Source organism: Chrysoperla carnea, chromosome 1, assembly GCF_905475395.1.
Source record: "Chrysoperla carnea chromosome 1, inChrCarn1.1, whole genome shotgun sequence".
NCBI classification, from domain to species: Eukaryota; Metazoa; Arthropoda; class Insecta; order Neuroptera; family Chrysopidae; genus Chrysoperla; species Chrysoperla carnea.
In genome coordinates this window covers 130,042,028-130,330,385 of record NC_058337.1, presented here as the reverse complement: position 1 = coordinate 130,330,385, position 288,358 = coordinate 130,042,028, and the positions used below count along the sequence as shown (strand labels likewise).

The 288,358-nt window shown below is 29.4% G+C and overlaps 8 protein-coding genes across 10 annotated transcripts; 3 read left to right on the top strand and 5 right to left on the bottom strand.

Moving 5' to 3' along the window:
• Positions 1-34,702: 34,702 nt before the first annotated feature.
• LOC123297403 (PSME3-interacting protein) lies at positions 34,703-38,375 on the bottom strand. The gene is made up of 3 exons (XM_044879053.1): positions 38,018-38,375; positions 37,851-37,949; positions 34,703-36,555 (listed from the first exon to the last, which is right to left on the bottom strand). Exons 1-3 carry the CDS (start codon positions 38,112-38,114, stop codon positions 35,900-35,902), a joined length of 852 nt encoding a protein of 283 aa, XP_044734988.1. The 5' UTR covers positions 38,115-38,375; the 3' UTR covers positions 34,703-35,899.
• A 7,376-nt stretch (positions 38,376-45,751) lies between these two features.
• On the top strand, positions 45,752-49,828 carry LOC123297364 (monocarboxylate transporter 12-B-like). Its single transcript, XM_044878998.1, has 7 exons — positions 45,752-45,921; positions 46,130-46,400; positions 46,514-46,740; positions 47,362-47,599; positions 47,712-48,026; positions 48,117-48,308; positions 49,185-49,828. The coding sequence occupies exons 1-7, from the start codon at positions 45,838-45,840 to the stop codon at positions 49,301-49,303; spliced, it is 1,446 nt and encodes a 481-aa protein (XP_044734933.1). The 5' UTR covers positions 45,752-45,837; the 3' UTR covers positions 49,304-49,828.
• A 534-nt stretch (positions 49,829-50,362) lies between these two features.
• Positions 50,363-66,218, bottom strand: LOC123297373 (alkylglycerol monooxygenase-like). Its single transcript, XM_044879010.1, has 9 exons — positions 66,054-66,218; positions 61,901-62,028; positions 54,715-54,866; positions 54,530-54,633; positions 54,298-54,460; positions 53,962-54,113; positions 53,603-53,737; positions 52,685-52,798; positions 50,363-50,640 (listed from the first exon to the last, which is right to left on the bottom strand). The coding sequence occupies exons 1-9, from the start codon at positions 66,195-66,197 to the stop codon at positions 50,368-50,370; spliced, it is 1,365 nt and encodes a 454-aa protein (XP_044734945.1). The 5' UTR covers positions 66,198-66,218; the 3' UTR covers positions 50,363-50,367.
• Positions 66,219-75,435: 9,217 nt separating this feature from the next.
• Positions 75,436-83,484, bottom strand: LOC123297353 (meiosis-specific nuclear structural protein 1-like). Its single transcript, XM_044878987.1, has 10 exons — positions 83,426-83,484; positions 82,812-82,994; positions 81,325-81,434; positions 81,009-81,132; positions 80,703-80,932; positions 79,781-79,945; positions 79,222-79,300; positions 76,364-76,567; positions 76,092-76,276; positions 75,436-75,609 (listed from the first exon to the last, which is right to left on the bottom strand). The coding sequence occupies exons 1-10, from the start codon at positions 83,447-83,449 to the stop codon at positions 75,444-75,446; spliced, it is 1,470 nt and encodes a 489-aa protein (XP_044734922.1). The 5' UTR covers positions 83,450-83,484; the 3' UTR covers positions 75,436-75,443.
• Positions 83,485-87,921: 4,437 nt separating this feature from the next.
• LOC123297502 (reelin domain-containing protein 1) lies at positions 87,922-89,466 on the top strand. Its single transcript, XM_044879181.1, has 3 exons — positions 87,922-88,292; positions 88,357-88,567; positions 89,393-89,466. The coding sequence occupies exons 1-3, from the start codon at positions 88,091-88,093 to the stop codon at positions 89,457-89,459; spliced, it is 480 nt and encodes a 159-aa protein (XP_044735116.1). The 5' UTR covers positions 87,922-88,090; the 3' UTR covers positions 89,460-89,466.
• A 3,902-nt stretch (positions 89,467-93,368) lies between these two features.
• LOC123297389 lies at positions 93,369-234,352 on the top strand. Of its 2 annotated transcripts, XM_044879043.1 has the most exons (7): positions 93,373-93,961; positions 118,961-119,113; positions 164,628-164,768; positions 223,874-223,988; positions 232,390-232,571; positions 232,686-232,988; positions 234,127-234,350. In XM_044879043.1, the coding sequence occupies exons 1-6, from the start codon at positions 93,760-93,762 to the stop codon at positions 232,868-232,870; spliced, it is 978 nt and encodes a 325-aa protein (XP_044734978.1). In that variant the 5' UTR covers positions 93,373-93,759; the 3' UTR covers positions 232,871-232,988; positions 234,127-234,350. The 2 variants fall into 2 exon arrangements, with proteins under 2 accessions (XP_044734969.1, XP_044734978.1); XM_044879034.1 differs by having other exon boundaries at positions 93,369-93,961; positions 232,390-232,988; positions 234,127-234,352.
• On the bottom strand, positions 183,919-187,259 carry LOC123297380 (ornithine decarboxylase-like). Its single transcript, XM_044879023.1, has 4 exons — positions 187,016-187,259; positions 186,629-186,958; positions 184,976-185,424; positions 183,919-184,276 (listed from the first exon to the last, which is right to left on the bottom strand). Exons 1-4 carry the CDS (start codon positions 187,173-187,175, stop codon positions 183,974-183,976), a joined length of 1,242 nt encoding a protein of 413 aa, XP_044734958.1. The 5' UTR covers positions 187,176-187,259; the 3' UTR covers positions 183,919-183,973.
• Positions 234,353-240,486: 6,134 nt separating the features above from the next.
• Positions 240,487-286,782, bottom strand: LOC123297333 (filamin-A). 2 transcript variants are annotated; one of them, XM_044878952.1, is made up of 21 exons: positions 286,626-286,782; positions 281,229-281,449; positions 279,045-279,511; positions 277,800-278,105; positions 268,278-268,563; positions 266,183-266,583; positions 262,521-263,601; positions 262,008-262,175; positions 249,058-249,435; positions 247,204-248,052; positions 245,632-245,856; positions 245,243-245,571; positions 245,105-245,182; positions 244,774-245,045; positions 244,568-244,713; positions 244,295-244,507; positions 243,167-244,240; positions 242,783-243,096; positions 242,371-242,702; positions 241,442-242,303; positions 240,487-240,720 (listed from the first exon to the last, which is right to left on the bottom strand). In XM_044878952.1, exons 1-21 carry the CDS (start codon positions 286,745-286,747, stop codon positions 240,589-240,591), a joined length of 8,256 nt encoding a protein of 2,751 aa, XP_044734887.1. In that variant the 5' UTR covers positions 286,748-286,782; the 3' UTR covers positions 240,487-240,588. The 2 variants fall into 2 exon arrangements, with proteins under 2 accessions (XP_044734887.1, XP_044734895.1); XM_044878960.1 differs by lacking the exons at positions 240,487-240,720; positions 241,442-242,303; positions 242,371-242,702; ... (6 more) ...; positions 245,243-245,571; positions 245,632-245,856 and adding an exon at positions 245,916-246,325.
• Between the last annotated feature and the right edge of the window lie 1,576 nt (positions 286,783-288,358).

Here is a 288,358-nt window from a genome sequence, read left to right as displayed (position 1 = left end):
TATTATGCTTATTTCTAATAAACTTCCTTCCCACACCGTTCACATAAGTCACATAACTTTAAGGTTTACTTATTCACATTTCAAATGAATTTTTTAAGTAATAAACTATATTCTAGGGCGTTATATTTTTTAGTCATAATAATAATAATAATAATGAATGCAATTCTTTCTACAAAACAATTCTAACTGTTCATAATATTTATGAATATGTTGTGTTGTCTAAGACCATAGTCAATAAAAAATATACAGGGTCAACTATTGTGCCTTGGAGATAATACACTTTGTATCATTCTTCCATTACTTGAAAGGTAATAGGGTAAGGTGTAATATTTAGAGAAAAGGAAAATTGAATGTTTCTATAGTTTCTCCATAGATATTGATATTTACTCGTTATCAGAAAACGGGTAGGCTGACGATTGATTGTCAATGTGGTTTTGTTTTTAAATAAACTAAAAATAAAAATTTTTTGCCAAAAGAATAAAAAATTCTCATTGGTCTATTTACAAGCGGACCATTGCATATTGTTTTATAAACCATACTCAACGGTAATTTTCCGGTTTTAGTGAGCTAAGTGAGTCACGGATCTTTTACGAACATATTTTGTCCAACGCTTTCGTTTCTCTTTTGAAAAGTTCTTTTAAAACTGCCTGTAACTTTACAATTATCATGAAAAGATAAAAACAATTTTGTTAAAAACTTATATAGGATCTTTCCATTTTTGGCAAAAAAAGAGACAAAATTTTTTTTTTCAAATTCTCAATTTCATTCTTGTTTTTTATGGATTTTCAGGTATAGGCAAGCGCAACAAAATCTTATTCACCCCGAACCATTTTTTTTTTAAACTATTTGAATCTGTTGCTGGATGCTCGAAGAATCGAGTGCTTTTAAGAGAAGCAAGTAAGTAAAGTTTTCTATGTTCCAAGTACAAACCTTATATGGTGCTATTCCGCAGAGTGAACTGTAAAGATTACATGGTGAAGCGCCGCCTTTGGGTACAATCGGAGGAAGGTTAAGTAAGATGTGGTACATGAAACATTATGATCTTTTTTTATGAAATTTTTTGTGGATATCACTATGTTAGTATCGGTATGAACGCCATGTTGAATTGACCATTGAGGGAGTGATATTAGCAATAGTAAAGGACGACGAGTCAATACAGTACGGTGTCAGGCTCATATTGGTTCGGGATACCCACAACACTTCTGTTGGATAGCTCTATTCAATACTGTAATATTACTTATGTTAACATGGATGCTATAGTGTCTGTCTCTATACCATACCAGCATTGTAGTAAACGCCATATATTTCTTACCATAAACTGTTATATTTTTTAAAAGGTGGCCTAAAACCATATATTCTGGTACGAGGTAACACACTCTCTTCCAACATGTGTCTAAGACCATAGTCAATAAAAATATATACCGTATGTATACCCATATAAAATTTATACAAAAGGTATTGTTGCGGGTTCGCATATGTTTGGTGGGTGTTAATAATTTGTCATTATTTGTACAAATTAACTAATAAAAATGAAAACTTAATAATTTATTACGAAAACCCTGAACAATAGGTGATGGGTATGAAGATATTTTTATCTGTGGGTCAGATCAAATTTCTGCTTATTTTTGGATAGGTTCAATATAAGTAGGTAATAAATCAATTTATCAAGAACATAATTATTATATAAAATTTATTCATAAATAAATCAAGAAATATATTCACAGTTTATTATTTAAATAGTTAATTATTTAAATCAAACTTATTTGTGAAATGCCGATTTTTGGTGTCGAATGTGTCAACAGAATGAGTAGGTGGGAGTCTAGGGTCACCGATTTAGGATCAATTTTGTTAAATTGTATTTGAAAGAATTTAAGCGGCTCAAATATTGAAAAATTAAATGTTGCTTCCTTTTGAATTTTTCTTTCTTTCAAGAGCAGTTTTTGGGTCAGAGGCATTAACTGACTTAAGGACGGTCCAAAATGAATGAGTGTATGAAAATATTACAGATTTACTTTTCAAAGTTTGCGGGTGAATTCTGTTAGACCTAATCAAAATTAGACGAAAATTAAGAGTAAAGATTTAGAGAAAATTACTGATAGAAGAAATAACACACAAATCTCATTCATTTGATCACTTTAAATATATTTTATTTAAAAACGAGTTCCGTTTTATTATAAGAAAAATTTTCATGCTTTTAACTAATGAATATTAGTTTCCCTAATCTGAAGAAAATTGTTTCATAACAAAGCATACATTTAAAAAAACACTTCACTATAGGATTTATATGTTAAAAACGCAAACTTCAAAAGCTCAGTGCGTAAGTATAGGCACCCAAATTCATTCAGTTTCTCAATTTTACATTTTTTATGGACCACTCAAAAAAAGACTGCACGTAAGTGGACAAAAAAAGTGCAAATAATGGGAAATATCAACAAGATGACAAGACAGACAAATATTGACAACTTTTTTTGGCATTTCCTAAGAAAATATGAAAACACCGTAAAAGAGATGATACAAAATGAAATTAAAATTGAAATCCCCCAAGAAATATGGACGATAATAGCATTTTAAATTACTAATTAGACAGATAAAGAGATTGGTTATAGTATTTGACGTCATATACTATGTTTGCTATAAGAACTCCATGCTAAATATTGTTTTGCTAGAAAGAGATACAAATAAATATTTGATGGCTTTGATCTTGGTTGTTTTATTATCATCGATGTTACCTTTTGCCTTGAGCGCAAAAACGAATGGATTTTCTGTAACATTTCAAACAATAAAGTAATAAAATCATTCCATAAAATTGCCCCTTTATTCGTTATAATTGACACAATATGGTTCACAATGAATTGGCCATAATTTGAATTGAATATATGGTGCCGATGTCATCAACCGCAAGACAACAATAAAACACAGGTTTTTCTCTTTTCTGATAATTCAATTTTTATAATTGAATAACACTTTTGCTTTTAAAATTCAAAACATGTAATTGACATATTGGCATTTTGTAAATGACCATAAAATACGAAATATTATACATTGACTAATATTCAATAAAGGGACTTCATAACTCATTGGACAGAAAGGGTGCAATAAGGTTAATACATACTTAAAACTTTATGATTGGCTTTCTTTTGGCGAGTCTACCAAACTTCTCTCTACGACCTATTTTTGAAAGTGCTGCGTTTTCAAATGAGCATGATATAACGTCATTAATAAGCTATCGGACTGAAAAAACGCAGGAGGGAATTTGTCGGACACTATGACCACTTTATAACATGAATAATTATTAATTTTCTGCAAATTTTCAACTGCTTATCTTCAATTGGTTTGGGGAAAATGGACAGCAAAGTTTTGTCCTTATTTGCGCCCTCACAGATAAATAGTGATGTTTACAAAAAAATGTTTCAAACAAAAGTTGTTTATGTGTTTTTATGAGAAACTTTTTAGACGGGTCCTACGGTTTACAAGATGGATCCTCGAACCCAAGATCCAATTTACATCTTGAGCACGCTATAAGTTTGGTGTCTATTTTCGTTTTTGAATTATCGTGTTCACGGAGGGCCAGGCAAGTAAACAATCAAAATTTAACTAATTAGATGATTTTACGAAACTTAATTCTGTTCGCATCATTTATATTTCTCAGTGTTACAAACTTGGAACTGAAATCTTTATACCTTGATATATATTTCATATATACAGGGTATAAAAACAGCAATACGAATAGCTATATTTAAGAATTAATTATCCAGAATAAACGAGTTATTAAATTAAAATTTTCAACTGCATACCTTTCATTGTGGAAATTGTACATCAAAGAAAAAATATTTCAAACAAAAGTTGCTTATCTTTTTTATAAGAAACATTTTACAAGACGTGTCCTACGGTTTAAAAGACGTGTTCTATGGACAATCTCTGAGTTATTAAATTAAATATGATAAAAATCACCAAACTCCTTAATAATTTCGACTAATTAAAATTCATAATATGATTTGTGTTATTATATACCTATATGTTTTTTTGTTATGTTTTATTAATATGCAAAATAATGTGGTATGTTTTTTTTTTTAATTTTAAAAACTTACAAAACATTATCGATCATATTTGTGGTTATTATTTGATTATTATAATAATAAGCGACACGCAAACATTATAATTAATAATATTAAGCTTTGAAGGTCATTCAATGGTAGCCACTATAAAAAAAAACATAAATAATACGTAGTTAAAAGTTTGAGTTAACAAGTTTCAAAAATATTATGCAAATCATTATAATACTTTGGCATTTTGAATAATAATTTAGGTGTAGGTATTTCAAAATAAGCTTTTAGACCGCGAACTCTTGGAAATATGACGGGCGTAAACCATGGAAGGTTATCGCACCTACAGAAAAATAGTTTTTTTATAATAGTAAGTCTTTATCTATCGTATAGTGAAGTTTCGATCATACCTTAACAAATTCAAAAATGTTAGCATTCGTTAACAGTCTTACAAAAAAGTAACACCCTTCCAACTTTCCTTGAATTATCATACTTCCAATTATCGATTAGATGGAGTGAAAAAAAACTGAAAATAATTATTTCGAAATATCCAGTTTTCTGTTTTTGCATATATATGTTACCATGATTTTTATTGAGAAATAAACTGAAAAAAAAGGACTAGTAGAAAAATTTATTCTTGAAGCAGCAAATAAATACTTTGATTTAAGACAATATTTTCTTGCTATACTCAAAAGATCAAGTTCTTATTGTATTGAATTAAGGCTAAGTCAAATTCTTATTTTATTGAATTAAGGAGGTGCTTTCGCTTTCGCCACCAATTTGTATAGTTTTTTACAATTGTACCTACAAGAAAATCATCACTCTGGAGCCATATAATCTTAGCAGACTTTCTTAGATGTAAACAAGGGACAAGATATGACTTTTTATCCAATTATAACTAATCTGACTACGGTAATTCCAATATTGCGAACTTTTGATACAAAAATGGCATTAAAATCTAAATTATCTAGGCACATTTCCGGCTCAAAGGCAAAAAATATTTTGTAGCTAATTTTAATAAAAATTAATTTTTATTTTACTAAACTTTTTTAAGTTATTTATAGTTAATTTTTGTATTTTTAAGTTAAAATACAAAACCACATGCCCAGTATGTAATTTTTATATCAAATGTGTAATAAAATTGCCTATAAATAGCTAGTATTGATATTTATGACAACTTTATTATTTCTATAGCCTGTTTTTAGCCACGGGTAGCACACTGTGAAGTTCAACACGTGCTAGTTTAGAAATATTTTAATCGAATAATCGACGCAACTGTATTTGAACTTTGATAAAATTATTTAACAAACACTGATACTTAAAGACACGCGGTTTTTCAATCTCTTAAGGTGTTTTAATCAGGTAATAATAACTATATTTAAATAAAATTTTTTTTTCTTCCTTAAAAGGTTTAATGGTTAAATAGTGTTAAATACAGAACCATATAACTAGCTACTATACCAAACCAAATTTTTCGTATAATAAAAAGTGAATAACCCACAATTTATTTTTTTTACAATACATAATTATTATCAAAAAAACAAAATAAATAAATATATGTATAAAATTATAATCATTTAAATTAATTTAAATAATTATTTTGAATAAATCTAATCATCTTCACCTTGATAATAAAAATTCACACATTTTTATAATTGAATATTTTTTTTTTTGTAGATTTTTTTTTTTTTCGGTTGGTGTTTGATTTGGATGTTTGTTTAATAGAAAGCGAAATTAAAAAAATCAACATTATAATTTTATATAATGTGGTTAAAGTAATAGATAAATAAAAAAAAATTTTATTTTTTTAAATTTTAATAAAAATAATGTGGCTACTTTTATTATCTCACTTCGTGACCACCATTTATTAATTAGATTTTTTTTTAATGAATTTTTTAGTTAGATAAGATTTAAGATTTGTTGTATAATTGTGAGAATATTAATAGAAATACGAAATAGTTCTAGCGCCATTCATTAAGCTTTATTTTTTTTGATGGGCCATGTCTTTTTTTGTCATCTTCATATATTTATTATTTTTGTTTGTTTACTAAATTTTGTATACAAATTTAAACCTCAAAGTCTTTCGATTATCATTGACTTTTTTATAATGCAATGGCGTAAACTAGAAGCAAATAGCTTGTCGAGTCAATCTTAAGGAGATATTATAATAAGGTCAAAATAAAACTTTATAAATAAATTTTTTAATTAACAAAGTTTTCAAAAATCACAAAAAATTCCTAGGTCATCGGGCTTTTTATTATTATTTTATCGTTCAAAGTTGGCTGAAAAAATAATGAATCATATAGGTTATCCTTTTCAATTGGATATTTCTATAGGTATCAAAAAATCTAGAGAGTGTGATAATAAACTATCTAAAATATTTAGACAATCTTGTAGTTTATAATCGAGACAATTAATTATGAGTTCATCGAAGATCCATCATTTGATGAACAGAGACGATTATAGTTAGAGTATTGATGATTGAAGAGAGTTATTTATATTATCAGCACTTGCATACTATATATTATATATTTTTATAGTTGCGTGATATTCTAAAGCTAAAAATAACTCATTACTGGACCACAAAGCATATATTTGGTATATATGTATGTACCGTGCAATAAACCAAAACTTTTTTTACAATACTGTAGGTTTACAATAACCGTAATTAAAGATTTTTTTTCATTCTTTTCAATTAAACAAGAAATTATCGTGCAAAACAAAATTGGTGTAAATATTTTTCTAAATTTATTAAAAAATTCATAAATTAAATTATTTTAAAAACACAAATATTTTTACTTTCAATTACATCATAATAAAACGATTATTTTAACTATATTATTTAATTAAAAATATCTACATACATAGAAAAAAAAGAATTTTATAATTATTATATTTTTTGGGTTAATTAAATTAAAATTGGTAATTTTTTAATTATAATATTTAAACAAAACCGATCCTTAGTATTTATTAGACATTTTATAAACATTTATTATAATGATGTCATTTTTTAATTTATAAAGAAAATATTTACCGGATAGATGGTATTTATTTTTAAGTTCATTAAATAAAGCAATGCGGATATGAACTAATTTTTTATTTGCGAAGTTTTGTTAAAATGGTGTATTTTTGAGAATTTTAAGGGGATATCCCGTTTGCGTGTATAGGTAACCTATCATGTTTTTTGGAGTGATGAAGACGACTTGTTTAAGTGTCTTGTTGCTTTTTTGGTAAATTTAAACTAAGTATAAATAGGACTGATATTTTTAAAACTATGGGACTGATATTTTTAAAACTATATATTTGAGCGTCTTTTAATCGTTTCGCCATCGTTTTCGCCGGGTCAAAATTAGCTTATATTCAAGTTTTTATGAAAATTAGAGAAAAAAAAGATTTTTCGAATTTTTCAATTTTTTTAATGGATACCCCTTTGGAAAAAGTCGAAAAAACCAAAACTATTTTTAGTTTTCGATAGTCATAAAAATCATTTCTTAAGGTCATTTTGACCCAAATATTACAAAAATCACATTCATTAGAATGCCCGACTTATATATTTCGAAATATAACGTTAGCAAGTTTTTCTGAATTCGAGTTTCACCACTATTTAGCTGACATTTTCAAAACTATAAATTTGAGCGCACTTTACGCGATTGCATCGTTTGCGCCAGGGCAATTTTAGAAAAATAGCTTGATTTTTTTATATGAAGTTGGACTAAGTCTAAATACCATAAAAAATTCAGATTTAGAGAAATCGGATAAAGCACAACTACCTTGCCGAGTGTCGTCCTTCGAGGACATTCCTCTATTTCGAAGTGCAATAAAAAATTTTCCATCCCCTCTAGAAATTCGCTGACTAAGATAATTTTCGTAGGAGAACAAGTTGTCAGAATATTACATACCTTGCAGATATAATAATCCTGAAGGATATAAGATTTGACAGTCAACAAGATCTTGTTTATTGTATTATTAAAGAATATAAATTGATTGAAATCGACATACAAATGAAGCATCCAATATTGCACTCTAAAAGTTGTGCAACTTGATATTTTGCAAAACTTTTTTTGGTAGTAGCTAATTAGTTATCACACTAAATTGTCTACACATCAGAAGGTAAACAACATATTTGTTTACAGCAATTCTCTAGCTTAAGGTTAAATTTGGGATTTTTTAAACAATAAAAATGTCAGATTTGATTTATAATTTTTAGTATTTTAATGCATTTCTATTAATATTTTTGAGTATGTGGAAATACTATTCATGAGAATGAGTCAGTTGTTTTGGCTACAATTTGGAAATTTGAATTTACAAGCTGAATATAAGTGGTTAACATATTCGAAATTTATTACGGTCACCTTAAAATTTACACTTTGATTTCGCAATGGATGACCATTTGAAGCCAGTTTAAAAATAACCTTTCAAAAATAATCAGAGACTCATTATAGTATAAGAGCTAGCAACGTCCCGAAAAAGTTGGTTTTGATTTTTTTTTTTTGTGGAAATAAAGTACCATCTCCGGATTGCTTACGGCTACTATAGTAAGCCTTCCCGAAAAAAGCTGCGAGAACTTCTGATTTTAAAGCCATTTTATGCCAGATTTTATACACTGTTTATATGAAATATATATCAAGGTATACTAAGTTTAGTCTCAAGTTTGTATCGCTGATAAATATTGATGCTATGAACAAAATTTTGGTATAGATCTTCTTAGAATCACCTAATTAGTCCATCTACTGTTGTCTGTCCGTCTACCTGTAATTACTATAACTCTAAAACGAAAAGAGATATCAAGCTAAAATTTTTATAACTTGTTCAGCATGTAAAAAGTGATTTTGAGTTCGTAACTGAGCTTAATATAGGTCAAATGAGTCATCTTGTAAACAGTAAGAGTTAAAAATGTTTTTTATAAAAAAAATTAACAACTTTTGTTTGAAACATTTTTTTATAAAGATCATTGTTTGCGCGTGAGGGCGCAAATTAAGACGAAACTTTGATATCGATTTTCTCCAAAACTATAAAAGATAGAGAGTTGAAAATTAGCACGTTGCTTCCAAAGGTAATCTTGTGAAAGATTATCGAAAAACGAAAAAAAATTCGAGAAAAAACTTTCAATACTTTCGGCAACCAAAATAAAGGCTATCGAAAGGCCGCCATAATGGTCTTGGTTTTTTAAGTTCTTCTTATTTAATAAAATATTTATTATTAATTTCTATACAGGGTATTTCAACAATTAACTCAGTCAATTGTTTACAATTGCTTTAAAACATTTTTCATGTTCTTTTAGTAAATGATAATTACCAGATTAATAATTTTAATTTGTCCGTCAGAAATTTGGTAGCTTTACTGGCTCCTATCCAGCGTTAATTAACACAACCACTCTCAAAACACGCCAAAAGTACTTCATTCCAACCAACAAGTTCAATAATTTCCTTCAAATTAACTCTCAAAAACATCTCAAATGACACGAACATTTGTTAAACATCAGTTCTTTATTTGGATGTCTTTTATTTGACTCTCCATGATATGTCACTAATTTTTTCCAGGGTCAAAATCCGATCAAAATCAACCCAATTTGTTTAATCATTTATTTATCTGTTATATATTTTAAGCACTTATCGTTTTTCGGATCGTATTGTATTATTGTTTATTAAACAGTTTGTCTAAAAACTTGTTTCATTTTTTTTTTAAACAATATTCGCACAGCAAGAAATGTTTTTGTTAGTGAAAGGATTTGTTTGTATTTGTGTGTATTTATCTTTAAATCTTCAATCTTGATCGATTTCAATTTAATATACGTATGTAGATCACTTTCGATTTTATTTGAGTGATAAATCACTTTATAAAAATTTTATAACTTTACCGTCTAAATAAATTAAATTTTATTGTTTTGACAAATTATTTTCCGTATAGTGAAAGTTTCGTACGAATCAATCGAATTATACCTTGATAATAAGATATATGCAAGAAATTTGTTTTCCCAAATCTGAACAGAATATAAAATTCCGTAAATAAGGATCGACAAAAAATGAAATTAAAATTAAAATCGGCCTAGAAATACGGCCACTATAAGCATTTTAAACTACATACTAATTAGACAGAGAGATCAAACAAAGTATTTGACATCATATACTATGTTCGCCATAAGAACTCCATGCTAAATTCTGTTTTGCTAGAAAGAGATGCAAAAAAATCTTTGATGGCTTTTATGGTGGTTGTATTCGAAAAAAAAATCATTTCTCTGTTGTCTGTTACATGCATGAGTTTTTATTAAAGCAACAACAAAAATTCATCGATATTCCCTATTCTATGTTTTTCAAAAAATATTTGGAAATAGTTCACAGTATTCGACTGTAACCCGAAGACAGGTCCAAGTCTCATTTACTCCCTTTGTCCCGAAAATGACTGAAAATTATATCAGCTTTAGTTAGAATGGTGGGAAATTTGCGAGGTATCTACTCTGCGTGGCTTATATATCGAAAAATTGGTTTTTCAACTGCTAGAGTAAGCAAACCAGAGCCATTTTACGTTTTCAAAAAGCCAGTTGAATAAAATAAGGTCTTGAATTTGTAAAGAAATGAAATAAAAGGAAAATATACTAATATGAAGTCTGTGGGCAACCAAGTAAGGGCAAAAAGGGTTTTTCATTACCTTACTTGCAAACTTCCCATTCATATTAGCCAATACAGAAAAATTTCTCAGAATCACTCAGAGAAGAAACAAGAAGATTTTAAAATAATGTTTTATTGCTTATTTGGTCTATAAATTTGGATTAATACGGGCCAGGAAAAGAGAGTAATCAAAAAAATTAAATAAAAGCACCCTAAAAACGATGAATTCTTCTACTTCGAACTACTTTTGTGTATATATAGACACCGTTTTTGCACAAAGTTGAGTTTTTTTGGAAATTTCTTCACACTTGGTAAAAATAGTCGTGATAACTAAAAAAAGTCGCTCTTTTTTAAGCTGGTACACTATCTCTGAATTCCGCACATGTTAGCTCATCAATATATATGAGCTAAGAAGGCGCTCAATTTACAAAGAATGTTCATATGAAAAAATTGCGGACACAGCGATGTACTTTAGAACTACGATCAATAACTTTTTGATGAAATAAATGATATATATGTACGTTTCTACTTTCAATGTTTTACAAACTTTTTGTACTACTCAAACTTCACGTAAAATAAATTAATAAAACAAAGTAATAAATATACATAATAAAGAAAATATCTTATAATAAAAAATTATAATAAATAAATGAATAAATAATTGAAAATTTGATCTGTTTATTTTGATATTGATGATTGAATATGACGTAATCAGAACCATTAAACTAAAAAAAAATCATATTGTGAAAATAAAACGAATACTACGTAACAAATATTAAAACATAAACTAACCTTGACATTGAAAAATTAATACTAAACAATAATAAATACTATTATTATTATATTTAATTAATCATTGCAACAATATTTTTTTATATTATATTATTATATTTGAACAGCATGACATTTAAACAAACGTAAAATATAACAAAATAATATAAAAAAAATATATAATAAAATAAATAATATAAATATATTACGTAGTTTCATGGATTTATAGTTAATTTTTATTGTGTTTTAAATTTTTAGAGCTGTTCGAGCATTAAAAACAAAAAGAAAAATCTAAACTTTACTTAAGACTGTTGTCTTGCTACGATAGTGTCAAAAAGTTTTGGAATAACAGCGTATTGTTTGGAGAATGTTCGAAAAGTGAAAAGTGTCTTATATACTTTTGTTCAAAACTTAATACTTAGAGAGCTATGGACACTATTATGTCCCCAAAAATAATAGTCAAGAGGAGTAAACTTAATAGAAAATTAATCTGGTAGGTCATGTAACTGTTTTGCCGTTTTGTTATTTTGGTGATATTTGATTTATTTTGTTTGTGTATTTTTATTTTTTAAGTTGTCATTTTAAGATATTAATAACTATGTTTACAAATTAAGAATGGAAATGAAAAGAGTGTTAGGGCGGGAATATCATCAGCGTTTTGATGATTAAAGAATTTCTAATAAACAAGTGTTTTTGTATGTGTATCGTCGTTTGACAGAAAAAGGTAATTTTCCTAAAGCTAATGCAAAACGTTCCCGTTGGAATGCAAGATCTTTCCGACGAAGAAGCTATTCTTAACATGGTCAAAATACACTCTCTTATAGTGTACGAAAAAAATTGTTAATAAATAAAGCATTCGACTGAAAATTGCTCAAAGAAAACGCTCTTAATCTATATCTATTGAATCACCGGGACACCCTGTATACAGTTTCCATTAATTGATCTTGGCAAACTATACTACAAGGTACAAGATTAAGTTCATCAAGACGAACGAAAAGCTTTTTTACCAAATTTAGATCCAATACTTAATTTTCGATATATTGTTAATTGAAAAATCAATAAATCCATCCAATCATAGAACACCTACAATCAATAGTAGCACTCGATAGGGCAGTCACACTATACTCTGACATGCTCTTTTTATTTCCTTTCCCAGCGAGTTTACGCCTCACTCTGTTACCAAATCCCCGCCACCTGACTCAAAATTTTCTGTGATTGTACATATCAGATTTAAATTTGGTAAAGAGCTTTTTCGTTCGTCTTAGAGAGCTTAATCTTGTAGTATAGTTTTCCAGGATCAATTTAAGAACACCCTGTACAAGTTTGTAGTGAAATAAGGTATAATTTTTGTCTAATACTGTACCATACAGCTGTTTCTCATACAATAAATTTTGTATGATCAGTTGTTTAAAATACTGCATTAATAATTATTTCTATTGCAATCACAATCAAATTTGAAACTGAAAAATACATTTTTTCAGAAAAATGTAGATCTTAGATCACCTTGGTTCTACCGTCCCGAATTGGAGTTTTTATGTAAAAACTACCAATGCATATTCTCAAAAAAAACATTCATAAACAGACGTGATGCGCTTCAAGAACATCAAAATTTTTATGACAATCAAAAGTAATGATAAATATTAATGAAACAAGTTAATTTACAAAAAAAAAAAAAAGAAAAATAAATATCATAAAAAATTATAAAGAATATTAAATGATTTTATTATACTTAAACTTTTTTGATGAAGAGGTCAAGGTGACCTTCATTCATAAGGTATAATATTTGTTTGTTAATACATACTTCAAGAAATAAAAATATTTTTACACAATGTAAACACATAATGTTCACTTTGATTTTTAATCTCATATTGCACCATTTTTACATCATGTCAACAAACAAATTGTCGCAATAAATATAATGATTTTTTATGTTTTACCTTCAAAAGACCATATATTATGATTTATTGAGTTCAAATTAATAGAGAAAGAAGTGAAAGGTGAGAAAAGAAAACAAATAATTAAGTCTCTGAGGTAAATAAAGCCCGCATTTGAAAATTCGCGGTAAAACAATATCATCACACGCCACCATCTTGTCAGTGATATCTGTGTAGTTTTATAATTTGAAATATTTTATTATACCATGCATATATGTAATATGCAAGGTATACTAAGTTTAGTCCCAAGTTTGTAACGCTTAAAAATATTGATGCCAGGCACAAAATTTTGCTATAGATGTTCATAGAATCACCTAATTAGTCCATTTCCGGTTGTCCGTCCGTCCGTCTGTGGACACGATAACTCAAAAACGAAAAAAGATATCGAGTTGAAATTTTTACAGCGTTCTCAGGACGTAAAAAGTAAGGTCGAATTCGTAAATGAGCATCATAGGTCAATTGAGTCTTGGGTCCATAGGACCCATCTTGTAAACCGTTAGAGATAGAACAAAAGTTTAAATGTAGAAAATGTTCCTTATCAAAACATAAACAACTTTTGTATGAAACATTTTTTCGTAAACATCACTGTTTACCCGTGAGGGCGCCAATTAGGCGGAAATTTTATAGTATGTACTATACTTGAATATCAGTTATGTATGTGTCACATGTATGTATGTGTTATGTGATAAAGAAATTAACACTGACTATGCATGGTATTCAGCAATTAACTCAGTCAATTGTTTCTTTTCACTTGTTTTGCTTAAATTCAGTTAAATTTACATAAAAACCATAAAATAATGAAAATTAACTTCATAAGGATATATTGTCTAGTTTTGAGTCTTACGAATTGAATTGCGTAGGACTTTAAAAAAACATCAAGAGGTATCGTGGGGCATCCGGTAGGAACTATATTCTTTCGTACCTTGGTACATTATAAATGTCCGGCTCACTTTATTATTTACAAAATATTTTCTGAAAATTTAAGGTATTAATTTTAAAAGTCAAATATTTTTATGATTCTTTAAGAAATTTAATTTTAAAGCTACTTTTAGCTCTTACTGCATGAAATAATTGAAGTATTAGACATACTTTTGATTTAGTAGTCAACCCAATATGTGAATACATTACGTTTAGTTTGATGAGAATATTTAATGAAATAACATAAAAATTGCATTGTACTAACTTTAAATTATCTCTGTTTTCTTTAACTTCTGACAACTTTCATAACTCAACTTTTTTAAATATTAAAACATACAATTTTGACAAAAATACAAATTGACAGTTATAACAATATTTTTGGATTTTCTCAAAATAAATTGGCAGTTTTAAAAATATTTTTGTATTTTCTCAGAATTCATGGCCACTTGAATCGATTGAAAAAGTTTTAGTTTCCTAGATAACCTAGATGTCGGTTTTTGTTGCAGTTTTTTGGTTTAGCTCCCATTCATCAAACAAATCTCGTGGGCTAAGGAACTTAGTTCCAAAAATTTTTACAGAAGATCAGCATAGTGTGTTTTTTTCGTTGGAACTTTGGATTTCGAGACACATTAACGTGTATCAATTTCGTGACACACTTAGCATTAACGTGTATCAATGAATATCCAATTAAAAAGCTAAAAATTTTATTTCAAAAGAACATATTCACCTCAGTTAGTACATCAAATTAACAAATACTTTATTTTAAATTTTTTTAAAAGTATTTTTTATCTCTTGGCGAAAATATAAAAAAGTTATGAACCGAATAAAAAATTTAATTTTTATACGTTATTTTCAAAATTGCCAACATATATAAATATAGCTGGTTTTTTTTATGATTAAAAATTTTGATAAAATTATGTTTCAAGTATAAGTTAAGTATTTACGTACATTTTTGTAGCCATCTTTTAAGTTTCATGTCACGAAGATAATTCATTTAATGTTTTGTCGTAACTCTAACAAGTTAGGTACTTATAAAATAATATAAAAAAGAACCTGAGAGTTAATGCGCTTCTATTTTTACAAAAAAATAAACAAAAACAAAAACTGATTTTACGTGATTTTATGTGAGATTATTAAAATTATTATTTTTTTCATTTCATTTAAGGCTGTACGAGCACTGCCTTCTTAATCATTCAACACGGCCGTCATAATAATTCATGATTTAAGACAATTATATTTTCTTGCATGGTTATCACATCGAAAAATCTATTACCAAATTTTTGGGACCCAAATCGTCTTTGACCATTGGCTGGCCTATGTCAATGATTTTTGTGGAACTCGAGATATTCCATTTCATACTTTTTGATATAACAGTTCTAAAAGATGGAAAAATGCTTATTCGCGCTAACAAATTGTTTGTGGATATCACTGTGTCAGTATCAATTGCTATGGGGGACGAGTCAATGCAGTATGCGCGATAGGCCCGTACATAGATACTATAGCATCTGACATACCAGCATTGTAGCAAACGACATATATTTCTTGCCCTGTTCCTTAGAAAGACATGTTTATTTTTAGCCACGCATTGGCTACGAGGGAGTCTCAAAAATTTTACGCCTTCGAGTTAAGACTAATAGTAATAACTGAAAACTTTACCCCAGTCAAAGGTGAATCTTGTGAAGGTGAACCCCTCCTGGTAATTTTAGGGTCTACAATAAAAATCCCTTCATCTGTATCAATGGAGGACGTCTAGTGCTCGTTTAACCTTAATACCCGCATACAAGGTTGTAGGTCAGTGTCCAGAATTTATGAAAAATTTTTTTATATTTATAAAATTTGTCAAGATTTTAATTTCATTTTTTATGGATTTATTTAAAACCGTCCTTTTAAGAATGTTTTTACGGCGTTATGAAATTGCCAAAATTTATATTCTTGTAAAAAAAATTCCGCTGAAAATAATAGCTACCTTGGTAAGTTTTTTTGAGTTGAATCCAAAGCCTCAATTATAAAACGAAAGTGATACTGAACCTCAAATCACTCAAGGCTTTATGGGTCAAAAAGAAAGGGACAAATTTTCAAAACCGGAAATACTAATTTTTGAAGAATTTCAGAAGTTATAACCTTAAGCTTAGGCATAAATGTAAATCATTTTCGCAATCCTAAATTATAAATTTGCGTCAAATATAACTCATATTTTGTAATATATATCATTACAAAAAAACAATACAAAATCTTAATAAAAAAATCAATTTTTTTCAATGTTGTTCAGCAATCAGTAGGCGTGTTTGGTTTGGTTTCACAGTTTTAGTCTCTCTCTGATTGCACTTTTGTTAAAATATCATTTCAAAAAGCATTCATTTATTTTATTTTTTTTTATACCTATAGACTAAATATAACTAGTATAAAATATTACTCCACGCAACTAAGACATTTGATTGCTTAAATTCTGAAATACAAAGCCTCTCAACGTTAAGTTGCAGGCTTTCAATTTTTTTAAAGGATTTTGGAGACCCCCTGTAAGAGCACCAAACAATATATCTTATATATTATTTCTTAAGCCTTTTTTTTCTTACAAACGCGATGCTCTTATTCTTTTATTAAACTACATTTGATAAATTTCATTTTCCTCTCATTTTCAAGCTTATCACGGTCTATCTCAAAATCTACAACTTAGGAAAAACTAGGCCCGAAAAATAATATTAAGACCTAATTTTTTTCGTTTTGTAATTTGTATATCATATATGTAATAAAATTGCCTATAAATAAAAAGTAAGTAAATTTTTGTATCACTTATATATTTTTTCTCTATCGTGTTTTTCGAGACGGGTACCACACTGCCAAATTCCTCACAGGTCCTTTCTTATTATTACTTATTATGATCAATATTTCTAACAATAAGAGTTACAAATTTGGGACTAAAATTAGAATATTTTGATATATCATCGAATATAAAAACCAATAAATTTTACTTAGAGAAACTGCCCGTTTCAGAATGTAAAGAAAATACACTAATAATTATTACCAATACGTATGCTTGGACTATATACTTGATATAGGTATACATACATTGAAATAGGTTTGTTGTTTATACATATGTTGAAATCACTGCTAAATATAGTTTTTACAGTAAATAAAAATAAGAATTCAATTTATATGTAATATCAGTTATATATGTATGTATAGATACTTTTTAAAGAATATATAAATAAAATATATAATCTACCTACATTAAACTTTACAGAAAGTTCAAAATATAAAAACTACCCGATTTAATGCTGTTTTTATCGAGAAAACAAAAAGTGGTTTATGCCTAATGGATTTCCTTATCGAATACACATTTAAATTTAGAATGGGAAAAATATTTTTATATATTGATTTTTACTTTTTTAACTATCTTAAAAAATTTCGTTACTTTAAAGTAAAAGCTACCTATTAATGCATTTTTATCGAAAGAAGGTGGTTTATGAGTTTTATCCAAATGGATTCCCTTATCTAATGGAAAAAACTATTTTTAATTTTGATTTTATTTACAGTACAACCACCATGCCGTAAAAACGTTTTTGAAGTAATAGTTTTATATCTTTTCTTCTGAATAAAACCTGGAATTTTAAGCAATTTTTCTTACGAAGCCCCAATGAGTGTAGATATACATCGATATGCATACTTTTTTAAAGTTTTTTCAAGTTAAAAAGTAAAGTTTATAACGATTTTCATGAAACTTATCTCAAGAAATTCATTACTGTAACTGAGTATATGAAATATTTCCAGCAGAAAAAAGAAATCCTGGCAACCTGGCTGAATATTCCGAAAAATTAGGATACATTTCTGGAACTAGCAGGACATGAAAATCCTTAAATTTGGTATAAGATAATCACTTTGGCATTACTTATGCCGTTTATCCAACAGGATATAGCTTCGTCAGAGGTGTAATTCTAATTGACTCATTTCACTTACGTTACTGCGGAGACCATATGTTTTTGAATTAACAGCAGGAGTTTTTCTGGTTTTATAATACATACATAATCATCCTACACGAATTTTTAGGACGGTCAAGTTCAAGGAAATCAGGAATGAGTTCTTCGACAACTGAAGTTAGCCTACAATATAAAAACTGGCGATTTGAGGAAAATGCCTTCGCTCACAAAAAAAGTATAATTATCTTCATTGTTATAATTCTGAATCCTACTTCGATGTTGTGCTTCTGTTTGAGTGTCTCCCAGATGAAAAATCATAAAAATTAGGTCTCTTATAGTGATGAAATGTATTCATTGCACGAGTTTCAGTACCCTCATAATATCTAAGTCTTTAAATTGTAACGAACAGAGCTAGAATAATTTTATTTTAATTTTTAAATATATTTTTAAATTTCGATATCCTATAAACATTTATGAAACACTCTGTATCTAAATATTTACAATACAAAAATTATGATTATTTTCTTCATATTTGAAAAATTTTTGTGTAAAGAAAAAAAAAATAGAAAGTGTTTTATTTGTGATCGCATAGTTCTAAAATATCTTTAAAAGCGAAAAGAAAAAAAAAACAATTATTTTTTTAACCATATAATGGGTTTTTAATTTTTGTATAAAAATATTTGAAAAAAATTTTTTGGAGAACAAAAAAATTTTTATTTAATAATTTTTATAAATCATTTTATATATTATGAAACTTATCCATCATTGGTTTTTAGGTATTCTGCGGGTCTGCGTAATATATTAATAGATTTTGTACAGTTAAACCTCTTTCAGAACTGTATAGCAGAGATTACTATTTAACTGGAAACTTATTAGTGGAAATCTATTGCCTCTAGAATTGGAATTATTCTCTGGATGGGTTTTAATGTTATCTGAGATTTCCTAATAAAGTGCGGCTATAACATTATCAATTCACCGAAAAAAAATCGAAAAGTCGTTACTAGCAGAATATGGAACTATAGTTATTACTATAACTTGGCTTAGGTTAGGTTAGGTTAGACTGGCTTTCCTGGGGTAGAACACACTTAAACCATAGGGTCCGTTGTGATACCGAAAAAGGGTTGGCCCATCCCCGACTACTACTCCATGAATCATTTGGAGCTGTTTAAGAACAGCAGGAGAGCCTTGAAGTCAACGGACTTTAGGTCGTAGAGGTCGTCAAAGAAAGGCTGGCTAAAGTAAGTCCATCTCCTCATGACAAGAGCTGGGCAGTGACAGAGAAGACGAGGCATTGTCTGCTCCTCCTCACCACTGTGGCAGCTCCTGCAGTAGTCCTGATATCACGTAACTTTGCTTAAGGAGTTATCGAATTTTATATTTTTCGCTTATATCTATTTAAAATAACACCCAATAAAAATTAATAATTTAAGATATTTTCATATGTAATTCTTTTTTTTGGTCAGAAATAGCAAAACGTTATAGAACCGTAATTAACGGCCCACAATCACAAGACAAAAAAAATAATATTTATTGGCAATCGAACGTGGGTTTATTGTATGGGTAATGGGTGATATTGTATGTATTTTGCTTTATGTATGTATGTATGTACATAAAAATTTCTAAACCTGTTCCAAATATTATCTGTTATAATTTATGGCTTTATTGATTTAAATTTCGCGCTTTATATATAAGATTCATATTATATTTATTCATAAAATTTAATTGAAGCAATTTAATTTCTCTATTAACATGAAAAATTGTGTTTCTAGATATTTCGGTGATCAGACAACTTGTAAATAATCAAGGCGTCATCTCGTATCTTTGACAATAATACCTAACACTCGGCACTAAATCAGATTTGATCGATTCGTTTGTGGCATCACAGCTCCTAAACGGATAAACTGATTTCGATTGTTTTTTTATTTTAAAGGCAAATTGATTTAGAGTGTAGCTCTGTTTCAAGAAGATCATCCACCATCTCTTTTCTAGCTATTATTGGGTAGGAAACCGTTAACTCGAACTTGAGCAATATGGATCATAAAAAGTTATCACCGCAATAAAACCAAAAAAAAAAAATTAAATATTCTGGCATTAATCAATTTTACCAATTTTTAAAGAACTAAAAACCTTAAAGGTACAATATCGCTTTAGTTTTCTTGGAAGATCGACTCGATAATCTTTTATAAAAGACAGGTTCTCAAAATCGAGATGCAAATTTAAGCTGAGCTTATCGAAACAAAAAGTTTAAGCCTTTTTGGATTACTTTCAGCAAACCGGGTGTACAATATTATAAACAAAGTGTTATAGTTTAACCTTTCAGAATATTTTGTGAAATTCTCTATTCTGAGGGATCTATTCTATTGCTCCCGTTTCGTGCAATCAATACAACTCTTAAGTTGTTTATGGTTTGTAGTAAAAACGAGAAGAAAAATCTTGCGAGGGGAGCCGCAGTCCCTAGGCTTCGAAAAAAAACGAAGAATTTGTTTTTAGAGCCATCGATACGGTTAACATATGTTTAGAAAACAGTTTTCAAAATATTGGTAGTATAAGGTAGTATAAGGATATTTGGAACCTGCCGATTTCGCGATCCCAAAACCTACTACGTTTCAAGGTTTAGGAACACGTAGGTGGAAAAAACAGAAAATTCTCGACCAGAATACAATTGTACTGTTAAAACTTATAAATTTGTACCTTGGGCAATTAGAAAGGATATGACCGTGATCCCACCAGTTTTTGTCCCTCACCCTATGACTCCATTCCTGTGTCTGCTGGTTGGTCATGCCTCTAATGGGTTTGAGTTCGCCCAGGTCTGCTAATTAGTTTGCTTTACGTTCACTCTAAGGGGGTCGAGTTAGCACTGATCTAGTAATCTTTTGATCTTAACGATCAACTTCCGGTGGCGTCCTTGAATTTTCTAAGGTTCTATTTACTCAAAGTTATATTTTGTGTCATTTTACAAGTTCAAATAACCAAAGTTCAATTTCATGGGTTCTTTTAGTATGGAACTGATAAGACTAAAGGTGAGCCAGTGGTGCAGCCACATCAAAGAAGAAAGATACGTTTCTATGATCATCGACACGATTTACGTTTATAAAAATTCTAGTCTAAAGTCTTAATATTTATTTTTTACGTTAAGCTACTATAATAAATGGTAATAAACTCATTCGAACTAATTGATACAAAAAAAAAAACTAGTTTTAAAAAAACATAAGAATTCTAAACGCTTAATAAAAATAACGAAAAACAGGCTTTTTAATCATAAATTTATGGAATACATTTTATATAGAAGGCAAAAAAAAAAATAGATTTAAAAAAAAATTATTAATTCTTTTTCATTTAAATGTTAATAGTTAAACCTGATTTCATAAAATTTTATATAATTGTGTAAAAATAACAAATTTTTTTTTTTCATTCTTTTTAAATTCAAAACGCAAAAAAATTTTGTACTCGGAAAAATATAATTGCACGATAATTAAAAGCGAAGAAAAAAATCGTATTTTCATTTAAGAAAACCTTGAGAAAATGCACTTCAAAAAGTGACTTGACAACTTACAATATTGTTGAGTTAGTTCAAAGAGCAAAAATTTATAATTACAAAATCTTAAACGGGTAGAAAATTTTTCGTAATTTTTAACATTTGGAGGCATGCTGGAGGTATTATTGCAAAACTTATTTTACAACCAAAGAAAAACTTGGATGTGGAAATTTTTACGGTTTGTTTGATATTATTAGAAATAACTTTTTCTCGGAAATTTAATTTGCATTTTAAAACAATATTTCCTATGAAATGAATTAGCAATGTTTATTTTCATAAGAAACTTTTAAGGTTATACGATCACTACCATCATATTAATGAAACATGTACAAACTAAAACGATTCGCAATTATGAAGAATTTTTAAGATTTCTTTAAAGTCAACTATTATACATAGAATACAAGATCCTTTTAAGGTTGTACGGCCACTATTATGGTATTGAACAGTATGTAAAAGACAAAAGGATATACCTACTGTATAGTATGCCTCCCATCACTTTTGATCCTTGACTTTTATGAAAACACAAAAAATTGGTCCCCGATATCTCAGTGCCTTCTTAATAATTATATTTAGCCAGCATCACTAAATATCCTATATTCACCATCCTAATAGCTTCTAGTGCAGACCCATTATGCCTCCCACCTCTTTTAGTCCTTGACTTTTTTGAGAGCACAAAAAATTGGTCCCCGATGTCTCAGTGGCTTCTAAATAATTTTATTTTGCCAAAATCACTGAACATCTTACCCACTATTCGGGTAGTAAGTCGAAATAAGGTCTAAATGTTTCCATTTCTAAAGTAAAATGACCAAAAACCTAGAACGATGGCGAATATAAGGGGATGGTCTATACTAGAAAACCTAGGATCTATGATGAATAACTTTGTTTATAATTCAATGATAGTAAATTTTCTATTGGCTGCATGTTAGATATTACGTATAAATTACACGCCAAATCTCTCTCAAAGAATTTACGAAAGGTTAAAAATTCGGCGTAGTCTTCGAATAACCTTAAACAAAAACATAAACAAAAACCAAAGACAAGAGATAAAGAAATCTATTCGAGAAAAATTCCAGCAAAATCTTCGGAAAGGTTTGATTTATAGTTCTCAAAGTTGGGTTATACTCTCACAGGAAGGTAGTGTTCGAATAACCTTAAGTTTAACGTAAAACGATAGATAAAAAGATCTGTTTATCATGAAAATTGGTAATATCACCAACTGTTTTCTTCCCGAGGTCGTAGAATTACACAATGCTCCACTAATACATCACACGAAAAATTTTCTACCCAATTTTCACATTATTTTTCCATTTACTAGAAACACTACCTTATAAAACATTTTATAATTTACCTTTTTTTAAATATTTTAAGAGTAAAGTTTAATTTTTTTTTATTAAATTAAAAAAGCACTAAATCTGTAAAAAAGCACACTTTCAAATCAACGATCAGCAGATATCAATATTCACTTCCGCGTATTTTCCGCAAAAACCACTTCACCAAAAATAAATTAAGGCTGTATTATTTTTTTAAAGAACGTTAATTTATGTTGTTTTTTTTATTTTTAAAACAATAAATGTTTATGAAATTATTAAAAATTATTGTTACAAAATGAGAAGAATAATATAATTTTTGTTGTTATTATTATGAATTATAAAATATATTATATGTATTATTGAACATATCTCGATTATAGGTTCAGCATCACTGAATCTGAAAACACAGTCTCTCCAAATCACCTTCAGACATTCAATAGTGAATGCAAAAAAATAAAAAATTATCATTAGCTTACTCCCACTTTTATATATAAAAACACATATATCTGTTTTTATACCATATGTATATGTAATATATATCATGGTATACTAACTTTAGTCCTAAGTTTGTAACGCTTAAAACTATTGATGCTATGAACAAAATTTTGGTATAGATGGTCATAAAATCACCTATTAGTCCATTTCCGGTTGTCTGTCGGTCTGTCGTCTGTCTGTCGTCTGTCTGTCGTCTGTCTGTCGTCTGTCTGTCGTCTGTCTGTCGTCTGTCTGTCGTCTGTCTGTCGTCTGTCCGTCTGTCATCACCATAACTTAAAAACGATAAAAGATATCAAGCTGAAATTTTTACAGCGCACTCAGGACGTAAAAAGAGAGGTCAAGTTCGTATATGAGCAACATAGGTCAATTGGGTGTTGGGTCCGTTGGACCCATCTTGTAAACCGTTAGAGATAGAACAAAAGTTTAAATTGTAAAAAATGTTCTTTATAAAAAAAATAAACAACTTTTCTTCTTTTTGTTTTAATCTTAAACAACTTTTGTTTGAAACATTTTTTTGTAAACATCACTGTTTACCCGTGAGGGTGCAAATTAGGCGTAGATTGTGTAGTATGTATTATACGGGAATTACAGTTATGTATGTGTGGCATGTATGTATGTGAATGTGATAGAGTAATCAACACTGTCTATACATGGTATTTCAACAATTAACTCAGTCAATTGTTTATTTTCACTTGTTATAATATGTATTATACATGTGTATATATACCTTTTAAATAGATTTAATGTATACCTGTACATAGATAGCTAGCGATTCAATGTGTAATGAGTGTATTTTGATTTGAGAATTTATACAACTAAATATAGGCATTAGATTTATTTACTTCGCGAGATGTAATTTGTGTTCATCTGAATTATCCTGTTTTGTGTCGTGAAAAGCTTGTAATTAAGTCTGCGGTAATTTCCTATGTTAGCAACTCTGTAAATTAATTAATAATCTCGCTCAAATTTTTCACATGTTCTACAGAAATAACAATTCTGTAAGAAATGTGCTTAGACTTTTGCGGGATTATTATCGTCAATTTAATCGTTCGAGTGAGCGAAAAATTCGCATCATTGTACAAAAGTTCTAGGAAGCTGTAAGCATTGGAGATTGGATAAGGAGTGTGTTTCACCGTAGCGTGGCGTTAAAAAAAGAATACGTACTTTGATTTATTTTTGTAGGATTTTATTAAGAGTCGCGTCTTCATCAACAAACCTGCAAGGTTGGAGCACATTAAAGCTAATATTCGCCAAATTGCAGCCAATATAACCAAGAGAAACTTGCGAAAAGTCATAGAAAAAATTACCTCGAACGAATAAAATTGTGACAGAAGCTCCTATCTGGATCACTCTTTATTAGTTTTTTTCTTATACTAATAAGAATATAATCGCTTTCTGGCAATGTTAAATTTAGATACTCAACGAAGCAGGGTAACTGTAGTCAGACACTTCAGAAAATCGTAAAAAAATTTGAAATTTCGATCACTCGAATTACAGACGCGCCACTTGGTTAAGTTTTTTAAAAATTTGACAATGTCAGTGATACTATATTCTTATTAAATTTTCAATTTTCACAATAAATAACCTTTTTGACTATCCCTAAACCCATCTGAACCAGTAATAAACGTAAAAGAAAATCATATATAAGACTAACGTCAGATTATTCACATCCGAATAAAAGAAGGGTGTTATAAGTTTAACGTGGCTGTGTATCTGTGTTTCTGTCTGTGGCATCGCAGCTCCTAATCTGACGAACCTATTTTGCTTTTTTTTGTTTTGAAGTTTTTTGATCGAAAGTATTCTTAGCTATGTTTTAAGCACAAGCTAAGGGATCCATAGCTATGAACACTGTCGATCAAATAACTTTTCAATAAACAAACAAAAATAAAAAATCATCCGTTTAAAAGTTACGACGCCACAAACGAATCGATCAGACCTGATTTTGTGGCATCGTATTCCTAACCGGATCAACAGATTTTAATTTTTTTTTTTTTTTTTTATGTTTTATAGGTAATTTGATCGATAGTGTTCTTAGCTATGATTCAAGTGCGAGTTTAGAATTCCGTATCCGAAATACCTAGAAAACAGACGATGATCTTCTAACGCTTAAGTAGATTTTCTTGTAACATAGCTAAGAATACTCTCGAACAAATTACTTTTCAAAAAAAAAATCAAAATCGTTTCATCCGTTAGGGAACTACAAGGCCACAAACAAATCGATCATACCTGATTTTATGTCGGGGATTTCTTTAAAATTGTAATTTAATATTATTTTAGATTATACCAACAACTGTTTCAATATTAACCTATTTATAAAAATTACATAATATTTATCTTTGACAATCTTTTTAACCATTCCCAACCAAATATTTATCAAATAATGATGTTGCTATCTCAAATAAAACACCTAATTTGAGTAGATACCTAATAACAATTACTCAACAAGATTATTAATAAATAATAAAAAAATAAACTGTTACAATCTGGTAGGAGTTATTTTAACTTTAAAAAAGATGAGTTCACTAAATTATTGACACTATAACGCTGACGTGTAGGAAATTAAGTTGTAGGAGCAAATTCCGTTGCCTATTATAATTATATTTGTTTTCTGTTTTTTTTTAATATTAAAATAATTAAATTTCAATATAACAAATTTATTTATTTATTTAATTTTATAAATAAACATTGTTTAATTCCAAAAAGGTGTATTTTAATATTTATTATAAATCCTAATTAAAATATAATTATTACATAACTGAATGTTATGTAGGTATAGAGTGATCGAATTGGGTCTATACGTTTTAATGACTTTGGATCATGTCATTGGTAAACAGATATTCCGTATAAATGAACGCTTATTAAAGGTAACAACAGGCTATTTTCTTTGGCAAAAAATATAAATCCATTAACTCTTTCATACCAAAAAATCACTCCAAACTATTAATTTTTGTCGATGTGTAAGAACAGTATTCTTAGCTAAGAATAGCTAGCTGCAAAGTGGTCATTTTGATCATTCACTAAGCCATTTATCCAAAAAATTTTTCGTGAACTAAATCGATCTACCTTTGAGATCTGTAATATTTGCAGGAAAAGTTCCAAATTTTGAATACATGTTCGCGATTGATTTGGTATAGGAATTGAGTCCTCTTTTTATCTGTGTTTTTAACCATCCTGAAGGAACGATAATGGATGAATGAAAACAATTTACCATTACGTAATCCGATTAACGTATTTATACTATTTGCCTGTATACTATATTAAATTTATATAAAGGTAAACTAATTTTAGTCCCAAGTTTGTAACGCTTAGAAATATTGAGGATGTGTTCATAAAATCACTTCATTAGTCCATTTCCGGTTGTCCATCTGTCTGTCTGTAAACACGATAACTAAAAAGGAAAAGAAATATCAACCTGAAATTTTGATAGCGTAATAAGAAAATAAAAAAATTGAGTTTGGACTCATCTTGTAAGCCTTCAGAGATAGGACAAAAGTGTAAATATAACAAGTGAAAACAAACAATTGACTGAGTTAATTGTTGAAATACCATGCATAGTCAGTGTTGATTTCTTTATCACATTACACATACAAACATGTGACACATACATAACTGATATTCAAGTATAGTACATATTATAAAATTTCAGACTAATTGGCGCCCTCACGGGTAAACAGTGATGTTTACGAAAAACTGTTTCAAACAAAAGTATTTTATTTTTTGATAAGGAACATTTTTTACATTTAAACTTTTGTTCTATCTCCAACGGTTTACAAGATGGGTCTTACGGACCCAAGACCCAATTGACCTATGATGCTCATTTACGAACTTGACCTCACTTTTTACGTCCTGAGTACGCTGTAAAAATTTCAGCTCGATATTTTTTTCGTTTTTGAGTTATCGTGTCCACAGACGTACGGACGGACGGATGGACAACCGGAAATGGACTAATTAGGTGATTTTATGAACACCTATGACAAAATTTTTTTGCCTAGCATCATTATTTTTAAGCGTTACAAACTTGGGACTAAACTTAATATACTATGTATATTTCATATATATACATGGTATAAAAATCTTCCCTATAAAAAAATAAACTTTTATTTGAAACATTTTTTCGTAAACATCATTGTTTCAAAATGGGCAGGAGGACTTTGAATTCGTTTATTTTCTGGTCTAGTACTTGGTTCCTTCTGGAAAAAGTTCAATAAGTATTAGCGACTACGTGGCTCCTGTATCGTGGTTACTTATATCCAAGCAATAATGTTTAGACTGTACGACTATACTTATTTAATATTTTAATAATATCGGTAGCACCCAGCATTTTTTTACTGTCTCGTGAGTATCAATTTTTTTTTTTTAATTCATTGAATTAGCAGCAATACTTCGATCGAATTGATTATTCAATATTCATTTGGAAATAGCTTCAATGTTACATATCTTGTCTTATGTGGTTACTTATCTTAATTCATGTTCCATTTATGGAAATAAAGGTTAAATATTACAAGGTAAAAATAATTGACAACAGTATTTTAATTGAAATTTTAAACAATCTTTTCAAATTCCAAACTTACAAATTTTACTAAATTGTCTTTATCTGTTCTGGAAAATATGTAGGCATCTACCTATCTAAATCAAATTATCATTTACCTTGGACTAGTAAAAATCGTATTGAATATTGATTAGGAGTTTGTTGTTGCACGGGAAAGCAAACGCAAAGAAACGCCTTATTATCATATTCGTTATAAAAATACAGGGCTGTACGGAAGAGGAGTGGTGAGGTCTTGAAGGTTTGCTTCAATTTTCACTTGGTATTTCGAATGATTGTGTTTGTATGGTGATTAAGTTTTTTAGTTTTATATTACTAGGCATAAAAGTTCAGGCTTCTATTCCAAATTGTGACTTAGTTTTGTATTTAGTCCGCCAACACTCGCGTTAGAGCATTTTGCTCATTCGCTCGATTTAAAACAAAAATAACTTTTATTTTTCAAATGGTATATGAAGTTTAAACTTTTTCTATCTTCATATACTCTTATCCTTTTTCGAATTATGAGTTTTTCAGATTTTTTCAACATCTACATTTTTTTAACTTCCCGCTAAGAAAATAGGGAAGTTATTGTTTTCACCCCGTTTTGCCAAAATCGAGTTTTCATCAGATCTCGACGTTTTAAGGTGTCAGGAAGCTTCCCTGACTACTTCCGCGAGGGTGTCTGTATGGCTGTATGTATGTATGAGTGTGTGTGTGTGTGTGTGTGTGTGTGGATGTATGTAAACCTCTCATAACTTTTGAACGGCTTGTCCGATTTGATCGCGGTTGGTGCCATTCGAAAGGGCTTGACCAAACTTAGATTTTGAGGCCTATTTGGACCGATAGATTTCGAGAAATCTCAAAAAACTGCAAAAAAAAATTTTTTTTAAGTGGTTTTTTTTTAATACCTTTTAAACGGCTGTATCGATCAATTCCAAAAACTAATCAGCTCTCAACATCAAAAAACCACGTCGATCACCACCAGTCCGGTCAAAATCGGTTGATTCGTTCGTTAGTTATCGTTGACGAAAGAAAACCCAAAAAAGCGTTTTTTCGGAATAACCTCAAAATTTTTTGTTCTATCAATTGAAACTTAAAGATTCTTCATGAAGCTTGAAAAACTGCGTTGAATGTCACCAACCGCGTGAAAATCGGTTTATTCATTCTAAAGTTATCGCGATTTGAAAATTTAAAAAATTTACGAAGATCACATCTAATTACAATAAAATGCGAGTGGATATAAGATCAGAATAGATACAATTTTTTACACGTTATGAGTCAATACTTAGCGGGAAGTTACAGGGATGACCTGCAGGGTCAACCGTTTTCCAAATTTTTTAAATACTTTTTTTCCAAGTCTTTCAGAAATTGTGATAATTTCCGTCGTCACGAGAGTAAAGGTGTAAATATTAATATAAGTCGTACTCAATAAATTAAAAAAACTTGTAATAGAAATATGTTGAAATTCGTTAAAATGAATTTAAGTATTTAGATTATTTCTCTGCTCTAATATTTTCACTCTCAAACATTATTCAATAATAAAGTAATCAAACTATTTTTAATGATCCAGTGCATTCAAAAATAAACTTATATAACATTATGTATAGGCTATAACTTACAAAGTTAAAAATATTTAATACGCGAAATGTTTTATGAATTTGCAGAACGCGTAAGCAAATCTCTGATCAGGCGACTAAAGATTACCGAACGCCGGTTGACGCGAGTACTGACGGGTTATATTTTGTCCATGTTATAATATTTATGCTATATATGAAAAAGCATACTTATAAATGTCAAAAAAAAACTTTTATTTTAGGTCTGTATAGAAAGATATTATATTATTGAAGATGCAAAGTATAATTTTTTTTGTTAATATATATATTTTTTTATATAAGTACATTTCACAATGGCATGTTCTTACCCAAATAGGGACAATGAAGGTTCCATTCAGTCGATCTGATGGTGTCTCAAATAAAATGTTGTTGAATACAATTATTAATCATGTTATTGCACAATAAATGGGATCAAGGTGAAATTAATGTACTTTATATAAAATAATAATTAAAAGCATGTATTTACGTGTAATATACTCCGAAAATTATTTAAGATCTGGGATAAAATAGATTCGAGTTCAAAGAAAATTTTTGAAAATTATCAGTACAAAATTTTTTGGGCCTCGAAGCCTATAAAAGCCGGTCTCGGATCAATGGGGGAGTGGCGGTTATCCGGTGCACTTACCCCAGAAATCATAATATAATATTTTTTTTTAAAGATTTTAAAACGTCCAGTTTGTAGTTTAACACATAATAATACTAAATTTCTTGAATTAAGTATTGAGATCGTTGACTCAAGGAATATTTACTTGTTATATAGGAACAACAAAAGCTTAGTAAGCGCGTTAACTACAATCCAGTAATTTTTTTACAGTGTAGAAGAAAGTGTTACAAAATGATCCCTCAGAGTAAAATGATCCCTCGTTGTTTTAAGTGATCCATTAAATCCATCTACTATATTTATCGATAGATGGATTCGGCGAGTAACAATTAACCATCGAAAAAGACCTATGGTGATGTAAAAGCTATTTAGTGTTTCGTAGCAAAAATATTAATTTTCCTACTTTTAAAATACTAGTAAGGCAAACTGCAACGAAAAATTTCTTTTTTTCGTGTTAGTTTTCGTCGACTAGTTGTTGATTTGACTTCTGTTAACTTTTAAAAATACTAGAATACATTTTGATAGGTGTATAATGAATTTTAAGGTCAGTTTTATGACAAATATATCGTTACGGATAAAATGATCCCCTTTATATTGATTAAAATGATCCCTATTTTGCGTGTAAAATAGGTGAAATGATCACGAATCATGTGGCGGGTCTTGAATGTGTTGATTTAGATGTTTTTACCAGTGTTTTTGAAACTTAAAAGAATAATTAATATTATATGTGAACTGTTTGGTAAAAAATGCAATGGGATCATTTTACCCACCTATTCTTACAAGGACGGTAAAACGATAAGAGATATTGAATAGTTCTAAAAATTTGAACAGATCAGAAGAAATTGGCATACTTATATTGCAACACTTGAATAAAGAAATCAAAAATATTTCGACGTTATACAGATCTCGAATAGTTCGGCAATAAATTACATTTTTTCTTAGTGAGATCATTATAGGATTGCTGAATGTTTTCATCACAGTTTTTCAAATCCGACTTAAATTTTCAATCTTTTATAGAAAACTTGCCTGAATCGGTACTGGCTTTAAGGACTGCGAATTAAATAGAAATATTCTTTATCCAGCAACTTAAGACTATTACCTACTTTATAAATAAAAGTTGTTTACCTAAAAGTTTAAATAATACTCTAATTCTAATTTAAATTAAACTATTCAAAAGAAACCTACAATATCTATTTCAAAAGTGGGCTTTTTTTGAAGTTCATAAGGTGAATCGAATATCTATAAAATATGTTTATTCTATTTATTTTATGCGTGTGTAGCAGGTTGTTATTATTTTTTTTTTTTTTAATAGAATTAGAATCTAAAAGTTTAGGTGAAAAAAATAAGTTTAAGTAAACGGTTCATAATGCCTACTGCAAAATTAGGTACATTTTATTATTACACCTAGTAATATAAAAAGACAATTATTTTACAAGATGACCCAAAACAATTTAACTACATTGATTCTTTAACATTATCAGCGTTAACTCATCATATTATAATGGACAGCATATTGCCTTTAATTTAGGAAAACTTGCTACACTTTTAATGATGCTGAATCGAAAAAAACACAAAAAGTATAAGAGATAATTTTGACGCAAAAAAACATCAAGAACACAAAAAAATTATATGAGATTTGAAAATATCTCAGAAGTTAATAAATAATCCAGTGTGAAATGAATCCACTTTTTGTCATATTTGAGTCAAAATTATTCTATTTAAAGAAAACGACAAATTTTACTCGATTCTTTCAACTTTCTTTACTCGAAAAAAGCCAAAAAAATCACAAACATGTTTTCGTTGGGGAATCGTATAAAACATGGTGTATATGGTAAATTTTAACCAAAAAACACAAAAATCAGGTTCATTTGACCTTATGGGGAATAATTTCTGAAATAATGACAGAAATCAACCCGAAAAATGGATATCATCATATGAGATTTTTTAAATTTCAGAAACTAATCATCCAGTGTAAAATGAATTCGCTTTTTGTAATTTTTGATTCAAAATAACTCCATTTACTGAATTTTATCAAAATTGAAAACAACAAATTTTACTAGATTTTTTTCAATTTTCTTTACTTCGAAAATGTCCAAAAAAAATCACAAACGTCTTTTCGTATAAAACTTGGTGTATATGGTAAATTTGATCCAAAAAATACAAAAATCAGATTCATTTGATGATTTGGGAAATAATTTCTGAAATAGAGACTGAAATCTTTCCGAAAATCACCCGCGTCATAGAGAATTTGAAATATCTCGGAAATTACTTATCCAGTCATCCAATGAATCTGCTTTTTTGTAATTTTTGGGTCAAAATTACTTAGTTTATTAAATTTTATCGCAACTTTCTTAAAATTTTACAAAACTCTTCGTCAAACTATTTTTGTATTTAATTTTAGCATAATATCCAATATTTTAATTAATAAAAGTAGGAGTTTTTTACTTTATAATCTATAGAAGGTGAAGCAACATTATCGAAAATGTTTGAGTTCATTCAACATCTGCTATTCACAACATTTTAAAATTCCAATTTGAAAATCGTTCATCAGATTTTTTTGCAAAAAATTATTTTTTACCTTTAAGCTAGCAATTAATAACTTATCAACATTCAGATACAATGCGTTAATATCCGAACAACTCTAAAAATTACTTTTAACTCATTTTGTAGGAACATGATAAACTAAATTATAAAATTTTAAAGGTGGGTTAGTTTAGTTATACTTAAATTAGTTATGAGTGCATTTATTATATTATTTTTGTTTATTTTAAATAAAAATGCATTTTATTATGCAAAGGCGTCGTTCAAGTGTTTGTTGATGATTTTTTTTGTTTTCTTGCACAAGTAAGGAGGATGAGACAACACCATATTATTAAAATTTATTTAATTTCATTTACATAAAACATGTTTTTCATTTCATAATGAAATTATTAATTGCTCATCAATTTAATATCGTTCCTAATAATCATTTAATCGACACCCACGAACACCTAAGTACACGCCGCGGCGCTATTATAATTTTTTTTTCCTTTTGTAGGATAATCTACAGTGCCCACGTATGCGCTGTGGCGCTATGCTTTTTTTCCTCATTACACATGAAATTAAAGAAGAATAACAAATTGCGTTTACCTTGAAATAATTTACTTAATATTGTAATTAAAACATTGTTCTATAATCCAACATTCATATTCTAGCCCAAGCAAATAGAAAGCATCTTTGAAATTTTCCACAATTTTTTTCTAGGTTATAAAAACTTCGTTTCAAAAAATCGGCCACTCAAGGCTTACTCAATTCAATTTGTTGGAGGGAAGAATTGGGGTTTTTAATCAAGTTTTTTGAAAATCACAAAAAAAGCTAGGCATTAAATAAATAAATAAAATTTCTAGCTGATTTAATTGCGCACATTTTTTATTTGTTTCGACTTTCTAGCTTCAAAATTGACCGAGATATGCAAATTTTAAAATGGTGTATTTTTTGCTCATTCAATTAAATGAAAAAGTATTCATCTTGTAAACCGTTAGAGATAGAACAAAAGTTTAAATGTAAAAGTTGGCCTTTAAAAAAAATACACAGCTTTTGTTTGAAATATTTTTTCGTAAACATCACTGTTTACCCATGAGGGCGCAAATTAGGACAAAACTTTGTTGTCCATTTTCTCCAATACTATAAAAGGTATTATTAGAAATTTTTATACTATATTCAGTATATTTGTGTAAAAAAATTGCCTGTACTTAGATACTTTTTTGGTAAAAAAGTCTTCGATATGTATATACAAAATTTATAGGATTTGTTGAGGGTTTTAGTCTATTTTCTGATTAGAATAGTACTTGAACTACATATGTATAATATTTTCTTTCAATCTTTCGTAATTTCATTTTTGTTTTTTCGATATTTAAGATAGGTATAAACATCAAAATCCTAAAAAACGGCGAGAATCGATACACATATGTAATATTTGGTAAGTATACACTACCAAACTATTAAAGAAAATTTTTTTGATATAAAATTTAAAACAGCTGTATGATTGACAAAAACTCACATCCAAATACTCTCTGATTACTAAAAATCAGAGAGAATAATGTAAATCGTCAGACAGATACAAAATGACATATAAGAGATTAGTACCTGGATGACCGAGTTTTACTCGGAATTTTTTTAGTTAAAAAGGCACAAATAATTTTATCACTAATATAAGAACCATTTAAAATGTCTACACAAATATTGATTGGAATGTCTCGGTAATGTAGCTTATTTTGTCGCCAATAGACGTCGGAAAAAGTCGTATTTTGCAGTCAATATTATATTCAAAATAAACTATCTCAAATGTTAATTTAATAAATAAAAAACACAATGAATTAAATAAAAACCCTTTAATTATAATTAATAAAGTACAATTAATATTAATTAACAGGCAAAGCATGCCTGGTTTAATTTGTAAATACCTAAAAGATAAAAATAAATTTATCAGAAAATAAATCTTAAATATTGTCCGAGAGTCTAACGTAGTACACCTTCCTTGATAAATCTTATTTTGAATACAACTCTACATCATAATGCCTAAGTGAGACCCAGAGCTCTTAATATTCCCAATCCTAGACAAATTCACCGCTAAATTATAGACAGTTCACAAAAAATTTCCTGTTTTATTAATTGACAAATATTTTTTGAATCAAAAATTTAAAATCATTAAAGAAACTTTAGGAACTTTATTCCAGAACACAGGATGATTTTATAACTGTCATAATTCAAACACCTTACGGTAAATCAACCCCAACTAGCAAGTTTTAAAAAAATAATTTTTTTGTACTTGTTGACCACGAGATCGTTGACCATGGACATTCGTTGCTTTTTGAGTAAAATGCATTGAAAGTATTGAAAACAAAAATGGGAATAAAAGGATTCTGTTAAAAATAATAGAATAAGAATATCAATCAGAGCCAGAATATCAACAAAATGTAAAATTTTGATCAAGTTTTTGAACCATACTTTTCAATTTGCCACGATGATTCCCGTGACATTTGAGTCGACAAAGTTCAATTTTAACAAAAACGAATTGACAGGCAGGATGTCAAAAATCTACTCGAAGCACTCGATATTTGCAATGAGGATGTGTTTCCAAATGCCTTCCAAATATTTCACGTTCTAGCAGTTTTACCTCTGACAAACAGCGACGAGTGAACGCTGTTTTTCAACTTTGCGTCGTCTCAAAGTATACCTTAGATCGACAATATCTAAATGAAGATCGGCTAAACGGTTTATCCTCGTTCAATATACAATGCGTCGTGAAATCGATGCGCACACATTTTCTGCCTTATATGACCTAATATAAGGCAGAAAAGTTTGAATCCCTTCCCCCTTCGATGTTTCCTGCGTACGGGCCTGCGATGGTTTATATACAATTTTGTACTTTAAAAAATAGAAATTAAGCCTAAAATTCAAAATCATTTCATTCAAATCAGATAAAAATCATCTGTGATTACCAAAAAAACAAGTTTTCAAGAATATGTCTTGGCAGGAAATGGCCTAAAAGTCTTCAAGTACAATAAAATCAATTAAATTGACCTAGAAATAAGTATAATCAGGGACGGTTTACTATGGTTGACTCTCCTCCTTTAATATCATAAAACTTTGGATTCTAAGAATCATCATCTTTATGTTTTTCTTCTATTTTTCGTCCCGTTATATCATATTGTACTTTCTCATATACAACTTCTTCGATATCTGAACTTTCTGCATCCGAATCCGACGATGAATTACCAGTATAATACCCCAAACCGGGTAAAATTCCTATACATTTTAATACAGGTTCAGAAGTCGTCACAATATTCGTCTCCTTTTTCGATGTAGTTTCATTAGTCCCATTAACTTTATTACCATTTGTTTTATCCGTTGTATCGCTGGTAGTTTTCGATGTTTCATCATTCGTTGAATCATTTCGTAATTTTTTTTCTTTATCTGTTTGATCTTCTTGTGGTTCACTTTCGGATAGTTTTCGTTTACGTATTTGACTATCATTCTTTTTCATAACTAAACCACCTTTAAGTAATTGATTTTGGGACAGTCGACAATTTCGTTGAATTGTATTGACTGAGTTCTTTTTTACAACACCTTTTATTTCAGCTTGTAATCGTTGTTCCATCGATTGTTCTTGTAAGTTAGATACTCGATTACGATAATCACGTAATTCACGTTCTTCGTCAATTGATTTATTTCGTTCAGCTTCAAGTTTTTTTTGATCAACTAAATCTAAGAAATCGATTTCATCATCGTCAAGGCCTTTTATCATGTTTTCTACGAAGAAAAAAAAAGAGTTTATAAATAATTGGAAAATATTGTGATAAGAAGAAAATTCAATGAAATTATGGTTTCTAGTCCGCGGGACAGCACTCTTTTTCTTAAATGATTAATACCTGAAACTTCAGTGGTTTCCTTTTGGCGGGCCTACCAAAATTTCTCTCTTCGACTTTTTCGAAAGTGCTTCGTTTTCAAATGAACATAATAACGTAATATTTAAGTTTTCGGTCGGAAAAAACCAGCAGGAAATTTGTTGGGCACAATAACCACTTAAAAACGACAAATTCCCTGCGTTTTTTCAATTTCTCAGCAATTTGGAAAAAGTCGTGGAGAGAAAGTTTGGTTAAATCGCCAAAAGGACTCCACTCACGAAGTGTCATGTATTATTCATTTAACCAAAAGGGAACCGTCTCTCGGACTATTCTGTCTTACGACTCGACAGAATTAAACTCATCAAGGTTTTCGTTAAATCCAATTTTGATGGTGGGAAAAGTGTAACGCCATGAATTGATTGATGAATTTTAAGAGTGATGTGAAAATTATGTCGTGAAAAATGATTCTTGCAGAACAATATTTTAAACAACTTTTGTTTGAAGCTTTTTTCAATTATTTAATATTTAAAAAGTTTCAAAATACTAATACTTCAAAGGAAGAAATTAACTTTGTAGTTTTCCGACGAGTCCAACCATCGAAAGTTAAAATTAGCCATCACAAAGAACTCCAGGAAAAGAAACCTTAAAACCCGGCTTTGTGTTTGTGCCAACCGAAAATTTAGTTAAAGTACACGTATCAAGTTTTTTTCGTCATTTCTTAGGGAATTCTATAATAATTCATCATACAAATTGTCACAGGAAATCGAAACGTCCCATAAGTAATTGATTCCGTATTTTTTGAAAAGACTCAGCCACCGATCAAAAATAGTTTTTGTAATAAACAGACTGCTTTACTTCGGAATTTATAGATAAAAAAAGTTTTCATTCGATATACAAATTTAAAAAACAACAAATTCTTCAAATTAGAAAATTTGTTTGGTTTTGGTATCTAAAGTAACTACGAAAATGCAAAAGAGCAATAATATGTTTTATCGCTTCTCATTTTATAATGGCAAACGAAATTCGAAAAAAAAACCCTAACAGAATTAATAATCACATCCAACATTCTCAAACTGCTTTTAGAAGCGAATATTTCAGAAAATAAATTTGAAGACTCAAAAACTCAAATGTATAAAAAAACAATCAAATCAAGGGAAGGTAATCTTTTTATGAATTGCAGTTAAAAATTTAAATAATTACTCAGTTTCCGCGATTCTTCAAACTCCAAATCACGTTTTTTCCGTTGTTCTTCCAAACGTTCAAATAAACTTCTGGGATCATAATCCGTCTCAGGTGCTTCTGTTTATGGATAAAATTAAAAAAAATTAGTTACGAAACCAAAATAACATGCGAATATAATTTATTACCTAAAGGTTGATCTGCGGTACGAACTTTTTCCCATTCTTCTTGTCGTTTCAGTCTAGCTTCAGCTAATTCCTTTTCACTCACAAATCCTGAACTCATTTTCAATATTCAAGTACATAAACTTACTCACGAATAAGGACAAAATTAAATTTTTATAGAATGTTTTTTGACATTTGATAGCAGCGATGGGAAATACTGATTTTTCAATGTAAATCTTATAAAAATGCAATTTGAGGCAACACCTTTTCAAGCACCTTAGATAATTATTTGAATTCCTAGCATATTTTTACAATTTTTTGTCCAATCAAGTAATGAAAATATAGTTTTTCAATATACTTTAACTATTAATTTACTACCTAACCACACTTTTTAACTTTTTTTTTTTTACAAAGTGTTATGTTTATGTCAACTAAAACGTTTAGTATTAGATTTCACCAGAAGGTAGAGCTATATAAATCAATGGTTTTAAACTATACTAATCTTAGAAAAATTAATTTCCACAAATTTTCCACCCAAAAATAATCATTTTTTCTAAAAATTCTGGAAAAAATAAAAGAAAGAAAAAAAAATTTTGAAAAGTAAGAAATTTAGTTTGAGGAATTTGCCAAGTCAAATAAAAGTTCGATTTTTTGGGAAGAAATTATGAATTATCGTACAATTTTGTTCTATTTTTCAAGTTTTAAAGGAAAAACTGCCTCTCTCTGCCGTGTAGTCGGAAACTTTTAAAGCTGAGCTGAGTGCCTTTACATTAATTAAACTGTTGGTCTATGTTTTAAAAAAATTGATTTTTCGTGATTTTATAGTAGTCAAAATATGACATTATTATATATTTATCTTATATACTCTTTGTTACATAAAGGGACCCAAAACAATTGCCAAAATAATCGGGAGATTGCTAAAAAGATTGATTGGCTGACTGATATGTTTATTAAATTAAATAATTGTTATTCTCATTTTTGATAAGATTTTATGAATCACATGATTAAGCAATTTTTTTTGGTAATGAATTTTTCAATAAACATTCATTTTATTATCCCATGTATATATGAAATATACATAGTATATTAAGTTTAGTCCCAAGTTTGTAACGCTTAAAAATATTGATGCTACGAAAAAAATTTTGGTTAAGATGTTCATAGAATCATCTAATTAGTCCATTTCCGTGTCTGTCTGTCGGTCGTCTGTCTTCTGCCCCTCTGTCATCACGATAACTCAAAAACGAAGAAAGATATCAAGCTGAAATTTTTAAAGCTTGTTTAAAACGTAAAAAGAGAGGCTGAGTTCGTAAATGAGCAACATAGGCCAATTGGATCTTGGATCCGTAGGACCCATCTTGTTAACCGTTAGAGATAGGACAAAAGTTTAAATGTAAAAAATGTTCCTATATAAAAAAATAAACAACCTATGTTTGAAACATTTTTTCGTAAATATCACTGTTTACCCGTGAGAGCGCAAATTATGTGCAAATTGTATAGTATGTGTTATATGAGAATACCAGTTATATATGTGTGGCAGGTATGTATGTGTAATGTGAGTAATCTACACTGTCTATACATGGTATTTCAACAATTAACTCAATCAATTGTTTGTTTTCACTTGTTTAATTTTAATAATAATACCAAACAAATAAGTATATTAATATAATTGTAATTAAATATATTTCGAATGAAAATAAGATTCTAAAATTACCTACATCTTATTAAGATTAATATTATTATACGGATAAAGTTATTAAATTATAGTTTATGACTAATAAAATTCATAAAATATTTATTTATAATTTGAAGGCTAAATTGAAATAAATACATTTAAAATACGCTTAAAAATTAGGGCATCTAATCTGTTTAGTCTAGATCTAGGTGTAACTAGACTTTTCTAAAGTCTTAATTTAATTTCATAGATTTTATAATTTATTGTAGAGAGCTTTAATTTGTGGGAAATCCATTATTATTGTATTGGTGAAAATAAAACAACACTTTCATTTCATAATATATATATTGTGACATGTTTCGGACTCCTTTTTCAGTTTGAAAACGAAACATGTCACATCATATTACAAATATATAATAAGTGGAAAAAGCAAATAAAAATAATTCTTGAAATTAAAGTCAAATTTTATTTTCATTAAAACAATACATAGTTTGTTATGTAATCGATTTTAGTGTGGCATCTAAATCTGTTGGATTTTGATAATCATTTCGGAAAATTCTAGGAGAAAGCTAATTTTTGTTAATGGATTTCTTTCGTTGTAAAAAACGTTGAATTTTCCGGTTCCGGGACGTTCCACACGACTTTCTGCACGCGATTTTGGGACAAATTTGAATTTATCTCTACATTGTTTTCTTTGGTGACGTTTTCTTGTATAGCTCTGCTTCTATTGATAAGATTGAAAAATTAGTTTTTCTTAAATAACATGTTGATTTGAATATGACGATGAATAGTAATAAAAATATGATGCTGAAGTAATTGGAAAATTACGTTCAAGGATTATTGTTTAAAACTTTTTTTATGTTGTTTTTTTGTAAATACGTTGTTGATGCTATATTGATCATAACACTTTTGTTATGATCAGAGATTTACTCTCAAAATTTATCGCTTCTCGGACATTTTTCAAGGTGGAACCCTCGAATGAATTCATTATATTACATGAGTAAGTATTAAAATATTAATGTAATGAGCATGTATTAAATGTTTGAAAATTGGCTCAAGCTAGCCAATAGGCCAACTGCCAAAATAATACCTGATAATAAAATAATGATATCCCTGATAAAAAAATCCGATTCATGAATCGGAAATTTCCAATTCAACCAATCGGAATGAATAGGATTCAATTGTAAAAAAAGTTTCGATTCATTCTTCTTTATTCCAATTGAAACCAATTAGAATTTTTAATCGAAATTTAATTGAAATGAATTGGGTTTAATTGGAAAAAAATTTCCAATTCATTCCGATTTAATTCCGATTCAATCCAATAGAACTAATCGGAAATTTCTAATTGGCTGCAATTCATGAATGGGATCGAATTGAAAATTTCACATTGGGATCTATTGGATTGAATTAGAAATCAATCGGAATGAATTGGCAATTTGAATCGAAATTCAATCGGACTTTTTTATCAGGGATTGCGCTTGCTCCGTTGGTGTAGTTTGTTTGCGCCATTAAATCAGGACGGATAAATGGTTTAATTTTTAAAGTTAATAAAATAGATTGATAGGCTTATTGATAATGTAATATCTTCAAATACGTGACGAATTAGAAATTATCCTGGGCCAGACTGTTCAAAATTAACGCGGGCAAAATCGCACAAAATGATTGAATATACAGTGTGGCCCAAGCTATAACCGTAAGACAGCATTGAATGGTACATAACATTACAATAATGACAATTTCTCAATATATTTATAGCCGGGAAAGCGTCCTTTTCTAGATACGGGGTATTGATTTTTTGGAAAAAAGATATTGTTAATATTTTCATAACGCCTGTTGAGAAGAATTTTAGATTTAGCACGCGATGGCTTAATTAAGCATATGGCATTGCATAACGTTATTGAATTCGCAATAAAAGTCAGTGGCCCTTGAGATTTTTTTCTCAAAACTAAATGATTGCACAATCATAAGACCGCTGGTTTTCATAATTTTGACTGTCTAACAACTGACATAGAGGCGTGGCTTAATAAATATGGCTGACTTTAGATTGCAAATTTAAAAACAATACATGTGTTTTATGCGAAGGATAGACTTTTATAATGATTTCTTGATTCATTATAGAATGAATCTTATATCAATAGACAGCATCCCATGCAACTTTATAATAGTTAGAATGTAACCGCCAGATGTCATGACCAAATTATTCAGTTGTCAATAAGTGTAGTAAGTTATAACCTGCTGTTATAACTTGGCTCACCCTGTATTAAATCAATTTAGTTGATTGTTAAATGTTAATTAAGATTATAATTTATTATCTAATCATGTTTAACACTTATTTAATAATTAAATCATCTATCTAAGTATTAGATGATGTTATTGTAGCACGTTAACGCAACGAATAACTTTTGTAAATAAAAAATCTATCATATGATTAAGAAGTATATGTTTATTTAAATATTAGGTACCTATTAAATGAATCATGTTAAATACACGTGTATTCAATCCATTTGAAGTATATACATGGTGTTTTAAAATTAACTTAACATTTCCCCTTTTTACTCGCAACAAATTCGTTCTGTGTCTTCAACTATTATCACGTATTAGGTTTATTGTATGGAGATATGCCGGGATATCTCAATAGTATTGAGATATGTATAGTTTCAATTTGAATTAACTAACAATTTTATTGAGTGAAAATCAACTTCTTAGATTTATTTACAAGTCTAGTTACTTTCATACATATCTAGTACTCGAGTCCTAGGGTGCTCGAGTCCTAAGGTGCTAGAGATACCTAAGATAAACATACAGATGAAAAAATTAAATTTAGAACAATTTATAGTTTTGTAGGCTAGTTTTATGGTGGAAGCGCAGAGTACACACAATTTAATGGCAAAAATATATATTTTTTATTACACTGACTTGCGATTACACACTTACTCGATAGGCTCGATATCGCCAAAAAAAACACATCTCGATAAGGCTCGATATCGTCGAAGCACACAAAAGCTTGAAAAACTTTTGATAGTGAAAATGTTTCACGAACTTATGGACTTTTTAACGAGTTATGATTTCGTAAACAGAAAATTTGATTACAATTAAGTCATCCAAAAGTACTTAAATCAGTTTAACAGGTGTATAATGATTTTTTTTTGTGTTTCCAAAAAAAATAAAATAAATAAAATGCAATTTTGTGTATATTCATTTTATTTTATCTGACCATAATCTGTGTGGAACCTTTAAATCAAGCCAAAATCAGAATACCTTAGTGGTTCTGTACAATAACGAACAGCAATTGCAACAAACTTTTTCCTCCCTTAATACATCATCAATTTAAATTAATGTATTGTCATTTTGAAAATAATTTTCACCTTTTATGACCCAAAATAATATAATAGTCGTGAATTAATGTTTTCGGAACCAATATTTTAAAAATGAAATGAGATTGATGATTCTATAATTTTACTATGCTACTTTTAACATATTTGTGTAAGATAATTGCCTATATTGTGAATAATGTAATTTTAAGAATGTCTTGCCTAATACCAAGACTGTCGAAAATTATATCGTGGCATCGTTTAGAGTTCCATAACCGAAACAATTAGAAAAGAGACGATGATTTTCAAACAGTTGAGCAGATTTTCTTGACACATAACTAAGAACACTCACGATCAAATTACCATTAAACAAATCAAAATCGGTTCATCAGTTTAAGAGCAACGATGCCACAAATGAATCGATCATACCTGATCTTGTGTTGGGGATTTTATAAAATTTTAAGTTTATTATATATTAAATTGATCTGTTACAACATAAATCTGTAACAGACCTTGTAAAGTTAAGTGATACGATTATGGCTCCACCCTCTTCTAATGTGAGTATAGGTGAGTAAAATCTATAATTAGGGATTTAGGGATTTAGGGATGCAATATTTCCTAGTACGGATCCCAAACAGATTTTTAGATATTAACACTATATAAGTAAATAATTGAACAAAAGCTTTAATAACTGTTGTGAAAGAAATTTTATATAAAATTAATAATCAGTAAATAATTTTCTTATCATTTTAAAAGTGGGTATTTATTTTATTGATACCACAATAAATGATATCAGAAAAACAACTTCAAAATAATTTGTTTTCTATAATAAAATAGAAAAAAGTTAGTTAATTAGTCATATTTTATTTTTATTTGATATAATTGTGAATAAATTATAGATACAAGAGTAACAAAAGACTGGATAATTAAAATATTGAGGTAAGTAATTATTTTTTAATTATTTTAAATTCAGTGTGTTTATTTTGTGACAATAACTAGAGAAAGAAAACAATTAACTGAATTAATTGTTGAAATACCCTGAATAGGGAGTGTTGATTATCAGTGTTAGCTTTATTAGCGAATTGTCGAAGGATATGGAGCTGTTGCTTTTATACTAATAATAGAATTTGGAAAAAATTTCTTCAAATGTTCATCGATCCTATCTCATAGATGTCAAAATTTTGAATTTTATCAATAAATATTTTTGTATTTTTTGATCAGTTTAAAGCAAAAAGTACTCTTATGATTTTCAGTTCTCAAAACATTTAGTTTTCGAAATAAAAATTCTTGAAAAATTAAAATAGCAATATTCTTTTCTAAGGAAAATGTGTTTTTTCAATCTCTGAGAGAAGCTAACGCAGCTCCTACACTAAGAATTTTTTTTGTATAAATTCGATTTTCAATATTCTATCTTATATTATAGTTTTGGAGAAAATAAAAAATTTTCTAGTATTATTTGCACCCTCGTGGGTAAACAATGCTGTTTAAGAAAAAATGCTTCAAATAAAAGTTTATTTTTTTATTAGGACAATTTTCTGTATTCGATTTTTTGTTGTACCTTTTACGGCTTACAAAATGGGTCCTATATGCCCAAGACCCAACTGGCCTATAGCATTTTACGAACTGAATACGCTCAAAAATTTCAACTAGATAACTCTTTTCGTTTTTGAATTGTCTTATGACGAATGACGGACAGACAGTAGGACGGACAGACAGAAATAGTCTAATTAAATGATTTTATGAACACCAAAACCAAAATTTTGTTTGTATGATCAATATTAAAATGATCAATACTAAGCTCTAAAAACTGGGACTGAATTTCGTATACCTTGATATATATTTCATATATACAGGGTATAAAGAATGTAATAATTAGAAATATTGTTTATGGAAAAAAATGATTGACACAGGTGTTACTCATTATTCATGCTGTTACTTTTATTTATTTATTTATTTAGTTTAAAAATATACGGGCTGAAAAGCCCATTTACAAAATAAAATAAAAATAACATTCAAGCAATATTTAACAAACATAATATATAAAGTGAGAACTCAAATTTGGGAAAAACTTAAGTTTCCATTTTTAAAAACTATAAAAGATATAAAGTGAGTCTATTGATTCTAATTTTAAAAATTTTAAATCCATCCGATAATATATTGGGTCAATTTTCAATGAAAAAAATTCTTGTTTAAAAATTCGTTTCAAAGCATGTATATTCCAAAAATAAAAATTATTTGCAAAATTTTCGGGCAAAAAATGGCTACCATTATCTAATTTATAAAAATAATACCAGTACTGACATTCAACACTTTCTATGTAGGGTATTTCAACAATTAACTCAGTCGATTGGTCATTTTTACTTGTTTGAAAAATTTTTTGAGAAACGCATATACCTTTATACAGTCAAAAACATTTCTATTTGGATCGTCGTACCTTTGAGTCTTTTGATCAGCAATTCCCATTAGAAGAGCGGGGGGTTCTTGAAAAAATAAAATAAATAAATAAATGAATTTCATGAAATGTACAATTTCAGCAAGTGAATAGGTACTCGATATCTAAATTTTGATAAAATTGAGAGTATATTAATTAATAATTTATTGATTAAAGCAAAATGCCAATTAATATTTAGTTAAATGCTTGTTTTTTTCCAAAAATGTATAAACTAGATACTAATAAAAAGTTTAAATATTTACAGGAATGATAAAGTGTGATTGATGTTGTATAATGAAAAATGAATGTTAGACTTACAAATTATTTAAATAATTTATGTAAAATATTAAAATATTTGGTGATTATCTGACAATAAATTATATTTAATTTTTTTAATTGAGAAAAAATAATTGAAAATTAATAAGAAAATATGATACAAAGAACAAAAATGAAATTAGAAGTGCCTGATGGTGGATGGGGTTGGATGGTTGTACTTGGTGTAGCTGCCACGAATGTAAGTATTTCCAAATAACGTTTTACTCCCGCAGAATTACAGAGCTGTAACAAGGGACTCAGATGCAACAGAATATGAGACGCAAAAGAAAAAGTATTTTTATTGCCGTAAAATAAAAAGTCAAGAATGAAGACAAATTGATGCAAAACTACTTAGTAATTATTATCTACCTGGGCTAATTTTAATTGATATAATTCCTTACTTTTAGATGTTTAACCAATCATTAATATCTTTATTTGGATTAATTTTTGGTGAAGAATTAGAAAACATGGGCCATGGTACTAGTGGGGCAGCATTTGTAATGAATTCGATGAGTGTTGTTACAAATTTTTCCGGGTTCATTACCGGACCAGTAATAAAAAAATATTCTTATCGAAAAGTTGCCATAACTGGAAGTTTATTAACATCAATTGGTTTAATATTATCAAGTCAAGCGACATCACTTTGGCAAATTTTCTTGTCGTATAGTATTATTTCAGGTAATAAGTTCACTGTCTAAAGATAACTATATAATCTGCGATACTCCTCCAAACCATCTCATTTCGCGGCAAATTTAACCTTTTGCAAAAATTAATGAAATACATGATTTTAGGTTTAGGCTTAGGATTAATTGCACCATCGTCATTTGTGGCTGTGAACACATACTTTTCGAAACGACGAGGTCGAGCTGTTGGTATGGCAATGGCCGGTACTGGATTAGGACAAATGTTAATGCCGCATGTTGTACGAATTTTATTGGATGAATACGGATACCGTGGTACAACATTAATTATTGGTGGTTTGGCATTAAATGGTGTTGTGGGATCATCATTATTTCAGGTAATAAGCCGCTAAACCTACAGGTGCAACTAAAGCTAGTCCTGATATTCAAAAAAGGAATACTTCAGTTCTGGACTGAATATTATTAAAAGCAGTCGCAGAAAAAACCTTATTTTTAAAAAGTATGCTTTTGACTACCTCAATCGGATTCCGAATTACTTTTTTATCGTTTTGGGATATAAAACAAAGGCTCCGTGGCTTATAGCTGGAATCATTTAGTCTCATTCAAGAAAAAATCGAGGCAAAAGTTCTAATTTTGGGTGTCGATTAAAATCAAGAAGAATCGAGGATAGACAATAATTTCGTTTCGTTTCATCTGGCTCTAACAATATACGGGCACAAGCAAGGCTCGAAATTCATTAGGGAAGGCAAAAACAGGAAGGATATGACATATTTTTAGGAAAAGGTACCACAAGGGGGCATGGAGGGCACTTGAGTAACGAAGACCAAAAAATAAAACGTCTATATTTATAGATTTTGTCAACTAGGCCCTTTTCGTAAAACTTACAAACACATTTTCTTTATTTTCTCATAAATATAAAAATGTTACAGTTTGTTAGCCAATTTTCCAAATTTTTTTGTTATGTGGTAAGATTAATATTTTGCTCTTTTAATTTTTAGCCAATTAACTGGCATATGAAAACGATCGATGAACATGTATTACTCTTAAAAGATAATGAAAAAATAGTGAATTTTTCAACTAGTAATAAGTCCGAGAAATATCAAAATAATAATGCATCGAAAAATGTTGTTATCGCTTTACAACATTCAAGTACAAATGATACAAAAGTGGAGGTTGAAAGGAGTATTTCAATTGATAGTCCTTCTAAAGCGTTAATTAGTAGACAAACATCGGAAGGTAATGATAAAAATAAATTTTCCATATCATGTTTTTTATTTTTGTTATTCAAATGAATCGGAATGTATTTTAAAATTGTACCTTTCTAATCAACTCTTTGTCTTTTTTTTAGCAAAACCCTCTTTATGGCAACGTTTTGTTACAATATTGGATCTAAATTTATTAAAAGATCCGATATTTTTAAGTATCACATTCGGTTTATCGATTGTATACTCAGCTGGTATATATTTTAGCATGTTATTTCCGTTTTTCTTACAAGAAGGTCCCCCAAGATTATCACGTGGTGAAACGGCCACATGTATGAGTGTTTTAGCTGGTGCTGATATTGTATCACGACTGACTTTACCAATGCTTACATATAAATTGGGTATTGGTGCGCGGACGACATTCTTTTTTGGAACATTTGCATTGGCTTTTGCACGGAGTTGTAAGTTCTAATTGGTTCAGTTACATTTTCACTCTTTTTAAAACTACCATGACTTAATCCCAAAGTTTAATATTTTTATTTTATTTTTAGCAATTGCATTTCAAGATGAATATGTAATGATTATAATTTGTTCGTTAATAACTGGTTATATTCGAGCTGGAACAGTTGTTAATCAAAATTTAACCATATCGGAATATTGTTCTCAAGACCAATTACCATACGCACTTGGATTAAATATGGTTAATAAAGGATTAGTTGTTATAACATTAGGTCAATTTTTAGGTAATATCTTAGAAAATTTTTTCTTCTGCAGTCTAGTGATTAAAAGTTTTATCTTTGAAAAAAATTTCAACATTATTATTGAATATCATTTTTAAATCAGTTTAGGCAATATAAACTACTTGATTGACATGACAGTTGCATAGAAACACAAAACATTACCAACAATAAAGAATTAACATATAGTGTGTCCCCGGATAGAGGTAACTATACTTGTAAATTTCCTTATTTTGCACTTTAAGAAAAAAAGTCATTCTTTATAAGAAGTTTTGCTTATTCTGAAAAGTATGTTGGTATATTTAAAACTTCTTAATAATGTACAGGGTAGCCAAAAATTTGGAATCACTATTTTTATTTTTGGTAAACTACCCTTCTTTTTTATAAGTTGGCGAAATGTTACTAAGAAAAGTTACTCGCAATTAACAATTAGGACTCTATACAAAATATCAAGAAGATCAGTGTACTTTAATTATAGCATCATTTTTTATTTGAACAAAAGCTCTAATTATAAAAAAACGTAATAAACTTGATATTTTGTATAGAGTCATAATTGTTAATTTCGAGTAACTTTTTTTAGTAACATTTTGCCAACTTATAAAAAAGAAGGGTAGTTTACCAAAAATAAAAATAGTGATTCCAAATTTTTGGCTACCCTGTACATTAGTAAGAAGTTTTAAATATACCTACATAATTTTCAGAATAAGCAAAACTTCTTATAAAGAATGACTTTTTTTCTTAAAATGCAAAATAAGAAAATTTACAAGTATAGTTACCTCTATCAAGGGACAAACTGTATATAGGAATTTTTACAAAGATAAAATCGAAAATTACAACTCGAAATTATTTCCATTTTTACCAATTTATTTTTGTTGGTTTTAGGTTGGCTACGAGATTATAGTGGCAGTTTTCAAATTAGTATTTATGTATCGAATTTATTTTTAATTTTTGTATTTATAATGTGGTTACCTGAAATGTGTTGGAAAGCGATTAAAAAATAATAACTCGAAATAAATATATTTATTTCGTACCATATATATCCCCGAAAAATAAAAATTCCATAACTATCAACAATAACCTGCACTTAAGTTGAATCGATCTAATTCACAAAAGCTCTTACGAGAATCGTTACTACTCAAAAGTTATCGCCAAGAGAATGCAGCTGCTTCTAATACTACTTGACATTCTGGAACATCTTAGAAACGAACAATTTCATTAAATGAATTGGATTTTTTGGACACAGATAATCAGTGAAAATAATCAAAAATTGCGACCGAAAAAAGGAATGGATATAACACCTGAAAAAACTTTAATCGACAATTTTATCGTAAACTTAACAATCCAAAAAATACGAATATCGTGGAAAGTTTAACGATAAACAAATTTTGATATATGTATCAGCTGACATCTTACCAGAGACATAATATCATGAATACAAGTGATGTTCCAATTGACAAACGAACTTAACTTGGCAGTTCAAGGATTTTCATTTTCATTGAGTTTTTCCAATAGAGAATTTGCATTAATTTTTTGTACCTCAAATTCATATGTAAATGAAAGAATAATTCATCTAAAGTATTTATAAGAAATTTCCTATTTATTATTAATAAAAACAGTTATATTTTTGAATAAAAAAGACTTGTGATTGGTTGGGACGAATTTATACCCGTTTTGGTTGTGAGCCAATCGGAATCACGCTAAATTCACATTTTTCGGCGTGTTTCTATAGAAAATTACATTATAGTTTAGTGAACACAAGTTGAGACACAAACCATTTATCATTCTTCATGTATTTTATAATTTCCCAGTATGGTGGCGTTACTAAAGCGGTATGCTGACGTCACTTTCGTTTGAATATTAATAGTTTAGAAAAACCATTTTCAACTATAAAATTAGATGTAATTTTTTATTAACATGAAAAAAAAAAATTTTTAAAAAAAGCAAGGATCAGGAGTGTAATAAAAAATTAAAAATAACATTTACTTAGTAAATTTATTAAATCGAATTATATAAAAAAAGAATTTGAAAAAATACAAATATTTCTTTTTTATTTTCAATCTTATTTCTAAAGTGCCTTACATTTATTATGGATTTGTATAATTTTAAATGTATGTAATGCCCAAAATAAACTGGACAATATAAAGAAGGATTGTATCACTGGAATAAAGTCACCTATCAACGACAATTCGGGTTTACGTTGCATTATTATCACAATTGTTATACATCGTATAAATTCTAATATGCCAGCATATGGATGATTATCGAATAACATACCGATAATTGTTAACGATAAAATTATATATAAAACGAATCCCAATACCACGATGGAATTTAAACTCTGAAAAATATAAATAATCATTATTTTAAACCAAAATCATCACTGGAAAAGGCAAATTAAACTTGTGGTGTGGAAATGAAAGATAGTTGCTAGATTTAATAGCCTAGAAATAAGCTCGAGGAGTCTGTCAAACTACAAGTGGGATTCCTCACCAAATTTTATTTTAAAGACTAAACCCAAACTGGGAAAATGAGTAGGAATTCTGAATGCCACTAACATCTATCGAGAAAGTACCTCCCTTTTTCTATTAATCTTTTTTGATATTTCTCACCATCTCTGAACCTAGGCAAAAAATTAAGAATCGACCCAATTTGTCAATTCGTAGTAGGCTGAGTTTAAAGTTCCAATTTCGGTTAAGTATATTTAAAAAAATATGACCTATCACCCTGTATGCAAAAATTTCAAATCGATATTCCTATAAATAAAGAAAATATGAGGGTGTCTTCATCTTAAATGCGATACACTGTATAAGATCACTCTTCGATGGTCTAACAAACGTTAAAATGATTGGATGCAAGATATCTAACTGTATTATTCACATCTACACTCATTATTTGCTTCAAAAGTACATTATATGCTAATGTAAATCATTCTTATACTGCACTTGACTACAAATAGGCTTTAATTATTAACTGAAATATCATCTACTGGGAAAAATAAGTACCTTGTTGCACAATTTATTCAGACAGTTGTAAAAAAAAACTTGTTTGATTACTTGAATCAGAATAAGTAATTGCATGTTATTGAAATTAACTTCCATTTTATAACTGTAAAATTCTTATAGGATTGAATTTACCATCATCCAATCTCAACACGACTCATGGTCTTTAGGAATAGGATGAGAACTTTGTTAAGCCAAAGGGCGTGGTATTCTTTCAATATCGATTTATCTAAGTTAGAGAGGAAGGTAGGTTTGGCGTTTACTTTAAAAATCTGGAGGAAATCTTTACGTGGTATGGAAATGTGTAAGGCTGAACACTCTCATGCACAGCCTCCAACAGACAAGCAGCGCTAAAATCTTTAAGCACGGTCCATTAGGAATTCCGGGATACCTTAACAAAGGCCAACCTTAGATAGAGGAGGGAACACACTTCTGGTATTACAAGACAGATATGGTTTGAATACAATTGTGGGCGACCCAGGCGGGAGACATACTGAAAAATTGGGCCTACCAGTGCATCACGATTATTGCAGAGTATTGCAAAGCTGTTGTCGCATTAGGGAGGATGTTTTATCTTCTTTGTCACGGTCCAGCTCTTGCCATGAGGACATGGACTGACTTGGACCAGCCTTTCTTTTGGCGATGTCTCCGACTTGAAGTCCGTTGACATCAAAGCACTTTTGCTGTTCTTAAACAGCTACAAATGGTCCATGGAGTAGTGGCGGCCAACACTTTTTGGGCATCACAATGGGCCATATGATCTTAGTGTGTCTCACCCCAGCCACTCTAACCTAACCTAACCTAATACCATTTAGTATCGTATGAGTTTCTGAATTGAAGAATTAGAAATACAGTAAGTAACTGACAAATCCCCTTCATTCCTACCAAAGAACAATACTTCATAGAAACCTAAAATTCCAAAATGTCACACTTCCTATTAATATAACATACCCCCGGTCCCTAAACAAGATACATATTTTTAAATACATAGCCCATTTCCTTAATTTTTCGAACACTTCTGTCTAAATCCTCCGATGAGGGTATTAACAAAATAATATGATTCGTAACTTTCGAAGAATTTGCTAGAATACCAATAAGAAACTATTTACAATTCTGAATCAGATAAATTATACTATTTTAGAAAGACCAAAAAGAGATAAAAATTAGGTATTACTTTTTTCCCCCCTAAAAACCATAAACTTATTCTGAGCGCTTAGTACTTTATCAAGTTTGGACAAGTATGGAGCCGAACCTGACTATATTAAACTTCCTACCACACAGTCCATTGGGTATAAAACAAAGCATGATTGAAGGAAAATTTTTGAAAAATTTTAAATCAAGGCTGTAAAATGTTAATATGAGATGTTGGTGTTAATTACATACCGTATGTCTTGATGCAAGTTCTTGAAATTCCAATACAATTATCACAAAATGGCATACCAAATAAACGTTACACCATTGCGGAATTTTCACATCATATTTAGTACGGGAAGTTACCTAAAAAAATTTGTTAGATTCAATTAAAAAAGAATATTTATCGGTTACGAATCACTTAATTCGTATTAGGCATAACAAGAGATTGCGAAAATAATGGGTTTAAGATCGCAGGACTACGAAAGACCTCCTTGAAGTGAACGATTCCAATTTCAACTGTCTCCTCAGTACCACGCGTAGCTATCCAAAACCTTGTAGCACCTCAAAATAGAGACTATATAAGTGAAATACCACTCACTGGCTGATTCATCACGAGATCTCTGAAACTGTACACCCGATTGACTTGAAATTGATCAAAATTTCGCGATTTAGACGCTCACTAAGAATAAATTTTTGGAAATTTAACTACTAAGGTGGTGAAAAGGGGGATGAAAATTTGTATGAATATCCATCATTTTTTAATCCATTACTTAACCGATTTTAAAAATTCTTTCACGTATAGAATGCTACCTAAAAAATTAAAACCCATGAAATTGTGAACAAAAAGGTATATAAGTGAGGACAAGGGTATTGATGGCTATAACGCGGTATAGTTTTTGTTTTTAAAGTTGAAATTGCTCAGCAACCCGGGAGGATAACTGCAATTAATTATTTATGTTTAATGAGTAAAAATTTCTTCTTTAATTTTGGTTTATGATTTTGACTTACCACTTCAAAGTTTTGGGAGGTTATACCATCCTGCATATATGCGATCTTTGAAGATGCCAAAATTATGAAGAAACATGTTATACTCGCGAGATGGGGTTAACGCCGTTTCGTTACATCCTGGTCAAATATTTAAAGTTTGAAGTATAACAAATATCTTACATCTATTTTATCTGCATCACAGCCAAGGCGAGGTTTTCCTGGTTCCCAACTTGGTCCCCAAAAGATAGCTGCTAATTTATGTTTCCAATTTTCCATGGATTGTGCCTTTTCAAACACATATTGTGTGTAAAAATACTGAAATAAAAATAAAAAAATTAGCAAGTTATACTCAGCATTATTATTTGTACGAGAAGGATGCCTCGTTAATTTACGAAAACCAAAAAGAAAATAGAGAGGAAAGGCAATTTTTATGAAAAGGGCACCACCACAAGGAGAAGGGATGCCTTGGGCCTAGGACGCTATCATTATTAAATCCGCCACTGAAATTAGGTAATAACATATCAAAAATTGTCACTTACTTGTAAAAATAATGGATTAAATGATGGCTGTTGTACGACTAATCCATATACAATTTGAACACCGTCTTGTTCTTCAGCAAAAGTTCCAAAAATTCGATCCCATATAATCAAAACACCACCATAATTTTTATCCAAGCAATAAACGTTGCTTCCTACAAAAATTTAAACAGGAGTTCAGGATATTTTTATGATTAGGGTACAAATTGTCTCTTCATTAAAAAATTTTAATTTAAACTATTCAGAAACTAATCTGTTACAAAATGAGTGTCACATTGTTTAACAAGATAAGACAGAATATTTTGATGAATTCAAAAAATAAAAAGTAAAAATATTTACCGTGATGAACACGATGATGTTTTGGACAGTTGAAAATATATTCCAAAGGTCCAATTGATTTAATCACTTCAGTATGTACCCAAAATTGAAATAATAAATTAAATTGATGATGCGTTAAATATAAAGCTGGTGAAATGAAGAAAGCCATTGGTAAATAGAAAAACTGCGGGAAAAACAATATTTTATAGAGAAATTAAAAATATTCAGCATAACTTTATTTGAAATTACTTACCGAACCAAGTGCATTTTGTAAAAAGGATTGACGTAATCCAACGGTTAAATTGAAATCTTCAGAGCTGTGATGTACTTGATGCTGAGCCCATAATATATGGACTTCTATAAAATTAACACAAATAAATGAATTTATATTTTGAAAATTTGTACTCTACGTTCAACAAATGCATTTTAAATACATACCATGACAGCATCTATGGACCCAATAATAGCAGAAATCGACTGCTAATGCAGCAACATACCAAGTTAATGTTGATTCCCATGGTAAATCAACTAAACGATATTTATCATAAATATAAATATATAAAGCGCTTTCGCTTCCACGCAATAATAATCTAAAAAAACAGAGAGAAATTCATTGTGAATGATTAATTAATCTTAATAAAATAATATAATTCACGTTAATTTAATGGCGTAAAAACCGTTCTACTTTATATTTTTACAAAGAGTATCAAAAAATATTAGAAAAGAAGAAGATGAATTGTTTTACATTTACTATTTTAAATTTTTACAGATATCTTTGATTAATGGTTCAAAATGATGATCATAGATGGAGCAGTTAAATGTCAGATTAAATTTAATTTTTTGTTTAAATATATCTTTATAAATTATAGCCATGTGTTATTCTGATGTTTGAGCTATCATGTTGTACAGTTTCATTCAAATGCATTCGACAGTTTTTGCGTGAAAGCGTAACAAACAAACAAACAAACAAACATCCTTACTTTCACATTTATAATATATAGCGATGGATAGCGATTTTATTGTATCATGCCATATACAATTGTGCTATAAATTACATAATAACATCTGTTAAGCTTAGTAAGCTTTTTTATTTAATTAGCCTTGGGTCGTGACTGAACTACACTAATACATTTAATATATTATGGAAATACATAAGTGAAAGGAAATAATCTGAGCCTTGCTAGACAGTGCGAATTGACATTGCTATTAGTACAATAAACGAACCTTTTTCTCAATTGTTTGGTGGGTGTATTGACTTGCAGTTTTTTGCAATGGCTTCAGAAAATTACCCTAAAAAAAGTCTATATGGTTTAAAACGGAACTTTTAAGTTTTTACTCCGCGCAGCCATTGAAGGAGGTTTAAAAGTAAATCAGATAGAATATAAAAACTTTTCAGGGAATTTAAAAAGTTCGAAATGCTAGAGTAACTAAAAATTTAAGATATTTTTTTAAATGAAGTCCTTTATGCACCCTTCCTCTGGCTTTCGGAGTTGAGAAAGACTCTCAAAATGAAAAAGACCATTTTTTTTGCAAATTAAGAGTTTTAATGACGTATAAGGGAGTTTTTGAAATCGCTGATCTTGCATTTTCAGTCAATATGTTTAATTTGTTACTCCCCCCCTCTTTTTGCCCACACAAGTAGATATCCTAAATAAATAATACCATTTTTGAAAATTTAAACCTCTTTAAGGCATGTACGGTGGTTTTTAAAGTTGCTGATCTATCTTGAATTTATAATCAAATTGATTGTCAATTATGGAGTTTTCTTTATTATAGCTTGTTACGTACAAAATTTATTAATTATTTTTAAAATTTTAATTACTTTAAAAATTTTCTTTCGAATTTATATTGCTATCCAAGATAAACAAAGTATTAAAACTATTGTCTGCAAACACCGATTAAAAGTTATTTATAAAATTTTAATCAATCTATGGTCAAAAGGGCACGACATTTTAATTCACCTCAAAATTATCATAAATTATATATTGGAAAATAATTTTAAATGATCATTAAAAATCAATACCAAATTCAACTTTTTATGCTTTTGATTAAATAAATTCACATTATTTGAAAGAGTCAGATTTTGGCTTTAAAATTTGGAAGTAATATGCTTCACAAAGTTATGTAAGATTGCAGGACTAACGTTCGATAATGGATTCTTAGGATGAAATATACGATCAAACATTGTTGTCATGCGCATACATCCTTAATCCATTTTATGCATATTCATATGCTTTTTCTTCTTTGCATGTTTCCATTCAGTTGGACAGTCGCATGGGAAGTTGTAAATATGTAAATGTTTTCAACAGAAGATCACTATTGTCTGCATGAATTGGACGATCAATTTCGTAACGATTACTCACCACTAAACTGTCTTAAAATAGAACAGCAAAAAAGAAATGTGTGTCAATGATCTTTTCAGTTAATAATAAACAGAATATTAGATTACCCACTTCATGTAATAAATAATTTCAAATTGTAATACAATATATTTGAATAAAAATTACAAATTGAATATGATACATTTTAAATTACGCGTAAAAAATATAAATATGGTGTATCGGGGATCTAGTCACTGGCTAGCGTGACTAAAAATAACTTGCTTCTCTCACGGCATTTTTGACATATATCAAAATATAAGTCAAAAAAAAGAACAACCCAACATAGTCTAACTTAACAAAGCTTGATTCAATTCGGATTAGTTTTATCATTGTTATTGACTCGAGCTATGTTAAGTGGGGCTTTTTTGGCATCAACTTTAATATATGTATAAGCTTACTCTAGGAAAACTATTTCCTTGGAATCTTTGTCAAAAATTTATTGTTTCCCCAGAAAGTTCCCCGCCCCCCCGCACCGCAATAATATTTAAAAACAAATTGCGATGATTGTACTATGCCTGTTTCTAATGAAGTTCATGAAAGGATCCCGTAAAATTAGATAGGAAAATAGCTTTCTGTGAAACTTTTTCTAACCCACCCTAAAATCTTCTTTGGATCATTCTGGTCAAAAGCTCTCATAGCCACAACAATTTGTAACTAGTAGTTTCGATATATGGGCGATCAAAGTTACGAATATATTATAGTTTTAGTATATGACCAGAAAAATTACTTTCTTTGAAATTTTTTCAAACCGCTCTCAAAATAGTTTCTACGGGTAGTTTTCAAAACTTTTTAACGGGTAGTTTTCGAGCTAGGAGAGATAAAAACTACACATACATTATAGTTATATAACCCGTAGCTCGAAAACTACTCGTTACAAAATTTTGTGGCCTTGAGAGCATTTGATCAGAACGATTTGAAAAACATTCGCGCGGTTTCAAAAGGTTCGCGGAAAGCCCTTTTCCTAGTCATATACTAAAACCATAATATATTCGCAGCCTTGATCATCCATAGATCGAAAACTACCCGTTAAAATTTTTTGTGGCTGTGAGAGCTTTTGATCAGAATGAACAAGGAACATTTCACTGAGGGTTAGAAAAAGTTTCACAGAAAGCCATTTTCCTTTCTAATATTGTGGTGTCCTTTAAGAAATTTCCAATGTTAGCGAGTGAATAGCCGCACAAGATCACAATCGCATTGCATATCGTTTTGTTTAACATATGTTTTACAATTTAATAAAATGCAAATACGTAAAATTTAATGCAAATTAATCATATTTATTTGAACTTTTAATTTAGAAGAGCAATTACATTTGACTTTAATCAATGATTTATGTTGCATACATTTTATCTAATCATTATAAAATTCTCATTAAATAACACACTTTTCAAAATAATATTTTTATTTTAACGATATCTAAACATTTGCAACGTAGGAACGAACTGAAAAAATTTATCGAGACCATCTTAGGTTGGATAGCTTGATTTTTTTTTTTAAATTGGAGACGGTAAACAGTATAAGGACTCATTGTAAGGATACTCATTGTAAAGACATAAAGGCCATCTATTTTTTAGTAGGTAATATGTACAGTGTGTCCAATTAAGTCGGCACGATATGGAAAACTTTTTGATTATTTGTTTTAAGAAAAAAAGTCATTCTAGATAAAAAGTTTTGCATCAATTTTTAACATTCGTATACGAGGTTTTTTGAAAAATGTAAATTTGTCCCAAGAGTAAAGTACCTGTATTTTTTACAATATTTTTTATAGTAATCGACAATAATTACTGAGAAAACTTGATCCTAATTGAAAACTACTATTGAGGGTGTCTTTTTTAAGTTTGACATATTTTTCATGAAGTAAGAAAATATTTACTTACTATAGTAAATCAAACTGCTATTCGCACCGTGTGTGAGTTTTATTGGAGGCGTTTCCATGGTTACGATACACTACTTTATTTAGAATTGTATGGATGCATATATAATTGTATGGATTGCATTTATGACTTACATTGAAAATTTAATATTATTGTCTCACAAATTTAAATAAATAATTAAGATAATTTACATTTGAAAAATAATATTTGTATAATTTGATTTCTCATTTTCATAATTTTTAATGCATTAAGTTTAATTAATTAGTGTTTTTCAATAATTTTAATTGGACATTTTCTATAACATTAACATGTAAAGAATTGCAAATAAGTCATAACAGCCTCCTTTATCGCCAAAATTTTTCACTGGATCGATTTTATTGTCCCTACCATGACTACGCACACAACGAATAGCGTTTACTTCAATCAAGTAATTTTTTTCACTGTGTATGCATTAATAATTAATTAATATTGAATGATGCAATTTTAAAAAAATCATTCAATGGTCCTCACTTTTATTATTTTGTGCAGTTTTGCCTTGTGTCATTATTTATGATTTTAGACATCGTTTTGTCAGAAGGACAAACAGATTCCCAGACATGTCAAAATCGATAATAAATTATTTAAATAAATAACACTTGTAGTACTCATAAATTCGAGACAAATAATAATTATATATTAATTAAACAATTAAATTAATTATTAATTTATTGCACCAATTTTTTTAAATTAGAATAAAATTTTTTATGTTAAAAAACTATTTTGAAATCATAAATACTGAATCATGCAATTTGAGTCACAAAATGTTTAAAAATTAGAAACTCTTATATTGGTACGAGAGCTGGTATCGTTTTCGAGAGTGCATTTTAAGGTCGGCAGAATTCTGGAAATTTTTTTTCTTATGGCTAATAGCTTGTTTTGTAGTTAACCAGTCAAAAAATAACTTTTACAAAAGTTGCAGACTTTGGTAGAAGGAGGTACAGGCGAATCAATTTTTCTAAGTCTGGCGCATTTTCTTGCGATTAAATGCAATAATGATATATTTTTAAGTCGTATTCCTTCGAAACGTAACGATTTTCGAAAAAATGTTTTAGATATAAAATGTTCATATAGCACAGCAGTGCGTAAGCGTAGATTAGTAAAATGGAAAATTGAAAGTGTAATGTGTGATGATGTATGTAATGTATGATGATGTATATGAAATGTGAATGTTTTGCTGCGACTATATATACAGGACGTAAATAGCCCTTTTTCACACCCTTATATCTCAGAAACTACTTGACAGTTTTTTTATGAGGATCAACTTTCTAATTTAAAGTGTTATTCTATCTCTTACCTTTTAGGATCTAAAATAAAGCCACCTGGGAAACTAGGTTCAATATGATGTCATAGAACAAGAAGAACCCATCAAACTCCGTAACTTTTGCTTAAGTAATTTTTTTATTGGTTAACGACAAAACGAAATCAATATATCGAACGAAGTCAGTAAATCGGCTATCTTTCCGGAGAATATTGGTTGCCAAATCAAAATGGTTGTGATTGAAATTTACCAAAAAGCAAGATAAATTTAAAATAATTTGCTCTGCAGTTCAAGCGGAAAATTTTCGAGAGAACATTATTATCAAATTTCAAATTTGAATAAAAAAACTAAAAATTTTTGCATGTTTAACGGAAAAATACGTCGGATGTTACATAATACGGAATATTTTGAAGATGAGTTAATAAAATCAATCGGATACCATTCATTAATAGTACAGGATTGAATTTTATCATGCAAAATACAGCTGATAGTTTTTTACATATCAGATATTAATGAATTAAAAACCGGAAATTCGTGTTTTGTTATAATTTTGCAAATTAGACATTATGAACTTCATAGCTAAAATTAATTTTATTGCACAATTATGGATATCTATCAAATGATTAGTATTTTTGACCACCTCAAGGCATAACTGTGTTATGTGCCAGATGTAGCAACCTGTGAGCTAAAACTACCACAATGTATCTATATAGAAGAATCCTTTTAGCCTTAACCCGACAGTACTTGCGTTATGAACATTTAGCTCACGCTACATTTTAAACATAAATAACTTTCAGTTCATCACATGACTAAAGATTACCGAATGGTTGACCGAATGGCTGACGGGTTTATGAATTCAAATTTATTCATTTATGAATAGTTGTGAATTTATTACAGATTTGTTACGAAATTATTACAAAAAGACGTTAAACTATAGGGATACTTTCAAATACATCAACATTCAAGAACAGAATGTTGGCAAAACAACTATTCTCGCCGACAGAACTAATTCCGAAACATCTCTTTCTGATTCAGAACTACATTTAATTAATAAAAATTAATATTTTTTTTTGTTTAATTAATCTATAATGGCACTAAAATTTTTATGACCTGTACATATGAAATATATCAAGGTATACTAAGTTTAGTCCCAAGTTTGTAACGCTTAAAAATATTGATGGTACGTAAAATTTTGATATAGGTGTTCATAAAATCACCTAATTAGTTCATTTCTGGTTTTGCGTCCACACGATAAATCAAACCCGAAAAGAGATATGAAGCTGAAACATAGGTCCAATTATTGGATACGTAGGACCCATCTCGTAAACCGTTAGAGATAGAACAAAAGTTTAAATGTAAAAAATTTTTCTTATAAAAAAGTAAACAACTTTTCTTCGAATCATTTTTTCATAAACATCACTTTTTACCCATGAGGGCACGAATTGTTGTACCTACACACACATTAACACTGTTATACAAGAGTGCGTCGACACGGCGCGGCGCGTATGTTTCATTATTCAATGTAAAGGAGACGCCGCGATTCGGTTTAAAATTTTCGAAAACTAAAACAAATTTCAACCGAAAGGCCGCCATAATTGTGTTAGTTTTTTTTTTAACTTTTCTAATGTATTAACAATAATGCAAGCATTGAAATTCAATACAATCTATACAGGGTATTTCAATAACTAACTCAGTCAATTGTTTGTTTGCACTTGTTTTGAACAATATAGATGCCACCGGCACTTAGAAAATTGCAATTTTCAAGATGTTGTTCAACGGTCTCCCCTGTTTTATTCAATGATCTTCCCGTTAAAATGAAAACAAATTCGATATTCATGAAATTCAATTTCGAGGGCGCAACCAAAAATTTTCAAGGCTCCGTGGAAGAGAACAGCACGCTACCTAAAATTTTCTTACAAAATTAATTACCCAACAGGTAATATACGAAGTTTTACGCTGAGAAAACATGATAAGAATTTCTCAGCATTAACGGTAAGGTGATCACAAAGACTTGTAGGCGTGCGACTGGGTCTAGTAGCCAAGAGGGGGAACAATCTTTCAAAAAAAACCCTTACCTAAAACATTCTTGAAATAATCCATGTGAGAATGATGTAATTGTATCGTTAACACGTACAGTTGAACGTTTTTCAAAATATCTGATTATATTCTCCACTAATACAAGTGTTAAAAAATATGGCCATGCCTGTAAATAAAATAAATAAATAAATAATGATTTAATAGATTTGTTGTCATTTTTTTTTTTTAATATTATTTATTAATTTTTATTATATTCAAGTTACATAATAAACATCTTGAAAATCATTATAAATTCAATGTCATTTCATATATAATGTAATATCATTGATTTAAAATATTTCTTGATTTATATTTATATACAAAAAATATTATTTATATAAAAATGTGTATGAAAATATTTTCTGAAGTATTATACTCTGATGGAAATCAAAAATGAGACAACATAATTAATGAGATAATAAACAAGAAAAGAGCACCATATCAAATCAAAGGTGTGGCAATGAAAAAACAATAAATATAATACCATTTTGTTAATTAATATAATTGATTTTGTTTTAAATTCTACTGTGTTAAATAACTTCTGATTCTGATCTTTGGTAACTTCTGATAACTATTCATAGATGGCTTTTGGAATAATACTTGTAAAATATGATTAAGTTTATGATTTGTTTATATAATAATAATTAACTACTATTTTCATAACTTGATAAACTAAAATTTGGGAAAAAATTTATAAAATACAATTTCAATACCATATGGGAATACATAATTTATAATGAAAGGAACATAATTCCTACCGCGTGCTCGCGAGTCGCGACACCTCTTGTAGTTGTGGAATTTAGAAAAGGAGAAGACGTTTTTGTAGCTTTAAAGATAACATTATTTTGTTATACAGTGGAACCAGATTAATCGAACCTCGTTGAGTCCTAATCCTCAGTAAATCGAAAAAAAAATGCCATTCCTTTCCACTGAGCCTCAAAATATACGGTATCTCGAATTATTTAGACTTTGTAACTCGAACAAAATTTCATTTCTCTGCAAAGTATTGATATAGTACATACTTATACTCTGTATTTCTCCGCCTTTCTAAGTCGAAATTTTAGCAATTAAATTCTCTGTATCTCGAACTGCTTTATAAGTCAAAAACTGATTATCTCGAAATTTATTGCGTTTCCCTTGAGTTTCGAATTAGCGAGCTTCCACTGTAATAAGTCTTTTAAACAAATACAATTTTTAACTATTAAATTGTTGGGAAAATCTCAATCGATGTTCGACGGTTTTTGATAATAAAAATAATTTCTCTTTAACTAACATACAAATTATTAACAACATAAGTATCAAAATGTTTGGTTGACACTCGGAATTTTTAAATCAATGTTTAACTAGCTAATTGATAATTTAAAACACGTTCGATTGAGCGTATTTCAAAATATATTATTAGGGTCAGTTCCTTTGGGATCCATTTTGATTTTTTCTGAACAAACTGTATCAAATATCATTTAATTAATTGCTTTCATTATTAACTATTAACAAATCTTTATTTTTAACCGACTAAAAAAGTAAGAAGTGTACTTAGTTCGATTCTATTATTTTATGAATATTTGGGCATAGTTTTGACAAATTTATACATAGTTTTGACAAATTTATACATAGTTATAAATTTTAAGGACTTTTTATGTTAGAAAGGCAATATTTACGTAATAGTTCCAAATAAATAGTCATAATAGCTGGTAACTAAAAATGAAGTGTTGACGAAATAGATAATCAGTAAGAATTCCCTCAATTTTTTTTCTACAAATTATAACATTTATAATATTGAAAAATAATAAGCTTGGGCACGAAAAGAAGATATATTTTTTTTAGTTTTTCTCTATTTTGAAGTAACTGAAACAACTCGTGAAAAGCGACTTAAGAAAAATAATGTACATTGCATAAAAATATAAATATTCTACAAAATAAAGGCTTAAAAGAGGGCCAACACTTCTAGCGAAATTCTTCAATGAAATCCAAACTGCCTACAGTAGAAAATTAAAAGCTAAAACCAATGAAAGTTGATTTTTCATGTTAAAAATGTTGTCCCACTTTCTTTTCCGGTAAATATATTTTTATTTACCAATAATGTCTAGTCATATCAATAAACTAATAAAACATTTAGTGTGCCCAACGGCAACAAATCAATTTTGAGATGTATTAAAAACAAATTTAATAATAATTTGAATAAATAATTCTTAAAGAATAATAATAACATATTTATACTGCACGTGCATTGAGACGTGCATGTTTTATCAGCGGCAAACATTGTCATTGAACCTCTAAAACTAGGTTCCCAACTTCTAATTAGTTCATGCAAAGTGCAAACTAACTGCTCTTAAATGTTGATCGAACATTAAGGCAATGTATAACTAAAAATCTGATAATTTTTTAATGTTATTAAATGCTAAAGTGCTATTAAAAATTTAATTTATATTTAAACAATTTAGAGTGTACTGTAAAATTCCAGCGGTGCACAAAAACGGACGTTAGAGGTCCGGGGTTCAATTCGGATTTGTGTGTCCTATTCTTTATGAATTTAGTGTAGCTTAAGAATTCGGGTACTAAGCCCAGCAAATACTTATTAAAATAATATCGCAAATTTTAAAATGGTCAGAGAGGGGAATACATTTTCGTGCTTAAGAAGTGTAAATTAGTGACGAATTATGTAAAGAAAAACTGTAAAAAGAAAAACTGTGTGAGCAGTTTGGCATAGGAAGAAGAAAAACAAAGATGGCGAAATAAATGCAATATGAATTCGAGAAATGTTGATTAAATAATCGAAAACTACAAATCACGAGGCACCAAAAGAACCAAAAAAACAAGAATGTTTTTTTGTTAAGTGCCAAATTGCTTCAATTTTGCGAGAAAACGTGCCCAGTTCATCCGGATTTTGTTGTAGGCAAAACTATCCGCGTATGGCTGGTTTATCATATAATAATCATAAAATGATTTATTAGTTCTCCAGTCTGTCTGCTGGTAAAAAATGATTTAACTCAAATCTGAAAAGGTGACTAACCTATGGATTAATAGTAACCTTTGTTGAAACCATCCATAAAATATCTTACAGTTCCAAGAAAGATTAATAAAATTATTAGAATTTTTCCATTCATCATCAACAAGGTCTCATAAAAAATAGTAAATTTGCTCCAATTTTTGATAAAAGTCTTTTTTTTATATAAAGTTGGACGAAGTCTAAGTCAATTCTGAAAATTTTAGGGGAGTTTGCTTGATTATTTAAATAAATAAATGACTTCAAAAGTAGGCATATTTAACATTGGTATTACCTATAGGAAAGCGGTAGATGGATGATATGTTTTCAAAGATTTCTCCAAAATTAGTTGGCGGAAATTAAAAAAACTAATTAAATTAAATTTAAAACCTGAATAAATTATTGAATTCAAAAAAAAAACCCAATGTGTCCGACTAATTTAGGATGTATAAGCACGGTAGTGTGGACACAAATTTAAAAAAAATATATTTTCAATTTTGATGGTGAATTATGTTAGAAGTTGCCATCATAAGACGAAAAGTAAGAATAAATTTTTCGATATCTGGAGTTATTTTCAAAATATCGAGAATTGAAAATTTTGTTTAATTATTTAGCTTTCAATATTTCGAAAACCAAGGCAGATATCGAAAAATTGTATTCCTATTTTTCGTCAACATTCATGAAATTTTAATTAAATTAATCATCAAAGTTGAAAATAAGGTACAAATAATTTCAACCACAAGTCTAAACTAGCCTTGGCGCTGGTATAACCTTAAACAGGCAATCGAGGACAAAAATAAGAGCGGAAATTCTATATTTTCGAAGAATCGAAAATAATTATTAAAATGTGAATTCAACTGAATCAGAATTTGCCACATTTTACTTATTTTGATAATATTTTATATTGATTTTACTTGCTATAAAATACATTCAAGATAATGACCAAAAATAAAAAATCAAAATGGCACATCATACAAATGACGCACAAACAAAAAAGTCATAGTGCAAATTCAGATAAAAATAAACAATGAAACACTTTAAAACTAATAAACATAAATTCGAGAAAAAAGCATTCCGGATCGTGATCTATAAATATCCTAAACAAAAAAATGCAAAATAACACCAAAAAAAAAATACAATAAAAAATATTTAAAAAAATGTATTAATACCTGTTGAAAAATTTCTGGTACATGATACGTTGATTTAAAATGATATTTATTTGGATCAACAAAATAAATAAACTGTCCAAAACCTTTTAAGTTTGTTTCAACAATTGTTGAATAATTATCATGAACTGAATTTAACAAAGCCATTTTTAGATAAAAAAAACTGAATAATAATTTTATCTAAAAATAACAAAGAATACCGTATTTTGATTTAAAAATAACACATTTGAGAACACACATACAAAAATGTTTTGTTAGAATTTATTGTCACTTTTAAAAATGTTTTTAGAACACAAATAAATCAAAAAGTTGAGCTCTGCAATTAACACAAAATGATTTGTGTTTAATTAAAAAATTTGAAAAATAAAAATTTCAGTGCTGTAGTTAAAAAATTTTTTTTTGGTTTAATAAACTTTCGTTATATAACAAACTTGAATTTTTTTTTGTAACTAAATTTATAAAACTAGTTCATAGATGAAAACATTACGAATGGCGAATTGTTTTTTGTGTATGTTTGTTTTTCTGTTTGATAAAGACAAATTTTTTAATCGCGAAAAAATTATTAATCTTATCATAATAATTTCTCTTCTCTAAAACAGTAGTCGTTCAATTGCAATGCAATGGATATAACAATTTGAGATATATATTTATAAATATTATTTTTATCTTAAGAATTAATCTTATAATACAGGTTGGGATTTTTAAAAAAGTTTCGAATAAAATCATAAGGAAATTCTGAAATTCGAGTTGTAGAACTCATTTCTGGACTGCACAATTTGTTGACAGTCCTGTGATGTAAAATTGGCTTAAACTCAAGCTTAAACAAGTGAAAACAAACAATGGACTGAGTAAATTGTTGAAATACCATGCACAGACAGTGTTGATAACGCAATCGTCTGTTTTTTTACGTCATGTAAGTAAAAAAAGATAGTTACTCTTAAATAACCACAGCTGTGTGTGGATTACCCGACTGTGGTGTCACACTCACGTAACTGATATTCCCATATAATACATACTATATAATGTTCGAATCTAATTTGTGCCCTCGCGGATAAACAGTGATGTTTACGAAAAAAATTTTCAACCAAAAGTTGTTTATTTTATTATAAGGAACATTTTCTAGAGTTAAACTGTTGTTCTATCTCTAACGGTTTACAAGATGGGTCCAACGGACCCAGAACTCAATGAACCTATGTTGGTTATTTACGAACTCAACTTCACTTCTTACGTCCTCATCACGCCATAAAAATTTCAGCTTGATATCTCTTTTCGTTTTTGAGTTATCGTGTTTACAGACAGACGAGCAGGACGGACAACCGGAAATGGACTAATTAGGTGATTTTATGAACACCTATACCTAAAGTTTGTTCGTAGCATCAATATTTCTAAGCGTTACAAAGTTGGGACAAAACTTAGTATATCTTGATATATTTCATACATGCATAGTATATGAAGCGAGTATATTAATGCATAATTTTTACATAAATGTATTACATATTGCCTAAACTGTTCAAAAAATTACATATACAGTAATGCTTTTTTTCTCTTTTTTGGATTTGAGAGGACTTTTTAAGGCTATATATTCAGTGAATATGGCTTGAAAAAGTCTCTTAATAGGATAATAAATCAACATCTTGATATCACCATCAGTAGTTACGCTGATGATTTCAGGATTTCTATCATTTTATCAAAGATAGTGGAATATCTGAAATTATTTCTGACTCGTGAGAAAAAAGTAATCAGGTATTGTGTGAGATGGCCATTATAGGTCACATTAATCTACGAAAATGTTTCGAACGAACAATTTTCCGATCTTTCCCATTCCGGAGAGAAAAATTCTTGGATGAAAAATTAGTTTGACCTCCAAATGACTTTGGAATAACAGTTTAAACTTCAATACAAAATTATAATCCGATGATTCCTGCAAAGATTTTTGTTCTGGTAAAATCGTCTTCATAGTCAATTAAATCGCTTATTCCAGTTAAAACGATACGAACTTATTTTTAAGATTCTATTGATTGAATTTTCCCGTCGTATGTATTTATCCCGAAAAATTGCATATATAGATTAAATTCTGAGACACTCTATATTTATTCGCTATGTTTGTTTTGATCTCAATTTCAAACATAAACAAACAACACATCATAGACATTGAGTGATGTATTAAAAACTTTTCATGGTAATTTATCAATTTTCATGATAAATTCCGATTGTTATGTAATTATCTCGGGACATAGGATAGACTTTGAAAAATTTATGAGACAAAGACGTTTTTTTTTTATAATTATTTTATTTATAGATGTAATAGTGTTACTTTTACTGAATGCATTTTCAAGGACATATTAATGCAGAAATACGTATAAATTTTTCTTCTTTTCTTTTTGTTTTTTTTTTTGTTATGAAAATTAATAATGTTCAACAATTTTCTTACATTTTATCATGAATAATTAATTAATTCCCCCCACTTATTTTATTCCGGTTATTAACTTATATAACTTATTACTTAGTTGAATTATTATGGCGAGTCTTTGATATGATTGCATTAAGCTGAGAATCTACATGTTAATAAATAATACATTAGCTTGTAAAAAAAATTGATGGTTTTTGAAAATTAATAATGTCCAATAATTTTCTCAACTTTCTAGCAGGGTATAATTAATTTTTCCTTAAATTCATTTCGATTTTTCCCTCATATTGAATAATTAAATTATTACGGTATGGTAAATCATTGATATGATTACATTAGGCTGAGAATATACATGCTATTTTCTCAATAAATACATCAAATTGACATAAATATGTAGTCAAGTATTATTTTAAACATTTTTCGTTATTTTTGTACAATATTTAATATATTTGTGTAAAAAATTGCCTATATTTAAAACTATTTGGAAGAAAAACTCCTTTGAATTTAAAAAATTTATAGACCCTAATGAAAGTATCTTCTGGCACTTTGTGGTTAAAATATTCGATACATATATGTATAAATATATATAATTAGCCAAGTGCTGAGAGTATACGGGTCCCGAAAATCATTTTTATACTAAGAAACCTACAATTTTAGTCCCCAAATGTCTAATATGCTTGGAGTATATATAATTTTTCTTCACATTACTCGTAAACAGGCATGTGTATAGTGGACCTTAAACTTGTTGCTTTAGTTTAATGAATAGAAAATATTGAGTAGGAAGAAGAATGAATTAAGCCTCAAGTTTAAATAATCAAGAAACAAGTGATCTTTAATTTGTAACAAATAAACAAAGACCCACTTTATAGAAAATTTTTATTACAACCGTAGAGGGCCCAATTAGATCGCCCCTAAGATAGGGCATGGTCGTGTTCACATGACCGCCTTAGTAAAACGTCATATATGTAATACTCCTCTATGGCCAGTTGAAATGGCACAGAATTTCCTAACATTACGGTGCCGATAATATATTATTCTCTCTATTCTTCGACAGATATTGATCCCGATACGTGTGCTTGGGAACTTGACAATACTTTAAAATGATAGTAGCAGATACGCAGAGCAGGCTTAATCGCTTGTAAGAAAGGAATGACGTCACTAAATCTGCAAGTTTAGTTGTTTTTGCTCGAAATTGCGTAGAAAACGTAATTACGCCACCCCTGATATAGAAGTATTACATATAATACAAATGCTCATCTATCATCTGTACTATTTCTCTTGAATTATTATTTTGCTACTAGTGGACATAGCCTACACGGCATATTTCAACTGCTGTCTAGACTACAGATCAGTGGCTCCTAAACTGTTTAGTGTCTTTGAGCATTTGCCAATCTTTCATGATTTCTATAGACCCCTTGCTAAGCAGTTAGCTATACTTTTATACCCGCGGTACCTTCAAATCTTCAAATCCTGTGGTTCGAATCTTCAAATTCCTTTGTGAATGTTTTACTCTTCCAGAATTAGTTACTTCTCGTTAATTTCCTATTATTATTTTCACTATTGTAGACCCCCTTTTCGCCTTAGAACCGACCACAAACACGGTAAGAAATTTTTTCCCGATATCACAATATAAGTATAAGCATGAACGCAACACTGTATAGTTCCAATAATTTTGATTGGCCATAAAATTTGAAACATAGATTATTTGACCATTGGAACATGAACAGTTAGGGCGCATGAGCCAATGTCAGTGTGGGTGTCAAATCCATACTGACTAGTGATATCGACAATACTTCTGGCGAATAGTACTATTTAACACTGTAACGTCCTTGATGCTACTAAGAATAATAGAATGACGAGCAGTGTGATAGCAAACATAGCGTTTAAACCTATACTGAATAGGATCGTTATTCAATAAAGCGTATTGACAAAACGCGCCAAGAATCATTCAAGACCGTATATTCAAGAATTGAAGACCGTACTATCGAGTTGAACTTACTGTTTACTAATGTAAGTGGCACCGAAGTTTATATACCATTGAGTATCTGTTTGTACAGGTACCATACCAGCATTGTAATAAACGCCATGCATTTCTTACCGCAAAAATTTGATATGGGTTTGTTTGAGAATGACTGCTCTAGATTACCAACCAAACATGTTAATCTCAAAACTAGTCTATGTGACATCCATCAACTAAAGTCCAGAGTGTCGGTAATATGTACATACTTATCGCTGTCGGGCTTATACGTTTAAATAAAGCCAATTAAAAGAAATTGTTGTAAGGTAACTTTCAAGGATGGAAATAAACTTCTACTTTATTGCGCGTAGTTTATTGTACAGCGCGTGTATAATACGTCACCAATTAACCCGTCGGCACTCGCGTTAAGCGTTCGGTAATCTTAACTCGCGTGATGAGAAATTTGCTCACGCGTTCTGCATATGCGACAAATATTTCTTGCGTTAATTATTCTTTAACTTTGTAAATCATAACCTCTACATAATTTTATATAAATTTCTTTTTAATGCACCAACTAATTAAAAATACTTAGATTACGTGATTATTAATTGATGTTTGAGAGTGAAAATATTAGACAGAGAAAAAATCTAAATAATTTGATTCATTTTAATTGATTTCGCCATATTTCTATCACAAGTTTTTTTAATTTACTGAGTACGACTTATTAAGTTAATATTTTGAGTAAAATGCTCATAACACGAGTGCTGACGGGTTAACGAGCATTTCAATTGCAAGAACAAATTCTGCATTCAAAGAAGTTACACGTGCTTGATGTTTTTGCACTATGAACACGTGAAAAAGTTTTAAAAAAAGTTGTTGATCTATCAAAATTCTTTTAATTAAGTGATACAAAAAATTGTGGGCAGATCCATTCTATTCAAATACCCTGAAACTAATATATTTAAAATAACAGTTGTTAGCCTTTACAGAAGGAACTTTTTTTGATGTTATATAATCTTTAAAAAACTTTTTTTGATGTATGATGATGTCAGACAGGTAATCTGTTTCTTTCATTTTTGACAGGTTAATCCTATTCAAATATTGCATATACATCACAAACGAATACTTCTTAAAACAGGATGGGCATAAGAGCAGGCAAGATCACAAAAAGCTGATTTTTAAGGCTAGATTTTGGATATTTCTTTTCTTATTGAAATCAGATAGCAATGAATTACGTCTAGCATTTGAGAGCGGTTAAGTTTACCGCGTTTACTGGTACGCATTTTTTATCACTTTAGAAACATCGAGCAAATCGCAAAAAAATTTGTTGAAGAATTTTGTTAAAACTTTGTAAGTGGGGTAATTTTGACCCAAAAACTTCAAAAATCGGGTTTATGAAACGATTGAGTAGGCAGTTTTTGAAATACCACCTGAAATGCAGTATGCAAAAAATAATAATCCAATCCTCAAATGAGGTGAATTTTCAAATTTTTTGGGTTTAATTATCTTAAATCATCTAAAGACACGAAAAATTGATTTTGTTCATTGCACAGCAGATTTAAATAATTATAAAAATAATTATGAAACATCAACTTTTTTTCTAATTTTCTTAAACTAATCGAGTAAATCGTAAAAACATTTTACGATATTCCATTGTAGCTACGACCACGATTGTATCATGTATTATTGCAAGTTATTAACTAATTACTTAAAACAATCGTTTCAATATTAATTATTTCAATTTTGCATCGAACAATCAACGATCAACATTCATACAATATTAATTTAAAGTATAGGCAATTTGCATTTCATTTCAAGAAGAAAGTTGCATATAGGCATCTACAATAATGTGTTACTTGTATTAACAATAACTAGTCAGTCATATTTGAAGTACCATACCGAAGCAGATAACAAAATAACACAATTAAATTTCGCCATTTAATAAAATATATTGTTTCATTTATAAACATTTATTGACTTCAATCAATTTTTATTATTCAAATTTTGTAACAAAATAATTTACATACTCAAGTTGACAATTAATTAATAAGTATAGTCTTGAACTCAATTGAACTTGAACTTTGAATAATATTTAAAAAAAAATTAATTAAATAAAAACTATGTTTACATGAAAATAAATTTCATTAAATATCAAACTGTCACTATTATACGAGTACAGCTAAAAAAAAATTTCGGTCACAAAACACAGATTAAAACGCACTAACTGTTATTTTTGCGAATAATTAATTGTTTAAACTTTCACACTGGGAATTGAAAAACAAAGACATACCTGCTATTTTCAAATTGGAATATTCCAAAAAAATGTTATTATCTATTTAAATATTGTCTACTCTAAATATTACATAAAAGTTTTATTTGAATTATTTTCAGGTTATTATACACGATGAAAATGGTTTAAAAAAAAATAATAATAGTAATAATCTTGCCTGAGCTAGGAATCGAACCCACGACTTATGGTATATCAGACCAATACTCTAACCTTTGAGCCACCTCATTAAACGAATTTATTCAATATTTGATCTTCTTGTTTTGACGACTTTCATCTCTAATCCATTCACGAGATTAAGTTTAACTAACGGAGATAACTAGCGTGTACTTGGACGTTGAAGTAGTATATCTTAGCATCCACGACTCCTATAGCCCCCCACCCCATAGAAAAAATATAGATATCAAATATTTAAACACATAGATACAGTTTATATTAAAAAAGTAATTTATTTAAAACTATCGAAATTATAAAAGGCTAGGGGAGCAAATATGGAACAGCACATTAAAATGTATAATGAAGTGCTTAGATATCTTTTGTCTTTTCATTCAATGAAAAAATAAGCTGAGCCTAACAGGTATGGTTTACATTTTAGTACTCATGGTGCTGACATCTTAACGTTAAAATCGCATATTTAACAATACCAAACATAATGAAATAAAAGGGAATGGCGGTTTCATTTATAAATATATTTGCTCAGAAAAATTATTATCGTGTATTATGTCCTTTATATTTTAAATAATAATAAGTAAGTTAAAAGATTAAAAGCACAACATATTTAATTTTATCAGTATTTATTATGACTTATGGATGGCATTGAAACAAAAAAAACATTATAATTTGTTTGATAAATATAACGAGTATTGTCTAAATTCATAGCATAATTTATTTTGCTAGTCATGCATTTAATTGTTAATAAACTTTAAGCAAACATTTGACAGTCTTTATACAGCAAATAAAAAGGCTAAACCAAACTGCTTGTTTCAAAATTTAAAGAAAATTCACTAATAACCGCCATGCCAATTCGCTTGGACTAATATTTAAAAGATAAATGAAAATTAGAGTGAAAATAAAACTAAATCCAATCTTCAATATTTTACAAACTCTCTTTAATAATGCACTGATTTTTTAAAGGTAGGAGCAAAGACAAACAGTCTAATGTTCAAATATAGGGTGATAACATCGTTATTTATTTATTCACTTTGATTTTTATAAACACACAAACAATACGCATAAAACTAATTAAATTAAAATTTACGCACTGCGCACTATGTTAAATAATTTTTATTAAACACTGTAAATTCATACATTTTTTATAACGAGCAGAAAAATTGTGCACCTGTAATAAATTCCACAGTTCTTTCAAAAGAGCGTGTTTATTAACAAAGGATGAAATTCTAAACTAGTGCTATCTATAGCTTGAAGTATTCACTTGTATTCTAAAACTAGTCCTTCCAAACAAGATATAGATTATAGCTTCAACTACACACAATTATTCAATTACTACTTTGTTAGTTGACATAAAAGTACAGTTTGTTCCTAAATAGTCCTGTTCAATTCTTTAAACTAAAAAGGAATGAAAATGAGAGTTCAAAAATTTATCGCCCTTACTGTCTTAATGCTAAGTTTTGTCTTTGATTATTACTTATCTTTTAAAATTTTTAATCTCGATAAGTCCAAAGTCTTTATTCTGAAATAGTCTTAGGCAAGTAGTGCTTTCCACCGCCATGGACGATGGTTCCCGATTATTTACGTTATTATTGCAAACATGCCGGTCCGTGACAAACGTCCTGCATAAATCAAATTTTATTATCAATTTTCTAAGTTAATTACATTTACCGTGGCAACAATCTTTTAGAAAAATTTATGTCCAAAAACTCTTGTAGGTAGAAATATTTCAAACAAAAGTCTTACTAATAAAAAAGAAGAGTTTTTCAGAATTAGTAAAACTTTTTAAGTATTTCGTTTGAAATATTTTCACAAGCGAAACTGATCAATTCTTTAAACTAAATCAAGGGATGAAAATGAAAGTTCAAAAATTTATCGTTCTTACGATACGATTATTTCTTATTTTTCAAAATTTTTATTCTCGTAAAGTCCAAATTCTTTATTCTGGAATAGTCTTGGGAAACTAGTACTTTCCACTGCCATGGACGGTGGTTCCCGCATATTTACGTTATCATTGTCCTGCATAAATCAAAATTTATTATCAATTTTCTAAATTACATTTAAACCGTGGCAACAATCTTTTAGAAAAATTTATGTCCAAAACCCCTTGTAGAAATATTTCAGACAAAAGTCTTACTAATACAAAAGAAGAGTTTTTCAGAATTACTAAAACTTTTAAAGTATTTCACAAGCGAAATCAACGATGCACTTTCCAAACGGGTCAGCTTCCTGTTTTAATTAGTACGAATTATTATCGTCAGTTGGCGGAACTGCAACTCCCAGTTATCAATTTCGATTATATAAGCTTATCTATTGTGTTCATAGATGACACTTAATCTGCTATCTATCTATTCTTGTCTATTGAGTGACAACATGTAGTTTTTGAATCGACCTGTACGCGTACATCATAAAAATTCATTATCATCATTTTTTCTAAACCCGACTAAAAAGTTTTAGCTTCAAAAATTGTTTCTAAATTTAAAAACTCTGAAATAAATAATAAGAGCTATTTAAAAAAATTAAAAATTTTATTTATGAAAATACAAAACTAGTACATTTACAGCAAATTTTATTTTAGCATGGCTCTTTTAAAGACAGTGTTTCTTTGAGTTGTTTGGCAACATCTTCATCTAAATATTTTAAATCTTCTTCCTTCAATAATCCACTTGGCAAAAAACCAACTAAATTTTTTGCATGTTCTTTGAGTAATTGAATTCTTTCAAAATCGATTTTCTCTTTCCTAAAAAAACAAAAATAAAAATAAAAGTTATTTATGGTTAAAATTTTTATATAGCAACATATAATCTTTCGCGATTTGCCCATATTATGCCGTTTGTTTGGACGTTCTGTGTTTTAGATTTTATTATCCCCCTACGAAAGCTAATTGTTCGGATTAGAAGTTCTGATACCTGCAAATAACTATATAAAAGTAACGCACTTTTGACACACAAAGGTGATAAAAGTCACTTAGTCCAGATGAAAAAATATAATAGGTTCATATCATACACAGGATCGGAGCAACAGCAGTTACTGAAAAAAGCGTGAGAAAAAACACAAGGTCTATCTCATTAATTCTAAGCAGCTAACGACCATGCCACACACTATCTTATACTGCCATGAATCGCATGATGGAATCCCACATGCGCGACTACAGTCCCCACAGACGGTCAACAGTTCCCAAACATTGGAGTAAAGTTAAGAAACCTAAATCCGCCTATATACCTTTTATTTTCATTCTCTTTTTCAAGTTCCTTTAATCGCCATAATTGTTGAATTTCCGCAGCACGTTTCTCTTGTCTTTCTAACATCATTTTTTCCACAGTATGACGCACTTCGATCATTTTTCTTCTACGCTTTTGTTCAGTCATTTGATGGATTCGCTCTTCTTCTATTAATCGTTCCATTAACTAAAGGAAAAAAGATAAGTTGGGAATAATATTGGTACATTTGCCGAACAACAGAGGGAATTTGATCCGAATGTGAGCTTTACTTACTTCTTGCCTGTATTTATAATCATTCTCACATTCTTGCTTAAGTCTATCTTCCTTTTCCTTTATTTGTAGATCTAATGCGTAACTTAGTTGTAGACGAGTTAGATATTTTTTCTCCATTTCCGCCTGAGCACGCTTTATGTCAGCTTCTTTAGCTTCTTCTTCCATTAATTCTAGTAATAACATATTTCTTTCTTCGCGTTCCTCCTAAAAAACAAAAATTGTTTAAAAAAAGTTAAATTGAAACGTTTACAATAAAGAGAATAATATTTAAAGGGCTTGCGCGTGAAATCGAAATCAATTCCGTCCGGAAAGAAACAAAAATCGGATTTATTCGAAGTCAAAAATTTTTTTAAGTCATGACGTCAGTTCATTTATTTTGAGCTTGATTATACATTTTCTGATCATTCGAAGTAGTCATAGAAATAATATATTGATCAAACCAAATGACTTGTACCTTTAATTAAATATGATTGGAAAGCCGTCATGGAAACGAATTGTAAATACTGGAGTAAAATATGTAATTTTTCTAAAGAGTATGAAAAAAAATCTACAAAAATGAGTACAAGTTTACCATTAGATTCGTCCTTGGACGAAATGGAAGAAACACGATTTCGTAAAAAATATGCACCATTATTAAAGAAAATCTTACCGACAACACATTTTACATATCAGGAATTAGAAATTATCATGATTATTTATTATAAGATAAGCAAACAAAATGGTGAAAATTCAAATGGTATGACATGGCCACAGTTTCGTGAAATATTGCATAGTGCATTCGATATGACCGATGATTCAATGATGGAACGTATATTTGCGGCATTGGATAAAGGACCAAAAGTAATTATTATTTCATGAATATTTCTTTTTCAGCGTGTCCAGCACTGCGTAGAATATATAATTATACGCTCAAATAACAAGATTTAGATACAGAGAAAATTTAACAAGCCTATATTTCATTTGTTTTGTATCTAAACGACTAACCTATATTTCAATTGTTTTGTAAAGTTACGTTATACCAACGGAGGAAACATTTTTAGCATTAGTATCTTTTATGAAGAAATATACACAACTAAGATAATCGATCACACGTAATTTTATGTTTCGAAGAAGTTACTTTTTTTCTACAATATGCCCAAGTGCTATCATCCAAAAACAAAAATAATCCGGTAAAAGATGTTGAAATAAACCGCTTCACTTGTTGCTAAAACCTGGTGGAATGTGTTTCTTAGGTTTCAAATATCATTCGTAAATCATGCGTTAGTTACGCAAGTGTTTCTATTTGTTAATAAACAATAAATTGTTAATTAAATGAAACGGTCCATATAAATAAAGATGACAAAAAATTGATGAATAGGCAACTTGTATAACGTTTATGTTATACATGTATAAGAGTTTTTCGAATATTTGACAAACACTCATCTATGAAAAATTCTTACTCAGTCTTTAAAAGCCATCTCTTCTTAGTACAAATCTTTTTTGTTCCGTTTTCCCTTAAACCTTCTTATCATTTCGTAGGTGGTATTTTTATAAACATGGGAAATAGTATTCCGATTTAGTAAAAGATTTCTGTATTTTTTAAAATATCTTAGATTTTCCGGTTGCTGGACACCCATATAATAAATATTCCCTTCCCAATTGTAATAAATATTTTGTCTTTTCATGATTCTTCCCTGTATCAACGCAGATAAGCGGTTCTGTGCCGGTTGTATCTATGCAATCTTGGGCGTATACAATGTCATTATTTTTACGTGGAACTTTAGAAGAAAAAATTGAATATTGCTATGCTGTAAGTATTCTATTTAATACTACTTGTTCTCAATTTTAACTGCTAAGGAAAGTGATTGTAACCCATTACAAACATGGATTCCAAGAAATGCGAATAAAGTAAAACTAGTAGCTACTTAAAAATACGTAGCTTATAACCACTTGGATAAATAATGGCGAAAAGCTTCACTCTATCCATGGAGTGTAGAGCTAAGGAGGACCATCTTATATGGGAAAAAAATTGGTCAGAGGTAAGGAGCAAATTATAACAAAACTATAACTCTAACAACTTGTTTAGATCTTTATCTTACTCTGATTACTTTGTGTTTGATGCGAACTTCTCTATTCTTCATTAACAACTTGTCCTTATCTTACTCTTATTACTTTAAGCACTTCTTTTAAACTTACTCTTTTGCTTTATCATTTGCTAACGTGGTGCCACCAATTTGACGTATTTGACGACAAATTTTTAATAAATGTAATTGGTTCCGCTTAGCTCTACACTCTATAACTCTATCTAATCATACTCTGTAAGCTTTATGTTTCTTCTCTGAGATTCTTAGTTACCGAAGCAATACTTCTTTTAAAAATAACTTTCTTTCATGATTAGATATAATGGAAACATTTTTTTCAAGGTTTATAATCCAATGGGGGAGGGAGCTATTGTTCGAGATAAATTATTCCGATTACTTAAAGCCACTGCAATAAGCATGGGCGAAGATGAAAGTGATGAAGCCGTAAAAGTACGTATATTTAAAAAAAAGAAGCATATTTCCAAAACTCTCATTGCCTTAGACTCCTTTGGAATCCCCCAAACAAATCGATTGTTTTGCGTCATTTATAAATTAATTTTATTTCTAGGATATCGCAGAAATTGTTGCTAAAAAATTCGACATAGATCGTGATGGTAAAATATCATATGAAGATTATAAACAAACAGTATTAAAATGTCCAATGTTGTTGGAAACATTAGGACCATGTTTACCGAGTCGAAGTGCAGTTCATGCATTTTTAACAACATTTACAGCTTTAACTGGCAAAGTTTAGATTATAATGTAAGAAAAAATATTTTAAAAAATAAAGAAACTTACATCTCTCGAATGAATTTGCTTTCCAATTTCTTGAATTAACCGTTCTCTTGCTGCTTCCTTTAACTTCTTTTCATCGTCACTAAAATTTATATTATAAAATAGAAGTTTAAATCGGGTTAAATACAATTATCGCAGGAATTTAATTGTATGGAATTCATGGAACAATTAATCTGAACTTTAACATTAATCCGGAGTATTGTGTCAACTTTTCTCACTATTAACAAAACCGTTTGATTTTGAAATACTCCGGATGATTGACGGTTAGAATTTGGGGCTAGGTATTCTCGCCGAATTCCAATGATCTAGAATTCCGGATATAAAACACCATTCCGAATAGGAAACTGTCTATATTTGCCTGCAATGTACGATTTCTAGAAAGTGAATCCTTGAAAAAAAGAAATCTTTAGATATACATAACAAGTAGAAAAAAAATGTTGTAGAAAAATAGAAAAGCAAATTGTTTAAGTTTCCTGGCTATTCCAAAAGATTATCTGGCTGTACGCGGTTTCAAAGCTAAGACATTTGAAAATAAAACAAAAATAATTTCTTTATTATTAACCTCTTCTTTTTGGATTCCATTTGTTCGTTTAAATATCTTTCAATTCTATCATTTTCAGCTTTAATTCGTTCAATTTCTTTTTGTCTCCATGCTTCTCGTGCGGCTTCATGTTGTTTCATTTCTTCTTGTACTTTCTTCATATCTTGTAATCTTTTATTTGCAGCACTAAAAACAGTCACATAGAAAATCAATTTTGATAGTTATTAGGAATAGCAGAGACCATAAATTTGTATTTTACAATGTAACAGCAGATATTGTGAGAAATAGGGAATATGAATGTACTTTTTTTTTATTTTTAATTCATTGTTTACAACGTTATAATAAAGTTTAAAATATAAATACTGCTTAAAAATGCTGTATTTAAGTGTAAAAAAATATTTCAAATGCATTATAATTTTGAGATATTTAAACGCAGTTTTTTGGCGCTCTCTGTTGATGACGTATAAGTACGCGATCTGTCAATTGGTGACAGTTCAATGTATAATTTACACTTTAAAAAAATGAATTTACAACACAGAATTTACACTCGTTATTATTAAGTCTTCTAATAAAAAGCCGTAGAATAGTATAATTTAATGAAATACCATATAAAATGTAAGTAATTAATATCATACAGTATGTCAACAAATTTGACAAGCCCGTACTTTGATGTCACGTCCGTATAAAAATTTGAATTTCCGTTTTAAATTTTTTAAATGGCTTCACTGAATTTGTACTTTTATTAATTAAATTTAAATAATTAAAAAGATATTAATTACTTAAATAATGGGTTAGTTGAAATGTCCAGTCATTAAAGTTACGGAAGAAAAATATTTGAACCAAATTTAAATTTCATGAATATTCTCTATTCATAAATTGAATAAGATCAAGTTTCAAAATTCAAATTAAATACTCAGAAATAGTTTTAAAAAAGAAGTTTTACCTTTCATCTTCATCTCGAATGCGTTGAACAACATCGTCAATAATTTTTTTCTCAGTTAAATAATTTTCATAATCAATTTGTTTTTGTCGTTCCCTAACAAGCATTTGATTCTGCAATGAATGACGGTAGTCGGCTTTTTTCATTTCATTCTCGATACATTGTTGTTTATCGAATTCGGAATCGTTTGCTCGTAGTTTGTTAAATGCTTCGTTTGCTTGTTGCTCACGAACCTAAAAACATTGGTGGGTGTGATAAAATAGCTCTTGATCTTAAATTTACAAACAGTAAATGAATAAAATGAAAAACCTTTTGTTCTAATTCTTCTGCTTTCTTTTGGGCAATTTGACATGCTAGTTCTTTTGCGGCATATGCTAATCTTAATTTGCGTTCTAGTTCACGTAATTCTGGATCATTTTCTCGCAACTGTTGCCTAAAATGTTTAAGTTTGTATAAGTAAAATCTAAGCAAAAGTTAAAATTATTCTTTCTCGAAAAGTGTACAGCAAAGACTAACGATGTATTGCTAGGAAATTGTGAAAAGAGTGATTCTAATCTTTTTCGCAATTCAGCATTAACTTTTCTAAATTTTGTTGCTTATTATAACGAACTTGTAGCTGAATTACCTTCTTTTAAGTTCAACTATTTCTTCCCGTTTAACTAAATCCATTTGTTGTGCTAATTTTTCATCAGTGAAATGAGATCTATCGCTTCCAATTTTTTCTTTTTCTCTATCCTTTAAAATCGTTTAATGATTTCAAAACAAACATAAAATTATAAAAATTTTAATTACGTTTTAATTTAATATTTCGATGTAGGTAGGAAACTTCTTATTTGAATTTTGCTACATGTCAAAACACATCAGCGGTGTAAACAAATCTACAGCGCATGTGCAACATGTAACTATGTAAGATACAAAGTGGTTGCAAATAAGGTTCTTATTTTACCATTAACATAAGATTATTTTTATACCATGTATATGAAATATACATATTATATTAAGTTTAGTCCCAAGTTTGTAACGCTTAAAAATATTGAATTTTGGTTTAGGTGTTCATAGAATCACCTAATTAGTCCATTTCCGTATGTCTGCCTGTCTGTCCGTCTGTCATCACGATTAGTCAAAAACGAAAAGAGATATCAAGCTGAAATTTTTATAATGTGCTTAAGACGTAAAAAGTGAGGCCAGTTCGTAAATGATCAACATAGGTCAATTGGGTCTTGGGTCTGTATCATCACTGTTTACCCACGAGGGCGCCAATTATGTGAAAATTTTGTAGTACATATATGTATTAATATGGGAATATCAGTTATATGTGTGTGGCTATTTAAGAGTGGAAATCTTTCTTTATTTACGTGACGTCAAAAAACAAACGATTGCGTCATCAAAACTGTCTATACATGGTATTTCAACAGTTAACTCAGTCAATTGTTTGTTTTCACTTGTTATTCAAAGTTTTGCTTATTAGAAATCCTGAAATCCGTGATACTGTAGTGGTGGTTTAAATATTGGAAGACGAAATTTGGAAAGATATTTTTCTAATAAAATAACATCCCTAACATACCGCATGCCTTGTGGATAATAATTACGTGCTCAATTATTTTGCAATTTTTAATAACTCTATCAACCAGTATTCATCGAAATGTTTGATTTGTGACGTAGTTCAGGCTAGCTTTTGAACAAATTTCCTCCCTTCTGGAACTGGCCACGTGGTTTACTGTCTCAATTATGGAAATTTTTGTATTTTTATAGGTGATCAATTTTCTTACCTTTTGCATTTGTTTTAGTAGATGAAATTCGTGATACTGTAGTGGCGATTTAGAGGGTCGCAAGTATGATCATCACCCAAGGCCTCACAAAACTCGAATGGAAAAATAGTTTTTAAAACACTGTATGCGTTTCAATTTTGGAGGGCGAAATTTCGAAAGTTATTTATCTAATAAAATGCACCCCTAACATCTCGCATGCTCTGTGGATAATAATTACGTGCTCAAATATTTTGCAAGTTTTGATAACTATCAAATAGTATTCATCGAAATACTTCTGGCCACAAGGTTTTACTATCTCAATAACGGAAATTTTTGTATTTTTATTATAGATCAATTGTCATACCTTTTGCATTTGTTTTAGTAGATCCATTTCTTTTTGTTCGATAAAAATATGTTGTATAACTTTTCGACTGTTCGACCGTTTTGTTAAATCAGCTCGTTCATTCTCAATCATTTGCAAACGACTTGTATTTATTAAATTTTGATTTAGTTGTTCTTCTCGTAATTGGGCAGCCAATTTCCGCTCCTAAATCATTTTTGAATTTGAATATTTTGATTGGCCTTTAAAAATTATAAGAACAAGTATTTCCCTACGGTAGACTAAGTTGGAACTATTGAAATCAGACCAACTTCTTGTTTTAATTAGTATGAATAATTTTCGCGAGTTGGCGGGTGGCAACTCCTAGTTATCAATATAATCACTAGAGTTGTAGAAAATAAAATTCACTAAAATACATTTAGCATTTTTTCGCCCAGATTTTAAAAATAAAAAATTTGAATTTTCGTGGATATAATTTTGTATTTTAAAACATTGAACGTTAAATATCTCCCTAAATATGAAATTTATAAAGAAAAATTTTCCGAGGATAACTTTTAGTTAATTTTATTTTTTAATGAACACCCCATATTCAAAATGTCATTAAAATGAAATAGATTTTTTCTTAAAAAGTATCTTACCATTCCGCCTTGTACTTTACTCATTTTCAGAATGGATAATTTAATTTTAGATAATATTAAAGAAATAATAGAGATTAATTTATGTAAATTATAACCATTTAATAAATGATTATGTTAATACTGTATTCAAACCTCTCAAACATATTTAAACAGATTATTATTATTATTGTTATTAATTATTTGTATCTTAATGGTATCCAAGTGATTTTACTACTTTGAATGGTACGAGAGCTGGAAATGTTTTTGAGAGTTTATTTTAAGGCGGTTGAATTTTGAATATTTGTTTCATTATTGAAATCAGGTAAGGATGAACACCTGAGAGCGGTTGTTTTAACTAACGCTGTACACGTGCTAGTAAAAGCAACAGAATTTCTGCCTGGCAAATTAATATTGTATTTTTATACCATGTATATATGAAATATACATAGTATATTAAGTTTAGTCCCAAGTTTGTAACGCTTAAAAATATTGATGTTAAGCAAAAAATTTTGGTATAGGTGATAAAATCATCTAATTAGTCCATTTCCGGTTGTCTGTCTGTCTATCGTCTGTCCGTCTGTCATCACGATTACTCAAAAACGAAAAGAGATATCAAGCTGAAATTTTTATAGCGTATTGAGGACGTAAAAAGTGAGGTCGAGTTCGTAAATGACCAACATATGTCAGTTGGGTCTTGGGCCCGTAGGATCCATCTTGCAAACCGTTAGAGATAGAACAAAAGTTTAAATATAAAAAATGTTCCTTATCAAAAAATAATCAACTTTTGTTTGAATTTTTTCGTAAATATCACTGTTTACCCGCGAGGGCGCAAATTAGGCGAAAATTGTTTAGTATGTAATTATGGGAATATCAGTTATGTATCTGTGACATGTATGTGAGTGATGTGACAGTGTAATCAACACTATCTATACATGATATTTCAACAATTAACTCAGTCAATTGTTTGTTTTCACTTGTTTTTTTTAATTTTTAGAATAATTCACTTGTTTTTTTTTTTAATTTTTGTTATGGTAAGTATCAAGTCTACTTTTACTTTTTTACGGATAAAGTGCCAAATTCGATATCAGTCATCTACCTAATTATAATCTGTGTTGATATAAGGACATGAACAATGATTTAGAAAAAATTGCTTTAAAATGATTTTAAAATTAACAATTTTTGTAGTTTTTTTCGAGAATACGTACAAGAAAACGTAATACCTCTTAGGTATAAAACGTACATACTTACCCCTACCTAATCTCAATAGGAAAAAAATATCAAACTTTTTTGTGACGTTACTGATCAGCTCTTATACCATAAAATATTATTATGCAATTTGCTTTATATATTATTTAGTTGGTAATATACATGCTATACAGACCGGTATTTAACTCGAAAAATGTTTAGTGATTCCGGTGCTGTTGCAACTCAGATCCTTTGAAGTGATTCGTAGATTTTTTTTGCCCTTGTTTAGGTTAAGTTAGAATGGTTGTAATGAGGTGGGATGTATTGTGATACCAAAGAAAATGCTGGCCAATCTCCAGCCACTACTCCATAAACTATTGGGAGCTGTTTAGGTATAGCAGGAGAGCTTTGGAGTCAACGGACTTTAGGTCGGAGAGTTCGCCAAAGGAAGGTTACAGATACATCGTCATCTCCTCTTCAGCACTGTGGCAGCTCCTGTAATAGTCATGATACACTGTCAGGCGTTAAGCATGCTTGCCACCTCACCAGTGTTCTTTCTTTTGCCCTAAATTATATAAAATTCTGGATGCTACTTATCGATCGACGTTGATCAAATAACCGAATCAAACAAAAATCGTTAATTCGTTACTTTTCTAATCAAAATTATGGAAGTAGTCTAAAATATTATTGTTTGAAGAAATTTCATTTGTGAGTTTTCATTGATGTGAGTTACCTCACAGGACCAGAGTCCCGATCTATTTTGTTTGGTAATATGAAGATTAAATATGAAAATTTTCGCAAAAATAAGGATAAATCAATCTATAATTTTTAAATATAAAGAACTATTTTTGCCATGTTCGCACGCTACCTCTTAAACCGGGATTATTAAATCTGATGTTACGATTCCCGTAATCGATCTTTATGGTGATTATGTATATATGCATTTTGAAATACATATACTATACATCTTGTTATAATAGTATGTATGGTATCAGAGAGCAATGCCTTAAAATGGCATGTGTATTCACAGCTTTATATGTATTACATGAAAGTATATTATTCATATAGGTAAAATGACATAATGAAATACAATTAATAACGATACAACAGGCTTACATCTCGCTAAATTTTATATTGTCTAAATATAACATAATTCACCATCAAAATTGAAAATGTATATTTTTTTAAATTTGTGCCCCCCTACCTTACTCATACATCCATAAAATCGGGCACAGCGGGTTTATTTTTTGTTTTCAATAATTTATTAAGGTTTTAACTTTAAATTTAATAGTTTTTTTTTTTAATTTCCACCGACTAGCTTTGGAGAAATCTATGAAAACATATCATCCATCTACCGTTTTACCATAAGACCAATGATAAATATGCCTACTTTTGAAGTGATTTATTTATTTAAATAATCGGGCAATCCCCCCTAAAATTTTCAAAATTGATAGAATTATTCCAACTTCATATAAAAAAAAACCAAGCCTTGTATCCAAAATTGCCTTGGCGCTCGTACAGTCTTAAAACATGGTCTGCAATGAAATGATAGAAGTCTCTAGAAAAGTGATTTAAAACTTTTTTTGACGCGGCACACTTTATTAGCTTTATAATGTTTACTAGATACATTTCTAAAACTTGGTAGCATTTTTTTGTCACGGCATGGCACAATGGTTGAGAAGCACTGCTTTAGAAAGACATTAATTTCGGCAGTAAGTGCATTACTTTTTAGGATTCAAATATAATATATAGAAAATAATTTTTTACAAACGAGGTGATATTTTTTTCATCAATAATAAATAGATTATTAATATTATCTCATACAAAATATAAAAATGATTGATTATTATTTATTAAATTTAATAATACATATTTCCTTTCAAAAGGTTATTTGAATACTGAATGTACAATATAAAATAGTATTGCGTATGAATGGGTTCAAAATTTGTTTGTATATTTAATTAATATGAAAAATGAGTGCCACCATAAGAGAAAGGTTGCAGAGTGGAAACAGGGCATACTTTGTAAATCTAAGGCTCCTGACGAACAAACTAATTTTACGTAAGACCAAACTGACCATTTACAATACCCTGATTCGGCCCATCATAACATATGGCAGTCAAAATTGGACCTTGACATAAGAAGACCAGGAGAAAATAAGAAGATTTGAACGAAAGATCATACGAAGAATAAAAGGTGCAATCCGAGTGAGCGTGGAAGAATAGCGCATCCGAACCAACAGAGAAATCCAAGAGATCATGAAGTTAGAAGATATTGTGAAGTTCATCAAATCACAGAGGCTCAGATGGTTGGTATATGTGCAAAGAATGAAGGAAGGAAGGATGTCCAAGAAAATACTGCATACCAAAGTGTACGCTCCTCGAAGAAGAGGCAGGCCTCGACGTAGGTGGTTGGACCAAGTTATCGACGAGCTGAAGGTGATACGAGTCACTGGATGGGGATCAGCTGTTAAGGACCGAGCAATCTGGAGGAGAGGCGTCGAAGAGGCCAAGGCCACTCCGGGCTGTAGCGCCTATCTGATTGGATTTAATTAATATTAACTCGTCAGCACTCGGGCCAACCATTCGTTAATTTTTAGTCTTGTATAATGAAAAATTTGCTTACGCGTTCTGCACATGCGTTAAATATTCCTTAACTTTGTAAATCATAATCCCTACATAATTTTATATAAATTTATTTTTTAATTCACTAGCTAAATAAAAATAGTTTGATTTCGTGAATATTGAATGCTGTTTGAGAGTGAAAATATTAAGAGCAGAGAATTAATCTAAATAATTACATTCATTGTAACTAATTTCACCATATCTCTATCACAAGTTTTTTTTTTTTATTTACTGAGTACAACTTATATTAAAGTAATAGAAGCACACGTGCAGGCCCGGAAATTGCCGAAGTTCAAATTTTATTTTCGAAAAATAAAACTACCCACAACAGGAAGAGTATGAATACCTATAACATATCCAAATTTCAAATCGAGCGAGCCAAGGGTATAATCGCAGTGCAAAGAATGATTTCACGCCAATCATAAATGAGTATTGAACAGTCTTATATAAATATATCAGTAGTCAAATTATTTTCCAATGGTTATATGAACGTCATTTTTAATATTTTCAGCTGGTGAACATCCATCTAAAGTAGTGCCGTGTAATTTTTAAACATTCCATTGAATAAGTATCAATTGTTTCTTTACATAACACAATTTTATGTAGATACACTTTGTACCAAGCATCCTATAAACATGTTTTTTTATATAGAGAAAGCAATTGAAAAAAAAATATTGTTAAACTGTTACAAAACGATTGAAAGTGAAAGTGGAGCGTTTGCCATCGGCAAAAAACAAAAATCATTTAAAACATAATAATAATTGCATTTACCTTTTTATATTATCTAAAAAAGTTGTCTCGTAAACACATCTTTGCCAAATTCACACAGTTCGAATAACAATTAAATCGTATACGTAAAAATTTTTTGCAAACAATCATGAACAATTCTTTTTTGGTAATTTTTTCACTACTAATTGTTTACTGTTATGGATTTCCCGATGGTGCTCCCGTAGATGTTTGTGTTAAACCAAAACCCAATCAACCATATCATGGACAAGCACAACCTCAACCGCCAGGTACAAGTCCTTATGCTGTTGTAGCTTCGTCAAGTGATTATGGTCCTGGAGCAGAAATTACTGGTAAGTTATCCAAAAAGAAACAATTATTTCGATAAAATTAAATAATAATTTTTTTGTATTTTAGTTACAATTCATGGTGCGGTCTTCAAAGGTTTCTTTATCCAAGCTCGTGATGTTGCCACAAATCAATGGATTGGCGAATTTGCACAAACGCCAAACACTAAAGCCCATCCAGAATGTAGTTCAATTACCCATGCCGATCCAAAGGATAAACAACAAGCCACGTTAGTATGGAAAGCGCCAGCTAATTCACAGGGTGGCAAAGTTTATTTCACGTAAGTGTTATTTTATTGTAATTTATTAGTAAGCAATTTTTATTATACCATGTATATATGAAATATATCACGCTATAGTTTAGTCCCAAGTTTGTAACGCTTAAAAATATTGATACTATGAACAAAATTTTGGTACAGGTGTTCATAAAATCACCTAATTAGTCTATTTCTGGTTGTCTGTCTGTCGTCTGTCTGTCCGTCTGTCATGACGATTACTCAAAAACGAAAAAAGATATCAAGCTGAAATTTTTATAGCGTGTTTAAGCCGTAAAAAGTGAGATCGATTTCGTAAATGAGCAACATAGGTCAATTGGGTCCTCTTAAGAAAATTACGAAAAATAGAAAATATTTTTTTGTCTCCGATATCGATACAACTCAGTTTATAAGGTAATTTTGACCCAAAAAATTCAAAAATCGTATTTATTCGATGATTGTATGCCCAAATTCCACACAAAAAGGGATTTTCTCAGAAATGATGCATCCAATGAGCAAATGAATATGATTTTTGGATATTTTGGCTTAAAATTACCTTATAAATTAAGTTTAACCGAAATCGGACACATAAAATTTTTTTCGATTTTTTCGATTTTTTTAAACGGGCCCGATTTTTGAAAATTTTTGTTAAAATTACATTAGAAAGTGAGTTTAACCGAAATCGGACACAAAATTTTTCTCGGCCCTTTAAGAAAATTACGAAAAAACCGAAAAATTTAGTCAATTTTTTTAAAATTAATGTTAAAATTTAGTAAATTGTTGAAAAATTTAACCAATTAATTCAGTCAATTGTTTATTTTCACTTGTTAATTTTTTACTTTATAATTACAGTGGAACCGTTTTACGGGATTATGGTACATTCTGGTCTGGACTGATTGCAGATGTAGGTCGAAAATGAAAAAAAAAATAAATGTATGAAAAATTCGTTATTTAATTTATAATTTAAGATAAATATTTAATTAATGTACTATGTCTTTAATTTTAACTGTCTAGATCTTAATATTTCAATTTTTTAACTGATTACAGTTTGAACTGATAATTAAAAAAACAATTTTTTTGTAAATAAAATTAATATTGCTGTGTTTTATTTTCATCCTTTTCATCTTTTATGTTCGACAAAAAGCATTCTTTATTTCATTTGTTAATGTAATAAAAATAATTGTACTCACAAAAGAGAAACATTTCCGAATCTTTTTAGTATTTCGTAAGATGATCAGTATCTCAATTTGTCCTCGAGTTGACAAAACATTCTATTTGATGTGTTATATTGTGAAAAATCAATTTTCTCCTTAAAATGTAACACTTTCTTTAACGGAAAATTCATTGAGTATTTTCCATTGACAATATTAATAAAAAGTATAGAGTGGACCATCAAATGTTGTTTATTTCCTGTTGAATTATTATTAAAATTGCAATTTGTATTATTTCTAAATAATTTGAAGTTTTAGTCCGAAGAGTACTCGTTTTGGTCCGAAGTAATACGCGCCTGTGTACCTGTGTATCTGTGTATTCGTTTTTCGTTTAAAATGTTGATCGAGAGAGTTCTCTACGTTTTTAGATGTCAGTTTAGGATTTAGTACCAAAAAAAACTAGAAAAGTGGAGGTGATCTTCAAAAAATTTTCATGAAACATAGCAGAGAACACTCTCGATCAAAATATACTTTTCAAATAAATAAATAAAAAAAAAATGTCCATCCGTTTAGGAGCTAGAATACCACAAACGAATCGATCAGACTTGATTTTGTGCCGGGAATTTCTCCAAATTTTACTTTAATACCAAGAGAAAATCCACTTTTAAATCGGCCCCTAGAGAAAATCTTTTTGTTTCAAATATTGATAAAATTCATCACAAAAAGTAATTTTTTCCCAAAAAATATTGCCTGCTAAAAAATGCTGCTAGAAATGCTAAATTAAGCCCTATATTTTGCATAATTTTCGCCGATACTTCAAAAGCAACTCATCTAGCCGTCAAATTAAATTGAAATTTTTGTGTTTCAAAATTTTGAATGAGATGTTGGCGAAAGAAAGAATGTTGATGAGAAATTAATTTTTGTCTCCAACGTACTTACAAATTTAAGAGGAAATCCACTTTTAAATCGACCCCTAGAAAAAAACGAAAAAGTTACAACTTGTTTCGAAATTGGATAAAACTCATCATAAATAGTAATGTTAACAAAAATATCGCCCGAAATGCTAAATTAAGCCCTATATTCTGCAAAAATTTTCGACGATATCTCAAAAGCTACTCATCTAGCCGTCCAATTAAATTGAAAATTTTGTGTTTTAAAATTTTGAATAAGATGTTGGCGAAACTGAAAGACAGAATGCAGATGAAAAATTAATTTTAATTAAGTCAAACGTCTGCAAAACATTAAAAAAACTCTGGTGATGTTTTGATGTTCCACCCATTATTAAAATCTGTACAAATAAATAAAGGCCATGTATTCACATAGGTAAATATAGGTATATATACACAATTTTATAGTATACACCTGGCTGATTTCTTTAGTATTGATCTTCATACATGTATCGCGCAAGTTCCAACCACAAAATTGTATTACATACTCTAACTACATGTAATGTTATTCATGAATAAAGAGCTAAAAATGTATCCAAGTCAAACATTCTTTGTTTCTAGAAAAATGTTTTCGATAAATTTCAACTGAAAAAATTTTAGAAAAACAAAGGATTATTATATTTTTATTGAATAGAAGAGAAAATTTTTCTATGTTCATGAAACAGAAACAATAAAAGAAGTAAAAAAATGTTTGGGAAAAAAATTCCATTGTATTATAAACTGAAAAATTTTTCTTCTAATTTTATTATTGTTGTTCTTTTAATACTTGCAACTTTTTTTTTCGGAGCATGCGCTTTGGAATCCACTCGAAAATGACTGTATTTTCGTTGCTATTGAAATTACAGTGTGTCCATGAAAAATGTATTTGCAGGGCATATAAATGAAAAAAATGTAAACGTTAAGAAACGACACTCAAACAAGAATAAAATTCCTTGCTTCAAAAGTGGAACAAGACCCGACGAGGTCTTCCGAAATAGAATAAAGTTGCCAGACATAAGCATTATTTAGTTTGCGGGAATATCTATATTGCAAACTGCCAGGCACTACTAAATGAAATAATCATTTGAAAGGTTAACATCAATGATATACAATGACCTTCCATGAGTAATTGCGGGAGTGGGTCTTTCAATGCATCATGACTGTTGCTGGAGTTGCAATAATGAAGAGAAAGCAATGATTTACTATCTCTGTTACTGTTCAGATGCTGAACGCCTGAGTCTGGCAGTATATCACCACTATTGCAGGAACTGTCACAGTAAGGAGGAGGAAGAAACGATGTCTCACCTTCTTTGTCACTGCCCAGCTCTGGCCATGAGGAGATGGACTCACTGGAGCCAGCCTTTCTTTCATGATATCTCCGACCTAAAGTCCGTTGACGTCAAAGCACTGCTGTTTTTAAACATCTCCAAATGGTTCATGGAGTCGTGGCCGGGGATGGGCCAACCCTTTTTTGATATCACAACGTACCCTATGGTCTTAGTTATGTCCCACTCCAGAACAGCCACTCTAACCTAACCTATAATCCAGATCTCAAAAATTGACTCATTTGGGTCAGAAATTTTGGTCGATCGCTCCAATTTGTAGTTTGTTATTGTTTGCTGTTGTTAAACAATTCTAAATGGTTTATTGAGTGGTAGTTGGGGGGGGGGGGTGAACGCACCTCTTTCCTAGGTATCATAGTGGACCTTTACGGCCTACGGATGTCTCACTTTAGGGCAGCCGTTATAATTTATTTTAGCAAAGTCTTACTTATCAATTTTAATTATTTCATTAACATAAAAATATGAAAAAATAAGGCAGATAAGAAAAAATATAAGTGTTTTGTGCTTACCCTTTGACAGCAGATGGAACTTATCAGTACGCATTCTGTAAGATTTGTATTTCACTCTATAATAAAGTATTTCAACATATGTATATGAATTTGCGATAGTACTCGAAATTGGTTACTCCTCGAACTAACAGTTCAGAACTCATAATTACTAATATTATTTTCTGGGAGTCGTGGTAGGCTTGTAATGGATAACATATTTCAAATCCTGCGTGATACAGAATTCCCTTCTTCTTTATCTTGTACTTAGGTTTAATGGTGATTTATCGGATTTTCTATCAGTTATTGTCGAATTTTTTTGTACCACGACTCATCGGGTCAATTTAAAAAAAAAATGTTTAGAAAGGTGCATAGATCAAATTATACATCTCACTTGGTGCCGCTACAAAGTTAGGGCCATATGAGGTGATATTTAAAAAATTTTAACTTTGAAAATATTTAACAAAATGGGCTAGAAAAGTATACTTGGAGGTTTTCGGAGACGTTGATCACGATTTCGAAGTCAGAATTCCGATATACTACTCTCTTCCGGGGTAAATCTCCCTCAGATGATCCAAATCAACAATGATGCCAGCACAGGACATTTAAAAAAAATTGGCCCAATGAGATACAAAAAAAATTCTCATTTTACACTGTTTTCGTCTAAAATGATTCGTCTTGTTACATTGTTTTAGAAAGAGCTTTGTAAAGTTCACAGGTGTATTCTACTTTTGAGTATTTTTTCGAGTATTTACCAAAATCGCTCTCTAAAGCTAACACATCTACATATCTATATATACGTACATAACATTTTGTAGTTTGGCGTATGACTGTATATATACTTGTGGCGTCGAACATATTAGGCGTCGTTTTCCGATGCTAGTACATCGATGGTTTTTCTGATACATATTCTCTATATAATAAGACAGTAGAAGCGTAGAGTACATTGCCTATATAAACAAAACAAAAAGGAGAAACGGCTTATAGTATATTTTTCGTAAAATATATATTTTATTTTGTTCGCATTCTAGCATCGAACTTCGTATCTACGTGTCTAACCTACACGTATTTAATATACAGATAGAATTCTATGCTGTATCGGTTACGTTTTCATTTCAGTTCAGTCAGTCGTCAGTAGACCATGTGTTCGTTGATACATTCGGACGGTGGCCCATTGAGATGTGTATTAAAATGGCCCCAATTATTTAGTATTTATTTTGTAAGTGTGGCCCTATATTAGTGGTGGCAGTGAGTGTGTGTGTGTGGCAAGGCCTGTGTAATTCAATAGGCACACAGCTTGCCCACCCGCATATCATGCATTATCTCTGGCCGCAGTGGCAGCTAGGGCCAGTTGCTCGTGTTTATAACCGTGTTTTATCAACATTTATCTATGTATTTTTATTGTACGGACTTGGCAATGTTTTGTTTGACTATGGTAAAGTGTCTGCAATACCAACTTCCGCAAGCGATTTTAATAACAACACCAATAATAATGCGTCATCTACGGAATTTCCTGGTATGTGTGTTTTTTAATGCATGTTATTTTTTATCGAAAATCAATTCTTCATGCTTTTCGAAATACTTACTGCTGTTTTCTTTTACTTTCTAAGTGAAACTATTGCTTGTGTGGTGAATATTCTATTCGAAATATAGAAAATTTACGAACAATATCAACTGAAATCTGGAAACGGCTTTCGAAATACTGCTGTTTTCTTTTACTTTCTAAGTGAGACTATTGCTTGTATGGTGAATATTCTATTCGAAAAATGAGAATGTCAACTGACTGCAGTTGTTCGCTTGTACAGAATGCGTATAAAATCTGGAAACGGTCGAATAAGTATTTGGAACAAATAACAAAAATAATAATGTTTTAAATACAGGGTGTTCCAATTTTAACGCAAGAAATAATTTTGATAGAAAAAATTTTTGTTTATTAATTCATAAAGTTTGCTGTATATAGGGTCATAGCCACCTACAATTGATATTCGGTTAAAATTATAGCATATCAGGTAAAATTATAAGATCTTAATGGCTTATAGAAAATTTTTTGTTGAAATTTTCCTTGACCATTTTGCATAAATGTAGCTAAATAGTGGTGATACAGATCTGAATTTTTCCCTCAAGGCGTGAGTGGTAACAGACTTGCTGTCAGAAGCTCAATAATGAAAACGTGTCCATTTTTCGTAAAGTCCTCCATTTAAAAAACCTTAAACTACCAACTGGCACGCTGTCTTTGCCTTTTTTTGTCAACACTTTACCACTCAAATGCGGGCAAACACTCAAATCTTGTGTCAATTTTAGGATACCCTGTATTTGAAATGCTGTTCAAATTAAACCATGCAATGCAGAGGTGATTTTCATCAAAATTTAAATTATGAACAAAGGAAAATCTCTTTATCCTAGAAGTTTTCCTATGTTATTTAGAAAATATTTAAAAAAAAAACAACACATGTGTTAAACAAGTTTTTCTACTGAGCTTAATTGATTTTTTAATGAAACAAAAGAAATATTTGCAAAATTTTTCGTTTTCCCTCGAAGAAGGCGTGATTTTTGAAATATATTTTTGATTTTTAACACTTTTTAGATTTTTTTTTTTTTATTTATCTTCAAATAAACTCTTCTGTCCGAAAATTAAGCCTTATGTTTTAAATGGAAATAAAAAATTTTTTAAATAGAAATTGTAATTATAAAGGATGATTAAAAATTTCTTGGCAATATTTATGGTGGCTAATAATTTTAAATAAACATATGCCTGAAAATAAGCTCGTGAACTGGCAAAATTGAAAATATCAGTTCAGGATGAATAAATACGATGAATAATAATATTAAGTAAAAATTTATAAGAAAACTCTGACCTATAATCAGGTCTGAACGATTTATTAGTGGCATTGTAGCTCCTACTAGTGGTATTGTGTTCTCAACTATATTTCAAAAAGTCTGTTTATTTATTAGAAAATTTTCGTCTCTTTTTTAACCGAAGCCTAATCTCGCCCTTGAAACGTAGCCAAGGATATTATCGATCAAATTACCTTTCAGAAAATATCATCATTTCTTCAGACGTTTAGGAGCTACGATGTCACAAGCAGACACACAGATACACAGATACACGGGACAGAATGGATATAAGTAGCCCGACATTCTGGAAATTGAAATATGTTAATAATTAAATTGAAGAATTTTAAACTGCTAGTGCCACTAAAATTTATCAAACCTAGAACTTAAAAAGTGTGGCTCTCTCAATAACGCCTTTTGCTCAGTGTTGTGAGTTTACTTAAGGACTACGCCCAGGCTAATTCTTGACCTGTTAACAAATTCTTGACCTGTTGCAAATATCTAACTTACAAAAATAAACGCTATAGTATTATACCTAATTGCAATATACGAAATTCATGGCGTTTACTACAATGCTGGAATTATTATTACAGTATTGAATAGGGCTATTCGCCAGAAGTATTGTCCGTATCGCCTACCAGTATTGACCTGACGCCCATACTGTATTAACTCGTCTTTTAAAAAGAAAACCCCTTTAAATAAATTTCATTGAAGAAAATTGGAAAAACATTATATGTATTATGTACATTTCGTGACATTATATTTGTATGTTGTTAAATTTTTATATAGAAAATGGTTTTTCATCAAGTGATATAAAACCTTTAAAATTTTTCTATTAAAGTTTTCATGTCGAATACATAAAAACCACTTTTGTATATTATACATCACGATTCCTTTTTCTATGTTGGGGAAATTGCATGTATTACTTTGTACATGTGCAAGTTCTTTTGCACGCCTTTATATGTATACTCGATCGATTCACGTGTTTCTGAATCGATTCTTTAATTTATGGTTAGTAGGAAATTGTTTTTTGTTAATAACAGACTAAAAGCTAAAAATAATTATAGAGCTAATGACAAAAAAGTGAGATATTTTGTGTTAAAAGAAGGCCTTAAATCAATTGATTGAGAACTTAATCAAAGCGTTTTTCTTTTTTTTTTTTCATCATACAATATTTATCAAACATTTTTTCAGATAATAAAAAAAAAAAAAAAAAAAACTAAAAAAACACGCTTTTATTGCACTAGGAACTAGAAAATAATTTTAATTCAATGTAAAGATCAAAGCGTGAGGTTCTCTCTACATTCACTTTTTAAATTTGCTAATTTGACAGATATCGAGCATCCCACGCTTTGAATTTTACAATATAATCAAAAGTATTATCCTTGAGAGTGTTTTTTTAGTTTTTTTTAAAACTATAATTTAGTTTCTTATTTTTTAGTCTCGCTAATTTTAAGATTGTGTACAAATTTAAGTTTAACATAAAAAAATTTGGGTGGAATAAAAAAAAAGAAGTATTAACGTGGATGGGTTTCGAACTGACGACCTTCTGAATAAGGAGCCAACATTGTATCCGATAGACCATCTATCTCAATTTTTATTAAGTAATAAAGATAAGTTTATCAATTGTTTATGTTGGTGATATTGGTACAAACACATTGCTTAACGATCATCTGCATCGTCAACTTAATTCTCAAAAATTAATTGTTCACGTGTCTTTAGAAAAAACTTGTTTTTTTTTTTTTTGGTTTTTCATCAGTCAGAAATAATTTTCTTAAGACTTTCAGTGATTTTACTTGAATATGAATGTTATATTTTTTTCACCTGGCAAAATATAGTGTAGATACGTGATGTAGTTTTGAAAAGTTACAAATCACCACGAAAATTGTAAGTGGTAGAAAATCGATTTTGTTTGTAAACATACATAGATACAAGTTAAGAATGATAACACGTAATAAAAACGTGTTTTGAATGATAACTTCTATACGTGAACATATTACAGTTTTTCCAAAATATTTCAATATTTAATTAGAAAAGAACATAGAAAAATCATGTACTGAACATTATTGTGCTCTGGAGGTTTTACATGGTGTTGCCTTCAATTTTGTTGTTCTGGGCGCTGATCGTTTAATATTTGTTAAGGAAATATACAAGGATTGAATAATACCAGGGATTTAATAAAACTTTATAAATACATTTTTTTGATTAACAAAGTTTCCAAAAATCACAAAAAATTCCTAGATTACCGGGCTTTTTATTATTATTTTATCGTTCAAAGTTGGCTGAAAAATGATGAATCATATAGGTGATCCTTTTCAATTGGATATTTCTATATCAAAAAGTATAGAGAGTGTGATAAAAATCTATGTAAAATATTTAGACAATCTTGTAGTTTATAATAATACCACAAAAATATAATGTTGTCGATGATATAAAAACAAAATTTTCAATTATGAGTTCATCGAAGATCCATCATTTGATGAACAGTGACGCCAATAGAGTATTGATGATTGAAAAGCGATATCTATATTATCAAATTTATAAGCATCACTTACATATAATATATTATATATTTTTGTAGTTGCGTGGTATTGTAAAGCCAAAAAAAAGTTATTACTTTACTACAAAATCAGTAGCGAATTTCGAATAATCTTTTCAACTGGGTTTTTTTCAATATTATAAATAAATTGTTTACGATTTTATGAAAATTATTTTATCAACAAAAATATTTATGTTTGCGAACTGAAAACCACAAATTTTAATTAAAATTAAAACTAATAAAAGCAAATATAAAAAAAAACATTATCTAAATTAATTTGTTTTTGAAAATTAAATAAATTATTGTACAGAAGTATTCGGAAAGATTGATAGTTACAAACGCATTTTTATCTACAAATGATTTCATGTAAATGAACGCTGCTTCGAGATAACAAGGCTACTTTCAATTTTAAATGTACGATCGAATTACACCATAAGGAAATTATTCAGCTTTCGAAATTTGGTAAACCAAGGTAGATATCGAAAAATTGTATTCTTATTTTTCGTCTACATTCATAAAGATATACTAAAAATCGTCATCAATGTTGAAAATTAAATTTAACCCTTAATCTACCCTGCTCGTAACATCTCTTACATGGATGGGGACACTTGGTTTTTTTCTTTTCTATGTTATTGCTTATATGTTTACTTTCTATAAAAAAGTTTTCTTTTTTTTTTTTAATTTGTTTTCATTCGTTCCAAGTGAAAATTATAAAAACTTTCAAAATTATTCATTTTTTGAGATTTTTTTATAAGAGCAACGTACTTTATATCGATTTTCAATGATATTTTCTTTAAATCAAGCATTGTCCAGAAAACTTCTCTCATAATTTATTTTCTAATAAACATTTAAGGGAAAAACCATATGAAATTGAAAAATTTCTGAAACAATACATCGAATCTTGTGTTTATTTTAACAGTAGAAAAATTTTCTATAAAAAAAATAAACTTTCACATTTTTGTAAGGTTTTGTGTTGTTTGGAAAGTTATTTTTCAGTATATTGTGGTTTTTCCTTAAATACTTGTGTAATATTCAACAAATTATAAACTAAATTTAAAAATAACTTAATAAAATTTAAACAGGCGTATGTATACCTACCAAAAAATTAAAGTGTGATGTCGAAATTTTCGAAATACTTTTTCATGCTTGTATGTTTTTTTTTTTTTTTTTTTTTTTAAATTTATTTTTTTGCTAAAACCGAATAGTAAATTAAATTCCTACGTTTCGATGTTAGCTGAACTTAAAGAATTTGGTATTTCGAATTATATAATTGATAATTTTATTGATAAAATGAAAAGTATAAGAGAAAGTAGGTAAGTGTCTGTAAAGCGTCTGCTAATGACGAAAATATTTTCTTTGAGAATAAATCCCTTATATAGAAAATAGCTTCATTTTGTTTTTATAAAAAATATCGTTTCATTTTTTCTTCAATCGGAACGTATTTGAATCGAAAAATAAAATGACGATAACTTTTAAACGACAGGTTTATTTAAAAAAGATAAATAAAATTACGATAATTTTAAAACGATTAGTTAATTTAAAAAGAAAAATAAAATTTTGAATCATTTCAACACGACTGGTTTATTTAAAACCATTAATATTTATCTACTTATAAAATAAAGATTCTTATAAGACCGATTCTGCAAAGGATAAATAATATAAATACCTTGTTTTATGACTGTCAGACATTTAAAATTACTCGTTACATATAATCATAAATTTCAAGAGAATGTGGGAAAACTTGTGCTTATTTATTCCATTTATTATGATATTAAATATTTTAATATGTGTGAATATGAATGCAAAAAAAAAATAAAATTCGTAGAAGATTTATTGGTATTAAAATGATTAATGAGATCATGGCCTTGTAAAAGATGATCCAATTTCGGTTTCCTATGCTTGTAACTCTGTAAATTAGAATGCTGTGAATACTTTCGCTTGGGTCAAATGTCAAATGTTAGTTTAAAACTTTCCATTTACGTTTTGAATCGTTTAATTAACGCTCAATAACGCTCGACTCGCAAATTGTTCACTTATTCTACAGAAATAACAATAAGAGATCGGACTAAATTTTTTTTATCACTTCAGATGAAGAATTCTCACTTCACGAATAGAAGTTGGTTTTTAAAAATCTTATTCTCTAGTATGGAAGGTATGCACGTTTAAAATTCCTGATTAAACAAAGAGGAAGATACCCGAAAGAAGATACCACGTCATACGTGGATATCATCATAGAGATTACATATAAAACTTTGTTTTGTTAAAAGGAGATGGGCAACCTTTGAATGCAATCTTTGATTGGTTATTACTTCTTCGTTTTTTAATTTGACCTTCAAATTTTGTCATGGTATCAAGTCTATAGTTTTACATTTTTATGGGTAGTATGGTCAATTCGACATCAGGGTTATCCCCTATTCTGTAAGAACTATGTATAGAATTTTACGGCCAATTTTATTGTCCTAGTGAACAATTCGCATCATGGTGTAAAAGTTCGTGACGTGCGTCAAGCCAAGAATAAGCCACTGGAGATCTTTTTGTGGGGTTTTGACAAAGTCATTATCTCGAACGAATAAACTAGTTTACAGAAAGGTTTACACAGAAGATTTACAGAAATAAGAAAATACAGATAGCAAAGAGTGGATTTACAAAATACGCTATATTTTGATTCATCCAGCGATATTTTTGATCTTACCTGGTAGAGACAGACTTAGAACACATTAAAACTCGTAAATACAAAAATTTAGTCTCTTTCAGTAAGTAAGCTCTAAAATTCTCTCTTCCTTCGAAAGTTGATACATCGTTCTATTTGAAATAAACGGTCCGAAACATCGGACATTATATTATAAAATTGATATATTATTGTAAGAATTATTTAAAAACAAGGAAAAGCTTTAGTTTCTTAACTTCACTAATTTGGCTTAATTAAGTTTTTTTTCTCCAGCTCCTCGGCTGCAGGGAAAGGGGTCTCAGAGGGTAGTTATATCAAACCTAGGACCTTGTTGATATAAACCCTGATACGAAGTTTCACTCCCTAGAAAATCCCATTTTCCTGTATTTTGAAATGTTTTCCCAAGGGTGTGGGCCTTCTCGAATATTCCTGGATATGTAGCCTATACCAATCCTAGGAACACCTTAAGGTCTAGCCTTGTGCCTAGTTTAATCGAAATCATTAGAGCCATTTTTGAGAAAGCCCCAAAAAAAAGTTTTTCCCAAGGATGTGGGCCTTCTCGAATTTTCCCGGATATGTGGCTTATACCAATCCTAGGAACACCTTAAGGTCTAGCCTTGTGCCCAGTTTAATCGAAATCGTTAGAGCCGTTTTTGAGAAAAGCCGTAGATGGAAGTTGGCGTAGATGGAAGTACCCTTAAAAAAAGGCCCAGTGGAAAAAATAAAAACTTGTCTGGATTTATGACCAAACTGAACCTATATACCGAGTTAGAGAAAAATTGGTTGAAAATTGAAGGCTCCAGCTTGGTATTAGACATACCGACATACTGAGATACCGACGGACGCAACATTTTTAAAAAACCACTTTTTTGGAATCAGGGATTTATTTATAAATATAATAAAGTAAAAAGTTGAATTTTTAAAAATTGTTTTCCTAGGAAAAGTCCGTGCCGTACGATCTCTCTGCTTAAATCCATTACTGTGCATGATTATGAAAAGTAGATATTTCGTCTAGACATATTTCATCTTGATATAATTTTGACAATTTTGATATAATTTTAAAAGCTTTTGTTTATATAAGTGATTGATAGTTAATCCATTCAAAGTATATTTGTTAAACGAGATTCGTTTTAAATGTTCGTTATCGGTACTATATTTTAAAAGTATTTCACTGTATTTATATCGAACGAATAAAAAGGTATATCGAACTAGGTAAATTATATTTGTATAAATAAATTATCAGTCTCAATAGGCATATTTAACAGTTCTTGTCGACTGGGGAAAAACGAATAAATTGATTTATTAGCAAAAACAAACATTCATCCTATATTATATATACTTCTACTCTTTAATGTACAATTGTAATCAATATAATTGAATCAAATCGAATTTAATTTCGATTATAGTGTATTAAGAATTTTAGTGCAAAGTTTGAATCTTTAAAAAAATCCGGGTGGTCTTTAGTTTCGGTAGTCTTATATAGATATGCTTTTCAAGTTTTGTTTATGTATGTCTACAGGGTTAAAATTTTACGATACCTTATTAAGAAATTTTTAATTGGAAATTTGGAAATATATAATATTAAATTAATAATTTTTAGAAATCTCAGAAATAAAATCATTTCTTTTCGATTCGTTTGTGGCATCGTAGCTCCTAAACGGATCTACACCTTTTTATTTTGTCTGAAAGGTAATTTAATCGAGAGTGTTCTAACCTAAGTTTTAAGAAAATCTATTCAGCCGTTTGAAGATCATGGCGTTTTTTATAGTTTTTGTCGGCAATGGAATCCTAAACTCGCACTTGAAACATAGCTAAGAACACTCTCGATCAAATTACTTCTCACAAAAAATCAACGTTGGTTCATTCGTTTAGGAGCTACGATGCCACAGACAGACACGCAGATACACAGACACGTGAAGCTTATAGCATCACTCTTTTTAGCCGGAGGTTAATAATTGTGTTTTTTTAATGAATTGATTGTTGCGTTCGAGTCTAATTTGCCGAGAATTTTTAACAATAAGCGAAAATTAGCAAAGAAAGTACGTTCAGTTTTCTCCCGTATAAAAGACATGATTGTCTTATGTAAGCTGTTCATAAGAAAACTTCATTTATTGGAAAACTGCGTTAAAGAAATAATAATACTTGTTGAGTGCTTTTCTATATTAACTATGATATATACTATTTCAGTTTAATATCAAAACTAAACAGGTGACTCTTGGGATTAAACCTATTTTTATCTGGATCGTAGCTACTTAGAAATGAAATAGCATTGTGGGAGCACTTCTCCCTTTATAAACTACTATATCAATTACAGTAAATTTTGTAAATACGAAGGTAAGGTTAGGTTAGGTTATATTGGCTACACCCGAAGGACACACTTAGGCTATAGAGCCCATTGTGATACCATATATGTGTTTTATCACCTTTCCGCTGATAATTTCATTTATCAGCTCCTCAATTTCAGAGGCTGAGTGCATCTCCTTTATGCATATACCATGCACTACACCAGCCCATCACAACTATTAATTAAATTAATTTTGATGCGACGGCGGGAATCAAACCCGCTACCCTAAGCATACCGCGGACGGAATTGGTTACGCCTTAACCAACTGAGTTAATAGGGCGACGTAGAAAGTGTAGAAAGGGTAAAAAGTTTTGCAAAAATATTGTAAATATTGTCAATATTTTTCGCTTTTCTGATGTTTCTAATTATAAAGCGAATTTGGTTTTATTGAATTTTAAAAATAAGATAAATTTTAATAATCAAGGGGATGGCTTGGGAGAAAGTGACCCATAAACTCAAAACTATTATTGGTTAACGCTATTCGTATTGGTTAGTAACTTCATTAAAGATAATATTTGATTTGATACATATTCCAACAAAGTAGCTCGGATTTTTATAAGCTATAGTGTACGGTGGGTTAAATCCATGTTTAAACAATATTATGATGCAGTTGTGTGTTATCATAATTTTGCATACAAATTATTATTTATCAATAGGTAATGAAATTTATGCATTATTGACAGTTTCGTAAATAAATCAAATTGGTTTAGGTATTTATCATCTACATTGGATGTATATCAACTGTTATTAAATTTATTATAGCTATGAATATTGAAGGGAAATCTCATGGAAATTCAATAAAATAGGTGTATTGTATTCATTTAAGCTCTGTTATTCTAAACTATTAAGCTCAGAATTCTACCAAGACAAATTCATATATTATTTGTTATGGGATTTTATTGCTAAGAATGACTCTATCCAGGGTTCGATATAAATTAGCCGATTCGGGCAAAAGTAATATTTGCTACCCTTTCACTCATGTCATATACAGGGTGTTTAAACGAAAAATATTAGTTTTAAAGGGACACATCTTACACCTGCATCGGTTTAAATTAGAAAGTTGTTGTTTATAAACGCAAATATTTTTTGTTTGAAACATTTTTTTTATAAACTGACCTCCACGGGATCAGGCTTTGACTCTATCTGGCGATATCAAAAGAACTAATACTGTTTTAGACTGGATTATAACTAGAACTAATTTTTTAGTTTTCATCAATTTCCAAAGTATATTCACAGAAAAATTTGCTATGACAATTTTATAATTCTAGAGGAGCAAATATGCACAGTTAAAACGTAAAATGAAATATAGATATCTTTTGTCTTTTCATTCAATGAAAGAAAAATTCATGAGTACAAAATTATGAATATTTCAAAATGAATTTTTTGTTTTTTTTTTCAGTTTTAAGCAAAAAAGTACTGTTGTGATTTTTTTCTTTAGACGCTTAGTTTTCGAAATAAAAATTCTTGAAAAATTAAAAATGCAATAGATATTCGATTTTAAGAAAAATGTGTTATCTTTTCAATCTCGGTCAGCTAATGCAGATCCTACGCCACAATTTAAAAAAAAATAGCTTTTGTCATATTAACAAATTGAGTTGTTGAATTTTTTTTTATTGGATAGAACACATATAGGTTTTAAAACAAAATTGTTTATATTTTTTCATAATAATTTGAAAGTTACATACCTACATTTTTAACCGACTTCAAACAAAACAGGAGGAGGTTATCAATTCGACTGTATTTCTTTTTTTTTATGTTTGTTACCTCAGAGCTTTTGACTGGGTGAACCGATTTTGATGATTCTTTATCTATTTGAAAGCTAGTGCTTCCCGTGTGGTTCCATTTCATTTTGATCGAGTTCTGACAACGGCATCCATGAGAAAACCATAAAAGTCTTAAATTTGCATTAAGTATGCACGACAGGAGGACGAAAAAATCAATATCACGCCAACGGATTTCGATGATTCTTTTTTTAGTGATAAATTAGTTAGTGTACTTCAGATTCACTAAAAATTAGAAAATAAAAAAAAAACTTTTAACAAAAAGAAAACCGACTTCAAAAGAAAAACTATTCCAAAACAAATTAATATGCACTAAAAAGTAAAAAAATAACAATAATATAATGTAGGTAAAATTATTGTTATTTTTGGAGTCGGTGTCAGCCAAGCTATTGTAGCAAACTGTTCTGTCAGAGGTGTTTCCTTGGCTGACACCGACTCCAAAAGTAACAATAATTTTAACTACATTATATTTTCGTTATTTTTTTACTTTGTAGTGCATATTAATTTGTTTTGGAAAAGTTTTTCTTTTTGTTAAAAGTTTTTTGTTTATTAAAAACACCCAGAAAACAAATTTATATTTTAACATTATTATGTCACAAACATAGCACACTTTGCTTAAATAACGTTTGTAATCTGTGAATTCTTTTGTATATATTTTATACATTTTCATTCATCTTTCTTTAATTATACATAACTTTTTTAAAGCTCTCCTTGACGAAGTTGAATATTACATATGATTTAAAAATTGAAATAAAATGCAAAAATTTTGGCTTATTTTTAGATATTTTGATGGCATGTGGTGGACTATATAAAAATATAAAAAAAATTGCACCGGAATTTCTGTATATACTACTTTAAATCGTTTTAATCAAAATAAAATATAAGAACTGGTAGTTTTTCCTGTTACCAACTCATAAATTAAATATCGCATATCTACTGAAATGGTTCTATTTTTTTTATTTATAAAGTTTTTTTTTATTCATATATGTAGTTTATTTTTTGTTACATTTTGCATTTTCTGCTGCAATCATTTTATTTTTTTATATTTTTTATGTTTCGATTGTTCATTGTCGTTGTCGCTGCTGTTGTTGGGTGTAACAGTAACTATTGTTTTATTATAATTTCACAAAAGCGTCACAATTATGAATCCCTGTAGTGTTTTACCATTGTCAAGTATATATTATATACCAAACATATAAATATTTTTATATAGGGTGTTTAGAAATACTTCGATCGATTTCTGTTAGATTAAGTACTTGCAAAATAACTGTACGATTACTTCGAATTATAAAGAGGGTATTGGGAACTGACATGGAGGCGTGGCTTAAAAAACATGTCGGAAAGTAACTTACACTTTTAAATGTTTAACCCATGTGATCAGTCAAAAAACGTTAAAAAAACCTTTTTCGTTTTCTATTCGTCGCTTGTTGATAAAAATTTATTTATAATTAATATAGACTTTAATGAAAATTATGTAAAAATTATGCTCAAAGCTTTAAAGTTGGCTTTTTTTGAACGATTATTACATGAGGCGTGTTTACTCAAAAACAAAAATCCATCAATTTCAGAATAATTATAATATCCACATAATACCTGGCAGTTACATTGAATGTTATGTAAGCGGCAGACAGAATTCGTTGCGAAATAAAATATAAACTAAAGTGTTTGCAGTCTGGAAACTGGAAAAACAAAAATTTTTATAGATCTTACTAATGCCCAAAGTATTACAATCTCGATAAAATATTTAATTAATTTATTATTATTATTATTATTATACAAATTTAACTTCAAAATAATTATTATAATATTTGTAGTAATAAAAAATTGTTATTGAAAAAATTTTCTAATAACACTGTACGATCGCTTGCTTTTGGAAATTAATGGGAAAACTACGTTTAAATTTTTATTTGCTTTACTCTTACTGCACAACTTACTCTATTTTTTGTTTTAACACGTTCTGTAAAAATTCCAACTTCCATTTAAATTTTATTTATCGAGAATTTATTATAAACAATTTATTGCTAATATAAACAGTATGTATTTACTCTACAATTGTAATCCATTAATAGTTTATTTTTCTACCACCAGACTGCGTGCCTCGATTTGAAAGTTATCAATATTTTTAAGTTGACATGCTTGAAACTCGAAAAATAACTTTTATCGATAAAAGTCTACAAGCGGAAAATGTTGGGTGTGTAGGCGCACATCTTTCGCTTACATTCAACTTGACCTAGGTTTTCAAGCACAATGAAAAGCTCTTTCTACTCCATAACTGGATATCGAGGATGAATACTTTAAATTAGAATATTGCTATTGATTAAAAACGTAACTTTTTTGTTCAAAACATTTTTTCGGAAACTGTACAGTTTAGGCAAAAACAGATTGAAAAGTTTTACCAAAAATTGTTGATTGTATAAAAATTGTTATTTCGTAGAATTGTTTCTGCGAAATCTAGGCATTCTTCGGAAAAATCCAGAACTGAAGATCCATAGGTCGCCATTTTGTTGGCATCATTTTTCATATCAAATGAAACGTAATCTAGCTATTTGTAAGATAATAGTAAAAAATTGGTGAATTTTATGCATAATCGCAATAAAAATGAAACAAGAAGTGGTGAAAAAATCAAATGACCTGGGGAAAAGCTTTGATTTTTTAAATGTCCTTTATATTTGCGTCAATATACTCACTCCGAAAAATTTTCATTTATCCAATATATAATATAATGCTCATTATAATAAAACGATCGTCTCTTGGGAAATATTCCATGAAAATTAAAAAAGTTGAACTTGTTTCATCATTTTCATTTGATAATGAATAAATTTAGGGTCACATATATGGAGTGTTAGAAAAATATTGGAACGGTAGAATAATATTTGTAAGATACATTCTGTTTTTTACCCGACTGTCAATGTATGCATGCATGTATATGTATGTTTGTTTGTAAATTTCTTTATTACCTCGTATCTTTCAAATGGCTCGTTGAATTTTGACAGTAAAAGTATCGTTATATTCATCTTAAAAATCCAAGTGTCCTTAGATATGGGTTTGAAAATAAATAAAAAGGTAGATTTGCGGCGCCTTATAGGTTAATAGAGATATCGCACTTCAATCGTCAAAACTGTAACTATATTCGTCTCTGTTCATCAAATGATGGATCGTCGATGAACTCATAATTAAATGAAAATTTTGTTTTTATATCATCGACAACTTTATATTTTTATGGTATTTATTATAAACTTTAAGATTGTCTAAATATTTTAGATAGTATTTAATCACACTTTCTAGATTTTTTGATATAGAAATATCCAATTGAAAAGGATAACCTATATGATTCATCAATTTTTTCAGCCAACTTTGAACGATAAAATAATAATAAAAAACCCGATGACCCAGGAATTTTTTGTGATTTTTGGAAACTTTATTAATAAAAAAATTTGGAAAACGGTTGACCCTGCAGGTCATCCCTGTAACTTCCCGCTAAGTATTGACTCATAACGTGTAAAAAATTTTATCTATTCTGATGTTATATCCACTCGCATTTTATTGTAATTAGATGTGATCTTAGACTAAAATCTGATTAAATTTTTAATCAGATTTTAGTACTCAAATACTAAATACTAAATAATTTAAACATTAAAACACCGTTAAGTGTATTACCGTTTTTATAATTTAAACGGTATAGATTTTAGTGTTTTTGGCAAGCTCAAAAATTTCATAGACGTTTGATAAAACACTATGTTTTAAATTTTCAAATCGCGATAACTTTAGAATGAATAAACCGATTTTCACGCGGTTGGTGACATTCGACGCAGTTTTTGAAGCTTCATGAAGAATCTTTAAGTTTCAATTGATAGAACAAAAAAATTTTGAGGTTATTCCGAAAAAACGCTTTTTTGGGTTTTCTTTCGTCAACGATAACTCACGAACGAATCAACCGGTTTTGACCGGACTGGTGGTGATCGACGTGGTTTTTTGATGTTGATAGCTGATTAGTTTTTGGAATTGATTGATACAGCCGTTTAAAAGTTATTCAAAAAAAACCACTTAAAAAAATTGCAGTTTTTTTGAGATTTCTCAAAATCTATCGGTTCGAATCGGTCCAAATAGGCCTCAAAATTTAAGTTTGATCAAGCCCTTTCGAATGGCACTAACCGCGATCAAATCGGCGATCCGTTCAAAAGTTATGAGAGGTTTACATACACACACACACTCATACATACATACAGCCATACAGACACCCTCGCGGAAGTAGTCAGGGAAGCTTCCTGACACCTTAAAACGTCGAGATCTGATGAAAACTCGATTTTGGCAAAACGGGGTGAAAACAATAACTTCCCTATTTTCTTAGCGGGAAGTTAAAAAAGTATTTATAAAGTTTTTTTGAAATAGCTATAGTATTATTCAATCCTTGCATACCTCCTTAATAGGCAACTCCTTTACTTGCACAACTGTAACGCATTTTTTTTTCTAAATACATTATTTTCTAGTTTGACTGTTGTGCTAAAACTTTTCTAACACCTTGTATATTATATTTTTTTGTGTATACAGAGAATGTACAGGACATTTATAACTAATTGATAACTATCTCTTTATCACACGAATGTAGGTAGTACAATACAATATAATCTTTTTTGACACTTTTTATAATTATCTAAGTATTCCATATAGAAAATTCTAATTTATTATAGTTTAACAAATGAATATACTAATTAGATTTGTATATACAGAAAAATATTCTATTTAAACAAACACTATCCGGAATACCCAAATGAATTAAGGTAGTACGATCGCCAAGGATAAAGTCTAGACTTGTGGTTGGAATTATTTGTAATTTATTTTCAACTTTGATGATTAATTTTGTTATAATTTCATGAATGTGGACGAAAAATAAGAATAAGTCTTGAAATATCGAAAGCTGATTAATTAAACAAAATTTTCAATTTTCGATATTTTGAAAATTACTCCAGATATCGAAAAATTGTATTCATACTTTTCGTCCTATAAGTATTGTTAAGTTAAAACATAATTCAAAATCAAAATTGAAAAAATATATATTTATTAATTTGTGTCCCCACTACCGTGCTCATACATCCTTAATTAGACAAACACAATGGGTTCTTTTTGTTTTCAATAATTTATTAGGGTTTTAACTTTAAATTAAATAGTTTTTTTTAATTTCCACCAACTAGTTTTGAAGAAATCTATGAAAAGTATCATCCATCTACCGTTTTCCCAAAATGTTAGAACCAATGTTAAATATGCCTACAATTGAAGTCATTTATTTATTTAAATAATCGGACCACTTTTTTTAAAATTTTCATAATTGATTAAGATTTAGTCCAACTTAATGTAAAAAAAAAAAGAAAAAATCATTTATCCAAAATTACCCTGGATTGCTCGTACATCCTTAAATGGCTCTCAAAACTTTGAATGCGAGAAACGTATATGAACATCAATTTGAAGAAATTTTTCATTCAAAACTCTGCTGTAGGATTTTCAAATTTGAAAATGAGGAAAAATAGCACATGGTCACATAGTCACAGTACATAGTAAATGGTGACAGTAAATTGAACAACTTCGCTTTTACCATTCCTTTCTGAATTAGACTAAATAATCCTTAAAAAGTTACTTTTGTTTATTGATTTTTCGTAAACTAAATCGTCAATTACATCCTATTTAGGCTCAAAGCGCAAACAAAAAATGTCCAAAAATGCTTTCTGAATAAAATGAACTCCTATTTTTATGTGTTTTTTTAACCGACTTCAAACAAAAACGGAGGAGGTTATCAATTCGACTGTATTTTTTTTTTTTTATTTTTTTTTAATCTTTGTTACCTCAGAACTTTTGACTGGGTGAACCGATTTTGATGATTCTTTATCTGTTTGAAAGCTGATGCTTCCCGTGTGGTCTCATTTTATTTTGGGTAAGTTTTGACAACGGCATCTATGATAAAACCATAAAAGTCTTAAATTTGCAGCAAGTTTGCAAGACAAGAGTACGAATAACTCAATAACAAGCCAACCGATTTCGACGATTCTTTTTTTAGTGACGAATTGGTGAGTGTACTTCAGATTCACTAAAAATCTCAAAATAAAAAGAAAACTTTTAACAAAAATAAAACCGACTTCAAGAGAAAACTTTTCCAAAATACATTAATATGCACTAAAAAGTAAAAAAAATAACGATAATATAATGTAGTTAAAATTATTGTTATTTTTTGGAGTCGGTGTCAGCCAAGCTAATGTAGCAAACTGTTCTATCAGAGTTGTTTCCTTGGCAGACACCGACTCCAAAAATAACATTAATTTTAACTACATTATATTATCGTTATTTTTTTACTTTTTAGTGCATATAAATGTATTTTGGAAAAGTTTTTCTCTTGAAGTCGGTTTTATTTTTGTTAAAAGTTTTTTTTTTTTTATTGTATTTTGTTTTTTATGTGTTAATATTGACAACAAAATTTATAGTAAGCTAAAACTGAGATAGCATATAACATCTTTCTAAGCGAGCGTTTTCTAAAGATTTCTGCTTACTTTTTTTTGTATATTTTCTCGTGATTAAATTATTTTAAGTATCAAATAATTGCTCACTTAACGTTTAAGTGGATAATCGTTCTTATATTTCTTAAACTTTTATCAAGGACAAAAAAATTACAATGTAAAACTTAATATGACTAAGAAAACAACAAAAAATTATGGAAAAAAAGTACAAAATCATTTTTTTAAATTCAATGAAAATAAAGCTTAACTGTTGCCTTTTTCGATTTACTGAAAACTAAGATATTCGATGTCTGTCGATGTATAAATAACATTTTAATTTAATTAAATTTAAACATTATTTTGTATATATTAGCCCATATTTTACTAGGTTTAGATACTAATTGCGTGATTGATAACTATTCTAGAAAAATTTAGTAAAGGTTTTTTGATATTTAAGTTTATATTCAAAGGAGATATTTGAGTGGGTTACAATCTAGTTAAATTATATTAAAATGATGTGTCCTTGTCGAATTTCGAACTTTATATGAAATGTGACCTTTGACACTTATACCGTCTGTATCATCTCTCACACATATAATTTATGCATTGACACACTTGACTACGATCGGTTTTAGCCCCGGTTATTATTTTATTACAAATGTTAAACAGTACATTTTTTGTTTACTTTACCACACTATACATAAACTAGGGCACTTTGAAACAACAGCGCTTTTTAAATAATTGTACAGTTAACATTTTGCTAAAACCTAATGGAATAACTTTCTTAGGTGTCAAATATCATTAGTAAGGCATGAGTTAGTGGTGCAAATGTTTCTATTTGTTAATATACAATAAATTTTTAGTTCAATAGAACGGTTAATGTTAAAGTTGATTTACAAATTAATAAATAGGCAACTTGAATTACGTATACGTTATACATTTATAATAATTTTCGATTATTTGGCAAACACATAATATTTACGTCAAACAAGTTGCCTATTCAATAATTTTTAAGTGAACTTTAACATTGATCGTTTCTTTGAATTAAAAATTTATTGTTTATTAACAAATAGAAACATTTGCATCACTAACTCATTCGTTACTAATGATATTTGACACCTAAGAGACACATTCCATGCGGTTCTAGCAAAATGCGAGCGGTTTTTTTCATTTTCCTTTATTAGCCGTTTTTGTAACATCTTTTACTGTACTATAAGTAAATATACCTATTTTTTTGAGGTTGTTTTCAGATTTGCCAAAAACATTATTTTGTATGGAACGTCTTATTTTATAGTTAATATTTTATGCACCCGGGATTTTTATTTTATGAATTTATAATTTTTTTAAAATAATTGATACCCTTTTTTTGTGACCATTAATCCACAAAGATATAAAATTTATAACTCGAAAAATAATCAACTTAAAATAGATATTTTTTAAACCACTAGAAAATCTGGATTTAGAATTTTACCGAAAAACATATAAAATACAAACCACAATATATAAATTTTCATGTGGTTGCTATATCTCTCTAGTATTACAGTTAGGTATTTTGAAATCATATTTTGTTGAGCTAAAAAAAAATCTATACAAGTGAAAACAAACAATTGACTGAGTTAATTGTTGAAATACCATGTATAGATAGTGTTGATTACTCTATCACATTACATATACATACATGTCACACATACGTAACTGATATTCCCATATAATACAATTTACGCATAATTTGCGCCCTTACGGGTAAACAGTGATGTTTACGAAAGACTGTTTGAAACAAAAGTTGGTTATTTTTTTATAAGGAATATTTTTACATTTAAACATTTGTTCTATCTCTAACAGTTTACAAGGTGGGTCGGACCCAAGACTCAATTGAACTACGTTGCTCATTTACGAACTGGACCTCACTTCCAGCTTGATATATTTTTTCGTTGTTGAGTTATCGTGTTTACAGACGGACGGACGGACAACCGAAAATGGACTAATTAGATGATTCTATGAACACCTATACCAAAATTTTGTTCGTAGTAGCAATATTTTTAAGTGTTACAAACTTGAGACTAAACTTAGTATACCTTGGTATATTTCATATACATGGTATAAACATCTATGCCAATCTTAACATACATACGTTCGTCATACCTTGATGTACTTATCTGTGTGGAAATATTACCTATCGTACAAAGAAGTCGAAATTTATTCACTTCAAAGATCATAGTGGAAAAAAATGACACAAAACCACTAACCATAACGAATATTTATCAAAGCAAGATTATTTTTTAAAAGAAGGTTATGGTTCATTCAAAAATATCAACAAATCGTTGTGCATAGTTTATCCTTTATGGTTTTTCATAGTAAATTCGTAATATGAGATATTGCGTGTGTTTCCATCACACTAAGATTGGTTTTTTGTTGGCATATGTGATAAAGAGATTATAGACTAGAGAAAATCTACACAGAGGTAGAATATGTGGGTAAAATGTCTCTTGGGTAAAGGGAAGTGAGGTATAGAGAGAAAGTATGTACGCATCTAAGGCCCATTTTTTGCACTATTATTTTATTTTTATTATTTTTGCACTATATTAACACTAAAATAAATAAAAATTAGAAATAATTTAAGAAAACAAGCTTCATCACAATATATTTCTCATTTATTTGTAAATAAAATCAACAGATTCATTTAAACTTATTTAAGGTAGTACGAGCGCCCAGGCAAGTTTAAACTTGTGGTTGAAATTATTTGAAGTCATTTATTTTTTTAAATAATCAGGCAACTTCTTCCCCTCCCCCTAAAGTTCTTAGAATTGATTTAGACTTAGTCCAACTATATATAAAATAAAAATCAAGCCTTTTATCCAAAATTGCCCTGGCACTCGTTCATCCATAAACTACGAAAAAATAATTTGTTTCAAAACATTTGTACTGGTTTTAAATTTGCAACCTAAAGTCAGCCATGTTTATTAAGCCACGCCTCTATGTCAGTTGTCACGTATGTCATACTTTATTAATAGAGTTTAAATGGTGTATGATTTGCCTGAGTTAATATTTGTTGGTGCTGAAACGATTGTAGAATCGTAACCTAAACGCTATTCCTCGATATTGAGCTATTTTCAGGCAACTATATATAGGTAGACTTATTCTACAATTCTATACATAAGTGTTTCTTTATTAAAATCAAGTTTTTAGTTTTAAAATTTGCTATACTACGAAAGAACAGTGCAATAAGAATTCCTAAATCTTTCTCTCCAAATTAAAACCTACAATTTTTTTCCATTTACAAATAATTTCATCTTTTAAGAATAAGTCCTTTGAGATGATAAATCAACGAAAACATATAATTTGAATGACTTACATACCCAGCTTCTATGTAATTTTTTCGAGTGTTAAGATTTGAAAAATCAATATGTTAAAAGAGACAAAAAAAGACCAATTTTCTCTTCCCGTAAACGGATATTGAATGTTCGATTTTATTTTATTCGTTAAATTGAAGATGATTGATTCTTTTGTTATTGATACAAATTGTTGAAGTGAAAACAGAAATGGAAATTGATTTTTTGTTATTCAAAAGACTTCTTTTGTAAATTTGAAACAACTATAGCATAAGTAATTTTTATCAAACTCTTTTTTCAAAAACTATTTTCAATTACAAAACCTTCTAAATCCAAGTACGGATAGTGAGTTTTCTATTTTTTTTCATTAAATTTGTGTGTGTGTGTGTGTGTTTTGTTAAATACAAATACGGAAAAATATAATAAACATTTTTCTGTAAATAATTCTTTGTTATCACTATTATTAGTCCTACATATAAACTTTAATCATGCGACAATGTTATATAAAAATGTTCGTTCTTTTTGCCTCAGTGTAGTACTTTCGATGTGAGTAGTTAAAGATAAACTAATTAAAGTGTAATAATTCTATCTTTTTCTACTTATACTAAGCTTGTAAATAACGAACACGTTTTGGTACGAAAAGAACATACAAATATAATATAAAATAACATGACTCCAACAAATGGTCGTACGTTTTCCACATGAGGCAAGCCATGCGTCCGTCCACTGACCGATATGGTTTATATTTTCCCGTCACATAAATGGCGCCACATGCAGAGTAGTTAATAATATAGTTTTATCTTATAAAGTAATAATAACATTTCATAATAATGCATAATAGAATTGTTGTTTGTTCGAAATTAATAATATATGTGGTTACAGTGAAACATGATTAAATTCTGGAATTGGGTAAATGAGAAATTTTCATTGATGTGTACAATATGGCAAATGGATGACCTGCTCTTTTTAAGCTTAGAGGCTGATACATTTTTTTGTTTCACCTCCAGATTAAAATTGAAGTAGATATCTGTTTATTTCATTCTAATAAGAAGACACTTAATTGTCTCTCAGTCACTGTCAGTTGTGGTTTGGCCCTCGACTAAGCGAGAAAGTACTTAACTATGTTTCAATTGCGATTTAGGACTTCGTACCCACTATTAACAACTAGAAAAGTGATGATGATGTTCAAACGACTGAGAGGATTTTCTTAAAGCGCAGCTAAGAACACTCTCAATCGATATAAAATAGGTTCATTCGATTAGGAGCTACGATGCCACAGACAAATCGATCAGGCCTGCTTTTATCTCGGGGGTATATAGATATTTATCTGAACAGAAAAGGTCCAAAGTTTAAATGTTAATCTTTCTCTTCAGATTTTTTAAAACGCAAATTTTTTCTATTAAATTTTATTCACCAAATAGCATATGTTTTTACAAAGTTTTTTCTTGTTCGCATTTTTTCGGACGGTTGTGAAATAATCTGTTTTAAATAACTGTATTATAGAATTTTTGATCTAATTAGTATGATAGATATTATAAGTTTTATATTATTAAGCAGAAAAAAAAAATTAATATCCAAAGAGCGTGAACGAGAAAGTAAGACACCACCAACTTTTCTTGAATTACACTACCAATTATCGATTCGATGGCGTGAAAAAAACTGAAAATCAGTTTTTTGAAATATTCAGATTTGTGTTTTTACATAACATAAAAATTTCCTTTTACTTACGTTAAATTATCCCTGTTATCTTTAACTTCTGATAACTTTCACAACTTTTTAAATCGATAAATCATAAAATTTTAACAAAAAATGCAAATTGACAGTTATAAAAATATTTTTATTTGTTCTCAAAATTCATGCCAACTTGAATCGATGGAAAAATTTTTAGTTTCCTAGGTACCCTAATGTCGGCTTTTGGCGTCTGTTGTAGTTTTTAACCGACTTCAAACAGAAACGGAGGAGGTTATCAATTCGACTGTATTTTTTTTGTTTTAATGTTTGTTACCTCAGAACTTTTGACTGGGTGAACCGATTTTGATGATTTTTTATCTGTGTGAAAGCTGAAGCTTCCCGTGTGGCCCCATTTCATTTTGGTTTTCTTCTGAAAACGGTATCCATGAGAAAACCATAAAAGTCTTAAATTTGCATTAAGTATGCATGACAAGAGGACGAATAACTCAATATCAAGCCAACCGATTTCGATGAATCTTTTTTTAGTAACAAATTAGTTAGTGTATTCACTAAAAATCACAAAATAAAAAAAACTTTTAACAAAAAGAAAACCGACTTCAAAAGAAAAACTTTTCCAAAACAAATTAATATGCACTAAAAAGTTAAAAAATAACGATAATATAATGTAGTTAAAATTATTGTTACTTTTGGAGTCGGTGTCAGCCAAGGAAACAACTCTGACAGAACAGTTTGCTACATTTGCTTGGCTGACACCGACTCCAAAAATAACAATAATTTTAACTACATTATATTATCGTTATTTTTTTACTTTTTAGTGCATATTAATTTGTTTTGGAAAAGTTTTTCTTTTGAAGTCAGTTTTGTTTTTGTTAAAAGTTTTTTTTATTTGGGTTTTAACTCCCAACTGGCAAAAAAATATCGTGCGATAAGGGACATACTACCAAAAATCCAAAGTTGCGCTATCATGTGACTAGACATTTCATAAAGTATATTTGGTTTGTAAATTAAAGGATGTATTGTGACTTCATTCTTTACTTAAAATATTAATTATACCGTCATATTATAACAAGACTGTGACCGTCATAGTACATTAGCTAATATCCTTGATGATCAAGAAACACAAATTAATATTGTAAAATGTTGTCTATGGGATTAAGTTACTTTTTTTCCATTAAATATAATTTTCTTGATAAAAAAAAATTTGAAAGAAAAATTTAATTAAAATATATTCATTAATCATAAATTAAATAATCATTTGATTGATGATATATTGTAAGGAAGATAATGAGAATTTTTTTTTTTTATTTTTAACCGACTTCAAACAAAAAAGGAGGAAGTTATCAATTCGACTGTTTTTTTTTTTTTTATGTTTGTTACCTCAGAACTTTCGACTGGGTGAACCGATTTTGATAATTCTTTATCTATTTGAAAGCTAGTGCTTCCCGTGTGGTCTTATTTCATTTTGGTTGAGTTCTGATAACGGTATCCATGAGAAAATCATAAAAATATTAAATTTGCATTAAGTATGCACGACAAGGGGACGAATAACTCAATATCACGCCAACCGATTTCGATGATTCTTTTTTTAGTGATAAATTAGTTAGAGCACTTCAGGTTCACTAAAAATCCCAAAATAAAAAGAACTTTTAACAAAAAGAAAACCGACTTCAAAAGATAAACTTTTCCAAATTAATATGCACTAAAAAGTAAAAAAATAACAATAATATAATGTAGCTTAAATTATTGTTATTTTTGGAGTCGGTGTCAGTCAAATAACAATAATTTAAGCTACATTATATTATCGTTATTTTTTTACTTTTTAGTGCATATTAATTTGTTTTGGAAAAGTTTTTCTTTTGAAGTCGGTTTTCTTTTTGTTAAAAGTTTTTTTTTAAAACATGATGGATCGGGAGATGTACAGGAAAAATCCTTGATTGGTCGTCTTGAATCAGCACTCGATTTGGAACCTCAATTAGAAGATAGATAATTATATAAACCATCTTCAATATGGGCTAAATTTCGAGTGGGCTTTCTCAACAAAGTTGAATCGTAAAATGGCCAGAAAGGATAGTGACGGATCTAATGAATTTCATGATTTTTGAAACGTTCAGGGGGTAATATAGCCCTTCCGCTTGAAGAAACGTGGACGTTAGGCCCATTCGTAAAATCCTTGTTGGAATTATTAAATTTTTGAGAGGTTTAAAACTCCGATCTGATTGGAATAAAATTTCTATGGCCGACATCTTGCACAAATTTTTTGCGTCTGTCTCCCGGATCACGACTTTTTTTTTAATAAAATGAATTTTTCTTATTGCCTTCTAGCTTCGATATAATATTTATTCGAATTTTTATATTACTTGTAAACTCGTTACGACAAATACACAGATTTTTCTGAAAAGTTGTTACAACGCTCTTACACGTATAGTATTAAAATTTTTAGATTTTAATGACGTCACTAGGTTCAAAGTTCGATTTTTTTGATAACACAGGTAAATTTTATCCGATCCTAATGGAATTTTTTTTGATACCCACTAATTTTGGCTCATGCTTTTCATCAAAGATGCTAGTTTTTCGCTACCACTCATTTTAGTGCTAAATATCGGTACCAATATAACAGAATCTCAAAAACTATTACAGCCAGGTTAAATTTGACCACAAATTTGAAAAGTACGGCCCAAATTTAGTAGGATTACATACTTTGTGTATCAAAATCGGATATAATTTGGATGAGATAGAGCAAAATTATAATTTTAGGATTTTAATGACGTCACTTAGTTAACATAAAAATGTCTACAAAGATGTCAAAAAAAAAAAACAGCCGACAGTAACTTTTTGTTCTTTTTATTTACAGATTTGGAAGACCGTGGTGATAAGAAGTTTGGCGATAAATGTGAACATACAAAAGAATGTGGATTTATGTGGGGCGTATGTGATCCAGGAATACATTCATGCCAATGTTATTCGGAGTATCCTGTAACAAATCATATTGACAAATGTGGCAAAGGTAAAATGTTTTTTCATTGTTTATAAAAATGATTAGTTTTTTTTTCCTCAATTATCATCATTATATAAAAATAATTTCGAATATGTAATTGATTTTCTGAGGAAAATATATTTTATAATTATAGTTGTTGAAATAAATACCACGATACTCGGGATAAATTTTTTTTTCGAGTTACTTGTTAATTATTTCAAAAACCATGCCTCAACTCGAAGTAAACAAAAATTCCTTCTAAATTATTTCTTATAAGTATTTGGCATATAATGAACGACACGACCTAAGATGAACGGCTAGGCGAACGAACACGATGAACGACTAGGCCTACCAGAACATTTCGATTATTGCAGGAACTTTTACAGTAGGGGAAATGGGTGCAGGTGAGGGAAACCATGCCTCATCTTCTTTGTCACTTGACATGAGTAGCTATCATTTGAGTCAGCCTTTTTTTGTCGACCGCTCCGATCTGAAGACTGTGGACGTTAAAGCCCCCTTGCTGTTCTTAAACAGCTCCAGATAGATCATATAGTAGTGGCGTCGGGTTAAGCCAACCTTCTTCTCGGTATCATAACGAACACTATGGTTCTATGGTCTAATTGTGTCCCATCCCAGGAGAGCCACTCTAACCTCATCATCTAAGCTTGTAAGCTTGAATATAATAAAATTATTGTTATAATTACTATTTTGCTTGCTTGAACTCTTTTATATAATAATAAGTTAGTAATATTAATAAATTTATGAAAAAGTTAATATAATAGACTTAATTTATGTAGGTTTTTGTTTAGGGTTAAACAATATCCCCTATTAATATTTTATATTTATATTTATAAATATATAATAATTATTATCATATTCGTTGTGTGCGTAGTCATGGTAGGGGCAAAAAAAAAAACGATGCTAGCGCTTCCAGTGAAAATTTTGGCGATAAAGGACGCTGTTATGACTAATTTGCAATTCTTTACATGTTAATGTTATAGTAAATGTCAAATTAAAATTATTGAGAAACATTAATTTATTAAATTTAATGCATTAAAAATTATGAAAATAAGATATCAAATTGCATAAATATTATTTTTTAAATGTTAATTATCATAATTATTTATTTAAATTTGTGAGACAATAATATTAAATTTTCAATGTAAGTCATAAATGCAATCCATACAATTCTATAATTAAAGTAGTGTATCGTTACCATTAAAACGACTCCAATAAAACTCACACGCGGTGCGAATACACATATACTACTGTAGTTTATTAGATGTCCGATGTCCGGTAACCTTTTTTTAGTAGTTTAAAAAATATAAGAAATATCACATGGACAAAAATTAGTTAGAAATACCACAAATATACGATGTATAGTCGTAATTATTTAACACGTTATAAGTCCCTCATAGTTTTGTAAGTTCCTCATACCAAAATTTGGTTAAGGAAGTTCCCAAAAAATCACGTTTTCCTAGGATCATCTATAAATCGTGTATATGCATTCTCATTAATGCCCGCTATAAGCCGATAAATTTTTTAATACCTCTTACGGTGTTAATTTTATAGATTTAAGCTGTTAAAGTTTGCGTTTTTAACATATAAATTCTATATTGAAGTGTTTTCAAAGGTATAGTTTATTATGTAACAAGTCAAACTTTCGTAAGATTAATTTGGAAAACTAAAAGTAATTTGTTAAAAACATGACTAATATATTCCTATAAAGAAAATTATATCAAGCGGTACTCGTTTTTCCATAAAATACATTTCAAGTGATAAAATGAATGGCATTTGTGTATTATTTCTTCTATAAGTGATTTTCTCTAAATCTTTAGGCATCAATATTTCAAAAACTATCGTATATATCGAAAAATTTTAATCTTAATTTTCGTCTTATTTTTCTAAGTTCAAACAGAATTCGTCCTAAAAATTTGAAACGCAAGTCTTTATTTTTCCAAGTATAATTTAAAGAGAATTATCGGAGTTTGCAATAAATTTTGGAGGGATTCTAATAATTGATGCAAGTGGCGTCCAGATCAGGGGCCGAACCCATTTTTTTTTCATCAGAGATTTGTCTATCTGCCCCATCGTTTGCCAAAAGATGTGTTTTGTCCTACCATTGATATTTCAACAAGATGTCTTGAAAATCTATAATAAATATGGTTATAATTTGTTATATAATGTGTTTATTTTATAATAATTTATAAAGGTATATTGTTCAAAGTCTGTGTGTTTGTGTTATTATATGTGTAACCTTATTTCTTTCCACAAATATACCACAATAATACACACATATTATATTATGAGAGGGATACAGGATAATTATTTAGCTGGAAAAGGGACATAATTTAGATGTAAAAGTCAGGATAAAATAAATAGGGATGAATACATGTCATTCGCATTTGTATTTGTTGGGATATGGTGTGGAAATTTGAATTTAAACAAATATGAAATTTAAAATATACCTATTATTTTATTTTAGTTTAATTTAACACGAGCGATCAAGATTTACAAATTTTCCTCAAAAAAATATGTTAATGAACTGATATTGGGAGGCTGAATTACGATTGAAATTATGCAATTTCAATCGTGCAATTATTTTTTTTAAAAGCCCAATTATCTTAGGGTTGTCTCAATAGACAATAGACACAGATGGTGACGCATCCTTAGATATTCAAGGTCAAAGGTAGTAAAAATCAGTTTTTTGAGAATATCTCGTTTCCTTTGGCATCAGTTGTATTTACATTTATTATAAGTAGTAAAAATCAGTTTTTTGAGAATATCTCGTTTCCTTTGGCATCAGTTGTATTTACATTTATTATAAAATTAAAAGCTGTAGAGACTAAATTTCACTACAAATTTCGTCCGAAACCTTTTTTATACGTTGAACCGTTTTTGAAATAAAGCAAAGGGATTTTTCCCCGAAAAAGCTAAACAAAAATTTTCGGATATTTTTACCATGAATTTTACTTATCTTCAATTTTGTTTTTTTATTTCATTTAATATTGGAAAGTTGGCTTTCGTTGAAAGAGAATTGTAACTTCAATGGATTTATTACCATCAATAATTCTTGAATATACAGTCAAACCTGGATAAGCGAGAGTTTAAGGGAGCACAATGTCATTCTCGCTTAGAGAGGTATCTCACTAACCCGAGTTTCTCGCTAATGCAGGTACATGTTTCTCGCTAATGCAGGTGGCGTTCCTGTCTTATAGAGGTACGCAGCAATAACAAGTCACAGCAAGTACGAGCAGTAAATATTCCTCCTAAATAATATAAATAAATAAAGCTCGACTGTCGCTTATAGAGGTATAGTAGTCTCACTTACGGAAGTCCATGAGGGAAAAACGACTCTCTCTTACAGAGGTTTATGTTTCTCGCTAATAATAATAATAATAATAATAATATTTATTGATTCTTTTTTTTACAAATCGATACATTTGTTTAGAACATGTCAATTAAAAGTATACATATTTCAGTTACAAAAATAAAATAAAATAAAATATAATTATAAAACAGAAAAAGTAGATTTTAAGATTTTCAAAAATAGTAAAATAAAACAATTTAATATGTCGCAATCTTTAACCTCAACATAAGGACGAAAGAAAAAAAAAAAAAAACGACTGTCTGTGAATATGGTACAATAAAACTCCCTGGAGCATTGACACAAGTGGCACCTGTTTATATTCAAAAATTTAATAAATATATAAATAAATAAATAATAAAAATAAATAAATATAAATAAAATAGATAAAATCATAACGATAGTCAAATAGTAAAATTTTATTAAGTTAAACGTTAAAAACAATAAAAAATAAAATAGGTAAATAAATAAATAAATTCTTATCTCTAACAGGTGTAAAAGGCCTGTTAAAGACGTGTCAAATATTAAAAAGTTTTAAAATACTTATCTCCAACAGATGTAAAAGGTCTGTCAAAGACGTGTAAAATATTAAAATATTAAAATACTTATCTCTAACAGATGTAAAAGGTCTGTCAAAGACGTGTCAAGAATTAAAAAGTTAAAATACTTATCTCTAACAGGTGTAAAAGGCCTGTCAAAGATGCGTCAATTGTTAAAATGTTAAAATTCGTGTCTTGAACACAACAAAATGCCTGTTCAAGATGTGTTAAAATAAAAATTAAAAAAAAAAAAAAACCATTGGTCAAGTTCCAAAAACAATTAGGAAAATAGTCATTAAAATTACGTACAGATTTAGTGAGAGTTAGGTACGATCGATTCAATAAAAAAAAAGCAGAGTTAAAAAAAAAAAATAAAAATAAGAAAATAAATAAAACATCCGCATATAGAAAATTTAAATCATTTCATCTATCGAATAGAATGCATTCTGAATTAAATAGTGTTTGAGTGCTGTAGAAAATTTTTTACCATATTTTTGTATGTCATTTTTTATATGTTCATTATTTGAAAATTTATTATATAATTGAATTGTTTTGTATCTACTTCCATTTTTAAAATTATTCAGTTTGATTTTGGGCAAAGTGTAGGCATTTCTATACCTTATCATATAGCCAGTACTCTTATATTTATTTTGTTCAAAATATTCGGGATTACGCAGTAAAAATTTAATACTTTCAAGCACATACAAACAGGGAAAAGTTAATATTTTATGTTTAACAAATGCATTCTTACAAGTTTCTCTACTTTTTAAATTAAAAATGATACGTATTGCTCTCTTCTGTACTATAAAAATCCTTAAAAATCCTTAATAGAGGTTTTGGGAGCTTAAAATGGTGGGTCCTGGCTATTACTCTCACTTATAGAGTTTTCTCACTTACCCAGGTTTGACTGTATATTTTTTTAATTTTCTTATTGATAGAAATTTATAAGTGTGATAAAAGTATGTAGTTTACGAATGAAGGAAAATTATTATCTGAGTACGCAACAAATTTTATTCTGGGTTTCAAGTCTATTTAATTTTGTCTTACTTAAGAAAAAAAAATTAACATCAATTTCTCTAATATATTTCTTCAATAAATTTTACACTGTTGCAAAGCTCAATTTTATCCATGTTAGCTCAATCTATCTGCAAATATTTCCTCATACAAAAGGTTAAAAAATAAATGATAAAATATTGACAAAATTTACCTTATATAATCGTGCAATTTTTTTCTATGAAAAAAAAAATTCAAGTCACTTGAGATATAAAAAAGAAAAAAAAAATGATACTCCACCAATAACAACATTGTTGAAAAAGCGATCAACTTTATAAAATGTTTTCAATAGATAACAGAGCTTTGTATATGTGTGTGGAAATGTTGGGGTAGGAGTGTATGCATGTGTTTGTATAAGTGTGATTTATGAGAATAATACGGAAAAAGTATGTAGAATAGTTATCATAATATTATTTTTTTTTGGTTGAATGTCAAATGTGCAATAGGGTATTCTACTATTTTTGAAAAAGTACTTCAAAATGTTGATTTTGCTAATAAATAGCCACCAAAAATTTATTTCGGAAAAATACACATGCTTTCTTGCCAAAAACTTAAATTAAATTTTAAACATTTTTAAACTGTGAAAAACGCGGGCATCCAATTTGATGACGTAATATGGGTTTCACTATATAAAATAACACAAATAAGTTTGACAGATATATTCATAGACATCTGATTATAATAAATATAAATACTTATTATCTATGTATACATTATACCCAGCTGTCTACACTGAACTAATTGATGGTCTATGTCTCATACCGCTATGACATCACGGCAGAGTTTTAGGCCACGTGATATGCAGTTTAAAAATTACGATTTTTAATTTTAATTTTTTAAAAGAAAAATGTGATTTTATGACTCGAAATCAGAATATTTAAGTATATTTTTACATAAACTTTTTTCAAATTTCATGATTTATTTTTGACTAACGATAATACCCTATTATCAAGGACTTTTTATACACCAAAAAAATCTAGCAAGTTTTATTTTTAATTACTACCGAATTTAGCCGATATTTCAGAGAAATTCAATTCTTAGATGTCAATAAATCCCTATCCCAATATATTATAAATGTGAAAGTAAGGATTTTCGCTTGTTTTTTTGGTTGTATGTTACGCTTTCACGCCAAAACTAGCGAACGGTTTTTACTGAAACTGTACAGCAATATAGCTTTTACATCAGAATAACACGATGACTATTTTACAATTTAAAAAATTGAAAACTGTGCATATCTTTTAGCTGCGTAAAACAATCCCTTCAAGTGTTATGGAAGGGAGATAAGTGAGATCAAGGTTTTTACTTTTAAGCCCAGTGAAGCGGGCCATTTACTATTCCAATTAATGTGCCATTTTCTATTCCACTAACGTGTAAACAATTGACAAACTAATCTTATTTAAATAAAAACACATGATTTATTGCAAATTTTATAAGGTAACAGCGTTACGGTCGATTTCGCTGTCCCCTTCATTTACAAATCTCCCTACCAATAGAATCTATTCTATCTTATCAAAGTCAATGCCGTTAAAGGGCTCATCAAAATCTCGAGTGCTATAAGTAACTACATTTCAAAATGTAAGTCATTCGTCCAAATGAACGAGATTTGGTAATTTTTGGGTGAGCCCAATTACAGACGTCAACAAACCAGAGATATTTAACCCAAATTACTTAAGTGGGTACAGAAGTACCGTGTTCTGGACAATAAAAAGAAAAAAACTAAATAAGGGACAGCCGCGTATCAACAGGTTTTCTCTCTCCATTTTCCGTATGTATATAAGTAAACAGAGTACATACTTAAATAAAACTACCTACCTTCATAGGTAATTTGTTGAAAGGGTAAAATAAGATGTATAGTAAAGAAGACCATATTATTTCCTCATTCCATATAATATGGTCTATTATCTATCGGTAGGAACGTATATTATAAAGGTATCAATATTTCAAACAAAAAACAATGTCAACACTTTACTTTATAAAGTTTAGGTTTTCATCACCAACATAAAAAGGTCTGTAGAATATGAACTAACAACAAGAAGAAATTCAAGTAAAAAATGTGTATAAAAATACTTTTTAAACTCTCATATAAGTTTTGATATTTATATATTTATATTTAGATAAGATTATATCTTTTATCTTGTATCGTTAAGAAATTTAAAACTTTAAATCATTGTAAATTATAATTTCAGAAAATATCAATTTCTACCATAGAGATAATACCATAGAGCTGTATAAACATAGGAAATGCAATAAGTGAATTAGTGACTGGAGTAAAGAGGCAGAAAGAAACATAAATTGTACGCGTACAAGAGGCGAATATAGTTCCTACTATATCTGTCTCTCTACAACTATATGCGTCTACTTTATCTGTCTCTCTCTCTCTCTACTGAGATTAACCGTTTGGCTGGTGACTTTGCAGTTTTATGGTATTATCTCTATGATTTCTAGCCAGCTAGGTGACGGAAATTATTGCGTTAGAAAAGAATGATATAGAGGCTTAAAGCAGAAGAAGAAAATTTCTTTGCAATTGTCTTAAGGTAGTACTATCGGTAATAGACTTTGCATTCAGAATTTATTGAAACTTGGCATAGTTGTCCATTATTATATCATAATTTTCCACTTAAATTTTTAGGAGTCTTCAGAGAACTGAAAAAAATATATTTTAAAGATATTTTAACATTGATCCTTATGGGAAATCACAGATTTTATTTTATTTCACAAAACTGGACGTTCAGATTTTCAGTTCTCTGAAGGGCTCTAAAAATTTAACTGGTTAATTATGATATAATAATGGACAAGTAAGACAAGTTTCATTAAATTCTGAATGCAAAGTCTATTATCGATAGTACTAAATTAAGTAGGTATTAGTCAAATTGAAACAAGTAAAGCAGTTTCTTTCAGTTGAATATTTATGTTCAATCTTCAGGACTGTAAAAAATTTAAAATTTCCTATCAAAAAATTAATTTTTGTATTTAAAAACTGAAGGTAGACTTTTTTAGCCTACTGTGTAGACACATGTATTCTACATTTTGATCTCCGCGAGTACTTGAGTCGAAAGTCCAGCCAGACCGAAGCTCATTTTATTGCCAAAAGACTGGACGTAAAGCTGGTATTGAGAAGGTAGGCTAAGAAGGCTGGTGCGTCAAGCTTTTACAAATAGTTATGTATGTGTAACCCATAAGAAAACTAACTTTCTACATTTTAGCACAATAAAAGTCCCTATAAAGTTTTTTTTTATTTTAATTTTCTATTTAAAACTAAAAAACCTGGTCATAAAAAATATGGTGTAAGCGATGAGAAATTCTGGTCATAATTAACTATATAAAAATAATGCTATTCAATTTACGCATGCATGAAAAATTTCAGATCAATCGGAAACCAAGAAAGGGGTCAAATTAATTTGCAAGATTTCCAAAAAAGTAAAAATAGAATAATAATATTGTCCTTGTGTTTGGATATAAGTTTTGTGTTTGAGTTAAGAAACCCAGCGGTCTAAGGCGCTAGTCTTTGACCGTTTGTTTACTTAGACAAAGGTTGCGGGTTCGAATCCACGCAGCGGCAGTGTGAACAATTATAATTAATGGGGGCGGTAGATTTGATCACATTATCGTCGCTTGGATAAGAACGAAGTAACCGAATCCACACACATCACTAATATAATTGTAAATATGAATGTAGTTAAATAAATAAAAATTAACAAATAATGATGTGGATGGCCTCTATTATAGGCGTATATGTCAGAGAAACGGAGGTTAAACCCCATTATTAGTATTATTATAAGTTTTGGAAATTATTACGAAATTTGAATGCAGAATCATAGTAGCAAAGTTTATCCACAATTTCTAAAAATGAAATATTGTTATCCAGTAAATTATATTTGAAGGGCAATTTAAAGAAGGACAATGGTTTACCAAGGACAATACGCATCATTAAATCATTTATTTTTATCTCATTTATAAATGTTAACCATAGAGATAATACCATAGAGCTGTATAGACATAGGAAACGCAATAAGTGGAAAGGGGATAATCCTCATGTTGAATTGGCTATATTATCCATATAAATGTAAAACAAATTCAAAACAAAAGTGCAAAAATTAAAAAAAAAAATTTTTATTTTTAAACTTGAGGTAGTTTTTTTAAGACTATAGGGTAGAAATATCACTATATTTTGAGCTGCGTGAGTACTTGAGTCGAAAGTCCAGCCAGACCGAAGCTCATTTTATTGCCCAAAGACTGGACGTTAAGCTGGTATTGAGAAGGTAGGCTAAGAAGGCTGGTGCGTCAAGTTTTACAAATAGTTATGTATGTGTGAAAGTGGTCAAATTAATTTGTAAGATTTGCAAAAAAGTAAAAATAGAATAATATTATCCTTGTGTTTGGATATAAGTTTTGGAAACTATTACAAAATTTTAATGCAGGATCATACTAGCAAAGTTTATCGACAATTTCTAAAAATGAAATATTGTTATCCCGTAAATTATATTTGAAGGACAATTTAAAGAAGGACAATGGGTTACCAAGGACAATACGCATTATTAAACATATATTTTCTAATTTATAAATGTTTACATAATTTGCATTAAAAGTTTTCCTATTTAAACGCTCATATAATCCTATTATTACGCCTATAAACTATAAAATATAGTGCAGAGTAAGTTTAAATTGGTTTCCATACACAATTTAACTATATAATACTGTATTTTAATGTATAAAACAATCTGTTTTTGATGTGTGAAAGAACTTGTATGACAGGCACACGCTTCATTGTATTTTTTTTTTCATGAAAATTTTGCTTACATAAGTTAGTTTCGAATTTCATTTCTACCTACCGAGATGAATGTACCTACCAAGTTTTTGTTTTTTGAACGAGTACAATATTTGAAAACAATATTTCGTCTATTTTGGCATAAGCTGTATATTATACATAATACAACGTGCCAATTCGTTGGCTCCGTATGGGAAAATATATTTAGTTATTTATTTCATGAAAAAAAGTTATTCTTGACAAAAAGCTCTGCATGGTCTTAATAATCAGATATCAAATTTTTGTTCATGTGTTCGAGGTTTTTCGAAGAATGTAAATTTTGCTTAGAAATAAAGTTTTATTTTTATAATATCGACAATCTTTATTAAGAAAAGTTGAATCTAATTCAAAAATTCGGTCAGATATCCAATACTGTTCATCTGCCATGAAAAATAGATTTTGTTTTCTTTATTAATTCTTCTCTGTATTCGCACGGATGATAGTTTATGTCTTCAGATCGACACAGTGGAGTAGCTCGCTTTGGAGGGACCCGGTATCAAAATTAGTTGGGGACCTAACTGAAGGTTTAGGGATTCTTCGTTTTTAAAAAAAGTTCTTTTGAAATAGGATCAATAGTAAACGTAAAAGTGACATAACATTTCCAGAATCTAGAATCCATGATGCTAAAATAATTATAACATTTATTATACGTTGGAATACATCTCTCCAGTAAAATTAGCACGGGGGCCTCTGTAGCCAGGGGGCCCCGTATCATTGAGACGACTGATACGGTGGTAGCTACGCCTATGGATCGACATTTAATGTAGAATGCAAGGCCAAATTCTGTGTAGTAGCAATTTATCTTTCACAAGGGAAAATTGAGCTTCCCCTCCGAAGTGGGCATCCTTGGCTCCGCGTTTTAGGAAATAAATGAAAAAAAAAAAAACAAAAAGCCGCATCTTTCTAGCTTTTAAAGAAGAAAAGAGGTAGTTTTAGAGATATTTTTCCCATTTTTGGGATGTTGTTAAATAAATATTGAATTTTTTTGAACTTTTCTCTTAATTTGACTTTATTTCAAATCTATGGGTGATAATCTCATCTTTCTAGCATCTATAGAACAGAAAATCGTTATTTTGAGAAGATTTTCCCCATTTTTGAGAGAGGTTTCTAATGATGTCGTAAATAAACACATTTTTGTATATAATGACATTCTGTTGTATATTTAGTATCAGCATTGCTAACTTGCGAAACCGGGGCGGCCTTAGTTTAGTATATACCTTTCTAAAACAACATAGTACAGAAAGACCACTGATTAACCAAAGTGAAGTGTGTACTTTTCCTGTAAATTTAATGATGACATCCTACAAATTTTGTTCAAATATGCTCTCTCTGTTAGTATTTTGTTTTAAGCAGGAATATGCTGATTATGAATATATTATTTTAGAGTAAAGGTAAAATTTATATTTGATTGTGGTAACAGATGTAATATGTACTCTTGTTCTCTTTGATATGATATAACAACCAAGTACTCCATTAAAATTGTGCAAATTTAATTGATTTCCAAATAATAATGAACATCAATTAAACAATACGGTTTTGAGTTGACACTAATTTGATTTCAATATTCCATTTATTAATTTTTTTTGTTTTGTTTTAATTATATTCAACTTTTCGAGTCAACCATTTAGTATTCATTATTTTTATACACTAAATTGTTGGAAGAGTCGTAAAAAATCCTTCTAGATTTCCTGCTAAAACAATACGCTTGTTGACTTTTGTTTATCACTTCAGGTGAAGAATTTTCAATGCACGGGCAGAAAAGTAAAGTTAGTTTTTGAAAATCTATAGAAGTACCCAAAATATGAACGTTTAAAATTCCTAATTACACTAAGAGGAAGATATAGGTTAGATACGGGCTAAAATCGATACAAATATTACGATATCTCAGAAACTCTGAATCCAATCATTAAATTAACCTGATTTATATATTTTTTGGATCAAAATTAACCCATTCACCGAGTTTCATTTTTTATCATCAAAAACAGTAATATTTTTTACCCATTCATGGTACACTTTTTCATATAGAATCACTTCAATTCAAAATAAAATGACACTGGCTGTGAAAAGTTCAATAAAAAATAAATGACAGAATATAAAGCAATAAACCATTATTTCAAATTTTCTCATACACCATAAAATTTAGATGATTTCTATAATGATGCCGAATTTTTTTTGTCTGTTTGAAGTGCATTTGCGTCTGATGTCTAAACAAGCAGAAAATAATTTTAAAATTGTAATAACATTTTTGGCTTTATACCAAGTAAACATAAATACTTTTTCACATAAAATCATAAAATCGTCTACCGAATAGACAATAGTAAGAATATATATATATATATATATATATATATATATATATATATATATATATATATATATATATATGTTCAGTATTTTAAAATAACTTAATTTATTGAAATATAATTTTTTTAATATTACTGATAAACAAGACAGATAATATATATATATATATATATATATATATATATATATATATATATATATATATATATATATATATATATATATATATATTTATATATATATATATAAACTTTAGACAGATAAATAATACATATTTCTTTTAATATTAATCAATTTGAAAATTTCTTTTTCCTGGCTTTGGTCCGTGCAAAAACAACAATTATGTTGTAATTAATTTCTTGGCCTAGTTGGGCTTCAATAGACAGTAATGCAAGTGCATTAAGTCTATCTTGGCCCATGCTTGTGCGTAAATAGGTTTTTACCCTTTTAAGAGTAGAAAAACATCTTTCTCCTGAACAATTTGTAGCCGGAATACTCAAAAAAATACGGAGAGCAATCTCCACATTCGGATAAACATCGATCGAAGATTCTTGCACTTGGATTTTCAGAAATTATTGAAATTTGCAGATGTAATTGAAGATTTTGCACTATTTGACTATTCTGAACCAATTTTTATAATTGATTGTCTTTACTTTTTTGTGGTTGAAATAATTTGTACTTTATTTTCAACTTTGATGATGAATTTTGTTATAACTTTATGAATGTAGACGAAAAATAAGAATAAAATTTTTCGATATCTGCCTTAGTTTTCGAAATATTGAAAGCTAAATACTTTTACAAAATTTTCAATTTTCGATATTATGAAAATTACTACAGATATCGAAAATTTTACCCTTACTTTCGTCTTTTTTTAACATAATTCACCATCAAAATTGAAAATATTTATTTTTTTAAATTTGTGTCCCTACTGCCGTGCTTATACATTGTTAATGAGTCTAGCACAACGGATTTTTTTTTCAATAATTTATTATGGTTTTAAATTTAATTTTTTTTTAAAATTACCAACGACTAGTTTTGGAGAAATCTATAAAAACAAATCATCCATCTACTGTTTTTCCATAAGACCAATGTTAAATGTGCCTACTTTTGAAGCCATTTATTTATTTAAATAATTTAAACTTAGTCCAACTTCATATAAAAAAAAATCAAGCTTTTTATTCAAAATTGCACTGGCGCTCTTTCATCCTTAAACTAAACTAAATTACTTTCATCAACTTTTACTAAACCAAGGCAAGCATAGTTAACTCTTCCTAGGAAAAGTGAGTTTATTTATTTTGAATTCACCGTTACTGATGTTTTAGTAAGAGTTTACTCTGCTTTGGAAGAGGCAACTCGTAATAGCAATCGACTTTTCCTATAACATGTATACATACTATCATTATATTTTGTATATGTATGAACAACATGTTGTATAAACGCTGAACGCATAAAAGCTTCGTCATACAATGCCTATTTTACATTGTAAACATGTAAACACTTGACAATGTATACATATAATGGATATATATGTAAACAACTTTATTAATATTCAGGAAACCTCCAAGTCAAGTTTATGTTATCTCAATGTGTAAGCAAGAATACATACCAAGGTGTAATGAAAATTTAGTCTCCTTAGCGGCTGACTAACCAGGATATTCTTGACTAAACAAAACTAAATTGAAAATTAAACTGTTCTAAACTTTATACAGATTGCTTCAGATTCTAAAATATGATAAATGTTATGTAGAATAAAGTAGGGCCAGCTTTTTGAAATCATGTGTTGAAAAAACACTCATCGGCACATATTTCAAAATATTTCATGGTTATCTTTTCTAAAAGTTATGCAATTACTTTATATCTGTATACGTATAAAATTTACGTTTATCTTTCACTAGTTGAACCGAATTCGAGAACCGTTGTTAACGTTTTTTGTGAAATAAGTATTCATATTTCGCGTTTATTTAAGAATGATTAAGAGAATTATCGGAAAATGGTTAAAATTTGAAACTTTTCTAGATTGACATCTTTCCAGTCACTGCATAGATATATGCAAAATATATCAAAATTTCGCACTTTCTGGAATGAAATTTTTGAAATGAAAACTTTTTTTGGTACGTGTAGCACTTTTTGGGTGAACAAAAATCATGCAACTCGAATTGAGAATCTATCTAGAATTGAGAACAGCTATTTGATGTACTATTGGAGTATTCTTTATTATTATTCAGGTACTGTGAATAGGTATTTATTAAAGCTATATGCAAGCGCAGCGAGATCCACTACCGAAATCTCCACCCATTCTGTATGACAGACCAAAGGCTAGTTAATTCAAAGTTTTAAGTCGACAGTCCTCATGACTGACTACATTTTTATACCATGTATATATGAAATATACATAGTATATTAAGTTTAGTCCCAAGTTTGTAACGCTTAAAAATAATGATGCTAGGAAAAAAAATTTATCATAGGTGTTTATCAAATCACCTAATTAGTCCATTTCCGGTTGTCCGTCCGTCCGTCTGTGGACACGATAACTCAAAAACGAAAAAAAGATATAGCTGCATATATTTTTACAGCGTACTCAAGACGTAAAAAGTGAGGTCAAGTTCGTAAATGTGCATCATAGGTCAATTGGGTCTTGGGTCCGTAGGACCCATCTTGTAAACCGTTGGAGATAGAACAAAAGTTTAAATGTAAAAAATGTTCCTTATCAAAAATTAAACAACTTTTGTTTGAAACAATTTTTCGTAAACACCACTGTTTACCCGTGAGGGCGCCAATTAGGCGGAAATTTTATAATATGTACTATACTTGATTATCAGTTATGTATGTGTCACATGTTTGTATGTTTAATGTGATAAAGAAATCAACACTGACTATGCATGGTATTTCAACAAGTAACTCAGTCAATTGTTTGTTTTCACTTGTTTTATATAATATAAAGGATATTACAAATTGTAATATTTTTATCATAGAAGCAATGATCGGACTGTTTTCATTGGATCGAAGTAGAAGATTATGTTCAGAAAAGTAGTTTAGTAGTAAAAAGGCAGACAACGATTCAGAGAAATTGGAGTAGTTCCTCTAACCTAACCTAACTTAGCTATGCAAGAAGGTAAAACTTTCTGAAAGGAAGGCATATATATTTTAAGACTCCCTGTACTTACGTAACAACAAACAAACTAATTTTATCTAGAATTAAATAAAGGCTCTATTAATATTAATACACATATATTCTCTCATATTATAAATATCACACACAAGAGTACGATAACATTATAAATGTTTGAGAAGATAACATGTTTACACTAAATATAATATAATACAAATATTTTATATTTATGAAAACAAACATATAGTTAACGTTCTATTATAAATAGATACACACAACTGATACATCCTGTAAAATACATATATATATATATATACCTAGTGTGTAGAATATACAGTAGAATCTTGATAAGCGGGAAATTCAAGGGAAAACGTTAAAAGTTTTTGGTACTTAACAAATACAATGAACAAAATTTATAGTATCCTCGACGTAAAACTGTAACTTTATCGTTTGGAGACGTTTTAATGATTAAGAAAAACTGAAAATTATTAAACAGATGAACAAATTTTCATAAAAAATAATCGCTCCGGGCATGATTTTTCTGTCTAGGAGTTACCATAGTAACGACAAGCTAGTTTATTAATATAATTATGTGCCTTAGATCATATATTTTAAATAGATAAGCCCAGTGTATACCAAGTATATATATTTTGGCGTCACAGAGTAGATTAACAAAGATGAAAATACAATATTCAAACAGCTGACGGAGAAACACCATTTTGGAGGCCTGGTATTCAATACGCATGATCGTATAACCGGAATCAGCTGCTTCAATGATGTGTTTATAATTCAAATTCACATGTGCTTAAAATAAATAAATAAAATTTTATTTTGTTTTAACGTTCAAACGATTAATATTGTTAGATAATTTTGTGTTAATTCTATGAAAAAAAATTTTTAAAAATCTTAAAATGGTAATTTTTGCAAAATATACTGTTTTAACTTTATTTAAAAGTGATATAATCTTATTTTAAATACGCGCCAGGATATTATGTTGTATATTAAGACATGCGTATTATGACCTGGCCTCGACATTTACTATCCTTGTCAATCTAATTTGAGACGTGGTTCTCACTCTGTTGACAATTCCAGTAGTGAATTTTCAAAGTTATGTGCATTGACATATAGGTCTATATCTTTTATAAGTTAACAGTGCTAAGGTCGACTAAGCTGTCTCGTCCACCTAGAAGGCTCCTTTTAAAATTTGTATAGGCTTTTACATTTCTTATCATTTCCATCCAGAGCTATTGCGATTCGAAATTCGATGATTCGCGGAGATACAGCTGTTTGAAATTAAGATAAAATTTTGTTCCCTTAATTAATTGGCGCAGTGTAAAAATCCTGTTTTAATTTGGCAAACTAATATTATCTAATTAGTTTAAATGACAAATATTTTCCCATAAAGAAAATTAATGCAAGTGGCACTCGTTTTTCCATAAAATGCATTTCAAGTGATTAAATAAATGGCATGGCGTTAAGAAAATAAATATTTCTTCCATAGGTAATTTTCGCTAAACCTTTAGGCATCAATATTTCAAAAACTATGGGATATATCGACAAAATTCTAGCAGTATCCACAGAATTTTTTCATACACTCATTTTTTTGGGAACGTCCTTATTAAACTGTTATAGTGAAATAAACCATCCCTCAATTTCTATCGTAGCTATTACGTACAGCAAAGTGTATGGACAGCTTAAAAATAAATTTTGCGACATCGAAATTTGTGTTATTTAGTCTAGTTCACATGTACGATTTTTTCTAACTTTTTTGTATATTCTCCGAAAATTACGAAATAGGTGTCATTCGATTCGTAATTTTATGTAGAAAGTTTACTGAAAAATCCGAAATGGCGCTGAAAAAAATTGCAAAAGTTATAAACAATTAAGTGAAAAATAAAATAGGGGGATCAGTTTTTTTTTAATAACTCAAAAAATATTGAATATTTTCGAAATCTGAAAAAAGATCCAAAAAGGTGAAGAAATTTCCTAAAATAAAGTTCTGACTGCCAAAATTGTATCTCTAATATTTATAATTTTTACAGAGCCTTGAAAATAGAGCAAAATACGGCAAGTCTGGCTCTCGCGCGCGTTATGTCTCTGAGACCTACTAACAAAAAAAATTATTTAAACATATAAAATATGAATATTAATAAAAAAAAAATTAATTTAGTTTTGAGATACATGAATAAACAATAATCCGTGGTTGAAAAATTTTTTTCCCAATTTTTCCATTAGTTATGTAATTGTTAACTAACAATTTTTTCTATACAGAATGTTAACATAAAATCTCCGATAATTATTAAATTAAAACCCAAGAATTTTTGTCCCTCCGTGAAGTTATTCTTATTAAGCTTACAAATAAATTACCGTTTTTAAAATTTTAAAATTTTGATTTTTCAATTTGTTATTAACATTTGAAAATTAACAAATGAAAAAAAGTAATGAAAAAATTTTTTTTTTAAATTTTTTAATTGTTTTAATTTTTTATAGTTAAAAGCTACATAAAAATAATTTTTTCAAATTTTTTACAATTGTTGTTTAAAAAATTGTTATAAACAAATACATTGTTTATGAGTAAATCGAAAATTTTTTTTTTGCAATATGTTCATTAACACAAATTATGATTTAAAATAAAAAAACGGTTTCATAAAAAAATTTATTTGTTTTCAATATTTTTTGAGTTATCGTACATGTGAACTAGACTATATTGAGATTATACTGTATTCTGATAAATCATTATTCCTGCAATATGTTCTATTTTGAGATTCTGAATGCATGTATATGTATACAATAAGAGAAAAATATTTTATATTAAAAAGTTTTTTTTTCACCCCACACAAAACATATTTTCTAGTTCAGACATCGGCTATTATAAATTATATTTTATAGCAAGTTGGGAATAACAATTGCCTGTAGCCATTTCATTTATATATATCCTAATATTATTGTAAATGGAACGAACGAAAACGCAATGCTATTAAATGATATCATTAAAATTTTACGGATGATACTATAAAACACCGTTCGAACCACAACATTTAAAGTATAAGATTTAAATTGATGCAGGATTTTGAAGCGGAAGCTATTAAATTTATAGTCGAAGAAGGTTTTAAGATTTAATGTAAGGAATCAGTTGAAATTATCAAAATTTATGAATTGTATTTTAGATGAGTAAATATACTCGTAGAAACAAAAAATTTTCTAGACAATTTTACGTATTTTAATTTTATACAAAAAATAGGGATCATTTTAACAAAAAATAGGGATCATTTTAACGTATATAAAAGGGATCATTTTACTTGTAATGACATATTTGAATATCAGCATAAAAACTGACATTTAAATTTATTGCAAGACTATCAAAATATGTTATAATATTATTAAATGTCAACAGAAGCCAAGAATAAATCAATCAGCCGGCGAAAATAAATAAATTATCTTAGATCATAGGCAGTGAAATTAATATTTTTGAACAAAACTCAAAATGGCATATAGGTACTTCGCTATAAGTCATCCTTGAACTATTAATTTGATTACGTGAATCGATAAACATATTAGATGGCTTTGAGGGTTCACTTAAAACAACGAGGGATCATTTTATCTTAAGTAAATGTCAGAATTTTTCATAAATAAGAATACCAAAAAAAGTGCACATGATTCTTTGAAAAAAGCAAAAAAAAAGCGGGTTTTTTTATCAAAAATTGATATAAAAATGGCAATAAAATAAAATTGTAAATTTTTTTGACAGTATAGGGCCTGGTTTTAATAACTGTCAACAAAATTCAGTCGATAGGTTAAATAGATTTTTTAGAATCGTTGGAACCATTTTGTAAAACCACATTTTGAAGAAAATACGTTTAAAGGTTTTTTTTTTTTTTTTTTTTGTAAATTGTCAACATTCTTACCTGTCATTAGTTTCGCGATTCTTAGCCAAATTATAAGTCAATTATAAACCAAATTATTCCTCATAAGTCTCTTCTTATTCTGCACGTTGCTGTTGTTTAGCTTTAAGTTTTTTAGAAGTAAGTGTGATAACGTGCGTTAAATAACAAGTTAAAAATTGGTATTTTTTGTTTTGTACTTACAAACGTATATTATTTATAACTTTAAGACTCATACGAATTTTGCTTTATAACTTTTGTTGAGTGTTTTCACATAAATATATTTTTGAAATATTCACATACATTTTTGGAGTGTTAACCCATTAAGGATGTATGAGCATGGTAGTGGGGGCACAAATTTAAAAATAGATATTTTCAATTTTGATGATAAATTTATATTATTACTTGACGATATAAGACGAAAAGTAAGAATAAAAGTTTTCGATATCTATCATTTCAAAATATCGAAAATTGAAAATTTTGTTTAATTATTTAGCTTTCGATATTTCGAAAACCAAGACACATATCGAAAAATTTTATTCTTATTTTTCGTCTACATTCATGAAGTTATAACAAAATTCATCATCAAAGTTGAAAATAAGATAAAATAATTTCAACCCTTAATCTACCCTCTTACATCCCTTATATGGACGGTGACACTTAGTTTTTTTCTTTTCTAATTCATTGCTAATATGTTTACTTACTATTAAAAAGTTTTTTTTAAATTTGTTTTCATTCCTTCCAAATGAAAATTATCAAAAACTTCCAAAATATGTCGTTTTTTGAGATTCCTCCATAAGAGCCAATGTATTTTATATCGATTTTTAATGACTTTTTTCTTAAAAATTTGCACGGATACCTAAGCTGAAATTTTAACCACATATTCTTTGAGTAAAAGACTACTTACAAACAAATTTTGAGCCTTTAAATCAAACATTGTTGTCATGCTCATACATCCTTAAATAATATAAAAAAGCAAGAAAAAGTCTATTTTTAAGGATGATAAGTTTTTGTAATAAATCCAGATTATTTTATCTATTTTTCTATGTGTTTGACACCATTTTTGACCGTATTATACAATAGAACCATGGACAAAACCTTTTATTTATTTACCAAGAGCTATATTGGATATATTATGGCTATGTAAAGAAACAAGAATACTGGAGATATTCAACAATGGCCAAAGCTTATGTTCAACCAGTATAAAGTAACCATGTATGAAACAGGTGTAAAATGGTTTTATGAAGTCACGCGAATAATCCTGAAATATTATTTTTATCAACAACAAAATAACAAAATGTGATGGAATCGAATTAAAATTTTTGTTTAAAACCATTTTTGGGTATAATAGATGTCATATATATTTCTGTTTTATATCCCGTCACATCGTTCAAAGCTCATGTCTATGTTTTTATATGACCAGAGCATGCAAAAGTAAGCTTTTAGAAAATAATCTATTGCAGAAACTAAATTACAAATTTAAATAAGTTGTATTTTCAAATGATATCAAGTTCTTTTAGTTTCTAGGGCAATTTTCACTCAAAAATTTAGATCTATTTCAGCACACAAAAGAATATTTAAGTTAAGTTTGATAAAATATTTTGATTGAAATTACCTACTTTTGTGTCGGTAATTTTTTACAAGCTTTCATTTAAATTGCAATTCTTATATGTTTGTTCGGGTCAAAATTTGCAACTTAATTTTAAAGTAGCTATCGAAACCGATTGACCTGAAATTTTGAAAACACGTTCAGTTTGGATGGAAATACGTGATTTGTTAGGTGACGTGATTCAAAATACAATATGGCGGACAAGATAGTAGACTAGTTATTTTTAGGCACTCCTGATAAGAATACGAATAACATATGTAAATCGGATTTCAATCCATTTTTAGGGTAAACATGATCTTATGTATATCAAATATGGTGGAAGCGAAGTTACTAGCTGTTAAACCCGCTTCGCTGGGTTGTTTTTGCACATTTAAATATCAAAATTGTTAAATGAAAGACTTTTTTTTTAATTCTCTCTGTGTGTACGGAACAGTAAGATTTTTTTGGCCGATCCCAATATTATGTCTACACTCTCTGTGTGTACGGAAAAGTAGGGGAAAGATCGATAGAAACCCATGGAACATTCCAGAATATTCGAGAAAGTTCTAGAAAATTCGATAGAAATCCATAGAACATTCCAGAATGTTCGAGAAAATTCTAGAAAATTCGATAGAAATCCATAGAACATTCCAGAATGTTCGAGAAAATTCTAGAAAATTCGACAGAAACCCATGGAACATTCCAGATTGTTCGAGAAAGTTTGATAAAATTCAATAAAAATCCATACAACATTCGAGAATATTCGAGAAAGTTCTAGAAAATTCGATAGAAATCCATAGAACATTCCAGAATTTTCGAGAAAAATCGAAAGACATTTGCGCCAGTAGCGCCATCTAGTGAAAATTGTACTATTGACAGTGGGGCCTATTGTACTATTAGAACTATTTTTTTAATCTATTTTCTATGAATTCCTAGATCATTTTTAATTCCACCCCCACCAAACTCCTTTATTCACAATGGGAGCCTAAGGGCTACCCAATGACATAATCCCCTACCGAAGGTCAATGGTTAGTTTTAGGGAAAATCGGGGACATACAAACAAACACTCTCTTTTTATATATATAGATTTGCATTATAATTCGATTGATAAAAGTAGAAATAATTATTCTCCTCTTTTTAGTAAAAAAAAAGTTCGCCCCAAAAAGTATTTTATCAGCTTGATGCCCACCCGCTTCGCTGGACTAAAAAGTAAAGCGATCCCGTTATAGCCTCCATCTCTCTTGCTCTCACTTATCCCCTTCCATAACACTCGAAACAGTGGTAGGGATACATTAAATATATGTACAGATTAAAAAAAATTGTTATATAGTCTTGATTCAATGCGTAAATCAGAAGAGGTGGACATGAATATGGTTAAAAATGATGCTCATAGATGGCCCAGTGAAATATCATAGACTAGGTTTTTTTAAAAAATATATCGTTATAAATTACAGCTCTTGTGGTAGTCTGATTAATGATCTATATTATTCTACAGTTTCATTCAAATCCAATTAATAGTTTTTGCGTGAATTCCTAACAAATAAGCAAACAAACAAACAACCTTACATTCACATTTAAATATACAGGAATATGGATTTGATTCTTGTTTTCAATTCTGAGGAAATTGGCCGTGGTTATATACTTATTGGCTGCACTGTATACTTTTTATTATAGGTTAAATAAAGCTGATAATATAGACTAAATAAAAAATATTGACCTAATTTAACTTTGAATGCGTAAAATTTGACCCCGTTCTTTCTCATAGAGGTTAAAATTGTTAAAATTAAAATAATTATTAGTTCCAAAAAATTTTCTCAACGACTCACAATATTTAAAACCATTTCTTTTGTAACAAAATTCTACAAAACACGATGATACGAATCTTTTGTTGTTAAACACGAAAGCTGTTAGTATTATTACACATATAGACACTCTGATTCATATACAAATCGATACCTACCACACATTTTTAGTGATTACGCGCCAAAATTACGTCATTATAAAAACAGACGCCATTATGGATTTTTCATTCATATGTAGGTTGGTATAAAGAACATATGAAAAATAAAATATTTTTTATTTTTGTACAAAACGACATTAAACGTTTTATTTAGAAAAGTAATTGAAATGAAACTTCTGAATGTATAATTCCATATAATAATTATGGTTTAAAATCTTTGTATGCTCTTTGACTAATTAAACGATTTGCTTATCAAAAGAGATTTTCATACGCTTTAATTTTCTTATAATTTCGTGAGTTTTTTTGTATCATTATAACGATGGTAAAAAAAATATATATAATTGTAAATGGTATACTTTGTAACAGTAAAACAGTTTATTACATCCTATTAATAATTTCCTTAACGTTGATAAAGTTAATTTCATTCATGCGCATAAATTTTCTTGATAATATCTGATAATAATTTGATTTGATAATAATTTGACTAAAAGTATCTTAACAATTATAAATAACTAGCTTTATATCCGCCCGCTTCACTGGGCTTAAAGTAAAAACCACCACTTTATGGCCACCACATCTCTCGACTTGATGCCACTTATCCCCCATCTACAACACTCGAAATGATGGTGTTACTCAGCTAAAATATATGCACAGTTTCCAATTTTTTTAAGTGTAAAATAGTCATAATTCATTGAGTATATCAGAAAAGATGGCCATGAATTGTTTTACATTTACTATTTGAAATTTTTACAGATATTTTTATAGTTCAAAATGGTGTCCCTAGATGGAGCAGTAAAGATTAAATCTAATTATTTTTTTTTAAATATATCTTTATAAATTATACATTGTTGTACAGTTTCGTTCAAATCCATTCGGTAGTTTTTGCCTGAATACGTAGCAAACAAACAGACAAACATCCTTACTTTCATATTTATTATATATGAGGATTGATAGATTAATAAATAAAAATAATAAAATAATTTTCAAAATTTACAAAAAAACAACACAACCATAAAAAAAATTAACAAATTTTAATTACTGATAGTTCTATATTAATACAACTGATAGTTCTATATTAATACATACTATAAAATTTGCACCTAATTAACGCCCTCGTGGGTAAACAGTGATGTTTACAAAAAAATGTTTCAAACAAAAGTTTTTTATTTTTTTATAAGGAATATTTTTTATATTTAAACTTTTGTTCTATCTCTAAAGGTTTACAAGATGGGTCCTACGGACCCAAGACCCAATTGACCTATGATGCTCATTTACGAACTTGATCTCACTTTTTACGTCCTGAGTACGCTGTATAGCTCGATATCTTTTTTCGTTTTTGAGTTATCGTGTCCACAGACGGACGGTCGGACGGACGGACAACCGGAAATGGATTAATTAGGTGATTCTATGAACACCTATACCAAAATTTTTTTCGTAGCATCAATATTTTTAAGCGTTACAAACTTGGGACGAAACTTAATATACTATGTATATTTCATATATACATGGTATAAAAAGCATAAAATAAAAACAATTAACACTTTGAAAATTACAGGTATAACATTAAACTATTAAATTATCAAAAAAATGTAAAAATAGGCAAATATAAAGTGTTATCTTACTCGTAAAAAATAATTACATTATATGTTACAAATTTCTAAATGAGGAATTTTTATTCTTCTTTATAGGTCATTTAACTATTCCCTTTATAATAATTGTAGAAAATGAATTTTAGCTAAAGGTATAATGTAATTAAAAAATAATTTTGTTTTTATGATCCAGTTTTATTTCTAAACGCTTGATATTTATACCGTGTATATATGAAATATATCAAGGTATACTTAGTTTAGTCCCAAGTTTGTAACGCTTAAAAATATTGATGCTACGAACAAAATTTTGGTATAAGTGTTCATAAAATCATCTTATTAGTCAATTCTCGGTTGACTGTCCGTTTGTCTGACAACACGATAACTGAAAAACGAAAATAGAAAGCAAGCTGAAATTTATACATCGAAATTTTTGAGGGTATAAAAAGTGAGGTCGATTTCGTAAATGAGCAAATTAGGCCAGTTGGGTCTTGAGTCCGTGGTATCCATCTTATATACCGTTAGACATACAACAAAAGTTTGATCATAAAAAATTTGCCTTTTATAAAAGTAAAGTACTTTTCTTTCGAACAATTTTTCGTCATCACTGTTTACCCGTGAGGGTGCAAATTAGGCGACACTTATATAGTATGTCTAATATGGGAAGGTCTAATGTGTGTGTGACATGTATGTATGTCTGGCTATCTAAGAGTGCTATCTTTCTTTATTCAATGTGTAATAAAAGATTCATAAGCAACACTGTCTATACATGGTATTTTAACAATTAACTTTTGCAATTGTGAAAATAAGAGACATTTTGCATAAATGATATTTTTTAAATGTAAATTAACAATTATTTAAATTTTAGAGAAAAGAATTAAATTTTAGAAAATATTATCAATTTTCAAAGTATAAAATATATACAATCCATAGACTTGTATGTTCATTCAAACAATTATATTAATAAAGTTAGTTGTCGTTAACTATGGTAACTTCCTGAAATAAAACACATTCACAGAGCGAATTAATCTATTGAAAAATATTCATTATTTTAACGTTATTTATCATTTGATGAAGTCCTGCTCTTATAACTTGAAACACTATATAGAAATGGGTGTGTTAACATGGTAGTTAATTATAAAATCAAAAATCACGTAAACGATATTTATATTTTTACAGATGATAATGGTAAATACTGCAGCAGAATATAATATAGGGGTTGTTATAAGGGGTTGTATTTTGTATGTACTATATAGCTATAATAATACCACACACAATAAAATTGGTATATAGCGGTGTCGACTCCTGTTATCGACCCAATATATAAATATGACTTCAACTTTATACTGTACCTATATAAACTACATACTGCTGCATATCAGACGCCACGTCATTGGCGTCAAACACTTTTTAAAAGAGCTTAAGGAGCTTTTTTTTCTGTGTTATTCTTTTTATTTAGTAACTTGTGTATACATATATACATATTGTCATTAAAGAGTTATTCTATGTATGTAATTTGAAACGATTAGAAATACGGTTTGTAGAAAATAATTGGTTTGTAATTATTGGAGTTATTAAAATTGTTGGATTAATTGATTCTAATTATTTTAGATTACGGATGAGTTTAGTTTAAAAAGTTTGTAGTGCTTCGAAATATCTGTCGCTGATAAGGACCTAATTATTACGCTAAATTTGTTTTCTGTTCTTGCACAGAAGGCAAAAAATATTAAAACGTAAAAAATAATTTCTTAAAATATTTTTCAGAAACTATATTCAATAACTAGATCTGCCGCGGGAAATTCAAAAGCTCTAGACATGTTCAAATGCTTTGCCTCATACAGTAATTTTTAAAATTTAATATTTTTATTTATTTTGTTTTTCTGCCTTTTAGGGTTATGTGAATGAGTTGTCATTCACTTCTGAGCTATGGTCCAAATTTCAAGTCTCTAGCTTATCGGGAAATTAGTTTATAAACAATTACAAAATTCAATCCGAGACATACAAAAGCTGGAATAAAGTCATTTCAAATGATATTGAACAATGAATCTCCGTTGAAAATCACACTGTAAACCACTGCCGCTCCGAACAAAACAATCAAACTTGGAAGTATATTATTATGACGTCTGGTGTCCAATTCTATGATAGCGAATAGATGAAAAGTGAAGATGTAGTCTTAAGGTTATGTTCAAGGTCAAATCTAGGGTCACCATTAGATTCCCCGTCGGAAAATAAGTTAGCTATGGTGTCTATGCAGATGTTACCATTACAAAAAAAATTTTGACCGTAGAATGGCCTTGAAAATCATGATCAAGGTCCCCGTTTGAAAAATCGAGTTTTGATTTTCTGTAGTTTAAAGTTATGTTCAAGGTCAAATCCATGTTCACCATTGGATTTTCCGTCAAAAATACGTTGGTTTAGGTATTTTTCATTTTTTTACTCCACTGACTCAAGATCATCAGGAGTGTCCATACGTTTGGGATTTTTTGAGCCTAAATATAATGTAATTGCCGTTTATTTTACCAAAAAACAATAAACAAAGGTAATTTTTTTACGAATATTTAGTTTAATTCAGCATTGAGTTGTACAAACGACAATGTTGTTCAACATACCTATGTGTTTTGACCACGTGCTGCTTGCTATGCTGTGTGCAGAGATGAGCAATATATGAGAGTATTCGTTTTAGCGTTGCCAGATTTACTGTACTTATGGAACTATTATTTAGATAACTATATTTTTTACCCTTTCGCAGAAATTGTGTTTTCTCTCATGGTGTTCTCAATACACGGTGTATAAATCTAAAGTGACTGAAGAAGTAATTGATACCTTCCTTACATGGTACTATAAAAGTAAATAAATATAAAAAACGTATTTCTTATTATTTATGAGACATAAAATACGTTGGACATATTTTTTTATATAGAAAATTCCTTTGTTCTTTCTAGAAAATTCATTATATACGATGATGTACACTGAATCTTAAATAATTACATTCGCATATAGATGATATATACCAGGTGTTCTTTTTTTTAAGTTGATATATGCTTGAAATTTGATATATAAATTTAATCGAGGAAAATGCTTCAAAAAATGTTATTTTCAAAGGCACACATCTTATACCCGTTTCGAATTCGATTTAAAGTTTCGGGTTTGATTAAACCCTCACTCTGCTTCATAATTGACAAACATTAAGTGAACGCTTTAAATTAGAAAGTTGTTTTTTATAAATACGCAAACAATTTTTGTTTGAAATATTTTTTTTCTAAACCGAATAGTTTATACAGTAATTGATAGCAAAAATCTAGTTTTTTTTTTTAGAAAAACACACAACTTGAAGAGTAAAGATAGATTTCGCCGACACAATTTTACAAAATAACAATTTTGATACGAACAACAATTTTTAGTAATCCTTTTCAATCTTTTTTTTTTGCCTAAACTGTAAAAATGTTACTTTTTTAATCAATCAACTTTGTTAGTTGAAGTGTCTATCGATTATCAGTTATGGAGAAGAGTGAGCTTTTCATTGAGCTTCAAAATTTATAGGTCAAGTTTAATGTCTGCGTACAATGAGACCCGACCCACCCAACATTTTTTGCTTGACTCATTATTATCGATAAACCTTATTTTTCGAGTGTCAAGCATATGTCAACTTAAAAAAGACACTCTATATATCTTATACGAGTTATAATGAAGATACGAAAGACATTCCAGCATCCTGTTAAGTTTGCTCATAAATTACGTGTTCAAATATGCAAACATATTTTATTAAAACACGTGAGTGTCAGTCAGATATGAGCGAAAAATTCGCTTCATAGAAGAAATATATAGAAATGTAAATGAGATTGTTATAGAAAGTTATATAAAAAAGAAAGACGTCAATAACAGAGGGCACCCAAATCATTATTGGTTAATCTTTATTTATTTAATTACAAATATATTTACAATTACATTTTGATGTGGGTGGAGTCGGATACTTCATTATTATTCAAGCGACGACAATGTGATCAATTCTACAAAAGTACATTCTAACTAAATTGATGAATCTAGATTCATGAAATTTTGCACCAAAGTTTATTTGAAAGTTAATCCTTTAAGAGCTCGTGAATCCTTTAAGAGCTCCTAAATTGACGAGCCTAAATGCATGAAATTTTACACAGAATTTTTTTTTAAAGTTTATCATTTTACCCGTGAGGACACAAACTAGATTAGAAACATTATATAGCATGTATACAAGTATTGTATATATTTCAAATTTATACGTTACATATATTATGTATATGTTTGTTTATTACTGAAGAAGAGAGAGGAGGTAAGAGTGACTATATTTCTTTACTTATATGACATTTGTGTAATCAATACTGTCTATACATGGTATTTAAACAATTAACTCAGTCAATTGTTTGTTTTCATTTGTTTATATTATATTTCAATTGTAAATACATCTATATGGATTGATATACCCTCTGCATATTACATACAAAATGTACATATATTTGAACCGAACAAGGAACGTTTAGTATTATGATTAATCGCTTATTGCAACCAATCGATAACCTATTTGTTTACAATAGTTTACATATGCAGGTACTTAAAATTTTGTTTTTCATAATATCAAAAGTCATTACTTATTTGTGAGTTATAATATTCGAATAAAGTTTAACACTGCCGCAGATGTGTAATTCAAATTTATATTAAATTCGAGATGAAAATTTCCAGATGACACGTATTTTTGTCGGAATAAAAATTTTACTAACTTTAGTGATCAGTAAGCCATGTGGTCGGAGCCCCACAATTTTTACAAGCTTTTATTTTGTTTCACCTGTCCCGTTTCACCTTTCAAGTCAAAAGTGATCCACTTTCCGGTTTCCGATTGAGCTGAAATTTTGCATGCACATTTAGTTTGGATGACAATGCATGGTAAAGTTGTGACGTTTAATATTTTTAACTTGACAAGCGAAATTTACAAAATTTAAAAAACCCCCGACAAATGCAATTTATTTTTTGTAAACACCGATTTTTAAAAATTTAGCTAATTATTTATAAAATGTTCTCAATCAAGTCGGTTCGATCGTTTAAGTGCTACGATGTCACTGAGAAACACAAAGACGCACAGATAAACACTTTAAACTTATTTTCTCCATCTTTATTTAATCAATATCAAGGCCATTAGATGAGATGAAAATTATACTTAGAGAGCTATCATTTTTTGGGACAAATTTTTGGAATTATTTTAATTGTAATTGAAATATTTGAGTTGACTTTGTTTTTTTGAATTATTGTTTTGAATTACCTTATTATTTTATTATTTCACTTTTCGAAATGGATTGAGCCATGTTTATTTGACCATTCATTTCCATGGTAGTTATTTATATGTTAATATTATATGTCATGTCTTTTCCAAACATGAAGATCATCGCCAATTGTTTAGTTTTTTCGGGTACAAAACTCTAAGCTTGCTAAATTTTTCCCAAAATTTACTATAATTGTTACATGAATTGTCAACCATCTTAATTGATATATATTTTTTGACCATGATTAGGTCAATATAAACGAAAAAAAGGCCGGACCTGGAAAAAATTACAATGGTGACTATGAGGTTATAGATCGTTAGGGGGGCATGTAAATAATTTTAAAATTAAGTGAATTTTTCGTTCCGCTGTTTTTGAGAAAATCCAAAAAAATGGGAAAAAAAATTTGGAATGCGTTTTTCTCGGAATCTATTGGTTTAAGGGAAAAGTTTTTCAAATAAAAAATGTAGAAGACATTGTCAGCTACATTTTATGTCATTGGAGCAACCTCATACGAGTTAAATTACAAAAAGTAGGTGGCGTTAAAGTATCAAAAAAAGGGTTTTTCACGATTTTCATTAAGAAAAAATGATGTTTTTGTAAAAGTGTAAATAAGAAAGTTGTTTGACTCAAAATTAGCTTCAACTTTTATTTAAATAATTTTTATGAAAAACTTACCGAAGTTATTTACATGACCCCCTTACAATCTATAACCTCAGATCCACCATTGTATTTTTTTCCAGTCAAAATGCCAGATTTACTGTACCACCATCTTAATTACATTTTAGAATGTGCGTATAATTAAAATAATGTAACATGAATTCCGTTCAAAATAAAGCACAAGCTAATTACATTCACACTCGCACAAGATCATTTTAGTCGTATATACCGTAGCGTCATAGAGTGTAGAGTGTAGAACAGAAACCATTTAAAATGAAATTAATTATAATTTTATAGTACCTACTACAGGGCGAACTTCCTGTCACTTGTAGTGTCATGTTGTTAATTAATGTAAATCTATGTATTTATTATGAAAAAAATTTCATCGTTGCTCTTTATTATACTAATAGAGAGAGCCAAATTTAACCCGCCAGCACTCCTGTTATGAAAACAACTATAATTTTTCAACAAATATATGGTTGAAACTTATTCTATCCTCATATAATTTTATCTATTTGCGAGTTTATAATTTTTTAGATTTTTTCATCCGTTTTAGGAACAGTTTTTGTATTTTTTCCCAGTCCTTTAGAAATAGTAAGAATTTTTCTCATCACAGGAGTAATGGTGTAAGCAAAAAAATATGAATTTTGGAAATTTTTGGAACTGTTTGTTTACTTTCGTTAGTTTAAAATAATTCGTACCCAGTACATTAAAAAGACTTGTGATAGAAATATGGTGAAATTAATTAAAATTAATTAAATCATTTAGATTATTTCGCGGCTCTAATATTTTAATTCTCAAACATTATTAAATATTCACGTAATCAAACTATTGTGCACTAAAAAATAAATTAATATAAAATTATGTAGACGTTATGATTTATAAAATTAAAGAATATTTAACGTTTGAAATATTTGACGGTGCAGAACATGTGAGCAAGTCTCTCATCTCGCATTTTTCTCTTTCTATAATTAGTTCAATCTCAATATCAGCCAAAAAATGGGACTAGCTTTTTCGAGGTACACCGTACAGCCGTACACACTTTGTGACCATGGAGGATAGGTTCTTAATGTTATAAAAAAACAAAAATTCAAAAAAATTACACAAAAATTTATCCCAGAACCATCTTTTTTGGCCGGTTTTCAGAAAATGTTAATTCTGCAATTACTGCCTGACAAGTTATTGAAAAAAAATTTGATTTTTTGATATTTTGTCGATATTTAATCATACTTCATACCTGAGGGTGTTCATTTTGTATAAGCGCGTTTCTATTACTAACAAATTCGAAAAAAAATTCATAAATAGTACATAAAAAATGCTACCTTTTAATACCAATATTACTCCCTCCACCTCCGCCGCTTTCGAGAAAAATTTGTCAATTTCAAAACTTCAATTGCTTATCAACTAGAGAACGAATAAATATGCAGGGTCAAAACACGTATTTCAGAAGTATCTTCAAATATTCGCTCTTTATGTCATCAGCAAAAGTCAATAGTCTTCCCAAAAAACCCGCCAAAAAAAAATCGTTCCGGGGACAAATTTTTGTGTAACTTTTAAGTGTCTACCTCAAAAAAGTTAGCGTCCAGACAGGATGACTGAACTAAATATCGCGTTCTCTCGCTTTATTATAGAAATACCTCAATATTCCAGTTATTGCTCTCTAACAAGGTATAAAATGAAAAATTCTGAAAAATCCTCACTCTGTATACACTCTAATATATTTAAATAACTGAAATCCCATATCTAATTTATCATATTATTATTATGATGGTAACAAATTTTCAAATGAAATATGTATTTCGTAATTTACAAGTAATAAATTATTTATGACTAATTAATTCACGTAAAAACGTATATAAACAAATTTTATTTTATTATTTGTGAATGAAATACACATAATTATTATGGGTGCGTATTTACATACACATTGCGTCCTAATGATAACACATATTTTATTAATTTGACGAAATAAAAAAATGCTGAGCCGATTATGAGTTGTTAAAATTTTATTAAACACAAGGGATGGAAATTATATAGGTACTTTTAAAAACCTAAAAACCTATAGCTTACATTGGTGAAAGTTAATAATAGCTTGTGACTTCCGTTAGTATAACCTTGAAGGATCCAGTCACCTACTTGTAAGATAGGCATCAGTTTAAACCACTTGTGTGCACCGAAAAAAATGCAGAAAAGGAGTCTTTCGATCCGGAACGATCCGCGAGTCCTTCTGCACGCGGCTTTATCTCCACGTTGTTTTCTTCAGTGCCGTTTTCTTGAATTTCTCTGTTATTATTGATAGAGTTGGAACGGATAAAAAAAGAATTGTTTGTAAAGAATTTCTGCATCGATCTTGCCTGCTATCGAGCCCTGAACTTTGCAAAATAACCTCAAAATCTGAAGAAAACCGCTGTAACCTCACATTTTCAACTTTCTTTGATAACTTTTCGAAAAATGAAGGGTTTAATTGAAAACTATCATGTTTTCTCTTCCAACATGCAAACATGTTGCTTTGGTGTTGTAAACTATTGAATGTCTGCGAGTAATGAATATCGATCTGATAAAAAGTACATTTCCTTTCATTGAACAATATTTTGTTAGAAACCTTAAGGTCCTGTTCTGTATCAATGTTTTGGAAAGTGTATAGTTCTTCTACCACCCCATTTCTCTTTTTACTATGCTTTCCGCATAGATGTTTCGCATAAATTTGCATAAAATATTCCACATGGCTTTTTTATTACTAATAGTTTATGTACTTAAATTAGGAAATTTTCTTTCCTGGTGAAAGGAGCACTGAGGTAGATCAGACGCTAGCATGATTGGGATTTTTATAAAAATTTCCAAAACGAAAATGTATTTTTTTCCTTAAACCATTCAAGCCTCTGTTCATCTTGAAATAATTTAAGTTTAAAGAAATAATGTTTGGAATTATTTAGGCATCCCCCAGTTTTCAGAATTTATTTATTCTTCATTGTATATAACTTTTTGCAAGTTTCAGGGGGTTAGTTTGGCTATAGCTTGGTAAATGTTAGCTTTTAGGAGCTCAAACGTTGCAGGTTTCAATCAAATGGCCGTATTCTTGGCTGAACGCACGCTACCATGATAAACACGCTCACATCTCCATCTCACCTCATAAAATTATTCACAGCATTCTAATTTTCAAAGCTGCAAAAATAACTGAAATTGGCTCATAATTTATTAGTGCTAATAGTAAGAATTAGCAAATTGATTATTTCCTAGAAGATTATGTGTGACCAATTCTACGTCGATTTCAATAAAACGTGTAACTAGAACTAAGGAATAAACATATGACATTTATATTCTTTTCATTTTCTTAATGTTTACTATCAACATAAGTTTTTCGTAGTTTTTTAACTTTTATTTTCCTCTGTTTTGCTTCTTTAATCAAATAATATATGCTGAAATATAATATGGGGGTACCATTTTGTGTGCGTTCACAAAAATTACAAACGCGTGCCTGATTTCCATATAAATTTGTGTTAGTTTTGTATATTTTATGTATAAAAATAACGAAATTCTTGTATTTTTAATTTACCGGATGATTCATTTTAATTACAACTTGTTTCTTGTAAAAAGTACAAAAAGAATAATTATTAAAAATATTCATTGTAATGAGTCATCTTAGGTCGACTTTCTTGCGTGTTTTAAAGAAATAATTACATACGTTTGATGAAGTAAAGGCGAACGTTAAATTCGTTTGGTGTTAAGAAGTATGATAAGATTATTAGTCATAATTACACAAATATTTATTATTGAAAATTTTACCTATGATCACTATTTTCATAAAAGATACAGGTACCTTTAAACTTGGTCAGGGATTAAATTGCATAGAATTAAGTAAAGTGAGAAACGACAGAGAAATTTCTCCGCTTAGTAATAAGTTACTCCAGTAAAATCTTCTGAAATCTTCTGAAAAACTGAAATCGCAAAACGCGATGTAAAGCTCCTTTTTTGGTATATTATTATTGAACTCCTTGGGAGAGTGTGAAAGTACGTTTTGCAAGCAAAGCAAAACATGCTGTAATACATAAAAAACTGCAATATTTTCAGAATTGATTTAGACTTAATCCAACTTCATATAAAAAAATCAAGCTTTTTATTTAAAATTGCCTTGGTGTTCGAATATCCTTAAACCATTATCATTTCATAAAATTGACTTGACTTTGAAGTGGCGTTCATGGTCAAGCTTAAGGATAACCCAAAGCGACCATCAAATTGAACGATCAAAATCGTACAATTTTTGCATTCCCTTTAATTGGTATCATTTTGTTATGAACGATATATGCTGACAGCATTTCTTTATGTTTTTGTGCCTAATTTCTTATATGAAAGTACATGCTATCTATCATTTGACTGTGAAAAATAGCTCACCGTGTACTGTTATTTGAAGAAATCTGAAACTTCAGCGGAATATTTGTTTATCACTTATTAAAAGTTTTAATTCACAACACCTACACCCGAAATGGTTTTTCATGTACTAGGAAGACATTTAAAATTTTAATTACTCTTCGTAAATAAACAATATTAAAACATCAAACGGAAATCTTTTCAACGCCATTTTTGGAAAAAACAAAACCAAAAAAAAAAGTAAATACAGTAGAATCTCGATAAGTTAAACCTCGGTAACATAAAAACCTTAGTTACTTCAAAAAATACTACGTTCCCTTCCCATCAGAGCCCAAAACCTCTATAGCTTAAAATACGCAACCTCTATAACTTAAATAAATAATTTCTGTTAGGCCCTCAGTAACTAAAAGAAATGTTTCCACAACCTCTATAACATAAAATTGTGTGAATGAGTCATTTTGAAAGAGTGTCAAAACAAATGGTTTCGATATTTATTGCTTGCACGTTTTTACTTGTTAACGTAAACAATAACATTACCTATTGTTTGCTTTATCTAAATCAAACAAAGTCCAATTTCTTCCACCAAACACAACATCACAACTTCAACCTTTGGATCAGGGAATAATTAAAAATTTTAAAACATTATACAGAAAAGAAGTTTTTAGAAAAATGATAGCTGATATGGAGCAAAATACATAGACCCTTGATAACTAAAAACCTCTATAACTTAAAATATTTTTTGTTTCCCTTGGACTTTAACTTATCGAGATTCTACTGTATTTTAAAGTATAAATAATAAAATTGAAAATAAAATAACACACCAACGCAATAAACTGAGTAGGGAAAAAGGGTAGGTAATGCTCTCAATTATTTACTCATTTAGAAGCCTTTACACTACAGCAACCAAGCATACATTAGGCTTCTAAAATTGACTTTTTATTTTTATTTTTACATCAAGTTTACTAACTTTTACATAAACTTTTGTGTGGCTTTTTTTATTATTATGCGTATATATACAGTTTGTCCTACTAAGAATGATTCGAACTTTAAACTCTAAACTAAAGCACTTTAAAATTAAAGTCATGGTATTGACAGTAAAATCGATGTCAGGGCTTCCAGTGAAAAATCTTGGCAATAAAGGAGGCTGTTATGACTAATTTGCTATTCTTTACATGTTAATGTTATAGAAAATGTCAAATTAAAATTATTGAAAAACACGAATTAATTAAACTTAATGCATTAAAAATTGTGAAAATAAGAAATCAAATTACACAAATATTATTTTTCAAATGTAAATTATCATAATTATTTATTTAAATTTGTGAGGCAATAATATTAACTTTTCAATGGAAGTCATAACTGCAACCCATACAATTATATATGCATCCATACAATTATATTAATAAAGTAATGTATCGTTACCATGGAAACGCCTCCAATAAAACTCACACACGGTGCGAATATTCAACTGACGAGAATGCAAGAACAGTTCTGAAATAGAAATTTAAATATTTTTTTGCTTACACCTCTACTCTGACGATGAGAGAAATAGTCTGAAGTTTAACTAGACATGAAAGGGCCAGTCTGTATATGGTTTAAACATGTGTAAAAAAAATTATTTAAATAATAAATAAAATACAAAAAAGGAAAAATACTTGTTGTGTCAGGAAATATTTATGATACTGGAAAATTCTGGATGTAAATATTTATAATATTAAAATATATTCATACAGAACGTTTCATTCGTAGCATCATCCATCCATTCAACATTTGCCTGTCACAAGTGAGTTAGTTGAATAAACATAATTTTTTTTAATTTATTATGTTAACATTTAACATTTAAACTTTTTTGACGTTATTTTTACTACAGAGTTGTTTTTTTAAGATTCTTCGATTAATAAAAACAATCTACATAGTTTTAAATATGTCACTTTTCTGTCAAGTGTGACATTGACACTGTCAAGTATTAGCCTTTGCAAGTTGTGGTTTTTTTTTAAAAGTCTTCGTATATTTAATTTGACTATTGCTTTTATGTATTTACTAGATTGATACCCGCTCGCTTCACTGGACTTAATAGTAAAAACCACCGCTTTATAGCCTCCATCCTCTTTGGATATACATAGTTTTCAATTTTGTTAAATGTAAAATAGTCATAATTCATTGAGTAGTATATTAGAATAGTTGGCCATGATTTGTTAGACATTTGTTAATATATCTTTATAAATTATAGTTCATGTGTTATTCTGATATATCAGCTAATTTCATTAAAAACCATTCGCTAGTTTTAGCGTGAAAGCGTAACAAACAAACATGTTTACTTTCACAATTATAATATATAGGGATAGGGATGTACATGAGTCAAATTTTCAAATCTTAAAATAGAACGCAAACTAGTTTTAGGCAGTTATAGAAACTTCTTTTCATTCACTATCTGGGAAGTTGGACCATAAGGATCGAATTCACATTAAACAGCTTGTGAAATCAAATCGAAACTCACTGTATTTTTAGTATATCCAAATAAATTATGTATATTCAGATGAAAGATCTAGCAGAATATGAAGTACCAACGAAAAAAATAAAAAACAAAAAGCATATAGTACACTATGTGTGTCCCTATTTGGTCATATATTTTCTTCATGTTTCTGATGTTTCTGATCTTAGGGGACAAATATTTTCATTTACTTTTGAATAGCAAGTACATGGTAATACTAAATTAAATTTTGGTTGAATATTTGTGGATTACTTATTTGCTGGTTGGATATTATATCTTTGTCAAAATGTTGCTCTGATTTTGTTGCTTTTTAAAAATTTGTGTGACTTTTTTTAGATTTATCCTCAAAATACAAGTGAAACTTTTCATAATTTAGTTTTGAGCTAAATGTTCATTTGAATCAATATTTTAAAGAAGTTAGAATATACTTTCGGTCATTCAGAAGCAAATGTATAAGCTGAGAATATTCTTACACAGAATGTGTATTTTTCTCTGTATGTTTTTTTGACGTACTATCTATTTTGGATATGTTTGTAATTTCAGTCGCAAAACCCGTCACATTTTTGGGCCTTCCAATTATTTTCAGTTATAAGAATTTAAAAAACTAAAAAATCATTTCGTTTGGCGATTAGAGGGAGTATATCTCCAGGACCGAAATAAAGGCTTTTCGAGAGTTGAAAATTACTCTATATATTCAGTTTCAGAATATTTCGAAGCAAAGTTTTTTGGATAAATATCATTTTGTTGACTAATCTTGACCCAAAAAATCGATTTCTTTTTTACGAAACGGAAGTTTGTTTTCTCTGATATCACCCAAATTGTAAACGAAAGGCGATATCTTGGGAGCAATTTCAATCAATATCTTCGAAAATTGTCGCAATTTTGTACCCTCTATGATAAAGGGGAGCTAGGATCCAAAAATATAAAACTTACTTGACGGATGGCTGAATATTGGTTGAGATGTCTCTAGGATAATTTCAAAATAAAAGGATTTTACGCGATATTTCAAAAATCACTCATCCAATCCTTAATTGAACGTTATTTGGATATATGTTTTGTGTCCAAATTACCCCCTCATCCAGTTTCAGCAAATTTCCAAACAAAATTTTTTCTTTTTTTCTTAATTTTTTTAAAAGAATACTTACATTTTAAGAAAAAAACAAAAAATGTATTTTTTACTAATATATGATAGTTAATGTATATTAATTTTTTTTTTTACAGTGTATGTATCAGAGTACCTACCTATTATATTCCACATATCAATTAGCTAAATTAGTCTTAATTAGCACAATTATCATGCAAATTTATCTAATAATTTATGTTAATAACGGAATAATATTCAAATTATTTTATGATAAAATTATAAGAATTAAAATTTTCAGGTAGGTATACAATTGTACCTACTTGCATAGTCCTGATAATCATTTTCTTTGTTTGATTCAAACAAAGAAAAATATGAATTTAAAAAAAAGTATATGTAAAACTGTTGTCGTGACACATATTTATAACAAAAAAAAAATTATAATGAACAAAACATTAATATACCGATGATACATTAAAAATGTGTACCAGTCTACGTAAATTTTATGAAAATTAGTGTTGGATTAAATGATAATTGTGAATTAAAAAATTGATTCATTTCAACCAATTGATCACTATAGTACTATTCAAAATTTTCTTTTAACCCGTCAGTCGTTCGATAATTAATCTTTAGTTCCGTGATAAACGACTTGCTCACACGTTCTGCACATGCGTCAAACATTTCGCGAGTTAAATATTCTTTAATTTACTGAGTACAAATTTGAATAAGTTAATCAAAATAATCATAATCATATTTATTAATTACACTGTAAATATTTATTGAATGAATTCTTTGAATATTAAATATGACAATGTTATTATAGAAAATAAATATACTTATAAGTAAGAATGCTTTCAATAAAAATTATGATATTAAATATATCATAAAAAAAGTTCCTAACAGGAACGTTAAATGCATTTATTAATCTTAATATTAAAATATATCAAAAATCATTAATTATTTTCACTAAAATTATTGCACACTCAAATATTACAACGATATATACTTTACTTACATAGCCAAATATCCATAAACTTACGAAAGTGCACGAACTACCTCGAAAATTTCCGATGGTAATATTTTTTTTTTTTGCTTAAGAGACATTCCAAAGAGAAACACAATTTCTGAAGGTCTCGAATAAAAAATATTTTTTAAAACTGTCAATAAGCTGAAAAAATCTGTAGAAATCATAACAAAATAGATTAGAAAATTATATGAAGATAGAAATATATTAATAAATAGATAGAAAGTTATATCAAGATAGAAAAAGTTTCAATCACATATATCATTTGAAAAATAAAAATTATTTATGTTTTAAATCGAGTGTGAGCAAAATTCCCATAGCGGGAGTGCTGATGGATGAAAACTACTGGATTGGTTTTTTCAAACGCGTTTACTTGGCTATTGATGTTCTTTTAGCAAGCAAACTTTTCTTGAATGAACGATATCAATAACCCCAGAAAATAAGTATTTCCTGCCTGCAAATTACAGTACACCAAGTAAAATTTTCTTGAACGTAGAACATAATATTTTCTTGCTAACATGTTTTAAAAACATATTTCCATGTAACTAGAATGAATTTGTTATTTAATTCAATTAAATGAATCAATTCAAGAAATAAAATTATTCAATAAAAAAAGTAGAAAATATAATTTTAATGACAAATTGTATTTGTTTAATGTTCAATGAAATTAATAATACAGTTCTGGTGGTTAAATAATTGAACTAAATTTTTTCAGTAATTTATTTTATTCTAAGACAATTACCTAGAGTGGAATATTTACTTTAATTTGACAATACAAGTCAATAATCAATTCGAATCTATTAAATATATGACTTTTTTTTATAAAATATTGTGACATTCATTTATAGATTATCGTAGTTGATAATTTTTGTAAAAACGGAGAATTATGGAAAAAAGTGATTGAGGTGTATTTAAAACACTGATCTATGCTGTCATCTTTATTCCCTTTCTTAATTGAGGAATAAATTTTTTTGGGAAAACTTCATTTGACAGGTAGATCGAGGACGCACTTCATTTTCTATGTCTATGATCACGTCATTTCTAGCATACAGAAAAGAGAAAGGCTCACTCTTTGTGTCCGAGTGAATAAACAAATTTATGTGAAGAATATCTTCTTTTTCTGTCATGAAATACAAAATATCATTTAGTTTGATGAAAAAATTGGAGGCTTACCTTTCAAATTTTGAGGGTGGATTCTGTTAGAGCTTGTGCAAATTAGACGAAAATTAAGAGTAAAATATTTCGATATAATATACCATAGTTTTTGAATTATTGATGACTTATTTCATTTGTGACGAGAAAATCACTTATTCGTTGTGTGTGTAGTCAGGGTAGGGACAATGAAATCGATGCCAGCGTTTCCAGTGAAAAATTTTGGCGTTAAAAGAGGCTGTTATGACTAATTTGCAATTCTTTACATGTTAATGTTATAGAATACGTCTAATTAAAATGATTGAAAGATAAGAAATCAAATTGCACAAAAATTATTTTTCCAATGTAAATTATCATAATTATTTATTTAAATTTGTGAGACAATAATATTAAATATTCAATGTAAGTCATAAATGCAATCCATACAATTATATATGCATCCATACAATTCTATAATTAAAGTAGGGTATCGTTATCATGGAAACGCCTCCGAAAAAACTCACTCACGGTGCGAATAGAAGAAATAACACACAAATATCATTCACTCCAAATGTACTTTATTGAAAAACGAATACCGCTTGTGATAATTTTCTTTATAAGAAAATACTAGTCATGCTTTTAACTAATGAATATTAGTTTTCTAAATTTATCTTAAGAAAATTAGCCTTGTTACAGCTTTAAAAGCTCAAATCATAGACACGATTTAAAAATGATCCTAAGATAACATGCTTTTTTGAGAACGTCCTTAATGCAGATACTGGAACAACTGGTTGTGAAGAATGATTTTTTGAATGAATTTTCTCTGCCGACCGAGTCTTCCTCCAATCTCGGAGCCCTGAACACATGCTTTTGTTTAGTATTACTTTTCTTCGAACCACTTTGTCAGTGAACACAAAACCATGAGTATGGAAAATATATGCTTGAGTATGCAATTATTAACGATTAAATTATGACTGAATCATAGTATTTTTTTATCCTGCTTCTTTTTTTTTCCTTCATATATCAAACCAACCAGACATATTGTGTTATACTTTTAAATAAAAAATATTCAATACTTTTTATTTAAAAAAAAAGATTCAATCCACACAGATTACTTTGTTTAACAAACGACGCGCTTAATCACACGTTAGCGTGAGCATGGTTTTTTATACAAAGGATATCAGGTCTCTAGACAGTTCATAAACTCTCAGAGGTCAAACACAGCTTTATAGCTTTTAGTCTCTCATGCTATTATCGAAAAGCGTGAGGATATGAGCAGATGCCTACACAATTACACAATTTTAGTGTGTTCTGTATTTCACAGCGCTTTTTGAAACAAGTTCGGACTGTGGGGTGTCCAGTTTCTCTGTGGAGAGCTTCAGTCGTAGATGTTAGGGGGAAATCTTTTGAAATCACCCGAACGTAAAGATTTAAAATTTTTGCATTTTTCCAATTTGCGAAGGTGCAATGTTTGACCAGATTGGGGGTAGTGTACATGATTATGGGTCAGATATATTACTTACTAATCAGAGTGAAGTCATTAAAGTCTCTGTGTATGTCAAAGTACCTTGTAGGCAACACTTATATGTTAATTAGTATAATTTACTGTCGTAGCAAACTTAAATTCGATAATTAGAGTTGGCGAAAAAGTGAAATTCGAGCTTCGTTTTTGACGGAGGTCCCACAATCTCACTCATTAAATACAAGTGTGATTTTTGGTCGAAAACTTTTAAAACTTTGAACGTTAATATCACCGCAAACTATTGAAGTATGAGAAAACATATTTGGAGAATAGATTGCATTAAATTTTATTTTATGCAATTTTAAAATAAAATTTTCATTTTGATTAAAATTTATTGAGAAATTTTAAAATTGGCACCTATTTATTGGTGAATGCGGTTCAAAAAATTTCAAAGGAACTATTAGGTGGAAATTCGATGTAGAATTTCTGGCTGGTGTTTTATGTGCATCAAGCATTTGTCACAAATCGACTCGAGATAGACTCGACAAATCGAGTAGATGGATAATTTGCTGATTAGCCGTGAATTAGTTGTTAAAATATCGATTTTGTTGTTTTTTTATTACTGTTTTTCAGTGCTTTGATAACTCTTCTACGAACACCTTTCGCACTCGAACACTTTATATCAATTTAGCAAAGTACCCAAAAAAGGAAAAATATTGATTTTAGAAATAATTCTTCCACAATTAATTAGCGGCAAATTCTTGCTCTATGTCCATTCTTCTGCTAAAGCTATTCTATGGAGACGTGACGAGTGCTTAGCTGACTTGATGCACATTGATATTTTTCTGTCTATACCTATCCAGGACACCATTTATACGTCTTGTAAACATCAAACAGAGAATGAAAATTCATTTTTTTTCTAATTTTGATGTATGTAAATTTTACAAAAAAGCAACACCAAAATGCTTTTAACGTATCTTTATGATTGCATATTTCATAAGTTTGCAGACAAAACGCAAATATAATATTTTGTTTTTCTTAACATAAACAATATTTCATCTATAGTTATTGAAATAAATACCACGATACTCGAAAAAAAATTGTATATTAAGAAATTCTATTTAAAAAATACAATTAAAAAACATACAATGGACTTACATGTCGCTAAATATCGATATTTCGATTGCAACGCAATCATCGTCAGTAGCAAAATTTATTCGTATAACACATTACAAACATTTTACACAAAATTAAAAAATTAAAAAAAAAAAACAAAACATTACCAACAAAACAGTAACGATTTACAAAAAATAAAAATACAAAAATTATCACAAATTTGAAGAAAAAATTTCTCAATACCACCAAACTTTTTGTAAACATTGCACAACAAATTATTTAGTGGGTTTGAAAATTCTTTTATCGACCTTAATTTATATCTAAAATTTGGTATCGTTTGTGAGATGGGTGTGTCCAAGTTCGCTATAATTGACGAGAATTGTTTTATGGCTTGACCTGTAGCAGTTGTCCATTTTATCAATTCAGAGTCAGGTATAGGACCTTTATCCCAGTTCAGAGTCTTATTGCCTGCTTTATGGATTAAAATGCTTTCGTAAGCATCTAAACTATTGTGATTTCTAACTGATTTAATTAACTTCGCAGGTAGAATTTTGCGTTCTGTATTTAAAACATGGTCCGCAAGATTTCTCGATGATTCTTGACATCGCTTATATGTTCTTTTTCGCGGATTGACATCTGTCGCTTGGTCTGCCCCAAATAAATTTTAGGACAATTCGAGCAAGAAATTTGGTAGATAACCGATTTCTGGGCGTCCGGAATTGGATCCTTGGTTTGACCCAAGGTGTGTTGTAATTTCTGAGATGTAAAACCAACTGAAATTCCAGATTTGTTCAAAATTCTATCTATCTTGTTATTACAATGATGGTTAAATATAACTCTAGCCCACTTATTATTTTCGGAAACTTTCTCAAAAGAGGTTGTATTCCTAATTCCTTTAGGCCATTGGCATTTTCGGAGGATAGAATCTACAACATCGGTTGAGTAACCATTTCAATAACTATGTCTCAACTCGAAGTCAACAAGAATTCATCCTTATATTTCGTCTATAATTTAGACTTTTTAAAATAGCAAATGCTTTCACTGTTAACTCTCAAGTCATTATACATTCTAAAAAGAGAAAGTAAAAAAATGAAAAAGAACATTTTGTTGTAGAATTATCGAACGTGTGAAGTGTTTTTTACTGATGTTAAAACAAAAAGCAAATAACAAAAAAATGATTAGTCAATGTATTTTTAACTAAATGACTCTATTTAAACTTGATTTGCTTTTCATGATTTCCATATTAATTCTTGTATATAGTTTTTTTCACATTATGATCATTGAAATGACCTAGAAACGAAAAAAGTTTTTGGCTGTTTATATACTTTTATTTATATATAAAAGTTGGAAAATTTTGTGTATCGGCAAATTTGTGTACCTAATTCTTTGATGCTTGGTATATGCATGCATTTGTTTATATCGATTGTTCATAAATAATTTTGTTTATAGGTCGTTATTTTTAATGCATCCGAATATTTATAGCTATTTTTCTATGTTCCCGAGCAAATTTATTTATAATCCATTATTTTTAATATTTTCACTATTTACAAAAATGCATCAAAAAATACAATTTTTTTACCAATCGGTTTCGTAAATACTGCGATAGTCTCCTAAAAGGGTACCTCTTTGTATGATAGTCATTAATCTCCAAAAATCAAAATTTTCTTGTTGATGAAGTTAATAATTGATAGTTAATTATAAATTTAAGGATGTACGAGCGACGGGGAAATTTTAGATAAAAGGCTGGATTTTTTTATATGAAGTTGAATCATTGACATTATAGTACATAGACTGAGTATCACCTATCTATCCGTACAGTGAATGTTGTGCCAACATCTGAGGTAAAAGAATATCATTTATAGATATTTATCAAAAAAATATACATTGAATATAGGGACTTTTATCAACGAAACATACATTGAATGTCAAATTTTCATATCACACAATGTTTTACATAAAACACCGTGATTTCACTGAATTTTTTCGCTTTTTGTCTTAAAAAAATACTTATCACGTATCACTTTACATTTTTTCTTACGAATCTACAATGACAAGTATGACAACAACACTTTGTTTTGAAATTTCTAAACCGCCGCCATGATGGATTTGACCCAAGCAATTACCTCAGATGTTGGCACAATTAAAATCGTTTGACGCCCTGTCTATGTATCTTATTAGTCTAAGAGTTGTACTAAGTCTAAATCAATTTAAAAAAATTTAAGGAGGTTCTCCGAACTTCAAAAGTAGGCATATTTAACATTAGTCTTATGGGAAAACGGTAGATGGATGATATGTTTTCATAGATTTCTCCAAAACTAGTCGGTAGAAATAAAAAAAAAATATTTAAATTAAAGTTAAAACCTTGTTGTTCCCGACTACTTAAGGGTGTATGGAAACCGTAGGGGAGACACTCATATAAAAAAAAATTCAATTTTGATGAATTATTATGTGAATTATGTTATAACGTGACAATAAAAGACGGAAAGTAGGGATAAAATTTTTCGATATCTGGAAAAATTTTCAAAAAATTGAAAATTGAAAATTTCGTTTAGTTATTTAGCTTTTGATATTTCGAAAACCAAGGTAGATATTGTAAAATTTTATTCTTATTTTTCATCCATGCATGAAGTTATAACAAAATTCATCATCAAAGTTTTCAATCCTAAATCTAAATTCGCCTTGGCGCTCGTACTAAATTAAGTGATTTTTAATAATTCTGTATTTTTTTCTCTTTACAGCGTCAACAGTTAATGAATCATGTTATTTTAATGAACAATGTGAAGCAACATCATTTCAAACAGAATGTAGGGACAGTCGTTGTGTTTGTAAATTTGAAATGACACCATTCTTTCATAAAGATGGCCGATTTGAATGTTTGGGTAAGTACCATTAAAATATAAGTTATATCCTTACACGTATATGCCATATAAGTGTATCTGCCATAAAGAGGATTTTCTTTTATATTATAAAAAAAAAAAGTATAAAGAAGACAAAAAAAATAAAAGATGAATTGCAGTTGTAAAACATCTTTTGAATACTTAAAGTATTTTTTCTTCTCGTATTACAATTGATTTTTTTTACATTTTGTGTGTGAAAAGTCTGTTATTATTATTTCATTGTTTGAAAAGTTTTATTGTCGGAGTACAGCTTAGAGCTTCAAAAATGGAGCTACATGTAAGAGTTTATAATCTGTATTTAAGTACACCTTTTTGTGTAAATCACTCTTTAAATATCTCTTTTTATTAGGTTAGATACAATTTTTGGTCGTATATTTATTTTTGTGTTCGAAAAATCGGCTTTTATCATCAACTTGCAACCAAAATGAATTTTCTAAATATACAACCTCCCGGTTGGAAACTATATCTCAATCGTGACTACAAGGTTATAATCGTTGCATTTGCTTAAAATCCAAATCTTTTAGTAGATAGATGTAAGAAACTGTCATCTAAATAGTTGAGATTCTAATGCATCTTTATAAGCTTTCATGGCAATTTATCTTTCGTGGAGACACTTAGAAATTGCCAACATCAACGAAGCAAAGCAAATAGAATGCGACTTGAGTGCGCAGTCTATGCAAGGGAAAAGGATATTGAACAAAATGTTTCTTTTAGAAGAAAATATTGGCGATAAAATTTATTAAGCGTGTTATCTTCGGTTAAATCAATAAGTCTTATTCAGATTATCAAAGCGTCCTTTAAGTAGGATCTGATATCGAAATGATCTATCGTTTCCTTTGCATTGACTACAGAAGTTTCTGTTTTAGAAATCTGTTTTTGACGTTGTCATTTTGGCGGACGTGTTATATTCGGTTAAATAACGTAAGTTAGGCTTCTGAGTACAGTTATTCCTTCAATTAGTCTTATTCAGATTATCAAAGTGTCATTTAAGTAGGATCTGATATCGACATGAGCTATCGTCAGTAGTTGCAGTTTTAGAAATCCGATTCTTGAAATTGTCACTAGCAGAGCAGTTTTCCATCGATTTCTGCTTGTGCAGATTGCAGTTCTTCCTACGAATAAGTAGTCGCATAGTTCTATGAATCTTTGTTTACATTTTTGAGCAAAAAAGCAATTTTCTCGACTTCAATAATGCAGTATAGTCATAAATCGTTAAATTTCTGTTTATTCCTACCTCTCTGTCCAGTTCTATCTTTCTAGTAACAGGAGAGCTTCTGAGATCATGCTTCTGGGCGTATCTAGATTTTGTCTTCGAGTATCCAAGTGTTCCTCAACTTGAAGTTTTCAATCTTTCTTAATCCTTGACCAAATTGTGATATCTCTGGATGGGTCCGTCTCTATTGTTGAAAAGTTTATGTTTATCCTCATAATCCTCAGTCCCCAGAGTGATACATTTAAAATTTGTCACTTACTCGGAATACATAGATACAAATTATTATAAATCTTCAAACCTTTTTTTAAGGCCACTCAACCTTTAAGATTTTATTATCTCCCTTTATAGCTTAATAAAACCAACAAGTCATTATTACATTCGGCACATCTGATGTTGAATTATAACACATACATATAATTGGTAGCATTGTTACAACTGGTTACAATCAAGTGGGAAGGACTTAAAATATATTTATATGTTTTGAATGTAACCATGTTTTTATTTATAACATTTGATTTTCTACGACGATAAAATACTAATTAGGCGTAATAATTTCTGTATAATTTTATTTTCTGTACCATTTAGTTCTGTACACATCCCGTTTTTTTGGGGGGATTTATTTATTTTTAATGATATTGAAAATTGTTTTTTGGAGATTATCTATTTAGCCTCTGCCCTGCATAATAAACACATTTTTATTGAGTTGTACGATAAACAAAGTCTGAATGGAGAAAAAATCTATGCTATTTTGGTCTATATGGTTTTGCCTATCTGAAAATAATAATTTCTCAATAATTATTAAGGGGCATTCTGGTCTAGATGCCTCAATTGTAGGTACTTTTCAAACTAAGATTATAAACAAATGCAAAATATTATGTAGCGATTTTTTCATATGATATTTATTGGCATTTTAAAAATACAAAATGATAATTGTAAAAAAAAATTTAGCAAATTATTCACAGGTCGTTGAAGTGGGGGCTACAAAAGAAAAACTCGGCACCCTGGTTGACACGATTCCAGCCATTGTAGTGATCTGAAACAAACAAAAAATTGAAAAATTCTTAGTAAGTAAAGATGTCGTTATCGTCTGAACAACATATTTATACCATTTTTTTTTGACCATATGTTAAAAATACTTAAAATTGAATTTTTTTAATCCGAATGCTTCTTAAATCCGAGGTTCAAACAATTGAGAGATTTCGAAAGAAGATTCTCATCGAATTTCAAAGAAATTTTGCCTTCTTCTACTTCATGTGCAATGTTTTACAAAGTTATTTCTGCTAACCGAGCTGTTTTATTCTAAAAGGTATAACCTTTAAAAAATATCAACAACAATAAAAAAAACTTTTAACAAAAAGAAAACCGACTTCAAAAGAAAATCTTTTGCACTAAAAAAAATTAATATGCACTAAAAAGTAAAAAAATAACGATAATATAATGCAGTTAAAATAATTGTTTTTTTTGGAGTCAGTGTCAGGAAACAGCTCTGACAGAACAGTTTGCTACATTAGCTTGGCTGACAACGACTCCAAAAAAAACAATAATTTTAACTGCATTATATTATCGTTATTTTTTTACTTTTTAGTGCATATTAATTTGTTTTGGAAAAGATTTTCTTTTGAAGTCGGTTTTTTTTTGTTAAAAGTTTTGTTTATTTCGTGATTTTTAGTGAATCTGAAGTACACTAACTAATTTTTCACTAAAAAAGAATCATCGAAATCGATTGACGTGATATTGAGTTATTCGTCGTCTTGTCGTGCATAACGAATGCAAATTTAAGACTTTTATGGTTTTCTCATGGATAGCGTTGTCAGAACTAGACCAAAATGAAATGGGACCACGCGGGAAGCACCAGCTTTCAAATAGATAAAGAATCATCGAAATCGGTTGACGTGATATTGAGTTATTCATCCTCTTGTCGTGCATAATGAATGCAAATTTAAGTCTTTTATGGTTTTCTCAGGGATGTCGTTGTCAGAACTAGACCAAAATGATATGGGACCACACGAGAAGCACCAGCTTTCAAACAGATAAAGAATCATCAAAATCGGTTCACCCAGTCAAAAGTTCTGAGGTAACAAACATGAAAAAAAAATACAGTCGAATTGAGAACCTCCTTTTTTTTGGTTTGAAGTCGGTTAAAAAATCGATTTCTTCAAATTTCTTGACCAGGATACTGCCTAAATATTCCATAACATATCAGATTCATGTATCATAGATTCCTAGCCAATTAAGATGCCACAATAAATTACATAAATTTTCGATAGAGTGGTGTTACTCGTGATTGACAAGCCTCCAAGCTATATGTAAGGTTTAATTTAATTTAAAGGCTCTACTAAAGTTTTCCATTATATTTCATAATCGATTACCGAAAAATAGCATAAATAGGATCAATTTTACATAAAAATGGATCAATTTTACATAAATATATTATTAAAATATTTCGATATTTTTTTTTATTAAAATAATAACTTGGTATCGAATTTATAGTTTTATACAAATTCCCAGCTGTTATTTTGATATATTTGAAAGAATACTGCGAAATAAATTCTACCACCTGGCATAAGTTTATTTTAAAGTTAACAAAATAGTGTGATAACTGACATCAATGTTAAATTTTTAAAATAATAACTTATTTTTTTATAGAAGTAAACATATATAAAGTATGACGATAAAGTAAAGTTTTAAACACGTAAAGATATAAAAGCCAAGTAAGAAAATACGCGGTGTAACAAAATTATCTTCCTGAAATTTAGAGAAAATTGTGCTATTCAGAAGGGCGTATCTTCTAGCTGTATAAAGGTTAGGTTTGAGTGCCTGTCCTGAGGGTGGGGCACACTTAGACCATAGAGTCCGTTGTGATATCGAAAAAAGGTTGACCCATCCCCATTCCCGGCCACTACTCCATCAATCATTTGGAGGTGCTTAAGAACAACAGGAGTGCTTTGACGTCAACGGACTTCAGGTCGGAGAAATCGTCAAAGAAAGGCTGGCTGAAATGAGTTCACCTCCCCGTGGCAAGAGCTGGACAGCGACAGAGAAGATGAGACAGACGGATAATCGGAAATGGACTTTTAAGGTGATTTTATGACTACCTATACCAAAAATTTCTTCGTAGTATCAATATTTTTAAGCATTACAAGCTTGGGACTAAACTTACTATACTTTTTTTTTTTAAATTGTTTCATTTTGAATTAGCTTCAAAGTTTTCAAAGAATAAATTTTAATTTCAAATCTATTAATTTTCATTGGTCGGTCTAATATTTACCGTAATTTTTACAACTTTGGTGTTTTATTTGTAATAATTGAAAGCTCGGTAGAGTGAATTATAATCAGCTGAACGTAATTTGGACGACGTTTAACGCGACAAGAAACTACATACGCTTTAATATTTGTTACATTTAGTACAAAAAAAAAAAAGGAAATTGTACTACAATAAACATGAATTAAATGGATTATACTTTTAGAAAACATATAAAATTGTAAACAGGAAAATAACAACTCCATATGAACTATTTTGTGCTACGAGACTTGCATAATATAATGGTATAAATAACAAAAAACAATATCTACCATTTCTACCCACATTAGAATCGAAATAAAACTTGATATATTTTTAATACGCCAAGTAGAAAATTAGTTTAGTAATAGACGCTAAGTAATTACTTAATGCTTATCTATTTGAAAATAGGTAGGAAATTGTAATAATAAAATACAATCGAATTCGAAGTACATATACATTAACTGAATTTAATGTATTCGTGATAAGAGAGAAAAATTTATGCAATACTACTTACGAAAAATAGAATCGCTACATATATGACATTTTCAAGGGTTTGCTATTTTCCAAATTGTGAATAATAATTAGATTGATCGCGGGATGAAACGAAACAGAGATATTTTCTTTCTTTCCGCCTTGCCTCCGCTACATTTGAGCTACCAACAAGCTCGTTGCGACTTTATTTATGAAAGTCAATCCTTATATCGGATAGCCGATATAAGAGGGTATTCGTTAAATGATATTCGTTTATATTAAACCAAATATAGACACCGCGATACTGCATTTCCGAAATTTATTGAAGATACGTTAAATTTGACAAATATTTGAAAAGAATGGGCCAAAATTAGTAGAACTACATACTTGATTGAAATTGAATAAAAATTTGCGTGTGGTAGAGCAAAATCAAATTTTTTTTATGACGTCATAAAGGTAAAAAAATCAATTTTTTTGATATCGTTATATATTTATATAACGATTTTATTGGCAACAAAATAATGCGCTTGTATTAACATGATTTTGTTTTTTATACAGTCCAATGTAAATATATTATTAAAAATATAGTTTTATATTATTTAATGACTCCTTCTTAAAAAAACCTTGAAAAGGACCTGTATATGGTGATCTGTGTAGCTATGGCCACACAGTATTATCGTCGAAATAGCTTAATCTTATATGAGTTAATCAATTAGCTTGTCGTACTACATAAACTGAAATTGAATTATGTAGTTGATGTATAAAATAACATGATACGAACCAGTGAATCTATTCGCATTATTCTAGTTTAAATTAACATGAAGTTAATGGTAAATTGAGCTGAAATAACCGTTGAAAATGAAACAATAACCTTTACGATCACATTTGTTGTTACTTTCCTTACCAAGGTCTCAGCTGTAGAGAAATAGAGCTTATGGGATAGAAGGAATCTCACTAAATGAGATTTGAATGTGAATTTTCGAGATTTCGATTAAAGAAGGTTTAAAGGAGTTGATAATTAAGATCACTTACGTTTTCATAGAAATGTACGTTTTCGAAAGTAATTCTACGAATTCAACGTTTACAATTTTGTCACTTCACACTTTAATTTCTTCTTTGATATAACTTAAGGTAGTTTACTCGTTATAGTCTTAAAATTGTAAATTGATAAAATTGGGTATAACATGTATTATTAATATTTATCAACGCATGATATATAATCTAAGGTATTTTTTACACAATTCAAATTTATTTCGGATTAATAACAGAGACAGCAACTAAATTATGATAATAAAAATTTAACTGAATTTAATGATAATAAAAATTTAATTTAATCAAAACTAACAGTAATTTGTTTAAAATTTTGTTCAAAGTATCCATCAAGATATTTGTTTAAAATTTAATTCAATGTACATTTGTTAATACCACAATCGCGGTTTTTTCTATCTTGTATCCATAAAGATTTTTGGGAAAAAACCATCTCTATTGGAAAAAAATACTCCCATTTACGCTGGCGGCAGCTGAAAATATATAATTACTTCTGTATACAATTTATAAAATTTGTTTCAGTATTATGGTACGGAATTCTATATAAATTACACACATGCAAAATTATTAAATTATTATAGATTAATATCTGAGAAGTAAACTCGTTACACAGATATCATTTTCACACAAATTGAATACTTTAAAATTGATACATTTAAAAAAAAAATACGTAGATATTCATTATTACTTTTTATAAAAAAAAATAACAATTTTTTTTACATTATTTCAATACCGATATAATTATATATAATTATTTTCTTTGTAAAAAATATGGTGTCTAATTGAACACTTAGGAATTCGTATTACTTGGTGTTTATGATCAGCTTGTCGTTTGCGTGTTCGGTGCTCCTAGGGTTTTTCCATAATCTCTGAAATGGAAAGGGGATAATAAATCAATATGGCGATTAGGGGATCGGACTTAATTCTTTTTTATCACTCCAGATAAGGAATTCTATCTTCACGTATAGAAAAGTGAAGTTGGAACGTTTAAAATTCCTAATTAAACAAAGAGGAAAGTATCCACTTCTGACGTCATACGTGGGTATCGCCATAGAGATTACATATAAAATTTTGTTTTGCTAAAAGGAGATGGGTCACTTTTGAATGCAATCTCTGATTACTTATTACTTCTTCGTTAATCAATTTTAATAACAAATAAAGAAAAATGAAAGAAACCGCTCGTCTTTTGCTAAAACTTCATGGAATGTGTTTCTTAGGTATCAAATGTCATTAGTAACGCATGAGTTAAAGGCGCAAATGTTTCCATTTGTTAATAAACAATAAATTGTTAATTCAATGAAACGATTAATGTTAAAGTTGACTAACAAAATTAAAAAATAGGCAACCTGAATTACGTACACGTTATACATGTACAATGGTTTTCGATTATTGGACAAACACTTAACATTTACGTCATACAAGTTGCCTAATTACTAATTTTTCAAGTGAACTTTAACATTGATCGTTTCATTGAATTAAAAATTTATTGTTTATTTACAAATAGAAACATTTGCACCACTAATTCATGCGTTACTAATGATATTTGACACCTAAGAAACACATTCCATGATTTTTTATCAAAATTCGAGCGGTTTCTTTCATTTTCCTTTATTAGCCGATTTTTGTAATATCTTTTACTGAACTATTAATGGAATTCCCGAACATGTCGTGTACCCGTCTTCCAAGGCCTTGTTGACCTCAATTCCCTAATCACCCCAGTGTCATAATGAAAATAAATTATAACTTAAACATCAAACTTTGTTCCTTAAGCTGCTTTATGAGGCTTTCACTCGTTTGCTCCTCCCTCTTTAATAAATATATAGGAATAGCATGCCTGTCACTCGTGTGTTTTGTATTTATTTTAATGTAATATGTATGTAATTATAATATTGTATCAAGTAAACGGTAAGTATAGATTTTAATCGTAATTATATTTATAGACAGTGGTAATTTGATAATACATTTATTGTAGAAAATCAATAAATTATATATATATAATATATATATATATATCTGAAATGTATGTTTGTTTGCCAACTGAATAAAATAAATAAATATTAATGCTGATGTAAAGCTGAGCTCAAAAAACAGAAAACGTTAAAAAAGTTTAATTTATTTAAAGTAAGCCTATTGAAATTTATGTAATTGTAAAAGAAGTAGCCACGACGTAAAAATTGATTTCAAGACGGCTGGATATTAGAGTAATTTCTTTGTTATTGATATAAGTTAGGGTTGATATAAATCACTTGAGCATTAGTGGAGTGGTCAAAACATTTAATCAGTGTTGTTACTTTTTCGCTACCGGTCACTTTTGTGGTAAATTTCGGATCCAGGGCCACAATTTGTTTAAACCTCTTAAAGATAGGTAAAATTTAATCATAAATACGAAATGTATGACTCAAGTTTTGTAGTATTTCATACATTGTTCATCAAAATTGGATAAAATTTGGTTGTGATGGAGCAAACTTAAATTTTTTGGATTTTAATGACGTCATTAAGTTCAAAAATTTGATTTTATTGATAACACAGCCCAATTTTGTCCGATCTAAATGGAATTTTTTTTGAAACCTATTAATTTTGGATCAAACTTTTCATCTGTATTGTTACTTTTTCCCTACCGTTCTTCTTTGGGCTAAATTCCAGATCCAGGGCCATGTTTTCTTGTAACTTGTTAAAGTTGGGTAAAATTTGACTATAAATTTGAAATTTATGAAATTCATATATATTGTTTATCAAAATTGGATAAAATTTGGTTGTGATAGAGCAAAATTAAATTTTTTGGATTTGAATGACTAGATTAGATGATGATTAGAAAAACCCTAATTTCGTTTTAGATTTCCTTATGAGTTTTATTAGATTGAAAATATAGCTTATCATATTGAAAAAAATTGGAGTTGATAGACAAATTTGAAATATATCATTTTTATTGAATCTGATCGTACACTTCGTGTTCATGAGAAACTTACTATCGTGTCTCATTTCCGAATATCATTTTCTATTTTCAATATAGAAAAAAAAAATGTTTTAACTAAAAATCAGCTTTTAATGCATCAGTTTTTTTTTCTTCCCAGAACGGATATTCATTAATAACATTATGCTCTACATATTTTTAAGTACATATTTTAAAAACAAATATTATTTTTCATCCTGATACAATCCTACATTATTCATTTAATTTTAAATGGATGAACCGGAACAAATAAACTTTTGTACTTATAGTTCGAAATTTATTGATATCAAATGTGAAATTTATTTATATAATTTCGTTAAGGCTTTTTCAATAATTTTAAAATATTTAAAACAAGTGAAAACCAACAATTGATTGAGTTAATTGTTGAAATACCATGCATAGACAGTATTGATTACTCTATCACATTACACATACATACGTGTCACACATACATAACTGATATCCCCATATAATACATAGTATACAATTTACGTCTAATTTGCGCCCTCACGGATAAACAGTGATGATTACGAAAAAAGTTTTCAAACAAAAGTTGGTTATTTTTTTATAAGAAATATTTTTTACATTTAAACTTTTGTTCTATCTGTAACGGTTTACAAGACCCAATTAACCTATGTTGCTCATTTATATAACACGACCTCACTTTTTACGTTCTGTGTACGCTGTAAAAATTTCAGCTTGATATCTTTTTCGTTTTTTGAGTCATCGTGTTGACCGACAGACGGACAGACGGGCAGACAACCGAAAATGGACTAATTAGGTGATTTCATAAACACCTATACCAAAATTTTGTTCATAGCATCAATATTTTTCAGAGTTACAAACTTGGGACTAAACTTAGTATACCTTGCATATTACATATATGCTTGGTATAAAAATTACTTAAAAGACTTAAAAGAGTTTAAGTGATGCATTATTTTTACAAATTTATTTTCTTTCAAGTTTTAACATCAGTGGGCACTAGTTACTCTGCATTTTTTTTTAAATATATCCTCTACAGGACCCACAATAAAATTTCAAATATTTTTCCTGAAAGGGATATATTTTATCAAAATGCATAATTTAGCCCACAGAAATGCTCATCTTAATTTGAACACTAGTTATTCTATTTACTCAATAGGCTCTGCAGGCAGTTTTTGTATCATCCAATGAGAGTAAGCAAGAGAGGTATGTTCTGAGGTGAGACTCACTCAGTTTAAATACAGAGTATCCTACCAATTAATTAATTTTTAATTAAAACATCTGGGAAAAAATATGTGAATGTAATATAAATTTGACTAAATTTGATAAAAATGACACATCCATCAAGTTGCACAGTTACAATACTGTATTCCAGGCAGAGCTGGTAGCCATCATGAGATGTGCTGACCACCTCCAATTGGCCAATTTGAAGGATGGTGTGATTAGTATATGCACAGACAGTCAAGCAGCACTCAAAGCGCTATCAAACTGTACAGTGTCATCGCGACTCGTCAAGGAGCCTAGAAACAGTCTAAACAACCTGGCGAGGCACAATAAAGTCAATATTACCTGGATCCCCGGACACTCTGGTTGGAACGGTAATGAGAGAGCAGACAAGCTGGCCAAACTGGGAACCACCATGGCTTCCATTCAAGAAAAGCTTGCGAGGATGCCATACCAAGATGGTCTTAACAGATTAGGAGATAATCTGAAAAACCAACAATTAAAGGCATGGACCAGCTACGAGGAAGGGCGAATCGCCAAAAGCCTGTTGGGTGAAGGAAACTCGCTCGGTAGCAGAGCCGAGGAGATCTTGAAACTAAACAGAGCTGATATTAGAGTCATCGTAGAGTTACTCACAGGGCATGATAACCTGAACAAGTTCCAACATCAGATTGGAAAAAGACAATCTCCCGCGTGTGACAGATGCGGAGAAAATTCAGAAGAAACATCGATCCACTTTCTCTGTTACTGCCCGGCGCTCATACAGCAGCGAAGGAAATGATTTGGTCCGGCCATAGTCGAACCAGAAGAAATTAGGAAACTCAGCGCTAGGCAAATCCTGGGTTTCAGTACATCAGTTGGTTATACAGGCCACTGAAAAGCGTAGCGGGGATAGAGTACAAGGGTCTATTTGGCTATTTGGCTCTGAACTATTGCTTCGAGGCCCGATGCTCCAGCATGGCCCGCTAACCTTCATACCCATACCCATACCCAATATAAATTTAGCAATGGTCTTTTCCATTAATAAAATCACTTACAAAAAAAAATTACTTTTTACTTTTTCAACCTTCGAAGAAATTCAGTAATGAATGAATAATCAAACAAAATTATCCCCTAAAACATTATCCCTACTTCCAAACCTTATCATTGGCATGTGTATAGTAAATAGTAAATCAAAAATCCGCTTTTTAACAACCGTAGTTTATTTTCTGTTTAGATTCTAAACAAGTAGCACTCTGTATTAAACTATTTTTATAATCATCCGTCTCATTTCGAGACATACCTATCTTGTTAAAAGCCATAAAGAGTATAACAAACTCAAAGCTTGCCAGGCTATGATATAAATTTATTGAAAATAATTAAATAATTTATTTAGTTTTTGGAAATTTGTATTATAAATATTCAACAGATGTCACAATCAAGCAGACAACACAATCGCACTAATAACATCCCGTTTTTTCTAAACGTGTCTAAATTTATCCCGATAATTACAATGAAATAATATAAACGACAATCCCTATAGACAAAATCTAATTGACATTATCATTCAAAGCATTGATTACCGAACGCATTAAACTGCATTATTGAGTTATAATAAAATATAGTTAAACTAGAAATTATTTATTCTAAATAGCAACAACTTATGATTGAGGTCAAATTTAAATATTTTATTTAGAATAATTTTATTTATTTAAAATAGCTAAATATAGTAAAAAACACGAATAATCATAAATCATTTACCTAAAAATAGCACAATATTTTATACAGGATGTGACTCGATACACATAGCTTTCAAAGATTATTCTTTGAACAATTTTAAGTCGAAAATGCCTTATATACTTTTGTCCGAAACCCAATAGTTATGAAGTTATATGTGTACACTTATGTCTCAAAAGATAATAGCCAAGAGGAGTAAACTTAATAGTAAATTAATCTGGTAGGCCATGTAATTGTTTTGGATATTGTGATGGAAATGCTAGAGCATCAGTTTTCGAAAATATTGCGGAAATATCAGTGGCGGTTTCTTGATCGAAGAATTTCTAATAAACAGATTTTCTTAAATGGCCTTCGTCGTTTGGCAGAAATAGGCAATTTTCCAAAAGCTAATGCAGAAAAATCGCCAGAGTAGAATTGCCGGTGGCTTAGAAAAATGGAGTTTTTTTAATAGTGTAATTTTTTCGGGCATTATTTTCATCTCTGCTCAGTTCTTTACACTCATTGACAAATAATTACCCATATAGATTTCTTTATTTGAAATTTACTTCATTCAGTGCGATGATTTTTAGTTTTGTTTGCAATAGACACGAGATATCTCAAAACCATTAATTTTACCATTTTTGTAGTGGTAAATATTGGGTAAAGTTTTGCAATTTCTATGTAAGTAATGTTAAAATTAAGAGGATCGTTAAAGTTTTGCTGTTTTGCATCGGTTTTTTAAACGCAAAGTAACGATTAATCAAAACTTTGATGTTACTGACGAACATGATATATCCATAATTTAATTTTTCAAACATGAAGTATTTCTTGAACGTGTTTAGTAATAAATTTTAAATATTTAAAATTTTAACTCAAGTGAAAAACTAAATTTGTATCACATTTTACAATGAAAATAAAAACTTCAAAGAAAATACTAAAAGTTGAAGTTCTTATATATCACAATTCTAAGATCGAAATACAGGGTTATTCTAAAAAACGGATGACTCAAGTTTTAACGTTGATCGTTGATTATACGATAATTCTTATGATATCGATAAAATTTCGATATGTATTGATTGCTCAATTGCTTGTAGAAAGACATGTGAGGCAATAGTATAATTATGATTGTCGCAAGATAGGATAGTTGAACGATTATCGTTCAGATAGCGTAACCTGTATTATTTGAGCCCTTGACTCATGTGCTTTCTCTTTATGGTTGTTGCGAAGATACTTTCTATTGCGTAAGAAACTTTTCATCCTTAATCTCACACAAATATTTCTACAAAAATTATAGTTTAAAAAACTAAAAAAACACGCTATAATGCAACTAACAAGTGTATTAGAGATAATAAGTTAAAAATTAAAATTATTTACTCTTAGTAACAAAATAAATTTTTTTTAAACATTTAACATCGGTGAGTTTCTACTTGAAGAGCGTTTTACAAAAGAAAAAGAAAATATTTTTTAGTTTTATGAATTACTCTGTACATAAATATAGAGAAACATGCACTAGAGTAAACTGACATGAACTTTGAGTGATTAAAAGAAAATTTATTACAACTATAGTCGAGAAAAATTTCAAGGATTATGCGACATTTGATATGATATAAAAACGGATATAAAATGAACACAAAAATTGTTATTTATAAAAAAAAATCATGGACAAATTTAATTTAATTTCAAACATTCTTTATTTATTTTGGTTCCATAACATATTTTATACATAGCCAAATGAATATGTCTCAATACACCGATTAAAACAATCCCCAAACCAACATCAATTTAAAAAAAAAAACAATTACTATAGAGTGTCCACCCACGGATGATGTCAATTAAAGTGTACAAAGAGTCTATTTTTTTAACTGACAATTTCTTTTGGCACGTTGAGCACTTTCACAAAATTCACAAAAATCATGGAACTGGCGTCATCGCGTGTTTGTAATTGAACTCCTCCTAAATGGATGGCCGATTTTAATGAAATTTTGTGTGTGAAGTGGATGCGAGGATGGTTTGGATTTGGTTCACTACAAAATGTTCTGATGGCTCCACACCAAAAAAATTTAAACCTATGAAATAAATGGTGGAAACGCATATAAACTATAATATTGCATTACATCTTACTATTCAAATGTATTTATTTGCGCTCCCACCATATTTATCTAGAATTTTGACTTCACTTTAAGCTTCATTTATAGCGAGACATGGTATAGTGTGCGCTATGGCGTTTACTTGGTAACTTTCACATGTTACCTCGTCCCAGTTTTATCAATTTATTTGATAGTCACATTTAGTATACAGTGTTTAGTATAAATAGTCGAAGAGAGAGAATTCTTTGCCCTTTCAAATGAGGTATCACAATTGCCATTTGAAATTTCAAAATTGGAGGGGTTGGGATGAAGGTATGAAATCTAAAATTTTCTAGGTACCATTTTAGAACTTCCCCCTCTAAATCTATATCGACGTGATTTCACTCAAAATAATAATCACATCAGATAAAGAGTTATTAAGGGTGGATATTTTGGAAATAAACTCACTGTATATCTCGTTTTTTTTTAGAATTATTCGATTAGATTCATTAAAAGTAAAAATGGGAAGTGTGGGAATAACACATACAAGAATTCACGTTACAATAAATAATTTTGTATTTTTAAGTATTCATAAAAATGCTTTTTAACATCGGCGAAATATATTCATATTTTTTACTTTATGCGTTAAAATATTTACCCTCACAATCTTTGTACTGCTAAAAAAATTTTTTACTTGGTTGAAAATAATGGGCTTCCATCCTACACATATATATTTTAATTTTTTGATGTTCACTCGTTGGTGTAATAGACTAACTAAATATTGTTTGTTCGAGCAATTATTTTTTTTCTAAACGAGTCTTTTTAAAAGCAAGAAAAAGTTGGGAAACAGGCTTTGTTAGAACAAAATAAATACGAAAAGAACTTTACTCCAGTTGACAACGTTTGTCTTCTTTTGTGATGAAAAAAACGAGAGATATTAAATATTCTTTGACTTTGTAAATCATATTTACTCTCGTGATGAGGAAAATTTTAACAATTTCTGAAGAACTTAAAAAAAAAAAATATATTTAAAAAACCTGTTGACAGATCGGAAAAATCTGAAAAATTCATAATTAGAAAAAATATAAAAAGATATAACGATAGAAAAAGCTTCAACCTCATATGCCGTTTATAAATAAAAGTTATTTATGTTTTAAATCGCGAGCGTGAGCTTAATGTTCATAACGCAAGTACTGATGGTATAAAATTAAATTAAAAATTAAAGAAACCCCCGACATAAAATTTGGTCTAATACACAGATACGTTAAACATATAACATCCAGCTCTTTGTAAGTCGAGGGTTGATAAAAGAGCATACCACTGCAGAAAAGTTATAATGAAAATTTTCTTTTACTAACAATTGATATTTTATGAAAATATAATGAAAATCATATTGACAATAAAAATACAAAATTTCTATGTGTTTTTTATTATTATTAATGATCAAAAATTTCCAATACCAATATTGATATTGTGATACAGCCAATAACAGCATAAAGATTAGAAAATAATTTATGACAAGATATATTTAAAAAAAAAACTATACGAAAAAGACATTATGTTTTTCTATGGGATATTCTTTGATAATACATTTTACTTCATCATACAGGGAGTTCTTAAAATTTTAAAGGTGTTCAACTATATAGTAGAGAGATTTTTCGCCCTACATGTACAATTATGGACGACATCTCAGAAACTACACGTTCAATCGTCAAATAGATACAATTTTTGTGAGCCAAAACTATTATAGAAAAAGATATTTGTCTATTTGAGACAAATAAAAATTCCAGATTTTCTTAAAACCTTTGGAAAAATACACAAAAAGACTTTTGTTTCACAATTTTATGAAATTTGCATAAAAGGTAATTTGAACCCAAAAAGTTATAAAATGGGGTTTGTTAGTTGTGGTTAGATAATATTTCGAAAAATTTATGAAAATATCTCGAAAAATACATATATCGTAAAATAAGCTTGATTTTTATTGAATCCAAAGACACAAAAAGATTTTGCAAATAAAACAAAAGTTTCAGAGCTATTAACTGATCAAATTTCTTCAAGATATCATCTCTCGATTACGATTGAATCGCGAAAAAAGCCATATTCGTATGATTGGATCAAAATTACTTTAGAAAATATAAATAAATTCTGCAATTTGAGGAAAACCGGTAAATATTCTAATTTTGAACCAAAAATAGAAAAATTTACTTCATTTTACAATTGGATGAGTAGCATTTGACAATTTGGTGTTTGCTTCTTTAGTTTGCCAACAAAAAAAAAACAAAAACAAAAATAGACAGTGAAAAATTAGACAAATAAAATTTTTTTTAAATTCAACAAATTTCAATTTATATAAAATATTTAAACAATTAATAAAGATAGTGGTTCATCTATTAATGAGATCAAAATGAATGAAAAGAAAACCATACAACATTCACAAAATTCAATTTTCTGAATGGACTTAAAATTTAACATAAGATTTAATCCCTTTTCAACACTTAATAATTAAATCGACTCGAAAGAGAATTCTCTAAATAAATTAATATCAAATTTAATTTCATCATGAATATTATATAAACACTCTGTATATACTAACTACTAAGTGTATAATATGATAATATTAAACTTTAAATTTTAATAATTATTATCCAAAGAAGAAACTTTCTCTACTCTATATATGTACAGTGTGTACAATGAAGTCGGCATAAGATGGAAAACTTTTTTATTGTTTGTTTCATGAAAAAAAGTTGTTCTATTCCTAGAACTAATTCCTAGTTCCTAAAAAGTTCTGCTATTCCTAGAATGCAATATGAAATGATCAGATATCATTTGTTACATTCCTATTCGAGGTTTGTCGAAAAATATAACTTTTTCCCAGTTTTTTTTTATTATAATTGAAATTAAGAGCTAGATAACCAATATTACTTCATCCGTTTAAGAACTACATTGCTACAGACAGATAGAAACACAAAGTGATCAAACTTATAACACCCCTCTTTTTGATTCGGTGGTTAATAAATGAAAAGTTAAATAGAAGCTAAGAAGTTAACATAAGTTAATTTAAGTTAAGTTTGGTTAATTATTTAAGTTAATTTTGTCATGGATGGATCGAAAGTATTGGCTATTTGTCCGTAATTTTCAATTAGGATCAACTTTTCTCAATAAATATTATTGACAGTGTAAAAAATAAAGGTATACTTTACTCTTGGGAAAAATTTGCACTTTTCAACAAATCTATCGAATGCAGAAACTTGATATCTGATTATTTGATATTTCGTTCTATGCAAAACTTTATCAAGAATAACTTTTTCTTAAGACAAATAATAAAATAGTTTTTCATATGGTGCCGATTTAATTGTACACACTGTATATATGTATGTATGAATAATAATATCATATACTACGATTTTCTAACGAGAGATGAGGTCGTATATAGGTAAGTAAGAGAAAACTTTTCACATTTTCACATTTCCCAATAGACGTACACAATGTATTAATAATTAAAACGTTTTCAATCTAAAATATATGTATAATATGGGTTACTGCCTCATAACAATCCAGTTAAGAAAGCGTATACGATTCATGCAGGTAAACAAGCAGTGATGAGTACAACCTTAATATAACCAGATCAGTAAATGCTCTTTAATTGATACCCCATTTGGGTATATTTGAAAATATTTGAATCTTCATCCCCACTTTTTCGATCCACCTTTTCACCCCTCGAAGGTTAAAAATAAATAAAAACAATTCTTGAAGCTGGTTGAATATCTTGTCTATATTTGAGCTTAATCGATGCACAACTTTTTAAGTTTTTGAAGCATATCCCTTTCAACTCCTAGTTCAAACGCTTCGCCTACTATATTATGCATGCATTATACCTTCCTCTTGAATCACTCTATCGATTAGAAAATACCACATCAAAATCCGTTGAGTAGTTTTAAATATTTAAACACACATAGGTACAGACAGCGGGACAGACCCTAGTTCAAACGCTTCGCCTACTATGTTATGCAAGCGTTATACCTTCCTCTTGACTCACTCTATCGATTAGAAAATACCACATCAAAATCCGTTGAGTAGTTTTAAATATCTAAACATACATAGGAACATGATAGGTACAGACAGCGGGAAGAATGGTTTACTTAAAACTACGAGGGCTCATTTAACCTTAAGGAATCATTTTTTAACACTTAACCTTACTTTAAATAATCCCCACAAAATTGTTGGCGATAAAGCCGGTTTAAACTACAAAATTGAAATCATATGAGTCAAACTTAAGTATTTGGCACTGAACTTCAATAAATCCGCCAAGAAAAAAATTATATTAAATTTTCGGAGTGTGGTTTTCATTTTCAACTTTCTATCAAAACGTTAATACGAAAAGAACACGATTCATTGGTAAATAATTTATATCAACGTATACGTACAAACACATTGATGTCGAATTATACATAATCCTGACTGGAAAATCCTTTTTGCTTTTATATTAAATGGTTTTTTGTTTATTATGATGATAAGAAAAACACAGCTTTCACCTTTTAACATGAAGCTTTACGAGTTGTTTGTTGGTTGGTTGTTGTTGTTTTTTTTTTAGAGGTAAATTGATTTTGTTTATTTTATGTTTCTTAATCTTCTTTTTTCTGATATTATTTTTTTATATTTTAATTTAGACATTTTATCTTGTGAATTTAAATGTATGGGAGTGTCGATGGTTTTTATGTTGTTTTTTTTTTTCTCTTACAAAATTTTTTTGTTTTAATTTTGGATATATATTGTTATTTTACCCATCTGTGTTTCTATCTAAGAAGTAACGAATACTTTTGGACAAAAAATCTGCAACGGGCTTATATGGACTAACGGAAAGTGATCTCCCACATTTTTTCTTTTGTGTGTACTATATAATAGAAGACATGTTTGTTTAGTTTTAAATTTGTAATCATATTATTAAAAAATAATTTATTAAAATATATTATTTATATTAAATGATACATATATTTATAAAGAAACATTTCTAACATACTACTTGTGAGAAAAATAATTAGAATTCTCTTTTACAAATATTGTAAACCACATAAAGTGTTAGAAAACCTGTAACATTGGCATTTTAGCAAATATTGATCCATATTTGACCATAAAATTATTTACATGGGGCTTCCATATACAAAATTTCATTATCTTTTCACCATCTAAGAATGGTGGTAGTGGAAAATACTTTACGACCTATTCGCATTTCTGCTAAAAGTACACTGAAAAATTTTATTAGAATCGTTCATTATTTTCGATAATCATACAGGTACCATCTTTTTGAATTTTATACTCAGAATTTGGAAAATTCGCTTTGAAAAGAGTCCATATATTTGTACTACAGATTGCATACATTTTTGGTTTTGAAAAACCATTGAAGGTTGTTACAAACACTTGTTTGTAAGCACCAAAATGTTCCAAATATAACCAATCATTGATTTGTAGTTGAGGTAAATGTACTGATTTATCTACAATATCTTCACCCCAACAAGTTGGCCCATAAACTATTGATGAGTATAATTCCGAGTCTAATAAGTCCTGTAAAAATATAAGGTTGGTCTATACATATTTTTGATTGGCGTGAAATCATTCTTTGATTGGCGTAAAACTTTATAAATTTTTTAAGAATCTTCCTAAATATTCATTGATGGAAAAAAAAATTAAGAAGAAAAGCGCTATCCCAGATAAGAATGGTTAAATTAACACGTTCAAGCTACATTTCAATTTCAAACACTTCGATTATACCCTTTACTCTATCGATTTGAAATCTGGATATGTTATAGGAATTCATACTCAACCTGCCCTGGTTACTTTTTTTTTTCAATCCTGTTAATTTTCCAATTTTCGTTGTTCACATCCAGGTACAGTGGAATAAGAAAAAGTACCTGGATGTGAACAATGAAAATTGGGAAACAGGATTTTCGAAAAATAAAATAGTACCCAGGGCAAGTAGAATATGAATACCTATAACAAATCCAAATTTCAAATCAATAGAGTAAAGGGTATCATCGCAATGCTTGAAATTCAATTGAAACTTTAACCATCCTTATCTGGAAAACAGCTTTACTTCTTAAACTTTTTTTTCCACCCATGAATATTTTAGAGGATTTTTCAAAAAGACTAAAAAGTTTCACGCCAATCAAAGAATGATTTCAAGCCAAAGTTTTCTTCACCTATTGCTAAAGGCATTGCTCGCTAACGAAAATCATGAAGATAGCTTTTAGATAATTTACTTACATTTAAAATTTTAAACTCAAATGGATCCCTAACAAAGTTAGTAAATGCAAATGAGCCACATATTCCATCATTCAAGTAATACGAAATATTTTCTTTTCGTTTTTTTATACATGTTATTCGACATGCCGCAGTTACAGCTGATTCAACAAAATACCGGCCAGGTTCTGCTATAATTTGTACATTTTCACTAGAAAAATATGTTTCCAACGAATCATTAACAACCCTTCCAAGTTTTCGAAACTCAATTTGATTGTAACCAGGAAAACCACCTCCAATATCCAATAGATTCATATTAAATCCCATCGATTTTCCTAATGCAAATACCTTTTGCGATCTCTTTATTGCATATGTGTATGAGTTATAGTCTCGGCATATACTTCCAACATGAAATGATACTCCGACAACATTTAATTTTAATGAATGTGCGACGGCAAGTAGCTCAAATGCTTCTGTAAATAGAATTGAATATATATTTTACTATCTGTGAACTACCCGCTTTGCTGGGCAACATTCCCACTTTCACCCCTCCCCCTACATTCCATATCCTTTTCTAGGTTACTATCTATCACCTAACTAAATTTCATCAAAATGCGTTCAGCCGTTTAGCCATGATAGAGCAAAACTCCCAGCAAAAACCATAAAAAAATCACTAACTCAATTCAGTTTTCTGCCTACTTCCTACCCCCTAAGTACGATGACGTGATCTTATATCCGTTTTTAGGTAACCATCTATTACCTTACTAAATTTCATCAAAATCTGTTCAGCCGTTTAGACGTGAAAGAGCAAAAGTCCCAACAAAAACGACTAAAAATCACTAACTCAATTTAGTTATCTGCCTACTGCCTACCTCCTAAGAACGATGGCGTGATTATTTATAGCCTATGACCATTTCTAGGTTATCATCTATCACCATACCAAATTTCATCAAACTCCGTTCAGCCGTTTAGGCGTGAAAGAGTAACAGACAGACAGACAGACAGACAGACAGACAGAGTTACTTTCGCATTTATAATATTAGTATGGATAGTATGGATTACTCCTATTCCGATAATAAAATAATTCTGCAATTTCTGCCAGGAAAGTTAATAAAAAAATTGGATTTTTGGATATTTTGTTGGTATTTAATCATTCTTCGACCTTAGAGGGTCCATTTTGCTCGCTAACTCCCTCAATTGTCAGCGTTGGTCCACCAATTTTCAAAAACAAATAGGTACAGACCCGATTCTGTGACTAATACATTTTCGAAAAAAATATCATAATAGTCGCAGAAACGAACCACTAAAAACGGTCAAAGCTCGAAAAATTTGAACAGTACGTCGGATTTGAAGCGTCAGGAAATTTTGTAAATTGATTTATAAAAAATTAAAAATATGCAATTTGCATAAATAATGTGCATTTTATAATTGCATTTTAAATTAACCGTAAATATACTAAATTCACAATTCGGTTAATAGTATTGAATATCGCGGCATAATTGGGCTCCAAGGTACTTGGTGCCCAGGATAAACGGTACCTCGATCGTCTACTGTAGTTTACACTTAATTCGTAATATATTCGGTCCAAACTCGTTACTTGGGAGCTTTTGGGGTCGCCTTCTTGTCGGCCTGTTTATAAATTATTAACTGAAAGAGAAGTAATAAAGATATAATTACCAATATCAGAATTGCAGCCATATTTGTTGCCAAACTTATGCACACTTGTTTTGTCATCACAGCTAAGTCGTATCAGTAATTTTGCGGATGGATAAAATTGTAAAATTTTATGTAACTCAGCTGTACAATCAAATGTCATCAATCCTACATTTACGGAGGCGGCATATTCAAGATGTGATTCTTGTTTAACTGGATGTGAATAAACAATTTTATCGGGTGAAACGCCTAGCGATAACATAGTTTGAATTTCATTTTTTGTAGCACAATCGAAGCCAATACCCAAAGCTGCCAGAACTTTTAATATTACAACGTCATTGTTGCATTTCACAGCTACAAAAAAAGTAAATTCTTTTAATATTTCACAATAATAATTTAAAAATTTCTTACCATAAAATGGAAAAACTTTTGGTAAAACTTCTTGGAATTCTGTATATTTATTAACAAGATCATCGATGTTGATTAAATGGAATGCATCTTTCTCTTCGAATTTATCGATAATTAACTGTACCATATTTCGTATTTTCGGTTGAATACAATTAACGTTCATTTTTATTACACTTTGCAAACACCAAGAGAATATTAAAAAGTAAAAACCAATTGAAAAGAGAACTTTTGAGCAAAGCGACTTACGGATTAATACAATTGCACGAAACCACTATACTGAAACTTCTCGAGGAAGAAATGAACTTTTAAAAATTTTTAAATTAGTTTCTATATAAATATTACTTTTATAGGCCAATCAAATTAAACATTGAAAACGCTGCATCATGTCAGCTATTTTTGTTTTTTGATAGGTTGTTTGCAATGTTAAATTCAAGTTTTCGGCCCCCAGAAAACGACAGGGTCATACTAAATACCTGACCCAGCAGACAACCGAGTCATACCGAAAAAAACAAAGAAAATTTTGACATTACTTCAAATCTAGAAAGACTAGTTTTTTTTTGTAAGTTGAAAGATAGACAATCTTTGGAAGGCTATGCCTGCAAAACTACCGGTCTTGATCTCAAATTATTGTAAATTTAACCTTCTTTAAAAATGAATCCCATAATTTTTGATGAAAAACCAGTCTTTTCAAGTCAAAATCGACTAAAGCTGTAAAAAGGTCAAAATATTGGAGGTTTTTTTTATTTTAGTATGACGCAATTGTCTGCCGAAAACTTGGATTTAAGATTGCCTTAGCATTGCAAACAGCATATCAAAAAAACAAAAATACCTGACTTGATGCAGCGTTCGCCCCCTTTTCATATTTAAATTGATTGAATTAATAATAATAACTCTTGCAATTTGTTTTATAATACTTAAGATAATGTTTGAGACAATTTGTCGAACCTAATCAACCATATTTGCGTGCAAGAAATTGTAGAAAATATTTGCAAATAATTCAATATATGTACAGTTTATACAGCCAATAAAGTCATAAATTTAACTACCTTATATAGTAATTTAATTAAAACGTAAGCAATGTAATTATGCATACAAGATATAGAGGAAAACTTTGTAACCTGTAGGTAGTTAGTTCTAGCTGCTGATTTTAACAATAAATATGCAATATAGAATAGCATTTCTCCAATTTTTGACTAGTGAAACTGATCGTCCATTAAAGTACAAAATTTTGAATTTTTTTCAAAATAAAAAGTTTTTTGTATTTTTTGATCAGTTTTGAGCAAAAAAGTAATATTGTGATTGTTTCCTTAGGCACTTTGTTTTCGAAATAAACATTATTGAAAAATTAAAAAATGCAATATTCGATTTCAAGAAAAAAGAGGGACACAATTTCATCTTTATAACTTGTAGTTAGGAAAAAATTTTTGCAAAAAATTCCTAGCTTTCCGTTTCCTAGTTGATTGAAAGAATTTTCATATTTTACCGGAAAGATGTATGTCATGATTTCAAAAGCAGTAGATTTCCAGATAAATAATTTATCTTTTTAAAATTGCTAAGGGTCATGCAATTTAACAATTTTAAATAAATTAAGAAAAAGTTATTTCAAAAACATTAAAGATTTATTTTCAATAGATTAGAAGAAAATGATCGAATATTTGCATATTTTTCGTCCATGAGTATAAAATTTTCGAAATTTTCGAAAACCCAAACAAATAGCGATTGAAATCGCCGCCGTAATTGTGTTGATTGTTCAACTTTTCTAATTTATTAAAAATAATACAAACATTGACATGCAACTCTCTCTATACAGAATATTTCAACAACTAACTCAGTCAATTGTTTGTTTTCACTTGTTCTTATCCAATTTCTACAAGAAATAATCGAAATTCCGCCCTCATTACATGGACGAAATTTCGTGCAGTTGCCAGCTATTACACCAGTATTTCCATCAGGAATTAATTTCGATTTGTGGTGTTTAGAGTAAGTAGTTGATTACTTTTCTCCAGTAACTGAAATGAATAAAATGACTGTGTTGTTAAGGTGTTGGTAACTATATAGAAAAGGCGTGTAACTTAAAAAAGTTCATTTTTATAACAGTTAAGAAAAATAATATAAAAAGCAAGGAAAAGAAGAAAGTTTAGAATAAGGATGGGGAATAGTTCTAAATAATTATATGTATTTCCATTAAAATAATTATTTATCGTGATTTACACAACATGAGGCAAGTATTTTTTCACGACACAATAAGTGTATATGTACATGGAAATTACTTGTGTCTGCTTATGATATATGAAGGAAGTTGTTAATGGAACCTTTCAGTTCAAAAAAAAAAAATCAAAATTTTTTGCTGTTGTGTATGCTTTAATTTATTAAAATACTTTCCAAAAATTATGAAACAAAATTCATATTGTTTTTGTAGTATAATAAGTTCATAAGTACCATTCAAAAAATACCAGTTTTAGCGTGGTATTTAACGCGCGCTGTAACAATCACTTCTAAAAAACTATAAAATTGCAAAAATGGCAACTTCTATTCTGTATATGGTCCAGGCCAGAATCGCTGGATAATGATAGGTAGTCCAGGAGGAATCGGTGCATGAGTTACGAAAACTATTTCACCTCAATTTTTTTATGCGATCCTCTTCAAACTGCCCTCCTAATGATATAAATGCATGTTGCCATGGCGCAACACGGTGCCATATTGTTTAAACCGAAATTGGTTAAACAATTGCAAGGAATTGTTATTTTTCAACCGGACAAATTTTTTTCATATTCTTTATTGAAATACCAATAAAAAAGGTCCTATGACTTTTCACGATTAAGTTAATATTTTTAAAGATATGAATTTTTAAAGGTTCGAAAAATCTCAAATTTGGGTACTTTCGACCCATGAAAAATATATTTAAAAAAAACATAATGTCTAAGTAATATTTTTTTTTAAATTCTCTATACAATAGTTAATAATATTGTTAATAGAGATTTAAAAAATTTCATTGTTTATATCTTTTTTTTAATTGTTAATTTCGCGCGCTCACAAGTAATTTTAACAATAACTTTTGAAATATAAATTTTAAGATAATTGGTTTTTTGAGAAAATTATATTGGCCTAATAACTAGGCCAGTGTCAATAACTGGGTCTTTTACTTTAATTTCCGTTTTAATAACAAATAAGTAATATAAACTGATAAAAAAAGTAATTTTAATAACATGTTCCAATTTATGCTTAAATAACTTTTGAAAAATTGATTTCAGAAAAAAATTTATTAAAACAACTTGTAGACAATTTAATTATTAATAACATTGCTCTCCATAACAATCTTGATAAAGTTGATAGTTTTTAAGATAAATGATAAATAATGATTCAAGACACAGAGAGGCCGATGCAACGCATAAGTCAGAGAGAGACAGCGATACTTAAAGGTAAGCGACGCATACTTGTGAGCGCGCGAAATTAACAATTTAAAAAAAGATATAAACAATGAAATTTTTTTAAATCTCTATTAACAATATTATTAACTATTGTATAGAGAATTTAAAAAAAAATATTACTTAGACATTATGTTTTTTTTAAATATATTTTTCATGGGTCGAAAGTACCCAAATTTGAGATTTTTCGATCCTTTAAAAATTCATATCTTTAAAAATATTAACTTTATCGTGAAAAGTCATAAGACCTTTTTTATTGGTATTTCAATAAAGAATATAAAAAAAATTTGTCCGGTTGAAAAATAACAATTCCTTGCAATTGTTTAAACAATTTCGGTTTAAACAATATGGCACCGGGTTGCGCCATGGCAACATGCATTTATATTATTAGGAGGGCAATTTGAAGAGGATCGCATAAAAAAATTGAGGTGGAATAGTTTTCGGTACTCATGCGCCGATTCCTCCTGGACTAAGGTAAGTATATTGATAATATACAAAAAAAAAAACTATATAAAGTGTCCTTTTATAAGTTGGCATATGCTTGAAACTCAATGGCAAGTGAAACTTACAAAATTTAAAAAACCACGACAAATTTTTCGTGTACGGAGCATAACTATGAACACTCTCCATTCAATTGCCTTTTGCTTAAAGCCTTTTCCAAACAGAGCCCATTTGGAAGATCATCGGCATTTTTTTTCCAAATACGGAGCCTTAAATTCGGAATTGAAACAAAGGTAAGAACACTCTCCATTAAATTACCTTTCAAACAACATAAAAAAAAACCAAAATCGGCTCATCCGTTTAAGCGCTACGATGCCACAGACAGACACACAGACACACAGGCAGACACACACACATAGCTGGCAAACTTATAACACCCCTTTTTTTTAGTTTCGGGGGTTAAATAATAAGTTTTATCGATAAAAATGCTACCAGCAAAAATTTTTAGGTGTGTAGGCGCCCATCTTACATAGGCTTGACCTACTCAGTGAAAACACTGGAAAAGTCACTCTGCTCTATAACTGGTAATCGATATATGAACATTTTAAATCAGAAAGTTGTTATTGACAAAAAGGCAACATTTTTTGTTCGAAACATTTTGGTAGGTCCGAAAAAATGGATACAGGTCAAGCTAATTAAAGTGTGCTTACGGTTTTTAGTGTCTATATTACAATCTAAAACATAGTTGAGCATTTTCACAATTTTTTAAGAACTCGATAAGGTTAATTCTAGAGATTTTTTACTTTTCCATGTTCAGCTTGACGTATATGCAAGTAATGTGAGGCATTTGTTGATAATACTTTTATTAAAACATGTCGTAATGGTACATTTTAACAAATGGATTATTCATGTTTATCTAAATGCAAGAAGTGACAAAAAAATGAACAGTTAAATAATTTATAAGTTTACATCGAATGTTTATTTTCTTGCTTGTTATTAAAAAGCTAGTTAAAATATTTGTAAGTACTCCTAATCGCCAATGTTTCAAAGAGGATTATTATTTATCTAATGAGCTAATAAAACTTCACAATTCTAAAGTTATTTTAACTGCTATTACATGGATAGTTAAATAGACCGTAAGATAGTGATATATTCCGGTACCTAATTTTTTTGCTTCTTTGACAGAAAACATTAATTTTAAAATAAACACACAAAATTTAATATTATCTTAGTTATATGTATTTTTATTAATCGAATATTAAGTATCAAATCACTCTGGATCAAATAGCCGCCTATGGACCTTCTGCAGCAATTCATTTTCTAGGGCTTTTCAGACCTTTCGTAGGACTCCAACGTTGCGGGTTTTTTTGATATAAACGTGACTCTTTAGAAGCACAAAAATGAATGGCCTTACAAAAATAAATTCAATGTCGTACTCTTGGCTAAACGCACGCTACAATGATAGACACGCCGTACCCTAACTTTTTTGCTTTGTATCAAATTTTGGATCTCACCATACTCACTTTTATAGTTTTGATTGGCACAGAACTTATGAAATGCGGAAAATTTCTGCTAGGAAACACACACACAGGTCTTTATTTCAACTTCTTCGTCACCGAGGGTTCTTTTCAGTTTTTTGGATTTTTTTTTTTAGAAACAATTTTTTTTTATGGCAAAAAAAATATTACTTCCGGAACAGAAGCAAGAAATTATCCTTGACCAATTATTAGCTTACGGTCAAGTTTATTAATAGTTTTTAAAATGCTAGCGTGTGTATTTCTGACACCTTCGGTGATTAGCACAAACGATTCTCGAAAAATATTTACAAAAGTAGGTGTCATCCTTATAGAATAATCTAAGCACCAAGTAACTCAGACAACTCGTTTAAATACATTCTTTTTGCCAGTGGTAAAGTACCTAAAATCTTAAGCAATGTAACCCTTCCTAATCCTATTAATGTGTCGTCTACCCCGCAACAATTTCCTTTGCTGTCGTATAATTCTTCTCCAATCGCCACAACGACTAGACAAACAATTCGACGGACGTACTCTAAGGCTACTACTTCACCAACTACCGCCCCTGTTCCTAAGAAACGAAAAGACTCCACTCCCCTTACAAACCCTATTGCGGCCCAAATTGATAATTTGTTGATTAACCCCAACGGTAGGTCGAATTCTCCCATATTTTATAGTTTTCCATCTACTTCTACTACCTTACCCTCCCCCAACGACCCATTTTTTTCTACACTAATCTCAGTTTTGAACTCTTTTGAATTAGACCCGACTATTAAAACAAACATTGTACAAACTATTATAAATAAAATCACTAATGGATCAGGTGTCCCAAGAACTCAAACTGCTTCAATGGAACATCCGAAGCATCAATCAAAATAAATCCAACCTGGCTCTCATTTTATTTACCTATCCCATTGATGTTGTATTGCTTAGTGAAACTTGGCTAAAACCAACCTCAACATCAAAAATTCGCGGATATCAAATTTTCCGGAATGATAGATATGATGGCTATGGTGGCACTGCGATTCTTGTAAGGAGGGGTGTTTCGGCTCAACTTATTCCGATTGAGTCGAATAACCCTTTTTTCCAGGTAATCGCGGTGAGAGTTGCTGGCATATCTATAGTTTCCATCTACAACAATTCTTCTCAAAATATTTTATCTTCCGAAGAACTTAACCTAATGTTTCAGAATGTTCCCGAACCTGTAATAATTGCCGGTGACTTAAATTATCATCATCCTCTATGGGGTTGCACTGCGTCCGATAGAGGAGGTGATATTCTAATGGAATTCATGGATTCCAATAACTTGGTTTGCATGAATGACGGATCACCGACAACTATTCCTTCACCTCAACAAAGATCATCTGCTATCGATATCTCTTTTTGTTCTCCTCACCTAAGCTTAATTTCGTTCTGGCATACATTAAATGATAGCTATGGTAGCGATCATTTTCCCATTTTAATAACCTTAAATCATCGTCATAATTTATTCCTCCCCAGACATACCCCCCGTAGACAGTTCGAGAGAGCAGATTGGCCTCTGTTTTCTCGTACTGTAGACGACTTTCTTCCACCCCCCACATCCGATAATAATCCCTTGGAATGGTATTCCAGTTTTCATCAAAGTTTGGTCTCTGCTGGGGATATAGCCATTCCAAATTCCAAATGTCCTAAAAAACCGTTTTCCCCAACACCTTGGTGGGATGACGAATGTAAATTGCAAATTCAAACCAGGAAGGAGGCCTTGAGGTCTCTCAAGGCCAATTTTACACAGGATAATTTTTGTAATTTTAGAAGAACCCAGGCACAAACCAGGCGTCTATTTAAGGAAAAAAAGCGGAATTCCTGGAAGATTTTTTGCGAAGGTCTTTCCAGGAGTACGCCTATTAAAGAGATCTGGAATAAGGTTAAGATGTATAGGGGGGCTATCAACCCATATCCTCCTTTTCCATCAAACCAGGGTTGGATCTTAGATTTCTTACAAAATCTGACTCCAGACTTTGCCCTTATACCTATTCAAACCCTGCCCGCCCAAAATGATCATCCTATGGATCGTCCGTTCGGAATATGTGAGCTAAGGGGTGTGTTGTCCGGTCTAGTGGATTCGTCTCCTGGCCCGGATAACATATCCTATAGTATGTTGAAAAACTTGTCGGACAGTACAATATCATCTTTTCTGTCAATATTAAATCAACTACTTAGTAGCTCATCTATCCCCGACGAATGGAGACATACGATGATCATTCCAATCCTTAAACCCAATAAAGACCCTAATATACACCAATCTTACCGTCCCATTGCGCTAGCCTCGTGCGTATCAAAGGTTATGGAACATCTAGTAAAAAACAGGTTGGAATGGTGGTGTGAATACAATAACATCGTTCCACCATACTCACGAGGCTTCCGTAAAAATGCCTCTACCCTAGATAACCTTTCTGTACTCTTGACTGATATCCAGATTTCTCTCTCCGAGAATGGATACCTGGTTTGCTGCTTGATTGACGTGAAAGGAGCCTTCGATAATGTTGACATTAATATTCTCATTAACATTCTCACGTCTCTGTCGGCTCCCCCTGGACTAACTTCTTTCATCTACGAATTTTTTAAAATTCGTCATCTCACCGTCAACTACCAAAATCATTTATCCGGTCCTAGAACTGCATCAATGGGCTTACCCCAAGGTGCAGTCTTGAGTCCCCTTCTCTTCAATATCTATACCTCTGGCTTACAGAATGTAATTCAGCCTCCCTCTCAACTCCTGCAATACGCAGATGATCTTGTCCTATACTCGTCGTCCAAATCCTTACAAACGGCTATAGATTATGTTTCAAACGCTCTAGTTTTACTACATAACCATTTAAGATCTATCAATCTGGAAATTTCTGCTACAAAAAGCTCAGCTCTTGTTTTCACTAGGCACAGATACAATATCGAATCAATTCCGTTTCTCAACACATCCATCCCTTGCCACCCATCCGCAAAATTCTTAGGAGTCCTTTTTGATGGAAAGTTGCAATGGAACTCCCATGTCGAATATATCGTAAGTAAGTGTACTCCTCGAATTAACATCCTCCGTGGCCTCACCAAAGTTTGGTGGGGAGCTGATCAAAGTACTTTACTTATGATATACAGACAAATCATTCGAAGTTTCATCGATTATGGCTCATTCCTCCTATGCCCAATATCAAACCAACGATCCTCAAAGTTAGATAAAATCCAGTTTCAATCCTTGCGTATTGCCCTAGGACAAATGCGCTCCTGTCCTACTAACGCCCTATTGATTGAAGCAGCGGATCCTCCATTGATAGTCCGTCGTCTGTATTTGGCAAAAAAATTTTTCCTCAACCAATATTCCTCTTTATCCCACCCGTTAATTCCAAAACTTGCCCAACTCAACCAGCTTTGTACAAATTCGGCCTACTGGAGAAATAAAAATCTCCCTCTTCTCTTGGTGGCTTATCGTGTATTTGCAGTAATCCCCATTTATCAATCTCTTTTATCTCCCTTCTTCACCTTTGACTTTCCATCCCGATATACGGAAATCCCGGTATTTATTGATTGTGGACTTGACAGCGGACATGCAAACTATGGCTCGCCCTTCGTCAATTCCACTTTCAATGATTACCTTTCCTCAATTCTCCCCAACTATACCCACATCTATACAGATGCTTCTAAGTTGAGTGTAGATTCACGAGTGGGCGTTGCTTTTCATTGTGGTGCGCATTCTGCCACACTTAGTATATCAGAACATTTTTCAATTTTCTCTGCGGAATGCGTTGCCATTTTGGAGGCACTAGCATACGTGGACTCAAACAGTATTAGAAAAACAGCTATAATATCCGACTCGCTGAGTTCTCTCTCGCTTATAAAACAAAATTGCATCACCTCTAAAACTCCCTCCCTCATAGTACTAATCAAAAACACCGTATTGAAACTAATTCAAAAACGTTTCTGCGTTGCTTTTGTGTGGTGTCCATCACACATTGGTATACGTGGGAACGAATTTGTTGATATGTTGGCTAGGGACGCAGTTCATATTGGACCAGAAGATAATTCACCTCCACCCGCACAAGATCTGTGGGCTATCTGCAAAAGTTCTATGCTGAGTGATTGGACTCAAATGTGGAATACATCGCCTAAAGGGCGTAAGCTACATGACATACAACCAACTCCATCACTTAAAACATGGTTCCACAAATGGGAAGTGGGCAGGAAAAACATAACAATGATTGGTCGCTTGAGAACAGGCCACAATTCGTTACCTGCCCATCTACATCGAATACATATTGTTCCAGACACCAGATGTAGATGTGGATATTATTATTGTGACATAAATCACATAACGTTCGCCTGCCCACTCCTTAATCAGCATAGAAATATTCTTCTAAGTTCCCTAGCCCGTATGGGCGTTTTTGGTCCGTATTATATTCCCCATCTCCTATCTCTAAATAAGCTTGAAATCCTCTCTGCAATTTGCAATTTCCTCAACAAATCCAAATTTCAAATATAAATATAACCCCCCCCCCTTCTTATCTATTTTTTGTTTTATAATAAAAAAAAAAAAAAAAAAAAAAAAAAAAAAAAAAATTTGTGTGTAGCCCCCTCTACTGTCAACCCTTCCGCGGCCCCCAACCTATGTGTTTTTTCGTGATATTTCCTTTGTATACAGTCTCGACGGGTCCCGACGACGAACTTCCTGTCTAATTCCATGTGTCCTTGTGTTCGTAAAATAGAAAGTACGTTTCATATATTTGTATTTTTATTTATTTATTTATTTATTTATTTTTTTTTTTCTCTGTCTTCTCCTACTCTTTTTTTTAACTGAATTTATTTATTTTTTCTTTATTTGCAATTTACATATTGTATTTATATGATTTTTTGTTTGTTTGAGATTCATCTTTTTATTTTTGGATACTAGAAAACAATTTACTTTTATTTTTTAATTTCTAAATTACACTTTTTTTTCTCCTGAATGTTAAATTTTTGTTTTTCTGATCTATTTATTATTTAATTATTTATTGTAATATAATTGTATACTTTATTTGGATAATGGCTGTATAGCAAATTAGCTGAAGCCAATTTTAATAATAAAAAAAAAAAAAAAACATTCTTTTTGTACATATGTGTGTGTATACACTTTATACACATTAGTATGAGTAGAAAACAACAGTTTTATATCAATATTATAGAACTATCCTTTTCTACTTACATTCTAACACTCGATTCAGTGTACTATTCCGAAGTAAAGAAGAACGTATTTAATTATTGAAGAGTTTAAATTACTTCATATGCATATATCTCCATAGGTTTACCACATGTTACTGGTGATTTTTAAGTCGTTCTTTGTAATTGTTCAAATGAAAATATGTGGGTCTTCCATTGATGTGTATACAGTCTCATCCTGATATGTTAAGTGGTATAATGTGTTGAGCCTAAATGGCCGAACGGTCTAAGGCGCTAGTTTTAGAACGTTAGACTATTTAGACTTAGGTTGCGGGTTCGAATCCAGGCAGCGGCAGTGTGAACAATTTATAAATAATGGGAGTGCAGAATTGATCACAGTGTCGTCGCTTGGATAAAAACGAAGTAACCGATTCCACCCACATCAAAAATGTAATGGAATAAATAAAGATTAACAAATAATGATGTGGGTGGCCTCTGTGATAAGGCATGCGTCACAAATCGGAGGTTAAACCCCCATTATTATTATTATATATAATGTGTTGAGATACAAAAAGTATCATATATAAGGAACTTTGACTTATATAAAGCACAGAAAATTTGAAATAAATGTAAAAAGGGCCCCGTACACAATACATTGATTTTTTGGTTTCGGTTAAAATTTTTTGAAAACTATGGATTAAAGTAGTTTAAATCATGCTGATCAAAAGTTTTTATGGACTCAACCCTCAGAAACCCTTTCCTTCTAAGTTACGGCCCGTCAAAAGTTATGTCTACATGAGATATTTGCAAATTTCCACGAAAAATAGTTATCGAAACACACATAACATTCATAACATCGTTGAAAATCAGGAAATCTAGAATTTCGGCCCTTTGATGGGCCAAATCTTGGAAGGAAAGGGTTTTCAAGGGTTGAGTCTACAGGCAGGGTCTTGACATACCCATACGAAACGTTTTACCAACGAGAAAACACAACTGTGAGAACGGTAGCTCGAGAGGAAAGGGTTTTTGAGGATTGAATTCATAATATCAGCATGATCAAAACTACTTTCCGTGCCCTTTGACCGTAAATGTGTCTATTTCTTTCCACTGTTTCTATTTTTCCCATTTGCTACTCCTTCTACAATGGCTAATCCGTTTCTAAGTCTATTTATTAAGAAATGAATAAACGCTGTGTGCTAAAAAATCGATTGTCTAACAAAAGATTGTTGCCACCTCAAAGATGTGAACCTATAAAAGCAACACCTTTTATTATAAGGGTATTCATAGTTAACTAGTAGGTTTAATAGTATCTATACCAGTAGAATTCTGTAAATATACGTTGATAATCTCTTATCTGTAAACCTAAATCTGCATACTTAAAATACGTTGTATAGTATAATGTTTTAGATAATAAACATTAGTGATGTAACATAATTATAATCTAACTCACGATTTGATTCACTTCCATCGATAGAATTTTATCTGACAAGCTAAGCTCTCCACGAACCTATCCGTTTTTTTTAATCTCCCATAGCTTTCAGTTTATTTGACAAATTAAACTGGAAAGGAAGGTTGTGACAATACCGTAGTTCTAGTACTAGGGGGAAATTGGATAATCCTGATGTGGAATTGGCCATATTACCCATAAAATTGTAAAACTCGACTTGATACCATGAAAAAATTTATAAGTGAAAATAAAATTGATTAAAAAACGAAGAAGTTAGAAGCAATCAAAGAAGCTCATCTCCTTTTAGCAAAAGAAAGTTTTATATGTAATCTCAATTTTTTTCAGCCATTCTAAAATATTTCCCGTTTTTATGGAACTTCGGAATACAAAGTATAAACATTTTTGAGTACAATAGCAACGACTTATCAATATTTCAAGTTCAACCATCGGCTACTTTTCGAGTTTTAAAAATAAATTTAGGTTTTGAATAATTTTGAAGTTCAACAGAAATGAATCATTTTTTGAATCAGAATTTTTCATTACAACACGTATACAAAACTATGAAATTTTATCACAATTTTAATCACATTTCCTCATCTGAATATTAATGTTTTCACATTATTTTCCAATAGTAATTTTCATTTCAAAACTATTTTCTAATTTAATACATAATTTATGTACAAAATCATTCTCGTAAAGAAAATTTGTTATTTGATCTATTTATATATTAATTTGCGTTTATTTTAAATTAACAACGGGAAATAAATAGGTTCAAAACACGAATTATATTCGAAACTTCTAACGTGGGAGATACAAGCGAAATAAGACATAATTATTCGATATCGAGATAAATATCACAAATCAATTTTGTCAGAATTTATGCTGTTTTTTACATCGAATTCTTTTTAAACGAATAAACTGATCATATATTAATAATAATTACTTTTGTTAAGATTCCAAAAAGATTTGAAACTATAAAAACGAGACGAGACCATGACGATATAAAATATTTAATTATAGAAACAAAACGAGACAATATGATAGATGTCGAAAAATTCGTCGCGGTAAAACTAATTTGTCACAACGAAATTATTGAATAAAGGGAAACTCTCTAGTGAATTATTATCAGATTGGACAATATTTCGAACATACACTGATACACCTAACACCAAGCAGACTAAAAAAGTACACAAAAAATGACCCAGATGAACTATGCAGACATGTGAATTACCTTTCAAGGTTCATTGAAGGTCAAACTAAGATGACACATAAATTCAAACTCCTGAATAAAATATAAGCTTTAAATATTCTTTCAGATTGGTCTCAAAAGGTCATATATCAAATAAAGTAAAGAATAAAAAAAAATCACAAATGTACTCTTAACTATATTATCTCCAGTAAAATGAGTCATTTTGGCTCCTTGTGTTTTTACAGGATGTTTTACTTTACTAATAAATCATCCAATTTTATCCTAAATGTTGTACTAAACCAGTACTTCTCAAACTAAAGAGGAAAAATGGAAAATCTCTCTGTGATTATTCAAGGTTTCGGACAAGAAAAGTGATTAGAATCAGGTATTTGATTTATAGAGTAGGCAAATTAATCCATCAATCTAAAAGGAGTTCACAATAGCGGGGGTTTTAAAGTAATAAGCCTGAAGGTTAAAACAAACTCGCATCACTGAATCCTCTTTTCCTAGAGAAACTTCGATTAATTTTATAGCAACTAAGGAAATGTAGAAAGAAAAAATTATACGAATCATAAATCTGATTTTCTTACATAATTGTTGTGATATCCGGTAAAACTCCAAAGAAGAAGGAAAGTTCCTGAACCAGTCATTTGACCTGAAAAAGTTATATAGATTGTAGTTCTTCCCGGAACTTAAAAATTTTTAAATCCCCCAGAGAGCGATTTGAAGAACATATCCGATTCAATTTGGTTTTTGTAAGCAATCCCGCAGGAAAGGATCACTGAAATTTGAGTGCCTTCTATAAGAGAGTTGCCTTCGTAGAGAAGTATGATGAAATTATGGGCATATTTTTAGTGACCAAATTAATAATGTGTTATCCTGTGGAGTAATAATTTTTCAATTTTCTCCGTTCTTTCTTTACAGGAATCATTTTCCGCATATGATTACTCATATATAAGCAAATAACACTGTGGAAAATAGGGTTAAATGACGGCATGCCACACATTGAAAAGAAACTGCCACTACAAAAAACTTTGAGTCCTTGAATGCCGACTGAAAAGCGATGTCCGATCAACCTTAATCCATTCGCTTATTAACATACCCTTTATATATGTAGGCATATATTGATAAAAATGATGGTTTCCCATACTAAATATTGTTGCGATCGTTATTCTCAATTGGGATTAATAAAAAAATATTTGAATTTTATATTACCTTCCTGGTATCCTAAATATACATAGGTAGTACGTATATAATAACAGAATGTATATAAATTTCAGATCGCTATTGGTTTGCTGTTTGGCCCCAAATGACTAGTAACTTACAAACTATGTCCATATAACACTACGTCTTTCTCGTATACAGGGCGTTCTGTTATTGACTGCAGATCGTTATCCTGCAGAATAAGCTCATAACGACGAAGGAAAAAGTTATTTTTCACTTTTGGATCTGAAGCCTACTTTGCGAGATAATTAACATAATAAATTAATATATCTTTATCGAATCACAGTTCAATAAAATTTTGAATGAAACCAATAAAACACTACTTAAAGAGAGGATGTGTTTTATCATAATGGAAAGCGTCTCTAAATGCAAAATTATTACAAAAAAACTCTATTTGGCTACTTATGTTACTATAAAAACTAACCCATTAAAACCTACACTGCTTTTCTTAGTAAATTAAGTGTTGTACGCAACCTGTCGTGCGATATCACATACCGTAAGCATTATGTGCCGTAAGCATACCGTAAGCATTAGCAAAACGGACCAGTCCGTTTCGCTAAATTTATGCTTAGATACATATAGTTCGAGACAAACCAAAGTATGTATGTTGTGTGTTGACGTTGTAAAGTGAGACAATGTTTAAGATTTTGTGTTCTGTATTACACAATTTATTCCCCCCTATCCCGGACCTATTATAATATATAATTTGATACCTCCCACATCTAATTGTATTGGTGAATCATATTTTTGTTTTCTTTATAAATAATAACAAAATTTTTTTTTAGTATTCACTACCCAATTAAATCAATTTACAATTAATTATTGTTTGATGATAGTCCCCTCTATATTCTAAATTGACACCTACTAATTTAATGAATTTGATAGGTCTGAGAATTCCTAAATTTTTCTATTTTCCCATAGTCACATCTTCCGCATCAGGCCTCAAATAGAAATTTGGTATAAAGCTTTTCCATTTGTCTTGTCAAGCTTGATTTACTGGTACAATTTTCTGCTATCAATAACAGAACACCCTGTATGTATTTGAATAATATAAAAACGTCAATGGTACCACAATTCAAAAAAAAAACATAGGAAAAAATACAGCCAGGTAAAAATATTCGAATTCCCTTTATAATGAAAAAAAAAAATTGAACTAAAAAATATCTGCATTGAGTAATATGTAATATTAAACTTGTATCGATTAAGTGCGAATTGATTGGAATTTATGGTTCAGTGAGTATTCATTACAATTATGTCAGTAAAAGCAGAGTAAATAAATATACAACGGAGTGGATATCAAACTCACGAACCTGGGCTACAGTCAGCGGTGGATTTACACTACGGGCAGTCGGGGCTAGTGCCCAGGGCATCAAATTTTCTGGGGCGGCAAAATTTGGAAAGTGAAAAAAAAAATTTTTTATTGTCATCAAAATTTCTCAATAGAAATTTTTATTCTTTTAATTAATCATACATCATTTAATAGACAATTCAAGAAATTTGACAATATTTGTCAAATCGAAATAATTAAATTAATTTATTTCTTAGAAGATTTGAAATGTTAATATTTGATTTTTTTAATTTGCTGGAATCATAAAATTTAAATTTGGTTTTTTTTTGGAAAATTTAATAATGTTTTTGAGTTATTTTTGCCAATAGGCCAATAGCTTAGCTATTCTATGCATCGACTCGGCCGTAGGTACTTCAACTTTTAGATTATGAAGATTTAATCGACCAATTCGCAATTCAAAAAGTCAGGCGTGTTTGCCTGTAAAAGAAAATTATTAGAATATAATTACGAGTCAAGCTGAGTGCAAAATGTATAACTGTAAGAACAAAAACTAATATTTTGTATGTCATATCAAAGTATACAATAAATTATTTGCAATACATTACGAAATTTTAATTTATTTTGACGGTTTATTGATTAAAGGTAAGGTAGATTAAGAAATTGACTACTCAGGTACAATTTCTCGAAAATTATCTGTCCAATCGTTGAATTAACTGGACTTGGAAATACATATTTAAAAACTTGCAAGAAACCTTAAATATTATTATCTTCGATTTTGGAGTCGAGGGACATATTTAACAGAGTGAAAAGATCGCTTACTCTAAAATATTTTGATCACAAAATGCCACTCTTTTTGTTACGTGTATCCTACACACATTTCACATTTAATAGTTTCTCCACTACTTCGTAAAAATAAACAAAAGAATAACGTTATTTTTATCAAGAAATTGTGTATTTTTTTAGAGAAAATAAGATGTTCTTCTAGGAAAACTAACAAATTCAAGTACCTATATTAATGAAAATTGCCTGCTCAGGTATATATGCCATTCTTAGAATTAATTAAGATGACAACATAATTTTCTATGTTTATATACCCACAACTTTTTTAATAAATTTTTATTTTTTATATATTTAATTACACAATTCGTGTGTTACTTCATATCATAATACTTAGGTTTCATTTTTATTATAAACATATGTTTCAAACACTAAATTATACTATTAAAATTTTTTTTGTATTATTCTGGTACAGTTTTGTTTGCTATTCTACTCTTTAAGGCCATACGAACACTGACAGTACGTGAAGGTACAAACAAACTTTTTGTAATATTATATTAAACAAGTGAACCGGCAAATTTTTCGGGTACGGAATCCTAAATTCGCACTTGAAAAATATCTAAGTACACTCGCCTTTAAATAACCTTTCAAACGAAACAAATAAATCAAAATCGGTTCATCCGCTTAGGCACGACGATGCCACAGTCAGACAGACAGACACACACACATAGCGGTCAAACTTAATAACACCCCTGTTTTTCTAGTTCGGGGGTTTAAAATTATTAATGAATTCATAAAATTTAATATTTGAGAAACGATTGCAGTTGTCTTAATTTATAAATAAATTAAGGGAGTAAATGGTATATCTTAGAAACGCACTTTTTTCATCAAATTTAATGTTAAGTCGCCTGACATGAATCCAAGAGACATGGATTCGACTCTTGACAAGTTATTTTCGTTATAGTTTATTGCATCCTGAAAATATCATTAGCAATCAAAAGACTTTGGCGTTTATACTTGTAATCAGAATTTATTAAGTAAACATAAACATACACAATTGATGTATGAATAGTTATGATTCAGGCCGATAATGATAATTATTAAATTGTTGCCGAAATACGTATATAAAAAATTTTCTTCTCTCTATTTCATAAAATATGGCTCGAATAATCAGTTTGCCCAGAAGATATTGTACAACCTTAGAAATACTGAATTAGCTTTGGTCACTATTTATGAACATACAAACTTGTATATAATATTTGATAGTGTTCGTTTAACCTTAAAGTTTATAGTGTTTCCTATAGCTTTAACTATACTACTACAGTTGTGTTCTTAATATTTATCTAGAAAATCTCATGAAATAAAAACTTTAATTTGATTCTATGTTTTATATAAACTGGTGCCATTATTTAAATTTTTAATATTTCTTATAAAAATACAAGAGTACCTACAGTGTGTTCAGTAAATGGTGGAATGGGCTGCATTTTATACAATCGCCTTGATTTTCGTTTGGGCAGATATTTATCAGTATTTTCTGACTCTCATACTATTTTCGCGTCTTTTTAAATATAATTTTTTGAAATTTTTTTTTTTTAGATTTGTTACATAAACGAACACTGTTTATACTCTTCTTTGTGTACTGTAGATCCATTAAAAAATTTCCTTTTAATATGCCCAGGCGAAAAGCAGGACGAAAGAAAGGAAGGTATGTATTCAAATATGGTGAAAGCGATTGAAAAATCTGGTCATGTATACCATAAAAATACATTATATTCCGATTTCATGTGTTATTCGAATTCTTTGCAAGCTCTTTAATTTGATACTCATTTCATGAGAGTCTATAAAGAAAGACTGATTCGTTTGTCCTCCAAATTTAACGTGAATGTAAAATTTTAGATCAATCGGTTGTGGATAACTACTTTAAAATTTATTTCCAAGATTTACCCAAACAAGCATAAATAAAAACTTGTAAAAAAAAAATTATTACTTTTCGATCGTAAAAACCAAATAACCTTCCATTAAAACACGTATTCGAAATTACTTACCTTTCATTACAAATTGACTGACAAATTTATAACGCTTTATATAAAAAGATGTTAATCCCTATGGAACTAACACACGGTAAGCCAATGGAAACTATTTAAACACAACATATATCTATAAACATAATCTCTTAGGGTTCGAATTCGTTCAACTCTTAAATAGAACACTTTAAAATGATTAATTTACCTTCATAGTGACCAGTATATGAAACTTTGATTTACGAAATGATTAATATTGTAGGTTTTACTGTAAAGTTGTTTATTGTACACCAAGTGCGATTAAATGCATTTTCCGCACGAGTTGCACAACGTATTTTCTTTTAAGAATGCAGTATTATTATTTCCCTCAAAAGATAAGTTGGAAATAGTGTACGGAAAACAGTGCGTATAGATAGTAGGTACTTATTTATTAAACTCCCTGAAAAGTAACTGCACTATTTAAGTCTCTTTCAATTCTACAACAATTCAAAAAAAAATCCCTAGATCAAAATTGTCCATCTAATTATTTATTTTTCCAAATTTTGTCTATTTTAAGGAGATATGCAAGGATTGAATAATACTAGGTATTTCAAATAAACTTTATAAATACATTTTTTGATTAACAAAGTTTCCAAAAATCACAAAAAATTCCTAGGTCACCAGGCTTTTTATTATTATTTTATCGTTCAAAGTAGGCTGAAAAAATGATGAATCGTATAGGTTATCGTTTTCAATTGGATATTTCTATATCAAAAAATCTAGAAAGTGTGATAAATAACTATTGTCTAAAATATTGTAGTTTATAATAATGCCATAAAAATATAAGGTTGTCGATGATATAAAAACAAAATTTAATCACGGGTTCATCGAGGATCCATCATTTGATGAACAGAGACGACTAAAGTTAGAGTATTGATGATTGAAAAGCGATATCTATATTATCAAATTTATATGCACCACTTGCACACAATATATTTTTAGTAGTTGCGTGGTATTTTAAAGCCAAAAATAACTCATTACTTGACTACAAAACAGGTATTTGGTTTATATGTATGTACTGTGCAATAAACCAAAACTTTTTTACAACACTTAGTTTTAATCTACTAGTATTGATATTGAATCCTAAAAAATTGTTCCTTTAATTTTTTCTAAAGAATTTAATTCAACCTATTTAGACCAGTAGCACGATAAGCTTTAGAAAAATAAAAAAAATCAGATATTTTTTATTATTTATTATATGAAACACTCAATAAAATACATAAAATGTTTTTATTTCAAAAGAATAAAAATTTGTTGAAAATATTTTGATTATATCCAGAGAAGAAAAAAAAATCCTTTTTGATATGATATTATTTCAAATCATTCGTGATAGAAACAATAAAAATCAATAAAATACTATAAAAAGTTTATATATATATTTCTTTTTTAACAAGAACATACTTTTCATTATATATATAATATGGTCCGAATTTTCTTTTAAAATAAATTTTCTATAAATTGTACAAAGAATAAATCTGTCTTTAATTATATAGATTTTTTTCTTGTTATACCATGTATATATGAAATATTCATAGTATATTAAGTTTAGTCCAAAGTTTGTAACGCTTAAAAATAATGATGCTAGGAAAAAAATTTTGTCATAGGTGTTCATAGAATCACCTAATTAGTCCATTTCCGGTTGTCCGTCCGTCCGTCCGTCTGTGGACACGATAACTCAAAAACGAAAAAAGATATCGAGCTGAAATTTTTACAGCGTACTCAGGACGTAAAAAGTGAGGTCAAGTTCGTAAATGAGCATCATAGTTCAATTGGGTCTTGGGTCCGTAGGACCCATCTTATAAACCGTTAGAGATAGAACAAAAGTTTAAATGTAAAAAATGTTCCTTATCAAAAAGTAAACAACTTTTGTTTGAAACATTTTTTCGTAAACATCACTGTTTACCCGTGAGGGCGCCAATTAGGCGGAAATTTTATAATATGTGTACAAACTATACACTAAATATCGGTCGGTAATGCAGAAACCTATAAAGTAATTTACATATTTACTATACTTGATTATCAGTTATGTATGTGTCACATGTTTGTATGTGTTATGTGATAAAGAAATCAACACTGACTATGCATGGTATTTCAACAATTAACTCAGTCAATTGTTTGTTTTCACTTGTTTTTACTTTATTATATTATAAATATAATAAATTATTGCGATCGAAAAAAAAGTCATTATCGGGGTTTCAACGGAAATACACGTTTTGAGGGTCCAAGTGGTTTTTAAAAAATGTTGCGTCCGTCGGTATGTCGGTATGTCGCTATGTCTGTTATCATGCTGGAGCCTTCAATTTTCAACCGATTTTTCTCAAGTTCGGTACATAGGTTCAGGTTGGTCATAATTCCAGACGTTTTTTTCATCATTTTCTCCCTAGGCCTTTTTTCAAGGGTACTTCCCTCTAGGCCAAAACTGGATTTTTGGGGTTTTCTCAAAATGGGCTCTCACGATATCGATTAAACTTGGCACAAGACTAGACCTTAAGGTGTTCCTAGGTTTGGTATAAGCCACATATCCGGGAATATTAGAGAAGGCCCTCACCCTAAGGAAAACCTTTGCAAATACACGAAAATGAGATTTTCTAGGGAGAGGCTGACGGGACAGTAATGAAACTTCGTATCAGGGTTTATATCAACAAGGTCCTAGGTTTGATATCTCTGGGACGATTGAGACGAATAAAAGAAATAATTATTTATTACGAATTTCTGCACCGTCCTTGCTTACTATCGAACCCTGAATAGAGCAAAATAACCTCAAAATATCAGGAATGCCGCAGTGACCTCATATTTCCAACTTTCTCTAATAATTTTTCGAAAAATAAAGGAGTTGAAATTCTAGAAAAAGATGTGACTCATACAAATTTTAGCCCGATACATTCAATTCCGATCAATTTTGAGAAAAAAGAATTTTTCTGAAAAATTTCTTACAGTCCAGACAAATCATCGGATTTAACTTTTTCTTTAAATTGCATGTTATTTTTCTACTTTCTAAAACTCGAACTTTGGAAGAGAATCTCCTTTAAGATACGATATTTAAAGCAAACAATTCTAGTAAAAAACGATTTTTAATAAATTGTAGATAATTTTCAGTTCAAATTATTGAAATTGTGTACGAACATTTGAAAAAACGAATTTTGATAAGAATAAGATAAGACTATTTCTTCACTAATATCAGTTTTCCATTTGGGTGGAGTCTTTTACAGTAATCACACTATATAATAAAGAGAATATACTGATAATGAAACAAACGTAGATCATTTTATTTGATAAAATTCAAATGAAACCAATTTTAAATGAAAAGTTTTTGAGTTAAACAAGAAAACAATTTTATTAAATTGTCTTGTTCGCCATTCACATAAAATTCTATTTTAAATGTTAATGAAATTAATCTATACATACATACATGCATACATATATAATATAGAAAATTCTAGTGAAAATAATACCTTTGAAATGCGTAATGGGGGAAAGTTCGAAATTATATGTCGTCTATATCAGCACAAAATTTTCATTTTCCTTTTTGATTATCCTGTCATTCAAAAATTTATCAGATGGTTTATTTAACTTTTTTTATTAAATATCATCTACCTACTGTGTCTATCAGTATAACATTTATAGCATAAAATTTATTTCAGAAAAGTTATTGGAAAAAAGAATTTGAATCTATAAAAGAGTCCAAATTGGAACTTTTTTTATATGAATATATGAGTATTTCACTCATCTTTTTGCCCATTTCCTTTCTGGCAATTTAATGATTACCAAAAGAAAACAAATACCTCCCCCTAATTGAAAAACTAAATTCGCATGACTAACATTATCCGAAGATAGCACAAGATCGCCGAATGTCCTTAAATTTTATGATGAAACAAATGAATTTAAACTTCATATAGGCACCGGAACGTAGGGACATTTTAAGGAATTGAGAAATAGCGCAAAGTTGTAGGACATAAGAATTAACCAGCATTCGGGAGTTGTGTTTACAAAATGCAAGCTGTTTCTAATTGAGGATATCTTAAGAGAGACGAATTTTAAATTGAGGGAAAAACGCGCTTGTGGTTCTATAAAGCAGGTATGGTCGGTGTACAATTTAAGGCTTTTAAAGAGCCTCTATAAACAAAATCGCTATGGATACACCAGGAAACTAGATAGGCGACAGTCACCCAGAACGACGGGGCCTACAAGTGCATCGCGATAATCGCAGAAGCTCTCGCAGTGGGGAGGTGTAGGAAACAATATCACAGCTTCTCTTTCAATTTCCAGATCTTGCCATGAGAAAATGGAATCATCTTACTCAGTCTTTCTTTCACGCCTCCTCTAATCTGAAGTTCGTTGACGTCAAAAAACACTTGCGTTCCCTAAATATTACAGGCACTCTTATGTAGAAAAATATTGACGATTTTCTTCAATTTTGCTTCCATGAGTCCTTTATGATGTAAGTGAGCAGTGATGGTAACATTCTGTACATTATCAAACGATAATTATGAACACATTAAAGCAAATTTTCGTAAATTTTTTTGTTACCACAATAAATTGTATCAAATGTCAAATGTCTTTAGTATTTTATTTATTTATTTTGACAAAAAATACATAAAACTTGATAGAAGAATAAAAAAAAATCATAAAATATATGGTTTTACTAGTTTGTAAATGTTTTTAAATCACTATGATAACAGTATAAGATGTTACAAAAGTCACTTCACTAAAAAAATTATTCAGAATTTTGAAGATAAAATCGGTGTCTTGATTGGTTTAGATCACATATGTAAAAAAAAGTCGACTAAAAAATAAAAATGAAAAAAATCGACCACTTTTTACTAAAACCTGGTGGAATATGGTTTTTTAGTGCCAATTATAATTTGTAAACTACGAGTTAATTGAGCAAATATTTCTATTTGATATAATAAACAATAAATTGTTAATTAAATAAAACAGACCAAATATCAAAGGAATAAAATTGACTTAAAAATTAATTAATAAGCAACTTGTATTACGTATATGTTATACGTGTATAAGATCAGTTTATTTCATGGTTAAGTTAGGCTCTTATACATGGATGACATATACGTTAAACACGTTGCCTAGTTATTAATTTTTCAAGTTTATTTTCCTTTGGTATATGGGCTGTTTTATTAATTAAGTATTTATTGTTTATTAAAAAATAGAAATTTTTTTCGCAACTAACTCATGATAGGAAAGGACTGCCAAACGTCCTTAAATGAACTGGCAGAACAAATGAAGGTAAATCTGATACGGATACCGGGACACAGAGACAGTTTGGAAATTGTGAAGTCGACGAGCTGATTAGAAATGGCAGAATGCTGCCGCAAACAAACATCAAAAAGTGTCCGGGTGTTTTGTTTGGAAAAGCAAGCTTCTCCTTAAAGAGACTATCTTCAAACAGACTATTCTTAGATGAAGGGAGGAAAGACCTTGTGGTACTACATGACAGATATGACAGTTATCTGAGTACAATCAGAGGCGTTCCAAAGATCTTATATCGCTTCCAAGGACCTCTATTAGCAAAATTTTTTGCGTTGTTGTTTAAGGAAAAATGTAGGTTTTTGGAGACAAAAGTTGATTTTGTTCAGATACATTCTTATGATAAAGTTACGAACGAACTCTTTTACTTGAATGTATACACTCATGTTTGATCATTACGTGATCAAATTGTTGTCAAACCTATACCTACCAATATAGAATTTATATTTTGTGTGATTTACCACACTGGTAATAAACCTGTGGGTTGATCCATCAATGAAAATTTACATCTGCCATTCACAATGTCACTTATAATGTTTATTAGTTCAATAAAAATAGTCACTATTCTTTTCAAACATCCCTGCAGCCACAAACCGTAATTCTATTTTAGTTCAAAACTTTCAATTTCAGTTTATTGAATTAACTATGAATTTACATCTTATAGGGAAAGTATATTTTCATAATTGCGATTACTGAAAAAAATACTAGTTGAAAGAAAATGTGTTATTAATAAAAGGTAGCAAGTAAATATTTTCTTAGGTCAAGACAGTGAGTAGGATCTACCAGATTATATGATTTGATGTGTGTGTAAGAAATAAACTTGAAATGCTGTAAGAAATAAACTTGAAAAATAGTGTGTTAAAAAAAAAACTAATTGACTATCTTTGTGCGCCTAGTGTTTAAGTGTAATATTGTTGCATATTGCACAACCGTCAAACTCCAAAACTCATCCTGATATTACCAGTCTTTTCCCAACACCTATCCCCAAAATACAAAATGCAACATTTGCTGATAAATTAAAATTAAAAATGCAAGCACCAAAAAAAGACCAAGCCATCATTCTATGTCCAGTCCAAGGAATTCCTTTAAAAGAATATGTTGTCGCTCTTGGAAATGTGCTTCAACAAACAAAAATCTTATTTGCCTCCAGAATTTCAAACAATAGGATATGTATTTACCAAGATTCAAAAAAAACCGCTGAAGATATTACCCAAAAATATAAAACAATAAAAGTTCATACATATGATATACCTATAAGGAACTACCTCACTCCAACACACCGACTCGTTATCTGGGCTTCCCCAACTCTGCCTGATAATGTACTAATCGAAGGACTTCTAAACCTTGGAATTAAACCAGAATCTGGAATACAGCATCTTTCTGCCGGCATTCATCAGGAAAAATTCAACCATATTCTGAGTTTTCGACGGCAGTTGTTTGTCCACCAACAACATCCAGCGATCCCGGACTCAATAGAAATGATACACGAAAATGAAAAATACCGTGTTTTCATTTCCTTAGATGAAAATCGTTGCCCCATCTGCAAAAAATTTGGGCACGACTCTGACAACTGCAAAATTCTGACAGATACCACAGCTCAGATTCCAACACCTCCTTCAAACCCAATATTCAAAGCAAGCAACATTCATGAATCAGAAGAAACCATTCCTTCAAAACAAACCAATACAAACGACGCTTCATTAATATCATTAGAAATGGATTTAACAATTTATATTTAGTACAAAATAGAATATAGTACAAAATTGTGAATATTTTCAAAATAAAAAACAGTTATGTATTTTTTAATCAGTTAAAAGCAAAAAAGTACTCTTGTGATTTTCTCTCAAGAATCTTAGTTTTCGAAAAATTCTTGAAAAATTAAAAATGCAATATTCGATTTTAAGAAAAATTTGTTATTTTTTCAATCTCTGAGGGAATTTGTTTAGCTCCTGGCTTCTGCGCTACGATTTTTTTTAAATTTGAAATTTACTATACACAATTGGAAAATACTCATATTTTATACAGGATGTTCTGTTATTAACTGCAGATCGTTGGCCTACAGAATAAGCTCATAAAGACGAAGGAAAAAGTCATTTACCAATTTTGGATCTGAGCCCTAATTTGGGCGCTACAAGTATGACAAAAATTGATAAATTAGTAAATTCACTGGCTATCATTCGATAACCAGTAGCCAATGATAATCAGTAGATATTAATAAATGTCATTTGATAATATTCAACTAAAGAAGGGGTATGAACTGATTTCAATTGGGTTATATTATTTTGAAAAAAACATTTAAACAAAACTATTATATTATTTCATTGGTTTCTTCAATTCCCACTTTTTTTTATTATTATATTTTTGCAAGAAAACATTAGATTCTTAGTCAAAAAACAAACGATTGCTTCATCAACACTGTCTATACATGGTATTTCAACAATTAACTCAGTCAATTGTTTGTTTTCACTTGTACTATATGAATTATCGATAAATTACAAATTTTTTGTTTCGTTCTCCTTACGCCCTCTCCTCTGTGCCATGATTGGACTGAAAATTTTATGCGATAGAATATTTGGGTTTTTACTCGATATTATTTATTACCATTACAAGTAAAAATAGCACAACATCTTGTTGAAAATTTTAAGTTACAATGCACAACTGTCGATTTACGGTACTATAACGATAAATTTCGAACAGGAAGTTAATAAATACAAATAATAATTTTTTTTTTTTAATTTACATAAATATTTTATTTAAATGCCTCCTGTTCAAGAGAGAGAAAAAAATTAATTATTTTCGTACTATCACGAAAGGTACGAATTTTCTAAATACATACAATAATGTAATATAATATATATTATATGATAATGTTATTCGGCTTTATCCGAAAAAACGAAAAATTTATATTTGTGTGTATAAATATATCTACATAAATAATAAACTTATAGCACAATTGCACAATTTTATTTAACCTACAAATTAAATGTTAAAAATAAAATTGAAAAATCAATACAGAGGTGTATTTAGAAAAATTAAATTCCAATTAACTTAACACGGAATTGAAATCTAGGCGTTTATTTTTAGATTTTGATTGGGCTCTAAGCTAAATGTATAGTTTTTAATTTATTAGTGTAAATTGGTTTTTAACTATATGTTTCTTAGGATCTTCTTTAATTCGTGAATATACAGTGTGTCACATTTAAGATGAAGATACCCTCATATTTTCGTTAATTATAGGAAAACAAATTGACAAATTCTTAATATTTGGTCTAAAGTTTCTTAATATTTTGTCTAGCATCAGAGATGGTTAGAGATATTGAAAAAAATTATTAGAATAAAAAAAACTTTTAACAGAAAGAAAACCGACTTCAAAAGAAAAACTTTTCCAAAACAAATTAAAATTCACTAAAAAGTAAAAAAATAACTAATATAATGTAGTTAAAATTATTGTTATTTTTGGAGTCGGTGTCAGCCAAGCTAATGTAGCAAACTGTTCTGTCAGAGTTGTTTCCTTGGCCGACACCGACTCCAAAAATAACAATAATTTTAACTACATTATATTATCGTTATTTTTTTACTTTTTAGTGCATATTAATTTGTTTTGGAAAAGTTTTTCTTTTGAAGTCGGTTTTCTTTTTGTTAAAAGTTTTTTTTTATTTTGTGATTTTTAGTGAATCTGAAGTACACTCACTAATTTGTCACTAAAAAAAGAATCATTGAGATCGGTTGGAATGATATTGAGTTATTCGTTCTCTTGTCGTGCATACTTAATACAAATTTACATTTTTTATGGTTTTCTCATGGATGACGTTGTCAGAACTGGACGAAAATGAAATGGGTGAATGGAGCTATGGGTATAATAAAAAAAATCAAATGGCCGGCCTTGAGGAGAGATCAACTGGAGGATGGAGAACTACCAGAATCCGTGTATGTTAAATTTGATGACGAATCTATTGGGCTTAGGCTAAAAGATAGTAATGGTTGCATACCCATACCCCCATCTTGCACTACGTTTCAGGCATTAAGATCCTACGGAGATGTAGAACGCCGTATGCTGCCTCTAATATTAAGCTGGGCGGTTACAGTCCATAAACTACAGGGTACCACCCTCGAAAGAGCTGTAATCGACCTTGGTAAAAAAAAAACTTTGCAAAAGGGCAAATATATGTCGCACTAAGTCGTGTCAAAAGTTTGGAAGGTATAGTTTTGTCAGATTTGGACGCCAACAAACTATTAAATAAACCACATGACGATAGATCGTTGACGGAAATAACGAGACTACGGAATCTGTCTACCGACAATGAAGGTCGAACATAATATACCTTAAATAGTGCAATTAGAACGCTTACGTCATGTAACAATGCAGCAAAGGACGTAAGCGGATTGCAATTTGATTATATTCAGTTACAAATTCTATCACAGATCGCAGTTTTTATTGTAAGCCGTCAAGGAGTTCCTTTGATCATCATATTCGACTACGACAATTACTTGACCTTAACGACGTTACGGTAGATAATTCAAATATAAAAAAAATTGAAGAGTTCTGTTACTTTGTCATGGATCTCATAATCAGAACCTAACCAAACTGCCATTAAACTACTTCTGAAGTAAGCCCTTTTCAATATAAAAAAAATCATCGAAATCGGTTGGCGTGATTTTGCGTTATTCGTCCATTTGTTGAGAACATACTTAATGCAAATTTAAGACTTATATGGTTTTCTCGTGGATGCCATTGTCAGAACTGAACCAAATTGAAATGGGGCCAAACGAGAAGCACCAGCTTTCAAATAAAAAAAAAAAATCATCAAAATCGGTTCACTCAGTCGAAAATTATGCGGTTCACCCAGTCAAAAGCTCAGAGGTAACAAACATTTAAAAAATAAAAAAAAATACAGTCGAATTGATAACCTCTTCCGTTTTTGTTTGAAGTCGGTTAAAAAGTTGCTTAGAATATTTTTTTATATCTATAATCCGATTTCCATGACAAAATTCACATTTTTTATTTTTTCAGATTTTGCATTCAAACCAACAAAAAAACTCTTACTGTCTAAGTCTTCGGCGATGAAAACTAATTGGCCATAGGAATAATACCTGAATTTTTTGCAGCTAAAATCGTTCTTTGTACATAGTTTTTTGATAAGGCCAATAGTTTTTATGAATAAAATATAATTTGTGACATCTTAATGGTGCTGCGTATTTCTACTAAAAATGGATTTCCATAAAATGTCGCTTCGATATTTCAAATAACTACATGATATATAAGCAGAGGATTGATCTCTTTGACAGTTATTAGCTTAGATAAATCCTAGGATATTTGGGTTTTTTGCTCATGTGCAAATATTTTGTGAAAATTTGGATAAATTCTACCATGATTGTACACATAATGCATTTGATTTATTTATCGATAAATTTTGATTTCATACCAAAAAAAATGTAGACATGTACCTATGCAAAGTTGTTTCGCTGGTAAATTGACTTTAAGATTTTCAATCTAAAACTAATTATAACTTAGGAAAACATATGCTTAGAATAATTAATTTAATTTCTTAATTAATTTTGTAAAATTTGTAAAATGTTTCATTATCTCTACTAAATCAACTTTACATTTCATTTCGGTTTAAAACTTATAAGTGTGTCAATTAGTTGACGGTATAATTTTTTTTTCAGGAAATCGCCCTAGATCTAATAAAAATTTATAAATTATTAAATAAAACTTGTTGATTATGAATTTTGATTATAATTTTGAATTTTGTCCAATCGAATTCGCTTTGAGAATCCATTTTGTACAAGCGCTTTTGTAATATTGTTTTTTTAATTGATTTGAACAGCATTTCAGGAAATTGTGAATTTAAAAATGTTTATATATCATTAATTATATATTCATAAAGTTTAAATATAATCAAATTATGACACATTGTCACGTAAGTAACAATAATTGTATGTTTGGTAACATAATATTGTAAAGTATATCTCGTACGATGAAATATGACCCTCGCTAGACTTGATAAAATATAATATATCTGGAGTGCTTCATTACGATTTTTCCCGGTATACCCACTCCATTTCAGTAAATGGCTTAAATTTTCAAAAAATATCTTCTAATTGTTTAGAAAATAGAAGACTTACTATGATTTTTATTTTGAAATATCCAAATAATTCTTCCACCATAAATGTTTTGAGATATTTGAAGGTAATATATCTTTTCTGCCAAAAATATACCAGTATGTAATGACCGTTGCCTATATCGTTTAATACTTTAACAAATGGATACTTGGATTGTATTTTCGATTTAGACAACCCCGTTTCATAAATAGAGAAACTAACGTTTTGATCTCGTGAATTATTCTGCCTTGGAACTCAATAAGATCAAATTTCGAAAAATTTGAACAGGAGGTCGGCATTCAATTCTTTGGAGAGTCAGGAAATTTTGTGACCTAAATTGATTTATAAGAAATTAAAAATATCCAATATGCATTTCATAATTGCATTTTAAATTAACCGTATATAAATTGGCTCCAAACTCGTCAGAATTGGTCTCCGTGGTACCTGGTTACCAGGGTAAACGGTATCCCCATCGCCTCCTGAAGTTTTCGGAAAATTCATTATATAATTGGTCCAAACTCGTTACTCGGGGGTTTTTGAGGTCGTTAAACATGAATATCGCGACATAATCGAGCACCAGGCACCCAGATTTGCTAAAGTACCCTCAGAGTTTGGCTCGATTATATAACGAATTTCCCGAATACTCCAGGGCACGACGGAGATACCGTTTTAATTTTTTTCTATAAAATTGCATTTTTTAAATTTCTTATAAATCAATTTTGTTAACAAAGTTTTCTGACGATCTTACAAATCGAATGGCAAAAACCGTATTCAAGATGGACTTACTGTTATTTTTCGAACTTCCTTGTTTCGTTTCTGTGACTATAAGCAACGACTCAATGAAATAAAAACATATTTGATTGACTTGAGGGGTGTTAACTTTACTGGAACAAAGTGTAAATATATAAAAAAACAAACATAACATACTGGAAGCAGTCGGAACTTTATATTGACTTTATTATAAAATATATTGATTTTAAAAATATGTAAATTATATTTAAATATTGTTATAAAAAAATGATTGCATTTTAAAATAATATTATATTTATTATATGTATGTATATGTGAGTTCTTTAAAAGTATGTCCTTTTTATACCATAGTGTATACACTTATTACACTAAAGTACGGAAACAATCTGTTGTTCTATCACAATATTTTTCTACTTACTTTTATGGTACTACACCGAACCAAAAAGAACAAACTTTCTGTTTAAAGTTAATGGAAACAAGTGAAAACAAACAATTGACTGAGTTAATTATTGAAATACCATGTATAGACAGTGTTGATTACTCTATTACATTACACATACATGCATGTCACACACATATAACTGATATACCCATATAATACTACAATTTGCGCATAATATGCGCTCTCACGGGTAAACAGTGATGTTTATTTAAACTTTTGTTCTATCTCTAACGATTTACAAGATGGTTTACAAGACCCAATTGACCTATGTTGCTCATTTACAAACTCGACCTCACTTTTTACGGCCTCAGCACGCTATAAAAATTTCACCTTGATATCTTTTTTCGTTTTTTAGTAATAAGGCGACAGGCAGGCAGACAACCGGAAATGGACTAATTAGGTAATTTTATGAACACCTATACCAAAATTTTGTTCATATCATCAATATTTTTAAGCGTTACAAACTTGGGACTAAATTTAGTATACCTTGGTATATTTCATATACATGGTATAAAAACATTTTTATATTATAATACATATATAAAAAAAAACCCTATATTATAATTTATAACCTACTTATTTTTATTATATACTTGTTTATATACCCTGTGTATACTGTAATATATACAAAAGGGTATATTTATACAATGTCTTTTGTTTATTTTGATGTCTATATTTATTTAATTATGCGCATGGTTTATCTTTATAATATTACGTGTAAAAATAAAGAATCATAAAATTATTATTAAAAGTCATCTAAATAAATGAAAATGCGTCAGTTTTAGCGTTAAAAGCTATAAAAACTTACTTTCATAACAACAGTTTTACGCTGATATTATGTAGTATATATTCCCGAAGGAATCAAAAAGTATACAGTTAAAACAGCATAGAAAGTATCTCTAATTTTGGTCGTAGTAACCAATCGTCGTTTTAGGGGATATCTAAATTTGTTTTATTAAAGTGAAAATACACTTGTAGGTCCTTATTGCTGACTAATTTCAATGGTAATTGGTCACTAGGGTCCAAAATAAAGTTAATAAAGCTTAAAAAAGTTTATAATTCCAATGAATATTGGTCGTTTTAACCGATGTATACTTAAAATAGATGTTGTTATAGCCGATATACTCATGCAACTATAACTAATGTCATTTTAGCCTATTTTGACTGTAATTTTAACCGCTCAAATTTCATTAAGAGCGGTTGTAGGTCAACCATACCTTATTTTTGAATTTTAACCATAAATTTCGTTTAGAACATTTTTGGGAAGTAAATTTCGCAATGATTTGACGATACCGATTATTTTTTTGAATATCACAAATTGGATAGAATATGAAAAAGAAACTGACAATCACAAAATGAAAACTTGAAAATCTATAGAAGTATGCAAAATATGAACGTTTAAAATTCCTAATAAAAGAGAAAGACATAGGTTAATGATGTCATTGCCCGATATCACCAAAGAGATACATATAAAATACATATAAAACTTTGTTTTGCTGAAAGAGGATAGGCAACAATCTTTGAATGCTTGTAACTTCTTCGTTTTTTAATCAATTTTAATTTCACTTTCAAATTTTGTCATGGAATCAACTTTAGTTTTTCATTTTTTGTGCGTAATATATGGCAAATTCGACATCACGCAACTACCGTATTGTAGCCTTTAGTGAAGGTCGACAAATCAAATGTTTGATGCTCATTTCATTTTTCTATGTTTTACTAAATCAATTTTGTCCTTTAAAGCATTAATAATTGTCTCTGGATGACTAGCATAATATTTGAATCTTAACGATTCTCCAAAAATAATATTCCAACTTACCTATATGTATAGGTAATATAATAAGCCCGTTAATATCCCAAAAGCAAAGATCTTTCCTATCGACTTCCATAACACTCGATCTCTGGCCATCCGCAGGGTAAAAGGTGAAACAAAATAAAAGTTTGTAATAATAAGTGTTTATCATACTTTCGGCCTCTTTCATTGTACATACTCTCCTCTGACCTTCTTTAACCAAACAAAATAAGGTTCAAAACGCCAAAATACACCAAAATTATCAAGTCTGATTGTTTTAAATTCTTTAAAATGTTTAAAAATCTATACTCATTTTATCCACTGAAGAAATTCAGGTTCTCGTACTACATACACATAAGCTACATTACAATTAATTATAATTATCAAATTAAATTAAATTACAAAATTACCATATAATTTCAAAATAAGTTTTTACATAACAACATTAATAATAGCATTCATTAAAAAAAAATATTATAGCCTAACGATCGAACATGGAGAAAAAAACTTGACGAGAGCAACAGAGCCCCAACATTTAGGTCATATTTGCCCTAAATTAGATGTTTCTTTTTGTTAGATTGCCTTTTTTGAAATGGGTTTTTTATCAGAAAGGAAACTGCGAAGCTATCTTATTAATAGAAACTCAATAGGATATTCTACTATGTTTGAAAAAGTACTTCAAAATGTTAATTATCCTAATCAAAAGCCACAAAAATTTATTTTTAACTACCGAATTCCTAATTTGTTTTGCACTACCGAAAATATCCTTATAGGGTACAAAATTTTTTCTTTGTAGAGGTATTCATAAGTTTTAAACTTCGAAAAAAAAAAAAAACACTTTGTTTTTCGATATAATAAAAAGTTCTGTAAAATGTACCTACTCTCTTAAGACCATAGATAATAAATATTTATATTATACTATAGATAGGCATCTCTATCATCACCAAGGAAACTTGAGATTTAGTTCTCACTCTGGTCACCAGACAGCGCTTCAATCAATTGACCGCCTTTTTTAAAATACTCAATGCCAAATCTAAATACAATTTAAATTTTACTTTTTTTTTGTTTTACTGTTTTAGAACATGTTTTGGTATAAAATTTTTATTTGAAATGCTATCAAATATCTTTTTTCCAAATCATGTGCTTAAAACAGTAAAACAAAAAATAATTATATATTTTAAAGAAAAAAAAAAACGCTTTTAAATTATAAAATAAATTTATTAAACAACTAATCTTTTATTTTTGTTTATACTTTTATGTTTAATTTTATATTTCTTATATTTACGTAAAGCTAATTTTCTAATCCTATCAGTAGCAAATCTTAAATCTATTCCCCTCAAAATATTATGTACATTCCGAACCCACACCCTTGTATAAAATAAAAACATTCTATTTACAAATAAAAATTTTAAATCGTGTTTCTTACAACTAAAATTAAAACTAATAAATGTTTGCATCCGTGTTTGCATTTTCCAATCTTTTAAGATATGTTTCATTTTTATCTTTCAACTTTCGAGCAAGTTTTAACATATCTTTCGCAATATGGTAATATTTTCTTGCTGTTTTCGATAGTTCTTTCACCCTTCTCACATGTCCTTCTTTTAGTAAATACATTTTTTTCTTCAAATCTATGAAAATAAAATATAGATTTTTGATAAAATAGAAAAAAAAGAAACAAGGTTGGCAACAAACCTATTTGAAACGCAGGTCGAATTTGTTCTTCTTCGATATTTATGGCCATAATCTTTCGACTCGTAGAAGCAATAGGCGATCCTAAAAATTGATTTCATTTAAATTTGCCGTTATTGATAAAAATTAATTAAAAATTTTTTGAACAACAATTAAAAAACTCATGTTCTATATACATAATATTATGATTTTAGGTATCAAATAGTGAAAAAGTACAAAAGCTCCTAAATTTCAATAACAATTCCATTTTTTGTGATTTAATAAAGTATAATTGAATCCAAACAGATTGTAAATGAGCACAAAATATGCCTTCTCATGAAAAATCATACAGAATTGGATGGTGGTTCGCTATCAAAAGTTCTCCTTTAAAATAAACGCTAATAAAAGCTAAATTTTCCAAGCGTTTAAGGAAATAAACTTGTGTTTCATGGCGATTTATTCAGTAGACATAACAAGTTAAAAAATTCATTAATGAATATTTAATATCTCTTTAGGTTTTATTTTTATTCTCATAACTATATTTTTATATTTACTTTTTAAATTATAATTGTTAGTATCTAACAATTAAATTCACTCACCAGGTCGTTTTGATGCAGTTTTGTTCAAATTTATGTTCGAGGTCTCTGCATGTAAAAATTGTGAACCTAAAATAAATAAAAATTACCTTATAATCAAATTGTGTCTACATTCGTGGTTCCTCTATAAGAACTACATACAATAATAAATTAAACATACGTTAGTTACATAAGGATTTTAACTTACTACTTAAGTGGAGGCTAGGAAAAGCATTAGGCTTTAAGTTAGTTCGCAATTTTCCTGTTGAAGCCTGGAGTTTCATTTCGTCGGCGAAATGTAAATCGCAGACACGATAGTTTTCACGTTTCGAGTATTCGATGTCCGTTCGAAAAATCGCTATTGTCCAATTTTTAAACTTCTGAAAAATTAAGTCTTTCAAGAATATTTCTATCCAAGTTAACAATTTTTGTACTTACCTCAAAATTATTAGGAATCACATGTAAACTAATATCCTTCTGTGTTTTTACACAACCTTTCACACAACAATGAAAAACCATCTTAATATTTATTTTATTTTTAATTAATATTTTATTTGACACTATTTCAGATAAATTTTTGTATTAGTCTGTCAAATTTGACCAGGCAACTATGATCAAAATGATTGTAGAAATTTAGAAAGTTTATGTGATACATACAACGTTTTTGTAATATTCATTGCCTATACTATATAAATTAAGAACTTGATCTACAGTAGTGAAATCTGTTGAACAGAGTGATAAGTTTTTGGAACTCACATGGTAAAAACAGTTCAAGTTTCTTATCTATATTATAATTAGTTGTCTATGCTTAAGACTACTATCAAATTTTCAATTTTTTAGCTCAATGCAAAAAAACTTTTAAAGAAGCTGATTTTTCCCTGTAACTCTTCCTGAATTGTTGGCATTTTAACCAATGGGTGCCGATAGACATACCTAAATGCAGCTGACATCTCCAAAACTCTATAAATTGTGACCTATAAGGGCCTTACAATTGATCTTGGGCCTTACAAAAGTGTCTCAGTCTATATTTTCGGATAAAACATGACTAAAAAAGTAATTACTCCAATACTTACATTATTACTTAATTTAATAGCTAATCATGTACTGAGAATTATAAATTTACATTCGTACTATAAAGCCCATAAAATCGAGACAGAATATTTTTTAATTAGAACAATTTATAATCGAAATTGACACAAATTTATTTATTTGATTGTGAACTGAATTTGAAGCTATTGATTGGAAATATACACACAGGATGATACGAAATTTTCCCTGACAATGAGCAAAAATTTCTCACTTGTGAAAAATTTGACCTGCAACTGCTTAAATTTTATTATTTTAAAAACATTTTCCATGGGTGAAAACGCATTCTTTTTTCGTCGATTTCTAATTTAAAAACATCTTAAACCGCCAGCTGTCACGCTAATATCATAGTTTCAAGCTTGGGTATCAGGTATATATAAGACAAAAAGCATGATTTCCCATCTTCGGAGAACCCTCGTGGCAAAGAAAAAATAATTAAAGGGCTTTCCTTTCAGTCCTTCTCTCTATTAACCTGCCTGTAACTTTTCTGTTGCTGGAACCTTTGCCAAAGTTTGGGCAGTGATTAGCAAACAAAGATAGATTAATTGCACTTGGTTGAGACTTGAACAAGGGCTGGCAAAACCAGTCTTAACTTGTTTTCTTCTTGGCCAAGACTTGGGCAATGTGATATTAATTAAAAATTTTTTTGTTTCCAGCGGTCAACGAACCACTCCCGGATAAAACATACGTGGATCCAGCGATGATTGGTGTATTGTGTGCAATGGCTGTCATGTTTATCATCATCTGTGTGGTTCTTCGTTTATTCGCCAAGTCAGTATCTGTATAATGGAATTACGTACGGTACTGTATTGTGGCTCTTTAAAACAAACAAAAATCTATATCTATCTTTTTTATTAATTATTAATTAGAAGCATATTTAAAATTAATTAACAAATTCTTTTTTTATAAAAATAAAATAGTTTTAATATCTTTTTTAAAAACAATATTATACTAAACAAACCACTGAAATGTATTCTTAACCTAACTCTCAATTATTTGAATTGTTTGTAATTAACAAAAAAAAAAAAGAAAACCTAACCTTATACTTTTTTATATTTAATCATCTCTCATAACCTCAACTCATGTTGACATTTAAATTGTGTAACATTTAAAATGGAGTAATTATTTTATGTAAATATTTATTTACTAGAATACATATAAAAATTATATATTTTTCAAGTGCATATACGGGAAACAGTAGTAAAACGTATTGATTTTTTCTGTTTGATAATTCTTGAAACCGGTTCCGGATATTTTGTAGAGAGAATGAGGCATTTTAGACTAAGAAGTGTTAATGAATCTACATGAAAATAGGTAAATGAGAAGAAGTTAGAACAAAGAAGTTTAAAAAAATGGAAGCTAAATTGATTCCATGGTCATATCCCCAGACCATTATATTCATTCGTCATAGGGGTTGATTTTAGATACGCGTGGGATATTGTGGGAAGTGTGACTTAAACTAGAACTTCCAAGCTTAAATGGGGTTTTAGCAAAGAAATTGTGGAAATTAAGAACAAAAGGTATAAACCTCGTAATAAAAGTCTTTTCATGGATGACTGCTGCTGTTTTTTAAACTTAAGCCCGTTTATGGCAGCTATCTTAACTTTTTGACGTTATTGGTGATTATTCAAACATTCATAGAGAATATGATTACATAAATTCAACCGAAATTTATAGGAAATCGTTCAACGTCTCTTAGTATTTGTCAATCTAAACTACATTTCTAAGCTTTATTCCATGAGGATTTTTCCAGTATTTAGAGGAATAAATATTGCACACCGTAAAAATATACATAGCATCAAGATGTGGAAGAGAAATACACTCACTTTCACTGAGGAATTTTGAGGATTATTGCCTGATCAATTCCGACAGTTGTTCAAGCACATTACATAATTATCAAAGTAGCTAAAATCCTTGTTGATGGAAGCGTAAAAAGTACAAAGCAATTTAAAACCAATTCCCAAACTTTTAGTGGAAGAAAAACAATTCCAAGAGGCAATATGTCCACTGTGCTAGAGATCATGGACTCAAATACCGCTGACATGTGTTCATTTTTGGATATTTTTTGGATCTTGATATGTCTACCAACTCTTAAATATTTAGAAAAGGAATTCGAGTCAATGTAGTTTAAATAAGATTATAATCGAAAATAATTGAACCCAATCGATGAAATAAAATTCGTTTTGCTACTGTTACCAGCAATGAATACTAACTAGTATTACAGTGGTCCTCCCAAATATTTACCATTTTTAAACATTAATTTAGTTTTATTTTCTCTTAAAATAAGTATCTTACTTTTTAGGTAGGTACATAATTTTAGATAAAAAATTAGTCGCATGCATTAATTATTAGGTATTAAATTTTCAAATTATTATTTTATATTCCATCAAAATGTTAACATCGAAATGCACAAACAGTTAAACAGAAAAACGTATGAGCCACAGAACTCCTGCAGGGAACATTGGAATTAGCTTTCACGCAAAAACTACTGAGTGGATTTGAATGAAACTGTACAATAATATACCTCATACAACAGAATAACACATTACCTATAAATTTATAAAGATATTTAAAAAAAAATCAAATTTAGTCTATGACACTTCACTTCAGCATCTATGAGCATCATTTTGAACCATAAATTAAAGATTTCTGTAAAATTGTGAGCGAGATGCAATTCATGGCCACCTGTTCTGATACACTCAATGAATCAAGACTATATAAAATTTAAAAAAAAAATTGAAATCTGTACATATATTTTAACAATTCCTAGCCCTATTTCGAATTTTATAACGCGAGGTGGAGCCTGAATCAAGCTAGTATAGAATATAGAATATAGAATAATGTCGCCTTTTAAGAGCATAGAATTTATTTTAGATAAAAAAAGTCTTAAATTTTATATTCCAGAATTTATATTTCTAGAAGTTTTTTAAAATATATATATCTATGTTATTTCTATTTTATATTAATGGCTGCAATAGCAAGATAAAATCGATTTCCGAATGAGTTTCTTCTTTTAAATAAAATTTTCTACTTTATAGAGACAAACATGTCAATCTAGTTAGAAAATAGTTTGTGTATAAATTTGAACTAATTTCATAACATACATTATTGAATATAGTGACTTTGATTGAATTATATAGTCAAGGAGAATGATGGCTATAAAAATGTACAAGCAGAAAATGATAAATAACTAAATAGTATAGCAGTTTTGGCAATCATAATAATATATGAGTGAAAACAAATAATTGACTGAGTTAATTGTTGAAATACCATGCATAGTCAGTGTTGATTTCTTTATCACATTACACATACAAACATGTGACACATACATAACTGATAATCAAGTATAGTATATATTATAAAATTTCCGCCTAATTAGGGCCCTCACGGGTAAACAGTGATGTTTACAAAAAAATGTTTCAAACAAAGTTGTTTAAATTTTTATAAGGAACATTTTTTACATTTAAACTTTTGTTCTATCTCTAACGGTTTACAAGATGGGTCCTACGGACATAAGACTCAATTGACCTATGATGCTCATTTACGAACTTGACCTCACTTTTTACGTCCTGAGTACGCTGTAAAAATTTCAGCTCGATATCTTTTTTTCGTTTTTGAGTTATCGTGTCCACAGACGGACGGACAACCGGAAATGGACTAATTAGGTGATTTTATGAACACCTATGACAAAATTTTTTTCCTAGCATCATTATTTTTAAGCGTTACAAACTTGGGACTAAACTTAATATACTATGTATATTTCATATATACATGGTATAAAAATGTAATAATCAATCCTGATTGGTTTAAATATATCTGACAAGAAAGTACAGAAGTTAATTGTCAGAATAATGAGTATGTCAGAGTTTGGTGAATTGGTTGTAGTGTTAAGCTCCTGCAGTTTTAGTTGATTTGTCTTCCTCGGTAATAGTCACTTCTTTAGCTGGTGATTCGAATCCTTCTCGAATTTGGAACTTTTCGGTTGTTGAGCGAAATAAGATATTTGATCCGTTGCGTCAGATAGTCTTAGTTCATCTTTTAATTAATCATCTTTTTTGGTCATCCTTCTTTGAATTCAGCTAGTTCCAGAGTTTGCATCATCGGGCACGGCTAGCTCTCTAGCAGCTCTTCCTTTGGCCTTTTTGGATGCAACGCTCATTTCCATTTTCTCCAGTTGAAAGGATATCACCATTCGAGAGATTGAACGGCTATCGACTCTAAAATGAGTTGAAAGTGAAGGGATATCTCCTTTACTGGGTTTCTTTCTGGGGTAATATATTTTTATTATCTGTCTGCGATCGCTTATCGCTTATGTGCCAGATATCGCTGATACTGATCGAAAGCCAGAGTCTCCTTCCGTCATTTAGGACTATCCAAACAAAGCTTCGCCCTTCTTGGACTCTCTCAGATCCGCAGGATGAATATCTGGCGGCATGGGAAAACTGCTCTTTTTTGCCCTTCCTCCAAAAACAAATACATTTCTACTTTACCTTCGAATTTCTATAAAACTCAAATTATTTTAATTTCGAATAACCGTCAATCTTACTTTCTTCCACTTTGTCGCTGAAGAAATAACGAACTTCATTAAAGAGAGTAAAACTTTATCTACCAAAATTGATAACTATAGCTTCCAAACTATAAAATAAAGTCACATTTCCAAGAAAAAGATATTTGAATGAAAATATGTGTTATATATGTTGGTAATATTCCATTTTATCCCAACACTCAACTCTTTTCTTTATTTTAAAGTTTTCTACATAGCTCGTTCATTCATTCATGAGCTTCAGAGTTTGAGCTGGAGGGTTTTAATATTTACATAAATACTGGTGTATAATATCTGTATACATAAATCAGAAGAGTATCACTTGAAATATACATACGAGAAAAAGGAAGGGTTGATATTGCTCTATGTACTTACTACTTTATTTGTATGTCATAGATGCAATTTACCGAGTGCTCCATTAATAGTTGCTCAAGTGAAGTTGATTCTGGTTGGGTAAATCGGCTGAATTTCCAATATTTCTTGATGATTGCACTTAGATAGAGATGAAGTACGCTGTACACTTGAGAGCGATCGCGTTAATCATCGCTGGATGCGCATTAGTAAAGCAACCTATTTTCTAATAATTGAAATAAGCAATTATTCCCAGCCTCAAGTCACAAGTGAAATTAACATCTCTCCAAACAGAACAGATTTTATAAGGATGAATTTTTGTCGACTTCGTGTCGTGACATAGTTATTGAAATAAATACCACGATACTCGAAATAAAATTAAGAAATTTTATTTAAAAAATACAATTAAAAAACATAAAAAAGACTTACATTTCGGTAAACATCGATATTTCTAAATAGATAGTAGCTAAATTTATTCATATAGCACATTATAAATATGATTTACAAAGTTAAAAATAAATAGGTAAAATATTACCAACACTTACAAAAATAAAATACAAATACAAAAATCCAAAAAATAAATGTTTCAAGGCCACCAAACTTTTTGTAACTCTTCACAATAAATTCTTTTCTTGAGATATACTTTCTTAAAACATAGTTAAAAACACTGTCGATTAAGCCACCTTTCAAGCAAACAAAAAACTAAATCAAAATCATTTCATCCGTTTAATAACAACGATACCGTAGACAGACACATAGATACACAGACACGGCAAACTTATAACATCTCCCTTTTTCTACCTAGATTCAGTAAGAAAAAAAATATTCAAAATAAAAAAAAAAAAAACTTTTTCGTGACATTTCCAGCAGCTCTTAAACCAACTAGATCCCGCTGTATCGTTATTTTATGTACGTTTATAAAAATTGATCTGTGAAGATGTTTTTCAAAGACAAATAAAAATATTTCAAGTGGTATTATAAAAGTACCTATAAGAACAATTGGAAATATCGTTTGATACTTTTCTGTTTAATAGGTCAATTACAGTCTGAAAGAATTCTTATTAGTTTTCGATATCAACAAGTACAACAATATAAAACTTATTCCTTACTCCCCATCTCTCGCCTATACTCAAAGAAAGAGGAAAATAAATAGGAATGTTATTGGGAAAGTTTCCAGTTTCCACTTAAATATGACAAATTTAATATTAAACTAAGAAAATCGAAATTTTCCTGCAATTCCACAGTCGAAAAATTATCTTCAGGATTTATTTATTTACTAAACATGTAATGTTTCAATTTTCGATTCTAAAAAAACCTGTTTCAAAACGAATAGAAATGTTGACTTATTCTTTTTTTCCTCACTGGACGAGCAGAAAAGAAGAGTTGGTTTTTGAAAATCTTTTGCAATATGCAACATATTAATGTTTAAAAAACCTAATAAAACAAAGAGAAAGATATAGTTTAGTGACGTCATTGGACGGTATCATCATAGAGATTAGATATCAAATTTTGTTTTGCTAAAAAGAGATGGGCAACAATCTTCGAATGCTTATAACTTCTTCGATTTTTAATCAATTTTAATTTCGCACTTTCAAATTTCGCTATGGTATCAAGTCTTGTTTTACATTTTAATGACTAATATGGCAAATCCGACATCAGGCAACTACCGTGTTATATATTTCCATCTTTTAAATTAGACTTAATATTAGTTTTCTAAATTTGCAAATAGATTGTTAGGTTTCTGTATAAAATCGAAAGTGATAGGGCACTAACTCCAGAATTTGACACTGTTAGGAATAAGTTATTATAGTGATTTCTAATAGAAATTTAATTGTTTGTTATATCGAAATGTGTATTTTTTTGTTCAAGAATTGAATTCGGTATATTTTGTTTAAAAGAGGGTGGGGGTATTCAAATTTATGTAACAGGAAGAAATTAACGATAACAATTTAATTTACTTCTTTTATTTTCGTTAAACGAATGTGGAAAATGTTCATTTTGATGGAATATCAGATAGTAAATTTGAAATAAAAAACTTGCTTTAATATCTTTTTTTTTTTTTTAATTTTTATAATTGAACTTAAAACTTCAAATGAGCAGCATTAATTAATTATTTATTAATTAGGGGTAATAAATTTTAAAAAAATATCATTTAAAAAAAATTCTAACGTTTTTTTTTCCTTTTTTTCTCTTTTTTTTAAACTAATAAATTTAGCTTTTTTCAGGAATGCATTTGTAACATACTTATAGGTAAAAACTGCACGATTTATTTATTTCAGTAAAAACCAAATTAATAACTGAAATAGGAATGAATTTATTTCATTTTTTTCCATAGATTATACATTATTTTCTTGTTTTTAATAAAAATGGGCATTTTTAAATTTTAATCCACCTAGAGATTTTAAAAGGATTTTTTCGTGCGGCCACTGTCCAGTTTTCTTAATCTTTGATTGTAACACTTCGATTTGCTAATTGGATTAAACTAAATTTAAAGAGCTCAACATGAATGAAATCATTAAATAAATCAAATTAAATGATATTTATATAATTTTACTGCAGTAACCTTTTGAAGAAATTGATATCGGTCCAAACTTTTAGAATTAATGAAGTGAAAAATGCCGTGTTAAATAAATTTTTTTATTAAATACAAGAAAATAATTTACGTAACAATATATAGGGTGTGATTTAAAATGAAGAAACTAGTTATTATTTATTGGGTCCTTATATGACAGCAATGCCGATTGGGTAAAACTTTTTAATTTGGTGTCTTAATTAATTAATGTGTCTTCGTGTTTCTATCACTATCTCAATACTCATGAGAATGGCAAACTATATTTACCTACAGCTGCAGAAAAAGATGGATATTTTTTAAAGAAAACCGTTGAATCATGCTATTTTTCTTCCTAAAAAACACTTTTTAATTAAATGTTATAACTATCCTCAGAAAAATTAAGTCTTTAACTATTCCTAACACGTAAACAATTCGATTATCACCATGTCTTGGATTTAAGAAGCTACAATGCCCCGACTGAAGGAAAGCTCAAGCTTATAAAACTTTCTTCTTTCTCTTTTTTTGTCAGAAGGACTAATTTAATTTTCTACACCAAATAAGAGTTTTGTTTCAGTCTCAAAAATTTTGACTGACTTATATGAAACATTGCGAAGATTTTGAGGCATTTTATCGAAATTGCACAATAATGAGTATACTCTCCTATGATTTCTTTACATTTCTCAAATCTAGTAAATTGAACCAGTTCCTTTTTTTAACCACCATTTTTTTAGCTATATTGTTTCAGTTTGCGGGATGTTATATTAACAAAAAAAATATTTTATGATATCCCTTGAATCACGCCAATACATTTTCTTCGAATGTTTAAAGGACACCTTATATATTACATTTCATAATATATAATATCAGAATTATATTTTAGTAATTAGAATAAAAATAATACCTTTTTATTTAATTTTCTTGCACGCATATATATTTAAAATAAATATATGAATATTATTATAGCTTAATAATTTTATTAACTTTCAAAAGATTATTATTATGCTCCACAATACAAAACCACATTTTATTATTATTATTAATATAAATTTTAATAACTTAAATATTTTAAATATAATATATAAAAATTCAGCATATTTTTCCATATGTGATTATAACAAACTACAGATCTAATGATTATTGTTTATGTAAAAAACGATAAAATATTCAGTTTTACTGTGCAGAAAAAGATATTACAAAAGTCGGTTACTAAATACCATTTAGTAACGCATGATTTAATGACGCAAATGATTCTACTTGTCAATATATATTTTTTTAATGCAATAAATTAATAACTAGGCAACTTGAATGACATAAATGTTAAGTGTTTGCCAAATAATCGAAAACTATTATACATGTATAACGTATACGTAGTTCAAGTTGCCTATTCATTAATTTTGTAAGTCAATTTCAACATTATCCGTTCCATTGAATTAACAATATATTGTTTATTAACAAATAGAAACATTTGCACCACAATCCAAAATATACTAAATTATGAATACAAATTTAAACGTCTAATTTCGTACTCGAAGTCCGCTACTCAATAAAACATCTTATATCTTAATTCAGTAATAGTGTTATCATACATCCGAGTGATTTATAACCGTTCCACTCTGGAATGGAAAAATATGCATGAGTTTATTTGGCTAGAATTGTAATATCAAAAAAATATATTAAAAAAACTAAAATGAAGAGTAGAAATTAAAACGTATATGTTATGATTACAGCGCCCGTTGGCGTGAGAACCGTTCCATATTCAACACACCAAATCCAAGGCTGATGAACGTATCATTATTACGTGATAGCAAGCTATTGCATGGCGAACGACGTGGATCGCGTGCCAGTGTGCGTGGACCAAGCCGTCAACCGAGTATGGCATCGCTACGTCCACACTCGCCAAATTCGCAAGGTACGCGTGTAACAGCAACAGCCGTTGCACCAACAAGGACTAGCCGTGTGCATACAACTTCTACTACTACTAGGGCAACATACACTGATACCCCACCTCGTTCCTATCCCGCAGGCTCACGTCCCGGTTCACGTGGTAGCAGCAATGCGTCTGTCACCTCCGTCCGCTCCAACAAGAGTCCAACTGGCGTTGCCCCCCAGCCGCATCATCAGCATACGCATCATCATAGCCATCCCCCGAATACTAACACACCAATGTTGGAAAGTGTCACCGTTGATATTCAAGCACCAAAAGCTTAAACAAAATCCAATAAAAATATAAACATCTTTACACTTCACAATTTTATCACTCAACTTTTCGATCGATTTGATTGATTGTAGTTCTTGTATATGTGAAAAGACCCGAAAAAATTAGAAGGTATTTTTAATTTTTATTTTATTTTAGCACAGTCTAGTACATATGAAATGCAAAAAAGAGGATGGAAGGCGGAACGAAGTAGAATTTTCTAACTTAAAAAAATATCAATAACCGAACATAATTTCTAATTTATCAATAAAATTTAGTAGTAAATTGAGCTATCTTGTTAAAACAGCATGTCTTCTAAGTCATACCTTCAATTTTGTGCCAAAAATAATTAAGTACAGAAGTAAGGTCACAAGAAGCCCTCTAACCCAAACTGTCACTTTTTGTCCAATGTGCCACATTTAAAAAGCATTTTTTCTTTGAAAAATCAACATAAACTTTCCAGCTGTTCCAATTATTCGATAGATCGAAAGTATATTTTTTCAAATCAATTTTTGACAGTATAAGTAGGATATTCACGGCGAGCTCTCTCGGCGAGCCCGGAAGTCTGACTAATATGTATAAAAAAGTATAGATTTAATCAGTCTCCGCAGCTAGTGTCTAACGAACTTAATTACAAGTGAAAATTTACAAAACAAAGAGTTCAGAAAAATTTTTCGAATATGGAACCCTAAACTTGCACTTGAAACGTGTCTAAGAACACTCCATTAAATTACCTTTTTTCTTAAGGCCTTCTCCAAACTGAACCGATTTTGAAGATCATCGCCTATTTTTTAGTTGGTCCGGGTAGAGAACCCAGAACTCGTACTTGAAACTTAGCAAAGAACACTCTCCATTAAATTAGCTTTCAAACGAAAGAAAAAAAACCCAAAGCGGTTCATCCATTTAGGCGCTATGATGATACATACAGACACACATAGTGGTCAAACTTACAACACTCCTTTTTTTGGATCGGGGGTTAAAAATACAACATTATTCTATTCCTACAGTTGGAATTTAGTTATGATAAAGACAAAGTCTACCAACTTTGCACAGTTATTTTGACCTGCCTAGGAATTGAAAAAGAAACATTGCGACTAAAATTGCGTTCAATTTAAATGCATTTTACATGCGCTAAATCCAAGTCGAATTAAATTTCCAAAACAATCATTTTGTACAATAAGTTATTTTTATTAACATTTCCAAAAGTTTCATGTGTACTAGAGATCTATGCAAAACACAGTAAATTTCATCAATAATTTTCTTTTTATAGATATATACAAATCTCCTAAATATATTTGAAATACAATCAATTTCGAGAATCTCCGAATGAAACAAAATTACACGCTCATCTACAAAACGCTACTTACAAAAATAAAAGCTTTAAATACATCGAATCATTTTAAACAGAAACAACAGCAAAATTCAATCAATTTATAAATAAAAAATAATTAAACAAAATCATTATACATAAATGCTTGGAAGACAACAAAAAAATATTTAAGAAAAAAAGATATAGCGGCCAAAATAAATAATTAAAAAATCGAAAAAAAAAACTTTATTTAGCTTAGTTACAAAAAAAAATCTTTAACGCCGTACAAAAAAAAAAATAATACAAATTTTATAAGCAATTTTACGAGATGTAGTTTGGTTTAAATAAAAAATAGCATTTCTTTTTTGGAAGAAAAAACAAAACATAGATATAGTTTCTCCCAATTCGATTTTCTACTTTCTATTTTCGAACTGATTCTGCTCATATCAGAAACATAAATAATTTAAACAAAAATGAACTAGTATTATAATTATAATGAATTATTAATTATTATTCAAAATCAAGTATTAATAACAATATTTTTTTAATAATTATTCATTAATAAAAATTTATCTCCCAGTTTTCACCATCTTTAAAAAATTTTTATTAATTGATTCAATTATTTTAAAATATTTCTATTCATTCTTGATATTGAAAAATTTAAACAAATATATATTTAGTAAATTTTAAAAATATATATTATATATATAAATAATTTAAAAAAATATAGATATTATATAACTTCAGCCTTTTTATGCTCCTAAAATAAAACTACCAATATTCGGTAGAACGCGTGATGAATCAGGGGACCAGCGCGACTATCGAAACATACACTCATGTCCATTAATCATTTTCGATTTATTTTTCAAAAAAACTGCACTTTTCAAAAAATTACAATAAAAAAATAGGTTATTTATAAAAAATAGAAATTAGATGTTTTTTCTTGTTCGAAATAATTTTAAACAAAAATCGTTCAAAAATGTTCATAAAAAAAAGTAATAGCACTTTAAAAAAAGAAAGAAGAATTATTAATAATAATAATTATTAAATCATAGCCAGCACATAAAAAAATTTGCTTCTAAACAAGTTCAATTATTATAAAAATAAAAAAAGTGATATAAATTTCAGCATTAATTAATTTTATAAAATATATTTATAGTGTGATTCTAAAATAAATCTACTTCTGAACAAATGCGAGACTCGGCAAAATGTGATTGTATACTTTTAAACTTTCTTAAAAAATAAATAACATTGTAACTTTTTCTACCTATTAACAATTTTTTTTAGGTTAGAATAATTTTACTTAGCTTTTACTTAGAAACAAAAAAAGGTGGTATGTTTGATCGCTGGTAGACGTTTCATGATGTGTTTTTCATGCAATATGAAATAAAGCTACAATCACCACAGCGATCCAACATAATTTCTTCACTGTAATTAAAAAAAAAGAGTCCAATTTTTAAGAATTTATATTCATAGTGTGAAAAATGCTTCCACTATCATTTAATTAAACATATTTCTATATAATTCTTGTTTTTCAAAAAGCACAAAGTTTGTAATAACAAAAAAAAGTTGAAAGTAAAGAAAACAAAAAAAATCACTTTTTTGAGAAAACTTTTTTGTAGACTAAATAAAAAAAAAGTTTATATAAAAAAAATTAATAATGTAAGAGCTTAAAAATATATTAGTATTTTGCGTAAATATATTTAATCAGTATAATAATTATAAAATTATATACAGCTTACCAAAAAGATTTTCAATGATATTTAAAACATATTTATTGTGTAATAACAATACCCCCTCCTCGGGTTGACAAATATTATTATAAATTATTCTTAGCTTTTCTTATACTTACAAAAAAAAACTTATAAAAACTTAAAAACCCAAAACAAAAATTTATATATTCTCAATTTAATACCTTATATTTCTATTTAAATAATATTGTATAAAAAAAATTTAATTATTCTTTAAAAAAAAATATTGATACTAAAAAAAAACACAATTCAAAAATATTTCTTGTACTTGCCATAATTTTAATAAAATTGCTAACTAACATCCTTTTTTTTCTTCTTTATATATTTTTTTATTTATTATCCTTTTAATACCCTTTGGGTTGGATTTTCACGGGTAATTAATCGGTTGGTTTATTAATGTAAGATTAAAATTAAATTATATCGGTCATGTAGAAATAATAATAATAATAATCAGTATAATGAATATTTTTTTGTTCACTAATAGAGGAAATAAATTTTTTTTTTCAAAATGATTTTATTTTAAAATTAAAGGAAAATAAATTCTCTAATGCTGTGTTATTATAGAACTATTTTAATCTTATATATTATTTATTCTAGCAAGTTTCTGTCCTACCCTTATCTTCGTCATTCCTTTATCAAATTCACCCCTCATTTTCAAGTTTATTATATCTAGGTTTGACGAAAAATATACTTAATTTCTCTGGATTTGTTCTAATTTGTAGAACTATTCAATATTACTCAAAAGAGGTCATTTTACCGACCTTGTAAGAATAATGGATAAAATGATACCATTGCGTTTTTTACCTAACAGTTACCAAACAGAAAATATTAATTGCTCTTTTAGATATTACATCAACAATTAGTATGAACACAAAAATCGCTATGAAATCTAAATCAAAACATTCAAGACCCATAAAATAGGGATCATTTAAACCTATATAAAGGGGATCATTATACCTGTAACGGCATATTTGAATAACGCCATAAAAACTGAGCTTAATTTACTATAGGTACGCCCTATCAAAGTGTGTTGTAATATAATTAAAAGTCAACAGAAGCCAAAAGTAAAACTACCATCAAGCGAAACAAATACAAAAAAAGAAATATTACGTACAAATTTGCCTTACCAGAGATCAAAAGCAATAAAATTAATATTTTTGCTACGAAGCACCAAATACCTTATATATAGCCATAAGCCTTTGTTCAACGATTAATTTGATCACATGGAAGCTACTATCGTTTAATATAGTGGGTGGATTTAATTTTTCACTTAAAACAACGAGGGGTCATTTTACCCTGAAGGATCATTATGTAGCACTATTCCCTAGTCAGTAATAAACTAACCCAGATTTTGAGAATGATTTGTATTACCATGATCTCACACTCAATGCAGCAATCTTTATCCAAATGGGGACCATGTTTATTCCGATTGGAAAAAGCATGTTCTGTGAGAGAGTAAAGTGAAAAACCTGAAATTGTTTCTAACAACCGGTTTTAAAACTAGAAATTTAAAAATAATCGATTTATAGGTAAATTAATAACACAACTAAACTTTAAGAGTATAAAAATTAAAGAACTTAACTTAAAGGCTTAAGGCTTAACTCTTTCTTTTTTCTTGCTTTCGAAGAGTTAACAAAATTTTTCATACATCTTAAGCACGAAAGACGTTTTACGCACTTGTGACAGTTTTGGGTAAGAGACAGTTTCACTTATTGATAACTAGGGGATGCAATCCGCCAACTGGTGGTGATAATTCGTACTAATCAAAACAAAAAGTGGACCCACTTTCAGTACTTCCAATTTAGACTACCAAATGGTAATACTTGTACTTACCATTTTTAAAGACCAATCAAAATATTCATATTCAAATCAGGTAAATTCCGTCAGCTAGCGATAAAAATTTGTACTAATTAAAACAGGAAATAGACCGCTTTTTCGGTAATTCCAAGTTAGACTACCAGGTTACTTACCATTTATCAATATACATGACAGTTTTGTGGACATTTATGTTATAAACATGAAAGACGAAATTAGTCTCGTCGTATTTACCACTTTGGAATCTCATATTTGTGCGTCCAGAAGATATTGAAGTGTAAAAATATTACCATTTTAGCTCAAATTTCTTGGAAATGTTATGGACAGATGAAAGTCATAGTTTGAAAGGAGTAAAATGTATAAGAACTTTATTGCGATTTCACTTTTCTTTTATAGAATGGCGTGATCTGAGATTTGGCTTAATCAGTTCTCCTCGTATTCAAGCTCGACTGTATTCCATAATACATAGAACAGGATTCATTGCAGATATTAATAGAAATTTAATTCCCAACTCTTTTCTTAATTAGTATAGTTTATAATATTTTCAAACCAATTAAATTTCTCCAGTCGATTTGTATAATTTGCACCGGTTTAAGAATTGAATAAACGACACACATATTATTCGTCCATATGTAATCAGGGAAGCAAGCAAGCATACCTATATTGATTATAAATTGACTAGGTTTAGATACAACCCCCATATACACACTCAATTAACATTATAAACCACATAAACGTTATTATATTTGACCTTGAATAACCTTTACACTACTATCCACTGTAACCTTTATCGACCTTTGGTTATAATCTATAAATAAATATATATATTTATTCGAATACACTTGCGACACAGTTAAATTTTGGAAATATTTCAAAACTATGAATTATGAGAAGTAAAATACTGTTTCAAATATCGGTCATCAAATTTAAAGCGGATCTCGGAAAATGAGTTTGATTTGTAATTTACTTTTACCATCGTACACTTGCTTATTTTGATTCCTTTTTAATATTGCTAAAAACATCGATGGAAGGGTTCACTAACTTTTCTTAATTTATTCATACGGATACCCTATTTTTGAAGAAATTCAAAATGTCCTATTATCAATCATCTGGCTCAATTTGACAAATCATTTCTAATCCTTTTTAAAATCGATTAATTTTTGAAGTTTTCTCGAAAACTATTTCTCGAAATATTAAATGAACACGATTTTTAAATTTTTTGGATCAAAATTACCTTATAAACTGAGTTTTATTCAAATCGGAATCAAAAAATTTTTTTTCAATTTTTTTAAGGATGTACCCTTTGAAAAAAATCGATAAAATCGAAAAAAGTTATTAGTTTCCGATTTGGTTCAAAGTCATGTTATAAGGTAATTTTAACCCGAAAAATTCAAAAATCGGGTTTTTTTGGCGATTGAGATAGTAGTTTCTCAGAAAAACGATATTTTGGATCGATTTTGGTCGTTATCTCGAAAACTACTCCTCCAAATATTAAATGAACCTGATTTTTTATTTTTTTTGAGTCAAAATTACCTTATAAACTGAGTTTTATTCAAATCGAAAACGAAAAATTTTTCTCGGTTTTTTTCAATTTTTTTAAGGGGTACGTACCCCTTGAAAAAAATCGATAAAATCGAAAAAAGTTATTTGTTTCCGATTTGGTTCAAAGTCATGTTATAAGGTAATTTTGACCCAAAAATCGTGTTCATTTTTCGATTGAAATAGTAGTTTCTGAGAAAAACGATATTTCGGATCGATTTTGGTTGTACTCTCGAAAACTACTCCTCCAAATATTAAAGGAACCCAAATTACCTTATGTAGGTACTGAGTTTTATCAAAATTGAAAAAAAATTTTTCGATTTTTGGCAATTTTTTTAAAGGGTGGGTACTCTAATAGTCAATTTAGATCCTATAAAGTACGGAATAGAATAACACTTTAAATTAGTTTTTTTGAAAATCGGTAGCTTTCGGATAAATTGCGATTTATAAATATGTCATGATTTCATTTAATGGAAAGAAAAATACGCTGGCTTTAGAAAAAATTTTAGACAAAAGTTATCAGGAACCATAAAGATTGTTCGTCTGTGTTAATCACTTTTAAGTTCAGGTAAATTTCCCAGATCATTTGAAGAAGATGGTCAGATGATCTTGAAACTAGAATTTCAGGTCAAAGTCGAATTATATATCAGGTCAAGGACACAGGCGAATGCCCTGACCTAGTTTATCGTGATATTTTATCATTAGAAGATGACCCAAAACCATAACAATTCAGTTTATGAATGACGATAAATTGAATAGTTCTAGAGACGACGAAATATAGAGATCCGAAAAGAATTTCGGATGATACTATAGAAAATACTCGATCAATTGTCTAATAATTTTTGTATTTTTTAGATCAAAATTATTTTATATTCCTAGATTTATCAAATATCGTTATAAAAAGTTAAGCCCTTAACAAAATTGTGGAAAATCGGGTGTAAAAAATCGGTGCAAATTTCGACATAACTCAGTACATCATAAAACCACGCATACACGCATCCGAAAAACATAAACCTTCATTCTAATAAGGCAATTGGGCAAAACGAATAAATTGGGTTGGGAGAATAATTATTTTATTATTAATAAATAACAAACATCTTAAAATCAATTAATTTATTATTAATTTGTATATTATTTAAACAAAAAATTACATAAAAAATAACAAAATATTTTCGTTTTATTTTTATTAATCAATAAAAAAATGTTTTTCTTTTAATAAATAAATAGGTACATTATGTTTTTTTTTTTTTTTTATTTAACACCGTCACCACAAAATTCAATCTGTGAAAAATCATCAGTTTCATTCGTTTTTAAAATACTACAACGCATTGATGTATCGTCGCAGTTCCTCTTGTGTATCGAATATCATTACAGGGAATGGTGATCCGGGAACAAGTTCACCGGCCCATTTTACTTCAACACGATAGTCACCTGGTTCTGTTGGGTCATACTAAAAGAAAATGAAAAATTTATGAAAATGTGTCTTTGTTAATATATGAGATCGGAAAAAAGAGTTGGAATTCCGATCTGGACACCCGCGATTCTTAAATATAGCGGTAAGTTTCATCCATTGTAATCGTCATTAATATCGAAATACAGTTGCCCGAAAAATGAAAAAGACTTCTAAAATTTTCTTACAAACATAAAATTCTAGAGAGTGAAAGAAAAATATAATCAGAACTGAAAATAAATTTTACTCAAATAAATAAAACTCAATTGACCGCATTCAAAAGGCGACGACCGACGAACTAGACAAGGTTCCTAAAAAGGACATTTCCGACTCATTTGACAAATTGTATGAGCGTGCGTGAAAACAGACGTGAACGGACGTGAAAAAAGGGCCCCCAAATTGATGGTTGCCTAGGGCCCCGTTGAGGGTTAATCCGGCCCTGGTCTCGCCATCTATGAGTGCATTAAAAGTCATAAAAACTCTTAGTCGGTTATCTGATCGACATAGAAATCTACCTATCAAATTCTATCTCACACTAAAATCTGTACTATTTTCGGATAAAAATTAATAAGTCGTTAAATCATTTATCGAAGTAGTGTATCAGAGGGCTAGATAAATTGTTGTTGCAAGGAATCCCAACTAATTATATGAATGGTTTCAATTGCTTCAAGATCGATGTCCCGATCTCTATGTGATTAAGAATATAATAACAAATTTTTACCTTGCATAAAATGGTTCGGTCTTTTTGACTTTCCCGTTGCATCTCAACACGGAATGCACCTTTTGGTCCACGCACTCTGACAGTTAACTGACCAGCACCTGCACCTCTGGTATCACAAATGAATCGTGATTGGAATGTAGCGAGTACACCATGTTCAATACCCGGTCCATACACTCGAACTTTACTAGCATCGGGAGCACCAGCTACTCGTAACAAAAACGGTGAACCAGGTACATGTTTTCCAGCGTACTTCACTGTTAATGCATGTCGACCAGACTCTTGAGGTTTAACATTTAGCGTAAATGTGGCATCTCCATGATCGTATAGTTCACAATAAGCAACTTTACGTGGTCCTGCGCAATGTGCTGTTAATTCACCAGGACCAGCTCTGCGTGTGTCAATCCAGGAACGAATTTCACGGCCAACTACTCCGTGACGTAAGCCTTCCCCTGAACATATTACTTTCGATGCATCTGCTCCTCCTTTAGCTTCGATCATCAATGGACAGCCACGAACTGGTCGCCCAGCCCATAAAACTGATAATAAGTAGCTTCCAGGTGATTGTATTGTGTATTGTGCTTTCCATACATTGTCGGCAACAGGGATTAATGATACTGGAACAGGCATATTACTGTCCGCGGAATTTAGTGTGACTTCAGGACTTCCAGGTCCAGCTCTTGATCCGTCAATAGTAAAACTGGATATTTCATCGCACTGAGCTTGTGCTAAACCTCTTCCTGTTAAAACTACTTGATCTCCAGAAGTAACAGCCGTTTGTGGTGCGTCAGTCAATCGAATATTTCCAAAAGTAAGCAAGAAGTCGTGTTCACCAGAACCTAATCCTTCAGCTGAAATGTCCAACCTAAAAAGAATTTTAATATTAGTCCAAAATTCATCACTTCGTTAATTTCCCAAACTTGTAAACTTACCGAATACGATTACCGTTAGCTTCTATGTTAACTTTACGTTCAGACAGCATACATTCAATCTGTCCTGGTCCTGCATTAGCTATATCCAATGCAATTTTACATGGCAATTTCAAACGACCATTCTCGTCCAAATATTGTTGCCATCCTCCAATTACACGTACTGCGTTCGTGTCTACGACTGTCGGTCGGAATGGACAACCAGCTAATGTTTGACCAGCACATGAAATTATAATATCGTAAGTACCAACCCATAATGGAATGTAAGAAACAATATATTCTCCAGGTTTGACGGCTTTGATGTGCGCATTAATTGTACCTTCAACAGCTTCGACCTAAAAATAAAATAAAATTTTCTAATATCTAAACACAGATGGAAATTTGAGAAAATGTCATGGATTTTGAGATTTTTTACCTTGACTTGTGGTTGTACTGAACTGTTAACCGTGAAGCTGGTCATTTCACCAACTTGAGCAGCTTCCAAGCCAGGCCCAACTGCTCTAGGTGGCGGTAATGGTGGTACAGGTCCAACGGCAACATTAAATGGTGATTGTGAAAGATTTATTCCTCCGTAAGAAACGGTGACATTATATATTCCAGTTGTTGCCGTGATAAAGGATACTTCGTACAGATTTTCATCTAATTCGGTTATTCGAACAGGTAATGATTGTCCAATTGAGTTTGTGACAGAAACGTCTAATTCAGCAACACCACAATCTTTTGTATTGACTGTAATAACAAATTTCGTTAAAAATATTTCGTTGTTTCTTAATTTAAGTAGCCATAAATTGTTGCTTACCATTGAAAATAACGGTATCTCCAGGAAGTACTTGAGAAGGTGGATCAACAATTTTGACACGGTCGGAAATGAAAGCTTGACATGTAAATGGACTACCGCTTAATGGGCGTGCTTGATGGAGAACTTCAACACGATGTGGTCCAGACATATTAGCTGTCCATTCAGCCTGTAATTTTCCAGTGCGCGTTTGATAACATCTTACCGGAAGGGCTGATCCATTAGGTCCACTTACTACAACATCAAACTCTCGAGCTGGTTTACCTAAAGTATCTATAGTGAATGCAGTAACTTTTCCAACTTGCGATTGATACAGTCCTAAACCACCAGCCCAAGGTTCTGTACCAGGTGCTCGAACAGGTACTTCCAAAACTCCCTGTTTTGGCACTCCATTATATAGTAACATAATTTTATGTGGTGCAGCATTTTCTGGATGGAAAATAACCTCCCATAATTTCGGATTACTTGGATTTTGACGTACACTATGTGGTACATTCTTGTTGCCCACTTTAACAGATGCCGATAATACACCAGGACCTGTATTACGTAAACTAATACCAACAACCGCGGGTCGATGACAAATAGCTTCCGGAGCGGATACAACCTCAATTTTAGACGGATCGAAAATATGTATGGTTTTTGTGACAATTAAATCCATATCTTGAAAAACTAATACACGATATGTTCCAATTTGAGAGACTGTAAATTCCGCAGTTTTTCCATGCATGGTTGAGGATACTTTACGGTTGTTTGGATCCACAATTTCAGCACGATGACTTTCTGATGGTAGATCAATTTTCGCCACAGATCCCACATGAATATATTGTAAAGATTCGATTACTGGACATTCAAATGGACTTCCAGGAACGGGCGTATCATTGAATGTTATGTTGACGAAATGAACTTCACTTGTTTGTGGAATAAATGTAACGTCGTACAATCCTCTGGCACAAGCCACAACCTCAGCTTTGACAGTGCTTTGCTTAGTTGATACAACTAATTCTAAAGTACCCTCCCCGGCTTGAGCAGCATCAACACTGAATGTAATAGGCTTTCCAACTTCTGCCGGTGCAACAACTTTGTTCAAACTTAAATCGGACATGCCTTTTGTAATTGATTCTGCGTTTTTACCAGGAAGACCAGTCACAACTACTTTTGTTACGTCATAAACATTACAAAGGAATGGTGAACCCACAACATGTTGATCTGCGATAAAAACAGATATGGAGTGTCTCCCAACAACGGTAGGAGTGAAACTTGCTATAACAGATTCTCCCTGGGTTTGTAAAGTTGTTCGTACAGTATTTCCAGTTGGAGATGTGATCATAACCTTTGGATTCAAACCTAAAATTAAGAAATATGTTAACCAATGATTATTACACTCGGGAAATATTTTGAACTTACTGCTGACGCCTTCTAAAACAATTTCTGCTGATGATCCTAAAGCTGCCAATTCTAAAGCTGATCCACTAATTGGTACACGATGTTGCGCGTTACTCGACGTTACTTTACAAGCAAAAGGTGATCCTGGTACTGCTTGGCCATTAAATCTGAATTAAAAATACCAATTTTTAGAAAAATATATTTAAATAGAAATTATTTTGACATACCTCACACTTAAACTATGAGTTGCAGCTTCCGTTGGTTTAAAATTAACTTTGAATCTTGCATTCCCTTCTGATTGCACAAAATTCGGAACATTTTTTCCATTAACTGCGACAATAATTTCTAGATTTCCAGCACCAGCTTGTGAAGCATTTATATTAAAACTGACTGGTTTTCCAACGACACCATCGGTAATATCTGTGACACTGACTCGACTAGCATCGTATGCTTTTACTAGGAAAGGACTTCCTTCAATGTGACCTCCAGGTATACGAACCTGTAAGAAAAACTCATTCAAGCATTTTCAAAAAATTTAAATTTGCATTTAAAATTTACCTCAACACTATGATCTCCCACATCAATTGGGACAAATTCAACATTGAATTTTCCTTCAGAATCAGGATGAGGTACAATCTAAGACAAAAAAAAGTGCAATTATAATAATGAAAAATTTATAAAACTTCAAAAAATTACTTTAGGTGTTAACGGCCTTCTGGATGGTCCCAAAATCTCAACAATCGGAGCCGTTAAACTTTCCACAGAAAATTGGCACGGTTGACCAACAGATACTTTATCCAAAGAATCAGGGCCAACCAGCCGGGCAGCTGGAGCAATTGTGCACGTAAATGGACTACCAGGTACATCTTGTCCATTAAATCGTAAATCGACTGAATGAGGTGTGGCCTCTCGTGGTGTGAAAGAAATTGCATACGTATGTGGTCCTTGAGCTTGCGCAGAAGTTGGTACACGACCACCATTTACTGTTACTTCTAAATTCCCTGGACCTGCTTGGCTTGTTTCAACTAAAAACACGAACTTCTTAAATCAGATCCCGATTATTTTATAATTATTCAATGACATACCTAGGAATGTAACTGGTTTTCCTACAACTCCAAAAACAGCTTCTTTCACCTTAATTGCATTCACATCGTAAACTTTTGCGGCATACGGACTGCCTGGTGCTGGTGTACCAAGTACTGACACTGCCACGCGATGTTCGCCAACCACACGTGGAACAAATTCAGCACGAAATCCAGAACCATTTCCAAGCGATTGTACTTGTGTTGGAACAGCTTGCCCGCCTGGCCCTAAGTCATCGTCATTCATTTGTCTTAGGTCATTTTTATGGTTATTTTCTATATTTTTTTTACTAATTAATAAGCTCTTTTTTTACAACTACAGAAGATTAATTAAATGAAATGTACGATGAAAATTTATACAAATGAAGTTTTAAGTTAATTAAGAAATTAGCCACCATGCAAATTAAACCCGAAATACAATTCTAAATGAGTAATGTTAGAAAATGAAAGAAAGTTAAATACCTTAAGAAATCTAAAAGAAAAAGCTTTTCACAGCTTTCCATTATTTTTTATCTACATCTTATTTTTTAATTCATACAAAACTGCCTCAAATTGTTATCATTTTCGATATTATTTTGAAGAGTTGGTTAGTAAATCTCACATTTTACTAAAATGTTAGTTTTTTTTTTTTTGTTTTAGATGGGTAATATTTGAGTTAGTGCAGTTCAAAAGTCTGTCTAGTAAAATCGGCGTCGACCTGAAATAAGAAAGCAGTGCCAAAGAAACCCTTCTTGATATAATCAAAATAAAATGTGTAGACATATAAAATAGAATAAAATACATAGAAAAACCAATGCCGAAATTGATAACAGACGATTTAATAAAACACAAATTAACAAAAAAAATAATTTAATCTAACACATGCACTTTTAAAAAAAAATCAAAATGGGAAGAGCGTAGAAAAATGAGACGAAATACACCATGATACATGATAACATTATGCGAAAAAATATGATATTTTGATACTTCACACAGTGTTTTTTCTGCACCAGGGTGTATAAACTATAAGTGCCAAAAAAAAACAATTTGGGCGGTTTGTTATTTTTAAGGTTGTACTTTCATGATTGAGAAATGTTTAAGAGCAGTGAAACGAAAACTAAAATAATCGGAGAACGTTTCATCGTTTTGGGAAACGCTGTCATCAGTGGTAATGTTCATGAAACTCAATCTTAGCTAATTTTATATGAAGTGATAACTGCACGAGATTGCAGCATCTATATTCTGATTCAAGACGAGATACAAATCAAAGACGTTGGCATATAAAGCAAACGCGGCACGACCATACAATCTTGTGATTCTTAATTTAGATGGTTAACTCTTTCAGAATTTGGCAGATATATTATCCAGATTATAGCCTTCTTGTCAAAAGCTTCTTGAGGTACACAATTCCCCTGTGAGTAATTTTAAAGCTTTGTGAAGTTGAGACGTTCTGTTCGATGTTTGATTCATGGAGGGATAAAATTAGAGTTGAGTTTTAGAAAACTGGACACTTAACTTTCGAGAACACTTTTCAAGATGATGGTACAACCTTAACTAATATGTACAATTTTAAACACACTACGTAAAAACAATTACCTTCAACATTTACTTCAATATCTTCCAATTTCCCAGAATGATTTATAAGTAATGTAGCCGGTTTATGAACGGGTCCAGGTCCAGGCAATGTCACAGATGGTCCACCTGCTCCACTACTAACACCCACAATTAACGGACATCCTTCAACAGCTCGTTTATTAAATGCCACATTTACAATATGATCGCATGCTTCTGCAGGTATAAAACTGACTGCAAATCGAGCATTGCCTTGTGGATGTACTTGTGTTGGTATATTTAATCCTCTGGCTGATATTGTGATTTCGAGATTTCCTTCACCAGCATCGCTGGCATCAACAGAAAAAGTCACGGGTCGTCCAACAGTACCTCGTGACACAGATCCAACAGTGACACGTGATGCATCGAATGCTTTTGCAATAAATGGTGTACCTTGTACAGGGCGACCATTGTAATCGACAGTGATTTGATGTGCACCAACTTGATTTGGTGTAAATTCTGCGGTAAATCCTGAATGAATGTCTCCTGTTACTTTGACAGGTAATTCACCAAGAGGGCCACGTACAGCTACTGCTAATTCAGCAGCTCCACCTCCTCCAACTCCTATATGAAAACTACTTGGTTGATGTACCGGAATTAACTCTAAGTTGCTTAAGTTTAATGTGACTCGACTTGTATCTGTGACGTTGCAAATAAATGGACATCCACGGACTGTTTCGCCGTTGAATTTAATATCAATTAAATGTGGTTTCGCTTGATCGGGTGTGAATGATACTAAACATCTGCCGCCGCCAACTACTTGGACGTGGTTTGGTACTTCACCTTCGTTTATTGATATTTCTAATTGACCTTCGCCTGCTTGACTCGCATCGACTGTAATTCATTTAAAACGAAATCATAAAAGCGAAATGGTATTTGGATAAAATATTTAAGTTAAGTCATCAATAGAGTTTGCTAATTAAAATGTAATTAAATACAATTAGACACGATATTTGATTATTAAAAGGAAATTACTAAATTAAGCTGCATATCCGTTGTCGTTTGAAAATGAAAGGGTAAGTGTTGTTACCAAGTGTGTCAGAATTAAATGCCGAAAAACATTTTAAAAAAAAAACTTTCTTAACAATATATTCGCTACAATGCTTATAGCTTATCGAAATAAATTCGGCCAAGGAAGTCTACTCATCCAACCAAGGAAGTCACCAGTCAGGGACCCAGGAGACAGAATAGCGAAGAGATAAAATTGATTCGCGAGAACGCAAAATGATATCATAGACTTATGATTTTCGATCTTTCTTGAATTTTTTTGAATCTTTAGTGGAGAGGCAGTTGCGTCCCCCTTGGCGACGTTCTTGCAGCCAATATACAAATAACTCTTGATTTGATTTGAATTTCGAGCAGCAAGAAATGATATATGTTAACTGAGCTCAATGAACTGATTCAAGGATGTGTGTAGCTCTATTTCTTGATTATTCTGTAGCGTACAGGTGGTACCACGGGGACTATAATTTTTGAAATTTATTTACGGACGCTTATGAAAGTAATATCACAGAGAATGATAAAATTGGAAGAAAAAAAAGTTCGTACTTGTATTGTACTCCCAGTTACTCAGAACTTTGTTTTTTAGCAATATTGTCAAAAAATAGTTAAGGCAATAAAAATCTGGCATCGTTAAAATTAATTCTTAGCTTCTGCGTTGATTTTATTTTTAATTCTGATACACCCGGTACACTGAATAATACATCCACTCTATTAAATGTACATTTAAGGATCGACGAGCGATATAAACTTTTGATATTTATCTTCTACCATGTAGACAAAGTTTAAGGTGGGTGTTTTATACATAATACATTTTAGGTAGGAAGTAAAAGTAATAACCTCGAAATTGTACAGGTTGTCCCACAATACCACTACTAACATCCGCTACTTGTATCAATTCTGCGTCATATACTTTTGCAATTAATGGACCAGCTGCTAATTTTTCACCACCAATTGCCACCTCAACGATATGTGTACCAACTTCAGTTGGTAAAAATTCTACACTATGTACACCAGAATTAATGCCAGGTAATACACGAGCGGGTACAATACGTTTAGATGGTGCTAACACATTAACGGTTAGCTCGTCGGATGATAAATTCGGATTGCTTGTGATTATTTCAAATATTGCTGAACTATTTGCTGGCACCAGACGTGTTGAATCACCCATTACAGACAATGATGGCGGCGTCATTATATTCACATTCCAAGGGCTTCCTAAATTAAATTTAAAGAAATCAGAATAAAAATTTAATTAAACGAATAGGTTGTAATTAATTTTAATTATCTTATTATTGTCAATTATATTTACATTAATTAACATAAACTATGACTCATAAGTGTCGGAAAAACATTGTTATGAAATTCATTGTCTTGTTCTGTATATATTAATTTTAACCCATCAGCACTCATGCTATGAGCATTTTGCTCACGCTCGATTTAAAACATAAATAACTTTTGTTTTTTAAATGGTATATGTGGTTGAAACATTTTCTACCTTCATATAATTTTATCTATTTCCATGTCATGAATTTTTCAGATTATTTCAACCTATCTACAGTTTTAAAAAATATATTTTTCTCAAGTCTTTCAGAAATTGTTAGAATTTCTCTCATCACGTGAATAAAGATTACCGAACAGTTGACGCGAGTGCTAATGGGTTAAAAACTGTTGTAAACCTTTTCTTTGGTCGAAATTGAATTCAAAATATCCTAGAGTTCTCATTTATTATCTTTGGTAATATTTATATGGTTAAAGGAATGTTTTTGCATGGTCACCATATTTAGTCGAACTATACATTTTCTGGAATTTTCGGAGTGGCTTCATAATAAAAGTTTTTCGCACAGGATTTTAGACGATATTACAAAAATTCCTAACCCAATCGTTAAATGACTACGATTTTTGTATATTTTGGGTACAAATTAACCCTATTTAACCAATTTTTATCAAATTTCGATACAAAAATGTTTTTACGATTTTTTCAAAGAGATCGTTATGAAATTTCTAAAAAATGGCGAAAATTTTTTTGCCTTCGATTTGGATGAAAATTATTTTCTAGCGTGATTTTATAAGTCTAAAGCAACTAAAAAATAAGAAAATAAATTATAGCTTAAAGAAAACTCAAAAACAAGCTCTATATTTCACTAAAAAGTGGATAATTCCACAGTACAATCAAATATACTATCCACTTTTTAGTGCAATAAAGCGTATTTTTTTAGTTTTTTTTTAACTTTAGTTTATTTTAAAATATAAGCAAAAAGATCAACTTCAATAAGTACCTAAGAGTTTAACTTAAAAGACATCGTACTTTTGAATCACCTATATATAAAATTTCTTATCATTAATAGGTAATCAAAACTAATTAAGTAATTATAAACATATGGCATAAATAATTTCAAAATATTTGTACTATTAAAAGACGCCATAATTGGTCATAGTATATACATTTTTTTGTTTTATTATTTTCAATCATATCAGAAAAGTCGTAAAAATAACGTAATATCTTTTTATCAAAAGTAGAGCTAAAAGTAAATAAAAATAAAATACGAAATTTATGACATAAAAATTTGACGTCATTCTTAAATTCAGTCATTTTCAATTATTTCCACTTAGTATTTATTTTTTTTTTGTATTTCAATAATAATAAAAATCAATTATTTGAACAGTATAGAACAAATAACGCACGCGATTACGTCAAATTAGTCACCAATAATATTGGTGTCACTCAAATTAATACGTAGGTGATCATAATATAATGACCGTAAACACAAATATAAATAAAATTATTAGTACTTTAATACCACCCGAACAAGATGTTCTACATTTAAGGAGATTTGGGTTATCTTTCGGACTACATGTGATTTTAAACTGTTTTTGGGAAATTTTACAGAACAACGGGTACATTATTTGAATACTTTGTTTATTCAATTGTTGTACTTTATGTATTTTTTAGAAATTGTTGAATAAATTAAATCTATATGTTGTTTCATAAACCAATTCTAGAAACCTGGGGATCAAACTGTAATTAAGACAATTAAGACATTAAAGCAGGCGCTAGATAGACTTGAGTGTGCAAAATCCGAGGATCGCATTCTGTCAATTGATTCATATTCAGAAAACCTTATAGATTAACATCCGAATGTTTCAATAAACCCTATTCGTCCAATTGTTGTATGCCTCCACCCTCCCCAAAAAAGTTTCGAAAACCAAATGAATGGCGGTCGAAAGATTGCCATAATGGTGTTGGATTTTTAAACTCTTCCAATTGATAAAAAAAAAGTAATGAAGTCACTAATATTCAACACTTTCTGTACAGGGTATTTCAACAATTAACTCAGTTAATTGTTTGTTTTTACTTGTTCAGTTTAAAATTTGCCGTTTAATTTTTTTACTTTCAATTACTCATGTTAGAAGTGTTTGAATGCGCATGCTTTACCCAAGTTAAGGTCCCAAGAACGTATTGTCTTAATAAGTACTCAAACATCCAGATATGTTTTACAGGATCAGAGATGTTTTTCGATAATTCAAGTGTCCTGGTCAAGAAGAGGAGTGGATAAGTTCAAAAGCTACGTCAAGGGAGAGTGGTAATGAAGTCAGAAAGCTACGTAATTTTCTTGATATTTTTTCTTTAGCACAATGAAAATAATTTGCAGTTTAAGTTGTAGTTTACGATATTTAATTTCAAACATTGGATACGTAATTGTATATTTTACTAGCGACCCGTCCCGGCTTCGCACGGGTGCAATGTTGATACTAAAATACAAAAATGTGTTTATTCGCGATATCCCATTAGAAACCTCTTAAATTATCAGTGTTTCTCTACTATCAATTAAAAAACCACATCAAAATCCGTTGCGTAGTTTTAATGTTCTAAGCATGCATAGTGACAGAAAGTGGGAAGCGACTTTGGTGTATATTATCTAGTGATGATGAACGCCAAATTCTTACAATGCCGTAATGCCAATGTTTCAGAAAATATAAATTGTCTTCTTGTGTTGATACTTAAAAAAAATCTACGTTCCACTCGAGGGAGGTTCATAATAAAGGCTACGGTAGGCTACATAAAGAGAGGGAGGGATTTCAAAGGTGGTGGAATTGAATCCTGTGTTTATGAACGCTCCCAAACGGATTATACAAACGTAAAATACACGTTCTCCCTTTAGTAGTGATCAAATAGTAATTATATATTACTTATAGTTTTGATTCTTCACTACCCGTAACAGCTGTCAATCATAACATGCAATTATATAAAAATCGCACTAATTATAAGTTTAAATAAATTCCAATAAAAAATTTCACTATTTGCATGTAAGAAGAAAAAGTCCGGAATTTCTTTTTATTCAAAACAAAAAAACCTTTCTTTTAAGAAGTGAGATTTTATTTTTACCGACTTGAACTTGAACAAGAGTAGAGTGCGTGTCTGTCTCTCTGTAAACACACAAAAATGTATTCAAAACTTTTTTTATTAGGAAAGTTATTTGAAATACATATCACGCAATATTTCAACTATCTAATCGTCTATAATAAGGTATAGGTAAGTACTTAAGGATGTACGAGCACCTAAGCAATTTTAAGAAAAAGCTTGATTTTTTTTATATGAAGCTGGACTAGGACTAAAAATTTTAAGGGGGGTTGCCCGAGTATTTAAATAAATAAATTACTTCAAAAGTAGGCATATTTAACATTGGTTTTATGGCAAAACGGTAGATGGATGGTATGTCTTCATAGATTTCTCCAAAACTAGCCGATGGAAATTAAAGAAAAACTATTTAAATTAAAGTAAAAACCTTAATAAATTATTGAAAAAAAAAAAACCCGTTATGCGCTCGACTAACTAAGGATGTATGAGCACGGTAGTGGGGACACAAATTTAAAAAAATATATATTTTCAATTTTGATGGTGAATTAGATTAAAACTTGCCAAAATAAGACGAAAAGTAAGAATAAAAGAAAGTAATTTTCAAAATATCGAAAATTGAATATTTGGTTTAATTATTTAGCTTTCAATATTTCGAAAACCAGGCAGATATCAAAAAATTGTATTCTTATTTTTCGTCTACATTCATGAAGTTATAACAAAATTAATCATCAAAGTTGAAATAAGGTAGGTACAAATCATTTCAACTCTAAATCTGAAATTGCTTTGGTGCTTGTACTACCTTAATAATAACGATCCTTACATGGTGTGATTTGACACACACTTGACACTATTTCATGCATATCGAATCATCATCAAGCAAAGCGTCATCTTCCTGTCCTCAAGGTTGTAGACCGTGAGAGAATCATTAATTAATATTTAATTTTCTTCAGCAATTTTTTTTTAAATTTTTGATTACATTGAAATTCTCACACAAAGATTTAATATAAAGACTTTAGCATGCAAAGTGACGCAAAATGAACCTTGTGGGTTGAATGTCTTATATATATACAGTCAAAATAGCTTATAGTGATATTGAAGTGATCAAAAATTTTGGTCTATATAACTAATAGTCGTTATAAGCGTTATAAGCGTTATAAACGTAAGTCATTATAAAAATTAAAGTATGTGCATGCGTATTATATATGTTGGTAGTTATTAATCAGTTATAAGTCGCTATAACCGATATATTAAGCAGGGTTCGAGGATATATATCATGATATATATCCGATATATATCACGTGAATTTTTATGATATATATCAATACAAAAATGATTTTAAAAAATTTAATATTATTTAGTAATTTTTGGCATTTGTTACCGTATTTCTACTTCCCAAATTTTGATGGCATTTGAGTAGAGTTAAAACCTACTAATACTAAGCTCAAATCGTGTCGTGTCAGAAAAAGTTCGTTACTAAAGAGTAAGTTTAAGTAAGATTCAGAATCGGAAGATGATCTAGCTTTATCTTCCTTGCAGTCAAACCAAGCACAATTATAAAACGACATTTTTTTATTTTTTATTTGATAATTAACAGTTTATTACGAATGACTGATGACTGACTTGATAATTAAAAGACTGATTATACTCTAGACTAGTTATTATTTATAAAAATTTTATTATTTTTAATTGATTTTGCCTGATTTAGAAGAATATTTTATGTTTTGGTTTCATTTGTCTGATTTGAAGTGCCTAAGTAAATAAAACCTTTAAAACATTTTAGTTTTTTTAAATATCAAAATTTTGATATATATCGGATATATATCAAAAATATCCGATATTTTGATATTTATAATAAATATCGGATATTTTCGAACCCTGATATTAAGTAACTGTTGCGCTATGGAATGTAAAAATTGGATAAATTGATAATTTAATAGTGTTATGCGTTCAAATATTTCAATAAACTTGAATGAGTGTGCACCGAAATATAAAAAAAAAAAAATAAATAATGCGAATTTTGTCATGGTCGTCGGTATATGAGTGTAAAAAAATATTCTAAGCATTTTTTTTAAATAATTTTTTTAGGCTGAGTTTAAAGTTCTGATTTCGGTTTAGTATCTTAAAGAGTGTGACCCAACACTCTTTATGGCTGTGCAAAATTTCAAATCGATATACCTGTAAATAACGAAATAATGAGGGTGTCTTCATCTTAAATGCGAAAAATTATCCTAGTTTGCATATCGAAGATTCGTCATCGCCCGTGCCGTACGTTTTCCATAAATTAATACAATCATAAAAAAATTTTCTATTGTTAATTATTTTTAATTAAAAATTGTAGCCCCCAGCAAAAAACCTTATATTGACGCGATTGTCTGTCTGATGAAATAATTGTGGGTAAATAAAAATTATGCAGCTGTTTAAAACATTATCCGCTTTTTACTACTTATAACATGGATCTTCACATTGGTGGGAGCGCCGGTCAGTACATTAAAGATATGTATTTGCAACAAAATTTTATATATACAGCATTTCACTCAAATTGTATTATATAACAGTCATAATTGAAAGAACCCGATTAAATCCCTATATAAACACATACATAAATGAATCGGCTACAACAACATCAGTTTTAACGACATATTGGCTCTAGTGACCAATATTCATTGGAATTATAAGCTGACATATCGGCTATAACGAACAGCGCATGTTCATTAATACCTTTTGTAACTAAGTACATTCTTTTTCAGTTAAATAACAACATCATAATACTATTTTGAACCATATAAAGCTTATCTTAAACCTTAATAACTTTATTTTAGGCCTTATCAATTCATTTATCGGTTATAGCGACCAATTGTTATTGAATTTAGTCAGTAATAACCACCGTAATGTGTACATATATGCACATTTTATCACTTTAATATACAGATGTTCATATGGCTTATAACGACTGTCGATTATAATAACTATTTGCAGTATCGTAATTCACTTAATCAAGACGATTCAAGGAGTAAATTTCAGAGTTGCTTCATTCTAGAACGATTCAGTTCTAACATTAATTTTTCGGGATCAATATTAGTTAAGGTAGACCAGGCATAACACGTCGGCTATTCATGAAAATTCTACTTATTATATAATTTTGATTGAATTAAAATTTTAAACCTGCCTCACTCCAGAATAATTCACTTCTAAACAGTAATTTTTCGGACTTAATGGTAATAGTTAAGATGATTTAGGCATATCACATCGAATATTCATGAAAATTCTAGTTACTGTGTAATTTTAATTTAGAAATAAATTGAAAATTAGTACAGATTTATTTATAGTTATGCACTTTAAGTAAAACCTGTTTAAAAAAAATCACAGGTAGAAAGGTAAATAATTTGTTGAACCCACAGATTATTACCCCAGATTTAAAATTAACAAAACCACCAAATATCAAGGTAAACTATTTTTATATAATCCTAACAATTAGTTTATAAAGGTGTGTACCACGAACAAAATATTTACCCTAGTTTTTTAATTCTAGAATTATTTTATAATAAATAATAATTATAATAAAGTGACCTATTAAAAGTTAATTTAAAAACTTTTAATAAAAAAATATAAATTGAATTTTAATAAGAAAAGTTTAATAAACTTTTATATATTTTTTCTTTTTTTTTTTTACAAAACACGTCCGACAACAAAAATACCAAGCATCACTAAAACTTTCTAAATATCACTTAAAAAAAGAACTTGAAAAAAACAATCACAAACTTACACCAAAAAAAAAACAGAAAACTAAAACGATAAAATTGTAAATCCTTGATATTGGAAAATTTTCTTTTGTGGATTTTGTTTAAATAAGATGTTCTTTTTTTGAAAACAACAAAAAAAGTATAAACAAATATGGTGAGAAATGCTTCGTTCAGCACAAAAATAAGAAAATATTATTATATACAATAAACTTAAGCGAAATAAATAATATACAGCTATGTTTTTATGTTAGTCAGAGTTTTGTAGAAACCTACATCAAATACCTAATGTAATGTAAGTATATAGTGGAGAGTAGTGGGGCTTATTTTTACTGCTTATTAATAATTAACAATAAGGTAAGTTATACACAACTGAGAGGTATTGCGGAGTGGTTTAAGTTTAAGACATTTTATATGATAAGTTGAAAAGGTATTAAGATGAATTTTTGTTCTTAGTCTTAAGGTAGACTTTGAAAGAGGCAGCTATACGATTATCGTTCAACAATTCAAGCACGATTAGATGTTTTTCGGATTGTTATGCACGGCAACAAAAATTTTTATAATTAAGTGAATTATATCTGGATGCCGTCTCTGGTTCAGATTTCCTATTATAATTTATTCAGAGAATAATTCAAAATTATGAATCCAAATCAATCGAAATTAAATTATGATCTCAACATAACATCTTTCTATCGGTTAAATCTACTAAAGTTTAAGAAATGGCAACGTCATATCTTAAAATAGACTAAAATTACGCCCAAATAAATCCAATTTTCGCAATTTCTAGGTCAAAGATTTTCAATATAATTAAAAACTAAAATCATTTTCATTTTTCCCATTTTTTTAAAGGTGTTTTGTTAAGGTACCCCTTAACAAATTCACATTTCTCAATTTTCACAAAACCGTAGATTAAGGCCAGTTTAAGCCTTGCAAAAACCACGACCCTGAAAAAAAATTACGTTCCAAAAGACGGTTCTAGAGATATTAGCAAAACAGGGCTCAAATTTTTTATCCAATGAACTGATAACGTCATATCTTGAAACAGACAAAAAATCTAAAGTAGTTCTGAGAGTTTTTCTAAAAGATTTCTTCTTGAATTTATAGAAAAAACTTTGTTTTAGGCTATTCAAACATGGTGATAACGAAACCACTGACTAAAATTCGTTCCAAACCGTGGAATATCAGGATTAGAGCTCCGTGGCTACATATGCACCAAAAAAACGAGATACCGAAAAATGTTTTCAAGATTTCAGCTTCACAGTGCTCAAAATCCAATTAGCAACATCATATATTGAAATAGACGAGCTCGAAGCTCAAATAAATATAATTTTCGTTATTTTCTGGTAAAAATTATCTTAGGAATAGAGTTTATAATACCTTATAAATTGTAGTTATCGAGATATCAGCTCCGCCTCTGTTATGATTTTAAGAAAACATAAATTAATGATTCAAAAAATAATCTTTCTTCATTCTTTTTTGTATCGTAGCAGAAAAAATTAACTTAGAGAGTACAAATGAGCCATCATATTTTACTTTTATATACCCTGTATATATGTAATGGTATATCAGATATACTAAGTTTAGTCCCAAGTTTATAACGCTTAAAAATATTGATGCTAGGAAAAATGTTTTGGTAAAGGTGTTCCCTAAAATCACCTAATTAGTCCATTTACGGTTATCCGTCTGCCTGTTCGTCTGTCCGTCTGTAAACACTCCAAAACGAAAAGAAATATAAAGCTGAAATTTTATAGCGTGCTGAGGACGTAAAAAGTGAATCCGGGTCTTCTAGGGTCCGTTGGACCTATCTTGTAAACCGTTAGAGGTAGAACAAAAGTTTAAATATAAAAAATGTTCATTATAAAAAAATAAACAACTCTTATTTAAAACATTTTTTTGTTTAAGTCTCTGTTTATACGTGAGGGTGCAAATTAGGACAAAACTTTGGTGTCCATTTGCTTCAGGGCGCAAATTAGGACTATAAAAGATAGAGAGTTGCAAATTTGCAGATAGTTTCAACTAATATTTTTGAGAAAAACAAAAAAACTTTTAGAAAATTATTTCGAAATTTTCGAAAACCACATAATTAGCGGCCGACAAGTCGCCATAATTGTATTGGTTTTTTAACCCCTTCTAATTTATAAAAAATAAACACTGATATTCAACACTTTCTATTTAGAGTATTTCAACAATTAACTCAGTCAACTGTTTGTTTTCACTTGTGTTCTCTAATATTTAGTCTTAAGTTTCAAGAAGGTTTTAAGTATAATAACGAATTGAACTTATTACCTGCAACATGTATGTATGTATGCATTCCAATGTTTAGTCAACCAAGAGGTATTCCATCGCCTTAGGTCAATTAACCAGTGTTCAGTTATATTATTTGTCAACTGGCTTGTAAAACTTGTAGGACATTTAAATTTAAGTCTTAAAATTCTTATAGATATTAATATATTTTTTATGAATAGTATACCTTCTTAGCTCTAAGTACACACAATATTCATTCACTGATAATATAATAATAAATATATCATATGTAGTCGAGTTTTTTTTTGTACTGTATTTCTTGAATTTGTAGACGTTTTTAATTAGCATATGGCTATTGTAAAATGAAAGTTTTCAAGGGCGTTCATGGGGATTTCAGGTTGGTGTACTTTTATGCAAAGGCTGGCTACACCTATTTCTTTTGATTTGGTCTTGAAACATTTATGTACAGTTAGAATACATTTACACCTGTGTAGAAAAATGGTATATAGTATGTTAGTGTAGTGCAATGATGACCGGAGTTTGAAGGGGGATTGGATTTGTTACCAAAAAAATACAGGCGCTGTGTATGAGAGACAACGAAGCAGAAACAAAACATTGATCGAAATTTGATATTTATATATTGTTCTCATTTCATTGACACAAAGTGGCGCCAAGTACCACATAAATTGGAAAAATTCATTGCTTCTATGAGAGACTGCAATATTGTCTTTATCAGCAATTTTATTTTTTGCTAGTTAATTGTATTAATATAAGTCTTATCAAATATAATAAATGAGAACTCTACGATTTTTCGACATAAATTTCGATTTTTGCCCCTTTTTCCTAGATAAATTTTTATACTTATTTCGACTACCAAGAAGCATCAGTATGAATTAGCTACAAATAGCGTGTATTACTTGTTAGCAGTTAATTCTATGATTTTTACATTTTTATATGCATTTATTATATAGGTTTTCCCAAAATTTACACAACGAACGATTTCAATATGTTCCTATTTGCATGATCAAGTGTTGATAATAAATTTATAAGGAACATTTTCTAAACTTTTGTTCAAATTCTAACGGTTGATCATAAGCCAAACTCAATTTCTCAAGCGTCATATCTCAAAAACTATTTACGGAGCTGCGGATTATCTTCAATTGTTTCAAATTTAATATACTATAAAAATGTTTGAGTAACTAATGTCAAAAGCTCATAGTTTTTTAATTGAACTGAAAAAAGTCCGAAAATTTTGGAATTTTTCACGAATTACACAGGTAGCACCACTTTTCTTCGATTGCAAAACGTAGTTTCACACTCTTCTAAGAGGTACAAATAACATACCAAAAAATTTGTATTACATCGTGTTACAGAAGACTTTATTGGCGTAAAACAATATGATGAGAAAATTTGATTGTATCAAAATGTTTAAGGTGCACTGCAATAGTAATAATTATAACAAATTATTTTATTGCAAGAGAATAATGTATAATTAAAATTATTATTTTCTGTGTAAAAGCTATTTATTTTAAATATCATGTTTATATAAGTTTTTATAATTTAATGGAATATCGATGTTTTGTCTTTATTACCGCTTAGAAAAGTGTTTATTTTTTATACAGAAACTAAAGATTTAAGTAAAAAATAATAGAAACTTAAACATTTTATAATAATTTAAAGTGTTTTGAAATTCTATGAAGATAAAAAAAATCACTCTCCAATGATATTGATTGAGATTAAAAATAATGGTGGAACAGTCGATTTCTTTACGTTATTAACGAAAACTTGTCAGATCTTCCACCAAAAATAGAAAGGTACCAAAACTAATTTAATATCATAAAAATGTAAAACAATTAACTTAAATTAAAGTTGCCTAAAAGTACAAAAAATAGCATGTGCTAAAATTTTTAGTTCTTGTCCCAATACAAATCAAATTTGAAAATTAATATATAAAAAACATTAACCTTTATGTAAAAACCAAAAACACAAACGAAACATTGTTTTCAAAAATAAAATTGAGCATTGATTCAGTTCAAACTTAAAACTAAACATCTATTTTTATTCAAATTTCTATAAAATTCAGCCTTGTATGAATTCGAAAAAAAAATCAATTCAAATTTCAATTACAAAAAAAGCAATTTGAATCAAAATATCAAAAAGTAATTATTAACAGAAAATTTAAAAAAATCACAGCAAGAAACTTGCACAAGAGTAAGTTATTAAAATTTAGCTTCCTGTACTTATTTTAGGCTTAAAAGTTATTTGCCTTTCTTTAATAACAGGTTGTTGTTGGCTATTTACAAATTTTAAAACAAATTATATGAAAATTTTTACTCAACTAGCGTAAACTTTAAAAACAGATCAGCTTTCTTATTGATTGCTTCTATTTTTTCAAGATTTTGCGAATTAAATAGGGCATTTGACGCAAAATATTAAGTCATTTTTTATCCTCCGGTAAAATCACATAATTATTGAAAAAAAAGTGAAGAACCTATGGGAACCATTTTTTAGTCGTTAAATAAACAATTTACCATGATTTTCCGAAGCTAAAACTATTAGCGCAGTTTGTGAAATGTATTTTAAAGACATAAAAGATTTTTAGTCCATAGAAATAAGAAAATTGGTTAATCAGGATGGTTTTTAGATACGTTAAGCTAATTCTATGTTTTTAAAAATGAAAAATTCCAACCGTTGAAAAAAGACGTGGGCATTATTTCTTAATCGATTTCAAAAGTAAATTTTTATAAAAATTAATAGCAAACAAAAAATTCAATGATTTAAACAAAAAAGGTTAATTAAAAAAAAGAAAAAATATACCATTAATAGATATTAGATAACTTTCACAAAAGTACAAAATCAATATCCTTTCATTTAAAAAAATGTCATTTTCTTTACAATTAATAAATATTACTATAATGTAATAAATTAATTAATAATAAATGTATATGTAAATCACTTTCATTTTTAAATTGATTAATTCAATCAATTAGTAATATTGGCTATCGATTAAATTTATCGTTAAAAACATAAAACAGACAAATTAAAACAAAAATAATAGCGGAAATTAGTCAACCTGCCTTGTTAATTTACTTCTTTTCCTGTTACGGTCACAATTTTTTAAACACAATTTATTCGCTATATTAATTATGCTTGTGTTCGTTTTTACTTTTCTAGTCAAAAATATTTCTACTTTAAATAAAATACTCTACTGTAATATTTTTCTACACCAAAATATTTCTTCCCAATTTTTGTATTGAAATTGAACTGTTTTCAAATATTCTATAATAGCTTAATTATTTTATATTCTAATACATTTCTACTTTATAAGAATTATCCTTTAAATAAAATTTACTCCTAAAAAATTTACTTAAAGAATCAAAGGAAAAAATCTGAATTCTCTTAAAAGAATCAATTTCAGCTAATAAAATAATCAGTACAATTGAACTTACCTGGTACTGTTTCCCCATTAAATCGAATATCAACACGATGTGGTAACGCTTGATGTGGAGTGAATGCAGCTCGGAAACGTTGTCCACCCAAACTTCGTACGCTAGACGTAACACGACCACCTTCGACCAATATTTCCAAATCTCCAGAACCAGCTCCACTCCCATCAACTAAAAACGAAAAATGAAATTTGAATTTTGATAACAGTCCAGCTTTATTTATTGATTAAAAAAAATCCGCGGCGAAATCGTTGTTTGAGAAAAAAGTGGAAAACAGTTTTCTCGAGGTCCCAAATTTGAGAAAATGTTATTTAACCATTTCTGAAAAACATCTCAAGTATCAATGACTTCTGACATTTTTTATCTGAAGCTCCCGGTCTTTTTGTTAATAGTTCAGTCGAATCAGCTATAAAACAATAAGTCCTACTCTGCGATTTTCTGCAATTTCGCTTCAAATTTTTGTCAAAATCAAGAGAGAAAAAAACAGTAATAAATTACAATAAAAATAATACTTACTTTCAAATTCTACAGGTTGCCCAATAATACCATCTGGTACTGGTTGAACTTTAACAGCACGAGCACCAGTTACGCCACTACTGGTTAAACTATCCAAATGACTACTACTAAATAACTTCGAAGTGCTATTAAGTCCACTACTAGTTTTGGTATCCAAATGACTTTGGATCTTCGACGATGAATTATTACTGATTGTTCGAGATTCTTGAATTTTATTCGAACTCACATATTGATTATCATAATTTTGATGTTTAACTGAAGTCGTTACGCCATAATTATTCGAATTTAATTGATTCTCTGCTAAATTAGCCACCGATTCTAAACTTCGATACGATAGTAAATTTTTTGTTTTCTCAATGGCATCTCGTGAATCTTTTCGTAAAACTGAACGATCTGTCGCAAACGATGATTGTACGATAGGTCGTGTATCGACTTTAATATCTTCTTCGGTGTTTATATTTCGAGTTAAAGTACTTGTGTAATGTTTCTTTTCGCTAATGTCTTTATCGTAGACAGTCGTATATGGTGATTTTGTTTTCGTTTCGTAATCCATAAAAATTGGACTTCGAGCCTCTGTAATTCGCATCGAGGATAGTTTCGAAGTGTTTGGACTAGTATCGTATGTGCGTGTTGTTTCGACGGTTTTCTTATAATATTCCGATTGATCTGGACTTTCTCCACCCAATCGATTCCGATAGTAACTTGGACTTTGTGTTGGTGATAAGTTATGTCGTTCAATTGGTGAACTACGATGATCAACTACGTCCGTTGATCGTTGATAACTACTTGTTTTTGTTTGATAATTTTTCGTTGATGATTCCAATTGAACAGGACTTGGACTATTTGAATTATAATTTCTAGAATAGCTTTGGTTTGGACTATTACGATACATATTACTTGGACTAGGACTATTTGATGTGGTATTTGTGAATAATTTGGATGAGGATTGATTGAATAATGGACTTTGGCGGTATGTGTTGCTACTTGGTGAACTGTTACTGGATTTTTTACCACGTTGAGTGCCAACTTTCATCATGAATGGTGAACCTTTTACATCGTAACCATTGAAATAGACATATACCTGGAAATATAAGAAAAACAACCTTATTTTAAATTGTAAACTCACAAATATTTTTGCAAAATTAACTTCTGCCTACTAATTTAGAGAAAGTTGAAGCAGTTGTAGAAGAATTCTCCATTTTTATACTCAATAATACCTTTTTTCGTCGGAAAAAAAAAGGAATTTTGGGAATGTAGCTGACTTTTTTCCAAGTATTTTTTGTTTTCTTGGTCTCAAAGTTTCGGTCTAGTATAACGCTTATGATAAAGAATTCATGGGCGTTGCCTAGGGAGGGAGGCTGAGCGCAATAGTAGCCTTCCCCTTAGAAACTCACAAAAATGATTCAAATCCACTCATTTTCTTTAAAAACGTAAAATTTTACTGAATTCAAAATTTCATTTCACATTCAAACTTTAATTTTTATTGATCAAACTGCATTTCAGGTAAATTAATGATAAAATAGACCTAATTTTTGAAAAACTACCATTTTTCGGGTTTTTCCTCATTCATTAATGATGTTTGTGTAAGCTCAAATTTTGTGTATAATAAGCTCAAATTTTGTGTATAATCCCATTAAATAAAAATTTATGGGTTTTATGGTTTCAGATAACTAAAAAAATTGCTCCCACTTGGGAAATTCGCCCCTACCAACTTACAGGATCACTTCAGCCACCATAGGTATTTCAATACCTCTAAGTATAGAATTTGTTTTCTTATAATAATGCTAACTTAATTAATTAACAAGATAACTTTGCGAAATAAATTTTTCTGACAAAAAAACTAATTTTAAGAATTTTATTTGTATGTAGTTCACAAAATTTAATAAAATACCACTAATTAATTGAATGCTTTAGTATGCCAAATTTAATAAAATACCACCAATTAATTGAATGTTTTAGAATTCCAAATTTAATAAAATAGTTCCTTAAAAAAGGTTTTCATAAAAACATGCTAACAATTTAACACCAAAGGAATAACAAAATAGTTTCCTAACATTAAAAATGAATTGTGTGTTTCAATTTACATAACATAGGGTTTTTCATTCTGTACAACAAAATTCTACAAGGATTCAACGATTCAAACATAAAGAAGGATTCATTTATGATATAATTAGTTCAGGCATAATAAAAACACATATATATCACTGTATTCAGTATTGTACAAAGAGATATATGTACTTTAAATGTACCTTTTAGCGTCTAGCCTTATACCTTTTGAACCATGATATCAAACCACAGAGTATAAAGTTAGCATTAGGAAACAGTTCAGCTCTGTATACCTGCATAACCTGTGATGGTACACACAACTTTGTAAGGGTTGAACAAAACTATTCAGGTTATTTACATTCAAATGGGAATAGAGTATGTATCTGAACTACAGATTGTCTTCTCATCTATTACTTGCAAATTAGAGTATCACGAAATAATTTTAAGTTATTGGAACGAAAAGTAATGATTACTAAAAAGTTATTTAACAAAAATAAACCTTAAAGTAAATATAAAACACTTTGTATATCTGCACTGAATTTTCTTCCAGTCATAGAAATTAGATGACAAATATTTAAAGCTAGACTAGAAAGGCTAGCAAAAGGAAGGAATCATCTAGGGATGACAGTTCTACCGGTACCAGCGATTAAATTTAGAGGTAGATAGATCTAAATCTAGAAAAAGTAGAGGTTGGTACATGGATATAGCATAATGTTCTAGCTTTTGCAATCGAAGGGTTGGTAGATGGATTGGAAAGATTGGTAGATGCACAAACTTAAAAGTAATCACAGGAAATTGAGCTGTAAGGGAGAATTTCGGAAATTTAAGGTTGTAAAGAGTAGTACAGGGAATGAAGGTTTTTTGAACTGGCTTTATACCGATAAAATAATGAACTTTGCTAAAAATTGAAAATGTTCCAAAGACCTAAACTAACAGAGCATACTTTAAAACTCCGTGGATATATCTCTATCCAGTAACAAGTAGACATGCCAGTGCATCACGATTATTGCAGAGGCTGTCACAGTCAGAAGAAGACGAAACGATGTCTCATCTTTTCTGCCCCTCCTCTGCTCTTACTATGAAAAGATGGACTCTCTTCATCCAGTATTTCTTTCATGATCTCTCAAAGAACCTGAAGCCAGTAGACGTCAAAGTACTCCGGCTTTTTTCCGGCATCACAATTGATTTTATGGTCTAGATGTACCCCACCCCACGACAACCCCTCTTACCTAACCTAACAAAGCCTACCAATGACTGAAAAGTGGAGAAAAACCTGCCACAAACATCCGAGTTTCACGATGGTATCGAGAAACGATAGACTATATCTCTGACATCTACCGCTTTTCACACCCTTTCGTGTTGTATAAACTTTGCGTTTTGCACTAACGAATTGAAAAGATTAGACAGACAATGCCGTTGAAGGATTAGTCAGTTAATCAAAACCCCCCCCCTCCCCAAATGATAATCATTCTTCAAATTATTCAATGGATATTCTGACATATGACCTCCAGATTCCCAAATGTCATGTTCGGGGATACTATGATTTAATGATATTTTACCTGGAATATTAAGCCCGCCGTCAAAAATACGAACTTGTTCATGAAAATGTTACTTACCCTATGTTTTCCATTATGTTTCGGTGTAAAATGTAACTTATAATGATGATCATCAACTTTTTCCACTCGAACATGAGTCGATCGTTTATCATGCACCACATCAGCATAAACTTCACCAACTACACCTGCCGCAGTGGTATCCACTTCTAATACATGTGGTAATAATGGTAAAGCACCTTCAAATCCTGATACATAAACACCACGTGTATCGAAGACTTGACATGTGAATGGACCACCTTGTATATGTTTTCCTTGGTATGTGATTTCAATACGCCATTCACCAGCTTCGTCTGGTTTAAATGTTGCACTATTTGTACCGTCGATGGTTTGTAATGGACATTTTAATGGTCGATTGTGTGGGCTATATGCGGTTACTAGAATATCTTCTTTCTTGGGTGCACCTGTGCAGAAAACATAACATGTTTATCGTTTTTGATATATCTAATTAAACCTTTCAATTTATTTGCTTATCAAGTAAGTACTAGTATTCCAGCTTGGTACTTTTTCATCTACATATACTTGAGTTGTTTTATAGAGGCCAACTTTTTGAACTTGAAAGTGTGTTTTCTAAAATTTAAAATAAATATAAATATTTTAAATCCGAATTAAAAGATCGAAATAATGAAATTAAACTTTGTGCTTTAAAAATGTACTTTGTTTTTTTAAATGTTGACCTCGATAAAACAACTCAAACAAAGATTCAAAATACTTCTTCGATCTATTAGATACTCAAGGGAGGCTATTTCTGTGCAATTTTTACCAAATTAAGCTCTACTTATAAAGCATTTGAAAAAAAATTACTATTCGGGTTTGAAAAGTATGGCCCAAATTTAGTAGGATTACAAACTTGGTTTATCAAAATTGGATAAAATTCGGATGTGATAAAGCAAAATTAAATTTTGTGGATTCTGATGACGTCATAAAGTTAAAAAATTCAATTTTTTTAATAACACAGGCAAATTTGATCCGATCTTATTGGAATTTTTTTTGAAACCCACTAATTTTGGGTAATTCTTTTCAGTTGTGATGTAAATTTTTCGCTAGCTATCACTTATGTGCTTAATTCCGGGACCAGGTCTCCACATTCTTGAAACCTATTAGAGCTAGGTTAATTTTCATCACAAATTTGAAAAGTATGACCCAAATTTAGTAGGATAACATACTTGGTTTATCAAAATTGGATAAATTCGGATGTGATAGAGCAAAATTAAATTTTTTGGATTCTGATGACGTCATAAAGTTAAAAAATTCGATTTTTTTGATAACACAGGCAAATTTGATCCGATCTTATTGGAATTTTTTTTAAACCCACTAATTTTGAGTTATTCTTTTCAGCTGTGATGCCAATTTTTCGCTAGCTATCACTTATGTGCTTCATTCCGGGAACAGGTCTCCACATGATTGAAACCTATTAGAGCTAGGTTAATTTTGATTCTGATGACGTCACAAAGTTAAAAATTCAATTTTTGAAGTTATACTTCTTTTGGCGCGTTTGGATGAGAGTGAATTTGTGAGCTGCGCGCGCACGAACACCATGATGAAGTTAGCCACAGAATTGAAATAATAAAAAAATATATTTTCAACACTGAATATAGTTACAGTACTGAGTGTTCATACTATACACTACATAGTACTTATATCCCTGAGCCAGTTCAAGTCGATGGTTGTGAAATATAGTATTCATATGAATAATTAATTTTGAATGAAAGAAGTATAACTTCTAACGCGTGTACATAAGTACACACACTCTTTTTTTTGATAACACAGGCAAATTTGATCCGATCTTATTGAAATTTTTTTTGAAATTCACTAATTATGGGTGATGTCACTTCAGCTGTGATGTCAGTTTTACGCTAGCTATCACTTATATACTTAATTCCGGGACCAGGACTCAAAATTCTTGAAAACTATTAGAGTTAGGTTAATTTTCATCACAAATTTGAAAATTAAGACCCAAACTAAGTAGGTTACTAAACTACTTGGTTTATAAAAATTTCCAATATGTTTTATTTTGGAATGAAAGACCAAAAGTAAAACTGCTCGTCTATTTAAGACTTTTATCAAACCCTGCAAACATATTTATGAACATATTTACCTGTCGCATTCACCAACACTTGTACAAGTGAACCTAAAGCGCATGGTGCCATTCCAGGTGGTGCAACTTCAACCAATGGTGGTAAGACACGGAAGAAATATGATGTTGGTATCAATTCATTATCATAATATAAAACAATTTCATGCATTCCAATTTTTAATGGTGTATATTCACCATGGCCACGATTATGTTGACATATATGATTACGGTTATCTGGTGATTTGATTTCAATACGTAGCGAACTATATGATAGATTATTATCTAATAATTTTACAGCGTAGCTCATCTATAATTGAAAATAATTAATTTTTAATATAATTGAATCAAATTGAAAAAAATTAATTTAAAAAACATTATGATCAAGTAATTTCAAGTAAACAAATAAAAAAATTGCTTGTGTATTTTTATTGTGTATTTCCCGGCATAATTTTCAAAATATTGAATATTGAAAATTTTCTATAATAATTCAACTTTCGATATTTCGAAAAACAAGGCAGTCTACATTCATAAAGTTATAATTAAATTCATCATCCAAGTTGAAAATAAGGCAAAAGTAATTTGCCAAGCTGAAAATTTTACCACATATTCTTTGAGTAAAAGTCTAGTTTGAGTAAAAAGTTTTGAGTCGAACATTTGAATCGAACATTGTTGTCATGCTCATTCATCTTTAAAGATACAGTACCTGGATGACCGAGCTTTGCTCGGTATTTTTTGAGTTAAAAAGAAACAAATTTTATCACTAATATAAGAACAAATACCAATTTGAATGTTCCGGTAATGAATTTTATTTCGATATACATATATCACACCAGCTACAATCAACAAAACTGACATAGCCTAAATTTTCATTTTTTCCTAAAAACCCAGATATAATTACGTTTTCTAAAAATAAAGCCTATCTAGATCAATTTTTCGCCCCAAAAACCACCTGCATTTTCAATTTCATGAAAATTGTTGGAGATGTTTACGAGATTCCTGATATATATATATATATATATATATATATATATATATATATATATATAATTCTACAAAAACAGATTTCAATATCTTTTTTATTATTTACTAGCTGTGAACTACCCGCTTTGCTGGGCAACATCCCCCCTTGCACCCCTCCCTCCACATTTCCTTGCGTGGGATAACAGTTTTGTAATGTACACGTCATGCTCTTTTATTTGATACCACACTTAGGTATATTTGTAAATATTCGATAGGTCCTTCCCACTTTCTCGCTACACCTTTCTACCCTCCGAAGGTTAAAAGTAGATAAAAACAATAGATCTTTGAAGCTGGTTGTATATCGTGTCAATATTTTATCTTAATTGATGCACAACTTTTTTAGTTTCTGAAGCATATCCCTTTCAACCCCTATTTCAACCCCTTACTCTACTATAATATGGATGTATTATACATAAAAACCTTCCTCTTGAATCACTCTATCTATTAAAAAAAACCGCATCAAAATCCTTTGCGTAGTTTCAAAGATTTAAGCGTACAAAGGGACATAGGGACATAGGGACATAGGGACAGAAAAAGCTACTTTGTTTTATAATATGTAGTGACTGTAAAATAATCCTCTCAAAATGGGTAGCTTTAAATATTTATGTTTTAAATAATTTGAAATTTTTTAAATTTTCTATATTCAATTAGAAAATAATTAATAATTCATTAATTTTATTCCATTCTTTCAAGTGACTAACGCCTAGCGCGATAGGATACCGGAATTAAATTAAAAATTATGTCAATGCGGTTAATAGCAGGAAATTGGAAAAACCATTTAGAAAAATAAAACCCTCTACTGAATAATTTTTTTTTTTTTATATATTATTCTATTTAAAAATTTTGATAAGCTATGTTGTCTAATTAAAATATTATTATTTTTAAGTTTACTGCTTTATTAACTGTTTCGATTCTCTCCAAAATATTAAATATTACGGTAAGTTTAACAAATTTTCTTATTTTTTGAAATTTTTGATGTCCATTAATAATGAAGTCTTAAATCGTAGTTGAAGGGTGTAGTTCATTAGCTAATCAGACTTGGCTATTTCAAATAATGTAGAACTTAAAAAAAAATTTTATTATAAAATTTCTTAAGGACGTACGAGCGCCAGGGCAATTTTGGATAAAAGGCTTGATTTTTTATTATATGAAATTGGACTAAGTCTAAATCAATTCTGAAAACTTTTAGGGGGGGTGGCTTTACCCGATTATTAAAATAAATAAATGACTTCAAATGTAGGCATAATTAACATTGGTCTTATTAGTGTGCGTGTCTGTCTGTCTGTCTGTCTGTGGCATCGTAGTGCCTAAACGGATGAACCGATTTTGATTTTTTAGAGAGTGTCTTTCGCTATGTTTCAAGTGCGACCTTAGAGTTCCGTACCCGAAAAAAACTAAAAAATTGGCGACGATCTTCAAAATGCTTTAAGGAAAAAGGTAATTTAATGGAGAGTGTTCTTATATATGTTTCAAGTGAGAGTTTGGGGTTCCGTACTCGAAAAATTTGTCTGGATTTTTTAAATTTTGTAAATTTCACTTGTTTAGTAATTTAGTTCCAAATTCTTTATTTATTAAAACCTGTAAAATGACTATGGTTGTTTCGGGAGTTCTACGACTCGGGTCATCGTTGTTTTATAAGAACGTAGATGGATATATTCATCAAAAAAAGCACTTTTCTAAATAATTATTAATTTTTAATCATTTTTTGATTGTCATTGTACATTAAATTTTTTCTTTCGTTTAGAAAATTAAATCTTGATTTGTGGTAAATAAAAATGGATGATCTCAAAATTAAAAGAAAACAAAATGATATCCAAAAGTTAATTGAAATATTTAAAATCATAAATGAATTAAAAACTGCAAATGCAATAAATTCTAACACAATAATAAACACACTAATTGAAATAGGAAAATTAGCTGGAGAGATATCATTTAACAACAAAGACAATGAATGTATTCGAAATAAATACGGATTCATTCAAAGAACTAACGAAACTCAAATCAGAATTAATAATAGTGGTATTCATTTTAAAAAGTTACATCAATTTAACCACACATTATCAGTAGTAAGTGAACAGGAATATGATTCAATGTTCAACGATTTCGAAAAACAACAGATTACTAATAATTTATTGAATTTACAAAGTATAATTGCTCATATCTTAAGTGAAGAAAATCAATTTCCATCCGATGAATTAGAAAAACAGATGAGAATATTAAAATTACATTACAATCCAAACAAACATCAAATATTGTATCTTATAAAATTCTCCAATCAAAGATACCAAAAAATTGCTCTTAGAAAAATTACTGAAGAGCTTAATTCATTTGACAAAATTGATTTAACTGAGAATGATGATTTATATTACTTAGCAAGAATATTTATAATCATTGGAGAACTGTTCCATGAAATTATTGAAGATGAAACTATTCAAGCAAAACCTGACTTATGTAGTGCATTAAAATGTTTAAATAATACCAGAGATTTGTTTATTCATCTCCATAAACCAGTGCAACATTTTAAAGAAAATAAAGAAGACATGGAAAATCTCATTTTAAAAATAAAAATAGATATATTAAAAATTATTTATATTAACAAAGAAAATAATACGTTTTCATTAAATTTGAACGATTGGAAAACTGCAAAATCATTAACAACGAATACAAAAAAATTAAATGCAATTATTAAAATAAAACCTAAGAAATTAGTTGAAAGCTCTAGCAATTTTAATTGGAATTTTATTAAAGAACCTACAAAATTATATAATAAATTAATAAACATAGTAATTCTTGCTGCTGATGCTTTTAATAAATTACCAAAACCTGGCGAATCATTAAATAAGTTAAATTTAGATTATCAAGATATCAGAAAGAAAATAATCGAAGAGTTAGGCAACCATTATCGAGAAAACTTTCAAAAATGTATTGCAGAAATCAATCCTTGTTACCAAGATAATATAATTGAGAACCAATATTTTTATTCTCCAGAAGTTGTTCAATATATTAAACTAATCGATGAGAACAATGAGCGTTTTGTTGAATTAGTTGCAAAGGTTAAATCGTATCCAGAAACTCTATTAATAGGCAAGGAATTAATAAACGACCTTTCTAATAAATTGAAAAAAGAACGCGAGAAAATAAAATGTATTAAAAAAATTGAAGTTAATGAAGAAAATAATATCAAAGAACTAATAAAATCACGTTTGAGACTTAAGTGTCTTTCGGATAAAATTTTTTTCGAATTAAGTTATTTAAAAGAAATCGAACAACGAAAATTTAAAAGTAAAAAAGACGAATATATTATGGATCATATCGTCACGTTACTAGGGCAATATGTTAGAGAATCGGAGGATATCTATTATAGTAAATTAATAAAGGTCGAAGAATTTATTTCACCGATTCCAACACAAGTTAGTTATGAAGCTGGCATTTCATCAAAAAAAATCAGATCTGGTGAATTAGCACATGATATATTTTCTTTAAACAGAAAATCTTTACAAAAACAAATTGAGGACAATATTTTACCTGCAGAGAAACAATTTAAAAGTATATCTCAAATATATGAACTACAATATTCAGTTGATAAAGACATAACTGAATCTATTCTAAGATGCTATAAATTAGGATTATGTTTTGGTACTCTGAAAATGTACCATGAAGGCATTAAATATATAAAACAGGGTATCAAATATTTTGAAAAAATTAATACAAAAGAATATTATTTATCACAAATGGAAGAATTGATGCAAACATCTTCAATATTAAACATAAATGAGAAGTATTTTAGTTTTATACAACTATTAGCCAATTTTTATATTCAAATAGAGGAATACGCTAAAGCTTACGAACTAATCAAACCAATTTATGAAAAAATGGAATTAATAAAAGACCCAAATGATTTAAGTCCAGATTATTTTACTTTTGTGGTTGGCATATGTGGAATAATCGTATCTTATTGTTATTATTATCATCTACAAGACAATAATTATGAACAAATTGTAAAGCAATGTGAAAGATTTTTAAAATTATCAAGTGATTCAAATAGTCAACATCATTTGTTCACAGTTTATGTTTTATTAAAGAAATACAAAGAAGTAGAAGAATTAATTGAGTCTGCTTTAAACGATTCAAACGATTCGATTGCAAAATTTGATTTTTTACATTTACAACAATACATATTAACAACACAACCAATTGAAGATCCAATAAAATTCTTAAATAAACATAAATTGATTGGGTTAAAAATGAATCAAATATTCGAAAATGATAAAAGAGAATTAAGAGAAAAATTTGGTGATGGATATATGAAAAATTATTTAAGTATCCTTCATAGAGAAACATGTTTAATTCTTTTTAATTTAATATTACTTGGCAAAAATTGTGATATAATATTTTTGAAATTGCAAATACAAGAACTTGAAGAAAAATTAAATACTTTTATTAATAATTTAAAAATAATTAATTCGGATATATTACATCCATCATTACATTGTATTTATGTAAATTTAATTGGTATTTTTTTTAATATGGTTAAATTAAAGTGTTCTGAAAATGAATTGAAGGAAATCGTAAAAAAAGCACATTATTATTTTAATAAAGTTGATATTTCTTCTAAAGATCACAAATACAAATGTACGCTTCATTTAGCTAATATTTATAAAGAATCAGTTATAAATAATATTATACCAAGTATAAAAATTGAAAAACGTATAAAATATTGGAAACAAGGATTAGAAATTTTAAAACCATTTAGTAATGACAATCATTTAATTTTATCTGATATGTACGTAGATTTTAAAATGACTCTAAGCTTTTTATATTTTTATCTTGCCGAGAAATATATTTTGTGTTGTCATTTAAAAAGTAAACTATGTGATAAATATGCGTTCGAAAATTATTGTAAATCATTAGAATGTTTTGAACAACAAAAACTTGAATATTTAAGTCATACAAAATATTCGAATGATTTAGAATTGCTTCGATTATTTTGTAAGACCTATGATGTCGTTGCTACTTGCTATCAAAGGAAAACAATTATAAATTGGACAAATGGAATTATAGATCATGAATCATTACCTAAAGCCATATTTTTTTATAAAAAAGTTGTGGAAATTATAAATAGGCAAATCGAAAAAATAAAGAATAATGATATGAAGGTACCTGATCGAAATGAAATTATTGCGAAACTGGAAGAAGATAAATATTCAAAAGAAATTTGTATACAAAAACACATTCATTTACAAAACCAGTTATTAAATGGCTTAGACACAAAATCATACTATATGATATTTGAGCATTTAGTTGATATTTATATTTATTGGGGAAGATTTAACCAATCAATGGAATTAATTGATTTTTTTTTAAAGAGTGCAAACGATATTAATTATATATTTAAAGTTTTTATTTTAATATGTAAAATAAATAAAAAGACTCTAATCGAACGGCCATCGATACTCATAAATATATATAAACATTATTTGGTACAAATGTATTACTTATTAGTAAATGACGAACAAATTATAGGTGATAGATTAATGACATTACATCTCGACATTATATTTTTGGAATTGAAATTACTTCAAGCAAAAGTAAAACTTATAAGCAACAATTATGATCTGATCTCTTTAAAATTAGAAATAATACAACTTCAACAAAAATTTCAGTTTTTAGTTAACAGTCTAAAAAAAATTAATATAAAAATATATGAACCATTAAGTCTCGTTTATTTTAATTTTATTTCTGTTTTTTGTAGTATGGCTAAGTTTTCTGAAAATGTACTATAGAAGAAATCACATTACCACTGAGATACGAGTTTCTTATTAAGTGATCCTGGCGTGATATTTGTATATAAGGAGTTACTTTAAAGAAGATATCCAACAAGATATGTCACATTTGAGAGTTCTGAATTATTTTTTTTAAAATCGCGATTATATACTGGCTAGACTTGCTTCTATCCATAATTTAACGGGTTGTTTAAATCATTCTAACCAATCCGAACCAATTACTTTCATTATATATTTTATATGTATCCCTATATTTTTTATATTTACCATCTATGATCATAATTTTGAACCATATATTTAAGATTTCTGTAAAAATTTTTAATAATAAATGAATTTAAATAAATTCATGGCCATCTTTTCAGATATACTCAATAAATTATGTCTATTTTACACTTTAAAAAATTTGGAAAACGGTTGACCCTGCAGGTCATCCCTGTAACTTCCCGCTAAGTATTGACTCATAACGTGTAAAAAATTTTATCTCTTCTGATGTTATATCCACTCGCATTTTATTGTAATTAGATGTGATCTTAGACTAAAATCTGATTAAATTTTTTACTGATTAAATCTGATTAATTTATAAAAATCATTTTTATCGCTTTTTTTCGACAACGGTATAATACGAACAAACAAACCGATTACGACCGACTTGGTGGCGATCGATGTAGTTTTTACACGTTGAGAGCTGATTAGTTTTTGAAATCTATCGGTAGTTCTCTGAGCTCAAAAATGAAGATGTTCGATGCTTTTGAGCTTCTAGCTCAAAAATTTCATAGACGTTTGATAAAACACTATTTTTTAAATTTTCAAATCGCGATAACTTTAGAATGAATAAACCGATTTTCACGCGGTTGGTGACATTCGACGCAGTTTTTGAAGCTTCATGAAGAATTTTTAAGTTTTAATTGATAGAACAAAAACTTTTGATGTTATTCCGAAAAAACGCTTTTTTGGGTTTTCTTTCGTCAACGATAACTCACGAACGAATCAACCGATTTTGACCGGACTGATTAGTTTTTGGTCGGTTTATCGATACAGCCGTTTAAAAGTTATTGAAAAAAAACCACTTAAAAAAAATTTTTTTTTGCAGTTTTTTTGAGATTTCTCGAAATCTATCTGTTCGAATCGGTCCAAATCTAAGTTTGTTCAATCCCTTTCGAATGGCACCAACCGCGATCAAATCGGACAAGCCGTTCAAAAGTTATGAGAGGTTTACATACATCCACACACACACATACACACACACACACACATACACACACACACACACACACACACACACTCATACATACATACAGCCATACAGACACCCTCGCGGAAGTAGTCAGGGAAGCTTCCTGACATCTTAAAACGTCGAGATCTGATGAAAACTCAATTTTGGCAAAACGGGGTGAAAACAATAACTTCCCTATTTTCTTAGCATGAAGTTAAAAAAATTGAAAGCTGCGCGTATATTTATGCTGTGTAAAACAATCCCTTCGAGTGTTATGGAAGGGGGATAAGTGAGATCAAGAGAGCTGGAGGCTATAGAGCGGTGGTTGTTACTTTTTAACCCAGGGAAGCAATGGAATATGAAGCTAGTAAGCTTGTAAAGATGAACGAAAATTTTGTTTATCAAATTTCGATTTAAGGTCTAATTTTCTTGATAATTACTCAAATCAATTAATAAATTAATCGAACGAAAAAGCACTTAGAAATAAAAGCATGACGTAATCGTTGTATTAAAAAATAATTTTATCTCTGTTATTTTTTTAAATTTTTATTTAAAATAATGAAATATAGAATCTCATAACTAAAAAATATTGTTTTAATAAAAAAAAAAAAGCAAAAAATTATGTTTTCATCAATTTAAAATGGAAAAATGTGTTTACTTAAATTTGGCAGCAGATACTTTGTTCTATACATTTTGCATGGAACAGAGTGGGAGGGACAAACCCCCATTGCTTTTCTTAACAACCTTAAGGGGTAATATCCAGTTAGAATTTTCAAAGAATCAATTTTTTAAGTATATTCTCTGAAAATTCTAAGTTGATCCGATAAATATTCTCGAAGATAAACGCATAAAAAAAAAAAATTAATTAATCAGCATTTTCAAAGTCGGCGAGCAAGATTTCTAAGAAACGGCTCGACCGATCGGTTTCGAATTTTTACACAATCTCTTTAGATGTTTTGCTCAGATTTTAATGGAAGGAATAAGATTTCTGAAATTATTTCAATATTTTAGACCAATTCGAAGTTGAAAATTTATTGAATAATTATTTTTTTTGTGGATGTTGCCATTTGTCAAAATTCATAATTTTGACTATTTATTCGATTAATACCTGTATTCATCTATTAACTAAAGAATTTTTTTGGATTTTTTCATTTAAAAAAATCCAAACCAGAGATATGGTACCATATCAAATTTTTGAAACCGAACAACGGGATCTTAAAAGTGAAGAAATGTTCTGTCCTATATGTATACGTTTTTTATATTTATGTAAAATAGATGGACTTCTTAAGGAAAAGTCATAAAAAAGTTACTTTTTGCTCTTGCAACTGGATATACACCCTTAAAAAAATAAGTTTTGTATTTGCATTCCCCCTAAAAATGAATCGATGCATGTTTTGACATTTTATGATTTTCTCTTAAAAACTATTTAAAAAATCATTCTGTATAACCCACATAAGTACACAAGACAAAATGTTTACATAATATTTTTGATTAATAAAATAAAATAATAATAATAAGTATACTAACCGGTTCACCCACACGTGCTGATGTCGAATCCAAATGTACTTTAATTAGATCATGCATTGGAGGTCGTTCTGGTACCCATTGATAGTGTGCTGCATATGCCATCACACCTAAATGTTCAACATTTTTATCGGCCATATCGCGTGCACTTAATATTGGACGTACACCCAAACGTTCACCAGCTGTAATACCCTTATTTAGATTATCTTCCCAATGTGAAGGATCTGTACGCATTGTGTCCGGTTGTGGAACATTTCCACCTAATGAACGTACAATTTCAGCTAAAACTTTACCATCATTCCAATCAGTCTAAAAAAAGAATCCAAGATTATGCTTTGTATAAGAATTAAAGGCAACGATACTTTTATCCGAGTGCTTAATTTTATAACTCCCAAAAACCGCGAAAATTATTTTAATTATTGAAAATTTTAATTGCCAACTTGGGGGTAATTGTCAACCAAAGGGGTGAGGCCCAAATAAACCCAATAAGCTACTAATTCTTACGCTACTACTAATCGGAGAAAAGCACTTTCTTTTCATTAGTCTCTCTTAACGATAAATAGCGAATTGAATGTTGCAGGTTCTGACACTTATTTTGGGGTCAACCTTAAGAATATGTCCTCAAACGGATATTTCAAAATTCAACTTATTTTTAGAGATACAGCAGATTTTCTGGTAACGAAGTTCGAAATGATCACTGTGTACTTCGAGCTTCTGTTGCTTCAAAAGATGGCAAAATAGCTCGGTTTGCAGAAATAACTTTGCAAAACATTGCATATGAAGAAAAAGAAGGCTCAATGTAATCTGTGATCGCCGATTAATCCAAAAAGAGTAATTTTATTATCCGAGTTTATCTACCGGAATTGTCTCTCAAATTTAAAACGCGCTTTTCTTGAAACTACATTTTTGGAGGTGGTTGACATGATATCTCAAGTTCTACTTGACGGATTTCTTCGAAATTTGGTGGGAACTTCCTTATAAATCTCTCGATCGTATTTTTTATTTCATATCGATGCCATTTTGTCAATTTTTTTTTTGTTTTGACCTAGGTTCAGACGATAGACGACATCTTTACTAATTAAGAATTTTTCAAATTCTTAAGAAGTATAAGACCTCGAAAGTTCGAAGCACCTCGCATAAGAAGTATGAGACCTCGAAAGTTCGAAACACCGGTGTTTCATAGTCACTTCCTACTTTAATTTGTGATGTTTGGGTTTAAAAAATAAATTTGAAGCATAATTTACTTACCGTAAAACCATTGATCGGTTTCTTCAATCGTGAATTTACCCATCGTAACGTTGCATAAAATCCTGGTGAATTTGGTTTCATAAAATATGATAAATACGTCATACCACTCAACTCATCCAACCACGGAGATGCTAAATATTCTGGTTCTAGTACAGCTGGTATACCCAAATCGTTTTGTGCCACAGACATAGCACGTCGACAATTCTCCACTGAATTATTTTTATTCAGCGAACGCCAATGTGGGAATAAGCCAGGCTGGCAATAATCTACTAATGCTGATAATAGTATACCAGAATTCCAATCTGTCGTTAAATTATGTACTTCACATTCTGGTAAAACACCTTGTAACCATGCTAACATTAGCTTGCGTGGTGGGAATTTGGATCGACCGATTTGATAGCGGACAATTAGTGACCATATTAAACCGAGGATTAATTTGAGATTACCATTTACAATATCGACATTACCTAAAACATAATAGAATTTTAATTAACTCAAAAATTAAGTATGAACGTTTAAGAAAAAATTACTGGATTGAAATAAATACGTTTACTTGGATATTCATGTTCTTACAACAAGTACTTAAATATTTCTTGCGTCAATGTTCTCAGTACTTAATTCAAGAAAGTAAGTATTTGAGTGCTTAAAAATTTTCTTGAACCAAGAAAACACTTACTTGCTACAATAGTAAGAACATTACCCGACTGCGACGCAAAGGAGAGTAATGTGTTAAACAGTCTAGGTATATATGTTTGTTCCTTTCTGCCTCTCTAAAAATCAAACGCGTGGACCGATTTTAATGGTTCTTACGTAAATTCAAACTTCAAAGTGTAAAATAAATAAAAAGTACATTTAAAATATCAAAAATCGCGACTACTAAGAGGTAAAAAATATAAATAAAAACAGAAAAGAAAATAATAAGTCCAGAAGTCTACATATAGCGACTTTAACAGTCGAGACCCATTAAAAATCAAGTTGGCCTCAAATCTTCCCAATAATGAATCCCAACTGTAAAAGGGCATGACATGTTGAGTCCCGGACTTTTTTTTTCAATTTTTATTTAAAGGTCATTTTTAAACAATCGGGAAAAAATACTCAAAACTCAAAATAGGTTTAGGTATCACTTTTGTAAGGGATAAAGGTGATACCTAAATATATCTAAGGACCTGACTTTGCAAATTAACCTGACAATAAAGTAATTGCAAGCCGAGATTATGGAAATGAATACTATGTGGCTCTCAAAAAAGGGTTTGGCAAAAATTAGGGCAATTTATCTATAGTAAGCATATTTTATTTAAGTTTTTGGTTGCATTTTAAAATAATTTAATCAGATGTTATTAAATTTTTTTTTTTTGAAATTTGCAAATATTCTCATGTCGTATGTCATAAATTTATTATTGTTTTAAGAACAAAAATTAATAAACATTTTTTTTTATTGTTTCAAGGTTAATTACAGGTACAAAAATATAATTACATATATATTTATTTGTAATCGTCATTTTTTGAAATAATAATAATTACAAATTTATTATTACAATTTTTTACACACGAGCATGAGAAAAAAAATTACATAACTATAATTTTTTTTCATTTAATTCAGAAAAAAATCATTTATTTTTATGATTATTCAACAAAAAAATTAAATAGTGTAGGCGTGAGTTTTGTCATGTAAAAATCTCAAACCTTATACTTATAATCCCAATACTTATTAGTCGTTTTAAGGACCCTTCAAATACTTGAAAAACAAATTACACTGGTTGCAACTCCAATCTATAGTGAAAAATACCTTCTCCAAAGTTTAGAAACTATTATGAACTATTTTAAAATATTGTAAGCATAAAGTCTGCTACAGAAATCGAAACTTCCCACGTAGTTTTTTGACTTTATCAAATACCAATTTTTTTTCTTTTTTTTATGTAGCTACATTAATTTATTTCGTCTCATTCCAAACTTTATACGACTTACTATACTGCTAGCCAGAAAAAATTTTTCGAAAACGGGTCAACTACCCTAAAATTCATTTTGGGAACTTTCCAGTTAAATAACAAAGTTTACATTATTTCTTTATTTTCAGGGAAAGAATAACTGATTCCGTTTCGAGCTAGTAATCTAAGCGAATTATTTCTGTTATCTTTTTTAACGCATCCAGCGCCTGGACTAAAATAAAATATTATTTTAACTTACCAATGTTAACAAGTTTAACACCATCTTTTTCAATTGCATTTAATGCCGCTGTTACATTTTCCAAATATTGATGTTGATTCATTGGACGTTTATTATATGAGGGTCGCATTGGACGACCCTGTAATGATTCAACTAATATACATAATCGTACACCTGTACATAGGTCAGTCGATAGATCATGAACACGTTGGTCTTGTGGTAAATGTTCGTTAACCCAATTTCTGCAAAACGTCAAAAGATAATTATTATATTGATAAGGTAGTATGAGTGCCAAGGTAATTTCAGATTTGGGGCTGAAATTATTTTTACCTTATTTTCAACTTTGATGATGAATTTTGTTAATAACTTTATGAATGTAGACGACAAATAAGAGTAAAATTTTTCGATATCTGCCTTGGTTTTCGAAATATAAAAAGCTAAATTATAAAACAAATTTTCGATATTTGGAAAATTTCTCCAGATATCGAAAAATTTTATTCTTACTTTTCGTCTGATATTATCAAGTTATGACATAATTCGCCATCAAAATTGAAAATATACATTTTTTTTAAGTTTTGTCCCCACTACCGTGCTCATACATTCATAATTAGTCGGGCACAACGGGATTTTTTTGTTTTCAATTATTTTTTGAGGTTTTAACTTTAATTTAAATAGTTTTTTTCTAAGGTGCAAAACTATATAATTTTAAGAATTCTCTTAAATTAAATTCATGGGTGGAAAAAAAGTTTATAAAGAAAAGCGGTTTACCAAATGAAAATGATTAAAGCTACAATTGAATTTCCCTTTACTTTATCAATTTGAAATTTGGATATGTTATAGGTATTCATATTCTACCTGCCCTGAGTAGTAATCCTTCTCAAGAAAATGCATAGCATTCTTCAGATAGCATTGCAAAAGTAAGAACGAGACTTTTAAATTTGGAATCCTCAAACGGAAAAACTAATTTGGGTTGTACCATTTCAACTTATTCAAATTACAAAAACATTATTATACAACAAGAATAAATTTTCTTTTCAAATTATTATTCAATAGTTCTTTTATTTTAAATATGTTGTGATTTATCACCGTTATGGTCATTTTCAACATTTTTCAATAAAAACTAGTTTTTTCTTATAAAAAACAAGCAAAATGCATTTATATACATTTGTGATATCGAATGCGAAAGTAATTTAAATTTAGAACAAAAACAATACGTGATACTATGAATGAAAGTATACATGCAGATATTTTTCACTTCCTCATATCAAGCTTGTCTATTCACCTCGAAAAATGGAACCGAAAATTCGAAAATAACTTTTAAAAAATATCCGTTCATGCGTGCATGCATATATATGTCACCAAATTTTGGATATTTTTGAAGTAAGGGTAGCGGGTTCGATTCCCGCCGTCGCTACAAAATTAATTTAATTAATTGTTGCGATAGGCTTTAGCAGTGCATGGTATATACATGAAAGAGGTGCACTAAGCCTCTGAAATTGAGGAGCTGATAGATGAAATTATCAGCGGAAAGGTGGTAAAACACATATATGGTATCACAATAGGCTCTATGGCATAAGTGTGTGTCAGCCAATATAACCCAACCTAACCTAATGGATTTGCGTCAGCAATGCTACGTCATCATTATCATAAGCATCGTCAGCAATATGCTATGAATATAGCAACAGATAAAACACCGTAACCTAGAAAACTAAAAATTTTTTTAATCGAAAAAACGACACCTATATGTAATAATAACTAAAGCTTTACAGTTAACTACCAACTAAGTGGTTCTGACCTTTGATAGTTTCTGATTACTGTTCATAAATGGTGATACTTATGACCATCGTGGGATTTAATTTTTTTTTTAAAGTAATTTTGGTAATTTGTGCTATAGAACTATATTTTCCCTCTTGCTACGATATCGCGTTCTCTCTCACTCCGATAAAAATACCTTAATTGAAAGTATAGAAATTGTATTTTTACAATCTTTTCTGGATTAATAAAGACAGCAATTTGAATATTTGATTGATCAGGAAGATATTAATTTGGCTTCTAAAGATCTTATACAACTTGTATTTATTTATTTAAACAATAAAAATATAATTAATGATTGTATTATTATTATTAATTTATTGATACATTATTTGTAAACAGTCATTGTAGTAGTCCATAAACAGGATTGAGGCTAAATATGGCTGCTATACGGAAGTCAAATAATAATAACACTTAATATGTATATTTTATATTATTTATTTTATGTCTAAGTGTAATTAGTTTTCTTTCACTTCCATAAATTTTTATTGATATTTAAATTTTAATAATTCTGCATAGACTAGATGATATAGGTGCTGTAATCATCTCAGAAAGTATTGACTATGAAAAATCCATACTAATCGATAACTATTTTCAATCATAATTACCGAAGTTGCTGGTTTGTATTACTTATTGATTTACTAGCCCCCGACTTACAAAGAGAGTTGTTATACAACTTTAGCGCGTGCCTGTGTGTCTGACTGTGACATCCTTAACGGATGAACCGATTTTGTTTTAAAGTTTTTTTTTGTTTAAAAGGAAATTTGAACAAGAATCTTCTTAGTTACGTTTCAAGAGATAGTTTAGAATTCCGTCTTCGATAAAAATAAATAAAAGAGTGATGATCTTCAAACGGATGATCAGATTTTCTTGAAACATAGCCGAGAGTCTCAATCAAATTACCATTCAGACAAAAAAAATTAATTCAACCGTTTCGTAGCTACGATGCCACAGGCGAATCGATCATTTCTGGTTTTGTGTCGGAGGTTTCTTTAAATTTTTAATTTATGTGTTATTAATTATACGATAAAGACATTCGAGCTACGATAAATGCATATATATACGTTATAAATATCATCGTAAAACATAGAATTATATACTAAAAGTTACTGACCGGAACTGAAGAATAGGAAAAAAAGTCGTTATCAAATTAAAAGATCCCCTTCTTATTATGTTCATTCGATCATAATGACCAGATAATAAAAATATAATCATTTTTCTAATAAAAAATACTTCTACTATTGTATTTTTTTATTTTATTTTTTTACGACAACGAACTTATGCAGTAAATTTTTTGTATTTTATCAAGAAAATTAAAAGATCTTTATCAGGTCATTGAACGTCTAATTATATACTTATTAGTTGGTTTTTTGTTATAATTATTATAGTTTTAAATTGATATCAAATACCTACTGTTCGAGGTCAATACGACAATTGACGAATTAAATATATAGATTGGTAATAAACACAGAGTAAATCAGTAAGAATAGGTCGAGCTCAATTCTAATAGAAATGATTTTTACACAGGAAAATAAAGTATGAAACTGATAAGACCTTATTCGATTTTCATTTGTTTTCAAGGTACAAAAATTTACATATTTTAATATATCATGAAAGAAAATTCGATATTAATTTATTTTTTACAAAGAGATTAATGGAGAATTTTAAAATCGAGTTAGTCGCTTAAAATTAAATTTGAATTTGTAAATTTATTTATCTTCATTTTCGCATATTAGATAATCTAGAAAAAATAGAGATAAAGAAATTTAAAAATCCGGATTTAATTTTAATTTTAATAATTAATTTTGAGGCATAATGTTGGGATTAATTTTTTTGTGTATACATACTTACATAATATTGGTTTCAATTTTATTATTATCGTATTAAAAATATTTTCTGCAATATTATGTAAGCTTTGTAAAATATTTTTTATTACCTATAAATAAATATTTTTGATTTTGTACTTAATTTATTTTACCGATTATTTGATTTTACCTGAATTCAACAAAACTTTTATTATACGTAGTATTAAATTTTCATTATTTATAATTTTTTTTACAAAAAAGGGACTGAGGTCTTCAAATTACTTTCAAAAATAAAAATTTTTTCGAAAAAATTTAAAAATTGCTTTTATTTTAAATTTAGATATGATTATTTCAATAACCTGAGTAATATTAGCCTTTTTCCTCTGAAGATTAAAAAAAGATCCTCTAGATGGCAGGATATATTTGTACCCCCCCCCCTAGTGTTACCATCTAGCGGATCTTTTTTTAATCTTCTGAGGAAAAATGCTAATTTGAGTGAGATAATTCAACGCGTTCAAATCTCTGAATCCATTTGGATTATACTGTTTTACAGATAAATGTTCAGATACAAAGCTTAGCTTCGAATTTTTTTTTCGATCTGTGATTAATAAAAGAAAATGAACCGACGCTTTTAAAAATTTGGTAAACGAATCACTGACTACAGCCCTAAAATATTTCTTAAAATTTTTGTACTTATTTTGTTTAAATACCAACAAAATTCTATATTTTTAGAAAATGAATAACATAAAATTTTTAAAACTTTTTCTTTACTGACCTAATGATCCATATTTAATTAAAAAAACAGTATAGACTATACTTAAAATAAATTTTTAATATTTATAGCAGCATATATCATGCAATTACATGTTAATGAAATTCAAACACCATGAAAATAAATTGATAATTCAGGACAAACGCAATTTAAGAAAGCAATTCTTTATTTATTATTATTATTATTATTTATTGTTTTAACAAGACATAAAAATTTCACTTGTTGTATTAAATAAAATTTTACTCTAATTCGCATGCATTTGATATGTTATGAATATAAACAAACTATTTATTAATTTGATCAACTACAATAATTTTTGAAAAGTATTTATTAAATGAACTTGTTCACGAAATTTAAAATATTTTTTTTGTTTCGGCACATAAAGAGTGACAAGTCAAAATGTTTTATAGACGTAGTCCGATACAATAGGGTATTATCGTTAGTCAAAAATAAATTATAAATTTGAAAAAAGTTAAAATTTATGTAAAAATATTCTTAAATATTCTGATTTCGAGTCAAAAAAGCACATTTTTCATTCAAAATATTAAAATTAAAAATCGTAATTTTTAAACTGTATATCACGTGACCTAAAACGCGGGCAAGCCTTGCTGTGATGTCATATCGGTATGAGCCATAGACCATCAATTAGTTCAGTGTAGACAGCAGGGTATAATATATCCATAGATAATAAGTATTTATATTTATTATAATCAGATGTCTACGAATATATCTGTCAAACTTATTTGTGTTATTTCGTATAATGATAGCGATATTACGTCATCAAATTGGATGCCCGCGTTTTTGACCGTTTAAAAAAGGATTAATATTTAATTTAAGTTTTTGGCGCAAGAAAGCGTGTGTATTTGTCCGAAATATATTTTTGGTGGCTTTTTATTATCAAAATCAACATTTTGAGGTTTTTTTTCAAAAATAGTAGAATACCCTATTTGAGAAAGCTCGTCAAAATTTATAATACATTTTTGAAAGAAAAGTACTTAATATGCTAAATGCTATATTATTTTTAGTTACCTGAATGTATTTGCTTGAATCTCCACCCAAAGATCTTCATTTCCTTTAATTTGCATACCACGTGCTGCATGACCTTCAGGACTACGTGCCAACAATCCACTGTGTGAAATTTTTGCTTCCATTATTATAATATTTAAATAGATTTTTGTACAATAGTATCACTGAAAAAAATCAAAAAAAAAAAATTAAACGTTATTATCTATGCTTGAAAAAAAATTTTTTTTTAATTTTATTTTAATGTCTGACTAATCAATTTAATTTTCTCATTATCATTAATTATACCTTTACTTAGTATTATAATATGTTTAATGTTTATTGAAGGGATTTACAGAGTGGATCAGAATAAGCTTCGATCGTCTTGATTAAAAATTATGAAACTAACAACACTTTATCTTGCTTTGTAATTATATTTCCTTGGCTATAAATATTTATTTATGAGAGATAAGGAAAAAAGTGTAAATGTGCTATTATTTAGATTTCATCTTCATGAAGTGATAAAATATTGGAAAATATCGTTCCAATTTTTAAAAGAAATTTTTGTAAATGTTGAGTTTAATTATCTCAAAATTTAAGTGCGGTAAATATGCTCTTTTATAAGGCCATGCATTTTTTATTAAATAAATTATCGAGTTTATTGATAAAAATGTTAATTTAATTTATTTTCTACCACTTTGTCTTCGGTAAATATTTCCATTTTACTAGCACCGCATATATCTACGTAAATATGTACATGTTGTGCTTCCAAATTAAAACCGCAAATATCTACGTAAATTTGTATTTAAAAAAAAAATGATAAGAATATAAATTCTTGTAATATTTTCTTATGATTAGCTTAATTGAGAGAAATTCTAATTAGTTCGTAGTCTCATCCCGTTCCATCATTTATCAAAATTTTGAATCGTTAATTTTTCAGATCGAATTTCAAGATGAAAATAATATGTATTAATTATTACTAGTTTGTTGATGGCTTTCATAATAATTGTAGATTATCTTACCATCAACTTTATTTATACATATTATAATTACATACACGACTGTTGTTTTTACCAATATTACGTCACCAAAATGGCTGACAGCGTTGTTGCGAGGGTAAAAAGGGTTTAAAATTTAATTTTATAGCAATAAAACGTTTTTATTTTGCCGAAATATGTTTTTTATGGCTTTTTGTCAAGAAAATCAACATATTGAAGTACTTTTTCAAACATAGAAGTCCATTGTACCTACAAAATTATGGCTATTGTCTAATTGAAAAACTTGATTTTAATAATATTGATGGAAAAAAGGAAATCACTCATATTTGTTTATATACTCCAATCCAGCTTATTCAGTCGGCGACTGTCAAATATACTATCATTTTTAATCACCAGGTATAAAACTGATATTATATTAATATACCTAGTAATGTTTCACACCAGCTGAATCAAAGCATTACTAAATAAATGCATAATTTGTAATGTAAAATATTGTCCAACCTTGATTTTATTATTTACAATAATAACAATTGATGACACAATTTCCAAGGTTTTCTTTGATGCTACTAAATAATATACAAATATATTTATATGCGTTACAAATTTTCAGACTGTACAAATATATACAATTATCATAAAGTGCACGCCAGAAGTATGTGGTTTTTGTGGTATGTTTAACAAGACCAAGATCGACACCTTGCATTTTTATCACATATATAATTTGTTTTTAAATGCCTGTGTTTTTTCACTTTGATATCAAAA

What these genes read in the sequence shown, in the direction of transcription:
- LOC123297353 (XM_044878987.1), bottom strand. Translation starts at nt 83,449, where the DNA reads ATGAGTAAAGTACAAGGCGGAATG. An exon ending in GTAAAGTACAAGGCGGAATG is followed by an intron (nt 82,995 to 83,425) that starts GTAAGATACTTT and finishes AAAATGATTTAG; the next exon opens with GAGCGGAAATTGGCTGCCCA. An exon ending in TACTAAAACAAATGCAAAAG is followed by an intron (nt 81,435 to 82,811) that starts GTATGACAATTG and finishes ACGATTTTAAAG; the next exon opens with GATAGAGAAAAAGAAAAAAT.
- LOC123297389 (XM_044879034.1), top strand. Translation starts at nt 93,760, where the DNA reads ATGCATTATCTCTGGCCGCAGTGGCAGCTAGGGCCAGTTGCTCGTGTT. An exon ending in GTCATCTACGGAATTTCCTG is followed by an intron (nt 93,962 to 118,960) that starts GTATGTGTGTTT and finishes TTTTATTTACAG; the next exon opens with ATTTGGAAGACCGTGGTGAT. An exon ending in GTTCTTCGTTTATTCGCCAA is followed by an intron (nt 223,989 to 232,389) that starts GTCAGTATCTGT and finishes TTATGATTACAG; the next exon opens with CGCCCGTTGGCGTGAGAACC.
- LOC123297502 (XM_044879181.1), top strand. Translation starts at nt 88,091, where the DNA reads ATGAACAATTCTTTTTTGGTAATTTTTTCACTACTAATTGTTTACTGT. An exon ending in TCCTGGAGCAGAAATTACTG is followed by an intron (nt 88,293 to 88,356) that starts GTAAGTTATCCA and finishes TTTGTATTTTAG; the next exon opens with TTACAATTCATGGTGCGGTC. An exon ending in GGTGGCAAAGTTTATTTCAC is followed by an intron (nt 88,568 to 89,392) that starts GTAAGTGTTATT and finishes TTATAATTACAG; the next exon opens with TGGAACCGTTTTACGGGATT.
- LOC123297364 (XM_044878998.1), top strand. Translation starts at nt 45,838, where the DNA reads ATGATACAAAGAACAAAAATGAAATTAGAAGTGCCTGATGGTGGATGG. An exon ending in TGGGATCATCATTATTTCAG is followed by an intron (nt 46,741 to 47,361) that starts GTAATAAGCCGC and finishes TTTAATTTTTAG; the next exon opens with CCAATTAACTGGCATATGAA. An exon ending in TAGTAGACAAACATCGGAAG is followed by an intron (nt 47,600 to 47,711) that starts GTAATGATAAAA and finishes TCTTTTTTTTAG; the next exon opens with CAAAACCCTCTTTATGGCAA.
- LOC123297373 (XM_044879010.1), bottom strand. Translation starts at nt 66,197, where the DNA reads ATGGCTTTGTTAAATTCAGTTCATGATAATTATTCAACAATTGTTGAA. An exon ending in TTAATCCATTATTTTTACAA is followed by an intron (nt 53,738 to 53,961) that starts GTAAGTGACAAT and finishes TTTTTATTTCAG; the next exon opens with TATTTTTACACACAATATGT. An exon ending in AACTTGCATCAAGACATACG is followed by an intron (nt 50,641 to 52,684) that starts GTATGTAATTAA and finishes TATATTTTTCAG; the next exon opens with AGTTTAAATTCCATCGTGGT.
- LOC123297380 (XM_044879023.1), bottom strand. Translation starts at nt 187,175, where the DNA reads ATGAACGTTAATTGTATTCAACCGAAAATACGAAATATGGTACAGTTA. An exon ending in TGGCTGCAATTCTGATATTG is followed by an intron (nt 185,425 to 186,628) that starts GTAATTATATCT and finishes TTCTATTTACAG; the next exon opens with AAGCATTTGAGCTACTTGCC. An exon ending in TTGAGTTTAAAATTTTAAAT is followed by an intron (nt 184,277 to 184,975) that starts GTAAGTAAATTA and finishes ATATTTTTACAG; the next exon opens with GACTTATTAGACTCGGAATT.
- LOC123297333 (XM_044878952.1), bottom strand. Translation starts at nt 286,747, where the DNA reads ATGGAAGCAAAAATTTCACACAGTGGATTGTTGGCACGTAGTCCTGAA. An exon ending in TATTGAAGTAAATGTTGAAG is followed by an intron (nt 245,857 to 247,203) that starts GTAATTGTTTTT and finishes ACGATGACTTAG; the next exon opens with GGCCAGGCGGGCAAGCTGTT. An exon ending in GCTAACGGTAATCGTATTCG is followed by an intron (nt 242,304 to 242,370) that starts GTAAGTTTACAA and finishes AATTCTTTTTAG; the next exon opens with GTTGGACATTTCAGCTGAAG.
- LOC123297403 (XM_044879053.1), bottom strand. Translation starts at nt 38,114, where the DNA reads ATGAGTTCAGGATTTGTGAGTGAAAAGGAATTAGCTGAAGCTAGACTG. An exon ending in TACCGCAGATCAACCTTTAG is followed by an intron (nt 37,950 to 38,017) that starts GTAATAAATTAT and finishes ATCCATAAACAG; the next exon opens with AAGCACCTGAGACGGATTAT. An exon ending in TGAAGAATCGCGGAAACTGA is followed by an intron (nt 36,556 to 37,850) that starts GTAATTATTTAA and finishes TTTTCTTCGTAG; the next exon opens with AAAACATGATAAAAGGCCTT.